The sequence below is a fragment of the Lampetra fluviatilis genome, chromosome 34, assembly GCF_964198595.1.
Source record: "Lampetra fluviatilis chromosome 34, kcLamFluv1.1, whole genome shotgun sequence".
Lineage (NCBI taxonomy): Eukaryota > Metazoa > Chordata > Hyperoartia > Petromyzontiformes > Petromyzontidae > Lampetra > Lampetra fluviatilis.
This window is the reverse complement of record NC_136308.1, coordinates 5,093,611-5,315,076: the sequence shown is the minus strand read 5'-3', so window position 1 is coordinate 5,315,076 and position 221,466 is coordinate 5,093,611. Positions and strand designations below refer to the sequence as shown.

Here is a 221,466-nt window from a genome sequence, read left to right as displayed (position 1 = left end):
TAACTATACCAACACTATGGCGCAAGGCAAACAAAATAATACATAGCTTTCCCACGGCAAACCCCAGAGTGACATACGAAGTCCTTGCCCTGTAATGTTCCAAGAGGGGTGTTTTGACCCCCCCCATCCCCTCGTGCCTCCAGGCTTGCTCTTGACTTGGCTGGAGTTGAACAGCATTTCTCTTATTTTACTGCCTTTGAAATGAAAGATTTATTACATTATTTAAATGTGGGGGTAGGGGCGGGGGAAACCCAGACTCCCAATGTAACTGGAGAAATCAATGAGTGAGACAGATCGACCTGTGGCTCTCGAGTACAATAAGCTAGTCTCTACCACTATATATCATCATCGCCGTCATCAGCCATGATCAATCCACTGCTGAATAAAGGCATCCCTAAGCCATCCCCATCTCTCACAGCCCCGCCATGCAATAATTATACTGGTCAACACACTTTTTCTGGCATAAGGTATTCCAACGGTTTTAAGGTCATTTGAGATATCAAATATTGCATTTTCAATAAAAACTGCAGAAGAAAAATATTAAATAAATGTGGATATCTACATAAAATTATATTATAAACACACTATCCTAAAATACAGCACCATGTTTTAACACTAAAGCAGTCACTGACTCGCAACAACTTGCAATCATAAGTGACAGAGTTAATTTTGGGTAAAATCAATGAAAATGGGGTATGCCGATAGCATAAATATGAGATGTGATAGAGCAAATCTGAGATCAGATTTGGAATCGGCACCCTCAAATTAGTCTAAAACAGCTGCAAAAGTCCAGGCCAGAAAAAAATGTTTTTATTGTTGACCAGTGATTTTTTTGTTGACCAGTGTTATCCGTCAAGCAGATGCACACGTGCAGATGTCACCGCTCCGTCTCCACGGCAGACGCACTGCTCGCGCACGGTCCCCACCCTTTGGTTATTCTTGAACACCAGCCATCGTCTCGATAAGAGACGCGTGCTGTCCTAGCCTACTGACTTTTGTAAACGTTTGTGAAACAGAAAAAGAAGATAGCTGGACATCTGTGGACATCGGATGTGTAGCTCATCGGATTTCCTCCACTACATTCTGATTAACGGTCAAAATGATGTTTTTAACCTTCTTGTGACAGCGATTTGGATGTATTACACGGAATATCAGGATTTATAAGGTCATACAGGGCACTTGTCTCTCGACAGATCACCATTAAATGGTTACAATCCTCCAGGAACTCACAATTTCAGCAAGGTTTGAGCCTGGTTATTACTTTGATAGGTTACCACGGGGGTCACAGCGTGTTGCAGGCGTGTGGCTAGCAGGTGGTCAGGAGACAGCAGCGTTGTGCTACCTCCTTAGATGCAAGGGTTGTCTCTGGGTTCTATGGTTTGCTCCCACATGCTACGCATGAATGAACTTGTCCAAACATGCCAATAGAGGACCATTCTTAAAAAGAGCCTTAAATCTCAGGCTATTCCTGGATAAACAATGGGGATTATTATTTTTTTTTATTGTGTTCGCATTTTGTGTGGGTTATCTCGATATCCTGGTTACGTTAAGAGAAAGGCAGACACTCATTAATGAAATTGGCTACACATCCCCATTGCAGAACTCGCCCGATAAAGTCTTGAGAATCAGCGAGGCTTTTTGGCATCATCTGTCAAGCGCTCCCATTTTTTTTTCCCTTGTTTATTCCATGGATGCAAAACACGGAACACGCGAGCGCGGCATCGTATAAATAACAATCGAAGTGAACGATTCTTGGAAGAACGACGTAAAAAAACAAACAAAAAAACCAAACCCGTCGCTTCGGCGGCTGACCGCGGGTGACGGCCGTGCGTTGCAGACGGAGTGCGGAAACTACGCGAAGGTTCTGCACCACTACAACCAGTCGCACCTGCTGGCGTGCGGCACGGGCGCGTTCCATCCCGTCTGCAACTACGTGGGAGTGGGCCGCAGGGCCCGGCCACAGGTATGTCTGTCCGCGGAGACGTCTTCAGCGATGATGCCCCCCCCACACCCTTCCCCCGCGCCTGCCTGTCACCTGATCGCCGACGTTGCTTTCCGCTGCGACACGGCGCGTCGATCCCGAAGCAGCGGACGTCTGCAGCTTGCGTGGTCGTTTTTATTTTTTTATTTTTGTTTTGTGGAGGTTGGGTGGTGGGGGTAGCGGGGGGAGTTCAGGTGTTGAGCCTGGGGCATGCGTGCTCGGTTAATTTTGGAAAGATGTGGCTGGGCTGTCATATGTGAGGCACATAAAAAACTGGGGACGTGTAACGGGAAGAAACGACAACCCCACGCTCTCACGAGAGAGGAGGACTCCATATAAATGCATCGAAGCGAGTAGCGTAGAAATATATTTTTTTGGCACGGGCTTTTTAATGTCCTGCGCATACATACGGATTCCCCAGGACAGCTGCCTCGCGTAGAGGACAATGCGAGAGAAAAACCAGGACAGGTGGCAACCGTAGTTGTAGCGGCGGCGGTGGTGAATGTCGTTTCCTGTGGTGGTGAATGAACCGAATGCAAAAGAGACGCCCTTCCCTGAGTCACAAGCTCCCTCCACCACCACCTCCACACCCCTCCCACCCAACGTCTTCCACTTGCAGCCTCATTCGGACTTCTCACAAATGTGTGTCATGCATTCCTTCCTTTTTCCTGCCCCTAACATGCCAGTATTAAATTTGGAAATGTATATTCACAAAGCGTTAAGGGTGATGTTAGTGGGGGGGGGGTGCAGTGGTTCGTGCTTTGTGCTATGAAATCCACGACCCGAGTTGGATCGCCGGTCACGGCTAACCCACTCGTGACCAAATGCCCTCTGAACCCTTTATGAATCCTCACACCCATTTACCATCCCGTACTGACTGGCATGACGAAGTATGATCAAACAACCACCATGGCAGCAAAGGCATGAGGAGGCCCTTCATCCAGCAGTAGATTGGCAAGGGCTGAAAAGTTAATTTTAGTATGCTAAGTTTAAATCTTATATTTCAAAAGCGTTTGAATTGACCGACCTTACAATATTTATTTCTTCTCATGTACAGCAAATGTTCGTCGAATAGAATATGTTCCTGGCCTTTAAATATCTTTGTGAGAATAATGAGTTTAATATCCAAATAATGAATGCATCTGTAATAGGTTTACCCGTTGTTCATTGATGTTTTTTGCTCATTACTAGCTCATATATCACTGTGTCCCATTCCACCTTGGCCCACATTACAACCCAGCACGGCAGATACACACACAGCTGCATCACTTCCCATTCGAGATAGGAGCCCTATCTCGCGAAACTTTGGAGAGCAATTCGTGTCCCGTGCTAATTGGTCTCTGGAGGAATGTGTTTGGGTCTCCACATCGCAATGCTGTTTCTCATCTCGTGCTGGGCTATTTGAAGAAGGCCCACACGGGCCACACCAAACGGGGGCCCAGCCAATGCGGTGGAGGAGCCCCTTTTACTTGTGCAGGCGGAAGGCCAGTTCACGGACACAATGAACAATATTGGTTTGAGCCCCAACTCATTCTTCCAAAGCAGAGTAAAATGCTTCTGGTACCAAGAAAGAGGGTGGCTGTCGTAACCACGAATAACAAACAGCTGTAGTTTTTCGGCAAAAGTTAAGTTTTTTTTTTTACGTGGCTGTCCTGTGCAATTTTTGAGAAGCCTTCTCCAACGTAGAAACAATTGAGTTGCCTTTTATTATTTACATTTTACTTGTTGTTAAATATGCAGTTATATATAGCATAGTGTCCCATTAATGAGGTGTCATTCTGTGATCGTACAAATGGTAAGGTAAGGTTCATTGTTAAGGTAGCCTCGTGGTTAGGTGGCTAATAAGTTGGCAAAGCAATGAGCCAGTGGAACTGTTAGATCCTAAATTGGAATCCAGAGTACCATCTGTGATTGAACAGAGTCATCAAGGGTAGCTGTAAGGACTAAGACAAATGTATGTGTGTATGTTGATCTTCTTTCGCAGCGTACTTAGCCAACCCTGCTAATCGGAGGTGTGGGCAAGGGGAAGGAAAACAAACTAAACACTAAAGGCAATTCTAACTAAATGAGTTTTCAATCTAAATTATTTTAAAGTGCATAGCTCCAGTGGCTTCCTAATATCGGAAGGAAGAGCGTTCCAGACGGTCGCAGAAGCGCTTCTGAAAGCGCGCGATGCGGTGACTGTGAGGATGACCGGAGTTCACAGAATCTGGTTTGATTGCTGTGCAGTGAATGGCCTCCATTGCAGGGCACGTCAGAAGGGGCACTACTCGGTGTGCATGAGGCAATTGAAGAGTGCTCGGTCTTCCAGTGGTCGTTCTCTAACTGCAGTGAGCAGCAATTATGAATGGAAACATGTCATTGGGAGAGATAGAAAGAAAGAAGAAATATAGACAAATAAAATAATTTTCTAAAAAACTTGATTCGGGAAGCCAGTTAAGTCTCAACAGTCACTTCGGACAAAATGCTAAAACGGTGTGTGTCCTAGACCAGTGTTTCTCAACACTAGCCCTCCCAACTCGCCACTATATCACTGTCTACGATTACCAACCTTAAGGTTGGTTGATTTGCATCAAAGGGTAAAGGTGCAGCCCTGCAATTACTTGGGCACACCACTTCTCGCCGAGGGGGCTCCTTTGTGAAACACTCTCAAGAGCCTCCCCGTCCACAGAGTATTTGGCCTACTCGTCCATGGTGACCAGACATATTGGTGGAGGTGGGAGTAGTCACACGTGACCCCCTCCCACACGTGGTGACCTGCCAAGAGTCTGTGGTGCACCAAGTTTCTCACTGCTGGGCAGACACTAAACTGGGGGATTTAAGACATTTTGCCCAATGTTTCAAAAATGCAAGGAAATTGAATATATAGAAACGGGCCTCTTGATCGCGAGCTCAGTTTGCTAACAATTGCACCACGGCAACTCTTCCGTATGGATTGGTAATAACAATAGAGGTGGGCACAGGTGGTTCAGGAGGAGTTGAGACACTGACATTTCGACCCAAGTTAACGTCGACCACAACAGCGGAGAATCCCACTGAGTATCAGAGGTCGCAAACGGGTTTTGATTCCTTTCCCGTACCCGTACCCGGCCGCACCAGGGTCGCAAATGGGTACCCGTACCCGGCCGGGTACGGGTTTACCGTTCCCTACCCGTACCCTACCCGAAATGAGTGACAAACGGTTACTCACCAGTGACTCACGGCCTACCCGTACCCGTATCCGGCCGCACCAGGGTCGCAAACGGGTAGCCGGGTATCGGGTAGGGTACGCGTATCGGGTACCCGGTTGCGACCTCTGCTGAGTATACACACTGGTCCACGTCTGCCACCTACTGGAATATTATACGCAGTATAACCAATGTGCATTTAACGCGAATATCTCTCGCCACGCATACATCCATTGCAGGCGGTGTGCAATACTACTACTAATAATACAAAAGTTAAAGTAATTAATCGTGGAGTGATTAATCGATTAAAATAACTTACTGGTAATGATACGTGCATAGATTCATGTATATACCAGTGCATTCACAATGTATACATTGTGTTATATATGTGTGAATGTATAAGTATGAAACAATAAATCACTCCAGCTATTTGATGGATTGTCACGATTCAGAGCTGTGATTCAATTATAATTTAAACTTTTATTGTTTAGTTTTTACCGTCTTGTTTATATTGTTTATCATTTTGGCTGTCTCCTTTGTGCAGTTTTGTTCATGCCTTGAGCCTAATTGTAACAACAGCATACACATTACAATTACACATATCGCAACAATTGGAATCAATTTATAATAATGGATCGATGCATCATAACAATGGATCGATGCACCCTTTCCTGCACCTCTGATCAGCACGGTTGGCTACGTAGTTCAGAATACTTAAATATGTACCTTTAGGTGAATAGAACAGAGCAAATAACATAACAGGACAGACAATACTACCGCAACAGTGGAGCCTTAACACTTGCACCTCTGGAAGAGAGAATTGATTATCGAACTTGAGACGTAATGCTGAATAGCTAGAGGCGTTAATCATTACACTTCAAGCTCAAGAACCTATGTTGCATCCCCTATTTCCCGGTCTGGTACAGCGGTAGAGGGCGCGGTTCACAATCAGGTTGGGAATTAAAAAAATCTCAGTCGGAGATTGACTCAGCCCTTCACCTCTGAGAATGTTTGGTGGAAGTCAGGAGCGGTTGTGCTATGGAAAGTTAGCAACGTGGAATTTCCACCGATGGTTCATGGCTGTAAGTAAGGAGATGAGCACCGCTCCCAATCTCAAACCTACTCGTGACGTTACCACGTGTGTTTTTTATTTCAATCCAGGACCGGGAGTTTCACATGGACATCAACCACGGGGAGGGAGGAAAGTGGAAAAGTCCATTTGACCCCACGATCCCCATCGCCTCCATCCTCGTGGGTGAGTCTCTGCCCTGCATCTCCTCTGTTGCCCCTATAGTCTGCAACTCATGTCTCCCAGCCATCTCCCTGCCAACTGTTCAAGTTCCATGCTCCAAGACCTTCCGGTTTTCCACTGCCTACAATGGTTTAGAGCAGCGGTCGGCAACCTGCATCTCTGGAGCCGCATGGGGCTCTTTAAGGAATTGCCACCTTCTCATATTCACATGTATTGCGGCTATTGAAATAGTGAGTATTTGGCTCCTATAAAATTTCACGTGACAAGCCACTTCGTTGAGCTATCTCTTGTGGCCAGATAGCTTCTAAAAAAAAAGCTACATAGCTCAATGGACCTTACCTGGTAAAATAAGAAATAAAAAGTTTAGTTGGTTTAGACTGCCTTTCTCTCCTTGTGTTTCACGCCACTGACGCCACTGACGTGCATGAGCGACTCCCTACGCCCAATTCGTGCGCGTTATACATCGGACAAATAATACAGAACGAACTTGAGATGCAGTTGCATTCAAATGATATAAAAACACAAGCTCGATTTATTGTATTTCAACCACAATTATTATATATAAAAAAAAACATTTTCCCAAGACGCAAGGCTGGCTATTGTTAAAGGCTGAATAAGATTGCACTGGGACTGAGGCACATATGCCGTGATGGTAATGCCTCACTGGTTCGCATTCATTCAACAAGGCGCGGTGTATGCAATGGAGTTTGGTAAATCCACCGCAGGTCATCTTTTCTATTATGCACAAGCGTGCAATGTTTATTTTGGTTATATTCGACAACAATAATGATTTGCATTTATATAGCGACGGAATGCCACGGGGCCTCAAGGCGCTTTACAAACATGCTCGTTAACTAGAAAAGGAACGGAAAGTGATGAAACTAAATAAGAATAAAGGAATTGTAGCATTGGGAAAACAGCAGGCGGTGGAAATTAACACTCAGTCACCACGTACACAACGACACAATATGTAGGGGAATAAGAGCCCATGACTATCAAAAAAAACTAAATATATTTTTAACACCATTGGAACCTCCTTTGCCAGTAGCAAAATATGATAATAGTTTTTTTACCCTTTTATCTGGCAACAAAACTGACGCCTTTTTTTACAAGGAGTCATGTTTGCATTGACCACAATACCTGCGGTCGGAATATTTTTTAAGGCAAATTAATCGGTCAGGAAAATGGGTACATAATGGCCAACTTTTAGCAATGTGATTTTATTATCCAAAGGATAATCACCGAGTCAAAAGGCTCATTCAGCAGGGACATAGATTAAGGTGCGTGGCCATTTATTCTCACCCCCGGGCATATCTTTCACGCGGGAAGGAATCCCGAGTTACGTGGAGACAACCCACAACCCCCATTCGACGATTTACACTCACGAGGTGAGCGACCGCACCACATTGATACTAACAAAGACGGGGGGCGGGTGGGGGGCGGGCGATCGTACCAAATGTAGAGGGAGAGCTGTTCAGCGGAATGGCGACCGACTTCATGAGCCGGGACTTCGCGATCATCCGGAGCCTGGGAAGCCGGCACTCGGTGCGCACCGAGCAGGACAACTCACGCTGGCTCAACGGCAAGTTCACAAGGGTCAACGCCCTGGTCATATGTTATAAGTTCACAGGGGTCACCGCCCTGGTCATATGTGATACCCGACACCCGTGTAATCTTTGCATTTGCTCATTTTTTTTTTCACCTTCTTCACATTTTTCCATTCTTGTTTTTGGTAAGCTTTGTGTTTTTTTTTTATATTCATATTTTGTGGGTCGTTCGGTAAAGTCACGTAGATAGAAATAAAAAATATCACGACGTTTCGATCGCAACGCAAGCGATCTACGTGACTTTACCGAAAGAACCAAGAATATGAATCACTGCAGTCACGAAAGCTTTAAATCAGGTGTTAAGGTGTTTAAACACCAAATAGATACCCTTTGCAAGGCATCAAGTCTGCATTAAGCACTTGTGCTTGTGGTGAACATGCAAACAAACATTCTCTGACAATACATGGCATTGTCTTTGAAACTGATTGGCCTTCACCAGAAACAGCCATCTTCATGGCCGAGTCTCACCATCAGTGTCAGAGCAGAGAACAACGCCAAAAGGCGAACAGCACAAAGACAATGCACGTATCGGAGCATCTATAGCTCGGGTTGAGCATCTACCGGCAAAAAAGGTCTCATTTTGTGGCCAAAAGTAAGTTGTCCTCCGTATATTTTTAAACAACGGGCGGCACGTGCATCGGCGGGTGGCCACCACCGAAACTGCTCGGCTCAACATCCGGGCGGGCGGTGGAACGTTGTCCGTCGCAGAGCCCAAGTTCGTGGCGGCGTTCTGGGTGCCCGAGAGCGACAACGCCGACGACGACAAGGTGTACTTCTTCCTGCGCGAGACGGCGCTGGAGGGCGAGTTCGCCGGCAAAGCCACGTACTCGCGCATCGCTCAGCTGTGCCGCGTGAGCTGCCCACCCAACCACCACCACCACCACCACAACAACAACCACTACGTGGTGGTGACATTACCACGGCGCTTCGCATAACCTGTCAGGCCACACGGTTTACTCCGTAATCTTGTACGGGGAAATTGAGTTTTCAGGGCCGTAAGGCGTACTGCCGTTTCAATACGGGCAAAAAAAATTGTCTATTTTGTGTTTCTACCTTGTGATGGGACTTTATAGGATGAACGTTGACATTTATAAGAGCACGTGGTGACCAACAAGGTCTGAATTGGTCTGTAACAAGGTAGGGCACTGATAAGGGGTTGACAGGTATGCGTGCGGTGCGAAACAAGTTCAACTTGCATCCGTGCCGTACACATGCCACACTCATTTAACGACTGAGCAGAGCTAGGGGACGCCCGGAGCCAGTTCAAATATTGTTGTACGCGAATGTAACTCGGGTCGCCGGGCTCGTAGCGGCAGCTGGGCTAACCACTGAGCGCGCCACGCTTGCTGAGCCCTCTCCACCCCGCAACGGGCAATGCATGAATGCCGACGCCGTTCCCCTGTGCCGCACGAGAGGGAGCTGTTGCGTGCGCGAGTGGGCTGCCAGCCGGCCGGCCGACCTTTTGACCCCGCCGTTCGCATTCCTCGCGGCCCCCGTTGCTTCTGCAGAACGACATGGGCGGCCAGCGGAGTCTCGTGAACAAGTGGACGACCTTCCTGAAGGCCCGGCTCATGTGCTCGGTGCCCGGCGGCGGCGAGGGGGTGGACACTCAATTCAACGAGCTGCGTGAGTGGTCGTGCAACTTCCACAGTCTAAACTAAAACGATATATATTGGTTTTTGTTTTTATTTTACCAGGTCAGGGCCCACTGAGCAATAGAGTTCTATTTGTTTTTGACGGCTCAACGAAGTGGCTTATCACGTGGGAATTTATAGTAGCGGTCAAATGCTCTAAAAAGGCACGTTGATTTTAAATGCGTGAGGTGAAAAACAGGAGCAGCCACGTAAAAATCCACAGGGCCACTGGGAGAGAGACAAGCAAACTCCAAATGTACATGCATTGATGAGCTGCGTGAGTAGCCGTGCAGCTGCTCCCCGGCAACTTCACAGTCTAAACTAAACTAAAATTATATTTTATTCTACCAGGTGAGGCCCACTGAGATATAGAGCTCTTTTTTATCCCCAGAAGCGACCTGCCCATCACGAATGGCGACTCAACGAAGTGGCTGATCGCGTGGGAATTTATAGGGTCAGCCAAATACTCTAAACCCGAATGTTGATGCTAAATTTGGAGGTGAAAAACTGCAGCAACCGGAGACAAATCCACACGACCACGGGGAGAGAGACATGCAAACTCCAAATACACTCCATTGGAACCTCATTTGCCAGTAAAAATATGATAATGGGTTTTTTACCCTTCTATCTTATTATGTGCACTGTCCTTGACAGTGCATACATTATCAGAGTTACGTTTTTTGTTTGCATTATGACTGCAGGTATTGTGGTCTATGCTAACATGACTCCTTGTAAAAAAAGGTGTCAGTTTTGTTGCCAGATAGAAGGGTAAAAAAACCAATTATCCAAATATACTGTACAGACATCAGGGTCAGGAGTCAACATCTCTCCACCGACATGAGCCAGTGATTGATGGCGTGCGCCTTCGTCAATTCCGTGTGCCTAGCATGGCGGTTGGCGTGAGCAAGTATATCCTTTGCCCAAGTAATTCATCCAAATGAAAGAGTTCTCCCCATGTCCCATATTGTCCTTCCCCGCAGCTCCCCGCACCTCTGATTTGCACGGTTGGCTACGTACGGTGCGAAAGACTTTCAACATATCCGGCAACAAAACTGACACCTTTTTTACAAGGAGTCATGTTTGCATTGACCACAATACCTGCGGACGGAATGCAAACAAAAAACACAACTCTGATAATGTATGCACTGTCCTTGAAGTTGATTGGTCCACACCCGAGACAGCTTTCCTTAGAGCCTAGTCTCACATGGGGTTGGACCAGATGACGCCAAAAGGCGCACTTTTTACTGGCAAATGAGGTTCCAATAACGTTCAACATACATGCACGAGATGCACTGCTTGGGTTGATGGTTTAACATTCGGTGTTTTTTTTCTTTCTGCGCAGAGGATATCTTCATGATGCCAACGCGAGATCCCAAAAACCCCATCTTCTACGGGGTCTTTACAACTTCGAGGTGAGCATCTTTTGCCGCCACTTACAAGATTCCCCGGCTTTACATAGATCCTTGTCCCAGCTCAAGCCAGCAGGCACAAAGTGCCTTGAACGAGCAGTTCTCCGTTCTTTGAATCTGTAGTGTCACATCACCTGGACAATATTTATTGCAGTCTTTTTGATACATTTTTTTTTAATATAAAATACATTTTACCCAGTCCAATTAAAATTAAAGGTTCTTATATTAAACTCGATTTATTAGAATTATTGACAAATGTACCCAAGCTTTCTTAAATGTGATACTTTGCATAATTGTCATTATGTTGTACATGCTTCTAACCCAGTTCTCCCTTGGAAAACAGATGTTTAGGCTCAGTGGGCTATTACCTGCTTATAAATAAAGTACTTAATACTCATGCCACTTCCTTCCAGCTGGCTCGGGAGGGGAAAGCTGAGACCCACCAATACACCCGAGTCGGTTAATAGGGATCAGCCCTTGGGCAATGGCAGAGCCGGGATTTTGAGGTAGGGGGGGCAACCCCTCCAGCAATGAAAAATGATAGAGTTGTTAGTAAGGACTTGTCCCTTGCTGTTTTTTCGACGCGTGTGCGGCAATGGCGCAGCCATCGATCGAGGGTCAAATTCCAACCGCGTTGTGTGATCGGCATCGCGCTCGCTGAAGATATGCCTTCAGGGAAGTCGTGTACTGTATACGCAACTGCGCACAATTCTGTGAGTCACTTATAACCGCTTTGCCGTTACTTATTGCCAATTATGGACTCAGACTATTGTCCTATCATCTCATAGAGTCCCTGGCACGTAATACTATGCTACACAGTGACAGTGGGGGTCGCAAAATGCCGATTTATTACTAATAAACCCCAATGATCCGATCGAAATTAGGGATTTCGATCGGATTATTGGGGGGGCACGTGCCACACCCCCCCCCCCCCCCCGGCCAGTTGGCCGCTCTCAAATTCCATGTGCCAGCTGTTGGCTTTGCTCGACTCGCGTCCCGGACATCATGAGTTGTGTTATTGAGACAATTATCCCTCCCTCATCAAGGGACCGTGCTATGTAATTATTTAGGTGAACATTTTTTCGCCCACGTTTGTGATTTACTGTGGCGAGGCGTTTGCACGGTGAGCAGCGGTAGAGAAAAGTGGGAAAGTATACGAATGTAACTGTTCGTTTACCCTCATGAAGACTCAAGCACAACCAAAATTATTGGTAATGTAAAGGCTAATTCGTCAGGAGGCTTGAGGCTTGGGTATGTATGTGCCCACAGGTTCGCTCTTAGAGAAACTATTATAAATAAATGCAGCAGGCACAACTAGAATCTGTGTCGATGTCAAACCCACGTGTGTGCTTCCCAGTCCCATTTTCCAGGGCTCGGCTATATGCCAGTACACCATGGCAGACATCAGGCGCTCTTTCCTGGGACCGTTTGCCCACAAGGAGGGTCCCAGCTACCAGTGGGTGCAGTATCAGGGCAAGGTGCCCTATCCCCGCCCCGGCACGGTGAGTCACCCCCATCCTACGCTCATCATCAGCAATAATTCATCTTTATACCGCACCTGCTATCGCGTTCACCGGCTGCTCGAGCAGCAATCTCCACATCAAGCCCACTGTGCTCACTAGGGGCAATGGGAGCTCGTTAAATGCATGTAAAGATTGGTCGACAAGAAGGGCAATGCAAAACAAACGGGACAAACTGGTATGAAAAAGGCAAAAATAGAGTAAAAATGTAAATGCTAATGCGCACGTTACACGCATTGTATCACCCGTATAAAACTCTGCTCTGTTAATATCACTCACAGGTTAATGGCATGCATAATGAAACCGTAAAGAATACAGAGTAATTCTATATATTCTACTTTTGTGGGCCTCCAACGTGGGATGACAATTCAGTATGAATATTTTCATCTCGCGTAATCAGTGCAATTGAAACAAAAATTCAGATACGAGTACAGCAAAAACTACACGTAATTACACACAGTATAAAAAAACATACATACCTAAAAAAAAATACTGGGAAGATGGAGATTGCAGACCGCGTGACCGTGGCCACAAACTCATTGGCACCCACTGCCATCCACCCCACGCCCACCGACCCCTCCGCCCCGAAACCGCCAGTGCCCGAGCAAGACGTTCGGCGGCTTCGCGTCGACGCACGAGTACCCCGACGAGGTGCTGAGCTTCGTGCGGAGCCACCCGCTCATGTTCTCGCCCGTGCACCCGTCGAGCGGGCAGCCCATCGTGGTGCGCACCAACGTGCCCTACCGCCTCACCCGCATCGCCGTCGACCACGTGGAGGCCGACGACGGCGCCTACGACGTCATGTTCATCGGCACCGGTATGACGCTCGCGCGCACGTTAGCCCGGCAGCGCCCGGCGGCGAACAGCGGCTTCAGGGTCATGCGGAGCCGGCGAGCCTCCTAACTTTGAGAAGGGACCTCCCAAAAAAAATATCTGACGCTTTTGTTGTAGCGGTAAATGCCCACTTTTGTAGGCCAGTGCTTTTGCTCACTTTGCGCCGCATGGGGGTACGCTGCAGATCGGGGGTCCCCTAGCCTAAGAGGACTGCCTTTAGAGGTGGTTTGTTACATTACGGGAACAACACAGGTGCAAATATTGGTATTGCCAACGTATTTTTAAATGAAATACTGTAGTCCTCTGATAATGTTTCATGCTAAATCCTCTGGGGCATTAGGTAATTAAAGCCCTCGCTATCATTGTCTTACTGCCAGTTGCGTGCCGCAATTAAAATAAAAGTTTGGTTAATTAAAAGTTTGATTTATCTTTACAATTCGCACGTCACGTTTAAAAACTAGAACTGAAAAAACCAAGGAAGAAAACAGCAATGGAGTGCTTGGCATTCGGCATGGGTGTTACTAATGTAGTGAAGGGGAAATATTGAATTGAGTATACACAGAGGGTCCCACCCTTCCCATCAAAGCGGTGGGACCTGGGTCTACGCAAGTTGTGCGCAGTTTGTCTCGACTTGCCGAGCGGAAACGAACATCCCCTCTCACTATGGGACCTTTATTGCCAGTAACAAAATACAAGAATATGTTTTACCCTTTCTGGCAATAAAACAAGGAATCCTGTCTGCATTAACCACATGTATCGATTTAAAGCTTTCGTGACTGCAGGGATTCATCTTCTTGGTTCTTTCGGTAAAGTCACGTAGAAGGGAAATAATATTTTATTATTCCCCTTCTACGTAGAAGGGAAATAATATTTAATCGTTTTTAATGGGAAAAGAACGGATAATACACTGTAACGTGATAATAAATGTATGTTAATAGCTTCAAAAAGTCAAAGAGTCTCCACTTGTTCACCATCATTGTCATTTTATTTCCCTTCTACGTAGAAGGGAAATAATATTGTATTATTTCCCTTCTACGTGACTTTACCAAAAGAACCAAGAAGATAACCAGATGTACTTGTGGTGAACATGCAATCGAAAACATGCTCTGGTAATATATGCATTGCCTTTGAAACTGATTGGTCCACACCAGAGCTGATTCCTTGAAAAAGAATTCTGTTTGGTGTTTTAACATCGTACGACACCTGTTTTATCGCTAGAAAGGGTAAAAAAAAAACTATTGTTACATCCCCTCTGACTCTACCCTCCCTACCACCCAGACGTAGGCACGGTCCTGAAGGTCGTGCTGGTGCCCAAGCAGACGTGGCAGGACCTGGAGGAGGTGACTCTGGAGGAAGTGCAGGTGTTTAAGGTACGGCGGCGTCCTCGTCCGCACCAGGTTCTCGGTGATTCATGGCAATTGGTGGTCAGCCACATACAGGGTGCTTCGAAATTTTGTTTTTTAACACTTCTGAGAATTTGCAACAATACCACAGGAAATGTGCCTCCAGGCTCTGGAGACCACCTGGTGAAGATTCCAGGCATGTGTTGACAATGATGGTGAACAAGTGGAGACTCTTTGACTTTTTGAAGCTATTAACATACATTTATTATCACGTTACAGTGGATTATCCGTTATTTTCCCATTAAAAACGATAGTCCCATTAAAGTGTTAACATTTTTTTAAGCACCCTCTATTTTGAAAAACAAATATAGTTGCTACCTTTTCCACGGAGCAAAACCCAGACATGTTTCTCACTCAGCCTTGGTCTACCAAAATTGTGCAGGATGCACTGTAAATCTGGACATTTGCACAACTGGGCTTATTAATGATTAATTCCTGCCATCTGAACACACGGTTTCCACCTGTCCATGGCAAACCCGAACAAGTGGCAACTTTACACATAAGAGTCTAGGACACCTTTTTCGACTCAAGCCTCGACTCCTTTGTCAGCCGGAAATGGCACTGATAGCGAGTGTTGATATATGTGGTCAACCTGCGATGTCCTAATTGTGACTGCGGTGAAGAACCGTCCATGACTGGCATCCCTGATCGCTGCGCCGCAGATATATTTTGCACGAACTACACGAGGCACAAATGGAATATATCCGGCAACCGCAGATGCCATCGAATGTCTTGCCAAACTCAACATACAGTTATAAACTCCGTCCGTTGCTTATCAAAGCCCGTATGAACAAAAGCTTTTACGTGATACGTAATCATTGTCGACATTGGTAATCAGTAGCGAACTGTATCGTGGCTTTTGCTGTGTCTGTGCAGTGTTAGATTTTTGTTCATCGCGTGTCATGGAAAGCGGACAATTTTATGATTGCGACCGTTATTTGTTTATCTAAGAAAGCCTTCACGACTGTCTTTTTTCAAGAGGGTCCTTCATTAAGATGGTTGGCCAATTCCTTCCTGTGTATTTTCTCCATGTGTGAGGAAACGGGAGTGACCGGAGAAATGCCACGCGCATGAGCGTATCACACTAAACATTCGTGCAAATAATAACCTTCATAATCACGTGCATTAAGTATGCAGGAAAGCCTCAACGAGTCTCAATAATTTTTTTTTCAGGAGGGTCAAGCAATTGAGATGTTTGGCCCATTGCAGTAACGAGTTCGTGGCAAGTGGGCAGGCACCCCGCACCTCCGATTATCACGGTTGGCTACGTACAGTGTGAAAGAAGTTCAACGTACATACAAACCGGAGCACACAGAGCCAACCGCACAGATGGATTCAATACACTTGCCGTGGTGTTATCTCCTGCCCACTTTGTCTCATGGATTTAGCTAACACTTGCAAAACGTACGTCTGCGGGGTATGATTATGTTGGCCCGATAACATAAACCCGATAGGTTGTGCGGCTGCCAACAGTGCTTAATTTGTTTGAGGACCGTGTAATGTAGATTTATATTAAAATGCTTTCGTTAACGAGCTCCAGTGTAATGTTTATTTTTGTCCCCCTTGTTTGCTTTAGGAGCCCATGCCGATTCTGTCAATGGCAATATCACCGAAGAGGGTAAGTGGGGAGATCGTGACCTCTGCTGAGACGGAGAAATAAACTGCGCTTATTAAACTTGAAATTACGGCTGATGCGGCTCTTTGTGAGAACGTTGGCCGCCTCGGGTTAAACGCGTGAGAAAAAAAGTCCTTCGTGAAATAACCGACACGCTTTCCTGTGGGTGCTGGAAGAAAAAAAAAAGATCTTACGATTGTTAATTTTAATTCCGCTTATTATAAGCGATTTATGGAAATGCCGAGATTGAGTTTTTAATTTACTGATGGCTTATCAAATCCACTTTTGGAACCATTCCTATGTCAGTATTAGGCATGGAACCAGTGATCCCTCCCCCAACATCAATTCAAAAGACATGTAACCAATCTGCCCCCGCAATTACATTCAAGAACTCTCAACGTTGCGGTGAATGTGCCACGTCTCAGTGGCTGCAGGGGTGAAAGTTCACCCATCACATAGGACATACGAACTGAACAAAAGTCAAATTCTCAAACGCACGATTCTACGCTTGTATCACGAGAGCTAAAATCTATTCTAGTCGATGGGGGTCAGTGCATTAATACGTGGAGAGAGCTGTCATAATTCAGAGTTTTCATTGCATTCAAGAATTAGCTGAATTATTTGTATGTCATGGAATCTCGTGGCTCATCTCAACGATGTGTTTCGATTCCCGGGAATCCAGTGGTGTAGCCGTCGAGTACATCGGTGGTGCAACTTCACCAGCACCAGGAGTGGTCCATGGGCCAGAGAGGCCCAGGTTCCAGGCAGCAAAGAAGGGCGAAATTTGGCAGGACATTTCATTCCTTGCATCAGGCCCCATCGTGAACCACTCTACTCTACTGGGTGGTTACACCCACCTATGTTTTCCCACCTGATTACAATTAGCATCACCCCCCCCCCCCCCCCTTATCTAACATCAGCCATTTGACCACTCTCGGATTCGCGCCATTGCCGGCGGCGATTCCACCCACGTGAGAAACGGGATCCTTCATCGCGGTGGCGTTGGTCCGCAAGCCAACCACCGCAGCGCGGTGCCGGGCATCGGCGCTTCGATCTCCTTCCCTGCCACCAGAACCGGCCCTAGACCTTTGGGGGCCCTAAGCAAAATTTGGTTGGAGGCCCCTTTGATGTATGATTTTTTTCACCCACTAGCTAGCAGTGACTCTAGGGGGCCCTCTGCTGGCCACGGGGCCCTTTGCAATTGCAAGGGTCGCTTAGTGGCTGGGCCGGCTCTGCCTGCCATGTGACGCTGTGCACGTTCTCTCCCCGCGAGCAGCAACAACTGTACGTGGGTTCGGAGACCGGCGTTACTCAACTCGCCTTGCAGCGCTGCGGCATCTACGGGAAGGCGTGCGCCGAGTGCTGCCTATCGCGGGACCCGTACTGCGCCTGGGATGGGAACTCGTGCTCACGATACTTCCCCTCCAACAAGAGGTGCGCCGGCCACGCCGTCTGGTTGGAGGGTTTTTAGGGCAAGGGCGGTGGTGGTAGGGGGGGCGTTCTCACTCGAGGGCCAAATCGGGACCTTCAGATACCTTTGGCAGGCCACACATTTAGTTCTTACCAAGCCTTCATTACGCTACGTATGTACGTTGAGCTTCTGTCGCGCCGCGAGGTAGCCAACCGCGCTTATCGGAAGTGCGGAGGGAGAACTACAAACTAAAGTGTAAAAAAAAGAGTTGTAAAGAAAATTGTCTTCCATCTAGATGTTAAAGTGTATAAGGCTCAATGACTGTGTAGGCTCAGAACTACAGTACTTTAAAGACAACTGGTGACTTGAGTGCACTAAAATTATAAAGTGTTGCCCGGTCAAAAATATTCCCCGCTAGTACCCAATAAGTGTAGCTCATATTCTTCGAGCGATGGATAAATATTGTGCGTGGGCTAATTCGAGCACACCCGTCTATGGGGTCATGGGCCAGATGAAATGAGGCTGCCATCTCACCCCCCTGCCCCACCCTGCATTATGGGTTGAATATCCTAGCTGAAAAGTATGAAAAGTGAAAAGAAGCCTTGGTGAAGCATCATGTGGGGTTAGGGTTCAGGTTAGAGTCATTCGAAAATCCAGTACGAGTTGTTGGTTGACTAGTTTGTTAGTTGTGGCGTGATGTTGACTCCCTCGCCCGGTATGCAGGAGGCCGTGGGTTCGATTCCGATCCTGACTCATGTATATTTGGAGTTTGCATGTTCTCCCCGTGGCTGTGTCGACTTTTCCCCGGGTCCTCCGGTTTTCCCCTCCACGTTTAGAAACATGCGTTTTAGAGTATTTGGCTGCTATGAATTTCTTCACAAGCCACTTCGTTGAACTATCATTGGTGGCCAGGTCGCTTCTGATGAAGAGCTATATAGCTCAGTGGGCCTTACCTGGTCAAATAAAAATAGCAAATCGTGTGGTCGTTAATTGTAGATCTTGCCCTTGGTTGGCTCGAGTGCTTCTGCCCGCCATGCAACTCACCCCTCCCTCCCACTGCGTTGTACTATCTTTAGAGTGTTTGGCCACTTTCTGACATTCACAGAGCACGTTCTTGCCACGATCACTCGGTGGGGCTTCTGTGTCTCATGGGCAGAGGCTGGTTCGGGGAAATGTTTGAATTCTATTCCAACAAATAATTATGTGGCAGACAGATGATGGGCCCTACCAAAACAGAGGGCAGTGTCATCATCATGACCTTGTTTATTGAGCTAACAGACATGATGTACGCGTCCCAGATAAGTTTATTTTCCTTCCTGGGTTGGTGTCAACAGTTTTCATCAATTCAAATGCATGCTTGTTAGTTAGAGGTATACAAATAAATCGCAGTATCAAAATGTGCATCCGTTGCTCTGATACCAGTCTTTCCCAGTGTAAATGTTTACAGGTGTTCTTGAAAAAAAATACAGTTGCTGTTTTAATTTAATACTGTCACCCTTCTTACCTGCCCACCATCCACCCACCTATCTCCCTACTTACCCATTCACCCACCCATTTACCCACCCACCCACCTACCCATTTACCTACCCACCCATCTAACTACCTACATGTGGAAGGCACTTGATAACTTTGGTTCGTTCTGCGGTTCCCACCTACAGGCGATCCAGACGTCAGGACATCAGGAACGGAGATCCCATGACCCAGTGCTCTGACCAGTTCCACAACTGTAAGCAAACGGTCCCACACACACACCCACCCACCCACGCATCCCACACACCCACGCATCCTACACACCCACCGCATCCCACACACCCACGCATCCCACACACCCACGCATCCCACACACCCACGCATCCCACACACCCATGCATCTCACACACCCACGCATCCCACACACCCATGCATCTCACACACCCACGCATCCCACACACCCACGCATCCCACACACCCACGCATCCCACACACCCACGCATCCCACACACCCACGCATCCCACACACCCATGCATCTCACACATCCACGCATCTCACACACCCACGCATCCCACACACCGCACGTATCTTCCACTGCCACACGTCCGCTGTTAAAGCGCGCTCCGCGTGCTTACACTTGGCCATAGGCGCTCTTGACTCTGGGTGGTTTCCCATGAACGTGATGTTCTGAGCATTTGTATCACTTGTCATGTTTTGCGTGCGTTCTGCTTAAGTTTTCATGGTGTCTGTGGGGGGGGGGAGGAGTGTTACCACTTACAATGAGAAAGCGCGATTCAACTTTTGATGAGTTTCATTGAGTGTGAATCAGCGCCAGTGTTTTGATTGTCTGCCACTGCGTGGTTACGTTTGCCGGTTTCTGCGGGCGCTCGGGAGGTTGCGAGTTAAAAAAAAAAATCTTAAAACATATTTGGATTTAGAAAGTGTCCACACGTCTCAAGATGCTGTGCGACAATGATTACGGGCAGGTGCAAATTAAAAAGGTAAATGATACGTGTAGCTTAATTACCCCGAAAGTCTCTTAATATCCCTTCTTCAGAAAGATTATGCATTGGGATGTTTGGCCAAATTCATTTTTGTATTTTTGCACGTGAGGGGAAGTTGTAGTGCCGAGAGAAAACCCGTGCACAGATGGGATCATAAACCACCTTGCAGCCCAGCGGGGTTTGGGAGTTTCCACAAATCTATGAGATCACCAACCCTAGACCCCAGCCAACACAACCACAGCAATCAAGTGACATTGAGAGTCAGTTCAAATATTCGTATTTAACATTTTTGCTCTATGTATTTTGTGCAATTCCACGATTGTTCCACCACTCGAGTGCTTGCGGCTTGCTGCAAGTGTTTAACACAATGCTGAGTCCCTTGCTATAGCTGATAACGACCAAATCACTTAACGACCGTCTTTTGGAACCAATAGCCTTCGTTAGAGGGGTTTTACTGTACTTGCTATAAGTTTTTTAGTACTTAATGCTGAATGTGTTCAACACTTTATAATTATATTTGACAGTTGATGACAGTGTTTAGTGCTTGTTGAGCATTTCAGCATGTTTAAGGTTTACTCTTGAATATTTAACACTGGATGTTGGTGTTTCGCACCTGCCATGTGTGAATGAATGTTTAGTTTCTAACACGTGTACTTTGTGCATAGGATTAATGATACGAGTGCATAGGCCCCCGCTATCAATGCTTTGCACTTTGATGTCAGCATTTAGTAATTTATACGTTTGATGCTCACAATGATCGTTCAGCACTTTTTGTGTTTCGCACTTGCTACGGGGTATCTGGTGTTTGCGATGAGAATTTTCTTCTGAGTGCTTGCCGAGCTCTGATGATGATGTAACATCACCATCATCATCAGAAACGTGTGGGAGACAAAGGCCCGCTGCGCAAGCCATTGTCCACTTGCCACCGCATTTCAGTCCTCCCGTATTGCGCACAGTCTGTTCTCCTATAACGCCGCTCGTTGAGATGTAACGCGACGAACGTATCGGGGAACACATCTTTTTTATAACGCGGACGCGAAATGGATATAACGCGATCAAGTGAACGAAACTACGTCGCGCGAGTAGGCGTGAGCGGTCCTAACGGCCGCCTCCGCGTAGCATCGCACGAGGCGGGATGCTGCTGGATGCTTCTTGATGCTTCCCACACGCCTCAGTCTTTGTTCAGCCTGCGTACGCATCTCACGTGTTATCGTGGATCGTGCTTTACTCTATATTATATATTTTTTAATATATATACTGTATATATAACGCGATTTTTCCATAACGCGGTACACTTCAGGAATGCAACTACCGCGGCACAGGAGAACAGACGTGTACTTATAAGCACTTATTAGTTGGCGCGTGCTCTTTGACCGCGAGCGTTCGCCGCCCGTTCCCCGCTGAGCGTCTGCCGTGTCACCGCGGTCATCGTTCACCGTTTGCAGACAACCCGGACGCGGCGGTGTCTGGCGAGAGGGCGGTGTACGGCGTGCAGAACAGCAGCATGCTGCTCGAGTGCGCCCCACGCTCCCGGCAGGCCCGCGTCTTCTGGCTCCTGCAGAAGGGACAGAACATCGAGGAGCGACAAGAGGTGGGCTGAACCTCTCACCGCACGCGCGTGCGCGTGCGTGCGTGTGTGTGTCTGTGCCAATGTCTGTCTTTCACACCGCTCTATTTATTTGTTCGTCCGTTCCTCGGGATGTGGATGTCGCTGGTGAACAAGCATTCGATGCCCTGTAGCCGATGTAGTGCGGGTCCTCCCACAATGCTGTTCGCTGGGGAGTTCGAGGGTTCTCTCCCAACGGCGGTGAAAGAGGGACAATGTGTCCCAAGTTAGGGGCGGTGCGTGACCCAGAGGGGAACTTCTTTCGCACCGTACGTAGCCAGCCATGCTAATTGGAGGTGTTGCCCTTCCCACGTGGCTTCTGCTGCTCAGTGATAGAGGTCTCATGTTTGGGAAGTGCTTATGAGTTGCTGCAGTGCATCCCTTAGGTTGTACGCACTGCAGCCACAGGACACTGGCACGTGGGAGGAGGTGGACCTTCACACTATTTGTGCTGTAGTCTCGGGACCAAAAGAACCCCACCCCCTGCGATTTCTGCTCAACCGATCGTGTTTATGCCCATCAGGGGGAATGAGAGGGCTTGTCACACTTGATAACGGAGTGAGAGAGGCTTCAACGCGGTGGTGCTTGTGATGTGGTTTCTGATCCCAGAGAGCCTTCATTATGCGATCTAGTGCCACTTAAGCAGTAGTGGGTGCACAAAACAAGCGACGGGTTGTTGACACGTGGACATTGCGAGCAGCACATGGGCAAGCTCCGTTTAACGCGCTTCGCCCATGTGTGACATTTGTATAAACCTTGCGAGTAGGCACTGAAGACGGCGATAGTCAATCAAAGGGACGTGAGTAATGGTCGATGGCAAGGAGGGCATAAGTAATTTTGTCTCACTTGCACTCCCTTTCCATGCTTTACCCCCTTGAGTTTCCCTGATGATTCACGCCCGTGGGTGCCTCGCCTGTGCGGTTCTGGGTGGAGTCGCTGTCGTTTGTAATCCCATTGTCGCTAGCGTGGTGTGGAAGTTGATTTTGGGCTTCCCCATGGTCGGCTCGGCCTTAACAGCACACCCGATGTGTGATGCCACAACGTCGTCGGTGGTGCTGGTCGCGACAGTTTGTGTGTCTCGTGCAGGGGTCTTCGTTTTTCGCGTGTGCCTGTGTGTGCCTGTGTGTGATGTGTGTGCATGTGTGTGCATGTGTGTGCCTGTGTGTGCCTGTGTGTGCCTGTGTGTGATGTGTGTGCATGTGTGTGCATGTGTGTGCATGTGTGTGCCTGTGTGTGCCTGTGTGTGCATGTGTGTGCATGTGTGTGCCTGTGTGTGCCTGTGTGTGCATGTGTGTGCCTATGTGTGCATGTGTGTGCCTGTGTGTGCCTGAGTGTGATGTGTGTGCATGTGTGTGCATGTGTGTGCATGTGTGTGATGTGTGTGCATGTGTGTGCCTGTGTGTGCCTGTGTGTGCATGTGTGTGATGTGTGTGCATGTGTGTGCATGTGTGTGCCTGTGTGTGCCTGTGTGTGCATGTGTGTGCCTGTGTGTGCATGTGTGTGCCTGTGTGTGATGTGTGTGATGTGTGTGCCTGTGTGTGCATGTGTGTGCCTGTGTGTGCATGTGTGTGCCTGTGTGTGCATGTGTGTGCATGTGTGTGCCTGTGTGTGATGTGTGTGCCTGTGTGTGCATGTGTGTGCATGTGTGTGCATGTGTGTGCCTGTGTGTGCATGTGTGTGCATGTGTGTGCATGTGTGTGCATGTGTGTGCATGTGTGTGCCTGTGTGTGCCTGTGTGTGCATGTGTGTGCCTGTGTGTGCATGTGTGTGCATGTGTGTGCCTGTGTGTGCATGTGTGTGCCTGTGTGTGCCTGTGTGTGCCTGTGTGTGCATGTGTGTGCATGTGTGTGATGTGTGTGCATGTGTGTGCCTGTGTGTGCCTGTGTGTGCATGTGTGTGATGTGTGTGCCTGTGTGTGCCTGTGTGTGCCTGTGTGTGCATGTGTGTGCCTGTGTGTGCATGTGTGTGCCTGTGTTTGCCTGTGTGTGCCTGTGTGTGCATGTGTGTGCCTGTGTGTGCATGTGTGTGCCTGTGTGTGATGTGTGTGCCTGTGTGTGATGTGTGTGATGTGTGTGATGTGTGTGCCTGTGTGTGCATGTGTGTGATGTGTGTGCATGTGTGTGCCTGTGTGTGCATGTGTGTGCCTGTGTGTGCATGTGTGTGCCTTTGTGTGCATGTGTGTGCCTGTGTGTGCATGTGTGTGCCTGTGTGTGCATGTGTGTGCATGTGTGTGCCTGTGTGTGCCTGTGTGTGCCTGTGTGTGCATGTGTGTGCCTGTGTGTGCATGTGTGTGATGTATGTGCCTGTGTGTGCATGTGTGTGCATGTGTGTGATGTGTGTGCATGTGTGTGCATGTGTGTGCATGTGTGTGCATGTGTGTGCCTGTGTGTGCCTGTGTGCGTGTTTGCGAATGTGTTTGGTGTGCTCACTTGCGTGCATACGTGTGTGTGTCTGTGTGTTGGTGCTCGCTAACAACACTTGCCCCAGCGGTCTGTTGAGGCTATATGGGGGATCTTTGTTTGTCCGTGTTTGGGGAGCGGTGGTGTAGAGGTTAGCGTGCCGCGCTACGAACCCGGCGACCCGAGTTCGATTCCCGCTCACGGCCAACACCGGTGTCGAAAATCTGAACCGGTCCTGGGCCTCCCCTAGGTCGACTCAGCCTCAAATGAGTACCCGGTGCGATGTGTAAACATCGCCACTGGGGAGACGAAGGCGGTCGGACGTAGTGCTGGCCACCCATCCACGTGTAAACCACTCGTTCCCCTCCACGCCGCGCCAGGTGATCCCAAGCGACCGGGCGAGCGTGACGGAGCAAGGCTTGCTCCTGCGCACCCTGCAGCCCGGCGACTCGGGCCTCTACCTGTGCAAGGCGGAGGAGCACGGCAGCTTCGTGCAGACGCTGGCGCGCTTCTCGCTCTACGTGCTCGATGCCTCGCAGCTCGAGGGCGTGCTGCTCCTACAGGACGTGAGCCGGGCCAAGGGCGGGCCGGGCGACGCGGCCGGTGGCCCCGGCCAGAGGTCCTGGTACCGCGACGTCATGCAGCTGCTGAACCACGCGGAGCTGCGGCCGGGTCTGCGCGAGCTGTGCGAGCGGTCGTGGTGGCGTCGGCAGCAGCAGCAGCACAGGCCACGGGTCGTCCTGTCGCCCGGCACGCCGCGGGCGCACCCGCAACCTCGCCACGTCAAGTCCAAGCAGCTGCGGGAGCTGCACAGGGCTCGCAACCGGCGCACGCAAGAGAACGACAGGAGCCCGCGTAGCGTTTGACGCGACGGCTTTTTTCCCTCGTCCCCCTGCGCCCCTTCTCTGCCGTTGGTCCCCGCCGAGGAGGGCTCGAGACGAGTGACTCTTTTCCGTTTTGTGTTCTCGGTATTTGTTTTGTGGAGCGCACCACCAACCGATAGGGACGGGCGAACACAGCAGGTTCATTGCCCCGAGCAGGTCGATGATTAAGGGTTCCCTCGAGCCAAATGGTTGCGTACTGTTTTCGTATTGCAGGTGCAGAAGAACCGCTTTCGACCAGTCCTCACATCCACCACCCCCCGCTCCACCGCCATATCACCCTGTACCAACCAAATTGAACGTGCCATTTTCCGTACGGCCGCTGGAGTGCCTGTGACCATGTAACACTGCTTTTATCTGGTTCATCAGAGCCACGCCGTGTGCACGCTGCGCTGGAAACAAAGCCACACACACGACGGCGCGTATGTTGATTGCGAAAGCTCAATTGTATTTGAGCGTGGGCTTCTTTGGTGGTACAGGTGATGATACGGCGTGTATCCATTCCGTGAGATTTGGTCAAACTCGACGATAATATTAAGGTGCTTTTATTTTTGCATTCGAGGGCCACAGCAGTTGAAAGGAAATTTGTTGCTGCACAAAAAGGGACACATTTGGAAAGTGAAATGCAAAATCATGTGCGGTGTTAAACGCAAGTAGGTCGTGCACCTGCATGGATTTCCACAATTTTAGTTGTCTTTTATTCCCAGTTTAATGACTCTAGATTATTTCAAACATACGTCGGAATCATACGTGTGTACGATGCCCTGAGTTCCATGTAGTAGAGTGTCAATTATTACTTTTCAAACCAGTTAAAATCAAATTATATTGAGAGGAATAATCCCTCATCAATGATTTAGTCGAGCTTTCGTGCGCACCTAAAGTAAAAACGTCTCATAAACCGCGATAGTTATCTTTTTCCCTAAATGAGTCATTGTAAGCAACTTGCACGTTGATAACTTGATAGCAAGTGGCGATAAATAAACATCTCAACATAGATTTATTTTATTTTTCTAAATGAATGTTCCATTTGCAAAGAAGATTATATACGTGACTACGATATTAACGGGTGACAAAAATGGACCCCCCCCCCCCCCCCTGAATTAAATAAGTTAACGACACAAGCTATGTGGTCAAAGGCACGAGAAGCATAACTTTGCCAAATATTCCTAGGACCAGCGAATTGACATGGGCCCTGAATCTGTGTGTACGTGCTATCATGCAGCGTTGGGCGCAACTGTGCGTTTTAAGGTATAAATGTTCACTCTTACAGTACTATAACCACGTGTCTCTTCTCTCATATTATCATATACAGGGCGTCCGTACGCTTGTGCAGTGACGATGGCAACGCGTAGGGCAGTATCAGCCACGTGCCACTAGTTCAGTGAATCGAAGTAATAATCATTTGTTTGGAAAATAGAGAGGTTTACCTGTTTTTAAAAGCTATAGCGTCGATGTCGTAATTTATTCAACTGTAAATATTTATACTCAAGTCTTGTCAGTGCCACACCAGTTCACATGCTCCCGTTCATTCTTGGTGATTTTCTTTTGTAGTTTGTTTTTGCTTTGTTCATCATACTTGTCACGTGAGGGATGCTGCCAGTGGTGTAAACGGTTCGCACACTGGATCAGCAATCCGGAGTACGCCGATTTCATTCTCCCGACACAGCAGTTGCAACAATAGGGGCGGGTTTCTTAAATCTGCAACCCCCATCCCCCCCCCCAACCCACCTGTGTCCCACCCAGCACGATCAATGGATGATACATCGTAGTTCTTGAACAGCAAGGTCACGTGATGTCGGGTAAAGTGTGGGTACTACAGAATCCTTCCAAGGTGGCTCGCCAGCATGGAAGCGTCGGCCAACATAACCCTCGAGAAGGACTCTATTAAGCGTTCCCCGTAGCGGTGGCCCTTGCCAGCAGTGGCATGAGCGAGCAATTGCAGGGCTGCACCTTTATCTTTTACGGGCATGTAGTTCCTTATCTAGACATGTGTACGACAAGTGGTAAGACGTTTATTAGGTTTATTTTTACACAAATTCTAAATCGGGTAAAGAACAACAACAACAACAAAACAACCCGCGCATTTTGTGAAATCAACCAAAGTGGAAACGTTTATCTTGCGATTACGGTCGCCGCTGCTGCCTGCCCTTGTGACTGGTGAGTGAGGTTGAATGAAATCTTCAAGGGTCATCGCTGGCATCAACCTTTACAACGCAATGTTTTTTTTTAGCACATTTGTTTTTAAAGTCGAACGTTCTCCCTTGCAGACGTGTAGCGTTTACTCACTAAGACTGAAGGTGCAGAAAGACCGCATTAATTCACTTTGACATTTTAAAAGCATGTGTGCACAGTCAAACCTATACACTCATAATGCACGCTTGCTCGTAATCTAAAACAGCATGATTTCAACCTGTCTAAACACGCATCGCCAATTTCTGTTTTTTTTTTAAGTTGAAACGAGTTGTTTCAAAAAAAAGTTTTAAAATTCACGTTCGAAACGTTAAACCTTAACATAATACTAATAAAATGATGTTAAGTTTGCCAGCAGGGATTTAACAACGTTTGATTCTAATTAAGCTTGTTTGTGTAAATATGATTTGTTGGAAACTGCCAGTGACACGCGCCTTTCTCAGAACCCAGGCTGAAGATTCGGTGCCATTCTGCCTCTACCAAGGAAGGGTACCAACTCTTAGAAGACGGGAGGAGAGTCTGTGTAGACTGCCTGCCATCCTTACATGTCCAAGGTGTTCAGACCAACTTCATCCTTAATGTCTGTGGTTGTTGTCAAAGCATTGTGCGGAATTAGTTGGACAGCAGAATTGCATTAATGCCGGCTCCGTTTTAATTTGGCATTTTTTTCTGACCCGCGTTGGGCCTAACCTTATGTTTGGTTTAGCGTATAACTGGGCTAGCCTGCTGTTACACAAGCGATAATTATTATCAGTTCGATTCTGTTCCCAGTGTTGCCGATAAACGTTAAGTGATGGGTGGGGCTTGGTGACATCATCGGCATCATAATCCGCATCTCACTGGGCGAGGCTTGTGGGAGGTTTCCCATCTTGCTGACTCTAGTTTAGTCGATCTTAACTGTGGGACGCTGGTTCTCATGCGCAGGCAAAAGAACAACGCAGATCGATTGATTGAGCCTGGAGTCACGGTGATGCATGAGCCACATTAATTGTAGCCGCAACCTCTGTGGGATGCCCTCGCTCGAACGTTGCCTTACACGTAAACTACAGACACGCGCTTTATGGAGTTTAATATCATTACCAAAATGTGTGTCTTTGCATCCACTGTTTCGGGTGATCCAATGCATAGATGCCGAAATGAAATAAACAGGGAGAAATTACAGAGACAACAATATTATAATTTCAAAGCCTCTGTATGTTTCGCCACCATCAATCTCAAGATGCACATTCAATCGCTGAGCACTCTGCTCCATTGCTACGTGGAGCCGTCGCTTTTGCAATGCTGCATTCAATCGCTTGTTGAGATGGAAGGAAGGTGGGCGTCTTTCGGGGTGAATGAATCACTGGGGTATCGATACATGGAATTGCCCTGTACATCACGTCGTTCGGAGACTCCAGGATGAAGGGGTAAACTGTGTTTGCCGGTTCCGCAAGGTTTGATTCATTAAACCACCAAGGCTGCTGTAACGATATTCCCATCGTTACATCAGATGATCCCGTTGTGAAGAGCCTTGATGTTGGAGCTGACCACGAGGGCAAAGCTATGTTGGTGTATGGTACGTGTCAGGTTTTGTACGGAGTGATGCATAACCTTTCCATTTACTTTGAGACGTGCTACAAACGTTCTGGGGGGTGGTTAGGGTTGTTTTGTACATGGAAAAGATAGAGCTTTTTAACAAAATAATTTTACACTTATTTCTGTCCCCCTAAATGTTTATTTAATTAGGCGTGCAACTGTTTTTCTTTTAAGGTGTTGGTATTTTTTGTTTGTGTATAGGTTTTGTTTTCAAGCGGTACTAGACAAATCGATTTTCTATTTATTGTAAATACTCTGTAGGACAGCATTGCTTTTGGACATACTCGGTTGAAAATATATTTCACGTCAAACAGAAACTGTTAAAACGAGGACAAAGTGGTGGTGCTCGATACATTTGGCCACAAGAATGGGGCACTGCTTCAAAAATAAAAAAATTAAACCCAAACAAATATTAAGAGGCCAAAAAACGTAACATTTGTTATGACACAACATCAGCTGCAAGTAGATTATGTCCGTGTCATGCAGAGTTAAATGGCTTCGGAAACGAATCCCATATCGTTAATGCTGTTGATGCCCTTTTCGCTTTCTTCGCTGCGCTTCAATCGGAATGAAGATCCAAGCCCACGTTTGTATTTGCAAACCCCTTGTTTAAGAGCGATACTCTCCTGACACTGCTGTTCATCCTCAGCGCACGGAGAGCTTGTGCAGGGAAGAGTCTGCAATAGCGGGAGAAGAGGTTGGTAGGGCACTTCGTTCGGGCTGGTGGGGGGGGGAACAAGATGAAAAAAACCTTTGCTGATAAAGGCGTCCACAGCCAATTCACAGAAATGCCACTGCGCTAGATTCTGAGACATTTTCAGCTGTGTATGTCTTAAGTAAAATTAGATGACACACATTTAAAATATATATCACAGTCATGAACTATAAACAAGTAACGTCCTAAACCGACTAACACGTGTTACAAATGTTCATTCATTGTCCGGCTCCTCATAACCACAATGAACTGAAGAACAAAAAACTCAATAAAGGCTTTTCGTTGTTACCATTCTGTGTGTTACGCGTGTGTCTATGAACAGCAGCACTGCAAATGTCCGAAGGGTCATCTTCCTCAATTGACGATGGGACTAAGGAGTCTGCATGATTGCCTTCCGTTTAAAATTTTATTTTAACAAAAACACCAATAATAATTGCAATTATCTACATAGGAAAGCCTAGGTAAGTACGGTAATGTTTGAGGAGGGAATTAGCATTGTGATTGTTTGAGCACCGGTACCTTTCAGAGGCGTTTGTGAGTGGGAATAAATTGAAGGGTCTGGAGAAAACCCATGCATGCAGTATCAGAATATTTATTAATACTGGAGGAATCCTATGAGCTATAAAGCTCTTTTTCACAGATGTCCAGTGGGGCCGGGTCATAACGTTCCACCAACAAACAGTACAAAAACACGATAGGAGTGCAAAGTATAGGAAAGGTAAGCAAATCGCTCAATAAAAAAATACAAATAAAACTAAACTATATTCTTGGTTCTTTCGGTAAAGTCACGTAGAAGGGAAATAATAAAAGAATAAAAATATAAAACAAACTATTTTTATTTTACCAGGTGAAGCCCACTGAGCCATTCGCTTTTTCAATTGCGACCTGGCCACAAATGTAAGCTCAACGTAGTTGCTTATCATGTGGAAATGTATAGCAGCCAAATAATCTAATCTAAATCGAAACACACGTCTCTAAATATGAAGGGAAAAACTCCACGCGACCATGGGGAGAGAGACACGCAAACTCCAAATTAACAGCAGGCGTCAGAGTCGGGATCGAACCCGTGACTTCCGGCATACCAGGCGAGAAAGATGACATCTCACTCAACACTGACATCTCCTGACCACAGCTCATACTCGTAGCCCTCACGCCTACAACACTGCCCACGTCTGGGTTTGCCACACAAAGACAAGGGGGCAAGGGCTGTAAGCCAAGACCTTTGAAGGCTAGAAGGGCATACAAGGGGGATGGTATGGCAAGCACTATGCTTGACCGCCTTTGTCTCACCAGTGCCCATGTTTACACACTGCACTACAAACACACACACATTGTGCGTTTGACCTGGTCACAGGAGTTCAACAACAACTGTTATGGTTCAGAGCATTGCACTTGAGGACACTCGCTTGTAATGTTTCGGAGCAATAAAATTGTTTGAAAGCCGCCTTATTTATGAGCCCTCGTGTGTGGCAGGAAAGCCCATCTGGCACGAATCGCGCAGAGGAGGAAACAGAAGATACCATCGTCTACACAACAACGCACATTTTAAAAACTGACAGCTTGGTCGCAATCCAATTTTTTTGTTGCCAAAATAAGGATCAGTTGAGTTGAACCCTGGGTCAAGTGAACATTTTTGCGAGTTTGATGACACAATTCTGGCTTTTGAAAAAATCTTTTGTGGGGGCCCATTGGACCAGCAGCTCCATTTTTAAGTTCTAACCGTCGAGTAAATGCTGGTTAAGGTATTTGACACTCGTGGTGAGGTGTTTTTCCTCTTTTTCTTCTTCAAAGTTCGCCCAATTTGGCCACAACCTCTTTATAGTGAGAGCAGAATTCATCGATGGACGACGAAGGTGGATTGCACCATTGCTCATTCTGTTCAGTGTTGAGCATTCGCCTAACGTTTCTTTAACGTGGGCTGCATCGTGCCCTCCTTTAGTTGTTGTACGATTGCCCCCCCCCTCCTTATACAAGGTCATGCTGCAAAGTTGATGCTCTGACGGGTTTCTTCATGGAAGTACATATGCCGATTTATTATTGCACACGGAGAATATAATTTTAATTTGTTTTAGCGCTTGTATGCACTTGCATTTAAAAGCGTTTAAGAAACTGCACGTAAATAGACTAAAAACTATAAAAAAAATTATTTTACCAGGTAAGGCTCACTGAGCTATGTAGCTCTTTTTTCAGAAGCGACCTGGCCACAAATGATGGCCCAACGAAGTGGCTTATCGCGTGGGAATTTATAGCAGCCAAATATTCTAAAACCACGTTTCTAAATGTAGAGGGAAAACCCGGAGGACCCGGAGAAAAATCAACGCGACCACGGAGAGAAAGAGAGACACGCAAACGCCAAATATGCAGCATCAGGCGTAAGGGTCGGGATCGAACCCCCGACCTCCTGCATACCAGGCGAGGTAGTTAACATCTCGCCACCGCGGCACAAAGGGGCATTGTTATAGATTACTGATACTGTAAATATATATTTGTATCTTGTCTACCATTAATCACGAAGGAAGCGCTATTTCTGATAACACCTGGTAAAGCGGCAATGTTTGTGTAGTAAGCACGCCCTGTTAATGAGAGGTAGAAAATCGAAAGAGGTTCAAGGATTTTTTATTTAAACAATTGCTGCAGTTTTCCCCAAGTCTAGGCCAATAGACCAATGGGAAGTAGATCAATACATATGTAGATACACTGAAATGAGGTTGCTTTATTTATGTTATTATCCAAAATGCCACTCAGTAGCGATTTTTTTTTACATATATTTTGGCTACTTATAACTAAGCAACCTCTTGATACACTACATGCATTTAAAACAAAACTGCTATTTTCTTTATTTATGTTATTATCCAAAATGCTCCTCAGTAGCGATTTTGTAAAATATATTATGGCTTTCCTCTTCTTGGTTCTTTCGCTAAAGTCACGTAGAATGGAAATAATAAAATAATAACAATAAAACATAATAAAATAATTCTCACGACGTTTCGGCCACAACGCAAGCAGCCGTCCTCAGGTGAAGAACAGGTCTGTCGAGAAGACAGAGTCTGAATGACACACTCCAGGCTTGGAGCGACTATTTAAGCTGGGATGGAGGGGGGAAGGGCGCCTTGACAAAATAATTTGCATATCAAGAGGAATTTAGCATATTTATATTATGGCTACTTAGAACTAAGCAGCCTCTTGATACACAACATGCATTTAAAAAAACTGGTATTTGCAGCCAAGCGGCAAGGGATTGTTACGATTGTGTGTGTATTAAACGGTGAACACGACAGAAGTTCAACGTCCATACAGCACGGAGACGGGAGCAAGCATTGCACAGACTCTCAGCATGTCACGTGTCTTAAGCTTCCACCGTCATCGTTAATATAAACACAAAGTAACACGAATAACAAACCTTTCAAAAGGATTTCTCTGCAGTTTAATTTTTGTTAAATAAATAAATGAATGGAAATGAAAAAAAACTATCTTTGTTAAATAACCGCTCAGTTTATTTACGTTGTACTTATTTTATTAACCAAGGCGATGTTATAGTGTATCCACTTCAAGAGGTTGTACAATGTCACTTGCAGAGAAAATCTCCAGGAGGTTTTTGCCTTTCAGATGTTGGGATGATTCACTTTTGGAAACGTCTAAAGTTTGCAGTACAGTACCCGAAAAAAATCCACGTGAACGAGTGGATTACATGCGAAGAAGTAAACATATCCATGAATAATTTTCTACTTCCCATTAATTAATTTCCACGACAGTGCCTAATCACCTCTCAGCCCAAAGCATTTGGGAATTTCATAAAACGATAAGATTTGCCAACCCTTTGTATTCAAAGCACTGCATTACAAGTGTGCCACCTCTCTGGTGATCTTTTTTCTATTTGACAATTTTCTGTATTTTCGTTTAAGTAAATTCGTATGTAAAATGGTATTTATATCAAAATTGTGTTTGGCTATGTAACGATATAGTTCGGCTCAGGGCTAAACATGGGCAAACGTTTGCGACCTTCTCGGGATACAGCAACATTAAAGAAAGTTGTATTGTATTGAACTTATTTCGCACCGTACGTATCCAACCATGCTACGTTCTGGCCTTTAGAGGCCCTAACTCAATGTAAGCCATTCTAATGACCACTGGAAAAGCAGTGCATTATGACTGCAGGTATTGTGGTCTATGCAAACATGACTCCTTGTAAAAAAGGTGTCAGTTTTGTTGCCAGATAAAAGGGTAAAAAAACAATTATCAATGATCAGACTGGTCCTGTTTATGAATTGGTTGAATGGGGCTTGGTCTGCATTACCTTGACAAGGCCTTACTGGGCGAAGCGAGCTCTAACGAGGCTACCACGGCCCAGTTCAAGGATAAGCGTCAGGGTGAATAACTCACTTTCCGAATAAAGCTATAAACGTTTAGCTTCGTCGCCCACGGCAACCGTCGTCATGTTACTATAGGGTCAAGCCTAAAGAGACGCGCAACCAATGGCAATCTCTCACAATAGGTGAACTTCAGCGCTGAGGTTTTTTTTGGTAAATAAAAATGTATTGAGCGAGCCACGAGGGGGAGGGGGGGTGTGGGAGGGGTGTGCAACTTCCTTGACAGGTTGAGAGTGGCTTAGGCGGCTCGGACAGACAGCCAACGTGGACGTGTAGGACCGGAGCGTTATGTGGTGCGTGGTGCGTCAGATCCCTTCTCTTCGGAGAAGGAAGGGGGGAAGAGGGGGCTGGGGAATAAGTGGCCGTCCATAAATGACGTCACGCAATTTTGGACGATTTTTGACCCCCCCCCCCCCTTCGTCACACGGCGTCACAAAAAGTCAGACCCCCCCCCCTCAAGTATGACGTCACAAAGCTCTGCCCCCCCCCCCCCAAACCATATTTCCATTTTGAAAATAAAACATGCTTTAAATCGCTTTAAACTATTGTCATTGTGGTGCGTATTTAATGTGGTGCTGCACTCTGATGTTGTAGGAGAATTTTTTTTTTTATAAAAAAAAGTCTATTTAATTAAGTTGTCTATATTTATTTAAAGTTGCGCATTTTGATGTGACGTCACATTTCTCAAACCGCCCCCCTCGCCACACATCGTCACAAATGTCTGACCCCCCCCAGGTGCGTGACGTCATTTATGGACCGCCCCTAAGTCTCAAGCTCAATCAAGTAAACTCAGGGACCCTGGAGTGGCATTCACGAGGGGGCCCCAGATCTGGGTGAACTCTCCTTCCCTATTCCTCAGTATCAGGTGTTCTAAAGATGCTCGGGCGAATGGGGATTTATGCCAGAGGGTGAATGAGAGGGGGGCCCGATGATTCTTCCAGGAGCTCAGGATGGTCTTTCTAACCGCAATGTTAAATGCTCGGAGAAGGGTGTATTGGTGCCTGGTGATACCTCGGGGTTTAAGGGCCAGGAGGGAGGATTCAATGGCAGGTGGTATCTCGGTGCCAGACATCACGTTGTACAGATCGGTTATTGTTTCATCTGATGGTGGGACAGTCTCAGAAGGCGTCAATGTACGTTTGTATGGTGCCCAGGGGGCACTTAGGGCAGTCTCGTTGATATGGTCTAGGACAGGGGTCGGCAACCAAAATAACAAGAAGAGCCATTTCTTTCCAATTCGGTACAAAATTCAGTATTTCAAGAGCCGCAATGCATCTGAGCACATACTGTACATACGTACATATCGTCAAGAAGCAGCCCGTAAAGAGCCGCATGCGGCTCCGGAGCCGTAGGTTGCCGACCCCTGGTCTAGGAGAATTAAGGCACTCCGTTGGTTAGTGAGATATGTGCCGTGAAGGAACTTAAATTGAATGGTCCTGAGAGGGAGGGAGCTTAGACCTTGCCGGGAGTTTAGTTTCCAAGACTCCGATGGGATCGGGTGGCCCAGCCCCCCCCCCCCCCCAGTGCCCTGGTCTTTGGTCTCACCTCGGTATGGCCCTGGAGTAGGAGTCGGAATGCCTCGGAGATTTTATAGTTGCGCACTCTCCTCCGTCAGCCCTACCCATGTCGGGTTGGGGGTCTTCCGGAGGTCCAGCGCCGAGTGTTTAACGAACAAAAAACACAGCTAACGAAATAAACAACGTGTATTGTTGCATCGAATAGCGTAGGTGAACCGAATTACACAAATTTAGTATCGCAGCCCGTGGTGGTGGGGAGGAGCAGGGGAAGCTACGGGTCCAAGCAGCACGTTGGCACGGAAATGAGTCGTGCCAGGCTGTTCCACAAAATCGCCGGGCACGGCTTAGGTCGGCATTTTCATGGCCGTGGAAGCACGGCACGAGAGACCACGTGTGAATGAACACCCAAGCTGCTCTTGCGCACGAGTGCAGTAGCAACAGATGCGCTTCCGCGGCCATCTGGAACGCTCTCCCCCCCTGACATTAGGAAGCCACTGGAGCTATGCACTTTGAAATAATCTAGAATGAAAACTCATTTCTTTAGAAATGGTTTTTGTGTTTAGTTCGTTGTTCTTCCCCCGCGCCTCCGATTTGCACGTTTGGCTACGTACGGTGCGAAAGAAGTTCAACATATATACATACATACATCACATACATGGCAAGGCCCTTCCACAAAATCACCCGGCACGGCTTAGCTCTGAATTTTCATGGCCGTGGAAACACGGCACGAGAGACCCATGTGTCTTTATGTCGTCCACGTACGAATGAATACCTAAGTTGCTCTTGCGCAAGAGAGCAGTAGCATCACGGTGCACAACCGCACTGCAAGCATAGCCCACGTGCATACATTTGAAAGTGACAAACTATACAGCGGTTAGTGTTGCTCGTGCCAAATGTAAATAAGAAACTGACGAGCGAGTATATATTTATTTATTTATTATATATATATATACATATTGTTATTCTGACCAACAACAAGGCAAGATAATTTGCCCCAGCTGTGGGAAATGTTTCTAAACAAAAGGCTGCCCGTGTAAACGCTGCGACGTCACGCGTAGTGTCCGCTGTATAAACAACGACCTGCCATGGATACGCGAGCCGCTAAGAACAATAGTAACAATTCTAGATTTGAAGCTTTCGTGACTGCAAGGAATCATATTCTTATGTTTTTTCGGTAAAGTCACGTAGGTAAAACATCAAAATTTATTTTCATTAATTCTGATGTTTTACCTACGTGACTTTACCGAAAAAACCTAAGAAAACAATAGTAACACTTTCTCAATCAACTGCTGGATGACAGCGGTACAGGGGGGTGAGTTGCCGAGTTTAGACCTATTAAAAAAGCATAAACTCCCTATGCCGATTAAAGCATTTGACTGAAAATTATGTTGGTTGAGTGAGAGTAGCGTTATCTCGAAACAAGGGTGGAGACTAATAGTAACAATTTTCAATTCTTTGTCAATCCTTTAGTAGATTAAGGCTGCCCCATGCTGTGCTGGTGATATTTGGTCTTACTTCACCACATCGGTCAGTGCTGGTTGGTGAAGGGGACCCAAGGTTTGATTCCGATATTCTCTCGCCACTGACGATAGCCTTGCTCGGGAATCGAACTCAGGTTGCCGAGTTCACACTGCAATTTGCAAACCATTGCACTGCACTGCGCCACCGCTTGTTTGATATTGGTGCGCCTTTTGGCCTCATCTGGTCCAACACCATGTGAGACTAGGCTCTAAAGAAAGCTGTCTCGGGTGTGGACCAATCAATTTCAAGGACAGTGCATACATTATCAGAGTTATGTTTTTTGTTTGCATTCCGACTGCAGGTATTGTGGTCAATGCAAACATAACTCCTTGTAAAAAAAAGTGTTAGTTTTGTTGCCAGATAAAAGGGTAAAAAACCAATTATCATATTTTGTTACTGGCAAATGAGGTTCCAATGGTTGTTTGATATTGTTTCGCCTTCCTCAATCTGACCTGGCATTGTTATTTTTCTCCCCAAGTAAGCATCATTCCGCTCATTTGGCATAATTTGCCAACAAATTAAATACGCGCAGTAACTCGGTCACAGCGTCGTCCGGCTCCAACGAGCAACTGGAGGTAATATCGGGGGGCATCCTCTTTGTTGGTGGTCCAGAGGTAGAGGTGGAAATTTCATCTGGTTGGGGACCAATCTGTCCGCAGAACAGGCTACCGCCGATGCATGCAATGCGTGCCACCTAACTCGTGCACGTGACCTGCGTGCGAACTGAGAAGGCAGTTGAAGAGGAGACGTGACAGGGGTGCATTCAACGTGTTCTTCTTCTCTCATTCTCCTGGGCAGGTGCTGACATTGACAAGGGCAGCGAGCAGCCCGGAATGAATTCACCGCATTCCCCACGAGGAGGCAAATTTTGCCATGTGCTGAACCCCTTGAGAGCGATGAAAGTGGCCAGAGTGTGCTCTGTCTTCAGTTACTTCAAAGCAACTCTTGGGGTTAAAGATAAAAAATAAGCTAATTGCTCGACGTTACACGGCCATTACCGGGTTTTGCCACGTGTGTATGTACAATAAACACGGTCATTAAGGGGAAAAAATACAGAGAACCGAAACGCGTGTAAAGAAGCGTGAAGAGATGACCGTTTGGAATTATAACGAAAGACAGAAAGATTAGAGAACATACGCAATTTCATCACATCGTCGTCCAACCTATTAAGAAAATTAAGTGGGCATGGCCAGGGCAATTCGCTAGAAATGGTGATTGATGGACGATGTTCAATAATAATAATGGAGTGGTAGCCAAGGAATGGAATGCGTCTGAGAGGATGCGTTGGGTTTTAAACTATGCTTACATACTTGTCCGCTTGTGTAACGTGAAAAATGTAATATGTAAGTGACAAAAAAAACAATCATTTAAAAACAGGCTAATGAGCCCCACGGTGTAGAATTGGGGATTCTAAATAGTGCGTCTCACAGTCTATAGACACGTGCACGCGCTGATGTTAAATGTTCACGTGAAAAGCCACTTCGTTGAGCTATCATTTGTGCTTCTGAAAAATAAGCTAATAGAACAGTGGGCTTTAGCTATTAAAATAGACGTAGATATATACACAGATTTAGTGATTTTTTACTTTTCTTATACTTTGCGCTCATTGTACTTTCGTATTGTTTGTTGTTATCATTTTCTGACATGCCCCTATTAGACATCTGCGAAAAAGAGCTTTATAGCTCATCGGATTCCTCCAGTATAAATACATGTTCTGATTCTGACATCTACGGTACCCCGTGCAGGCTTTGCAGCGGTGAGCACTGGTGACTGTACTGCATGAGTCCTAATGAGGACGAAACAGGTGTACAGTCGGTCACATCTTGCTTAAAGTGATGTTGATGGTGACCTAAGACAATAGGACCACGATGACGTTTTCCAGGAACTTCTGGTAGTTTCTGTATAACACAATGAAGCCGAACGCTTTTCTACACATTGCTGCGTTTTATTGAACTTCCGTCACGTGATGTAGCAATAACTTGGTTTTCTTTTTTTACACGTTTTATTCCTGTGTCACGCTTGACGAATCCAATTCCTTTAAAACAAAAACTTAAGCTTGGATTAAAAAAATAAATGCGCAGGGCTTTGTGCCATGGAGCAGTTTGAGTAAAGTCCAGGGTGGCAAGAAGGACCGTCCTGTGTGGGATGGATCTGTCAGCTGGTCTGGCGGCTGGTTTGTTGTCCTACACTGAGTTGGGGGCAGCGTGCGGGAAACACAAACACACACATCGTGAACCCGCCGGGTGCAACCTCAACCAAAATAAACCCCGGGTCCCGCGCCCATGTGGGGTGGGGGGGCCCACTCAATATTCAAACCCCCATCGCTCCGCTCACAAGACACCACGTTGCTTTACAATGATTTTTCTAAGCAGAAACAATCCGCGTTTTTGTTCTTTAATTGCAAAGTGATCGTTTAAATGGCCCCCTTTGAGGATATGTAAATACGGTACGTGTAAATAATTCATGTTTGCATTATCATATTTTTTTACTGGCAAATAAGATTCCAATGGTGTAAATGCTTACCCCGAGCTCTCATACTCTGATGGTGCATTGTCTTTGAGTTGTGCGCCTTTTGGCGTCATCTGGTCCAACACCATGTGAGACTAGGCTCTAAGAAAAGCTGTCTCGGGTGTGGACCAATTAACTTCAAGGACAGTGCACATTATCAGAGTTATGTTTTTTGTTTGCATTATGACTGCAGGTATTGTGGTCTATGTAAACATGACTCCTTGTAAAAAAGGTGTCAGTTTTGTTAGGAGGACGAATAGTTTAGAACAGATAATGGCCCACGGTGGAGACTAAGGACTAAGTTCAAGTTTCAAGTTTCATTTATTAGGTAGAGCCCTGTGAGCCATTCGGCTCTTGAATCGGGTGCAACCGCAACAAACAAAAAACAAAAACATGAACAAGAAAACATCTTAATGTGACTATGTGCAAACAGAAAATCCAAGAAAAGACAGCAAAATATTGCAGAAAAAGCACCGTACACCAACACTGTGTGCAAAAATCCCAGTGGGATGCAAGTCAAACAACAACAACAACCACAAGACAACTTAGATTAAGGCCATCAGAGTGAGGGCCAGAGGAGAGAACGTGACCAAGGGGATGTCCACCGTGGGGTTGGAGTATCGAGAGCAGCTCATGTGCAGGTGGTCATCTCTCGCTCTGCTCTTACATCCCAACGTTGTGAGAGATTTCGACGGCATGAAGAGACATTCGTCCAGCAGCGGGTTAATCATGGTTAATGATTACATATTAACAATACGACCCTTTGTTAGGGGTCGCTAAGGTGAAATATTTCCATGCAAAACGATTTGTCACTCCAAATCCACTTTCACTTTGGAATAGACCTACCTGAGCGTGACACACCTGGCCAGAGTTCGTGGCTTAATATTCGTTTTTTTCTTTCTTTTCATACCAGGGGAAATTTTCCTTCGCCATCAACACCATCCCTCGTGGAAGCTCCAATGCCAGGATGCTGCTTGTTGTCTTTTGTGTGTCACGTCGCGAGACAATGAATCGATTTGTATATCTCTCGCAAATTGCAAACCTTCGTATTGTAAAACAAATGGCTCGACAGAAGCGGATATCGCAAAACTACCTGTGAGAGCCCTTGAAGTGACCTCTGGACGACACAGCATAGGGCAGCACTCTGCCATCTGTGCTGCAATACAGCAGAGAGTATTCTTTGTCGCGTGGCAACCCAAACGGTACTTTGAATTCTGAGTTGGAATTTAAGAAAATGAATTGAGCAACCAGATTTGATGCGATATTTTTCGTCCAATGGTTGGTGAACAAGGCGAGACCATCAACTCACTCCAGGTAATAACCCGGTTTCATCACAGGCGGCTGCCTGAGTTGAACCGAACATTTCAGTGGTGTCCACTCAGCTCTCTGAGTCTTCTTCGAACGCTGGGGAGCCGAAAAAGCCCTCTGTACCAGCGTGGTCGGCACCCTCGTGTTCACCTTCTGAAGCGCTCACTCGTCACCGTGGCGTGCGCGATGATCACCACCACCACGTGACTTTTCTTTCGTGTTCTGCGCGGTGCTTTCAGCGTCACAGCGCGTGGATTTGTAGCGTTTATTTTCATTTGTTTGCTGGTGACTTTGTGTATTTCATATCGAAATCGCCTCCAGTGCTTTTGCTGCTGGCGGCAATAAAAGTTGTTTAAAAGTCAAAGTCTGACCCTTGAGTCACCAGCTAACCGGGATAATTAAACTGAAACAAAGTTCCGATACAAGCGACATCCTGTCCCATGCCCCACGCCCTGGAAATCCAGTCTCAAGTATACTCTGGCCCAGTGGCGGCTCCTGCAAAATCTCTCAGGGGGGGCAAATGTCTGGATGATTGATAAGGATAAGGTCCACCCATGCAATGGATAAATTAACAGCTTAAGCATATAAAGGCAACTTCACTTCATTAATATTAATGAAAAATAAAGTGACTCTTACAATACATCTTGTTTGTTTCTATACTCACTATTAAAACAAACCACTCAAGTTTATTTTATTAAAGATTCCACTAGGTGGCGACAAATTATATTGTTGGGTGAAACGTGCTTACGTATGATGACGTAAGCACGTTAGGGCGAGCCCTCCCGGAAGCCATAGAGAATGCATTGCAGCGCCCCCGTTCGAAAAAAATAATCTTTGAATGTAAGTCTATGGGACCACTCGGGGCGATTCTCAGCTGAAGGGAAATCGCCCAAAAAGAGGCGGTACTCCACAGAACGTAGCATGACGCTGATTGGACTATATCCAGAGGCACAGTGACGGCTAGCGTGACTCTGTGGTTGAATGACATTGGTGGTGCGTCGCCCAATCGCCCTAATGAAGAAACCGCCCCTGCTCTGGCCGTTGAGACGTCTTGGAGTCAACAACGTCAAGCTGGCTTCCTGCTCAACTGAGCGTGTGGTTGCGATCATCTCCCATTTATAGCCCCGAGGCAACGGTGGACATTCCAAATTTCTATGGTGATGGCGAGTCTTCCCATAGGACAGTGACTGTTCTCTTTCCCAAAAAGTCCAGTCATCCTCGCAGCGGCTTTTGGGTAGCCATCGAACAAATATGGTCACTCCATCGCACACTTTCAGATGTGCTTCTGCGGCCATCTGGAACGCTCTTCCTTCCGATATTAGGAAGCCACTGGAGCTATGCCCCTTTAAAATCTAGATCGAAAACTAATTTCGTTACAACTGCTGTTTGTGTTTAGTTTGTTGTCCTTCCCCCGGACCTCCGATTAGCACAGTTGGCTACGTACGGTGCGAAGGACGTTCAAAATACATCTATAGATAAAGTGGTATTAATGTTATTAACCCAGAGGGAGAAACGGCCGTGTTGTCCCCTGACAATAATTTGAACTCGTGACCTTCCGCACACCCTCCCGCTGTGCCACCTGGCCAGACTGGCGTGATTATCGGCCCTCCTAGGAGTGCTTGACGCTCTCTTTGTCCACTGGTTCAAATGAAAAGTATCAACAATTATTTGTTTATACAATTATTTGTTGATACTGCAGCGACAGTGGTGTACAAGGACAAATAACAAAGCACTCAACACATGATGCGGTGATGAATAACGGCCAAAAGGTCACGTGTTATATTTTTTTTCTTTCAAGGAATTGTTATTGACTAATACGTTGAGTTTTAAGTTATGTGCACAGTATAAGAAGCCGTGTGAGAACGTGAAATTGATAATGTGGTTTTAACCACGGATTGGATCTGATATATAAACAGCACGTTTGACAGGCACATTGGTCATGTGGTAGTGGAAGACGTACCTAGTGAAGTTAACTAAGGCTGTCCAGAATAAACTTCTGTTTTTAAAAACAAGATAGGGCACATTACCCTGCACCAATACATGACATATATATACAACCCTTTTCCGTTCCGAGACGTCTGCAAGTTGCAGGGTGGGTCCCGTCCACTGCGGAATTTTGGAACGTGCAAGCGGTTAGCATAAATTTTATTTAGAGAGGCGTAGCGCTGCTGTTTAAAAAAAATCCTGTAGTCACCGCAGAGAACTGTAGTGGCACAACCGCACTCTATCATAGCTGGCACCAAAAACTGTGCCACACGCCCTCCCGCATGGCCTTTTACTTCCTATTCTGAACGTACACATATGTCATCAGAACGGAATCGAAATAAAAACTTATGACGTACGTCATCGGAATTGGCTACTTATGATAGTTATTATTTTATACTGGTAGGAACCTCCTGGTTACACCACCCCTCAGGGGATTATTGTGTCCGTCGTGCAGGGAGGGGCTGGATGAAGAGGGAGGGACTGGGTGGGGAGGGTGGGGAGGGGAGGGGCTGGATGAAGAGGGAGGGGCTGGATGAGGAGGGAGGGACTGGGTGGGGAGGGGAGGGAGGGGAGGGGCTGGGTGGGGAGGGTGGGGCTGGGTGGGGAGGGGAGGGTGGGTGGGGAGGGGAGGGTGGGAAGGAGCTGGGTGGGGAGGGTGGGGAGGGGCTGGGTGAGAAGGATGGGAGGGGTGGGGCTGGGTGGGGAGGGGCTGGTCACCCCGTGGTGCCATTATAAAACTCAACATTTAACCTACTCACGCCGGAGTGTGCCCGCTGTTGACCCTGGCCATTGACCGAGCAACCCAACGTTCCTACCAGCTCCCTCCGCAGGAATGTGTTTTTAACTGTAACACGCGGTGCAGTATTCGCTCGCTCTCCAAGAGAGATAGAGAGAGATCGACTCTGAGGTGCGATGAACCACAGGCGAGCGGCAATGCAGTGACACGATGTGCCGGCACCAAATTCCCCCCCCCCTCCCCCCTCCCAAAAGATCTACGGTCCTCTATATATTGAAGTGTTATCAGCCGATTAATGAATAAGTGTTTACAGGTGGGAGGAAACTGGAGCGCCCAGAGAAAACCCTACAGATAGCATCGGTAGAGTCCACAATTTTTGCTGCACCACTTCCCCGCGGTGAGCTAGGGCATGGTGTCTCCTCGATAACCACGGGAAAGGAGTTTCACAACATTTGCGTGATCCACTGACTCTGAATTCCACAGTGCTGGATTACAGGACACGTGCTTAGCCATCACCCCCCAGTACCGCAATGTATTCATCTTCACGTATTCCTATGAGCCACATTTCTTCTCGGATAATATTCATGCAGCGAATTCATCCTAATATCCATTATCCGCTTTAATTCATAGATAAGGAGCTGAAGTGGTTTATTAAAGGTGTGAAATTGTTCATGCCATTCACATTGTTTTCGAGGATAAGCAATGATGGACAGTGAGTTCGTCATATTACGTGTGTTTACCCAGGGAATAACCTCGTATATGAGGCCTTAATTGAACAAATATGACTTAGGCTACATTAACACGCAGATAAGGGGAGTTTTGTGTTATCAAGATCGTATTAGAGTAATAAGCTGAAAATATCGCACAGCAGCATAATAATTAAAACCATTACATTAAAAGAAAGCATAAATTAATAAAATAAGTTTCTGATCTTTGACTGAAGGTAGTTAATGAGCCATGCTAGTCAAAATCTCTGTTAACAATTTGCGTGCCTTGATAATTGGCTGAATATATGTATAAACACCTAGGCTTTGCATAAAAAAAAAGAAATATGCAAAACAAATGTGGTGCGGCCTTGGGCCGCGAGTAAGCAGTGGGAAACACTGATAGTATTTGTTTTGTTTGTAGGGGTAGATTGTTGGTTGGGGGTTTTTCCCCCATTTTACTTATTAAAGTGTGGGAAAATATACCCCTTAATTTATACAAACTCTTCCAGATGGACATACTGCAGTTGCCACATCACACACAACAGACCCTCCTCACTTTGCTCCCAGCCATGCGTACAAATAAACGCCGTATATTTAATGTTGATCTAGCGTCGTAGGATAGCTCAGAGTTCGTTTCCTTTGCAACGCCGCTGCCTATGGAGCAGAGCGTCTGACTCCTTTTGAAACGGGCCCAACGGTAGTTTGTGAAGCGTTTAATCCCCCACATGTTTCGTGGGCAATTTCGATGTGTATCCACCGCTGGGGAAAACATTCGATGGGACACATTGAGTACCCCTCCCCCCCACTGCACAAGTTTCACGCGTGTGTGCCGACATTCAATGATGTTAGGGGCCGTCCATAAATGACGTCACGCAATTTTTGACGATTTTTGCCCCCCCCCCCCCTTCGTCACACGGCGTCACAAAAAGTCAGACCCCACCCTCAAATATGACGTCACAAAGCTTTGCCCCCCCCCCCCCAAAATAAAACATGCTTCAAATCGCTTTAAACTATTGACATTGTAGTGCGTAATTAATGTGGCGCTGCACTCTGATGGTGTAGGAGAAAACATTTATTAAAACGTCTATTTAGTTAAGTAGAACGTGTTGTCTATATTTATTTAAAGTTGCGCATTTTGATGTGACGTCACATTTCTCAAACCCCCCCCCCCCTCGTCACACATCGTCACAAATGTCTGACCCCCCCCCCCCCCAGGTGCGTGACGTCATTTATGGACGGCCCCTTAGACGTTTGTCTTGCTAACATTGTCGATTCTAAAAATTAATAAAACTCCATAATCCGGCCACGTGGTTCAGCAGTCGAGCGAACGGCTCGCAATCTGAAGGATTGCAAGTTGACACAATTCTAACCACGCCTTGTCCTACGAATAGACTTGCCCCTGCCATAGGAATATAGAATTTCCACCACGGCTTAGGGCAATAAACAAGAGTCGAGCACCACTTCAATGCTCATTTAAGAAAGAAATCAATTCTAATTTTGAAATATCTAAACGCATGACCACTGCGCTCCAGTGAAAGCATATAAAGGTTATATTAATGGATTTGTCATCTTATCTTAACGGAATGTAAGTATTTTTTGTTGTTGATGTCAACCTGTAACTTCCCACTGCAGGGCAAGGCCATTCTGTAGGTACATCAATCAACGGTTGTTTCTCATGCAGCTAGAATTTACGTCGGGTCTAAAAGCAACCGCATCTCGAGATGGAATGACATTGTTTTAGCAGAGAGGTCTTGAGGATGCACTAACATAATAACTCATCTTGAGTGTATTTACACTTGGTATGCGTACACTGTCAGTATGTGTAATGTACTATTTATGTATGTATACTATGTCCGCAGGCCAGTGGCAGTGCTAGCCCCATTGGGAGCCTTACACGACACTTATGTTTGAGCCTCCGTCCTTTGAATGTATAGGCTACTGGTGCGCTGACGAGTATGTAGGCAACACACAGAGATATATTCAGGTGCAACTTACAATTATTGTATGTTGAACTTCTTTCGCACCGTACGTAGCCAACCGTGCTTGCAGCTTTCGCGATATTTGCTCCGTAACCATGGCACTCTTTTCGGGGATGGGATATTGAAATATAGAAGCAGACAAGGGGAAGATAGATGTCGTGAGCTGAGGGTGACGTTGACAAGGTGGAGATGCAGTGAGATGAGAGGAGATAGGGTACGGCGAGAGAATGAGAAGCACAAAGTTGTAGAGATGAGAGAAGAGGATTGCAGACGTGACGGAGATGTGGGGGATGGGGCAGATTTTGACAAGATAGACGTAGCGAAATGAGAGCTGTTAATTTATATGTTGTGATATTAAACAGACACAGCACAGCGATGTAGCTTGTGAAGGCAAAGGAGAGAGAATCATTCAGACGAGGGAACATATATATTCAGAAGATAAATAATACGGCAAAGTATTAATCGGTGATAGAGGCTGATGTATAGTTAAGAGATCGACAGAAGATGCATTGAGATGAGCTATAACATCGCATTCTAGAGACTGATTTGGCACCTCCGATTATCACGGTTGGCTATGCACGGCGTGAAAGAAGTTCAACATACACATATACATCTGCATTTCAGAATCTTCATTCATACCGGAGGGACGCGATGAGCTATAAAGATTTTTTTCCAACAAATATGTCCAGAAGGGACGGGTCAGAAAGTTACAACAACAAACAATACAAAAAACACAATAGGGAGTGCAAAGTATAGAAAAGGTAAGCAAATCACTCAAAATAATAAACTACACATTTTTTTCATTTTATCAGCTAAAGCCCACTGAGCTACTGGCTTATTTTTCAGAAGCGACCTGGCCACATCTGATTGCACCTTCTGCCAAAACTCCACCCCTCGTCTCGATCTCTTCTGTCATCTCACAAGGAGTCTATACACGCAATTGAAAGGAGCGGAGGAGTGGGGTGGAGAAAATAATTGCTGCTTTTAGCCCCCTACACCCACCCCGCCGCTCAATGGGCCGGCACCACCACTGCTCCACCCCCCCCCCTTATCCCCTTTTACTCTCATCCCCTGTGCGGGCGTGGGAAGGGGAGAGTGATGGAGGGGGGTGGGGCGGGGGAAGGTTTCACAATCTTGGGCGAGTGGGCCAGGAAGGAGGCTGCTTTTGGATGAATCAGGCGCCGTAGCCTTCTGGAATGAGACGGGAGTGAGTGGAGCGAGCGAGCGAGTCAGTCGGAGTGAGAGAGTGCGCGTGCCTGTGTGAGAGCGTCATGGGGCGATGGCGTGGACTGTCAGGGCACGGCGCCCTGCTGATGATGAACCTGCTGCTGTGGTCACTCGTGATGAGTGAGACGAGCGGAGACAACCTGCGACTCCGCGTCTCCTACAAAGGTAGGCGCATGCGGCGGTGACAGCGAGCAAGAAGCGGCTGCCGATTCGTGCAAGAAATTGTCTCTTTTTACGATGCGTTTTCGGGTCGCACCACGTGTTGTCCGCCACAATGTCCAACGTTCCGGCTCCGCGTGCCGGGAGCTTCCTCGCAGCAACTGGAGCATAAACGTGGGGCGAAAACGTCGGACATCGTGCCGGACAACCCACGGGTGCAACCCGAAAACAGGAGAGCTGTAAAGCAAAACCGCGAAAACCTACAGAGTAAAACAAAATATTAGCATCATCATCATCGTCGTCGCCTGATAATTATCTCCCAGTTTCAAGGAGCAGCGAGTGGTGCGAAGTGGTCAGCGCACTGCGAAATCAACTCAGGGGCAGGGACTTGAGTTTGATTCCTAGCCCGTGGCTTACGTCAGTAGCTCGCGAGTCTGTGTATGGCATACGTACTGTAACGTCTAAATGTGACCGCATCTCAAAATGGATTTGCATTGTGTGAGCGGACAGGTCTTACACATGCACTGACATCACAGGGCACATTGAGTGCATAGTATTGACGCGTCTAGTAGGATGCATACATTGGCCGTTAGGCATGTGTAACAATGCGTTCGGCGTGCACGTGTAGTGTGCGTTCGGGGTGAAGGCGTGTCACAGGATTTAGCCCGCTGTGTATGAACCCGGTAACCTGAGTTCGATTTCTCGGCCATGGTTAACGTTCGTGGCAGGTGACAACCGGCCCCCCCCTTCCCCGATGTGCAATTGTTTGTATTGCGTATCGATGCAATAAGTGAAGGAGATATGCCAATGTCGATATTTGCGAGCTACAGCGAGAGCACTTCCGAAGACAGATTGTGCAGCTTTGCGATTCTTGCTTTGAAGAAGCATAGACTGTCGTGGTTTTACTATTTTGTTCATAGAGTCAAGCATGGTCCTACAAACCATCACGCGAACTCCGCTTGTCCTCGCAGTGGCTTTTGGCGAGCAATCAAATAAAGACGCCCCACTGAATCGCGCGCGTTCGCATTACGCGTCTGCGGCCGACTGGACCGCTGTTCATTCCGACATTAGGAAGCCACTGGATTGAAAACTAATTTATGTAGAACTGCGTTTTGTATTTAGTTTGTTGCCCCCCCCCCTCACCTCCAGCTAGCACGGTTGGCTACGTACGGTGTGAAAGAAGTACAACATGCATACACTACTTTACCGAAAGAACCAAAGAATATGAATCCCTGCAGTCACGAAATTTTAAAGTCAAAATGTATACACGAGTCCTATCCAGAAATCAATTGACAAAAGAGTTTTTAAAGAATCCACCTCTAACACCAACTTCTAGTGCTGCCTTATTTGTATTCTGGCTAGGTCTGCAACAGGGAGAAGCTTTTTTTTTACAAGCGCCCGTTTGCGACCAGTCCTCGGTTAACTGAAGTGTATCTGGATTTTTTTTCGTAATCAGTATTGAGACACATTTTGCTGTTGAGTTAGGATGTAACAGTGCAGTTGTGATTCATCTCATGCCTTTGTAAAGGGTGCTTCGTATGAGTAGAATCAGCGAGGAGCCCAAATTCATTGTCTCTTTAAATAAAATACAAGGGTGGCGTGGTGCTGCAGTGGTCAGCGCACTGCACTATGGACCCCGCCAACGTAAGTTCGATTCCCGGCCACGGCTGACTTCAATGGCGAGTAACATCTGCTCTATTCTTGGCAACCCCTCTTCACTAACTCGCATTGCACATAATAGTGATGAAACAAACCTCAGAGAGTATAAACAAAATAATCGTTATCATGAACAGTGTTCAAATTAAAAAAAGCGTCTAAAATGTAATACGCATAATCCACAGCCACTTGTCAATCCACTGCTGGATGAAGGCCTCCCCCATCCCGCAACGTTCGTGGGAGTTGTTCGACCATACTTCACCAATTCATTCTAGATTTGAAGCTTTCGTGAATGCAAGGATTCATTCTCTTTGGTTTTTTCGGTAAAGTCACGTAAGTAAAAAAATAAAATAAATGAAAACAACTAAATTAAATCACGACGTTTAGGGCGTAACACATACTTCACCACCCATTTGTTAGTGCGTGTTGGTGAAACATTTTCTGAAGGAAAAATACAGAATGATCTTTGTATAAGTACCCCACTGCTCTGTTATGGCCCCCTGAACTATCATCTCAACGGGTGATTGAACATTGCGGAAGCAACGCCTCTACATCTTACAGATGAGAGCGATAAAACATGGACTAATTGTATTGATGTAGGTGCAAGATGTGTAGAGCATTTAAATAAAAATGTTGCTTTCTCTATTAAAATGTTCACCGTCATTGTATCTATAAATGTGCGTTCACCACGAACACAAGATCCTTATCACACAACTGACGCTTTCACACGGGGATGGTCTTCATCAAGAATGACGAAGCAGGCGGTAGGACAAGCGGACTGCTCGCAGCCTAACAGTTCACGAGTTGGAATCTTGGTCTAGGGGTTGACTCAGAATCTGTGTTCCTCGTGGAGGAATCCGATGAGCTGTAAAGCTCTTTTTTCACACATGTCCATTAGGGGCGGATCAGCAAGTTACAACATCAAACGCCGATAGGAGTGCAAAGTAGAGAAAATGTAAGCAAGTCACGAAAAACATAGGCGGAGTTTGACTTCTATATTTGGGGGGGTGGGGGAGGGGTGTTCGCTTTGTCCCTCACATGAGGAATCGCGGGCGCATATAGGTAATTTATATTTTTTTCAACTTAATTGTAAACAACTGAAACAAAATTTCGATTTAAAGCTTTCGTGACTGCAGGGATTCATCTTCTTGGTTCTTTCGGTAAAGTCACGTAGAAGGGAAATAAAATAAATAAAATTAAACATAATAAAATATAGTATTTTATTATGTTTTATTTTCATTATTTCCCTTCTACGTGACTTTACCGAAAGAACCAAGAAGAACTGAAACTAAATTAATAAAGGTGCCCAGTTTGGTTGGGAGCCGCGTTGCCTCTCCGCCCATGGCAATAAATAAATAAATAAAGACTCCCCCAATCGTCCCTCCAGGGCCGATGAGGACGACTGGCATTTTGTGTGGTGAAGACAACAGCGGTGGTTGTCCTTCGAGTGGACTCGCCCCCAGGCATAGGAATGTCCACCACTGGCTCAGGACTATATGCAGGAGAGATGTGAGCACTGTCTCGTTGCTCATTCGAGCAGAAAATCGCTCTGACTTTTTGAATCGTGGACTTGAGCGTGGTGAGGTATTGTGTACTCTTAGTTCTTTCGGTACAGTCACGTAGGTAAAAAATGAAATTAAAATTAATAAAAATAAAACAATACAAATCACGACGTTTCGGAGGCAACAGAAGTCTCCGTCATCAGGTGGGACCATCACTTTATGCAGCAAATCTGGCTGTGACGGTCCCACCTGATGACGGAGAATTGTGTTGCCTCCGAAACGTCGTGATTTTTATTGTTTTATTTGTATTAATTTTAATTTCATTTTTTACCTACGTGACTTTACCGAAAGAACTAAGAGTATGAATCCTTGCAGTCACGAAAGCTTCAAATCTAGAGGTATTGTGTGTTTTTTCTCCTTCAAGAGCCCACGTCTCGGTTTGTTCTGTGCCAGACTGGACGAGTTCACACACACATCTATATAAACATCTCGACGCTGTCACGATGACTTCTTTTCTGTACGCGGCCAAGCATGCAACTCTGCGCTAAAGCGACTGGCTGCTCTTAGTGGAAGTGAACGCGTGTGCCAGTTGTTTTATCCTGGCAGGTATTTTCACAGGCCATCACAACCTTTGCTAGCGTGTCGTGGTGTTTCTAGACGAGAGATTTCTGCTTTTAGGAAAGGTCTGTTTTTTTCCGCTCGTTTAGAGTTTTTTTTATGAATTTCAAAACGGCAACGTTCACATATCAAGTACTGCCCTACAAGATGGAAATATATATGTATGTATGTAATAGGTGACACCCCAGGAAATGGCCTTTCTTCATAGCTATGAAAAAGAGAAAATAATATTTGTTCTATTACGGTAGTGTTATAGATGGATGTGTTGGCTTTTTTGCGTGCTTGCGCACAACGCGCTAAACGCAGTATTACAATTGCGTTTGTGTTAATTCTTCACAAAGGCTCGCAGTAATTTTACGGCTTCTTTTTGTACATTAAAATACGCGTGGCCACTGATTTTACTGACATAGTATGCATACAGTAGATTAGGATTACATACTTAAAATAAAAATAATACTTTCCTACTATTGGAAATATTATGGAGATTCCAGTATCAATTGTTTTCCCCACAGTGATATGTGAAGTGTGCTATTGGCAGTGTGGCGTAAGACGACATCTTAATTTGGAACTCTTGCAGCTAGCGGTGCACTACCATGCACCTTGTGTCAGAAAATGCCTCGGAAGACGACGTGAGAGAGACTACTTCATAAGTCACTTTGATGATACGTGGCTTTATCCACGCGACAGATGCCCTTAAATACGTGGCGACATTTAAAACACATTCCTGCGGAGGGAGCTGGTAGGAACATTGGGTTGCTCGGTCAATGGCCAGGGTCAACGGCGGCGTGGTGTATTCCGCAAATATGCCCGACTGTGAGGGCGGGCACAAGCCGGCGTGAGTAGGTTAAACGTTGAGTTTTATAAGGGCACCACAGGGTGACCAGCCCATCCCCACCCAGCCCCACCCTCCCCACCCAGCCCCTCCCCTCCCTCCCCACCCAGCCCCTCCCCACCCTCCCCTCCCCACCCAGCCCCTCCCTGCACGACGGACGGACGGACACAATAATCCCCTGTGGGGTGGTGTAACCAGGAGGTTCCTACTAGTAAAAATTTGTTCACATTTTACTCTGTGGCCAGGTGTCTCAGCGGTAGAGCGAGCCTGGTTGGGTGATGACTCAGACGACCAACCCTCTGTGGTCGATAAAACTAGTACCACTTTGTGTGAAGCTCAACAGTGGTTGTCCCACGGATGGACTCGCCCTCGACAACAAGACTGAGAAGTTTTCACCTCGAACTCCGCGCTGTGAACGGGAGATAACCAGTTTAACACGTAGTAGGCATTTGCGACCAATATTATCCAAAAGCGAGGGTTTTCTGGGTTAGATGGTGTCAATATAAACGAGTGGAACACTTTGCTGACGTGAGAAACCTTACTATTTAGCTGTGTCCGGCGGCGGTGGCGGGCTTAACGACACCTTTATATTTACGTGATCTAACCCAAAAAAAACCTCTATTACGGGGGAGATAATCAGCAATGTCTCATCGCCCGTCGAGCAGGAAATCACTTTAAAACATTTTTTATAGATTTATACACTTTATATTTTTGTATACATTACGTAACCAATTCCTCTTCAGTCGCCTCTTTTTGTCGTTGTTTCGCCACCGACCGGGGCACGTCTGTTGCCGTTCTCGCTGCACCACCTCGTCTGCTGCTCTCTGCCTCTTATCCCGTGATCTGTTTCCACTCCTGTGGGTCGTGCTTTGATGTCGCTCTGCCCAGCTGACGCGCATGTTGAGCCTTCTCCTAACCAGCCAGCCCCCACCCCCCTTCCCCAGCACCGTGCTCGGTAGCCTGTCGCCGCTTGTCCTTTATGGACACCCATAAAACACGCCAAACCCATTAACCTTCCTAAGCTTTCACTGGGGGCAAAGTGGCCATGTGTCTAACCAAGGCTTAGCTCCAGTGCTTCGTTTGAACCAAAATAGACCGCAACGCGATTCCGGGAATTATTTTGGCGCAAACGCATCAATCTCACCTCGTTTTGTTTATCCAATCATATATACAAACCTGTTTGTAGGAGTATAGGAATATGCATGGGACAATAATATCGGATGGTTATGTATATGCATCACTTGTAAGCTAGTGGCAGTGCCTCATGCTGACAATCCCTGCTCTAAGCCAGCCTTGTAGCGTTCCAAAAAATACGAGGTGAGAAATAATGCCCAGGTTAGCTCCAAGGCAAACCCGCCATGTGAGTGTCAATAATAATATTAATCATGAACAATGATTCGGTTTTTTTTCGAATTCAGCGCCCTTCATGCCGGGATATCTCGCGCCAAGCGACTCACATCGCATCTCTTCTCAAACATTCGAAGGGCAACCCCTCCCAGGAGCAGGTCATCTCCGTGCGGGCACAATGTGACTCATTGCACGGCCCACCAGAACGCACTCGCGTGGTGGATTGGGTGGGGTGGATGGGGGGGCGATGATTGCCGCGTGTCACCCCGATGGACGAGAACTCGACGTGGTCCTCACGCTGCGCTCGGGTGACAGAAGCGAGGCTGTCGGGCCGCGTGGCCTCGTTCCGGGGACACGGCGCCTCCGGCCTGGACCTGAGCACCGCGCTGCTGGACGAGTACCACGAGCGGCTGTTCGTCGGCGCGCGAGACCGCGTCTACTCGCTGGCGCTGGACGGCACGCACAGCGACTACCGAGAGGCACGTGCCCCGCAGCCACTCGCTACGCCTACCAACAATCTCCCCCCCCCCCCCCCCGTGGAGGGTTATCGCTGAGCAGGATTGGCGATAACGAATTTTTATTTTATTTTACCAGGTCAGGCCCACTGAGCTGTGTAGCTCGTTTTCTGAAGCGACCTGGCCACAAATGATCGCTCGACGAAGTGGCTCATCACGTGGTAATGTATAGCAGCCAAATACTCCAAACGCGTGTTTCTAAATGTGAAGGCCAAAAAAATCCACGCGACTACGGTGAGAAAATGCAAACTACAAATATTCAGGTGTCAGGGTCGGGATCGAACCCAGGGACCTCCTGCATACCAGGCGAGGTAGTTAACATCTCGCCACTGTGACACCCTGAGCAGGTTTGATCCTGGGTGGTAAACGCACAAGAGACGACCACCAGCACCGAGTTGCACCGATGGGGCCTGCGAGGTGGCCAGGGGATGACAGTTTCACTCCACTCGTATGTGTGTGGTTTCTCCGCTTTCCTTCCACGTTATTAATGGTAGTGGCCAAATGTCTCAATGTGACACCCTTGATTATTACTGTGGTGCAGCGGTGATTCGACACGGTGTCGGCATTGTTCTGTTCCCCTTACGTTGTCAACAACGTGTGATTTAATAATTGTGCATTACAAGTAACGTAATGCGATTTCATATAATTATAGTGTGTTCACATGTTAAGATGAACAACCTGATAGAAATCGTGCTGGCTCACACGTGAAAGATTCACACCATGAGAGCGTTTATTTTTAGCTGTTACTCCTTCAGAGGGTGAATGTGCATCTCCATCAGGATAAAACTACGTCACGGATTGCGTGACATTTCAAGAAATTTTCTTTTCATCAGTTGTCTGGAAGATAATCCACATGATACGATTAAGTTGTTTGATTATGTAAACTAAACGCAATCGTATGTAACCGTAATATTAACTTACCTAATATTAACAACTCAGTAACATGTTAAATTACTCAATTGGGTTTACACATAGCAATCATCGTCCCCCCCCCCCCCTGCTGGCTGACTAATGCCCACTTGCAGGCCAATTGCTGAGTCTCCTAGTGCCACACAGAGATAGCTGCCACTGGGGGTGCCCTTTGAAATGTTTGCAATGATAATGTGATGTGAGCCGCGTGTATAGCACTCTAAGGCACTCTGGAATAATAGGTGCTCTGTCAAAAATAAATTACGAGTATTAAGATAGGGACAACAGGACATTGCCAAAAGCTTGGAGGCCACAGTAGCCCAGAGAAAGTTAAAACCCAAAAGTCAGGGTGGCTTCCAGTTTCAACGCGTGAGGGCGTGGAACTCATCTCCTGCCTACAACCCTGATAAAATGGTGGAAACGCCACGTTCATATGGCAGGACCACGTCTTTCCACTCACGCACCTCAACAAATGGGAAGCAAAGCGACCTTGGAGGTCGGGTGTCGACTGTGCAACTCCTGTGGGATCCGGCAGAAGGAAGGAAGTGATTGCGAGGTGTGGTAGCATCAAGGGCAAATGACGTGTGCTAAATATCCAGGTTTTCCTGAGTACATCAATCACACTATAATTACCTGAATTTGAGTGCTTCCAAAGCCACTCAGAAAATCTGCCTCTGAAAGTGGCGGGGGCAGGTAGGGGTGACTGCTATTACAATCACCACGGCTGGGGCAACAACTTTAGGAATGCACATGTAAGGATTTCATTTCAGAAACAGATTTCGCCCTGACTCCTAATCTACAAAGACAATCGCCGGGTTTACAGGTAGTTTGAAATATTTATTTCCAGGAACACAAATCACATTCACTTCTGTTTATGTTGTTTTAAATGCATCATGAATGTATTTTGTAAAACGAACCAAAAATATTATAAAGGTGTAAATAATTATCATTGTCTAAGGTTTTCAAGGTGTATGCTTTTCTTACAGGCATGTAATTGATTTTATGGGAGAGTTTTTACTCAAATAAACCATACTTGTAAAAAGCTAACAAATATAATTGGAACCCAGTGATTGGCAGGTTTGGTTACAATGATGCAAGACTGTAAGCCAGCGATGGCGAGGTGGGATTAGTGGATCAGGTTAGAGATTAAGGCCTCACTTGAGAGACACCCACCTGCCTGGGCAATAATCTAAAACTGGCAAACTTCCCAAAGTAGAAACCTTTTTTCAAAAGATTTGGGACTCATTTAAAGCTTTTCATGATTAACAAATTATTATTGCTATTATTGGGAAGCGGTGGTGCAGTGGTTGAGTGTACTGTGCTATGATTTTGACAACCTGAGTTCAATTCCCAGCCACAGCAAACTTCATTGGCAAGTGGATATCTTGACCAGTCCAGGCCTCCGCTTTACGAGAATGGGAAAATGACCCCCCCTTACTGACAGAGTGCAGGAAAGACTCATTGATCCAACGGTGGGGGGTGTCAAAGGACCATACATTACTTTTATTTTGTTATCTATTATACAACGATTTGCAAAAAGCAACGCACAAATGTTATTGTTTGGCACTGCACATCCAATGAACACGTGGATGGAAACTGTGTTTGCGCAGTGTTAGATGCGTATAAACATCAGTGCAATTCTAAATCATTCTGAATGTTAACAAAAAAGCCAGACAATTTGGCAGCCTTGGACGTACGTTATAAATACCCCCAAACAGTTTATTTCTGGGCAGTATATTTAGGCTTGTGACCCGTTTCCCACATGAGGGCAGCTGTGGTCCTGTTGGTCTGTTCCTGGCCACCCGAAGGTGTCCCGTTCTGGACACTTCCTGTTTGACTTCGCTATTGTTCCTATGACTGTGGGAAGAGGCCGCCTTGCAAGTTTACCACCACAACATTTGCCATTGTTTTCTTTTTTTTTGTATAACAGAAGAAAATACACGAATAACAATAATTATAACGGAGTGGCAGCCAAAAAATGTAATGCGTCCGAGGGTACGTTCTGAGTCGATGGAGCAATGAAATTAGTTCGTGTGTAAGTGCTTGATAGATGAACTATTAACATTGCAGGATCATGAGGAATGGTGGCGGATTGGGGAGTTGTTCATCCAGCTGGGGGATTGATTGACCATGGCTAATGATGATAGAAAAAAAAACTCCTGAAAGAATGCATCGTTCTAACAAAGTTGACCAGAATTACAGAAGATGCATTGTTATTGTTTGCTAATTGTGTAATTCTGTTGTGGTGCACATTAGATGCGTTACATGTTACCACTAACAGTAACAGATTGAATGCATATACGTTCATGAAATGGTAACTGAATTTCCCAATACATTTTCAAAGGGGGAAAAAAAACATTCAAAGCCTTTATATGCCTCGATGCATATGGCACATTTGGGACACATGCGCTAACAAAATAAGTTAAAGCAAACATTAATGTGTGCCGCGTATAACTTTTAAATATAGCCACTGAAAGCTCGTTTAAACATCTGTTGAGAGCCGCATAATGCAATGCAGCTTTAAAGCAAAACAATCTTCAACTCCTCGTTTGTGTTTAAGTTGACGTCCTTGGAAAGTACAATAAATATATGTTGTTTGAGACCGTGTCTTGTTGTGTCGGCGCTCGTAAAACTGTTACAGATTTCATGGCCCTGCACTGGCGAGCAGAGAGAAGACTGCGAGCTGAAGGGGAAAGACGTGCACGTGAGTGGCCGGGAAAGGCAACTCGCACACGCGCGGTCGGCATTGCCAGTAGCTGGTTGTTATTAAAGGGGGCAGAGGGTAAATTGGGCAGGAAAACAAGAGAAATATCGCTTCCTCCAATTACTCCGTATGGGGTTACACATGTTCACGGTAAGTGTAGCAATTTGTGCGTAGGTTAAAGTGAAAGTGGCTGTCCGTTGTTCTAGTGGACATCGAAATGCAAATCCAGAGTGCTGTATAATAATAATGATGATGATGAAATTTAGATATGGGGTGGCTCAGTGGTTGTAACACTATGAACCCGCCAATATTGGCTGGGCTCCCTACCATAACCAAGATCAGTTGTAAGTGAAATCTGAAATGGTCCCGCACATCCTTCTAGCGTAACGAACCTACACTGACTAGCACAGTGACCTACGGTCAAACAAATCCATGACTAACATGGAATGGGGAGGCATTCATCCATCCGTGGAGTAACAAAGGGCTGAAAATAATATAAAAATGTATACATAGTAATAGTATGATCGTTATATGTTGTGAACTTGTCAATAAGAGGAAAGTAACAAGATGTTTATAGTGGCAGTTCATGGAATGTACCATTGATTCATCGATGTGCACGCCCATGCTGCGCAGTGATATGTGCATGGAATTTCGTGCGTAAGAATTTATGTTTTCCCATTGATACGCTTGATGTAATTGGTTAACATAACCCAGGCAGCCACTAAATATTCTCTCTTTCACGTTAATGTAGTTTTTTTATTGATATATACATCGGATCATGACCCTGGTCACAATAATTCATTAAATCACCAGGGGGATAGAGGGTGAACCATTCCACGGGTAGTGATTTGATTACCTAACGCTCATTAGATCTTGCACACAATAGGGCAACACACACACACACACGTGTTTTGTGGTTTCTAATGACCTGCTATGTGCTCATAAAATAGCCAGCTTCAGGTGTTGTCTCTTGGGGTCACTGTGAATTTGGGCCCAACAGAGATGACCATTCATTACCTGGCTTTAAAGCCTGGCTCTGGTGCTTTGGGCATTTGCAGATGGCTCTTCTGGGCCTCAAAAAGAGTCCAGGAATCGGCGCGGCCGGCAGCGTTGGAAACCATCAGTTCCAGTTGAAATGTGCGCGCAGAAAATCTGTGGAATTCACAACTGCTACTACCTTTCAGTGCCTTGCCAGTGCACAGGCGCACCAGTGGACATAACACAGCCCAAATGCAAGAAAATTGTCCATGGTGCTGGGTTAAATTTGGAAGTTATTTCGTTATTTATTGATTTTAAACTGTAAATGCCGCATTTTACACTTCGTATCGCCCGTTAGGAGGAAAACCCTTCCCTTGGTGTGTGGGAAAAACATATTTGTTGCACGCACGTGAGACGACCATTGTTGAAAAACTTACGAGGGATCTTTAACGTTCCCAAGGATTTCGATTTAAAGCTTTCGTAACTGCAGGGTAAAGTCACGTAGAAGAGAAATAATTAAATAATAATATTCTTCTTCTTGGTTCTTTCGGTAAAGTCACGTAGAAGGGAAATAATGAAATAATAAAATAAAACATCATAAAATAATTCTCACGACGTTTCGGCCACAACGCAAGCGGCGTTTGCGTTGTTGTCGAAACGTCGTGATAATTATTTTATTATGTTTTATTTTAATAAAAAATAAAACATATTAAAATATTTATTTTATTATGTTTTATTTTTTTTATTTTATTATTTCCCTTCTACGTGACTTTACCGAAAGAACCAAGAAGATTAATCCCTACAGTCACGAAAACTTTTAATCGAAAAATAATATTATTATTTCCCTTCTACGTGACTTTACCGAAAGAACCAAGAAGATGTTCCCAAAGATGTATTCGTCAAGGTCACCTTCGCTCTCGCAAGCAGCAGCAGCTTCAGACCACAGTCGTCGACGCTCCGTTGCAGTAAAATGTGGATGTAGAAAACATCAAAGTGAGGCGGCAAATCTAAACACCGTAGGGGGGGGAATTCCTGGCGAATTCGCTATCAACAGAAGGGGGCTTATGTTTAGGCAGAGGTTGGCTTTGTGTCGTCGCCCCCCCCCCCCCCCCCCTTAGCGGTGTACAACTTTGGTTGTTGAGAATGTGTGTTTGAAGACCTTTGCTAAGTCTGCTAAGCCCGTGAGCGTCCCGCCATATCAAACGGCGAATGCGTGTGCCACGGTGTTTTTTCTTCTTCTGAGTATAATCGCACGGGCTGGTTTACATTTCTGCCTCTCGTATTTGGGACAAAATATCAACCATTTCGCGCAACCTGCCCGCGCGAGTGGGGTTTGCGCACGCCACGCACACCGCACCGCGAGAAGGGGGTGGTCCTTTTCCCAAAGTCTATCTTTGAGCGTGTTTTCTTTGGCTTTTCAGAGAAGATACATACCGAAAGTTCATATTGGCCGGACTGGGTGGTCTAAAGGCCTCGTGTAATTTGCCTCAAAACCCAAGTTTAACAAGTTCAAGCCTCAAAAATCTTAGCCCCCCCCCGATGATACATTACCAGAACTGGATTTTAAAAAAATCTCACTGAACGCTTGGTTACAGCTTGCAGGTTTAGTTGGGGAATCGCTTTTCTCCGAGGCTGAAGTTCTACAGTTCAGGTCCTCATGAGGCTACTAATAATATGCTGCGTTTAAGCGTGCTGTTCCCGCAAAGGATGTTAACGCAGCTGTTCAACCACAGCTGTAAAAGGCCCCATGACGGTCTTCATAAGATCCGCGCATCTTTGCCGATGGCCACCTGCAAAGATTTGTTCCAGAATGATTTTGTCTTCTGTGTTAAAATGTTTCCTAAAGCAGAGTAGTGGAATGGCTCTGATTAGTCATATTCAGACCATATGAAGTCAACTTTGATTCTGGCTCAGCAGTTTGATTAAGTAAAAATAAAAATACATTTTCTTGACAAATTTACATTGAGTCACAGAGATGGAAGAAATTAGATTGTTTTCACTGGCTGACTTTTATTCTGGAAACATTTTCTTCCCCTATTTTCCTATTTGACTAACTATTTTTTTTACTTAATGTAAAATATGAAGGCTGATGGTTTGGTTTCTTCTGGATTATCAAATTTTTAAAATGTATAAATATTTATTGGTGTAAACTCTCCAGCTCCCTTAAGTAATGTAGTAAGCACTCTTGATATACATATATGTATATATATACTCTATATGCATCTGGGGGTGATCGTCTAGTTTCTCGTGTTCAAATCCTGGCCATGGCTAATATTTGTGATTATCTGAACTGGTTTTGGTCCTCCCCTAGGTCAACTCAGCCTTAAACGAGAACTCGGTCCAGTATATAAGCATCACAACTGGGGAGACAAAGGCTGGCCATGCCACTCCCTCGTGTGCCGTGCTGCCCTTCATAGGCGCTCGCTTCGAACACTCGCCCCCAAAATCCTTTTCAGACTATACGGGGTGCTTTGTCTGTGTTGTGTCGATGCACGTGTGCATCCGTGTTCACATTATTAATTTGTGCTCACAAAGAGCACTTACCCTTACGGACTGACGTTGCTTGCAGTGCCGGATTATCCTCGTAGCACAAGTAGCTACTACACGTGTAGTAGCTACACGTGTAGTAGCTACACGTGTAGTAGCTACACGTGTAGTAGCTACACGTGTAGTAGCTACACGTGTAGTAGCTACACGTGTAGTAGCTACACGTGTAGTAGCTACACGTGTAGTAGCTACACGTGTAGTAGCTACACGTGTAGTAGCTACACGTGTTGCTACGGGCCCCGCACTTTCAAGGGCCCCTTGTAAAATGCTTTCGAGCTATCAATTCCGGTTCAGTGATTCTGCACTTGCTCTATTACTATAGTACTATACCACCTTCAACTTTTATGAACGACTGGGTGTTTCAGGTTAGCGATTTGTCATATTATGTATAGCAAATGAAAAAATACAATTACTTTACCATGCAAGTAAACTAATTGTGTTTAAATATTTTTGTGTTTATTTATTTATTTAGGGCCCCTTAATAGCATATGCTACAGGCCCCGCGCCAGCTTCATCCGTCACTGCGTGCGTGTCTTTTTTGTGGGGGTGCCTCGAATAGGCGCTACGCCGTCAGGACTTGCTCGGACCGTCGGTATTTACGGCTGCATGGGGGACGGGGCGGGTTATGCGGTGACCCCCCCCCCACCCTTTTGTCTCTTTCAGGAGGAGTGCTCGAACTTTGTGCGAGTGTTGCAGCCCTTCAACCAGACGCACCTGCTGGCTTGCGGCACGGGGGCCTTCCACCCGTTGTGCGCACTCGTCAACGTAGGCCGCAAGGCCGAGGCAAGTGCTCCCTCCCTCCATCCCTCCCCTCCGGTGCCGGATGAAGCTCGTTGCAGGGCCTGTAGCATATGTTATAGAGGGGCCCTAAATAAAAAAAAAAAACGAAAATCTAAAAAAGTTTTTAAAATGCGTAGTAAAGTAATTGTATTTTTTCATTTGCTATACAGTCGGATAATACGGCAAATCGCCAATCTTAAACACCCAGTCGTTCATAAAAAATTGAAGGCAGTATAGTACTATAGTAATAGAGCAAGTGCAGAATCACTGAACCGGAATTGATAGCTTGAAAGCATTTAGCGCGAGGCCCTTGAAAGTGCGATGCCCATAGCATGTGCAGCTACTTTGCTACGAGGATAATCCAGCACTGGTCCCCTTCACAACACGACTCCACAGAGCCTGGATCGCCGCGACACGGGGTCCATGCTTCGATGTCGTCGTACGATACGAGATCGTCGTACGATACGAGATCCGTCAGCAGCAGCAGCTGAGCAGAGAAGGAGGAAGACCTCACGGAGAATGGCTCGGCGATGACGTAAAGAGATCGGTGCCAGAAATATGTCGCACGAGGCAGAGAGAAGTGGAAACAATCTTGATTTGAAACTTTCGTGACTGCAGGAATCCATACTTTTTGGTTCTTTCGGTAAAGTCACGTAGGTAGAAAAAATAATAGATCACGACGTTTCGATCGCCACACAAGCAATCATCTTCAGGTGACGATTGCTTGTGTGGCGATCGAAACGTCGTGATCTATTATTTTTTCTACCTACGTGACTTTACCGAAAGAACAAAGTAGAAACAAGTGACGAAATGTGCAGTGGACACCTATGGGCTATCCGCCCATGGATCGTGATGACGATGATGATAAGATCCATTGTATTGTCTGCTTGGCAACATGTACGGACGTAGGTATGTTGAACTTCGTTCGCGTTGTACGTAGCCAACCGTGCTAATCGGAGGTGCGGGAAAATATTGTCATATCGTGATTATCGTTAGCTCATTAAATGCTCCTGAAATATTGTGCTTTCTGAAAACATGTATACGACATCACAAATAAAAAAAAATACAGTTTTCAAATAAATCGACAGCTACTGTCCAATAGATTAATGCTCTAGATTAACCTTATGCATAGCAGTCAATGTGCAGCGGGTTAATTTAAATTGCGCTGCAATTTCAACACCTGGCAGATATTTGGACACAAAAATAGTCAACATTGCCAACATGAAGCAAAACACGACAGTGAGGGTCATGTTATCGACCCTATCATTCGCTGCTCCTCTCACTGGCGGCCCCGAATCAATCTGAGAATCTTCCTTCTATGCACGTGAAGAGTGTAACCTTCTAACTGCACTTATCCCCAGACGAGAGGAGTAACTCAGAAGTGGTGGAAGAATACGCCCATTGTTATCCTTATGAGAGCAGTAAACTGTGTGAATATAATAGGATTCGCCAATAATGTCTCAATATCAGCTCACACGCAATAAGTTACGTCGAATAAATTGCTCGTCATCGGTTCTGTGGTGAGCTGTGATTAAGGGCTGCCAAAAAGTGTGGGGGTGGGGGGGGGAAACCCACAATTCTGCAAATTGAAAGTCTTGATAATTATCGATCCTCACCTTACGCAGAACATCTCCCCGTGCCTTGCGGCATCATCGAACGGATTTTAAATCGTGCGCGGGTCGTTCCCAACCTCCGTTCGACGTACGGAGCCTGCACGAGCAGGACTCCCCAGTCGACGAGTCGGCGTGGGTCACCGTGGAAAAACAAAGGCGGTAGCAGGTCCCGCTTATCGGTTTGTTTTAATTGCGTGGGGTCAGAGCGCATTGACCCCGAGGGAGGCGGGGCGAACCCCAGGGTGGGCGAGAGAGTTGTCCCCCGGTCGTTTGGGGTCGAATGCAACGCCTGCGATCGACAGATAAAATCAAAGAGCGGCAGTCTGGCTGCCGCCAACGTCGTCAGCCCCGCGGCCGCCGCTGCGTCGAGCGACTCTGTGTGCCTCCTGGTTGTTTGGACGTTGTGACGTGGCCCATTGGTTGGCAACCACGGTGCCACAGAACCAGAGGTCGCAAACGGGTTTTGATTCCTTACCCGTACCCGTACCCGGCCGCACCAGGGTCGCAAATGGGTACCCGTACCTGGCCGGGTACGGGTAGCAAGGGTATCGGGTAGGGTACGGGTATCGGGTACCCGGTTGCGACCTCTGCACAGAATTGACAGCGAGGGGTCATTTTGTATGTACGCATGGAGGTGTGGATGTGAGTGTGTGTGGGGAGCGGTCGTGTAGCAGCGGTCGGCGCGCTGCGCTACAAAGCCGGGGAGCCGAGTTCGATTCCCGCTCATGGCACAACGCCGGCGACGACTGTCTGAGTCGGTCCTGGGCCTCTTTCTAGGTTGACTCAGCCTCAAATGAGTACCTGGTGTGGTCAGTAAACATCGCCACTGGAGAGACAAAGGTGGCCGGGTGTGGTGCTGGCCACCCCAACCCCTCGTGTGCCGTGTCGGCCTTCATAGGTGATCATTAACAGCACTTGCCCCAACAGTCTGTTCAGGCTATAAAGAAATACCGTGTAAGAATAAACATAAGCAGGCAGCTTCTGCTGCTGCTGCAGGACAGTGCACACGATGAGTTACTTGGTAATCAGCGTCACCCGCTTTATTTTGGCTTTGGGGGTCACACTTCTAAAAAAAGTATTCGCAGAATGTAGCTTTAAAAAAAAAGTGTAATTTGGGTTTAACATCGTTTTCAACATCCAGGACCGATTCAGATATTTGTTACTGGTAGGAACCTCCTAGTTATACTGGTAGGAACCTCCTGGTTACACCAGCCCACAGGAGATTATTGTGTCCGTCCGTCGTGCATCCAAAAATGAGAGGGGTGGGGCTGGGTGGAGAGGGGAGGGTGGGGAGGGGCTGGGTGGGGATTGTGGGGAGGGGCTGGGTGGGGAGGGGAGGGTGGGGAGTGTGGGGCTGGGTGGGGGGTGGGAGGGGTGGGGCTGGGTAGGGAGGGGCTGGTCACCCCGTGGTGCCCTTATAAAACTCAACGTTTAACCTACTCACGCCGGCTTGTGCCCGCCCTCACAGTCAGTCATATTTGCGGAATACACCACGCCGCCGTTGACCCTGGCCATTAATTCTAGATTTGAAGCTTTCGTGACTGCAAGGATTCATATTCTTAGGTTTTTTCGGTAAAGTCACGTAGGTAAAACATCAAAATTAATCAAAAATAAACTCAACGTTTAACCCTACTCACGCCGGCTTGTGCCCGCCTACGTGACTTTACCGAAAAAACCTAAGAACCTGGCCATTAACCGAGCAACCCAACGTTCCTACCAGCTCCCTCCGCAGGAATGTGTTTTATGTCGTCCTTCCCCCCTGATTAGCACGGTTGGCTTCGTATGGTGCAACATAAGTTTGACATACGTACAAAAGTTTTGTACGGGCCCAGTGTACAAAAATTAAATGTTATTGTTCAGGCCCCCAATTTTGCTGTTGTTTAAAAATCGAAGATTAAGATTTTATCATTTAAAATTTAAATGTTGACGTCATTTCGATGTACTATTGTGTTTTGCCAGTGTTCCACAGTCCTAGATACAAACCTTAACCAGTATAAGCTAAAAAAACAAACACGTTATAACTGTTCACCCACAGTAGTTGGTGTGCAGAACAATCTCTATATATTATTTCTTTAAAAAAGCTCGTGTCGTAATTGAATTCCATGAATCTCAAAATACAAAATCTTATACAACTAGGTTTACAACACATATCTACTGTACTTATAAGCATATATTTGTGCCAAATTCCAGCCCTTCTGAAACAAAAAAATGCATATCATTCACTCACTCACACATGACTAGCTATGTATATATATTAGATAAGATCGTAAAACTGCAGTATTTTGCCATGATATGGTGATAATACTCGTTGCACTGTTATATTCCATATCACCCATTTAATTATTTTTAGAAAGGCTAAAAGCCTTTCTGAAAATAATGACACACACATGCGAGTGCGGAGCGGTTTGCGCGCTGCGCTACGAACCCGGCGACCCGAGTTTGATTTCCACTCACGGCCAACACCCAGTGACAATTATCTGCACCGATCCTGGGCCTCCCCTAGGTCGACTCAGTCTCAAAATGATTACCTAGAGTAAACTTCGCCACGAGGGAGACAAAGGCGGTCTGGCGTGGTGCTGGCCACCCACTCTTTTCCGTGCGCTGTGCCGGCCTTCATAGGTGTTTGCTAACAGCGCTTTATTATCTGTTGGGGTATTGGATTAGACACTCTTCCCGTGATCCTTGCTACCCGAGGGTTATTTTGCTGGTTGTGATGTCCACCACCAGTGGCAATGGGTACGTGGGTCTGACCTTGGCCTCCCCTCGGTCAACTCAACCTAAAATGAGTACCTCCTACAATATATCTAAGCGTCTCTGTACTGGTGGGTGGGCACTGGGTGGTGTGCGTTCCTTACATTTGTGCTCTTATCACCACGTTTGCCTGAAAGTCTGTATGCCTAAGTGGATACAATTTTCTCACTCTTTTTTTTATTTAACATGTTGGACTGGAATGTGAAATCCAAGTTAAGAATGTGTGATGACTCAGACGGCAGGCAAAACACACACTTCGTGTCTTGATGCTCTTTAGGGTTGTGGTTCCGAGAAAAAGAGGAGATCGTAAACGTACAAGCAAAAAATCTTGCAGCGCCTAACGCGTCTAGATGTGACCGACGCGGCGACGAACGTTTTCTTTTCAGAGCTGTCGCAGTGGCTCAGTGCATATTGACATGAGTCTGCAAGGCGCCAACGCAGTGGAAAGACAAACGCAAACACTAGCGGTGAATGAATGCGGTCGTGTGCTCTTGTTATGTCTCCCACCTTTAGGACCACACATTCAAGCTGGAGCCACAGAGCGTTGAGAATGGACAAGGAAGGTGCCCCTTTGGCCCCAAGGAGCCATTTGCGTCCACAGTAGTTGGTAAAGTGAATTCCGGCAGAGCGTTTACAAATCACGCGATCTGCTGTGCAATCCGCCTGTTGGTTCCCTTTGCAAGTTGTTGCAACAACAACATGATTTAGTTAATAGGCCAGACAACCAGTGTAATATCACCCCTGGTGAGCATTATTTACAAACACTGCAATGTATGTACCATAATAGAGTTTTTTGGATGAGATCGCTTAAATATATAAATGTGTTGTTAAACCCGCCACCACCCGACACAGCCAACTAGTGAGGGTTGTCACGTAAACAGAACGTGCCAATTCGTTACTAGTACAGCACACCGATGTGTTGGAGAGCCAAGCCACAACATTTACATTTCGAGTACGACGTTTCGCCAGTAATTACAATCAGCTTCATCAGGCGACAGCCAGATTTGTGGAGAAGTGCACCTGTTTCGTTCCTCATATAGAGGCGCAGACGTGGTGACCACGCTTCTCCACTCTTCTTGCACAAAGTGGGGGGGGGGATTAATGAGTCAACGTACATTATGCATGCGCATTATGCGAGCCCATTGATCTTGTCCTTCCTGTCAATTGTGTGTACTAAAATAGCCGTACCAACGGTAAACCCTATTGATGTATGGTGGCCTGTATAGGCATGCATTTAAACAATGTCTTATTTTATTATGTATGCGCGTTGAATTTCTTTCGCGCCGTACATAGCCATGTAGGGGGGAACTGTAGCATCGGTTCGTGCACCATGCCGTTGAACCCGTTGACCTGAGTTTGATCCCTGGCCGCGGCTAACGGATGTGAATTCTAATAGGGTTCAGTCAGGGCTACACAACGGAAGTCTAGAACAATTGCAGTCAAGTCAATGCTGCTTATAACAACAGCAACAAAATTCATGACATTGTTCAGAATTTGGTGTCCCAACAAATTGTAGCCCATACGTTGATTGCTTCACTCATGGGGGAGGCTCAGCCTGAGTTCCAAATTACTTTGTCTCATGCTAAATGGTTAAACATATTTAATTCTAAATTAATTAGTGAACCATCGACCATTAACCAAGTAATTTGCCTCCCATGGAATGTGATACCAAAGTTAAAAGTAAGCAGGCTAAACCTGCGACCGGCTACTAATATTTCTACATGTATGTACAGAACGACGTGGAAATGTGGTCTCTACTTACATGTAAAAAACATACATTTACATGACAAATGTGTACAATCGCATTGCCTGCCATGCGAACAACAATTGTCCAAGGAAGTGATGTCCATGTGTGTCTCGAGCGAGCGTGCGCGTCGCCGTGTAATCGTCGCGTCGTGTGATGCACCGGTCGCAATTATCTCTGTGTTTGTGGAATTTAAATTAAGGTTGAAACACAAATAACGGGGAATTCGCCCCGGGGCCGCGCACATTCTCCTTCAGAAGCCATTTCCCTTCACAAACAACGGCTTCCATGAAAGAGCTGTCCACATTTGAAGCCGCATTTGTCATAATCTTTTTTCACGTGCGCCCCGACGTGAATTTTAGCAGCCACGTTTCCCCAATTCATCTCAGAACCCTCCCCCCGGGTCATGAATATATCAGCGCTCCTTCCCTCCGTCCGCCGCACACATTCGCTCTGTGCCGCCGTTCGTCGAATTGGGCACGCGAGTCACTGGATGAAATGCGGCCGTGAACATCGTCGCCAAAGAATACCGTAGAAGGGCAAGGTGTTTGGCTTTGGGCCTGAGCGAGAATACGTCATCGCGGTGTTAGCGTGCGCTGTTAAACATCGGCAAGGGGTGGCGCAGATATAGAGCGTGCAGGCGGTGCAACTGCACCGGAGTCCATGAGTCCGAAAAATGTAGGCTACATTTTTGGCAACGGCCCATTTTTTGCATAGAGAGAGGGCAGAGAGATTGGCTGACAGATTTGGAATTCATACTTTACGGTGTGGTGCTTTCAAAATGTGAACGAACTGTTTTCATGAGCTGATATTGAGTTGCAAACCAGCCCATAACCAGTAAAGAGTTAAATACACACATTAATTTGAGACTGCCAAGTTGCAGCATGGGAACTGGACTGATTACATCCATTGGGAATAGCAAGGGAAAAAATCATTGTTATGTTTAGTCCATTGTTATGATTGTTTGGTCACTTTTTTATGTCCCCTTACAATTACCATTTATAGTGTATAATTATATGATGACTAAATACAACTGCATGCCAAAATGCTGTACAAAACAGTTGAACATTTGTCACAGGCAACAAGGAGGCAAATATAAGGTGGAAGTTACAGGTGCAGTCCTGCTCACTCCACTCATGGCTGAAGGGCTTCGAAATAAATGGGGCTCTAGAGAGCACCTCTAGACGGCAATTGGCCTACTCCTCTGTACGAAATAATGTACTCTTATTTTTAGAGAGAACAGACAGCCAAAGGGAGAGTAGCAGATGGAAGCCTTGAGCCTGCGCTTAAATGGGGGCAGATAATCAGTGGCACAGATGATTGGTGGGAAGGAGTTCCTGACAGCGTCGGCAGCAGAGGAGAAGAAGTGACCATCAACTCAAGAATTTGATTTTAAAAAATTCTACTTTTGTCGCTGCAACCAATTAATAGTCGTTAATCACCGAGCTGACCATTAATACTGGTCAACACGCTTTTTCTGGCATAAGGTATTATAACTGTGTTAAGGTAATTTTGGGGTGCTGATTCCAAATCTGGCAATAGTTTTTGTCTATCACATCAGGTTTTTGAGATATCAAATATTGCATTTTCAATAAAAACTGCAGATGAAAAATATTAAATAAATGTGGATATCTACATAAAATTATATTATAAACACACTATCCTAAAAATACAGCACCATATTTTAACACTAAAGCAGTCACTGACTCGCAACAACTTGCAATCATAAGTGACAGAGTTAATTTTGGGTAAAATCAATGAAAATGGGGTATGCCGATAGCATAAAATGAGATGTGATAGAGCAAATCTGAGATCAGATTGGGAATCAGCACCCTGAAATTAATCTAAAACAGCTGCAAAAGTACAGGCCAGAATTTTTTTTTATATTTTTTGTTGACCAGTGTAATCATCAGCAATTTGTTTGGATTAATTTATAGTTTTGAAATACCTGCACCTCAAAGCAATTATTGTTTGAAGATTTTTGCTTGAAATTATGCCCACACACACAATGCTGGGGGAGCAACAATTGCACCCTACTCTTTAAATAATTCGACAATCCCGCTGCGTGGAGTGTCGCACACATCACCGAAACGACCCAAGCATAGCCACATTCGAATCTCGAAATGTAACCTGGCGCTTTTGCCATCATCGTGATTGTGTTACTAACCCTTTGTCCCCCCTGTGCTATGAACCCATCAATGGCCAGACGGACAGCTGTACACGGGATTACTGGCCGACTTCTTTGAGGAAGACGCCGCGATCTTTCGCACGGGCACCCCTCAGCATCGAGCAATCAGGACGGAGCACTCCAACCCGCAAGTTCTCAATGGTGATGCATGACGCAAGGGGGCACAGCGGTGGACATGGGAGCTCCTCTGACGATTATAAACCGGAACCAAACCATGCTGGGACACTCATGGAATTATCCCGCACCTCTGATTCCCTTAACCCGGCACCTACGATTAGCACGGTTGGCTATGTAGGGTGCGAAAGAAGTTCAACATTATCCAGCATGGGTTATTTCTTGTCCCAGGCCTTCACAAGCCGTGTGGATTCGTAGACTTGGGCCTTCCTTTCCCCCCCCCCTCCCCACAATCCCCCCTTCTTGCAGTTTGATGATTGATTGCCACAAGTTGATTGTGGCAATTCAGGGTCATGGTTTGATTTATGAATATGTAATACATTTCTAAGTTGTGGTGAATATAGGAACCGTTGATTTGACTTAACAACAAGTTGTTATTTTTTAAATTAACACAATGGTGCATTTATAACAATGGTGTATTTATCAGCCACTAGTGACTACAGGGGGTCACGTCAACGAATTCCGAAAAACATGTGCAAATTGCAAAATATATTCTCGGACATGCAATTTGATGTTTGTCTTCTGAATCTGAGAACCGATAATGGAGATCGCATCGTTTCTCATGTTCAGAAGAAAGAACCTTTCACTTGACTTGAAATCCTGAAATTAAATTTAAATCACAGGGCAGTCTTCCTCAGTTCCTCTACCAGTGAGTAGAGAAAGGCTTTTGGTGTCACCTTATATTTGTAATGAAAGTGAGACCCAAATCAAAGTACAAATAACCCTTCTCTTGCAGATGCCTACATAGGCTGTGTGTTGTGATCTGTGTGGCATGTGTTTGAGTCTTTGTTACCGCATTAATATCTTATTCCCATAAAATATTAATACACCAGTCACTCTTGCCATTATGGGGCACCTAACCCATACATTTTTACATAGCTGTATTTTTCCACATTCGGGAAAACAACCATACCAATCTGCGTTTATCGCTTGTCGGTTTGGTAGATTTCGTCTCCCTTTCAGATGGTTGCTATTGGCATCTTTAAAGCATTAGCTGCCACCTTCAACTGCACACAGTGTTACAACAAATCTTAAGAAAGACAAGAACATCACGTATTTTCCTCCATTGCCAAAAACGGTGTTTTTTTACTTTTTCGCCAGTCCAAATAACTGCACCACAAGCGCCACGTAGGTTTAACTAAACATACCCGTACTCGCAAGGAGACTCCTGTTTTTTTGACCTTTGACTTGGGACACCCACACTGGAACTCCAACCTCTCATGTTTCACATTTCCACCAACCTTGCCATTGCCCCCCCCCCCACCAGCTTTCCGCGTAACCGTACGTGGCAACCGTGCTTTCAAAGCCGTTGTTCTCATTAACGAATCTTCAAACTGAACCAGGCAGCGCGGGACGCACGGCATATTTGCGTAAGTCTTTAACGAGAAGATGAAAGCCATTCATTTTCCGAGTGGCATTACGTGCCGTTATTCTCATTAACGAACCTTCAAACTTGTGCCAGGCAGCCCGGGGAGCACGGCGCATTTGCGTACGTCTTTAACGAGAATATGAAAGCCATTGCTTTCTCGAGCGGTATTATTCGTTGAGCGGCAAAAAAAAAAACCATCACGCGTGATTTTTTTGTTTTGTTTGCCAGAGCCTCGCTTTGTGGCGGCGCACCTCATCCCAGACACGGACGACCCGCTCGACAACAAGGTCTACTTCTTCTTCTCGGAACGGGCGACCGAGGCCGATGGAAGGAGCCGGGCGAGGTTTTCGCGCATCGGCCGCGTCTGCGTGGTACCGATCGCACTCGCATTGCTCCTCCGAGCCAGATCACATGTCCCTATTGACTCTCGCACTGGGTGGGGTGGTAGGGGGGGCAAATGTCTAATGGCCCAGGCAAGCTCTCTCCACCCTAGCGTTATTTCGCTGTTACGGTGGCACACACAACGGCACTACTGGGTGCCCCATCCGAGAGGAGCTAGGAGGCCGGCCTGACTCTCACCTTGTTATTAAACTGATCCGGCTATGCCTGATAGGGGGTGTAGCTATACAATTGAATAAATGTTCGAAATTCAGGGTAATGATTTGAGAAAATGTTTTTTACATTGTGGTTATTATGTAGCGGCTTCTGATGGCTGGAAGGGCTTACGGGAATGAATTACAAATGAAAAGCATTGATCCTTACACACATAATTAAACGTAAATATTGTAATCCTAGTCGATGTTAATTCACTCATTTAACATTACACGCGTACTTTAAGTGTAATCCCCTCATACGTGTGAGGTTTCTCCAGGGACTCCACTTTCATTCCACACGCATGAAGACACTTTAAAAGGGATTTTGACAAACATCCCAATGCAGGACTCTCCTGCAAAACGTCCTGGATCTGGAACTCACGATTGTTTTCGTGGATGTCGGCTTCACGGTTGTGTTCATCAACCTCAGAGTCGGCGTTTTATTTTTGCTGTTCCGTTTGTGCAGAACGATGAGGGTGGGCAGAGAGTGCTGGTCAACAAGTGGAGCACCTTCACGAAGGCCCGGCTCCTGTGTTCCATCCCAGGCTCCGACGGCATCGACACGCACTTCGATCAGCTGGGCAAGTCTCTCTCCAAATTCAATCACAGCTCAAAAAAAAAACAGTCACCGCCACGCTCGCGATTCGCGCGCTTGGCTACATACAGCAGCGGAAAAATATTGACGTACCGTACTGTACCTACATTAACACTGCCCTTTCACGGATCAAACTATGTCAGGCTGACCGTTTCCGAAACGGGAGGATTTCTCCACAACTCTGGCTGTCGCCTGATGATGCCGGTTGTAATTACTGGTGAAACGTCGTACTCAAATTGTAAATGTTGTGAATTTACTCTCCCAACACACCAGTGTGCTGTACTCATAACGAATTGGCATGTTTCGTTTACGTGACAAACCTTACTAAGTTGCTGTGTCGGCTGGTGGTAGGTTTAATGACGCATTTATATTTACGCGATCTAATCCAAAAACCCTCCAAAAACCCTCCATTATGACCATTTGCAGTACTTCTTTAGAGCAACGGGGTGAGAGAGGAGAGAGAGAGAGAAGGGGGGCAAAAGTTTTGACTGACTCATCGTTGGAGGTCACAGTTTACACAGTGGGGGGTGGGCCTGAGAAAAATGTTTTCAGAAGGCAGGTGTGTCATCCTTACGTGTAATCTCATAGTCTGTGTTTGATTTGTTTATTTTCCAGAGGATGTATTCTTACTTCAAACCAGTGATGAAAAAAATCCCGAAGTTTATGCCATTTTTAGCACGGTCAGGTACTGTGCTTCGTTCCCTTTGCATGCTCGTGATGTTTGTTTTAAATGACACATTCGATTATAATAAGAGCCGTGATTTTTTTGTTTTTACACAATAAGGAACACTTGCTTCCTAATCTTCCGATGTAGAATTCTTAAAACATTTGTAATGTATACACACGTATACATTACAAATATTACACTATATCGCGTTAATATTTGAATAACTTGTCAGAATACTTGTCAATTTTATAAATCTCTTTTACGGCCTCCTTTGACAAATAAACTTCTCAATAGGCAGTCACCTATTGTAACAAAGTCGATGTACAGTACGTTAATCTGTACATCAGGATATTTAGCGTCGCACGCTACGAATTTCTCAAGTGACAATATTTTAAAGCGAAACTCCGCCAACAGAAAATTCACTCGCGTTGTTCCCCGTGGTGTCCACACGCACGCGCACAGTGACATCTTCAAGGGCTTCGCTGTGTGCGCTTTCTCCATGGCCACGATCCGAGACGTCTTCAAGGGGGCCTTTGCTCACCGAGAGGAACCCAGGCACCACTGGGCGACGTTTCAGGGCAGGGTGCCTTACCCGCGGCCTGGCACGGTGAGTCGTTCGTTACCGGCAATCGTCCTCTCCTGTACGCGCCTCGTGGATAATGAATCTTACTCAGCTCTGTCGCGGCAACAGGTACATCTAGCAGGCTGTCAAACTTGCTTGTGCTCTGCCATTTAACCCATTTAACAGTCCCTGTTCTGATGACGTACGTGTCATCGGAAGTAAAAGGCTATGCAGGATGGCGAGTAGCAGTTTGGCGCCAGCTATCATAGAGTGCGGTCGTGTTGCTACAGTTCTCTGCGGTGAGTGCAATGTCTAAAAACATATGGGCACTCTGCCTCTCTCAATAAAATTAACGCTAACCGCTTGCAAGTTCTGAGATTCAACTTGCAGACGTCTCAGAATGGGTAAGGGTTAAATGAACATTGCTTCCCCAGAATATAAATTTTAAAAACCCGCGGGAGCAAATATTCATTCCCACTGGTGAATGTTTTTACTGGTAGAAACCTCTGGTTACACCAGCCCACAGGGGATTATTGTGTCCGTCCGTCGTGCAGGGAGGGGCTGGGTGGGGAAGGAGGGGCTGGGTTGGGAGGGTGGGGAGGGGCTGGGTAGGGAGGGTGGGGCTGGATGGGGAGGGGAGGGTGGGGAGGGGCTGGGTGGGGAGGGTGGGGAGGGGCTGGGTGGGGAGGGTGGGGCTGGGTGGGGGGTGGGAGGGGTGGGGCTGGGTGGGGAGGGGCTGGTCACCCCGTGGTGCCCTTATAAAACTCAACGTTTAACCTACTCACGCCGGCTTGTGCCCGCCCTCACAGTCGGGCATATTTGCGGAATACACCACGCCGCCGTTGACCCTGGCCATTGACCGAGCAACCCAACGTTCCTACCAGCTCCCTCCGCAGGAATGTGTTGTTACCTGCACCTGTATGTTGGCAGAGGCGTCACTAGGGGGGTGCGGTGGGTGGGGACCGCACCGGGTGACACCAAAATGACTGTCTATACAATTTTTGTGCAGTGTTTCAGCATATATGTATTATTTTTTTAATGAAAAAAATTACTCCGGTAGTTAGTTATAACAACGAAAATGTGTTTATGTTGTTATAACTAAGCCCAGCTTACATGTACTGTGTCAATATACACACAAGGCTAAAACTCTGTGCTAATTTACTTTTTTAATCTTCTAATGCGCTCCGGTCGGAGCTGTCATTGTTACCCAACTGCAGTGACGCTTCAAGTCACGTGGTCTCGTCTGCACGCGCTACAAGCACGCGCTGTTGTGTTTGTCGCTGCTCGTGTTTTGATAGTTGCTGATTTTGTCAAATTTTTTGGTGTTTTAGCTACAATATTGTGGCATCTGTGAACCTATATGAATAACTTTTTTGAGAATGAAGTAGTATTTAAACTAAATTCTGATATTTAAAGGTGGAATTTTAATTTTGCTAGTTGTTTACGTCACTACTATTGCCATTACATTCAGTGATATACAGGAATTACGATTTGCGAGTAACATTAGTGCAAAAAACATTACTAAGGATTCTGTATGGTCTGGTACGGGCGGAAGTCCATGAGGGGTGACACCATGAGTTACCGCACTGGTGACACCAACCCTAGTAACACCACTGCATGTTGGCTATTTATCCCTTCTTTTAACGTTAAGTATACGCGTACGGTACTGGACAATGGGTTAGCGATTTGTGTGGATCCCTCTTCACGGTCCTCTTCCTCCACTCAATCCTGATACGTGTGACAGTAATCTCCACGTACATTCCACGGGACGTTTGGCCACTCTAAGGGTCCGTTTTTTGCCGTTCTCCTCCGCCCCCCCCCCCTACGCGCAGTGCCTCAGCGACCTGACGGCCCCGCCGGGCTCGGCCTACCACAGCACGCGAGGCCTGCCCGACGAGGTCCTGCACTTTGCGCGCTCGCACCCCCTCATGGACCAGCCCGTGCGGCCTCGCCACGGCCGCCCCGTGTTCGTGAGCACGCAGCCCGGGCGCCGGCTCACCCGCATCGCCGTCGATCGCGTCCAGGCGCAGGACGCCGCCTACGACGCCATCTTCCTCGGCACAGGTGACCCCGCGTGGCTGGGGTCACTCACCGCTGCTGGTGGTGGTGGTTGTGGGGAGCGGTAGTGGATCGGGTTGGCGCTGCGCCACGCTTCGAAACCGGCGACCCGAGTTAGATTCCCGCTCACGGCCACCACGATTATCTGTGCTGGTCCTGTGCATCCTCTAGGTCGACTTAGCCTAAAAATAAATGCCTGGTACGGTTGTGTAAACATCGCCACTTGCCCCAACAGTCTGTTAAAGGCTATACGGGGGATTTTTCTCTTTGCCTATGCTGCGGCCACTCATGGCTGTGTTAACCGTTGTTGTTTATAAACTGTTTATAATCTCTGGAGAAGTTTTATGGTCAATAAACTTTATTTAAAGCCAACACATGGGAGGTCAGAGCGCTGAGCTAGAAGCGCTGAGATCCTACGTTCGAATACAGCCAGCCGCCTGTGATAAAAACCAGGGTTCTCAAGTGTATTGAATTGATTGTCTCAGCCTAGTTTACCAATGGCTACATTGGGGCACATTCCAGCAAAGGTGGCCCATGAGCGCTGTCGACATGGCACAGATTGCTACAGTCATAACTTTGATTTGCCTTTGTTATGCGTTCAACTCAACCGCGTCTCAAAACCCGGTGGGCTTTGTTCATCGTGGCCTTCTTCCCTTGCCCAAATGGGGTGCAACTGCCTCTTTGCTTTGCTCCAACGCAAGTCACATTCTGCAATATTTTGCTGTCTTTTCTTGTATTTTCTGTTTGCACTCAGTCACATATTCACTTTAAGATGTTTTTTTGTTCATTTTTTGTTTGTTGCGGTTGCACCCGATTCAAGAGCCGAATGGCTCACAGGGCTATACCTAAATAAATGAACTTGAACTTGTAACCTACAGAGGTAGATTATGTTCTCTCTTAGTTAGCCACTCACCTTTAGTTGTCGAATGCCCTTCTAGATTTCACAAGCAATTCTTTCTTTGACTCGCTGCACTAGGATAGCAGCCAGCTCAGAGAAGCTGGCTCAATGCCCTGACATAGGCAATACCCTGAAAACTTAACCTTCCAGCCTGATAAAGTGCCCCCCGTTTTTTATGTTTCCTGCAGACACAGGGCAAGTGCTTAAAGTCATATCGATATCCACAAGCCAGGATTTTCCACCGGAAGAAATCATTTTGGAGGAAATTCAAGTATTTGAGGTAAAGAGTAATGGTAGTAATCACTGATCTGTGTACTCCATGGCATGCAGTCATGTGCATGGTATTTAAAGAGGACTCTGAACATTTATGATTAGATTTGTTCTGAAACAGCATTGATGTATTGTTTTGTTTTCACAGAAACCTTCGCCAATTCTTACCATGGACCTCTCTGTTAAAAGGGTAAGCCCAGGAGGACTTCACATTGGCTCTTTGAGCTTTCGGTATTTGTGGCAAGACCGAATACAGAGACAAACTCACTGCAGCTGTGCTTTAACCCACTTAAATCTAAATGTACCATAACATGCAGTGCTTGCGTTTCTTATATGCTCTGTAGGTATGGAGCTCAAACTTTAGGCAATAAAAATATTGCTCTTGGAACTCCTTGACGTAAAATAGTTGTGCCCAAGTGCAAATATAATGCCTTCCATGATTCAATGAACAGTCACCGCTTGGGGCAACAAAGTATATTTGGCATAAACATATAATAAATCATATCACGTTATCATCATCATCATCCTCTGCAGCAGCAACAGCCATTGGCTATCGACTGTTGGATGAATGCTTCCCCCCATCGTCGCCATCCTTCACAGTCCTGGGGTGCCACGCCACAATCCATCTGGCTCCCGCACGTGATTTCATTGCTCCATCTCCACTGTGGTCGTGCTCTCAGGAACGTTCTCGCCTTTAGCTGCCTTTCTGCCACCTGTCCTGCTCAGCAGGCAACATTTTGTCCTGGAAATGTGCCTTGCCCAAGCACATGGTAGCTTTTTATCAACGGTCATTACGATATATTTCATTGATCCACGCATTCCTCTTTCTGGCTCTGCGTGTAATTCCAAGCTTGCTTTTATCCACGTTTCTTTGATGGACTGTTGCATCGTGGATGGACCATGGCTGATGACAACGAATTAATGCACTGGAAAGCCTTTAACAGCTGTTCGTTTATAGTTTAACAAGTAGGCTTTCGCGACTAAATATCAACTGTTAGATGGAGACTTATCTATGCAGTATCGGTCAAAGAGGTTGTTGAGTGGAGGTTTTGGAGGGAGGGGTTGGGGGGAGCGTGGCAAGATCAGTTCATATATCTTCAAATATCTTAACCACAGATGGCAGCTGTGGCCAGGAATCAAACTCGGGCATCTTGGTTTGAGAGTGCATTGCGCTAACCACTATGCCACTGCTCGACTCCCTGCTATTATGGATTTCAAATTTTCCTTCCCCAAGCCGGGCGCTGTTAGCTATACACGCCTGTAATACAGCACTTTGGAGGCGTGGGTTGGAAGTTTGTGAAACTGATTTGAAAAGTGTATGGCAGTACGGCTAGTGGATGAAAATCCACCTGAACAAGCATTGAATGCTACGCCTCTCTCACACACACACGTGGGTTTCGTCCGGGTACTCCCCGTTTCCTCGCACATGTATAAACACTCAATATCCCAATATAGGGCCATAGAGCATTGGCGATTGCGAGCGCAGCTTCTGTCTGCCTTCTCACTTGTCCGTGGTATCCCACGCATCCTAGTCAACCCCTCTCTCTCTGTCTGAGAGTGAAACGAAAACCGCGCACGTTACAAATAAAAAATTCATTTAACAAAAAATTACGAAAATTATAATTACTCTTTGGTTCTTTCGGTAAAGTCACGCAGTTAGAAATAAAATAACGTGACTTTACCGAAAGAACCTAAGAGTATGGATTCCTGCAGTCACGAATGCTTCAAATCAAGATTGATTATTATAATTATCAATAATCTGGCAAGCCATCGGACAAAGATGGTGACCGCATCGCGCGCTTTCAGATGCGGCCGTCTGGAACGCTCTCCCTTCTGATATCAGGAAGCTACTGAGCTGTGCACTTTTAATCTAGATTGAAAACTAATTTCTTTAGAACACCTTTTCTGTTTAGTTTGCTGTCCTTCCCCCGCACCTCCAATTAGCACGGTTGGCTCCGTAGAGGCGTGAAAGAGGTTCAACACACACACACACACATATGTACGATGTCAAATTGGTTGCTGGCGGATTTCAGGGCAAGCTGTACGTGGGCACGCGGGAGGCGGCGGCGCAGGTGTCCCTGCAGCAGTGCGAGCTGTACGGCGCTACGTGCGCCGAGTGCTGCCTGGCACGAGACCCCTACTGCGCGTGGGACGGACATTCCTGCACCAAGTACCGGCACCCGGGCAAACGGTAAGCCCGGGGTTCCACTCACGGGGTCCGCTCTGCGGGTCCGCGGGTTAATCGCCGCCCTCGTTCTCACAGAGCCGCCGACGATAAAGGTGGAGTGAAACAGGAGGTGTTAAGATGTTCGACTACAGAATGGGTACCTCTTGCAAGGCAGCAAGTCTGCATTAACCACACGTACTTGTGGTGAACATGCAAACAAACATGCTCTGATAATAGATGGCATTGTCTTTGAAACTGATTGGCCTTCACCAGAAACAGCCTTCTTCATGGCCGAGTCTCACCACCAGTGGCAGAGCAGAGAACAACTCCAAAAGGCGAACAGCACAAAGACAATGCACGCATCAGAACACTTATAGCTCGGGTCGAGCAGTTAAAAGGTAAAACCTATTCTTACTTTTCATAATTTTTTGTTTGATACTGGGAAAAAGGGTCCCGTAGAGATAACGATGGAGGATTGTCAAGAGATAGGGGAGGAAGCAGTGAGCCCAATCTTCTCCCCTTCTCAGAACCCCCGGAGCACTGAGTTTGGGCTTCGGTATCCACCCGTCCCCTTCCTTTATTACGGTTCGTACCTTTTACCAGGCTCTTGTCCAAAATACACTTATAATCTGTTTTAAATACGTGATGAAGTTAGGGTACAAAATACAGGTTTTTAGGGTTAGATTGCGTAAATATATAATGTGTCGTTAAACCCGCCACCACCCGACACAGCCAACTAGTAAGTGTTGTCACGGAAATATAACGTGCCAATTCGTCAATTGTACAGCACACCAGTGTGTTGGAGAGCCAAGCCACAATATTTATAATTCGAGTATGACGTTTCGCCAGTAATTACAAATTGCTTCATCAGGCGACGGCCAGATTTGTGGAGTTATGGTAGCTTACAGCGAGTTATAGGTAGGTTCCTAATTAGCTGGGGGTTCTTCAGCTATATTTTCCCACGGGACGCGGAATAAAATTAACCTGCACCGGCGGGAGACGCGGTATCATGTGTCGCGCGTACAGACGTACGGCCTCTTTGTCACAATCCATTACTCAGCGAGGGCCTCGCCACGCCGTGCGGGTTGCGGGAGCTCTATGACCGTGCCTCACCATGCTGGTCAGTGCGGGTAGGTGAAGGCCGGAAACATTTGTGTGCGCTGGCCTCTGCTGCCCATGGCATTGCCCCTCCACGTATAACAGCATGCCGAGCATAGCGGTCATCCACCCATGCGCTGGCCAACTGAGATCAGTTGCACTCGGTATAATTTGGTCAGTTGGCGCTCGCTTGTTTATAAATGAAGGAGCTCTCTGTGTGACACTATGCTCTGAAACCTGCCCTGTGTAGGGGCGTCGACAATTGGGTGCAGCCAGGCCGGAAATCGAGGGGCGTTCCTACGGCAGGACAGAACTCACCAGAGTCCAGGTGCTTGCCTAACACAACCTTGAAATCCCCACAACTGCCGAGGTCATCATCATCACCACCGCTGTTGCTTTGTGGACCGATGTGCATCATGATCCGGAGCCCAGCCACACGCGGTTACCTTTTATCACGCACACATTTGGTGTGTCCGTGTCGAATGATCTGCCCCTCACTTGTGATTCAATGAATTGCCGTGATTCTGGAACATAATTCGTTGTGTGTTCTTATTGTGGTGAGTGGTAGCGCCTGTGGTGGCTGCAAGGTGACACGCAGGCCATTTACTTTCTCCAAGTGCGAATAAAATAAACGTTTAAAGTATTCTCTCACACACGATTTAAAGCGTGTATCCCGAGCTTTAGAATCGATGTTAATCGACGAATCAACGCATTATTCCATCCTGAGTACGCACGTAGTCATACACACACTCGACCCTACATTTTCTCTGTAGAAAATAGAGATGTGGTTTGTAGAAACAAAATTTAACACATGATCAAAGGCAAACTTCTTCCCGTATAACCTACATCGCCACTAGGGAGACAAAGGCGGCCGGGCGTGGTGTTATCCACCCACCTCCTTCGTGTGACGTGCCGGCCTTCGTAGGCGCTGCTCGCAATCAGAACTTGCCACAAAAGTCGACATTATTATTGACCCTATTAAAACTCACAATCACAACCATCTTTTCACATCTTTGTTAATGACAATGATAGAGAGAGAAAAAAAGAACCCAGTGCATTGGGAGCAGTGCCGAATTATCCTAGTAGCAAAAGTAGCTACACATGTAGCTACGGGCCCCGCACTTTCAAGGGCCCCACGCTAAATGCTTTCAAGCTATCAATTCCGGTTCAGTGATTCTGCACTTGCTCTATTACTATAGTAATATTCTGCCTTCAACTTTTATGAACGAGTGGGTGTCTAAGGTTAGCGATTTGGCGTATTATCTGGCTGTATAGCAAAAAAAAGCAATAACTTTACTATGCAAGTTAAAATGTATGTTTTTAATAGTTAGGGCCACTTTATAACATATGCTACAGTCCCTGCACTAGCTTAATCCGGCACTGATTTGGGAGCATGAATTCACGAAGTTCACGTGCACCGGGGTCCAGGTTTTGGGAACAGAAATGCACGGCATGTACACGCTCGCACCACTAGGGGTCACTAGAAGAACCGCAATCGATAAATATCGCCGCAGGGAGCTGGGTGAGTAAACACTGGGAAGCAATTGCGCGGTGAACCGCGTCTTCGCGTTTCGATTGCGTTCGCTTGGGAGCAGAGGTCGCAAATGGGTTTTGATTCCTTACCCGTACCCGGCTGCACCAGGGTCGCAAACGGGTACCCGTACCCTACCCGATACCCGGCTACCCATACCCGGCCGGGTATCGGGTAGGGTACGGGTATCGGGTACCCGATTGCGACCACTGGGATGAAGCCATGTTGCAGGCGCGGGTGGGTTGATTCTAGGAACTTGAATTGTGAGAAGAGACAAGACGTTGGGAAATGAGTGACACACAGTTACTCACCAGTGACTCACGGTCTACCCGTACCCGGCCGCACCAGGGTCGCAAACGGCTACTCGTACCCGGAGGCGCCCCGTACGTCTGTCGGTTGTGGGATTGGGATAGAGCTTGAGTGAGAACGTCGAATACACAGTGGAGGGGGGGTGGGGTCTGTGAGAAACGGATGGCGCTGTGGTATATTACGCGTGACGGGGCGCCCAGGTGTACATTGGTGCCCCGATGGACTCGGTCGTGTTGCCTTCAGGGCCAACCGGAGGATGAGGCGGCAGGATATCAGGAAAGGAGACGCTGCCCATCAGTGCTGGGATCAGCAATCTCGAGGTGCGATGCATCAACACGCCGTCTTAGCACGGGGGAAGTCACGTGTATGTTCGTGCGTCCTGTGTTTGTGCACACATTTGTTGTGTTCATGGAGTGGAGAGCAATCACTGGGTTCCAAAACGAAAGCAACTTGACTACAGTATCCTGGCCATGGATAAAGTCAGTGGTGATATTGAAACTGGTCTTGGGCCTGCCTAGGTCGACTCAGCCTTAAATGAGGACCTGACGAGGTGTGTGACCATCACGCACTTGATGGTGCTGGCCGCTCATTTGTTTTGCCAGCCTTAGTTGGGGCTCACGGAGCTTTGCCCAGCCGTCTGTATGGCTATGCCAGGGATCTGTGCTGGCACAGTGGTCAATATACCGACTTTAAACGCCTTTATCCAGTTAAATAAAATAAAAAAAATTCCCATTAGTTTAGGTTGCAAACAAATGAAAAATATATATATATATTGTACGCAACCGACCGCTATTATATTGATTTGAAGCTTTCATGACTGCAGGAATCCATACTCTTTGTTTCTTTCGGTAAAGTCACGTAGATATAAATAAAATAAAACAAATCATTGTTGCTGCATTGGCACTCGTGCACCGCCCATGCTCCTGGTGCTGTGATACACTTGGGCTAAGCCCATCCCCAAACCTTTATAAACAGTTTGCCTTTAGAAGCTGATTCCTTTGCCTGATGACGACCGCTTGTGTTGCTATCGAAACGTCGTGATGTTCTATTTTATTTCTAACAACGTGACTTTACCGAAAGAACCAAAGAGTACGCTATTATATATTTTTAAAATTCATTTACATTACGACGACCCGGAAGGGTGCATAGATCGGCCGCGTACGGGCAACTGGCGAGCCAGGGACCATGACCCCCTTGCTGGCCCCTGCCGCCACCCCGCACCTCCTCGCGCGCGTACAGCGGAGCTGTCCGAGGCCGTGGAGGAGACGGTGGTGTACGGCGTGGAGAGGAACGCCTCGCTGCTCGAGTGCCGCCCCCCGTCCCTGCGCGCATCCATCACGTGGCTGGTGCAGCACGCCGCCAGCGAGCAGCGCGAGCAGGTGCCCCACGTTGCCCCCACGATGCCCCCCGCCACGCGCGCCCTTCTTCACACCTCCCCACTACTACCCCACCCAGTGCCCCACGTGCCACCCCCCCCCACCCGTGCCCCCCACCCCGCGTGGACTCCTCCAGACCCCGCCCCACCACCACCCCATGCCCCCCTGCCCCACGTGCCCTCCACCCCCTCCCTCACTACCACCCCCGTGCCCCCCTGCCCCACGTGCCCTCCTCCACCCCCCCACTACCACCCCGTGTCCCCCTGCCCCACGTGCCACCCCCCCCCACCCGTGCCCCCCGCCCCACGTAGACTCCTCCAAACCCCCCCCCCCCCACCACCACCCCGTGCCCCCCTGCCCCACGTGCCCTCCTCCACCCCCCCACTACCACTCCGTGCCCCCCTGCCCCACGTGCCACCCCCCCCCACCCGTGCCCCCCGCCCCACGTAGACTCCTCCAAACCCCCCCCCCACCACCACCCCGTGCCCCCCTGCCCCACGTGCCCTCCTCCACCCCCCCACTACCACCCCGTGCCCCCCTGCCCCACGTGCCACCCCCCCCACCCGTGCCCCCCGCCCCACGTAGACTCCTCCAAACCCCCCCCCACCACCACCCCGTGCCCCCCTGCCCCACGTGCCCTCCTCCACCCCCCCACTACCACCCCGTGCCCCCCTGCCCCACGTGCCCTCCACCCCCTCCCTCACTACCACCCCGTGCCCCCCTGCCCCACGTGCCCTCCTCCACCCCCCCACTACCACCCCGTGTCCCCCTGCCCCACGTGCCACTCCCCCCCACCCGTGCCCCCCGCCCCACGTAGACTCCTCCAAACCCCCCCCCCCACCACCACCCCGTGCCCCCCTGCCCCACGTGCCCTCCTCCACCCCCCCACTACCACCCCGTGTCCACCTGCCCCACGTGCCCTCCTCCACACACCCACTACCCCACCCCGGGCCACCCACCCTCCCTGCCACTGCGCACTCCTCCACACCCCCCTGTGCTCATAACCATCACGTGAACTCCGGTCATCCTCGCAGCGGGGGGGTTTGGCTGGCCATCGAACAAAGGCGGTCACCGCATGTGCTCCGGCCGCCGTCTGGAACGTTTTTCCTTCCGATATAAGGAAGCCACTGGAGCTCTGTACTTTTAAATCATCTAGATTGTAAGTTTAGAACTGCTTTTTTTATTTAGTTTGTTGTCCTTCTCCTGCACCTCCGATTAGCACGGTTTGATATGTACGGTGCGAAAGAAGTTCAACATACCTAATTACATATTTGATTATATGTGAGTATTATAATTCCACCCCCAGTTTCAGACAGAGCCAGTGGTGGACCTAAGGAACAGTGTGGGGCAATGGGGGCATTCCCTGCCCTTCGTGCCCTTAAGACCTAAACAGAAAAAAAAATCGGTATTTTTATTCTACTTATCGGAGAAAATAGATTTAATGTATTTTTTATTATTAATGTGGGGCCCTTGTTAAAACGCTTTAGATTCCGGGACATCCCCCCCCCTTCTCCCTCACCCCTTGAGAAGTTTATATATCCATCTCTGGACAGATGCTTTCGGCCTTACTTAAAGAGGCGTTGCAGATAATGTCCCTCCTGCGCCGCCACCGCCGGCCGCACAGGTGAAGACGGACGAGCGGGTCCTGAAGCTGGAGCAAGGCCTCCTGTTCCGCACGCTGCACGCGCTGGACAGCGGCTCGTACACCTGCCGCACGGACGAGCTCGGCTACCAGAGGGCCCTGCTGCGCGTGGAGCTTCGCGTGCTCACCGCCGAGCGGGTGGGGCGAGCTCTCCTCGCCGGCGGCAGGCTCTCCGCCGCGGCGACGGCCGGGTCCGCCGAGGAGCGATCCCCGGGCAGGGCGGGCGCGGCCACTGGCGAGGGCCACGACGCGACCGACGACCGGCAGCGCCGCTGGGATCCGTGCGACGAGATGGACACCGGGGGCAGCCGCGACGTGCCCAAGCTTTGGTACGCCGACGGCGACTTCGGTTCGGTGCAAACTTGCCGGTTGGCAGGGCCTTTCTCCAGGCTTCAGTAGGGTTGGCACCTCTCCCCAGTTTTCCGAGGGCGTTGAGGGTAGCTGACCTGGGAGCTCTGCAAGTCTTCCCGGGACGTCAAAATATATTTGTATTTCACATTTGCGTATTAATGCGACACACCAAGACAATGCATTATATGTAGTTCTCCCTTCATCTGGTATCGTGAGATATTCTTTCCAGGGTATGGTGTTATTTTTTGTACCTCGAGATGGCAAGCCTAAACGTCTGCCATCTACATCTGTGTCCAGTCGGATTGGGGCCTGGTGTGAAGGAATTAAATGGGGCATCCCCCTTGTTTTATCTGCGTCCCCTCTCATCCCGTGTCTTCGCGTCAATCAGGGTTTTGTAATATCAATACCACTTTGGTGGAGCTAGTGTTTTTTCTTTGTATAGGTTTGCCCTCACCATAGAAATGTGGAATCTTGACCACTGGCTCATAGCTGTAAACTTGAAGTGAGCACCACTTCAGTCTCATTCAAGTGGGAATCTACTTTGACCTTTTAGTTTTTTTCATTTATGGGGCTTCATTACTGTGAAGTGCACTTCTAGTACAGACATCAACCACAACCGCCATTCTTCACTAAGGCATGGGACAAACCCAAGTGCCATGGGTTCATTGACTGAGCTGACTAGCAGATGCACCAACTGCACTCCCCACTATGCCTGTTTGCTGCGTTTTAGCTGCCCGGCAGTCCACACATTTTTAAGCATCCTCCACCCTCTATTATTGGAGGGTGACTGCCTCCAACTGCCCACTACTGAACGCCCTTACTGACAGGAGACACACCCAGCCGGGCGGGTAACAAATATGAAACAAGACTCTTTAGTTTCTCATCCGATAAATAATCTCCCTTGCCTTTTCTGTGTGGACTGCTGTAAGCGGCACTGTAGTCATATTTCTCAACGCACCAGGAACGTCGACTGGAGAAAGGTGATTGCCATCTTTTCGTGAAAATCAACACGGTGAGAAATGAAATGGACATCAAAGTCAAGAGGTCGGTTCCACCACTATACCTCTCCACGGATCATCCCCTCACCGCCGCTTTGCGCTGTGCTGTCACCCCCGCGCCTGCAGGTACGGCGACCTGCAGGCCATGTTTGGCCGCGGTGGACCGTCGCGCCAGGCCGAGGAATTCTGCCAGAGGCTGTGGTGCCAGCGGTGGGGCCACGCGAAGCACAAGACCCACGTGGGCAAGTGGCGGCCTCTTCAGGACAGTGTGCACAGCAAGAGCAACAGAATCCCGCGCAGCGTCTGAGCAGGCGCCGGCTGCGAGCAGCCACAGGGCCCCGGTGGCAGAGGCGTAGCTAGGGGGGGGCAGGGGGGCACATGTGTCCCCGGGCGCCAAGGTAAAGGGGCGCCAAAATGAGGCTTACAACTTCTTGTTTCTTTCGGTAAAGTCACGTAGAAGGGAAGTAATAAAATAATAGTAAAATAATAATAAATAATAATAATAAAATAATAATAAAAATAACACATAATAAAATAATTATTATGTTTTATTTTTATTATTGTATTACTTCCCTTCTAGGTGACTTTACCGAAAGAAACAAGAAGATAAATCCCTGCAGTCACGAAAGCTTTAAATCGAAATTTAGGCTTACAACGTTACATTATAACTTTTTGCGGCGGGCGCGGCAGCCTGAAACTACCGCACAAATCTACACCTCAACCTAAAAGTTTATATATCCCGCCACACACAGCCTACATGTCATGTAATTACATTTTGGTATGTGATTAAACGGGGGGGTGGGGGGGGGCGCCAATTTTATACTTTGTCCCCGGGCGCAAAATATCCTAGCTACGCCACTGCCCGGCGGGGTATTGGAGTGGAGCCGTCGGTGCTCCCCCCGTCTTGCATGAAACAAACGGATTCCAATTTTTAGTATTAATATACTTCACAGTGGAACTCTTTTTCGACAGTGATGTGTTTTGGGGATGCTTTCGACAGGTCTAAACCGTCTTCGACTACCCAGGAAGGTAAACGCTCCTGAAGATGCGGAAATTAATAATTGTGGCAGCGGCAAAGAATCAATGATCATCTTTAACATCGTATTTATACTTTGTCGTCATCAATAATCCATTATCATAAATATGGTGAAGTTAGTGGCCGCATGAATGGCTGCCACTGTTTGACTAGTTTTGTGAACATACACTTCCTGGTAACTCCTCTAACCTGCGGATACACGATAACACAAACACTCGAGCTGTGGATAATACGAATCTCTGCGGATAAGATCCGTTAGGAAGAGTGGATAAGAGTGGTGAATGAGAGGTGTTTTACTGTCTATGCGTTGGAGTTGAATTCAGTAAAGATGTACATCTGACGTAACAGCATTTTTGATAGCTTGACCGAGTGTGTTTAGATGTGTGAATTTTATTTTGTTCTCTTTGGAAAACTATACTTTCTTCCTGTCATCTCAACTGCTTCTGAAATGCTGTCATTATTGCAAAACGTTGATGCTATTGCACGAGCAGTCCTCGTAACCGTGGCGTTGCTCATCTTCGGCATCTACCGTCTCAGTGGCGATGGTGGCACACGGCTGTAAGAGAGCACTGCGGTAGCCAAGGTTGGTGGATCACACGAACGTCGTGAAAGTCCCGTCCCGTGGGAGTCGAGGTTGCCATACCCTGACTTGCTTAGAGAATACCGCACAGCAAGGGGACGAATCTCCATCTGTTCCATCTGTTCCACCTGTATGGGATCGAACGTTGCCTCCCTCATACACGTGGGAGGTTTTGTTTGCCGGGTGCTCCGGTTTCCTCGCATGCGTTGACTGATAACACCTTAATATGCAGAGGACCACAGAGCTTGGGGGAGAATTTTGCACCGGCTCACCTCCTGGCTGCCTTTCCCACTTGTAAGTGGTTATTCACGCCTCTGAGTCTTTCTGTCTATGCGTGTTACAAGTTGAAATTATTGTTATAGCTTACCTCACTACAATGCCAAATTAATATTTCTTTTACCTACATTACGCGTGCAATGATGAGTAAGTTATGTCAAGGCTGATTTATGTCTACAACATGTAATTCTAGAGGTGAGTCATAAATAGAACGAGCTTGTCCATACAAAGAACAATGTTTAAGCCATTTTATGTACATATTATATTTTTTAAGTCGATTTTCACATTGTGGTTTAGGATTGCAGTATACATTTACACTTTACGTGTTTGAAGATGTTTTTGCTCATAAGATAAAGAAATAATGTTCACAACTGCATCGTGGTAGTAATGATTTTAACGATTTTAAGCTCTTTATCAACCTACGCTGATCAGCGTGAAGTATGCATTTTGAACTTCTTTCGCGCCGTACGTAACCAAGCGTGCCAATCGGACGTGCGTCTAAGGACCAAAAACTTAACACAAACAGCAGTTGTAAAGAAAGGAGTTTTCAATCGAGTATGTATGTTGAAGTATGGTCCAACAACCCCCATAAGGCCTTCATCCAGCATTAAATTGGCATGGTTAAACTACCATGGGTGCTGCATAATGCACGGGCATATTATGACTTTGAAACCCCCGCCCACCTCCTACGCATTTCACAAGTAGTGACTAATCCCATATCTGCATTTCCCATAAATATGCTAAATTCCTCTTGATATGCACATTCTTTTGTCAAGGCGCTCTTCCCCCTCCAACCCAGCTTAAATATACGGTCCAAGCCTGGGGTGTTTCATTCAGACGCTGTCTTTCCGACAGACCTGTTCTTCACCTGAGGACGGCTGCTTGCGTTGTGGCCGAAACGTCGTGAGAATGATTTACTGTTTATTTTTATTATTTTATTATTTCCCTTCTACGTGACTTTACCGAAAGAACCAAGAAGATACCGTGGGTGCATTATTACTCTTAGCCCAGTGTATATCAGCCCTTTTGCAATTCTGCATTGGCGGCAATCATGGCTTGTTGGCTCGTCAAGACCGGTCCTGGTTCCTGAGGCCATCACAAGGACATCTTGTCTCAGTTCCCATCATCTTGGCATTAGCGGCGTGACCTCAGGCCGAGGACTTTACATCGAGGCAGCCGCCTTGACAGTTGCCTCGGTCAAGAGGATCCCGCCTTGACCGGCCCTAACAGCGGCCTTTGACCTAGAAGGCTTTCCGGCCTAGGTGTCAGCTTTGGTCCTGCGGCTGCCAGCCTCGAACCTCAGGCTTGTGGCCCTCGATCTTGGGCCTCGTAGGGTCTCAAAAGCCTTGAATCCTGGACTGGAGGCGAGTGGCTGCAGTAGAGGATAAGCGCGTCGAGAGATGTTGTGCTTTTCGTTAGAAAGTATTTATTGTCAAAAAAACTGGGTCATTGAAGGACGCTTAAAAAAAAAAACTGACATCGGTAACAAACAGTTCCCGGGTCGGACATTCTGAAGAAATATTACAATGCCATTAAAAAAGGGTTTCTTTGCTTTAAAACACACTCCCAACAATTACTGTCATATATTGCTACTTCGTTTGTGTATATATTAAGTATTATCAATATATAATTCTATGATTTGCCTACCATTACACTGCATTCAAATAAAAAGTACAAAATCAGTTGCTGTATTAAAAAAAGGTAACGATCACAGGAGAAAGATATATGCTGCACGCTGCAACTAAGACACGCACACATTCACTTTGAAGGAAATATTTCGAAGGCACTCGATGCTATTTATTACAATATGAGATTGCCGCAGGCTTAATATACGAGAACGAACCCTTTTATGCTCTTATAAACCAATCGCTTTCCATCGAAAACAATAAACGCTCTTCTTCAGTTCACCCCTATGGCGTGTGCTGCTTGAGACTACGAACGCACGCTCAGGTAAAGGCAGTGGCTCAAGAAAATATTTTTTAAAAGGGGCCCTGGGTCTGGTTTTTACACAGGGAAGTACACGGGCGACGCAAGAGGCTTAAGTATGTACCTATGTTGAAACTTCTTTTGCACCGTACGTAGCCACCCGTGTTAATCGAAGGTGCGGGGCGAAGCACAAACTAAACACGACAAAAAAAAGTGGGAAGGTGGTTGTGGAGGGCAGGGGACATGAGGTGGGGACGGGTTGAGGCGCCATGCAACACCACACATGTCACGCCGTAATAAAGCAAAATCATCTATCGCTAAAGGGACAGGAGGTGGCTGAGATCCACAAGCAAATAATACGTGTTTGGATTCCTGCTTCAGGTCACAGGATTTTTATTTTACCCAACCCCTCAGCTACAGTGTCTACTGAGCAAGGTTATTTTTTACATAATCCGGAGTGCCGTTGCAATTGCATTGCTAATGCAATACACACACGGATTCATCTTGTGCTGTTCGAGCAGCGGATAGCGCACTGTGCTATGAACCTGGCAACCCGAGTTAAATTCCCGTCAAAGGCTGACATCACTCTTCTTGGTTCTTTCGGTAAAGTCACGTAGAAGGGAAGTAATAAAATAATAGAAATAAAACATAATAAAATAATTCTCACGACGTTTCGGCCACAACGCAAGCAGCCGTCCTCAGGTGAAGAACAGGTCTGTCGGAAAGTCCTCAGGTGAAGAACATGTCTGTCTTTCCGACAGACCTGTTCTTCACCTGAGGACGGCTGCTTGCGTTGTGGCCGAAACGTCGCGAGAATTATTTTATTATGTTTTATTTCTATTATTTTATTACTTCCCTTCTACGTGACTTTACCGAAAGCACCAAGAAGATGAATCCCTGCAGTCACGAAAGCTTTAAATCGAAAAAGCTGACATCACTGGCCAGTGATATCTGACAAGGTCCTGGCACCCCCTTAAACCACCAGCGCTGACCACCGCAACGACAGTTGATAGAACAACCGCCGACAAGCGGTAGGGAGGCCCTCACCCAGCGGTGGGTTGTTGACAAAAGGACAGTCAAGTTTTTGAAGACGGAGAATAAAAGGATTCCTCCACAATTCTGGCTGTCGCCTGATGAGGCTGGTTGTTGTAATTACCGGAGAAATGTCACAGTACTCCAATTGTAAATGTTGTAGTGAGGCTTACTCTTCAACACACCGGTGTGCTGAACTAGTAATGAATTGGCCACGTTTCGTTTACGTAACAAACCTTACTAATTGGCTGTGTCGGGTGGTGGCGGGTTTTATGACACATTTATATTTGCCCAATCTAACCCAAAAAACGTCTATTATGGGCAGTTTAATTATTTAAATGATCGATTAGTGTGTATTATTGATAATACATTTTACTGTCAAAATTAGGTTAATTGGATTCTACCCCTCCTGTATTCTATATCCCACAGAGATTCTGTTAGATTTTTTCCCCAACATCTTTATTCTGCACGTGCCAGGAAACCAGAGTGCGCAAAGAAAATCCACGACGAGAGGGGGGGATGACACTAAAACGCCAGTGATCATCCAGCGACTATGTTTATGTACCTGGCACTACTACCAACCAACAATATATTGTACACCGATTCTAGGCCGTATCAACGCACGGCTGAGGGCTCAATGCTGACGAGGGCTATCTTAATTCCAGAGCTTAGTAGGCTAACTTGAAACATAAGGAATTTGTAAATGCACATTTACCCCTAAAGATTGCACTGGGAAAATGAGGCTCATGCCAAATTGAATTTGCACTTTGCATTGCCGTTAAGGATTTGGGAACTCGTGTTTCACAGTGCTTACAATAATGGCACATTTTTCATTTTAATATAAAATGGCAGCAAGTCGCAGCTTAACTTTCACAACCTTTGCATTTGTTTTGTTTAACAAAACCATTCGAAGACTATGATAGTTTGCATAATATGTAAGTCGAAATTACATTTTAGCTCGCAGGGCTGTCAAGTCTCGATGGGCCTAACACTAAACCCCTTCCCCCAGAACTTTCACATCCTAAAACACACAATGCACACATACTTTCCAAATTCACCAAAAACTCAAAATAAATATCATCATACTCTTCGGTTTTTTCGGTAAAGTCACGTAGGTAAAATAATAAAAAATAATAATAAATTAAATAATACTAAATGAAAAATAACTAAATTAAATCACGACGTTTCGGAGGCAACACAAGTCTCCGTCTTCAGGTGGGACCGTCACAGCTAAATTTACTGTATCAGTATTATTTTTTTACCTACGTGACTTTACCGAAAAAACCTAAGAGTATGAATCCTTGCAGTCACGAAAGCTTCAAATCTAGAAATATCATCATTATCATATAACCCTCATTGCACTCATTTATAGTGTGTAATTTTTCTTATTTTTTCCTCCAATTTATCCTGACTGCTTCGTGTGTCACGTTATGAGATGAAGAAGACATTGGGGTCTCTCGTAAGTGAACGAAGGGCCCACTGAAGCAGGAACCACAGAAGTACTTTTGAGATCCTTTGAGTTACTTCCGGTTGACAGGTTAGATTGACAAAAAATGGTGTTACCCTCACTTGACAGCCCTGTGACTTTGGATGTACAGTATCAATCGCAAGATTAAACCTCTAAAAACATGCTCAGATGTACAAGTTATTGAAAAAGTATATATGTATATAAAAAAAGACTAAGCAGTCATTTAAAATCTTAAAAATATATATATATACTGTATGTACATATCCGTTTAATAAAACAATTTCCTTTTATTTAGTGTTAAAGGTACAATAAGTCACGCAGGCTAAACACTGCACATTGTGCGCCGCTGAACACCCACGCACTCAAAACCGACCCCCGTCAAGATTTAACGTCACACGACGACTCGGGGCTCACGTGGTTCGTGACGGGTTCCGTGGATTTGCTCGATATAGAAGCAGGGCTTTGTGCGTCGGTGTCAAGGCCCTCTTTTTCGCGCAAACGACTTCACGCACTTGCACACAGACCCGTCAAAAAACTCTCCCCCGGGGGCGGGGGGCGGGGTGCGATGTCTGCGATGCACCACTCGGAGACAACACGTTGGCACGTGCGGATGAGGCTGACCAAGGTTCCAGCGATGCCACGTGCATTGGAAATTTATAGAGGGGGCGAACGTAATGTGCCATTCGTGGATGTTGCCACTTTTCCGTCCTATCTTTTTTTGCGGGCGTCAGCAGGCGAATATCTCCGCTAAAACAAAAGGAGGGTGGAGGGGGCAAGTCAGCCGTTTCGTCAAAGCGGGGAAAATTTGGTATTGGCCCAGAGTGGATTTAATGCACCCGTTTAACCATCGTCAACGCGACTCGCTTCACATTGTGTTGATCTCCTGTTTGGCGTGCGTGTCTTTGTTGCGACACATTGGGTATGGGCCGGCAGTGGCATTCGTTTGGCAAGCCTCACACAGTGCTGCCCGCCGCGTGGTTTTCTCAGCGACTCCGCCTTCATTGAAATGCAAGCGTTGTAAACATGGGTCCTCTCGTTTGGCAGAACTTGGTAGATCGACAGAAGAAAAATCACGCGCCGGACTGCACCGAGCACCCGATATGAGTGTGCCACGCATCGTGGAAACGGTTAAGCATCACGTATTGCACCTTTAAACTGAAGAATAACTTGAGCTACTTTGCTTTTTTTTTATTCCGTATAAAACTTCCCAAAAAAAGATACAAATCTTCGGACATTTTGCCCGCGGAGGCGACGGATCACATTTCCTCCCCGTCGTCGTCGTCATCGTCACTGAAGCTGCTGCACTTGGAGGCGGATGGGGAGATGGAGGACAGTAAGGGGTCCGACTCGCCGATCGGAGACATACCATCGTCCAGCAGAAAGTCCCTCAGCCTCAAGCCGTTGCCAAACGGGCCGCTGCCATAGTCCAAAAAGTTAGCCGCCGGGTCCCCGTGACCGGACAGGTGATCGGAGTGGTGGTGACCCAACACGTCCTGGTGATCCGGTTCCAGGGGATTGGAGTAGCCGAGGGTGCCGTCGTTGAGGTCGAGGATGGTGACGTGGCTGGAGTTGGCGGGGATGGGGGCGGTGGGCAGCAGCGAGTATTCGAGGCCGTGGGACGGGATGCCCGGCTCCTGCTTAATGGACGAGCTGCTGAGATCACCGGTGGCCTGCGAGGGTGTGGGCAGGCCGTGCGCCCTCGCCTGCATCTCCAGCTCCTGGTCGGGAGAAGAGCCACACGGAGAGGAGGGCGGCAGTGAAGCCATTCACTGTCACATTCACTTTCGGCACGATGGGGCCGTTTCAAGATTTCAGTGATGTACGTGATAATATGAACCGCACGGGCCTGAACCCTAATGCAGAGTTAATGCTACACTAAATCGAAAAGGTATTCGAAGCTTACCTGAATTGGTGCAGGGGATTGTGTGTTTTTATGGGGGGTGGAGTGGTCAGTGGTCAATTAACCTGCTAACCTCAGTTCGAATCCTGGCCAAGGCTAACATCAGCGGCATGATAGGAAAGTTGAAATTGCATGGCCCTGGCGTTCCAGCGTCACCTTCTGCCGACCGTTTTAGACTTCACCCCCTACCTAACGCCTTACCAATTGGTCCTAGCGACCCCTGGTGGTGACAAGTGGCAAATCTCACGCACTGCCCGTTACCCAACGCCAGATGCCAAAAAATGTTTATAAGTTCCCCAGCAGGCGCGGTTTGTCCACTAGGGGCGTTGGGGCGCCGCCCCACCAAGCAGCTGGAGAAGAGAAATTATTTCTCTAATAAAAAAAGTACTTTCCTATTAAAAAAATATCGTGTAAAAAAACAGTAAATGTAACGATTATTTCAACGTGAATTGCCTAATGAATATTTTAAGTTTTTCATATTCGAAACCACTGCACCACCACAGTCTGACTTGTGCCTCGGGGAGGTCTCGGGGCGGCTGTGAAGGCGTCCGAGTGAGAGATTTTCCCTTCGTTCATTGCGATTCGCAGCTTCGCATTTTCGCCACGTCGTTTGAGACCCATTCAGGACGATGAGAGAGGCACCCGTGGCTGTAATCACGACGATGTCACGACGCGAGGTGGCACTGGGGAAATGTAGCAGGTCACGGCTTTTGGCAGTGTCAAAGTGGTTGTGTCGTGTAGACTTGAGGATCATGGGAACAGCATTAAAGTGCTTTGTTGTTTTGTTTCGTATTGTTTATAAAGTCCTACCGTTGTTAGATAAGACAGTTGTATCACTTTCACGGGAAGGACAATGACGTGACGAGGTTTTTCTTATGTAGAACACCATATATTCAAAGGTAAATCACAACAGCCCCACCTAGTGGACATGTCACGAGCCGCCACTGCTTCCCAGGTGAGGTCAAACACCCTCTTGTCCAGGGGTCAGCAACCTGCGGCTGCAGAGCCGCATGCGGGCTCTTTAAAGACTGCTTCGTGACGTTGCGTATTCACCACTTGCACTGCGGCTCTTTAAAAATTGCGTTTTTTACCAAATTGGAAAAAAAAATTAGCTGACCCCTGCTCTTATCAAAACGACCTACGTAGAGGGGGTGTTTTTGTTTAGATCGTTGCCACATTTACTCACCTTTGTACTATGCCTCGAATTATAAGTGAAATGACAAACGTAACTGGGAAGAAAAAATAATCTAAAGTGTACACGTGGTCATGTAGTAGCCATTTTGTCAATCCACCACTGAATGAGAGCCTCCCCCAATTGCCATGAGGGTAGTGAGGGTCATGTGACTATACTTCACTGCGCTGTTCACTGCGGGTTGGTGAAGCGAGGAGGGCCCAGGACCGTGTAACGGGTCCGGTTCAGATATCACTCGCTCACTAACTAACGTCAGCCACGGGAGCGAGCCGAACTCATCTCGCGGGGCGGATAGCTCCGGTCATCGCGCTCACCACCAGCGCAACAGCTTCACCCCGACCACGTGACACACACGTTTGAACTTCTTTCGAAACCGCGCGTAACCAACCGTGCTAATCGGAAGTGCGGTGGCGGAGAGCGTGGACGAACAGAGACTCACGCCGACCGCCGGCCTCACCTGGACCCGCATGACGAGGCTGCGGTTGGCGTGCTCGAGCCTGCGCTGGCGAGCCTCCATGTCGCGTGAGCGCTGCTGCTCCTTCTGCAGTCGCCGGATGTAGTCGACCGACGCCTTCAGGATGGTTCCCTTGTTCCAGCGCATGTCCCTGCGTTCGCACAGGTCACTTCTCTTGTTTTATTTGCTTTGTTTTTACAGGTTTGTTTTCTGCGCTGCGTAGGCGGGCCTTTGTTATTTTTCTCGCTGAATATGTGTCCACGTTGCCAGCCAGCCAGCTGGAGTGGACATGTGATGAGTAGCCGCAGCGATTTCTCGAAGGGATATCGGAAGTGGCGTGCCGGGTCTGGAGTCTTGTTGGGGTTGCCGACCCGGATACACCCGGCTGGAACGAATCCCTGTGCATAGGTTGTCACGGTTGCGCTGCATAGCACTTTGATGTGTCTTCGGGTTCCCGAGGTAGCTCCCAGTACGTGCAGCGAAACGTCGGACATCGTGCCAAACAAAACGCGGGACAACCCGAAAATGCATCTGAGAGCATTCTTCTGTAATTGTATGTTTATTCTGATTGTGCTATTGGCATTATGGTCATGGGACGATTATATCCATTTGGAACTCTCGCAGAGTAACGCAACATCCCGTATGTTAGAGAATGGGCCGTGGAAGGAGACATCACAGAACTGGTACTGAGATCCCTTAAAGAGAGCCTTTCTTCTCTGCACACTAACAAATGTGCTTCCCGCACACGCTGATAGAAAAATATGTTAATCGGATGTCAGCCAAACCAACAGTTTTATAACTCTCACAGCTGGAACTTATCAAAGTTACGTGCAGAATAAAATTTCTGGTGATTGGATTTTTTTTTGGTGCAGTTATTATTAACTGGACTGACACCATGAGCTTGTTAAACTTAAGAATCTGGTTGAATCGCGAGCGGCTTTCCATATTAAAACCCAGGATCTCAGCGGTGCCAGCTCCCTCTGTACAATACTACACTTTAACGACCGTGTGCATTCATGAGCATGAGCAAGCTGTTTGTGTGGGAGCGTGCGTGAAGGCTAATGAGACATTTAATACAAGTTAATACCACAAGGGGATGAATGAGAAAGTAATTACGTGAGCTCACAACAGCCCCAGCAATACGTGCAGAATTGCATACTTCGCAGAGGGCTGTCCAATTCTCTAATGCAATTTGATTGGTATAATACAGCAAAAATATTCACATATATAGAGGCACTGCGCGGGAAGAGTAGCGGTTTGCATAATAATTACTTTTTTCCAAACAAACGGAGGTACACGGAAAGTGCATTTAAAGCCAATGCCACTGCGGTGTTTTCATTAAGAGCGAACGCGTGGGTCAACCGAGTCTGTATGACGATGATGCAGGCAACAATGACTTGCTTTTACTTTAACATAGAGGTCTTTGAAAGAAAATTTATATTGTGAAGTCATTCTGAGTTACGGCGCTTGTTTTCCAAGGGTAACCCAGGTTTTCCAAGTGTTGCAATTACGGATTATAAGATAGCGATAACACTACTCGCCTCTGTTTAACCAGGGCAGGACTCATCTAGTCCTAAGACAATTTTTCCTTTGCGGAAAAGGCCCCACAATCGAACATTTGGCCGATTTCCCTTGGCGACTGTCGAGTGTTTGGCTCGTGGATCCAAAACAGCAGTGGCTGGAGAAAACCCACCACACGCTCGTGCCGGAATATCTATTTAAAAAAAACTCCGCACAATTGGCATCAATCAACTTGCTCTGTTGCCACATGGGCCACCTTGCAGCTCGTGGAGGGGGTTTGGAAGTTCCACAAATTTGTTTGGACCCACAAACTCCCGCACCCAAAATGTTGGGCTCACGGTTGTGTGCCAGCCACCATGCCTGGCTTCTTATGTGCCAACTTTATATGTGTGCCTACTTTGTATGTGTCTACTTTGTATGTGCCTACTTTGTATGTGTCTACTTTATATGTACCTACTTTGAAACATGATCACACCTCAAAGATGAATGTGTTGCAATACGGACATATAAAACATTTTCATTATTATTCTCATTATCCTTATTATTATGAAACGCAACCTCTGTGGCGGAAGAAAAAAAACGAGTGCTGTGCGGAAACAGAATCAAGAATAAATGCTTACGGGTCGTTGGACTTGGGGATTAACGTTCCAAGCTCCTTAATGCGATCATTGATGTTGAACCGTCTTCTGCGCTCAACTGTTCGTGAAAGAGAAACATCGCCAAGGTGAGCGTGACTACGAAAGGTAAAACGCGCACGGCATGACATTGCGGGAGTGGCATAGCTAGCGAGTGTGCAGGGCGGTGCGACGGCCCGCCAGGGCCCAAGGGGCTAGAGAGGCCCAGGCATCACAGGATCGAGACGTGGGAGGAAATTGGACAGACCCCCCTTCCACCTCCCCCCAATTGAATTCCTTGCACCAGAGCCGATGCCAACCATGCGATGCCACTGTTACGGAACACCCTATTTGCACATTCATAACTTGTGACAAGAAATTATTTAGGAGCCCATAATAATAATGATCATAAAAAATTTGCAGTCATAGTCAATTCACTAGTGTATAATAATAATTTAAATCTTTAATGCGCCACGTAGAATTAGCTGACTTTTGAAAAGAGAGAACAACTCAGAGGCATGAGGAACCACAAAGCGGAAAAGGCAGCCACGTGGTGAGCCGATTTCAAATTACTCCCATGCTCTGCGGTCCTCTATGTATAAAGGTGTTTTCGGACAATTAATGAGTGTTTTACATGTGGGAGAAAACTGGAGCACCCAGACAGAACCCACATGCGTGATGGGGCAACACTATTCCACAAAGACGGAATAGGTGAAGCCCACATTTTTGCTGTTCTGCCTTCTCCTGTCGTGCCAGCGTATGGCACCCACTGGACGCCCACAGGAAGAGAGTTTAACAACAATTGTACAGTGTACCATCAACTCTCGCCAAACCAAGTGATGGATTGCAGGCGTTTGCCTCCACGACCTCCACGTGCCGCCACCATCCCTAGCAGTCATGCGGTTTTTACAATTCACGTGACCTTTAGTTGCCAGTTCTGTCACCAGTCTCACATTGGCCATCATCCCTTGCGGTAGACATCATCCTATGCTGGGAACAAAAGCAAATCAGAAGCGTTTGTTCCCTGGTCAATCTGTTCCTCTTTTTTGTCTCTGAAGTAAAATTCTCAGCATGCAACTCTCGAACTTTCTTTCCACACTTCTCAGCTTTTCTCACGTTTTCTTTGTGAGCTTTGGAAATAACAGTAAATTATTACCACGGTAAACACAAAGGTGCTTGCCGTGGTAATAATTGTTGATCATATTCACTCCACTGGTCAATGCTTGCTGACTAAGAGGGTGCCCAAGACTGGTTCAGATATCGTTCACCACTGGATGGGAGTCAAACGCAAGTCACCGAGTTCACAGCACAGAGCACTAACAACTTGCGCCACTGCTCCACCCCCTTGTCTGATAAATTACACTTTTTGTTTTACAATTTTTATTTTACCAGCTAAGGCCCACTGAGATCTACAGCTCTTTATCAGAAGCGACCTGGCCGCAAGTGATAGTTCAATGAAGTGGCTCATCATTTGGTCAACGCATTTTTTTATGAGGATGAGTTGAAATGGGTGAACTGAAGTTTGGTCATCTACAGAATTACGTGATTTCATTGTGCGCAATTCTGTCCACTGTATTTTGTTTGTCAATGAAACTCACTTAAGTTGTGGTTATCCTTCTTCTGACGTTCTTTAGCAAGGGCCCGGACATCAGGATCTGTAACACACCACCACGACAAAGTTAAACACGCCGCGTGGCGCAAATAATACTCGCCAGGGTTTCAGAAACGTATTTATTCATTGTTTGTTCATATGTGACGCTTTAATTTCAAAAGTGACCGTTAAGCATAGTAAGTGGATCTGTGCTGGACGTGTCGCTAGAAGGGATGACGCAGCGGCTTTTCGCGAGCCATGGAACATAAGACGGTCACCGCATCGCGCGCTTTCAAACGCGCTTCTGCGGCCGTCTGGAACGCTCTTCCTTCCGATATTAGGAAGCCACTGGAGTTACGCACTTTTAAATCATTTAGATTGAAAACTCATATCTTGAGAACTGCTTGTTGCGTTTAAGTTTGTTGTTCTTCCCTCCGATCAACATGAATTGGTACATACCGCGCGGATGAAGTTCAACATAGATACGTTGAGGCTTAGAGAGTGGAGTGGCAGTCAACAGAGAGGCTACCACACATATTGGATAAATGCTGAATTGAACGTCAGTTCACTTGTTAATATACTCTACACTCACAGGGTATAGTCGTATTACACTAATTTTTTATAGATACATGCCCAAGAGGGTATCCACAGAGGAGATGGATCAGTTCCTATGTGGATTGATCATGGCTGATGAAGACGATTATGTACAGCGTAGTGAAATAACGTTTACAGCAAGTGCAAGCCAAACTTCACATACACACGTATCCCTCGTGTTCAAAAGCATCACACCGAAATTCGTAAACAACACTGCTGTGCAAACGATGGGTACTTCAAATGCGAATAGCCTCAGCGCTTGTTCACTAACAATTTGCATTTCCACATTCAAAGTACACAGGCTGGAGGCTGTAACGGGGGTCCAATGCATGCAAACAGTGCTTCTTAGCACTTGTTATCACATACCACCCCACAGGCCACACTGAGCGATCTTTGTTTGCGAAAGCTCTGCCCCCAGCCACGCTAATGCACGTCACATGCTTGGCTATCTGCCCTAAAAAAAAAAACTCGCTACTTACACCATCCAGACCCCTTCTCTGGGGTTCGCGTGTCCCAGCCTCAGCTCGGACGACGGACAGTGATTTTCCTTACGAGGAGGACTGAACTTTCTCACCATTAACATCCACCGGAGAAACAAACCCCCCCCTGTATATCTCTGTCTCGAGTTTCAGTCACCTCTGCCAATTCCTAGGCCCGGGCACCCCGTACGATTCATCTTCTACAAGCGTGCGGTGGGTGAAGAGTGAAAGGGAACGTCACAATATTGGCGGTGAGGATTAATGGTGCAGGGGCCAACGTTCGTCGACGTTACGCTTGTATTAATATTTAAACAAGAGGTGGTGGAAGGGTGGCACACTAGTTGGAGCAACTGCGGTCTTCAGCTGAAGCCGGCAAAACCCGAGTTTGAGTCCCAGCCGTGGCCGACGTCACCGGCGAGGGATGTGCGGAAAAAAAAGAGTCCTGGCACCCCTTCTCCCACTCGGATCGAGCACTGTGGTTCAAGTTCCTTGGTTTTTTCGGTAAAGTCATGTAGGTAAAAAATTAAAATTAATAAAAGTAAAATAAAAATAAAAAATCACGACGTTTCGGAGGCAACACAAGCTTCCGTCTTCAGGTGGAACCGTCACAGCACGATTGCTGTTTCAAGTAAGGTTCAAGTAGGGCCCAGAAACTCCCACCACCAACACGGAGTGGGGTGGCCTTCACCCAGCAGAAGATTGACACGAGGACTGTAAATTAATATTATGGTATATATCGTTTTGTTATTAGGGACAATGTCCGTGTCTTTCGGCTGCCTTTAAATTGCAACAGAATGCGTCAACTGCTTTGAGAGATGGACAGATGAGACTCTAATCATCCCTACGCCTTACTGAACCATATATGCAGGTGCAGGGTTATCCCGGCGACAGGATGCTTCACCCGTGCCTTCCACAGGCTCCACCGTGAAAGGAACAGTCGCGATAAGTCAAATGGTGTACAGGAGTTTGTAGGTTCAATCCTGACCCTGACTCTTGTATATTTGGAGTTTACATGTTCTCCCCATGGTCGCGTAAAATTTTCTCAGGGTCCTCTGGTTTTTCCCTCCACGTTTAGAAACACGCGTTTAGAATATTTGGCGGCTATAAGATTTCCACGTCATAAGCCACTTCGTTCAGCTATCATTTGCGACCAGGTCGCTTCTGGAAAAGAGCTCTATATGGCTCAGTGGGCCTGACCTAGAAAGAAAATTGTCCTCACTTACCATCGAAGAGGTACGCGGCGAAATGAACACCGAGAGAACGACACACACCCCCCCTCCCCGTACACGTGGAGACACTCACCCCTCCCCGCGTGCTCCCTCTTCATGGCGGGCAAGCCCCCGTGGCACGAGCCATTGGCCATGTTCACGCCCGGCACCACCATGCCCGGCCCCGCGTACCCCTCCAGCAGTCCGCCGGACAAGCCCACCTGCACGCCGCACACGCCACAGCGGAGCTTTGCTGGCGCTCGTGATCAACACGCAGGGACGAGCAGCTGGTGGTGCCCATGCCAGAGAAGGCGCAGCAAACGCGGTGGCGAGATGTTAACTACCTCGCCTGGTATACAGGAGGTCGTGAGTTCGATCCCGACCCTTGACGCCTGCTGCTGTATATTTCTAATTTGCGTGTTCTCTCTTTCTCTCTCCCCGTGGTCGTGTGGAATTTTCTCCTTGTCCTCCGGTTTTTCCCTCCATATTTAGAATGAACGCGCGTTTAGAGTATTTGGCTGCAATACATTTGAACGTGAAAAGCCACTTATTTGAGCTAACATTTGTGGCCAGGTCGCTTCTGAAAAAGAGCTATATAGCTCAGTGGGCCTTGCCTGATAAAAAAATTAAAATAAATAGTAAAGTTTAGTTTTAAAACAAACGTGGTCGGGATACCACATGGGCTTCAGAGCACGGATCAGATTTTCGATCTGCAGAGCTACGAAAGCAGCTAGCATGTGGCAGTACGGCAAGTCGCTTGGAGAGATTATTGAATGTTATACCGTCCCCTCATATCGGTGGGTTTCCTTCAACCGCTCTGATTGCAAAACGATCATTCGGGAATTTGCCAAACGTCGCGATACAGGACCCTCCTGGAAAAAAAGGCTTGAGACTCTTTTGGAAAATATAGATATGTAATTTTTTAGTAATATACTCTTATAAGCTGAGCGTGTTATTCAGAAAACAATTAATTATGTGTTCATTGTACTCACAATCATTATTGAGCAGCGTAAACCTTACAGCATCAACTATGGGTCGTACCACTTCTTATTTGGTGTTCATCTTCTCTGTGCCCGTGTGTTCTTTCAGGGCAATTGAACTTATTTCGCACACATGGGTAAGAAGAGCTCAGTTTAGAGAGTGCATTGAGCTCTTCCAGCATTTCATCTTGTGGCGACCTTAATTATCGGAAAAGTGCCACTTATAAAGCTTACTTGTGACATGATGCCAGCTATTCTGGGACGCAGCCTGTGTTGACCGAGCAGACATTTTTTTTTAAATACACGCTTATAGAACTTACATGGTCATCGTTTTGAGCAATTGAATAACACTCCAGTGGATTTTTAAAACCGACTTTGAAGGTTCATCATTTCACAGCAATACTTAAAAAATACTACTTTAAAAAAATCTGCTCAACTAACATTTGGGCAGTGTTATTCTCATGTTCACAGCTATGAGCCATTTGTGAAATCCATATTCCGATGGTGAATGGGGAGTTTATCCATAGGAATCCACTGTCGACTTCATGAAAACACCGCACGTTTGTACTGGTAGGAACCTCCTGGTTACACCAGCTCACAAGGGATTATTGTGTCCGTCCGTCCGTCGTGCAGGGAGGGGCTGGGTGGGGAGGGGAGGGTAGGGAGGGGCTGGGTGGGGAGGGTGGGGCTGGGTGGGGAGGGGAGGGGGGAGGGTGGGGAGGGGCTGGGTGAGGAGGGTGGGGAGGGGCTGGGTGGGGAGGGTGGGGAGGGGCTGGGTGGGGAGGGTGGTGCTGTGTGGGGGCTGGGAGGGGTGGGGCTGGGTGGGGAGGGGCTGGTCACCCCATGGTGCCCTTATAAAACTCAACGTTTAACCTACTCACGCCGGCTTGTGCCCGCCCTCACAGTCGGGAATATTTGCGGAATACACCACGCCGCCGTTGACCCTGGCCATTGACCGAGCAACCCAACGTTACTACCAGCTCCCTCCGCAGGAATGTGTTTTATTGAAATCAGATGGATAACGAGCTAATCCCTGATCTTACAACATTCTGATTGTGAATCGCACTCTATCCACTGCACTACTCATCCAACTGTTCTACGCATTATGTTGTTTCACATAGACAAACATTTAAATTTTACAAGAGATGCAGTGATCTTTAAAAAAAGTAAACTTTTGGGCAAGTTGTGCCACTTATAACGCAAGCGATAAGCCATCATATTCATATTGCGAGTTAATCTGAAGTCACAACAAATCTGTCACAAGGTGGTAACTGGCATATGGCAGATGTCGATGATTATTGCAATTTTAATTTTTCTTGATATGGTCAGGACACATCCCTTGAGCTTTTGGATCTCATTTTCAAGGGAGTGCTGGCAAAATAGCAGCAATAAATTGGTTGCACGGAGGATTTGCAAACTTGTTCGTGGTAAATGTGGCTGCAGTACTTTGCATTTACGGCTCTTTTGACAATCCTCTACTGGGTCACGGGGTTTATTTTTTTTACAAGTGTCAGTAGCAGCTGGAACAGTGAAATATGAACAAGAGCGCTATGTTGGTGAACATAATGCAATCTCACCATACGTAGGTACAAATACATAGATATAACGTGCTCATTAAAACAACGCATCAATGAAACAATTGTATGGAAGTGAGACGCAGTACATTGAAATCGTGTCCAGGCCCCACACAAGAGAGTGTGATTGTTAAGGGGTGTCACGTACACAAAGGATTAGTAATAAAATGTTAATGCTAATTAACTTTGCAACAAACCCAGGCTCTCTTCGTGTACGGAACATGATTATGTACACTTGCACGACCTTTAATGTTTACCTTCGACACAGAACCAGTGATCTGTCCATGGTATAATGGTTTGGCAGACTGGACTTGCATGACAGAGATGGCTAGTTCAATCTCCTACTCTGGACATTAACGAGATGGACAATTATCTTAAATTCCACCCCCACCACTTCAGAATCAAAATATTTACTTAGATGGGTAATAATAAAATAATAAAGATAAAACATAATAAAATACAATTCTCACAACGTTTCGGCCACAACGCAAGCAGCCGCCCTCAGGTGAAGAACAGGTCTGTCGGAAAGACAGCGTCTGACAGACCTGTTCTTTACCTGAGGACGGCTGCTTGTGTTGTGGCCGAAACGTCGTGAGAATTGTATTTTATTATGTTTTATTTTTATTATTGTATTATTTCCCTTCTACGTGACTTTACCGAAAGAACCAAGAAGATGAATCCCTGCAGTCACGAAAGCTTTAAATCGAAATTTAAATCTATTTAATTTATTTAAACTAAAATAAATTAATTTATGAATAAATTTATTTTAATTAAAATAAATCAAATCTAAAATAAATAAATTTATTTTAATTAAAATAAATTCAATCAATTTAATTTATTAAATTTTTTTACCCTCATCTCTCTGCCGTAGGGCTTAGTATAATCACAGAAATAAAAGCTTTTAAATATCAGAGAGCGTTAACTTTCGATGGGATCAACCGGAGAGATGTTCTGAACTTAGACTGGAGGAATCCGATGACCTAAGAAGCACTTTTTCACAGATGTCCAGTAGGACTTCAGTCTGCCCAGCAGTATAAATGGGTCCAACCACATTTTAAAGTAGAAAAAACAAAACACGTGTAAATAAACATGTTGAACTTATTTCGCACCATACGTAGCCACACGTGCTCATTGTAGGTGTAATGTAATCCATCGGCAGGCCAGGCAGGATAGCGTGCAAGAGTAGGCACAACATATACCGTCGTTTTAGAGAGGCTCTCCAGAGCTTCCCTCTAGCGGAGGCCATCCCGCCAGCAGTTGCACGAGCGAGCGATGGCAGGGCTGCTGCCCTTCATGAGCACAACAACGACGACGATGACGGCAAACAAAAAACCGCCCTCGCGGTGGCCAAGTCGAAGCGACGGTGGCGCGTCCTACCCACCGGGTGGGAGAGAGTCGTCGGGTCCAGGAAGCCGTTGATCATGTCGTCCTTCATGCTGCTCTCCAGGCTTATGATGTCGTCGATGACATCGTCCATCTGCCAGACAATCATCGAGAGAACCATGGTCGCCGGTTAATCCCCACGACGCGCGCGTCTTTCGCGCGGCGCGGCGATGCCAGTTCCATGCGCACCCCACCCCTCCCTGGGCCGCTTGGTCGTGTAGGAGGCCGGGTTTGCGAGACGGGGCTTCAACGCGCGGGAATTCAATTTAAGGGCTCTTGCGAAGAGGCCCGCTGCACCAGGGTGTTAGGGGAAGGCTGCCACCCTGATCTTGGCAGACTTGATGGTAAAAAAAAGGGTTAACGGCAGTGTGCGACAAAGCACAGGTAATGCTCGCACACCTTGAAAAAAGTGGCAACGTCAACATCGTAGTTTAATTACAATACCGTATTCTCCAATTTACACAAATCTGGTCTTAGACACACGCAACCACACACCAGATTATAAGATGTACCCCGACCATTGCTTAAACATATATGGGGGGAAATATGCGTATTATAATCCACAGGGTATAATAACAATTGATCACTTTTTAAATAATTTGTCAATAAACTGCTGTGTTAGTCGTGGGAGTTGTTTGACCATACTTCACCACGCTGGTCAGTTTAGGTTGGTATAGGGGGGTGGATCCAGAAATGGGGTTCAGAAACCACTCACCACTGATGTCAGGTCAGGCCTGGAATCGACCACAGGTCATTGTGTTCATAGCACAGTGTGCTAACCACTGCGCCACCGCTCCACACCCAATGCCATGTTATACTGGTCTATATTTTGCGAATATCCACAATATAGTGATTAATTACAATATTAATACGATAAATTGTGCAACCTATCGAAAGAAAATGAAAACTAAACTAAACATTTTTTTTTTCATCTGACCGGGTAAGGCCCACTGAGCTATAAAGCCCTTTTTCAGAAGCAACCTGGCAACTCAGCGGCCTTAGTTGGTAAAAAAAACAGTTTAGCTTCATAGCAGCCAAATACTCTAAACGCATGTTTCCAAATGCGGAGGGAAAAACCGGAAGCAGAATCCACGCGACCACAGGGAGAGAGACACGCAAACTCCAAATATACAGGTGTCAGGGTCGGGATCAAACCCACGACCTCCTGCACACCAGGTGCGGGAGTTAACATCTAATAACAGGAACTAAATAATGAATTGTGTGTAACATGTGGCTACAATACTGCCGCTAAAACTAGTTTTAGGTGAAAAAACAAATGGGGTCGCTCAGTCATGTGCGCATCGGTTCATCCTGCTGGGCACAAACACGCAAACATTCATTCCGTTTTAAATCCAGGAAAGCGCGATTAAGTCTCAATACTCTTTCAAAAGCGTCATTTTAGTTGAAACAGTGGGCAACTTTATCAAATGCCCCCCTTCCCCACCACCCCCTGTCCACTAAACTGTAAAAATTGGTACACCACAGTTAGTTGATTCACAGATCAAGTGCCGCGGGGTAAAATGTGAGTCCTCTCCAGATGACTGTCAAGTGTGGAAGAATAGGCTATCGAGCTACCTCAAGTGGAGGCCCTTCTCCCAGGAGTGGAGTGAGAAGGCAATTGTCCAGTCCTGCGCTAGTGAAGTGAGAGGAAGCCCACAAGCGCAAGGGGATAACACTCAAAATCTCCACCCAGATATGTTCAAGAATCAATTGCTATATGCCCATCTGCTGACCAACTTCTATTTCTGCTCAGTCTCTCATCCGTTTTGTTTCTATATTCCTCTATTCGAGGGTTTACAGTGAGATGGACTATCCTACGCCGAAGGGCTCTGCCTTTGGCAGTTCTTGCGAGTAGTTGTGCTACACTGAAACCTGTCCAAGCAACTGCATCATCAATCTAAATTCGTCTGGATTGGCCTTGGTCTCATTCTCCTGGAGCCAAGCCTGCACGGACTATACAAACTCAACGACCCTGCTTTGTTTCTGACTTTTGACAAGATCAGGGGATATTATGATGATCTGTTCGTAGGCGTTCGGGTGAGTAAAGAAAGGTGATTTGTCATCTGTATGGAAACATGAGGTTGCACTAAAGACCCTGAACTTATCACTGTCACATGATAGCAATACAAGTATGCCCCGTGATATAAAAAAAATAATAACAGGAAACAAAATGCAGAATTCTGTGGCCAAATTTTTTTTTTCTGCTCACAGTTCTTTAGTCACATGCCATCAACAGGAAGACTTTGAGTAGCAAAACTGTCATAGAGAAACACGCATGACTTTAACGCAAAGACAACGACACATATAAATACAAACAAAAAAACGTTGGAAGAAGGCCCTTTGCAGTAACAACAGAGCAAATTGTTGCCAAAAAACGAATTCAACATGAACAAAAGAAAAGCCACAGCGATTCTGAATTCAATTTTACCAAGACGCAATTGGTCCTGCAAGCACCCGTCACCAATCTGCATTTACCACAATGGTGATCGACAGTCAAACAACCCCCATGGCCTACACAGCATAGGAAGGCAGTGATCCAGCAGTGGAATGACAAAGGACTGTAATGTAATCAACTTTTATTATTTTATTGTACATCACTCTATTGCTTCCCTCTTCGCAACCCACGCTGACCACTGTGGTAACGTATAGTCAAATAACTTCGATGATCCGTACGGCATATGGAGGCCCTCAACCGGCACTGGATTGACTTTCGGTGCCGTACAAGTACACGCACTGTGTGTTGCTGTTTTTTTACTTTTTCTATTTGTAGTAATACGTGGAGTTTATATATCACCAGATTATTATTCGAAGCATAATATAAAATGCACCTTCTGCAAAGTTAAATCACCAACCCACAAAAACGGAGTTAAATTGTGACGGACACGGTGGTTTTGCAATTCCATTGCCCAGTGGGGACTGCCCATCCCTGGACCGTATTTATAAACCTTGGTCATGGAGGGCATCACATGATAGAATGTCAATAGGACGACCAAAGCATTGTTTCAAGAAAGTGCCCTTTCTTAACTCCAGATTCTTTTTCCACATCCACAGAAACTGGCATGTTAATGGCTACGTGACTTGGTGACCTAAAACTTTCTCACATGACAGTGTGCTTATTTATATATTTTGTGCAAAGAATGCACTTTTTGCTGAATGAGTCTTTTTTTCCCACCTCAATTTCGGGATAATTTTTTTTGACAATTTTTTTTACAATAAAAAAGAGATAAATGCTAGTGTGCATTTTTAAAAGTATCCAGGAGTTTGGATGCAATTACATCAATCCGTGTGCAGGCGCTGTGTCGATTGTTACATCGCAAGATCATGAGAGGGGCTGGTAGGTCGGAGATGCCTTCATCCAGCAGTGGATTAACCACGGCTGATGGTGACAATTGTGAATATCCAGTGACACTGGATGGCATTGCGTGATATTTCAGACAGATTACTGGAAATATTTGTCAAATCCACTGCTGGTCGAAGTCCTCTCCATGCCGTGTCAGCCACGGGAATTGTTTCACCATACCTCACCACACTGGCCAGGGTAGGTTGGTGGTAGAGGCAGTTCAGATACCATTTGTCACTGATGTTGGCTGTGGCTGGAAATCCAACTGAGGTGCCCAGGTTAGTAGTGACGTACGTGAAACTACTGCACCACTCCTCCCCCTAGGTGGATTCTTGTTCCACTAAATTTGATAATCAACGTGCTTGATGAAGAACGTTTTCAATCAGTGCATATTACGTGACACACGGATCAGAAACGTGGGCGCCAAAACAAATATGAGCAGTACACGAAAGAAACGCGGAGAGATGCATGCCTGGACTTGCACAGAAAGAGAAAGAGGAACACGTGGGATGGGAAAAACAATAACAAGTTCGAGGCATTACCATGCAGTAATTCAGCGCGGGTGGTTTGCATCACGAGAATGGATCATGGTTCATGGATGAGACTGACAACAGGATGTCAGCCAAAGCAAAGAAGGACAACTACCACAGCCATGGACGAATAAGATCAGCTCAAGTGCAGTCATTGATGGCGATGATGATGCAAACGATGATGATAACTGGAAAAATGACCACATTTGCAGTTGGCCGCTTATTTATTCGTAATTGTTCGGTCGTATTTTTGGGTTTCAAAGTGCAGTGTGGCAAAACGGGTTGTTTGCCACCGACGTCAGAGGGCTGAGCCTTGCAACTCTGTAATGCTGGGCCCGTGGCTCACCGGATAACACGCGGGGTGAAAGAGCTCTCACGCCTGAGAGAGCACGGCAGGTTGGGGATGACTTCCACCAGCAGTGGATTGACCATGGCTGATGGTGACAATGTGTGATGGTCCCAGCCTCGTCAATAGCAAACACGCGTGATATAGAATAACCCTCTGTGAAGAGAAATTAGCATTTCCCACTCCCGCCAATTCCTGTTCACAAATAGCCAAGCAACAAATCAATGCATTGGACTGCTAAATAATGCCATCATCAGAAGAACTACAAAGTCACCATTTAAATAAGTAATATATTCATCCTTCATTGGCAGAACTCTCACATACGATTGGTATAATTGTTGCTTTATGTCAAGTCGTGTTAACGTGTCGATTCTCGTTGAAATTGGGACAGAAGGGAGTTATGAACGAGACCTGAATGAGATCAGTAACCTCTCATTTTGTGACTGTTCGGCTGTTCCAGGTTAGTCACCCTGCTGCTTGCGAGGGCATTTTGAATCAGCATCTCCAAAAATGTTGCCAGACCAGCCTAAAAAAGTCCATGAATATCCACGACTAACAAGCATAATCTCAGAATCGAAGTTGCACGAATAATTTTTTTATGGTATAAAAAAACCTGCCACTTTAAAAACTGAGTTTTCAAGGTGGCGATGAGAGGCAATGCAATATTCAAGACCTGTTTTGTATGGGATACCTGCTGGCAACTGTTACACCGTACATGGGACGTTATTTTATACATCTCAAACACACAATATGTTTAAGAGAAATTTAACATTCAAGATACATACGAATTTCAGTGCAACAATGATCTTCCTACCAAAATAAATGTAAACTTTTCAGTTGAATGGTATGTTTATTAAAAGAACAGCATTAAACAACAGCATTAATGCTATAATTTGCGGCTGGAGGTTTTTACCTTGTCGATCTAAACTTGACGTTGGTCCTTTATAAGAGTGCAGTGTATCAGAGGAGACGTTAATGAGGCATTCCCAGCCATTTGGAGATATAAAGAACAATGCGATGTGGCAGCTTTGACAGAATAATGACATCGGTATGCCTGTGATCCCCCCCCCTCCCTACAGCCCTAACAGACTGTTGGGGCAAATTATGTTCGCGAGCACCTATTAAGGCCAAGACGGTGTGCGAATCGGTGGGTGGTCAGCACCACGTTCGGCCGCCTTTGTCTCCCCAGTGCTAATGTTTACACATCACACTAGGCATTCATTTTGAGGCTGAGTCGACCTAGGGTAGGCGCAGGACACTGCCCCTGGTCCATTCTCCCAGCCCCTCTGCAGACCGCCCCTGTGTGAAATGTCCACACTGGCGAGGAAAAATACAGATTTGCCCTGTGTGTATTTCTGACAATAAAATGACCTTTGAAACAACATCGCAGCTGGTGAGAGCTCAAATAATACCCGCCATGTTGTTTCCATGGGTGTAAGTAACTTTCAAGCGAACTCCAACGCAAGTCAACATCACGTGGGAAGCGATCTCAACAAGGGATGGCCTTATGCTTCGTCGAGGAAGCAGCCGCTTCGAGCAAGTGGTGGGCAAAGCCCCAGCGCCAGTTGTGTTGTCACAGTCTGAACATCGTATCAGATGCCTCGCCACGCAAAGAACAATCTTACGTTGCTCATCGACATCATTCTAACAAAGGATTTGTATCTGCTCAAGGTGCAGCCCTGAAATGACTTGCTCATGCCACTGCTGGTCGGGAAGGGGCTCTGCTAGATTTATATTTTGTCCGCGTGGCACCAAATCTATGGAACGCATTGCCACTTGAAATCAGGCAATGGGAGTCGGTAGATACATTCGAGTCTGCTTTGAAAACCCCATCTCTTTAAAGTGGCCTTCCCTCTTTAGTACGGTCGGTTGTCCTGGGTCTGTTTTTGTTTCCTACTTTTCATGCATTGCACATTGGGATCCTAGGATGGAATGCAGATTATAAATTATAATTATTAGTACTTTTCCAAAGCTGCAAACATGAAATTGTTCATCTGAGCGAGCTCTAGAGAGCCCCCTCCAGAGGGCCCTTGGCCTACTCTTCCACACTGGCCGGACATGTTTGGGATATGGGGGGAGTACCAACATTTTACCCCACCGCACGTGGCCTCTAAATGGACTAACTGTGGCGTACGCATGTACACTACTCGATGGTGGGGGGGGGGGGACTTGCATCAATGTCTCCACTGTCGTGTTGGGTGATTGAACCGACGACCTCTGGCTCACAAGTCTAGCGTGCTGCTCACCTGTACACCGAGGCACTAACCCCAAAAGGGTTCAACCAACCCTTTAAAAAAACAGGATTGTATATGGTATTTGCAGTCCACAACCGAGCAAGGCACAACCTTGATGAGTAGTGGAAGGCCACAGTGTAGACCAGTGTGATTGGCTGTTCTTGGGAAAAGGGGTTATATTGAGCGAATATTCAAATTGCATAGCCCTTGTAAGGAAAGGTTGGAGAATTACGATCATGCTTTCTCACCTGATGACGGACGCTTGTGTTGCGCCCGAAACGTCGTGATTTATTTTATACCTACGTGACTTTATCGAAAGAACCAAAGAGTATGGATTCCTGCAGCCACGAAAGCTTCAAATCAAGATTAATTACAACCAATTGCATAATATTTTCTCATGCTGCCCGTTGCATACGTAATGCATGCTATCTTGTTTAATCATAACCTGTGAACTTTTTATTTTGTTATAATTTAGTTTAAACTTCTGTAGGCCATTCTCAATCATTCATTCGTCTGCAACGAAGTGTCACGATGCACGTATCACACCCAACAAAAGTAACAAAGTGAAAGCTTTGCAAAGAACGGGCGGGTTGGTGGTCGTTACATTGTTACGGTGGTCAGGGTGCATTAAAGTGAACGGGAAAAAGTATCTGAGCACACTGTCACTCTATCATGCCAAACGACAGGGGTCGTGGGTCAACGCCCCTGAGCACAGCGATCACATGCGGCCTGCACGCCTCTACGCCCCACGCGGCCGCTGCAATGAGCTGTGACGAAAGAAGAGCACTGATTTAAGAAGTTAACAAACGTGTCTCACAAATATAATTAAAAAAGAACAATGAAAAAAAATGTTTTACTTACGCACTCCACTTATGGATGAGGTGCATGGAATCCATTCAACTGCCATTTCACTCGCTAAAAGCGACTACACATTTTTTGTTAAAACACTTCTCACTTGTATTTAAATGTAGTTCTGCTATAGGTGTTACACTGTCATGTCATGATACAAAGTACGAATTGGGAACTCTCACAGATCAGTGCATTAATCCGTGCAAGAGAATAGCCCACTGAAGTTGATATTACAGAACAACTTGTGAGATTACTTTCAGCGACCTCCAAATCAATGCGCTTTCAACATACCATGATTGCATAGAGATGCACTAATGTTATGGCATTCAAACCACTGTAGTTTTTTAAATCTCAGAGCTGGAGATGAACCAACATAAGTGAAAACCCACATTTTATAATGCGTTTTTGTGTGCAGTCATCGGTGACGGGGCTGAGACCCTTAACTCAGATTCGAGCCCACGATTTTACTAGTGCCAGTTCAGTGATCTGGATCTTGACTCCTGAACCACATGGTCACCGTACTAAAAGCAAAATTAATAGGCAGTAAGATTATCATCCCATTCTGTAACTTTGTTGAACTCTTCCTGTCATTCATTTATGAATCATATAGCAAGCACAAGTTCAACTTAAAAAAGGGACATTCTTATATTCCTAACTGCAGATTAATTTTAGTTCCTATCCATTACACAGTTATGAGCTGTGCAACTGGTTAAATTATGCTTTTCATAAAAGAGGATTATAAGTATTAAAACATTCTAAAATTGTGTACACTTGCACCACATTTTCCGATTGTGTTTCTCCCAAGTCCCGTCGCAGGGAAGACTTGACTCCTCAAAGGGCTCTCACAGGATTAAATAACGTTTGCACGCACGTGCAAAACATCAACAGACAAAAGTGTATCCCATCACGTAAAATGAAACTACATTTGAGTGCATTTGTTTATGGGGCCCACCTGATAAATATTTAACAGCAGTGTTTGTTTTAAACACACACACACACTGCAGTGGTTTCGACCTCCTGGGTCTTCCTAGCAGAGCCAGCCCTATAAAACAAATGCTATTTTATTGAGAGACATTAATGGCAAGCGCCGTCCACTAAGCTTCGAGGCCAATTTCAACACAAAGCAGCAAAACGGTCAGAATTTACGATGTGCTGGTTTAAAAAATGAATGATAATGTGCAAATGAGCAAACACGCAAAAGTCTGTCTGCACATATAAATAAATAAACATGCTTCCATTGTGGCACTCAGGTCCGAACCAGTCCAGAGGTTGCTGAAACAAAGTTCTCTTAAAAGGCGTTCTTAGCCATAACATCAGGTAACCCGTGGTATTTTATAACTGGGCCACACCTTGCTGATGTGACTGTGAGAGCTGAAACCAGTCCAGCGTCTCCCTGCTTAAATAAATGCCGCTGGAAAACATTTCTCCAGGAGTCAAACTGACAGATGCACTAAACTTGTTGCGTTTACATGGTCAGACGGATCCTCGTCTATTGCATTATTTACTTGTATCTTCACAATCACAATGAGAATCAGAATCTTTACTTAGACCGGAGGAATCCGATGAGCTATGAAGCTCTTTTTCACAGATGTGTGGCAGCCTTATGAATACACACAAGAGTTGTGTAATGTAAGCTGTCAAAAGTAAACAAAAGTGGCTTAGTGCTGAAACAAGGAGATGGCAGGAATCATGTTCTGTATACAGCCCTGAGCCAGTTGTGAAATATCCACATTCCAATATCAGGGTCAGTCTATCCTTCGGACAACCACAATTGACTTCCTCACAAAGCAGTCCTCATTTTGATTAACAACGGAAAGGATGAGTGGCCAAGTCGACAATCGGCCATGGATTGAACGAAAAACCTTCCAACTGCCAACCACACGATCTAACTGTGCGCCACCAGACGTCCACACTGGTTCTCCAAATATGTAGCGGAGCATTCCGCGGTGGAAATTGGTCAAAATAAGAAAAACAGTGGGCAAATCAAACCAGACAAGGGGAGTTGGCCGGTCGCGCTCCGGAACAACCTGTGCACCAGCGCTGTTCGCCCGGGCTAGCCCGAGCGGTCAGATCACAAAGTCATTTGAGTCCTACAGCAATCGAGTGTGCAGGCTGTGCAACTGTACAGGGGGTAAAATTGGCCACAAGCACACAGGAGCCGGGCTACCAAATCATTGCGAGCACCAGGGCCAGTGCCAACCACGCCGTGCCACCGAGTCATTTGGTGGGCAGCGACCACCGCTTTACAGATGTCCCATGTGCAATCGGGTTGTGCCACGTGTCGTTCGACGTGATTTCTCCTCCACGGGGTTGAAAGCGTCTTTCAAGAACTTCAGGAAGCGACGAAGCTCCCGGCACGTGGACCGAGAAATGTTAGGATGGCCCATGCCAAACGGCACGACGTCGAAAACACAAGCGGCAGGGCCCCCAAATGGCGCGACTGCGAACACCGCACGCGTGCGGCAGGGGCTTGTCGCTGCCCAGCGCGCAACTCGGTAGCATAGCATGGAATGGCACAGGCCCGGGGCGCGAAAGGAGAGAAGTTTAATGGGGTGTCGAGAGAGCGACCGCAATCCCCCCCTGCCCGCCGCAGAGCGTCTGCCGGCGCCCGATACCTCTCGCTCGGGGTTGAGCTGCAGGTTGAGCATGGCCACGGGGTGCGCTGCACCGTGGGTAGGGGGGGGGTCCCCGGGCAGCGCGTGCCCCAGCTCCCCGCTAGGCAACCCCGAGGCCCCGTTGCCCGGGGGCCTGTGGCCGCCCCCAGGGCCCACCGAGAGGAACCTCTTGACCGACGGCCTCTGCCCCGGAGGCATGTGGTACTTGGCCGAGGCGTCCATGTGCGACGGTGCCTGGTATATGAACACACCGGTGGGGGGGTGGGGGGGGGGAGCGAAGGTCGGGGTTCAGTGCGGTGAACGAGGGGGAGCGCAATTTGACGTACGAGGCGGGTGAAGACCAAGCGAACGTCAGATTGCCGTCGAAGTCGGGGGTTGGTGGGGGCGAACCCGCGACGAGTGAAGTGGTTCTATTCGATCGCATCGCAAAATGCACCGAGGGCCTGTTGGTTGCGGGGGGGGGGGGAGAAATCCCACCTCATTGGAACCTGCCTCATTAGTTTCCAGAACGTGCCTAGATGCCGCGCATTTATTTCAAATGTGTTCTGGTGCGACGCACGCGGAACCCCGTTCAATTTAACTTTCAGGTTTCCCGCCCACGCTGCACGTGGCCTGCACGCTGCGTTGCGTCACTGTTGTGGGTGCCCGCCTCCTGTTGCCAGCTAGCGGCAGCGGCTGAACACTGCAGTTGACGTCGTTATCAGCGGTTATGAACGACGAGCCAACGTAAATTAATCGTGCACGAATTCGTCTTTCAAAGAGTCTAAAAGGAGAGGAGGAGGAGGGGGGGTCTTATTACACTGGTCAACACACTTTTTCTGGCATAAGGTATTCCAACGGTTTTAAGGTAATTTTGGGGTGCTGATTCCAAATCTGGCATCAGTTTTTGTCTATCACATCCGCTTTTTGAGATATCAAATATTGCATTTTCAATAAAAACTGCAGAAGAAAAATATTAAATAAATGTGGATATCTACATAAAATGATATTATAAACATACCACCCTAAAAATACAGCACCATATTTTAACACTAAAGCAGTCACTGGCTCGCAACAACTTGCAATCATAAGTGACAGAGTTAATTTCGGGTAAAATCAATGAAAATGGGGTATGCCGGTAGCATAAAAATGAAATGTGATCGAGCAAATCTGAGATCAGATTTGGAATCAGCACCCTGAAATAAGTCTAAAACAGCTGCAAAAGTCCAGGCCAGAAAAAAATGTTTTTTTTTTGTTGACCAGTGTTATTAGTCTCGTTCAACACACACTGCGTCACGTGAGCGTTAACGCCCTTTGCCACGCTTTATTTGTAGTCCTGCCAAAGCCGATTTAACGTACAGTACGTTCAACTCAACAGAGCCACCAGAGTTGTACGAGCTGCCAAATAGTTTGTGTCGTAGGTAATGCGAAGTCGATGCAACTACTACCGCTGACCGAGTGCCTACTGTGTGCTCAAAGTTCCCAATCGTCGAGAAAAATCACCGTTTGTGCCACCTTGGTGAATGGATACAAACAGGCAGCACGGTTCGGTTAACATCTTCCAAGTCCCGCCGAAAAACGTTTCTCTTTCAGAGGGAACTTTCGATTTTAGCTTATCCACTTCTTAGCCAAACACTGCCCCCCCCCCCCCCCATTGTCATCGTATGCACAGTATGTATGTTGAACTTTTTTCGCACCGTACGTAGCCAAGCGTGCCAATCTGAGATGCAAATCGCATTGAGATTTGACCAAAGGTGCTCTATAAGCTGCAATTCAATTTTCGATTTAAAGCTTTCGTGACTGCAGGGATTCATCTTTTTGGTTCTTTCGGTAAAGTCACGTAGAAGGGAAATAATAAAATAATAAAAATAAAACATTAAATTATACAAATAAAACATAATAAAATAATTCTCACGACGTTTCAACACACACTGCGTCACGCGGACGGCTGCTTGCGTTGTGGCCGAAACGTCGTGAGAATTCATCTTCTTGGTTCTTTCGGTAAAGTCACGTGACTTTACCGAAAGAACCAAGAAGATGAATCCCTGCAGTCACGAAAGCTTTAAGTCGTGAGAATTATTTTATTATGTTTTATTTTTATTATTTTATTATTTCCCTTCTACGTGACTTTACCGAAAGAACCAAGAAGCTGTAATTCATGTTATTTTTTTTTATAATAATTAATCCCGTGATTTTTATTTTATTCAAATGTTGCCGATATCCAGACACCTAGGGGACCCCCACAGTGGCTGCACTCCTTGTGTGCAATGAAAGCGATTTGCAGGGCGTACGACAGGGTAGCCAAGAAGTTTGCTCAAGTGGTGACGATGCCACGAGATGTGATGCAACAATGCGATGTTCTGGGGCAGTTCTGCGACGCGAGGTAGTATGCAATGTTCGCTGCGAAAGTACTTGGTATAATGCCAACAGAACAATTGGAAATGTTACCAAATGAATGGCAACATATGAAGGATTTTATTAATTTGACAGTACAGATGTTGATCACGTGTTGTTTTTTCGTTTTTTTCTAATTCACGTAAAATAACACTGAAAAAAATAACACGTAAATGTTTTTGTATTTGGAGATCTATGTATGTTTAACTTATTTTGTATCGGACGTCGGCAACCATGCTCATCGGAGGTGCGGATATGTGAAGGGGACTTATTGTCTCCTTGTTTGTTTTATTTATTTTCTCCACAACGACGCTAATCATTATTTTGAGTTAGGGGCCGTCCATAAATGACGTCACGCGATTTTTGACGATTTTTGACCCCCCCCCTCGTCACACGGCGTCACAAAAAGTCAGACCCCCCCCCCCCTCAAATATGACGTCACAAAGCTCTGCCCCCCCCCCCCAAAACCATATTTCCATTTTGAAAATAAAACATGCTTCAAATCGCTTTAAACTATTGTTATTGTAGTACGTATTTAATGTGGCGCTGCACTCTGATGTTGTAGGAGAAAACATGTATTAAAAAGTCTATTTAATTAAGTAGAACGTGTTATCTATATTTATTTAAAGTTGCGAATTTTGATGTGACGTCACATTTCTTAACCCCCCCCCCCTCGTCAAACATCGTCACAAATGTCTGACCACCCCCCCCCCCCCTAGGTGCGTGACGCCATTTATGGACGGGCCCTTACGTATCATAAAATTTTCCGTCAAAACCAGGACCAATATTTTAAACAGAGGGTCCTTGCCTACAACAACTGACAGTTCAGCAGCACTGATTCAAGAAAGCCTGACTCTGCTGATGAGACACTGTATGTTGAAAGCGGTCGAGACGATGCTCGTCTTGAATCAATGCTGCTAAAATGACGCACTCCCAGAATTATGTTCGGCTGATGGATTAGGCAATACATACTTTTTTTATTTTCACGTGGAGAAATAGATACGTTAGGAATACGTAATAGAGTTTTTTTTGGGTGACATCGCGTAAATATATACATGTCGTTAAAACCCGCCACCATCCGACACAGCCAACTAGTAAGGGTTGTCACGTAAACAGAACGTTGCCAATTCGTTACGAGTACAGCACACCGGTGTGTTGGAGAGCCAAGCCACAACATTTACAATCTGAGTACGACGTTTCGCCAGTAATTACCTGTTCACCTGTTTCGTTCCTTATATAGTCCACCTGTTTCGTTCCTTATATAGAGGCGTAGATGTGGTGGCCACGCTTTTGACGACACATTTATATATTACAGGGAGGAACAATGTTCCACACTGCCCACCAGGGGTTATTTAGCTGTCTGTCTGTCTGTCGTACATAATATATAATACACACAGCTCTTTGATTGGTGGAGACCTTACAAACAGCTCTTTGATTGGTGGAGACCTACTGCCGGGTACGGAGAGGGGAGGTGCCTAAGGTAGAAGGGTCAGGGGAGTGGCCTAAGGAAGGGGGGAGTCAGGTAAACAGCTCTTTGATTGGTGGAGACCTACTGCCGGGTACGGAGAGGGGAGCTGCCTAAGGGAGGAGGGTCAGGGGAGGGGCCTAAGGAAGGGGGGAGTCAGGAGAGGGGCCTGAGGGGGGGGTCAGGGGAGGGGCCTGAGGGGCGGGGTCAGCGGAGGGGCCTGAGGGAGGGGGGGTCAGGGGAGGGGCTTAAGGATATGGGGGGGGGGGGGTGCTCAGGGGAGGGGCCTAACAGAAGGGGGGTTAGGGGAGGGGCCTAAGGGAAGGGGGGTCAGGGGAGGGGCCTGAGGATATGGTTCCACACTGCCCACCAGGGATTATTTGTCTGTCTGTCGTGCACGAATGCGCTGTCCAACCAAGTTCCTACCTGCCCACTCCGAAGGAACGTGTTTACGCGATCTAACCCATGATATTGGTCGCGAAAGCCTACGTGTTAAACTAGGAATACGTAGTTTGCTTTTTGTGTGTAAAATAAATTATACTAACAAAACATGGGTCCATACGAGACTGTCCCAGAACCCTTGATGAAATGTGAAATAAAACTACGCAGGCATTTAATTTATGCAGTTCGTAAGATTTTGTTTTTGTTAAACAAGACTATGGGAAGTTACTTTCACTGAAAAAAAATCGCATTGACGCGACCAATAACATAGGGGAAGCTTTAGAACAGCTGTGGAAGTTGCGTTTACATCTCGGTTGCCTTTAGATGGCTAAACAAATATTGATTTTGAACGCTGAAGCGAAATCCGAAGTTTTTTTTTGTAAAAAAAATTGCCGCAAGCTCTCAGTGCAGCGATTCTACAAAAAACACTTCAGAGATACGCTCTGCCACCTTTTCCATTATTGTACCAACTGCTATACTGTTACTTAAAGCAATCAATTTTAACACAAGTAGTAGTTTTATTTTTGAAAAAAGTTGGTGTGTGCTTATCATGAACAATCAAGTAATTTGTAAAGAACTCATGAACGCGGTCCAAGTATAAGGATCGTTTTTCAGCTAAGAATAAGCGTCATTATGCACGTGGAAATCAAGACTCATTTCTGATTTTAAAAATTAAGAACGATTCCTTTGCATGTAACGCAAGCATTTCGGGCTTACACGGCCCGAAATTAATAATGAACGAGTTTGTAAAAAGAATGCTAACACAAAAATAACGAAAATGCATTAAACATATATTAAACATTATTATACCTAATTATCTACGAATACACGAGTTACACATGTACGTAATACGGTATATATTATAATCGAATTGTATAGAGATCGTAGTACAGTCGAATATATGACAAAAAGTTTTGCTGGCTGGCGCGCGGATGGAGATTCGTGCGATGGTGACGTCACCGCGCACATGTGCGTGGTGACGTGACGCGCGCATCTACGTAATGACGTCACCGCGCACAGCTTCGTGCTGACGCCACGTCTGCCCCCCCCACCAACCCTCCACCCACTCAGAATCAGAATATTTATTTATTAATGCTGGAGGAATCCGATGATCTATAAAGCTCTTTTTATGTCCAGTAGGGGCGGGTCAGAACGTCAGAACAATAAACAATGAAACATGCGATAGGAGTGCACAGTATGGGAAAGATATTTGCGCGGGTAGTGCTGCTAGTTGATATAAAAATCACAGTGCTGTTTAACATATAACATTTTAAAAGGAATTCGTTTTTATGTCGTCATAATGTTTCCAAGTTTCGTTGTTTTTTATTCTGTTAGGTCATGAACACGGAGTTGATGGAATACATTTACACAATTGATTTGTTTTTCTTGCACAATAACTATGGGGTAAAATTATTAAATCTCAACTATATTAAAATAAAAAAAATACATATTTAAAATATGTTAAAAAATATACCCACATTAAAATATATAATCGGTGATGTTCGGGCAATGGTCTTTTTATAGTATGTAAATAATTGATAAACACTTGATTTATCCCAGAATTGAGGCTTTCGTGACTGCAAGGATTCATACTCTTTGGCTGTAACAGTTCCACCTGAAGACGGAAGCTTGTGTTGCCTCCGAAACGTCGTGATTTAATTTAGTTGTTTTATTTTATTTTTTACCTGCGTGACTTTACCTAAAAAAACAAAGAGTACTTGATTTATCTGCAATTATTATATATTTTTCACTTTAAGGCTTCAGTGTTATTGACAAAAGTGTGAATTTTTTTTATATGTTTTGTAGGTTATACGTTTTATATGTTTTTATATGTTATACGTTTTAGATGTTTTATATTATTTTTTATATGTGTATTGTTTTATGTTGTGCTTCTGTACCATTACCAATGTAATATCAACAAACAACTAGCTTAACTTACATGTATCGTAGATGTATTTTGTTAAAACATTGTCGCTTTTCACGAGATAGCGATTGTAAGTAAATATAAATATACAAAACATTCAAAACATACTTTTACAATACTTTCTGTTCAAATTAAATTAAACATTACGTACAAAGTAAAAATGACAATTACTGTATCAATATTACAAATGTACATTTTCTTACTCGTATAACATTTTTAAGTAAACATATCTACACAACGTGAATATTTAAATTCAGGAACGCACTTTAAATACAACGCATAGGTTTCCCGGCGCTTTGTGCTGTAGATGCTTTCCAGAAAGAGGGCGCACAAATCGAAACCGCACGAGGCAGCTGCCTGCCGCTTTGCCGCCTATGAGTGGGTTCAAACGACACACGTGGCGGACTTTGGCGTGCACGCGAAATCGCACAAACCGAACCCGCACAAAGCAAGGGAAACCTGCATTGAAATGGTGTGAGGTCGAATGTGTTTAGTTTACCAGTACATTAATATAGCCTCCGATATGTGAGATCTCCAAAATACAACGTGAAGCTATGAAAACCTGCATGTCATTCCCTAAACAATAATTTATTGATAAGCTCCAGGCTTTCGTGACCGAACGTTGATAAAGACTTGCAGGCACTTGATTTCAGAAATACAATCACGAGAATTGCTCAATCTCAAATGAACCTGTGGCTCAGGCATAGCTCGTCGAATATAAATAGAAAGTATGACAAACTAAGCGTTTTATGTCCGTGAAAGCATCACCGAACAAACACACGAGGGCATGACATTTCGATAAAAATTCAGAATTATTTGTAACGTATGCACGTTAAAGGTTCAAACGCGAGGCTGAAGGGCCCACGTTGAAGTCGTACTCACGTGGTAAGAGGTGTACTCCATTAATTCGGGCATTCTGTTCCACATCCCTGTAAATTAAGAGGACCCGTAAAATGTCGAGCGCAAATGGGCCACGGGAATATTGGCAAATGCGCGTGCTGTTTCACGCAACACGAGGGGACAATGCCAGGGTGTCCGCGTGGTTATAAGCGCGCAAAAAAGCGGAGGCGATTGGTGCATATGGCGCGCCAGTCAATGCTTGCCTCTTGGACACGCATGACGATGAATTAACGGCTGATGATGTCCAGTGCAAAAGGAAGTTTTATGAAAGATTGCCATCCATGGAAACATTTGTTTAAAATTGAAAGTTAAATAAGTACGTACATTTCACGATTGGAATCGTTGAGATTGACAAGAATGGTTTTCTTTTCATTCCATGTTTTTTGTTACATTGTAACAAAGCTTAGTTTTTTAAGTATAACGAATTCACTCACGTAACATATTGATAACCCTTTAATGGAATAAACCAAATTTGTGGGCAAAAATACTTTATATTAACGTGGCGTGGACTCATTTAAAAAAATTACACAGAAATCCATTCTCACTCCATCCGCCACACCATATAATCACACTACAAATATATAATTTTGCTATGTTCGGTATATTGGAAACAAGTATAAATACATTTATAATGTAAAAATACAAGTATATATAATACAGAAATATATATAATACACATATATTCAAGTATTGTAAAAAATATTGTACAAGTGATTGAGCTACAGATGTGTGCTAAATAAATATGATTTAGATTAAATGACCACCTATATACATGATCCATCCCCATAGCATTTATATATATAAAAAAAATCGTTAATATTTGTACGCATTAATGACGAACAACAAGAAAATGGTATTCGATTCAGTTAATAACTGATCCAATCTTCCAAGCTCTCACACACAAAGGGTGTAATGGAAATATATTGAGAGAGAAAATACATAAGCCATTTACAAAGAGGGTGCAAAATGCATTGAGTTTGCATGAAGCGAGCAGAGAACACAATTGAGAAGAGGAATCGGACAGAGACGAAATTCTCACCAAGGTTATTTACAGTGACATAACACATTTTTTTGTCAGAAACGCAGAATGGAAACTTGAAGGCATGAACATTAAATGGAAAAAAAGTGTCAACCATCTCAATTGTACTCACAATGTAGTTATTTAACAACGCCACAAAAAAAGGCAAAAAGGCTGAACTCCATGTAAACTGGAGCAAAAATGAAATTGACGTTTAACCAACAAATGAAAGTATTAATTGGAGAGTCACAATATTTAAAAAAAAAACTACGTTATGAAGAAAATTCACGAAGATGTATCTGAAGCACGGAGTATATTCCGGAATGCTGAACTTGATAATGAGAAGCAGCACACAGACGAGCCCTGAACAAGAACGTTGTCAATTAGCGCATCCTACCAGCTGCCATGTGTGAATCGAGAATATGGACACCAACCTAAAAAAATGGAAGAATCATGTGTGTGCAGAGGCATGTAGAGATACATGTATGGGATTCAATCTTAATTTGGAGCTTTCGTGACTGCAGGAATTACTCTTTGGTTCTTTCGGTAAAGTCACGTATAAAGATAAAATAATAAATTAAATAATAGCATACGACGTTTCGATTGCAACACAAGCAATGATGATGATTGCTTGTGTTGCAATCGAAACGTCGCATGCTATTATTTAATTTATTATTTTATCTTTATACGTGACTTTACCGAAAGAACCAAAGAGTATGTATGGGATTACTCTGAGACACGGAAAAAAAAACAAGCATCGTGGAATAAACAAATTATTACTACTATAATGAGCCAAGAATATCTGTTTGTGTGTAACGCGCGTGACGTCACTCCACATGCCGCACCCCCAGTCATTAATATTCATGAGCGGGTGGATTTTTACACTCACGCAGAAAAAGGTCTAAGTTTGACGTTTCTTTATTGAAATGGAAAATAATAAATAATTATACGCAGCAACAAAGTGGATTTGGTGTCTTTATTTATTTCTTCAGCACTTGAGACAAAAGGTATGTCAAATTTATGCTTCCACATTATGGTAAAATAGACATTTCTCGATGATTTTCCAGATATTGTATCGATTTCCAATTTATTTCAACCCCAGCGACCGAAAGCGGAAGAGAATAACGTATAAAAGCAGTGAATTTAAACAAATTGAAGGTCAGTTATATACAGTGCTACAGTGACATGAAGTGAAGTGTTTCATGATGTAGTTTTGTACAAGAATCACTGCCATTAATACAGTGCTACAGTTAAATGCAGTGAAGTGTTTGATGACATACTTTTGTGCAAGATTCACTGCCCTTACGTTTATACAAGATACAATTATACTATGCTTTATTTTTTCGTAAATATTACAGCTTCCGTCCTAGGATGGGCAAAGAAGCTAGTTAAATAATATATTGACTATAGAGTGGGCTTGAGTAGCACATAGCACAAGAAACTCAACTATTTTTAATTCACCAGCTAAGGCCCACTGAGCTATGTAGCTGTTTTTCAGAAGCGACCTGGTCACAAATGATAGCTCAATGAAGTGGCTTATCATGTATGTGGACATTTAAAGCAGCCAAATACTCTAAACGCATGTTGATTCTAAACGTGGAAGGGAAACGCCGCAAAATCCGGACAAAAATCCACGCGAGCACGGGGAGAACATGCAAACTGCAAATATCCAGGCGTCAGGGTTGGGATCGAATGCACGACCTCTTGTATAAAGGGGCAAGGTAGTTAACATCTCGCCACCAGAAGGGATGAAGACCAGTCGACGAAAATGGTGACAAACATATAGAGGCAAAGCTCCCAAGAAAATGACTGCCATGGTGATGGAGTGTTGAGTTCAAGGGCGGCAGCGAGAAATGGATCAAGGCATTTGCGAGAACGTGACGGATTGCGACGATGCGTGGAGGTCTCCATTCAGCAGCTGATAGATCACGGCTGTTGATGATGATGATCAGCAATTTAAAATGACGTGAATGATGAACCAACGTGGTGCTTAGTAAAAAGAAAATATCAGAGACAGCTTCAAATAATGAACGTCACGATAATTTACGTATTAATATTATTACACCTGTTTATCCAGGAAAGCCTCACTGAGTCTCACATGTCTTTTTTCAGAAGGGCCCTGCCAAATGTTTGCAGTTAGAGGCGATCGTATGTATCCCAATTGATGAATTTGCAGATCATTTTTCCACATTTGGCAAATCTGGAGCAATGGCGCCAGCGCATAATGGGCTGCTCTTGCAGGTGACGTCACATGACCTCTCACGTGCCCTGTGAAGCAGACGGCTACGTTTGATACACACCGAGGTAATAACCGGGGCGGCCGCTGGATTCGAACCGCGAACTACTCTGCGACGAGCGGCGAACGCGCGCTATCGCTTGGGGCACGCCACTGCCCCAAATGCAGTCGAACAACAGCCCGCTTGTGTTAGGTTGTATCTCTTCCAGAGCATTCCTCCAATGACGCAGATGTATTGAAGCATGAATGCTTCGATGTGCCCGTTGCGCATCTCTCATATGACGCAGGCGAGCGACCAACGGCACCCTGGCAATGTTGGGAAAGCTATCACACGTGAGAAATTCATTTCCCCCGTAAGAATGTCGACGGGGGGGGGGGGTCACATTCACAATTACGGCCTTGTTTGGCGATCGCTCGCTACGTTCACGCCCGTAACGAAGGGGCAAAACGGGAACACTTTGAGGATACGAAGGAACAATAATGTGAATGAGTTCGACGCACTACAACTGGATATTCAAAGCATCGTCCGTGATATTCGTCGCATTTTTGAAGGGCATTTAATTAAACAGGGCACATCCTCGTGACCCAAAGTGACCATCTTGAATGCGCCACATCGTCAGTCGTGATGTATCCACTGCTGGTTGAGGACAACTGCAAAACCATCACCATCTCTCACAGTGTTAGACGCTATCCATTTATCCAAAATAGAGGGTTTTTTGGGTTGTATTGCGTAAATATAAATGCGTCGTTAAATCCGCCACCACCTGGCACAGACAATTAGTAAGGTTTGTCACGTAAACAAAAAGTGCCAATTAGTTACTTGTCCAACACACCGGTGTGTTGGGGAGTAAACCTACAAAATTTACAATTCGAGTACGACGTTTCGCTGGTAATTACAACCAGCATCATCAGGAAACAGCCAGAATTGTGGAGAAATCCTCCTGTTTCGGTCTTAAATAGAGGGATAAATCCATCTAGCTACTGCACATGAGCGGACTTCATAGCTCCACCTCTGCAGTGGACATCTTCGCTCAGCGTATTTTCCCACCTTTGGCTGCCAGTCACTTGTTAGTCTCGGCGACCAGCTATAATCCCTCGTAGCCACATATCCTGCCCTAAGCCCACTGAACTTTCTTTGGGAGTCACTGCGATGTCTCAAACTAACATAGCTTCTCTGATCAATGTGCTCCTCTTATTGTCTATCGGTGTAATTCCAAGAATGTTCCTCTTCACGCTTCTTTGAGCTCTTCTCAGATGTTTGTTCTGTTTTCTTTGCCCCTTGTCCGCGTGTCAGATATTAATGGTATTCCGATCTTGTGCCGCGCAAATACAATTTGTGATATATAAATCGCCTTTAAATAACCAAGTGCGTCACTGCGAGCTGGAATGTGTGTAAACCACGTGGGGGCTCTTTGTCCGTCGTGGAGCCACGATTGTGCTCCGGCAGACGCATCGAAGAGCACTTGCAATCTCAAACTCTGCGTGCGTGTGTGTCTGTGTGTGTGTCTCTGTGTGTGTGTGTGCGGGGAGCGCTAGTGTCGCAGTTAGCGAGCTGCCGCTATAAAACCCCACGACCCGAGTTCGATTCCCGCTCACGGCCAACACCAGTGATGATTATCTGAACCGGGCGTGGGCCTCGCCTAGGTCGACTCAGCCTCAAATGAGTACCTGGTGCGTTGTGTAAACATCGCCACTGGGGAGACAAAGCCGGCCGGGCGTGGTGCTGGCCACCCAGCCCCTCGTGTGCAGTGCCGGCCTTCATCGGTGCTCGCTAACAGCACTTGCACCAACAGCCTGTTAAGGCTACACGGGGGATCTTTGTCTTTATGGGCGCGTGAGGAGCGGCGGCTCAAACGGTTCGTGCGCTGTGCTACGAACCCGGTGATCCGAGTTTAATTCCTGCTCATGGCCAACACCAGTGACGATTATCTGAAATGGTCGTGGGCTTTCCCTAGGTCGACTCAGCCTCAAATTCAGTGGTGTTTAAAAAACGACCACTGGTAAGACAAAGGCGGTCGGCCGTGGTGCTGACCACCAATCCCCCTCGTGTACCGTGCCGGCCTTCATGAGCGCTTGCAAAAAGCACTTGCCCCCAAAAGTCTGTTAAGACTCTAACGGGGATCTTTATCTTTGGTTCTTTCGGTTAAGTCACGTAACTATGTTTTATTTTCTACCTACGTGACTTTACCGAAAGAACCAAAGAGTATGGATCCCTGCAGTCACGAAAACTTCAAATCAAGATTCTAACGGGGATCTTCATCTTCGTGTGTGAGGACAGGAGGCATTCTGGCAAACTGTTATCAAACAATGTACTTGCACGGGTCTTTGTAAATCGACTTCTGGACGAGGAGGGAAGAGTCGAGGGCCCCTGTAGGAGATGTCTTGGCCCACACCTCCAACACCGGCCAAACATTTCTTGAGATGCTCGAGCATCCGAACTTTTACAGCACAACACGCTCCACCCCCACCTGCCGATCGACTAATGGTGGTGGATACTCTTTGATTATTTTTTCGGTAAAGTCACGTAGGTAAAAAAAAGAAAACAACTAAATTAAATCACCGACGTTTCGGGCGCAACGCAAGCGTCCTTTTTCAGGTGGGGACAACGTAGCGAAAGCACAAACGCTTAAGTGTGTCTAAGAGATGGCTGTGACGAGGAATTATATGGTCACGGGGGACACACTTAAGCGGCTGTGCTTTCGCTACGTTATCACCACCTGAAGAAGGACGCTTGTGTTGTGCCCGAAACGTCGTGATTTAATTGTGTTGTTTTCATTTATTTTATTTTTTTACCTACGTGACTTTACCGAAAAAACCTAAGAGTATGAATCCTTGCAGTCACGAAAGCTTCAAATCTAGAATTCATTGTGGTGGACCCATTTCCTCCACTGGGTGGACAGACGCGGCGGTGGCGGCGGCGGTGGTGGTGGTGGTGGAGAGAATTTAAGAAACACTGCTGGCGGATGGACCTCCGCTCGAGCGAACTCCAAGAGGGTACTCGGTGTGAGCTCCCACGCTTCGCACCACCACACGCGACCCGCTAGCCGACTAACTGTCTCAACGTGATCACCGACACGCCGCTAAAATAAATCCGTATTGCGTTGATGGTGGCTCACCAGTGGCTCCGAGGCAATGGACCACAATGGGCATCGATTGCTCGGATTCGCTGGCTGCACGCAGCATGACACTACCCTGCTCGGAGGTCATTTGGCTCAAGCCCAAGTGACTTGGTGCTTGCAGAACTTAAATAAGACGTAGCTGCACACCGGTACCCAAACAACAACAAAAAACCCTTATCTCTTTCTAGATTTGAAGTTTTCGTGACTGCAAGGATTCATAGTCTTTGTTTTTTCCGGTAAAGTCACGTAGGTAAAAAATGTAAATAAATTAAATCTATTTACATCTAGTGAGAATTGTATTTGATTATGTTTTATTTTTATTATTGTATTATTTCCCTTCTACGTGACTTTACCGAAAGAACCAAGAAAATGAATCCCTGCAGTCACGAAAGCTTTAAATCGAAATTTAAATCTATTTAGTTTATTTAAACTAAAATAAATAAATTTATAAATAAATTTATTTTAATTAAAATAAATCAAATCTAAAATAAATTAATTTATTTTAATTAAAATAAATTCAATCAATTTAATTTATTTTATTTTTTTACCCTCATCTCTCCGCCGTAGGGCTTAGTATGATCACAGAAATAAAAGCTTTTAAATATCAGAGAGCGTTTACTTTCGATGGGATCACCCGGAGAGATGTTCTCAACTCCGTGCCCCTTCGCATCACTTCTCTGAGAACGTAAGCGACAGTTTCCTCGCCCGCGTCGTGTCCCACGGATCACGCTGCATCGTCGTTTGTCTTCAAAGTGTCACGTTCCCACGCTTTGTTGCTCGTCCAAGCGCTGGTGGTTTTTGGTGTTGTTGTTGTTGTTACGAAAAATAATGCATCAACAGAAATGTCCACTTCAGCGACGGATATTTCAAAAGTCCGTCACGGATGAACAGAAAACTGCAAAGTTTAACAATCAAATATTGAGGCGTCTTTCGTACGTAGCTTTCGCGACAAATATTATTATTGCTCATAATTAGTTTCCTTGAGGGTAAGATCATCGTGTGGGTATAACGTCATGGTTTTATTTTATCTACAACGTTCCCTCGTTATTCGCGAGGGATACGTGCCGGAGACGCTACAGAAAAGCAAATTTCGCGGATAATGATATTGGACTACGAAAACTTCTCTTTTGAGTGAATTACCTTGAATAAATATATAATAATCTCATCACTTTATCTTAGCATTGTATCTAATCACTTTCTCGCATCACTTTATGTCATCACTTTCTTTCTGTCTCTCTTTCGATGAAGTCATGTAGAGTTGCAGATGCGATAGCCAAAATCGCGAATGGCAAGTTCGTGAATAACGATGGTATACTGTATGACTCTCCACTACCCGAAAGAGACAATCGAAATTAAGTTATCACGTGGGCAAACATGTCAACCGATTTGATTCATCAGCAAAACCGGTGGAACGTTGAAGAGAAATCGGCAAATTTGTCCACAAAGCAACTTGATTTGATTGACTGTTGGGTGGTAAAGGGTTAAAGTTTGGAGAGAAAAAAATTAACACCAAAGCTACACGATCTAACCCAAAACAGACGAATTATGAACCATTGACAGTTCCTGTCCATGGTTGAATCTTGAGATGTTCAAAATTAGTTTTAGGTTCTATATATTTGTGAACATAGTGGCCAAAAAATACTTTACATTCACATAATTGTTTTACTTTCATTAACAATTGAAACGTTAACATATTATTCACTTGCAATTGGAAACGTCCGTAGATTGTCATTGTAAATGCGAATTAAAGCATTCATGTCGTGACGTGATACAACAGAATAACATCTACTAGAATGACACATTAATTGATAATAATCACCGATATGAAGTACTGTGATACAATATCATTCACTCAAATAAACAAAAACCTAGATAAATTAGTTACACAACGGGACCTTTTTTGCCAGGATAAGAATTTTGGAAAAAATAAGAATAGTTTTGACCCTTTTGGCAAATTACCTGGCGTTAAGAGGTTCAAACACCAAATAGAAACCTTTTGCAAAGAATCAAGTTCGCATTAACCACACGTCCTTGTGGTGAACATGCAAACATGCTCTGATAATTATATATGCATTGTATGTGAAACTGATTGGGCTACATCAGAGACAGCCTTCTTCTTTTTAATACCAGAACTCAGTTATATCACGAAACTATGAAAATAACTGCATATTTGTTTTCAGGTTACACTTTGAAAAAAAATGCACAGCAGCATTTTAAAATTACAAACTGCTGCAAAGCGCATACATCATGTAGACCCATTGCATAAAACATTGTAAGTTAAATTAATCACACTTCATAAGTATTGATTTCAATTACAAACTGAGGAAAACAATTACACAACGAGGTACATTTTCTGTGACCTGTCAATGGCTCCTAGGCGAAATTTTGACATCGTTGAAATGACAGTAATTTTGAAAAACAAAGCACTTTTCGAAAGTTATCGAAAACAATGACGATCGCTATTGCTCGCCAAGCACGTCATTCATACTGGTAACGCGTTCACAATATTTAGAAACAAACAAAAAAGAAGCAAAATAACTCACTTGGGGTAGCCAGCTGTAACCCAGCATGACCGAATCGGCCGTGTCACGACTGCCCAAGACCGTCTCCACCCTCCACACAACAATCGGACACTCTCCTTGACACGCAGGAGCGCGTTTGCATAACCGAGAGTGCATCCACAGACCCACACTTTGTCCGCACATTCTCTGCCGCCCATGCCAAGCGAGCGGATAATGAACTTGGAGGCTTTATCTGAAGTCAACGAATTGTAAGAAAAGGCGGCTAAAACAACGAAAGCTACAGGGCTAATTACCGACATTCTTGGTCGCATTACGAGAGTAGCGCTGGGCAGAGAGCCACCCCGCTCTGCTCTGATCCCCTCTGCTATTCTGTAATTCTTTTAGTGAGGTCAAGGGACCAGCTGGATAATTACATCGACGACCGGGGATGCGGTGCCGGACTACCACCACCACCGTGTGCGCACACCCAGCGAACGAATTCCACAAACGGCGGGCACCTTGTGGCTAAACATGCGCCCCTGGGTTTCTGACCTTTCAACTCGCGTGCGTGCTTCGCTGCTTATGCGTCGAGACATTTGTGAATTCACAACGCAAGCTCTTTAGAAGCGTTTCACTGCGTCACGGTGGCGAGATGTTAACTACCTCGCCTAGTACACAGGATTTCCTGGGTTCGATCTCGACCCTGACCCTGCTGTATATTTGGATTTTGCCGTTTCTCTCCGTGGTCACGTGCAATTTTCTCCGGGGATTCCAGTTTTCCCCTCCACATTTAGAATCAACGTGCGTTTAGAGTATTTGGCTGCTGTACATCCCCACGTGATGATAAGGAACTTTGCTGAGCTATCATGTGTGGCCAGGTCGCTTCTGAAAAAAATAGATATAGCTCAGTGGTCATTACCTAATAGAATACAAAATTGTATAAATATTATAGTTTATAGTACTCTACCTAATACCTCTTTTCCACTGTACAACCAAGTCGCGCTGGGGCCTTGAAAAGACAGGGCTCAGTCGGCGCCTGGTTGTTTTTCCACTGCAGAAGCTGAGCCGCGCCACTGACACACGCAATGACTCAACCGGTGACGTTTGGTTTGAGCTGTTGCGCAATCTCACGTCACGCGCATCATTAGTCACGCCCCTAGCCCTGCTTGGCCAAGAGCCAAATTCAGATGTCTTGTGAGGACAGTGAATCACAGAGTTTGTTTCCAGCTCGATATGGATAATGTCGAGTAGAAAAAAAAACATGTACGTGAGGGCCGCCACACTACCCGTATAGGGTCGCCCACACAAATCGGATGCTCGGTGAGAGGTGAGACAAACAGTGTCCTCCTTGAAGCCTTCATTCAGCGGTGGATATCTAATGGCTGACGATGACGACGTGAGAAGGAATGGCTGGTGAAAACCCTCTGGACTAAACCTGCCAGGCAGCGCTTGCCCATATTCGCGGCAATGTTTTATTTTTTTGACGGGCCTCTAGGAATGCCCCGCTGAATGAGATGCCTCGTTTCTCCCAGGCAAAATTCTCATGCCCTTAGGACGAGGCGTTTCTGCTGCACGATCGCCGTTAACTTGAGCCTGGCTCCTCTGACCGTGCGTCTCTCATGCCCACGTTGGCGTGGCAAATTTGTTTCTGCCCCCCAACCTCCCCCCCCCCAAGTGCGCCATGGCTTCATATCAATCGAGGCAGGCAGAGTGAGCTTCAAACGTTTTTCTGTGTGTGGTGGTATGCACAGCCCAGCTTTGTCAATTCACTGCTGTATGAGAGCCTTGTGGGGCTGCGAGGAATTTTTGTTCATACTTCAGCACGCTGGCCGGTATGGGTTTTGCGAAGGGGAGTGCAGAAAAAAAACTACGGATTCTGCTGCACTGCCCTCTACTGCCCACGACTCTGACTGCACCTCTCTTTTCTGCGTGGTGGTTACCCATCCAAGCACTATGCAAGCCCAAGGCAGCTTAGCTGATATCGGGCGTATGAAATCCATAGCTAGCGGACCATTTCAGGAGTTGCGAGGATGATGATGATGTGATACCACCAAATCTGCTGGGCTGCAAGGTGTCCAGGAGATGGCAGCACAGCAAGCAGGTTCCTGAATGTTTCGTTGTGTTGATATGAAGTGTCATGCTGTTGTATTTTGTGGGTTTGATGCAGACACTTCAGTTTCCTCTCACGTGTACAACACTGAAAATTATATTGTGAATACATCCTTATGCCGGACTCTGTAGAAAGGGTCTTGAAACGAAGGGAGGCCTTCATGGATAATTTACAGCCATTTTGTTCATCCCCTGAAAGCCTCCCCCACAACCATCTCGGTCACGTGGGTCATGTGACCATACTTTACCACGCTGCTCAGTGCGGGTTGTTAAGAGGTGCTCAGGACCAGTTTAGATATCACTCGCCACTGATGTTTAGCCACGGTCAGGAATTAATTGTGCTGCAGTATTTTTTTCCTAGTGCTTTGTATTGCTATACGGTGACCACGTAGAAATGAAAACGATGGCAATTTACCACTCGTAGTCCACGCTTGTCAATCGTGACCGTACAGGTGTTTTGAAATCGCTCGTGCAAATTGCTTCCATTGAGCCAACCTCACGATCAGCAGCCTTCATTTCAACAGACGACGACGCCTCTCTCTATGACAGCGTTCTTCTTCATTGCAAGGCCCGCGGACCACTGGCGGCCCCTGGTGGCCTTTAGTGCGGCCCCTGACGTGTGGCCCCCGACAAAACACAACACGTGACAAACACCACCCCTTGTAGGCGGGAGTGGCGGCCCTCACAGTGACGGCGAAAGTGGCCCCCCTCTCTGAAAATTAGTGAAGAACAACGGCTCTATTAGAAGCAAGAATAAATGTTTCAGGGAGAGCGCGAGGCTCAGCACTCCGACTGTGCGAATGCGGCGACGAGACAGGCTTTTATTATAGCACCGAACAGTCTTCTTTCTTCGACCGCGCTCGCCAGCTTGTTTGAACTCTGAAAGAGATCTTCATTTTCTTCAAGTAGAGTAAACACAACCCAGAGTCGCGGACGCACAGCGCAGAGTTGAGGAAACACAACGCATGGTAGAAGGAACTCAACGGAGAGTGTGCTACCGATCGTTAACAGTGAATTCAATGGTAACAGCTCCTGTGGCCTCAGCAAGATCGTGGCCAGAAGGGCGAGACACAGTGAGACCAATGCAGTTGGAGGGTGACTGCCTCCAACGGCCCAATAGCATCCTTGACAAGGATTCTGGATTCTCCACAGAGGCTGCTCTAAACACTGCTGGTGCCAGTCATTGACAAGTCCAATAAGCTCCACATCCTTTTGTACTGCATCAGTCCATCTAATCTCTAGTTCATGCTGCTCCCATTTAGCCCCGTCTATCCAGCCAAACAGAAACTCCTTGGGCATGCGGTGGCTGGCCATGCGGACAACATAACCCGGCCAACACAACCCCGCCTGCCAGAGGAGCTGACTGATGGCACTGTGTCAGGACCTGCCAAGGATCTGTAAGCTCCTCACACAATTCAGCCCGGTTAACCTAGGGTGGATCGTGGGCAGGCCAACTTTATGTTTCAAGCCATTGTTTATGACGCTCATGGTCTTCTCCCATGCATTGAGAAGATAGGTTAAGAGGACCCGGAACTTTGTGTGGTGCAAAAAGGCCAGGCAACTTCCACGCAGCACTACGCAGCCGATGGAAAGAAAATGCTGCTCGACAGATTCAACATGAGATCTCCACTGCCAAAGCGGAGCTGGTCATGAGCACACTGCCCAGGTATGGGAACTCCTCCACTCTCTCCACAACTGCTCAATTGTCACACACTCGCTGTCTGTGCCGGTTGCTGTCCGCTTAACATTTTGAGCCTTTGGGCCTGTGCTCAGCAACTGTGTGTACAAAACAACAACACCAACAACCGCCATTCGCCTCCAAGTGGCGGTGACATCACAACGGCGCTTGTGCCAGGCCATGTCCACTTTAAGGCCACGTGAAGTGTCGAACGCCCGCTGGCAGGAGGTCACGGGACACACCCAGGTGCAATGGGTCGACTGACTCAGATGACTGGCCGATGCACCACCTGTGCCCTCTACTATGTCAGCAACAACAACACACACACAAACACAATCCAATGCGTTGGCAGCATCATCCCCCGCACGTACGGCCAGCAAAGCGGCCCTCTGTGCTCGTGAGCCTGCACGCCACGTGGGGTGGGGGTGCCTTGCCTTTTTCCCTTGCGCGTGGCACAGCGGAGAGGAGGAGGCGGAGGAGGGCATGGTGGCGGCGGACAGCTGAAGGCTGAACTCGAGGCGAGGCGAGGCGCGGGCGGGCTGCCCCGGCGATGCGAGCGGCGGCCTCCGTTCTCGCGAGCGGCACAGCAGCACCTCCCTGGGCGCATGCAGGAGCACCCGGGGCGCTGCCATTGCCGCCGGGGTCACCCCGACGTCGGGTTCCCTCGCTCGCGGCTTCAGCTCCGAGTCGACGCCGACGCCACCGACGCCGTTGCTGTCGTTGACATTCGTGCGCGTCGCAAGAAGACAAAAGAGAAAGATTTCCACCGTGTAGCATTTAACAGGCTGTTGGGGCAAGTGCTGTTGGCGGGTAGCACCTGTGAAGGTCGGCACGGCACACGAGGGGGTGGGGTGGTCAACACCACGCCCGGGCCACCTTTGTCTCCCAAGTGGCGATGTTTACACACAGCACTAGGTACTCATTTTGTGGCTGAGTTAACCTAAGGGGCGCCCAGGACCGGTTCACATATTCGCCACTGTTAATGGTCGTGAGCAGGAATCGAACTCGGGTCGCTGGTTTCGTAGTGGAGTGCCCTAATCATTGCGTTACCGCTCTGCACAGAACCCACACACACATACATGCACACACACGCGCCAACAGATGGACACACGGGGAGACGCACATTATACGATGCTATTGTCCACGATTGCAATCCTGTGAGCTTTGCCAAACTGCGAGTGCGTTGTTTCGCGTGCCGGGTTTGTCAATCCATCGCTGGTACGAGGGGCACCTTTGCACGTGCGTGCTGGTGAAGTGGTGAGTGGGCAGAATCGATTCAGAATATCGTTTGCCACTGTTGTTAGCGTTGTCCGGGATTCAAACTCAGGTAACTGGGCTCGTTATACTCTATATTACAACCGCCACTCTATCCCGAAGTTGTTATAATTCTAACAATATAAAAAAAAAAATTGTCAAAGTCTCACAACACTGTGCCAGTCTGCACTAAATTCCACAAAATCATGGTACTCACAGCTAGAATCCTTTCAAAAATGTGCCATTTATTTACCCAGGAATTCTCATTGGGTTTCCCTACTCTTTTTCGTGAGCATTCTGCTTTAGAAGGGTTACCAAATTCCGTGTTGGCATGTGTTATTAAATTGCTATTCATGCAGCACTAAATCTTTGCTACAGTAGCTCATTTAATATCACACATTTTAACAAGTAGGTCAGGTGAATATAAAACACGATTTGGTTTGGCACTGAGAGTGTAAGGAGATGGACATTTCTGTATAATTGCCTTCTACAGGTAAAGGTCCCGGTCTACTCAAAATTTAGAATCTCCTATAGAGCAAAACGATCACGGCTGTGATCAGATTAAAAAGTGATCCCACGACTATACGGCTAAAACAACACAATAATAGACCACAGTGTCCGAACATCACGGCCAAACTAAAACCATCTTCCCACACAATGGCCTCCCTTCAGAGCCTCGGCAATGTCATGGAGTTGGTCAGCACATTCCCAAAGCGCGCCTCCTATCTTATAATTCCCCACCCACAGCTGATTACGACTGTATTGCTACTGTGGGCTATGCAATGCCATAATCCTCTATGCACACTGCTCCAACCTAACCCAGAGTTGATAATTGTTTCTTTACCCTTTAATCTGGCAACAAAACTGTCATGTTTGCATAGACAACAATACCTGCAGTCATAATGCAAACAAAAAACATAACTCTGATAATGTATGCACTGTCTTTGAAGTTGATTGGTCCACACCCGAGACAGCTTTCCTTAGAGCCTAGTCTCACATGAGTTGGACCAGATGACGCCAATGAATGGTGAAACACATGTACATGGATTTTATGGAAATGCACGAAACGCTAATGCGAAGTAGCCTCGTTCCAATAGTCAACACGTGTCACTTCAACAACCAGAATGAACGAGGAATTGAATTAATGAATGTTTAGCACGCTCAAACAACGCACGTCATAATCCATCACAACTTAACAGAAACGTTCATAAAATCCCACACAATGACTTACATCCACCACGAATAAACACTGTAGATGTGCAATACAAAATACCGTAACCACTAAATTAATGACAAAGCTGTAATATAAAATGAAAAAATAACAAAGGAGTTCATCAACAGAATATTCTCCATAAAGACGTGACAGAATTAAGACATTATCCTGCTTCTGCAGTTTCCCTGCTGTGATTGTCTCGCCTGATGACGGTCGCTTGTGTTGAGATCGAAACGTCGTGATCTATTATTTTCTACCTACGTGACTTTACCAAAATAACCAAAGAGTAAGAATGAAGGCAGTTTAACTGTGAAAGTCCACAGATATTTTCTTAACACCGACTGGCAGTTACCGAAAAAAGCTCACATCCGAGCTTGTAGCAGATGAATTAATGCTCAGCTGCTGAAGGAAACACGAGATGAACAAGCAACCGGTCTAAGATAGCAGGAGCGCGATGTGTATCCAAACGAAACAAACGCTTCGGGCACGAGGCAGCTCAAGGGGCTCAGCCTAAATTCATTTAAACAAATTAGGAGATTAAGCAGCTCATAAAAGTGAATGAATCTCTCTCATATCAATCTCGTCTGGTTCTCTCTTCTCTCATCTCAATACATCTTTGCTCCTGGTCTACATCCATCATCTCTCTCATATCACTACATCCATGGCTCGTCGGGAAATGTCACCGCATCTTCATCTCTTGTCTACAGCTCTTCTGTCATCTCACTCGGAGTTGATGAATCTACAGGGGGGAGGCTCTAAAAATAAAATTGGCTCCTCAAGGGCCAGGAATTGGCCAGCACCACAGCCGGCCCGAGTTACTCCCCCATGCAATTCAAACAACCACGGTCAAATATGAATTCACCCATCGTCTTACAATTCACACGAGTGCGATGCACGCGTCAGCAAAAAAAACATAAACATGCACTTACAGCCAGAAACAATCCCAGGCATCGTGCTCGAACCCCCGCCAGTGCAGCATTGGCACGGACAAGAATCAGCCACGACGGCCTCCCCGGCACCATGGAGTCCAACTCAGAACCCCAGTGCCCCCCCCGCCCCCCATCGTTATAAGCCGCCAAGCTACAGCGGGGTGTCGACTCATTTCGCCTGCTCAAGGGAAGACGCACGCTTGGGTGCTGATGTGCGGGGAAGGGCTGGCCACGGGGGGGGAGGGGGGCGGGGATAACGACCGTGTGCAGGAAGCTGAAATCTCGACTCGGAGAAAAGTGGAAGGCATCGCAGACAACATCTGCTGGGTCGTTACAAAACACGCGTCGCGGATTGTACCCATCAGCAGATTTGCGGTGCGTCGTGCAGCGTTGAACACGATGCGCTGAGCCCGTTCCCGGGTCTGTGTCGTAGAGGAGTGCACCATTACGTCTTGGGTAATACCGGCACTCGTCAACAAAACTTGGCACATACCCTTTAGGGTTGTCTATTGTAATACTAACTTTGACGTATGTACAATCCAAAGCCTGTGACCAAACATATTCACATATTCACTTTAAGATGTTTTCTTGTTCATGTTTTTGTTTGTTTGTTTGTTGCGGTTGCACCCGATTCAAGAGCTGAATGGCTCACAGGGCTATACCTAATACATGAACTTGAACTTGAAACCGCCAGGACATGTGCCCGATTTTGTCAGATTTCGGAAGCTAAGCCGGACGAAGCCTGGATAGAACTTGGATGGGCAAACACCCTGCACAACAGGTGTGAAAGACTGCCCAGGCTATTCTGGGGGCATCAAACGGCAGCGGCAGTGCACCAAAATCCATTGTAGCAGTGTGCAGTACTTCTACGCTACCAAGTCTACGCTCCGCCTACAGCAGCCCGCGCGGACCAGCGTGGTGACTGGTGAAGTATAGTCAGATAACCCCCATAACCCCCACTGCATAAGAGGTCATCAGCAGAGAGTCAAAGGAGTTAAAGGGTCAGCGGGTGATGGAAACCCGATTGGGAGAAGAGTCAAACCCTGGGCGTGCAGGCAAGAGAGCAGATAAGTGGTGTCAAGTGATGTCAACAGGTGAGGGTTGTGAAGCCGGGGGGGAGCGGTGAGGGTTGTGAAGCCGGGGGGGAGCGATGGTGTAGTGGTTAGCACGCTGCGCTATGAACCTGATGACCCGGGTTCGATTCCCGCTCACGGCCAACACCAGTGACGATTATCTGAACCGGTCCTGGGCCTCCCCTAGGTCGACTCAGCCTGAAATGAGTACCTGGTGCGGTGTGTAAACATCGCCACTGGGGAGACAAAGGCGGTCGGGCGTGGTGCTGGCCACCCACCCCCTCGTGTACCGTTCTGGCCTTCATAGGTGCTCGCTAACAGCACTTGCCCCTACAGTCTGTTAAGGCTATATGGGGGATCTTTGTTGTGCAGCCTCTGTTCATATTGTATGTACAATGTACATACAATATAAATCCTACTGTACAAGCATCTCAGGATGCTTAACAGGGCAAGCATATGAACATAAACACACATTGGAAAGCAGGGTGGCGTAGTGGTAACACTTGCCCCTTACAGCAAGAAGGGCCTGGGTTTGATTCCCGACTTGTGTGGAGTTTGCGTGGGTTATCCGTGGGTTATCCGTGGGTTATCCGTGGGTTATCCGTGGGTTATCCGTGGGTTATCCGTGGGTTATCCGTGGGTTATCCGTGGGTTATCCGTGGGTTATCCGTGGGTTATCCTCTAGGTTTTCCGGTTTCCTCCCAAAGTCAAAACCCACATTGCGATGTTTGGCCAATACCCAAAATTTATCGAGCAAATCGCTCAATGGGGATAACACGGAGATGGACATCACCCCCTGCAGCGGCAACAACTCAGGACCCTCCCGAAAAAATTAAATAAACAAAAATCTTAAATCCCAATAAGAAAAAACACAACGCACAAACACGGGCTGTGAAAAGGCATCAGTGGCCCCACACAGCGAGACCAAACGGTCTCAGGCAGCGTAACAAAAATAACGGATAGTAGAGGTGGGGGGGTTTGGGTTAGATCGTGGAAATATATAAATGTGTCGTTAAAACCCGCCACCACACATATATTTACACGATCTAACCCCCACCAAAAAAACCCTCTATTATGTATGATATTGGTCGCGAAAGCCTACGTGTTAAACTGACAACGGATTTTACCGAGTTGTGGCAAAGGGCATGTGTTATTCATGGAACCAGGGGTAGAACGAGGCTGGATATTGTTACCAATACAGAACTGTGAAAAGTGAAGTGTGTAACACACGCACATATAATGGCGCATCCATTCTAGTTTGCCGTGTCAGCGTTTCACAGCGGTTCACCGAAATGCTTAAGTGTGATGTATGAATGTTCAACTTCCTTCGCACCGTACATAGCCAGATGCGCGTTAGGTGAAATGTTTAAGAGGTACACATACAAAGATCCCACCCACAGTGTAGCCTTACTAAACTGTTGGGGCAAGTGCTGTTTGTGAGCACCTATTAAGGCCGGCATGGCGCAACGAGGGGGGGGGGTGGCTGGCACCACGTCCCAGCCGTCTTTGTCTCCCCTATCAAGTCAAGCTTATTTATAATTATTATAAGCTATTATTTAACCAGGTGGGAACTCAATCGGCACCAGGATGAGTCTCATTTGCAAGAAGTGCCTGGGTTGTAACAGCAGCAACAACACAGGTCGAGGAGCAGCCTCTCGTCACCGCCTGCTCGCACCGCTTGCTGGCGGAGGTCGTTCTGCCGCTCGTAGAATCAGAATCAGAAAGGGGTTTTATTCGCCATGAAAGTTTGTACAGACAAGGAATTTACTATGTAGGAATCTTAAAAACTTAAATAAGTGGTATACAGTCTAACTATACTAAAATTGCAAATTCTAACTAATTCTAAGGGGCTAAAGTATGTAAAATTTTGAATAAGTATACAATATAAAATGTAAACTAGCTGTAAGTATGGCAAGGTGTAATTTTGTAGATAAAATGTTAAAGTAAGTGTAAAAGTCATTTTAAGCCCTCGAGCGAACTCTGGAGAGCACCGGGTCAACGCTCGCTCGTTGAACCTGCTTTCGCGCCGTACGCAGCCACCCGTGCTAGTCGGAGGTGCGAACGCTTCCACGTTGACCGGACGTGTTGGAAGGGGTGGGCCGTACCCACACTTTACCCCACCACGTGCCACCCTGCCAATCGCCTACTGTCGGAAAACCCATTCGCGCCGCTTTTGAGAAACTTGCCCCATTGTTTCAATTGGCGCGCCGGGAGGTGGAATCGAACCGGCGACCTCTGGATCACAAGTCCAGGGTGCTAACCATTGCCTGCCAGCAGCTCCAACGATAACAATTACGAATCGTCGGCATTTCAGCACGCTTATTTACGGGTAACACAATACAAATATGGAGTGGAGTGGTGGCACAGTGGTTAGCGCACACCGTTACCAACTAGGCGACCTGAGCTCAATTCCTGGCCACGCTTAACATCAGCAACGGCTGCGATGCCAGAACCGGTCCTGGGCACCATCTTCACCAACCCACACTGATCAGCATGTTGAAGCGTGGTCGAACAACCACAATGATCGACGCAACGTCGAAAGCCATTCATCCTCCAGTGGATTGACAAAGGGCATGTCAATTATTCGTACACTTACAAATGTGACGGTGATGTGCAATACACTCAATAATTAATGCAAAAAATTATCCGGGATATTATCTCACAGTAGAACAATGCAAATCCAACACAAATCCTGCACGTGACGAGAGCAGCATTTAGAACCAGCGGAAGGTGACACAATCAGACACTTGCGAGCGATGGGCTGTGCAACGTTTCTGTATATTCGTGAGGAAGTTTACTGGTTAAAGGAACTTGACAGTTTTCAGAGTTAGTGATGCTAACCGAGCGCCCGCAAGACACTCACGCACAACCGGCACGAGCTTGCCGAGATGCAAATTTACATAATGGGGTGACGTTTCGGGCAAAGGTCCTTCTTGATAGCACGTAAACATCGCAGGAAGAGACACTGGCGGGCAAAAAGAGACGTGGATGCTGAACGCAGCTCATCTTCGAGAGAGGCGGGTTCTCGGCGGAGGGAAGGGAGTCAGCAAAAATAACACGAGGAGATCCACATTTTTTGTTAATTTTTCAAGAGCCGCCAATGTGTGTGAATAAATACACAGATAAAGGCAGAGATTCCCCCGTGTAGCCTTAACAGACTGCTGGGGCAAGTGCTGTTAGCGAGCACCGATGAAGGCTGGAACGGTACACGAGGGGGTGGGTTGCCAGCACCACGCCCGAGTGGCAATGTTTACACACCACACTAGGCTACTCATTTGAGGCTCAGTCGACCTAGGGGAGGCCAAGGACCGGTTCAAGTAATCGTCACCGGTGTTTGCCATGAGCGGGAATCGAACTCGGGTGGCCGGGTTCGTAGCGCAGTCCGCTAACCACTACACTACCGCACCCCCCATCGCCTGGCCTATTAGATGTTTTTTTGTATTTTAAGGCAGTGTGTTGTCATACCTGTCAACCCATACAGTTTACCCCGTATTCTTGTGCGGGGAAATTGAGTTTTCAGGTCCATACGGCGCACAGCCGTTTCGATACGGGCAACAACAAAAGTGTCTATTTGTTTGTGTTTCTCCCTTGTGATGGGACTTTGTAGGATGAACGCTGAGATTTATAAGGGCACCACGTGGTGACCAGTAAGGTCTGAATTGGTCTGTAATAAGACAGGGCACTGATAAGGGGTTGCCAGGTATGGTTTGTTCACATACGTGTTGAGTGAAGTCGGTTCATTTTAAATTTCAGACAAACGCCGCCGGAAGTGCTTTCGGCGTTGAAAACTGTGCACTAAAAGTGCAGATTTCGTATATTCCAATGGAACTCCCTTTGTGTGTTGTTCACCCTTTGTTGGTGTTGTTGTTGCAAGCGGCAGAAATTTTCCGTTGAAAAAAGAGAATGTACGGCAAGCGCGGAGTAAAGAGACAGTGGAGGAACTGCCCGTCATTATCCTGCTGCAACAGAAGAACAAATGGGAGCGATATTTTCCGAGGAATGTGTGAAGTGGTATTTGTCATGAGCATACGCGTCAACCCATATTCACTGCCTACCTCATTACAGACCAATTCAGACCTTATTGGTCACCCCGTGCCCCTTTTAAATGTCAACGTTCATCCTATAAGGGGCCGTCCATAAATGACGTCACGCACCTGGGGGGGGGGGGTCAGACATTTGTGACGATGTGTGACGATGGGGGGGTTTGAGAAATGTGACGTCACATCAATATGAGAAACTTTAAATAAATATAGACAACACGTTCTATTTAATTAAATAGACTTTTTAATAAATGTTTTCTCCTACAACACCAGAGTTCAGCGCCACATTAAATACGCACTACAATGACAATAGTTTAAAGCGATTTTGCAGATTTTGATGTGACGTCACATTTCTCAACCCCCCCCCCCCCCCCCATCGTCACACATCGTCAAAAATCTCTGACCCCCCCCCCCCTAGGTGCGTGACGTCATTTATGGACGGCCCCTAATTATTGTCCTTTAAGCACTCTTCTCTTTTGCCCGCACCTCTGACGTGTAACGTGTTCCGTTTTTTCCCCCTCTCACGCTCCTCCGTATGACTCGCGTTGTTGTTATTCTTTGTTCTGTGCTCACGATGCACCGCAGATCCCACTTGCAAACCAGCTGGGTGACTGTTGCGAGATGGGACTTTCCACGTAACAAAAAAATATAGATTTATTTATTTATTTGTAAGCAGTTTTGACTCTTTTCATACGTACATTCGAGGCCCTGGTTTAAGAAAGTCTCGAAGACGGCATCCATTTAAACTGAATCGAACGCCTGTTCACAGTCTACCAAAGCCAGCAATTACCGTACTATAGCTATCATTAATTTGGTCTCGTTTCTAGTCTAATTCATAGTACTATGTGGTAAACGATTGAAGAACTCAACAACAGAAGGCTGCAACGTGGGCTGAAGCTAAATATGAGCGAAACAAAAAGACATTGTACGCTTTCAGTGAACAATAAAATATATATATACATTCTGGAGGGGCACAATTAGAATAAACATGACAGATTATGTATACCTAAGCCACTTGCTAAAGGAAGACTGGCACTGTACGCGATATAGAGCGACCATCACCCTATACCAGGGGTCGGCAACCAAAATAACAAGAAGAGCCATTTCTTTCCAATTCGGTACAAAATTCAGTATTTCAAGAGCCGCAATGCATCTGAGTACATACTGTACATACGTACATATCGTCAAGAAGCAGCCCGTAAAGAGCCGCATGCGGCTCCGGAGCCGTAGGTTGCCGACCCCTGCCCTATACCGTCAGACCGTATAGGGTGACGGTCAATGTGACCACACGCTTTCAGATGCGCTTCTACGGCCGTCTGGAACGTTCTTCCTTCTGATATTAGGACGCCACTGGAGCTATTAACTTTTTAATCTCGATTGAAAACTCATTTGTTTAGAACTGATTGTTTTGTGTTTGAGTTGGTTGTCCTTCCCCCCGCACCTCCGATTATTATCACGGTTGGCTACGTGCGGTGCGAAAGAAGATCAACATACATAGATAGAGTGCTCACAAAAGCCAGTGGGCTAGGAGTGCAGGACACGTCAATGACAGTGATAATGGTCAACGCATTCCAGAGGGCGACCACCGCAGAGATGGAGCGATGAGTTGAGCTCCCGTGCAGCGGCGAGCTGGATCTAAACTAAACTATGTTTTATTTCACCAGGTAAGGCCCACTGAGCTATGTAGCTCTTTTTCAGAAACGACCTGGCCACAAATTATCGCCCGACGAAGTGGCTCATCACGTGGACATTTATAGCAGCCATCGTGGCATAACGGGACCACGAGGGAGGGCTATGATGTTGGGAGGCCCTCATCCAGCAGTGGATAAATCGTGGGTGCTGAATATTATTACGACAGCAAAATTACTACGGATAAACACAAATGATGCAACAGTATGCATCAAATTCCCCGAGTAAAGGGATGCGATATTTTACAAGTGACACAGACACTCCAAAGAGGCATCTATGATTTCCACGAAACCAGCTACAATGCTCTTTGGTTTTTAAGGTAAGGTCACGTAGGTTAAAGGAGAAAACAAATACATTAAAGCACGACGTTTCGAAGGCAACACAAGCCACCATCACAGCAAAAATCACTGCACGGTGCCACCTGAAGACGGAGGCTTGTATTGCCTTCGAAACGTGGTGATTTAATTTATTTGTTTTCTCTTTTAACCTACGTGACTTTACCGAAAAAAACAAAGAGTATGGATCCTTGCAATCACGAAAGCTTCAAATCTAGAATCAGCTACAATGCGTTTAGAATATATAACGAGACCAAGTCATATACACGTGAGGTTTTAATACTTAAATAATAAAATGTCGTGTAAGACGTTGGTAAAGGATGGTACATCTCTCTTTTTTTTAAACAAGTGCCGATAATCCTAGACTCTCGATCAAAGGCAGGAATGCAAGCCTCTAATGCTGTCCACTCACGTGCCCACCACCGAACTAATGAAGTGAAACGTCAAAGGGACCACCAGCATTGATGCGCCGTTCTATTCGTGCGCGTGGAAGCATGTTTCAGGAGCTAACTGCCAACGTTCATTTAGTTTTGCCATTTCGCCTCCATTGATGCAGCGCAGACTGCAGCGGTCTACAATGCAGTCTGTAGTTTGGGTTGCCTGGCCACAATCGTAGCACCTGTGGCTCGCCTCTAATGTTACACCCACGAAGGGAGATGTGCGCATTGCCGCGTTGATGTTCTGACGCGGTCGATGGTTAAACGGTGCCTTTGAGGAGGAATGCCAAAGCCAGGAGGTGCGGCGATGGCTGGGGTCTGGAATGAGCAGGTGGTTTATTCTGGACGTTTGCATCGTCCCACTCTGTTCGCCCGCCAGCGTCCTTCCAGATCTGGGTGAGATTCTAGGACGGTGACAGCGCGATCGCAGACGGGGAAACGGGACTTGCGTTGGCATCGATGGGCTATGCACACACACGGCAGTTAACCAAATCATCGTTTTGTATTTAGAAAATTCGCTTACCAAAAACGAGTGAATGACAATTCAGCTCTGAGTATTGAGTTGACACGTGATAGACTTAGAAAACATCAACATGGTATTTTTCAAATATATCATTAGGAAGTCCACGTTTCTTCGGAGTAGAGTCTCAAACCTGCCACAGCATTTTACAGATCAGTAGCAAATTTAATAACTACACAGGGCGATCCATGTACAGACACCCTACTGATTTCTAATGGCCCTATTACTTTCTTCTCAACCCGTGCATATTGCAAATAGCTATGCTGGACAAAGTCTGTCAGGAGTGTTGTTAAAAGATGCAACGCTTGCACTGAGATTAGTGGAAGACGCTTAGCGACTTTGATAGCAATGTTATATTGTCCTCCCTATAATATATCCATATTATTTGATTGGAGAATCTGTAAATGGATCACCATACAAACGAGGTACAACGAATGTATTTAATTAATCCTAAGCAGTAGCAGCACATTGAAACCTGTTCAGCATTAATGGTCACCCCACCATGTATACATGCCCACAATATGCTTTCAAACACGGTCTCCTCTGTGGTTCATTACACACGCACAATGCCACAATTCACTGATTAGAATCAACTGCTAAGACCAATGCACACACGTCAAATCATCGCATGAGGAAATCGATTACCGAATATTAAAAAAATATTACATTCGTGCACAGCCCTTTATCATTTCACTAAGGTATGAAATCCTCTCCCTGCCGTGTTAGTGGGGGCTGTTTGACCATATTTCACCACACTGCCCAGCATGTGTTGATGGGTGGGCCCCAAGACCAGCTCACTTATCGCTCGTCACTGACATTAGGCGTTGAATGGAATTGAAATGGGGTTACTGGGTTCAGAGCACCATGCGCTAACGACTGTACCACGGCTCAGTCCAAACGCTAATATTCGTGCAAATGAAAGTACATGCCAATGATACGTTGTTTCTATCTAGACTAACGGAGTGAACACATCTGTACCAAACGAGGCAGAAAAAGTGACGAACAATATGACCGAGTCAGTAAAGTTAGGTTAAGGAATAAATTGATTCCTCAGGCATCTCACAGTCCCAAATCATGACGAGACTGTGGATTCACCAATGTGACTGAAACATGTCACGGTAGTCTTCTTGGTTCTTTCGGTAAAGTCACGACAGACCTGGTTTTCACCTGAGGACGGCTGCTTGCGTTGTGGCCGAAACGTCGTGAGAATTGTTTTATTATGTTTTATTTTTATTATTTTATTACTTCCCTTCTACGTGACTTTACCGAAAGAACCAAGAAGATGAATCCCTGCAGTCACGAAAGCTTAAAATAATAAAAATAAAACATAATAAAATATTATGTTTTATTTGTATTACTTTATTACTTCCCTTCTACGTGACTCTACCGAAAGAACCAAGAAGATGAATCCCTGCAGTCACGAAAGCTTAAAATAATAAAAATAAAACAATAAAATATTATGTTTTATTTTTATTACTTTATTACTTCCCTTCTACGTGACTCTACCGAAAGAACCAAGAAGATGAATCCCTGCAGTCACGAAAGCTTTAAATCGAAACATGTCACGCTAGTGTTCAGCAGAGGGCGATATACATTTACAAGTGGACTACCCTGCCGTAAAGGGCCCATCAAACCGCGTCCTGTGTTGATGGACATCTCAGCCCCTGCCACGAAACTCGCATTGCTCAACATGACACTACATCCGCACGTCGAAAGTACTGCACGTGTGGGCACTTTCGCAAATCAATCAACCCCACAGTCAAAACGTTGAAGTCATCCTCGTAAAAATAGACGGGATATCATTTTGAATGTGAGTCGCGTACAGTTTTTAAAAAATCCGGCTGATTTATGTAAGGAGCCGTCCATCGTCCATAAATGACGTCACGCGATTTTGGACGATTTTGCCCCCTCCCCCTTCGTCACACGGCGTCACAAAAAGTCAGACACCCCCCTCAAATATGACGTCACAAAGCTCTGCCCCCCCCCCCAAAAAAACCATAAAACATGCTTTAAATCGCTTTAAACTATTGTCATTGTAGTGCGTATTTAATATGGCGCTGCACTCTGATGTTGTAGGAGAAAACATTTATTAAAAAGCATATTTAATTAAGTAGAACGTGTTGTTTATATTTATTTAAAGTTGCGCATTTTGATGTGACGTCACATTTCTCAAACCCTCTCCCCTCCTCGTCACACATCGTCACAAATGTCTGACCCCCCCCCCCCCAGGTGCGTGACGTCATTTATGGACGGCCCTTAACGAGACAATAGGTTTGAAGCAACCTGACTGCACAATCAGCACCATCTCAGTGTGGATGAATAGTCAGTTTGTCTATGTAAGTCTGACACCTCGGTATTCTACAAAATTTCTCCCATTAACAAAAAAAGGTGGACAAATCATTTTCGCTTAAATACGGATGACAGTCCTAAATGGTTGGAGACACTATGTCCAAGAAAAACAACGGCAAATTCACGCAACGATTACCCAAAGCTACGAAGTGTGATTTATGCATCAGAAATTGTGGAACTGCCCATATCGTTCTCATGGGACTTTATCAAATATACTAACAAAGGACATGCACTTTTAACTGTGAATTCGTCATACATAATTGACAATAGGATACTATATAACACGGCAGGGCTTTTCGGCAATCAAGGATGGCCCAGATAGCATGGGATTCGTCTTGACTTAAGGCACCACGGAGAGCCACTGGTGGATTTCAAGGGATTTAAATGTGGCCCACAGGATTAACCCCCTCAATGCCATCATTCCAGACACACAATTATTTGCAAGGCCAACAGATTGATAGCACGTGGCTTATTTGTGCGGTGTAAAAATAAAACCTTCCCACATACACATTAAGTGGAGGTACAGGTAAGGAGGCTTTTGTTGAAACAAAGCCAAAGATCCCCCGTGTAGCCTTAACAGGCTGTTGGGGCAAGGGCTGTTAGCGATACGTCCGACCGCCTTTTTCCTCCTAGTGGCCATGCTTACAACTTTGCACCGGGTAGTCATTTTAGGCTGAGTCGACCTAGGGGAGACCCAGGACCGGTTCAAATAATCGTCACTGGTGTTGGCCACGAGTGAGAATCGAACTCGGTCGCCCAGGTTCGTAGCGTGGGGCGCTAACCGCAACACATTTTTGTGAAAATACATTTGAACACATACAGATGTGCACACGCCAAGCAAAAAAAAAACTTTCTATAGTTTCTGGGGGTGGAACCACGAATTGACTTGCTGACCAAAACCAATTCTCTCCTCTCGCAATACACAATATTGATCGCATGTGTGAGAACGGCATCGTCGTCCGTCAATTCGTACAAGTTGCACGTTAAAGTTCCTCTTAATTCCAGCAGCCAACAGAGGCGGCTCCGTGAAAGGGTTTATCGCCTCCTCACGCGACGTCGCCAATCGCACAATTGCAACAAAAGACAACGGGAAGATCTCGACACGATATATATTTTAAACATCTCTTGCAGCTGTCGCTCGGGCAGGCGAAGTGGAGCTGCAGCGATGGGGACGCATTTTTGTTGAGCTGTGTGTTTTTCTCTCATGTTTTTTGTTCAAGGAAGAAAAACTCTCCGCTCGCCGAGTTCGTCTGTAGCGTATGATTTTGCTGGAACGGTCACACCTGATGACGGATGCTTGTGTTGCTTCCAAAACGTCGTGATTTAATTTAGTTGTTTTCTTATTTTTATTTTATTTTGTTTTTACCTACGTGACTTGACCGAAAAAAACAAATAGTATGAATCATTGCAGTCACGAAAACTTCAAATCTACAGCGGAGACACTTTGACCCTTTGGTGATTGCCTCTGTGGTTCATGTAATGGGCAATTGCACGTAAATGTTTTGTTTGCTAAAGTAATCTGATGGAAGTGAACGCTCGTGAAGGTGACAGTTGGGCAAAACATGTTATTGGACAAACATATTTTTCGGCATTGGCCATTATTCACAACTTAAAAGTTTATGAAGGAAGTGATTAGTTTAGATTGTTTTGGTTTGTGCAGAATCACCATCGCAGTCCTTCACAGAGTCAAAACATCACACCTCCCTTGCTTTGACATTCCTCGAAGACACCGCTGGAACCATCAGTGGCATCAGAACATCAACAGGCCAACACGCACGTCTCCTTCATAAGAAGGAAAGTTAAAGACACAATCCACAGTGCAATTGTGGCCATGAAACCCAAACAGAACATACAGTAAACCACTGCCGTCTGCCATCCTTCAACACAGGAGTAGCAAAACCACACGAACTCTCTCCTGAGGCCCTCTCATCGTGGCTAGCAAATGTCGACATTGACATTTAGCTCTTGAGCACGCAGCCATATGCGAGAATAGAATGGTCCTCTAACTTTCTGTTTTTATTTCAGTGGGGCATGCCATCGAGGGACATTCATATCGTACGAGAGCGCTCGCCTAAAACCACCCCCCCCCAATATGTTGGCTTCGACAATCCCACATATATAAAAAAAAAAGCAATTTCTGCATTTCTCATTAGCACAGTCTCATAACATATGTAATGCACTCACATTCCGGCAAATTCTCTTCTTCAAAGCGGAGAGAGAGAGCGGAAGCACAGGTTAACGATTGCTCTTCCATTGCATTGCCCTAAACATTTAACCAAAGTTTTCGAAAAGAGAGGTTTGCACGATTGAAACGTGTTCATCTCAAATTAACAAAATACAAAGACTCAGGCCACCACTGTGAAGAAGGGCCATAGCCCAAAACTTCACACAAATATGTTGAGGTTTCTTTTTTACTCTGAATAATGCCAATTGCCCAACGTAATAATCCATTACGTGCTTTTCTGCTATTGCCCATCACGAGACATTGTCTACCCATTGGTAAGGGGAGGGTTTCCCATTTCATTGCAAACCTTCACTGTCCTGAGATCTCACAATCCTACTCATTCATGCACTTTACTATTTAACTATTTTTATTTTACCGTTAAGGCCCACTGAGCTATGTAGCTCTTTTTCAGAATCCACCTGGCCACAAATGATAGCTCAACGAAGTGGATTATCGTGTGGCAATTTACATTAGCCAAATACTCTAAATGCATGTTTCTAAATGTAGAGGGAAAATCCGTAGGACCCAGAGAAAAATTCACGCGACCACATGGAGCAAACTCCAAATATACAGGTGTCAGGGTCTGGATCGAACCCACGACCTCCTGCATACCAGGTGAGGTAGTGAACATCTCCCCACCGTGGAACATAAAGCTGATACTCTAGGTTTCTTCGGTAAAGTCATGTAGGTAAAAAATAAAAATGAAATTAATAAAAGTAATAATGGAAATGATTTATTATTTTATTTCTATTATTACTTTTATTAATTTTAATTTTATTTTTTACCTATGTGACTTTACCGAAGAAACCTAAGAGTATGAATCCTTACAGTCATGAAAGCTTCAAATCCATAAAGCTGATGTTCATTGCTCCATCTCTCTGGTGGCTGTCCTCTCAGGCGTGTTCTATCCTTCGGCTCCTGCTCTGTCACCAGTGTTGTCAATCGTCGCTCGTTCCTTCCAGTGTCCTGCCCAGGCCTACTCACTATGCTTAATCGTCAACATGAGATCGCTAGCCTGCGAATGTTCCCTGATCCAAGCCGTCATCTTTCTGCCTCTTGTGGTAATTGCGAGCATGCATGCACTCACGCTTCCTGACACACTTTGCAGATTTTGTTCCATTTGCTTGGCCAGTCCTACTGGGTAGGTTTTTAGGTGACCATGATGAACGGCTCTTAGACGTTGTCTTAGGGCTGTACTGCACCGTGTACCGGGGAGCCCGAAGCGCTACGAGCTCGAAGACCCGAGTTCGATTCCCGCTCACGGCCTACAAAAGTGACGATTGATTGAGCCGTTCCTGGGCTTCCCCCAGGTCGACTCAGCCTCAAATGAGTACCTAGTGAGGTGTTTAAAGATCACCGCTAGGCAGATAAAGGCGACCGGCAATGGCGCTGGCCACCCACCCTGTCGTGTGCCGGCCGTCATAGGTGCTCGCTCACAGCACTGGCTCCTACGGTCTATGAAGGCTATACAGGGGATCTTTGTCTTTGTAGCGTGTACTGTTTGGCACAATGTCCGACGTTTTGCTCAACGTGGGGCGGGGGGACTTCTTCAGGAACTGAAATTAGCATCTCGTTTGCTCCCTCGTGTGTACTGCATTCTTAACAACAACAACACAACTCCCAGCACATTAATGAATAACAATACCCTAAGAGAGATGATGTTATAGAGACGACATTGGCGACAATGGCCCTTCTCCATAGCACAACCTTACCCATATATCATGGGTGGAGTTTGGGGGCGGGGGGGCACGGGAGGGGGGGGGCAACGCCCTACAAACCTGGACACTTTTATTAATTTATTTTCAGTAGATTACAATTAAGATAATAAACAAATTATATGCACCCGCGATTCCTCGGGACGAAGCAACCCTCTGCAACTGCCCCCTCCCAAATATAGAAGTCAAACTCTGCCTACGCTAAAAAGTTACCTTTTGTATTTGTTTTTCTTTAAAGATCACAGTGTTTTTAACGAATGTGTCGAGTTTTTTTCCTTAATTTTGCACCACTGCAAGTACAGCAGCACGATCACAACATAATGTGTCACTTACCGCACGGGGCTGTCTGCTGCTGCAGCTGCATCTGTTGGTGTTGCCGGTTCCTGATGCCGAGTGGCTCAGCGACAACACAAACAGTGCCCGTGTCTCTGATTTCATAGGTCACAGCTGGAAATGTCCAGTGATTAAAAACTTTGTTTACCTTTCCGGCACATTCCCAAACTGCTGTTTTACAAGGCAGCGTTCACGGTAAACATGGTGAGTCTTTTTATTATTATTATTTGCGCATCTGCATGGCTACAACACAATCCCTAACATTTCACTAGACGCCTAACATTCCCGGCTTTATCAGCTCACGCTAATATTTACCAAACAGTTTGGCTTCAGACAGAACACACTGAAAATGCAAGATACTGCAGACAAGTGACGAAAAAATGTCAAAAGGTGGTAAACAGACAACAGGGAACTTGTTTTACAATGACCTTGAAAGTCATTCGATTGCAAAGATTTGAGCGCAAAGTACAAAAGAACAAAACAAGGTTGTTATTTAACGCTTGAGGGACATCCTACAATTTTCATTAAACATAGCATTAGAAAATAACGTAAACAAATTCATCTTCACATTGACGGAGTGGTGGTGCATTTGTTAACACACCGTGATAGGACCTGAGTTCCATTCCTACCCACGGCTAACACCAGTGTCGAGTGAGATCAGTGGCCCACTTCACCAGCCAGCACTGCCCAGCATGGTGAAATATGGTCAAACAAACCCCATGACTGACAAGGCACGGAGTGACCTTCATCCGTGGATTGTTACAAAGGGCTGAAATTGTATTATTGATGGCCGGATGAGACAGTGCAGATGCCACGTGGATTGAAGCGTCGCAAGACCATGAGAGATGGGCAATGGTTTGAAAAGGCCTTCGTCCAATTGTTCCCAGATCATGGCTGATGATGATGGGGGTGGCACAGCGCTCAGGGCACTTGACTCAAAAGTGGAAGGATGTGAGTTCAAATCCCATTCAGGGGCTGACTCAGCCATTGTTGCCTTCCAGGATAGATAAAGTAAGTACCACATTAGGGGAAGTTCGGAGTGGTCGTCTTGTGTAGTGACTCCCACCCACCATGGGAATGTGGAATTTACACAACTGGATCAGGTTTGAAACAGGAATGATTCCCACACTCATTTGAGGGGAACCTTTTTCACTGTTTGCGTTAACTTGATGCATAATAAGGTATGAAAAATCATTCATGAAATTATTTAAAAATAAATTTCAGTATTTCTAACGACATTTCGCATATTCTTCTTAGAATTATAAAACAATGGATATGGAATTTCAAATGTTTATAAAATCTCACAAAATAATTTCATACACCCCTAGTATTAAATTTTATATTCCGAGTATTTTCATATGATACTCATAAAACTTATATTTGGAACTGTTCTTTATCAACTGACAAACTTCCAGCCAACTTCTGAATCTTGGGAAATTTACATTCTTGCGTTGTCATAAAAAAAAACTATTTAAAGCCCAAATATAAATAAGCGATACTGTGAAAACGCAGGGCTAGGTCAGCAAGACCTAATCACTTCTTTCTAACTCGAGGAATATAAGCTGCTGCACGCTGCGTATCAAAGTTCAACGCATTCCCCACTCATTCATCTTAAACGGAGACAACCGGCTTACCTGTAGCCAATTAATCCGCGTGGTAGAAGTTCTGGACCGTGTCATACAAACCGCTTTAAGTGCTAGTTATATATAAAAACACACAGGGTGGTTTCCATTCACAGACGCGTGCGAGGGAGCGGTCGAGGTGCCGGGCACTAGCGGCACGTGGACGCTCGCGCTCGCTGTCCTCCCCGTGCAAACCCCGCGGTGTTATCGCCAAGCCCCATTGGCACGCGAGCGAATGGGGCATCCGCCTCTGCCCGGCGGAGGCTTAGTAAACATGGTGTTGATATCAACGTTTTGATGAAATTACAAAAACAATGCCGTAGGCAAATAGCCGTTCCATCCTTAGGGAGGGGGTGGGGGGGGGACCCTGGCTGCTTGCCATTGTCACAAGCAGGGTTTACATTCTGGGCCGAGCTCCAGAATTACTATATGTTAAGCAGTGGGTTCACAATACAGGGCAGTAACCACTCATGCTTGGTGCAGCAACCCACAATGCCCAGCGCGGGGAAGTATGGCGTTCTTCACAAACTCCAATGTCATCCCAGATGTAAAATACCCACGACAATGAAACTGGCCAAACTTTCCGACGTAGGTCCCTCGAGACTCAGCGAGACTCTCCTGACGAAGTCGATCACGTTACGAGAAGGGGTGGAGCGGTGGCGAAGTGGCTGCGAAGCTGGTGACCTGAGTTCGATTTACGGCAACGGTTGCCATTGGCGAGTGAAAGCCGGGCCAGTCCTAGCTCCCACTTCACCAACCGACCTACACGCCGAAATACGGTCAAGCAAACACCCACGACCGACACAACATCGGGAAGACTTCATCCAGCATTTAAATTGACAAAGGGCTGTCATTTTTTTTGTTAAGTGCACAGATGTCGAGAGTGAGGCCAAGAGGCGTTCAAGAATACCATCATCGATGTTTCCTGGAAAATGTATCTGCTGCTGGCAGGCACCGTAACCCACTGGCCTGAGCCCAATTCAACACTCGTCCTTGGCCAGGTCGACTCAACCTGAGATGCATTCCCCGGCACGACACGCGCTGCTAGAGAAGGAGGGAGGGGTGGTACACGGAGACGAGGCAGAGGCACTGCCCGGTAATTATTTCCCTGCGCGTACCCTGGACATGATGAAAGCGAACCGTGAGTTGGGCAGCACGGGACACTGAGGCCCTTCTGTGTGTCGTGGACAGAGTTGCCACCCTTTTCCACAGACGATAATCGCCCGGGCATATCTGGCAAGTCGACCTGGGCCTATCCAAACTGTGCAGGCATACTGTACAGAAAGTTGGACAACAATAACGGTAGCAGATCTCTGGAACTAGTCAATTCCTGCCACCCATGACACAAATGTCGATTGTCAGACTGTCCGCGTCACACCGGGAGAGGTAGCAAGCCTACTCCTGGCCCCCCTTTTTCACCTGGCCCACACTTTTCAGCATGGTGAAGTATGCTCAAACAACCCCCGTGACTGATGTGTCATGAGGAGACCCCCATTCGGCATTGGATCGACAATAGACTGGCGATTTTTTTTTCATTACCATCGACTGAATATAACGTACTCCCAGAGTAATACGTAGAAATAATACAAACATCCTTCAGGAAAAGCCCATCCCTCAGATAGCTTTTGCTTCAAAACCATGCACTCGCGATGCGTATTTGAAACATCGGTTTAATCGCGGGTGGGTGAACTCGGAAAGGAATCCAGAATCAAGGCCGTTGTGGCCTTAGAGCTCGAATTCATACACCCAGAATCAGAATCTTCATCTATTTCAAAGTCGAAGTGTCAGCGGTTTCCTGCCCCCATTGAACAAAGAGGCGGTGCCCATCTCCCGTTTAGGAGTACTGAGCCAGTGGTGGGAATTCCACCTTCCTATGGCAGGAGTGAGTCTACACACAAAGGGGATTGACAGAGGGCTGTCCTATCCATAGGCTGCCACATGGATAGGAGAGCCTATGGTGGAGAAGTCAACAGTGGGGAGGTGAACAATCCCTTCCCAGAGGGATGATGATGGTGGGCTGAGTCAACCCCAAACCAAGATTTGATTGCAAGATGCTCACTCTGGTGCTGAGCCATTAGGCTGCATTACAATTCAAACATTAAAAGCACACATAATCCATCCAGCCACCTCAGCATGCTTGAATAAGCATAAAAGGTGCCTTCCAGAAATTTGCTTTCTTAGTTAATATATTGCATTGAGCCAATGTTGGGTTAATGTTGTCCAAAACTAGCCAAATACTGGCCAGCATTCTGCCAGCGAGTGTGCTTGTTATCAGGGTTCAACAGATGGCTGATCAGAAACATTGTTTGGCATTCTTGACTATTGTTGCAGAATACTTCAGTTGTACAAGATGGTACAGCACTGATGACAACGATAAACGTACTATCAAAGCCTCTGTCCGCATATCTCACTTCTCTACTGTGTAGATATTGGGCAGCGGCAGCATAGCGGTTCACACGCTGAGCTATGGACCCCATGACCTGGGTTGATTCCTGGCCTTGGCGAGTGATAAGTGAATTGGTCCTGTACCCAGAAACTCCATCCACCCACGCTGACCAGCATAGTGAAGCGTAATCAAATCTTCCCATGTATCTGGATGAGTGCAAGTATGTCGCTTGTAATTGTAAGGTTGTGAGGTTCAAAATCCAGGTTGGAAGTCAACTCAGCCCCCCATTCCCTCCAGGGTTTTCACAGTTAGTCTTTCAACCTTTCCGTTTGGCTGAAAAACCAAATCAATCAACATATTTGGCCACGTGAGAGCTTCATTTGATTGGCTCTGTCGGGTGCTGGAGGGTTATAGTCACAACTGAGTAACGTCATACCTAGACGGTCTAACCGAAAATAAATAAACTAACGACATAAAATATGTTGACACCCCTGTATTTAAAATCTACTTGTACGCTTTCGATTGATGCTGTGATGCATCAGCAGTAATGCCCTGAGCATCAGATGTTGTTTGTCCGACGTAGTCATTTGCTTTGCTAAATTTGCACCTCTGATATTCACATCGTGCCAGACGAGCACTCAGAGCCAAGCTAAAAATGGACTGGGAGGTTAAAAAAGTTTTTACTCTCGGTCAACCGTGGAGTTCTCAGACCCAGATAAGCAATCACCATTTGACAGTGGCAACCAGCGGGGGCTTTGACTGCGTTGGCAGATCTTGTGTGAAGCACCGAGGGATCCGCTGAAACTTCCTTGTTCCAAGACAAGCGCAGACAACATTACATATTTTACAGTGTGGAGGTTTACTGAGTTAACTTAAGACCCATGGTTATTCTCACGGTACCATTATTCTGACTTCCTGCATTTAGAGCTGACTTTCTGGACCGTGTCCTGAAGAGGCTTGACGCAGTTTTAAGCGGCATGTATCTAATCGCGAAATATGTTTGGATAATTGTATTTAGGGGCCGTCCATAAATGACATCACGCGATTTTGGACGGTTTTTGACCCCCCCCCTCGTCACACGGCGTCATAAAAAGTCAGACCCCCCCCTTCAAATATGACGTCACAAAGCTCTGCCCCCCCCCCCCCTAAAATAAAACATGCTTCAAATCTCTTTAAACTATTGTCATTGTAGTGCGTATTTAATGTGGCGCTGCACTCTTTTGTTGTAGGAAAAAAAAAACATTTATTAAAAAGTCTATTTAATTAAGTAGAACGTGCTGTCTATATTTATTAAAATTTGCGCTTTTGATGTGACGCCACATTTCTCAAACACCCCCCCCCTCGTCACACATCGTCACAAATTACTGACCCCCCTCCCCTAGGTGCGTGACGTCATTTATGGACGGCCCCTTAAGCTTACCGGAGAGTGCACTGATATAATACCTGGCCTGTTAAATGCTTTGTACACGTGAGCATTTAATTTGTTTGTCTATGTCGGGCACTCAAGGATGAAGGCCTCCCGAAGTTTGTTGTCCTTCCCTGCACCTCGAAATAGCACGGTTGCCTACGTACGGTGCGAAAGAAGTTCAACATACACACTGATTTGAGTGACAGGCTTGCGTGTGGTGGGGTGAAGCGTGGGTGCTCTCACCTCGTCTGGCCATCGTGGAAAAGCGGGCAAAATACCCCCCAAGATGGGTTTTTCTTGAGCCCCCCCCCCCTCTAGTGGAGGCCCTTCCGCCAGCAGTGCCGTGAGCAAGCAATTGCAGGGCTGCTTCTTGACCTTTCTTAATTCTTATTCTTGGTTCTTTCGGTAAAGTCACGTAGAAGGGAAATAATAAAATAAAATAAATTCAACAGAATAAAATACAATTCTCACGACGTTTCGGCCACAACGCAAGCAGCCGTCCTCGGAAAGACAGTGTCCTAATGAACACTGCTAAGCTTGGCAGCGTATTTTAAGCTGGGTGGGAGGAGGAAAGCGCCTTGACAAAAAATGTTTATGTTATTATTTCCCTTCTACGTGACTTTACCAAAAGAACCAAGAATATGAATACCAGCAGTCACGAAAGCTTGAAATCGAAACTTGCTTAATTCTCTTCAGTAATTCCACGGTACATCGCATAGGACATCGCAGGGATTCATTCGATGGGAGTCTTAATTGTAACCACGGTCGTGGCACCTTCCCGTAGCTGTCACGGTTGACAAAGCGAACAATGCGTTGGCAACTGCAGCCCAACGTCCAAAGTGAGGGCTCAGCTGGCGCCAACAGCGCATAGCCCTGTGGCAGCAAAAAACTGTCTTTCAAGCTGAATGGGCACTCTGGACTAATTGTCTGCCGTGGCTGCAGGATGTGGCTGTTGGTAAACAGCCTGCGACGGTGAAAAAATAAGGAAAATGCCAACGCGCGTTGTCCGGCTAAACAACAACGGAGAAGAGGTACCTCTGGTTTTGGTGGCCGTGTGTGCCGCTGCTTTTGGGTAATTCAATGACCAAATATGCAAGTCACACTTGGGTTCCTTTAATTCACCAAACACATTTATATCTACGCTTTGTGCAGCCGTGCAGTGGCAATGGAAACGTCACGTGTGTTAAAATAAAGTCCCGGTCTCAAAAAGGGTGGTCACAGATCGTGGCACCGAAGCAGTCACACACACAGTGCCACCTCTTTTTGTAATCTGCTGCACTGCAAGTGTTGCACAGTTGATAATGGACTGTCAAGATCAGCTCTGAAGAGTGCCGTGGCTTTGTTGTAATCGTCTTCCTATTGGCTTTCACATCCTGTGATTCCTGCCAAGAAACTCAGGGTTTCGTGGTTGCCCTGGTGTCCTTTCTGGTTGCATCGCGTGCCGTTCGACATGATGTCCGACATTTCGCCCCACGCACTGGGAGCTTCTTCAGCTTTTCAGTTCTGCGTCGGAGATTTTAGATTCAACCGATTTGGATTTCAGGTGCTCTTCACGTCCTCAAGAAGCTCCCAGCACACGTGGAGTGAAGCTTCAGACATCGTTTCGGACAATAACAAGGGCACAACCCTGGAAAACTCATCACAGAAATCCAGAGGGAAAAGTGTTTGAAAAAATACCACCACGGTTACCGAGTCATAAAAACTTATCTGCATCAAGGGGTTTTAAGATGAGCCATGTACAACACTATCATGTTGTACGACTTCAATTTCATATACATATAAATACAATACTACAGTAAAAATTTAATAAGTAAACGGGAACATACCCACTCCCACAAAGATAAAGATCCCCGTATAGCCTTAACAGGCTGTTGAGGCAAGTGCTGTTAGCGAGCACCGATTATGGCCGGCATAGCACATGAGGGGATGGGTGACCAGCACCACCTTTGTCTCCCCAGTGCTGATGCTTAAACACCGTACCAGGTACTCTTTTAAGGCTGACTCAACCTAGGGGAGCCCTATGTATGGTTCCGATATTCGTCACCGGTGTTGGCCATAAGCAGAAATCGAACACGAATCGCCAGGTTCGTAGCGCAGCGCGCTAACCACTACACCACCGCTCCGCACTACACACAAGACAAAGATCCCCCGTATAGCCTTAACAGACTGCAGGGGCAAGTGCTGTTAGCGAGCACCTATGAAGGCCGTAACGATACACGAGCGGGTGGGTGGCCAGCACCACGCCTTTGTCTCCCCAGTGACGATGTTGAGGCTGAGTGGACCTAGGGGAAGCCCAGTACCGGTCCAGATAATCGTCACTGGTGTTGGCCGTGAGCGGGAATCGAACCCGGGTCGCCGGGTTCATAGCACAGCGTGCTGACCGCTCCCCACTACACACACGCGCACATGTACACAATCAGTTATAGTGATTCTAGATTTGAAGCTTTCGTGACTGCAAGGATTCATATTCTTAGTTCTTTCGGTAAAGTCACGTAGGTAAAAAATGAAATTAATTTTAATTAAATTTTTTACCTACGTGACATTACCGAAAGAACTAAGAATATAGTTATAGTGATACTCGTGTGTCATCTTCGCAACACACCTTTACACACAAATACATGGAGAGCACACACAGGGCCCCATTAGAGTGTTTTCCAATGAGTCCTCTCATGGGATGTTTTTAAATCCACGGTGCGTCTCTGCAATTGCTGACACTAGGCTGCAATTTGTCTGGAGCCCTTCAGCCTCCTGGCTCGCATTTTGACTTCACCAACTTCTAAGAACGGGAAGAGAGTGGCAGAAGGAAGGGGTGCGTCTGTCAGTAGTCATTATGAAACCGACTTTCCTTCTGATCGGAGATAATGCTGCTGTGGGAGGCCGGTTTGATGCAAAGCAGCTTCTCTCTGTCGAGCTCAATTTTTTGACCTCGGGGGGCAGGGGGGGGTTGGGGGGGAAATCTGCACGAGCTCAAAGCTGCTTGCTCGATATGAGCAAACATCTCCCCTGTGTTTCGATTTAAAGCTTTCGTGACTGCAGGGATTCATCTTCTTGGTTCTTTCGGTAAAGTCGCGTAGAATGGAAATAATAAAATAATAAAAATAAAACATAATAAAATAATTCTCACGACGCAAGTAGCCGTCCTCAGGTGGAGTCATTCAGACTCTGTCTCCTCGACAGACCTCTTCTCCACCTGAGGACGGCTACTTGCGTTGTGGCCGAAACGTCGTGAGAATTATTTTATTATGTTTTATTTTTATTATTTTATTATTTCAATCCTACGTGACTTTACCGAAAGAACCAAGAAGATCTCCAGATCTCCTTTGTGTTCACACCACCCGCCTGGCGCGGAGGCATCACGTTGGGTGACCCCTTTTTTGGACCCTGGGGCACGACCATAAATCGACCGGCAGTGACCACTCCAGCCTCAAACACGGCTTGACCACATTATATACCACGCAGAGTGGACGGGCCAGTCCCGAAACTCAAGATGTTAAATACGGCCTTACACAGACACTTAAAAAAAAACATACATTTAATCTATTTTTTTTGGTCAATAAATATACATTTTATGGGTCTCAGGGTGGGGAGGAGGGGGTTGCCCCCCACCATCACCCCTGTTGCATCTACCATTAGTGTCACGCGCCACTGCGTTGTGGTAATATTTGGGCACTGTTGATGTATGGCTCACCCAAGGGCCTATGCGGTGGCCAGCATAGGGCAGTGGCGAAACATCTATTGTTGTACCATACTCCTACATTCATGCCCTCTGGCATTGTCAACCTTCACTGATTAGCATGGAGAAGTATGGCCACATAACCATTGAAACCTGCACAGAGTGGGGAGGTCCTCATCGTGAAGTGGAATGACCAAGGTCTGTGCATGTGCATTCTCCAATGTTGCAGCTATTAAAATTTGTATACAATCCATAATGTAATTAGATATTCGTACAGGTTTTGGGCCAACAGCATTGAACAGCGGCTAGAGGAAGACTGACCGTCACATATAAGTCCCGTCTAAAAGCTGCAATTTGAATTGGAACTCCTAACACTGCGTGTATTGGAATAACCTCCGTCCAACAACCACCACCATGTAACCTTCATATCGGCAGACCTGACACTACCGGGACATGCCGTCCCCATTACAGCACCCAGCATTTCCAGCCAACTTGGCCGTACACAACAGCTGTCTCAGCCAGCACACAGCAGAGCGTCTGCTAAACGGATCGTTGTGATGAGTCCTGCCAAACACTTTGACACCCAATTCCCCCCCCTGCTGCTGCCCCCTCTTCACGACGGCTTCCAGCTCGTGGGCAGCTCACTCGAGCCACCGAATGTGGTGCTGAATTCATCACACGAACTCCGGTCATCCTTGCAGCAGCAGCGGCTTTCGGCTCGCAATCGAACGATGACGGTCACCCCATCGAGCGCTTTCTTCGGCCGTCTGGAACGCTCTTCCTTCCGATATTAAGAAGCCACCGGCGCTATTCGATTTTGCATCTAGATTGAAAGCTAATTTCTTTAGAACTTTTTTGTGTGTTTCGTTTATCCTTCCCCCACACCACGGTTGCATATTTACGGCGCGAAAGAAGTTCAATGTGCATACATTCAAGTGACCGTCAGCTGGCACTTAATCGTTCACACAAAACTTACTGGTCAGCCAAATGCCGAGCCGCCTAGAGAGCCATTTCTTAGCAGCACATTTCTAGAGATGGCTCATATTAGATAACAGCCCATGGAACAGATACCGCAAAACTACTTCTGAGATTCCTTCAAGTTGACACTTGTCCACACATCAGGGGGCTACACTTTCCCAACCACCCCGCCTCGCGTGACGGCCATGCAGATATTTCATATTCTCAGCACTGGAATTTAACCAGATTAAATGCAGACCCAAATTTAAGGTTTATTTTGTGTAGTCACACGTGACTAGGCTGACCATTGAAAAAGAAGATCCCTCTTGTGTCACTGGACACTGACGAACTTATGAAGGATAAAAATAAACGAATTCACCGTACACTCCCTGCCTGCCCATCTCTATTTCTTATCCACAAGTTTGTGGATAATTATTAAAGCTCATCTTGTTGTTATCATGTTGTTACTTTACTCTCTGACCACTTTATAAGCATAACTACCAAATACGGTAGAGTAAGCGGTATCTTGGAAACCCATAAAACTTATACAGGCTACGTATCCATCATCATCATGATCATCATCATCAGCCATGATCAATCCACTGCTGGATAAAAGCTTCTCCAAGCATTTGCCATATCCCATGATCCTGTGATGTAAAATCCACCTCGCACTTGTGCACGAGCTGATTTAAAGAACTATAATCATATGTTGCAACACGTAGGAAGGAGGTGCATGCGGCGTTTGTATTCTGATATTAAAATCCCCACGTGGTGGTGTATGAACTGTGCAGAATTTGCTTGCATGACACAAACCCCGTGTTTACGATGCACTCAGCACCACACAATGGGAAGCCAACCGCGTCCATACAATTGTGTGAGTGCTTTAGCAAGCTAGGAAAAATCGTTCCTAGATTGAAAGTAGATTGTAGTGACTGCAATATTAAATGTGGTGTACTTATGTGACACAATACAGCAGTTTGAGATGCGGTTTGCATATGGATACTATGTACAGGCTAGTGGTTTTGTGCCGTGTATATGCCCATTGTGTGGTGATAGTGCTGCATTGGCGGTGGTGCACCACCACAATGAACAAACCCCAACACATGCGTCGATAACTCTGCCTTGCAACGAAAAATAAACCACAACGCTCGCTCTTCATCGCACATGAAGAAGGGCCATTGTCTAAAACGTCGCCTATAATACACTTATACAGGTAGGAACAACAAGTTCCACACTGCCCACCAGGGATTATTTGTCTGTCGTGCATAGCCCCTCCCACACATGTAGCAGGCTCCCGGATTGGTTGAAGTGCGTCACGTGACCGCGAACTTTCTGTCGTGCACGAATGCGCTGTCCAACCAAGTGCTTTACCTGCCCACTCCGAAGGAACGTGTTTTGATTTTAATGCCACAATGTTATCGTTGAATGTTGAGGGTTTGTTGTTGTTGTTAATATATGCCGACGAGTTAATCATTCGGAATGTTCCCAATCTCATCAGATCTCAAAAAACGAGCACGCAGAGCACTCGGATGGAGGACCGCCATAGATGAATCAGGTGCTATAGGCTGCCGCGGTGCTAACATTGTGAGCGGAGTGCAAAAAAATCAATTGTTGTACTCGACCGAGCTCCAATGTCTATGCTCTTGGCCTTCACCAACACACACTGACCAGCGTGGTGAAGTATGATAATAAAAACATATATATAAATATAATGACCCACATGCGTTGTGGGGAGGCCCTCATCCAGCAGTGGATTGGCAAAGGGCTGTACGGGCAGATACAGACCTTGACTCTTTTGAGAGAGAAAAAAATCAAGTGGCACGGTGATACTGCCTGAACTCACAATGGCATTGAATTGCGTTACAATTACATCGGTAAAGATGATCAAATGCTGACGTCTTTAACAGAGGAACGCAAAGCACGGCAGTGGACGACATTTATGTGTCAGTAAAATTGAACCCACGATTTACCAGAGAAAAACATTCGCACGCTAATTTGTGCCCTGCAGCTTGTCGTTTTGTCATGTCATCTCATAATAATAGACGAAACCACTGTAATTTGAAGATGCATTGTGTGTATAGTACACAATTTCCGTTGTCATCATCCCAGCACCGAAAGAACCAAAGAGTATGGATTCCTGCAGTCACGAAAGCTTCAAATCAAGATTCAAATCAAGATTACAGTATCAAGAAGCGATTCCAAACCACAATTGTGTAAGCTTCGGTGTCGCCTACGTCCTCGCGATCCTGGGGGAAAACACCGATGTTGAGCAGTAACCCGGGTAAACTTTCTAATATTGGACCACAGCGCCGTTCGAAAGATCAAACTCAGCTGATTGCGCGCCTTTGCGAGAAGCACAATCAAAGGCACGGGGCTTTCATTCGCTGCACGTCCGTTGTCGAGTGCTTTGTCATCGGCGGTGCCACTCACTCAACATTCACCAAACGTCTTAGCGAAGCCCCCCGTTCATGTTCTTGGGTTCTTTCGGTAAAGTCACGTAGAAGGGAAATAATAAAATAATAAAAATATTAAACAAAAATAATAAAATTAAAGCCCCCGTTGTTGATGCAGCCAAACTTAAAGAGACAAACGACCGGACAATTATCGAATAAAATATAAAAACCCACAGCATGTCAAAGGCGTTTCGTTGGACTCACCTTTTCAGCGTCAAAGCGATATCCTTCATGCCCACGGCAGCAGGGGCAGTGCCGGCAGTAGTGGCTGGGTTCGAGCCCGGGGGCGAAGTGAATTGTCACTCGGAGAACACGGGCAGAGTACAGCTGCCCTCCGAGAGCCCTCTCCGCTGACACGTTTGGCAGGCGTGCTTGCGGAAATGCACCCCTTCTGGCGTAATCATGAGCTGGCTGGATCGCTGGTCACCCCACCCCTCCTCCTCCTCCTCGATGCGTACGAGGTGCGTGCGTGTTAACACGGCGCTGCTGCTGCTGCCTCCCTATTCTCTCACAGGGAGGAGGATGTTGCCGTGGCTTCGTGCTTTGCAAGATACGTGTTTTGTGTTGTGGGTTCCTTTTTCCTGTTCTCGCTCCTTTATTTCTGAGCGGGTTTTTTTTTCTTCTTCTGAATACTTTGACCACTTCCGCAAAAACGTTCCCTTGCACCAGAAAATGAAGAGTGATTTATTAGGTTGACTTTTTATTTCTTAAATTTGCAAATGGCTATACATTCTAAACTTTAGATACTCAAATTCAGACACTCGTTTGATCGATATTAATAAAGTGCGTTGCTTGACATTTTTTTTTCTTTTAATAAGAGTTGCACTTTCAAAGGCGCATTATATTTTTCATTAATTATATCAAACGTATACGCCAAATCAGCACCATACATCCATGAATGTTGGGATTGTTTTTCTAAGAATGTTTTATTCCAGCATAATCTGAATGAGGCGCAATAGTGCTGCATTGATTAGCGCACTGGTACAAGTTGGTCCAGATGTATTGTGACCCCCATTAATTGACCCCTGACCTTTTTTTTCCCCTTTGCTTATTAATTTCTGTTTTCACACCCATTGGTAAACAACATTAAATCTTAGAGAATTGAACGGGGGTCACAAGACATCGCGACCACCCTTTACTATGAAGTTCCCGGCCACCATCAGTGGCATCTGAACTGGTTCCCGGACACACCTCATCCCACACTGACCAGCATGTCTAACAAAGGTCAAACAAACTCCCCATGATCGACAATGTGCGGTGGAGGCCTTCAAGCAGCAATTGATTAACAGAGGGTTGTGAATTATTCATACAGTAGGCTAAACACTTGGGGCAATTGCAAACTGCCAGTGTTAGTATTATTGTTCCTGAAAATCAGGATAGAACAGTGATTTCATAATTAGATTTTTTTTATTTTGCATCATAGTTGCTAAATCATTTCATGCGCAGTAGTCTATGTCTAAAAATGTATCTCCCAAAGGAATGTATGTATGTTGAACTTCTTTCGCACTGTATGCAGCCAACAGAGATAATCGGAGGAGCGGGAGAAGATTAACAAACTAAACACAAAAAGCAGTTCTAAAGAAATGAGTTGTCAATCTAGATGAAGATTTAAAAGCGCCCAGCTCCATTGGCTTCCTAATATCGGAAGGAAGAGCGTTCCAGACGCCGCAGAAGACCAAGATGTTCATTGTACCCCAATAAAAAACATGTTCAAGTCTCGCACGAGCAGTGGAAACTGAGTGAATCATCATGCTGTGTCGCGGTTCAGCCAAACGAGAACAACAACAAATGACTTGCTTCCCTGTCCAAACTGTAAAGTTGAACATTTATTTTAGCTCCAAAGGCGAGTTAATCACATTCCAAAACACTCTCATAAATCTATACATATAAGGCGTTCGTAAGCGTGGTGTAATGGTTAGCACACTTTACTTGTAGTCCAGCAGCCATCGGGTTCAAACTCCGGGCACGGAAGTTGAAATAGTGAACACATCCTAAATCCCTCCCAGCCGCTGTTCATCCAGCAGTGTAAATGGGTCCCCCACATTTGGTCAATCAGCTGGTTACATGTGGTGAGGTAAAGTGTGGGCACTCCCGCCTCCTCCAAGATGTATTTGGCCAGCGAAAATGGGAAGGCCATAGAAAATCATACTGCCAGCAGTATGTATGTATGTATGTTGAACTTCTTTCACACCGTACGTAGACAAATGTGCTAATCGGATATCCAATTAGCAGTGACATGAGCAAGTTAACTGCAGAACTGCTCCTTTATCTATGCACACGAGGCTTGTACATAGTAAGGCTGAGGACGATTCGATGCTTAAATACTCAAGGTAGTGAGTAAGCACTTCACTAGACGGTTGTGGGTTGGCAGGACAGACTACGCGACACGGTTTGGTTTAATCGTGGAGAAACACTCAAGTGGTAATTCACGATCATGCATTGGCAATAATGATGCCACAAATTCACAACTTCTGTACATGATACCCCATTGTCATTTTGATACAGAAAAATATATATTCATATTTACAACCATAGACTAAGAACACACTGGACCTGACCTGCCACTTCAGTCGGGTTTTTTTTTATTCGATCACAAAAACCACAACCTGGGTTATTCCTCACCCATCTTGTGGTTAAAAAAAACGTGCCCCAAGCCTTGAATCTCGCTCAATATGCAGAGGTTTTGCATCGAATCATAAACATTCATATTGCAGCATCTCCATATGCATAGGATATTTACGAACACTAAGGTAAAGTGTTTAAAGTTCAGCCTGCCATTTGTGCTTCTCTCCACACTTGGTGGAAGGGCCTTCCCACAGAGGGTATTTGGTCTACTCTTCAACGAGTAAGCCACATTTAGAACCATGCGTTTAGAGTATTTGTCCGCTATACATTGTGTCAACATGATAAAGCCATCTTCTTGGTTCTTTCGGTAAAATCACGTAGAATGGAAATAATAAAATAATAAAAATAAAACATTATAAAAAAATTCTCACGACGTTTCGGCCACGACGCAAGCAGCCGTCGTGAGAATTATTTTATTAAGTTTCATTTTTATTATTTTATTATTTCCATTCTACGTGACTTTACCGAAAGAACCAAGAAGATTAATCCCTGCAGTCACGAAAGCTTTAAATCGAATGATAAAGCCACTTCGCTGAGCTACCACTTGTGATAGCCAGGTCGCTTCTGAAAAAGAGACACATAGAAGCTCAGTGGGCCTGACCTGGTAAAAAAACAATCCCATTGTTTAGTTTAGTTCAGTGTCCACACATTACCAGACCGCGTTGGCACTGCCCATCGACTAATTGTGGTGAACCCATTTACACGTCGTGGTGGACAGAGGCGGAGGCATTGAAGAAGCGTGTTCATTTTTTTTCAACTGCCACAACAGGAGATCCCTCCAAACACGAGAACTGCATTAAAATGCAACTGCAACATCTCAGAAAAAAAGTCCTTTTGCAAATACAGTACCCCAGTCCCGTACGCGTATTGCACAGCAGCTCCGCACAAAAAAAGGGAAGTATGCATGACACAGCAGGTTACGGCTCGATTAATTATGTAATTTCTCGGCTCTGCAGTGACCTGACAAGTACCAGCATGTGGCAGGTTTAAAAAAATAAAGAATGGGGCACCAACTCGGCCATGTGTTGGATAGAAAGAACCTGTTTGATGAGTCTGGGAACTTCCCTATTCAGATTGCCATCTCACAAGCAGTGAAAATGGAAAGTTACCGTGCTTATCTTGGGATACAAGTGTAATGGTTAGCACACCGGACTTGCAATCCAGACGTTTCCAGTTTGATCTCCCGGTGTGGCTGTATGAATGGGTACATCGCAAATTAGTCGATTTAGAGATCGCGTGTGGTGGGGTAAAGTGTGAGTAGTCCCGCGTGTCCTTAGATTGCGTGGCCGGCATAGAAGAGGAGGCCAATGGCCCACGGACTTGGCTCCCTGGAGTGGCAGCCGCGGTGTGAGCAAGCGGTTGCAAAGATGTATCCTTATCGTTGCGTCGTGCTGATTGAACTCGCCACCCAGTAGAGATTAACGCCCCATGCCTCTAAGGCCGCAGTGGTAGGGTGAGCGTCTCACGCAGGCCTTTGAACATCACGCCGCACGACAGTTTTGTTGCCTTCCTCACGTCGCACTGCTTCGTGCGTCGACTTTTAAATATGTTGGGGGGAAAGGATCATGAGATGGATCTGATGACTGTACCACTGGAAAGATGGACTGTACATAAGTTAAGAGCTCTAGTTGCCTAACTTCTTTTCTAGACATATACATGGTGGTCCGGATGTCTTGTGACCTCAATTTAATGCTCTAAAATAAAATAAATACAAATTGTATACCAATTGGTGTGAAAACAGGAATTAATAAATAAAAAATTATGTTAGGGGTCAATTCATAGGCGGCCACAAGACATCTGGACCACCCTGTACATAGCTGATTTGGGGAGGTCATTTACTTTGGTTCTTTCGGTAAAGTCACATAGATAGAAAAAATATATAATAAAAACAGTCACGAAAGCTTTAAGTCGAGATTTGGGGAGGCCTTTGTTAAAGTGGATAGATCGTGGCTGATGATGATGATGGGCTAACCAGTCGTCAGTGTTTTCAGCAGTCGCGTGAATAGGACATCAAAGTCCCCAATTACAACTGTAACAATCACCCACGCTGCATATTCGCCCTTTGAAAGAAGGCCATTTCTGAAAAAACGACTTTACTATATATCCGTCGAGTGCTTGATTTATCAATAAAGGCTAAGCCGGCTTGGAGAAGAGATGATCAGCGTAAGGCAGGACCATCACCATAGTACAAGTACTGCCTTTCCACGAAATTGCAATTCTCTATTATTGTTCTACAATGAAGGCAAAACAATGCGAGATGGATGTGTCATACCAAAGTGCGAATTCCCGAAACAGCTTTCTGGACGGACTATTCTGCCGGAAATTAAGCGCCGTGTCTGTTGGAAGGATGCGCAATTACTGATGATGAAGAAATATGTTCAGCCTGGACGCTTCCACACCATCTACTACGAATGAAGGTTATCATGACATAGCAAAAGCCGGTTGGTGCACCAGCAGCAGGAGCATGACCAGTCTAATGGAAAGCAACAAGGAGACATGCAAGAAGTATACAGTGCGAGAGAAACACTGCAGGGGGATGGGGGGAAGTGATGCCTTGGCAAATATTGGCGAGTTATTTAAAGTGGAGAGGGGAGAAGACATGAGCCACAAAGGGCGCTTTTTAACGCCACCGCCTGAAATACACCCCAGGTTCACACGCACTCGGCACAATAAGACGACACAGAGACTGGGGCGCGCACAAGGTCAGACTTTTAGTGCCATGAGAACGCCGGTGGGTTTTTATGATTTGAAGCCAGCCGAGAAGGGATGTGCCGTTCCTCTACGATTTATGTCAGATGTAAAGGCTTGATCTTGTAAAGAACCACGTGTTGGCTCACCGTCGCATCCATCCACCCCATAGTTTTAATGAGATTTTTGAAAAAAAACAATGTGGTGGTGCAATGCCCAAAATGTTATCTTTTCTAATAAGGACTTAATAATCAGGTTTCTATAGCTGTAAAACATTGTGTACTCCAGTCAATAACCCACGCAATGGGTGGTAATACAAGCTTAGTAAAACAATATAACGCTCAAAGCTAATGTAAAACGTTGAGATCTAATCTTTACATACCAATCAGGCACTTTAGCCCACATAGCAACAATGTATCCTTGGCATATTTCCAATACATTCATTAAAATCTACTTTTACTAAACCTTTGTTCCAATTCATGGGAATCCACTAAATTAATTATACATTTGTAATAATAACATAAACAATATTGAGCCCTTTTATCAAATCCCCTGCTGGACGAAGGCCTCCCCAATCCATGGTGGTTTTGGGGGTTTGTTTGACCATACTTCACCTTGCTGGTCAGTACGAGTTGGTGAAGCGTGGGTGGGTGGGGAGGGAACGAGGACAGGTTCAGATACCCTTCACTCACTGATGTCCGTTCGCCTTGGGGAGGAGGATTCGAACTCAGGGGGCGAGATACAAGGCACAGTCCAGACCACGCCTGTGGCCTTAGTCCCACACCCTTCGTGCAGTTAAAACCGGTCTGGAATTTGCCTATTTAAACAAATTCTGCTGACAAAACACTGATCCAGAAGTCTTAGAGGCTTGCTCGCAATATGTATATAGTTATACTGGTAGGAACCTCCTGGTTACACCAGCCCACAGGGGATTATTGTGTCCGTCCGTCCGTCGTGCATCCAAAAATGGGAGGGGTGGGGCTGGGTGGAGAAGGGAGGGTGGGGAGGGGCTGGGTGGGAGGGAGGGGCTGGGTGGGGAGGGTGGGGAGGGGCTGGGTGGAGAGGGTGGGGTTGGGTGGGGGGTGGGAGGGGTGGGGCTGGGTGGGGAAGGGCTGGTCACCCCGTGGTGCCCTTATAAAACTCAACGTTTAACCTACTCACGCCGGCTTGTGCCCGCTCTCACAGTCGGGCATTTTTGCGGAATACACCACGCCGCCGTTGACCCTGGCCATTGACCGAGCAACCCAACGTTACTAACAGCTCCCTCCACAGGAATGTGTTATCTACGTGGCTACACGGAATACGTATGTACGCCTTTTGGCGTCCTCTGGTCTAACACCGTTTGAGACGAGGCTCAAAAGAAAGCTGTCTCTGGTGTCGACCACTTAGTTTCAAAGACAATGCATATATTATCAGAGTATTTTTTGTTTGCGTTCTGACCACAAATATTGTGGTTAATGCAAACATGACTCGTTGTAAAAGGTTTATTCGTTGCCAGAAAAAAGTGGGGAAAAAACCTATTCTCGGTATACGTATGGTTAGTTTTTAATGTACTTTCTGCCAGGGATTAATTTCTCACTCGATATTTTCCAGAACGTGTAGTTTGACTGGATTTTTTGAGTCTGGACTATCGGCATGAGGCACTAAATCTACCACTAGAGTAGAGAGAGAGAGAAAAAAAACCTCGGATATCTATAATACTATATTATTATTCCCAATATTACTATAATCGTAAGAACAGATTTTGTAAAAATTAGGGGAAAGATGGCAAAACAATTCTCGGAACAGCGCTACGGACTCTCCCGGATGAGATTAAACCCTGCTGACTGCTGCTGCTGTTGTTGTTGTTACTGCCTTCTTGAAAGCATTGTGTCGTTCAGGGTTCGGCAAAGCTGTGTCTTCGGAACTGCATGGAGGTGGCTTTTGACTTCTCCCCCACGCCCCTGGCGCCCCCTTGCGGACAGCGCGTTTTTAAACAAATAAAAATTAAAAACATAAATCTCAAACAATCTCACGAAACGATATTTTTGTTAAATATGTCAGGGGGATGGGTCACTGTGGAATGTCTTGGTGGCAACAAAATGTACAACTAAGGGGAGGGGATTTAAATAAATGCAATTCAATCACCTACTTTGTTTATTAAGTCAGAATTTGTAGTTTGCTGTATACCTGCTGTGTTTGTGTACAAGGAGCTCTGTGTGTGATGCGGCGTGTGTGTGTGTAATGTGTGTGTGTGATAGGTGTGTGTGTGATGCGGTGTGTGTGTGTGTGTGATGCGGCGTGTGTGTGATGCGGCGTGTGTGTGTGATGCGGCGTGTGTGTGTGATGCGGCGTGTGTGTGTGATGCGGCGTGTGTGTGTGATGCGGCGTGTGTGTGTGATGCGGCGTGTGTGTGTGATGCGGCGTGTGTGTGTGATGCGGCGTGTGTGTGTGATGCGGCGTGTGTGTGTGATGCGGCGTGTGTGTGTGATGCGGCGTGTGTGTGTGTGTGATGCGGCGTGTGTGTGTGTGTGATGCGGCGTGTGTGTGTGTGTGATGCGGCGTGTGTGTGTGTGTGATGCGGCGTGTGTGTGTGTGTGATGCGGCGTGTGTGTGTGATGCGGCGTGTGTGTGTGATGCGGCGTGTGTGTGTGATGCGGTGTGTGTGTGTGATGCGGTGTGTGTGTGTGATGCGGTGTGTGTGTGTGATGCGGTGTGTGTGTGTGATGCGGTGTGTGTGTGTGATGCGGTGTGTGTGTGTGTGTGATGCGGTGTGTGTGTGTGTGTGTGATGCGGTGTGTGTGTGTGTGTGATGCGGTGTGTGTGTGTGTGTGATGCGGTGTGTGTGTGTGATGCGGTGTGTGTGTGTGTGTGTGATGCGGTGTGTGTGTGTGTGTGATGCGGTGTGTGTGTGTGTGTGATGCGGTGTGTGTGTGTGTGTGATGCGGTGTGTGTGTGTGTGTGATGCGGTGTGTGTGTGTGTGTGATGCGGTGTGTGTGTGTGTGTGATGCGGTGTGTGTGTGTGTGTGTGATGCGGTGTGTGTGTGTGTGTGTGATGCGGTGTGTGTGTGTGTGTGTGATGCGGTGTGTGTGTGTGTGTGATGCGGTGTGTGTGTGTGTGTGATGCGGTGTGTGTGTGTGTGTGATGCGGTGTGTGTGTGTGTGTGATGCGGTGTGTGTGTGTGTGTGATGCGGTGTGTGTGTGTGTGTGATGCGGTGTGTGTGTGTGTGTGATGCGGTGTGTGTGTGTGTGTGATGCGGTGTGTGTGTGTGTGTGATGCGGTGTGTGTGTGTGATGCGGTGTGTGTGTGTGTGATGCGGTGTGTGTGTGTGTGTGATGCGGTGTGTGTGTGTGTGTGATGCGGTGTGTGTGTGTGTGTGATGCGGTGTGTGTGTGTGTGTGATGCGGTGTGTGTGTGTGTGTGATGCGGTGTGTGTGTGTGTGTGATGCGGTGTGTGTGTGTGTGTGATGCGGTGTGTGTGTGTGTGTGATGCGGTGTGTGTGTGTGTGTGATGCGGTGTGTGTGTGATGCGGTGTGTGTGTGTGTGATGCGGTGTGTGTGTGTGTGAGATGCGGTGTGTGTGTGTGTGTGATGCGGTGCGTGTGTGTGTGATGCGGTGCGTGTGTGTGTGATGCGTGTGTGTGTGTAATTCGGCGTGTGTGTGTGTGATTCGGCGTGTGTGTGTGTGTGATGCCGCTCTCGAACTATTTTGGTCAAAGACAAAAAACTAAATAATGGCTCTTCTTCATTGAAATGTTTCCGACCCCTGGTCTCGTCGATCATCTATCGAGTATTCTACATCATTGTCCTACTCTGCGGCGTGCTTAAGTTCAGTGCTTGTCAGTACCTCTCATCAACACCAGGGGGCAGTGGTGAACCTCCTACACAGCCAGCAGACAATTCAAAGTACAGCAAGACATCTTCTTGATTATTTCGGTAAAGTCACGTAGAAGGGAAGTAATAAAATAATAAAAATAAAACATAATAAAATAATTCTCACGACGTTTCGGCTACAACGTAAGCAGCCGTCTTCAGGTGAATAATGAGACACTGCCAAGCTTGGATTATTAAATTACTTCCCTTCTACGTGACTTTACCGAAAGAACCAAGAAGATGAATCCCTGCAGTCACGAAAGCTTTAAATCGAAATTTACAGCAAGACATTATTTAAGTCTTTCGGTAAAGTCACAAGATAGGTTCAAAGATATAAAAAATAAAGTAATCAGGATGACGATCGTTTGTGCTGTGATGACGATCGCTTGTGTTGTGATCTTAACGTCGTAGTTGTTGTTTATTTTATTTTTAATATATTTGAACCTATCTACGTGACTTTACCGAAAGACCCAAAGAATATGAATTCCTGCAGTCACGAAAGCTTTGAGTACACTCAGAACATGTCGTGAGGCGGATTGACCAACTTGCAAACCGCACCTCCCATTCGCACGGTCGGCTACGTACGGTGGGATAGAAGTTAAACTTACAAGCAAGGCGACGTATTTGTAAAATATTGCACCTAATAGAGCAGGAATACATAGCAGCATTGAGAATGCAGCAATGGCTCCTATTAAAGCTTTGTTTCATTTGAAGACAACAAAGTTCCTTTTGTAGGACAACTGAAAAATTATCGAGGCACCTGCGGCAGGCAATCAACTCAATCAGCCTAAATGTGTCCCGGTGTAACAAGTAAGAATACGCGCCTGGCTATTATATGCGTTTTTCGTTTTCTTTCATTTATTTTGGTTTCATAATTGTACCACAAATTTTCTTTCTCAGTTCAATTGGGCAGTTCAATTCCTCCAGTTTAACACGTTGTCGGCTTCCGTAGCCAATATCATCCATAATATGTTGTTTTGGGTTAGATCGCGTAAGTGTATAAATGTGTCGTTAAAACCGCCACCACCCGACCCAGCCAACTAGTAAGGGTTGTCACGTAAACAGAACGTGGCCAATTTGTCACTAGTACAGCACCCCGGTGTGTTGGAGAGCCAAGCCACAACATTTACAATCTGAGTACGACGTTTCACCAGTAATTACAACTAGCTTCATCAGGCGACAGCGAGATTTGTGGAGAAGTCCACCTGTTTCGTTCCTTATAAGGACACATTTATGTAAATTATTTCACTTGAAATGGTAACCGGGCCCTGTAATGCTTTTCCAGGTGGAACAAACCTTCCCACAATGCAATATGACGTGACACCAATATTCTATGATTTTACTATTAATACAAATGCGTTTATTTAGTTGTAATACTGTTCGATTGTTAAGGGGTTTGTTTTTTAATAGCTATCAGATCATTATTTACAGGCATATAGTATGTAAAAACAACTGTTTTTTTCGGAAAAAAAGTTGCTTTCATTCTCATCAGACCCCATGGTGTTAAGGACAGGCCCCATTTCTATAGCCTATTAATGAGCCATTGTCTGTAACGGCACCAATTTTAGTTTTTTTTAAGGCAGTGCCATTGAAGACTGTTGAACTTTTTTCTCGTTATTACTTTAACGGCTGGCGACCGAGGATTGTCAGGTATTAGTAGGGGCGGGGTGGATGGGTGGCCATGTGATGTTGTAGTACAAGAGTCACTCGTATGGGGTTTCTCTGTTTTCTAATGTGTTTTCTAATTGCATCCGACACATCAATCACTAAAAACGGAATTGGACAACATTCCTTATGTAAAACTGTCCTAAAAGAGTCTTGAGACTCAGCGATGCTTTCCTAAATATTGGCATTTAAATATTCTACACAGCTGATTTGCCATCACTAACTCGCCGATCTATTATTCCTTGTGAGTTGTAGTATGTTAACGTTGTTTTCATCCAATTTATCAATCTTGTCAGATCTCGCAAGCTAAGGAGGTTCGAGCCTGGACCGCTCTCGGTTGGCGGGCTACGTTGTGTGCAGTAGAGGGCAGCGTGGAAACATCCATTGTCCTGCGCAGTTCTTTTATGGTCCTACTGTTATGCTCCTCACTTGCATTAAGCTGCACTGGCCAACGTGGTGAAGTATGGTGGGGGAAAAAACTCTCCCAAACGACCCCGCATGACTTGGAGAGCCCTTTATCCGACAATGGATTCACTCGGGGCTGCACGTGTATTGTTTGAAACATATCCACAATTCAGCTATGGGCCACAGCTAAGACAAAGAAAAATTTCCCCGTATAGCCTTAACAGACTGTTGGGACAAGTGCTTGTTAGCGAGCTCCTATGAAGGCCAACACAGCACACGAGGGGGTGGGCGATGTTTACTACACACAGCACCAGGTATTCATTTGAGGTTGAGTCAACCTCGGGGAGGCCCAGGACCGGTTCAGATCATCGTCACTGGTGTTGGCGGTGAGCGTGAATCGAACTCAGTTCGCCGGGTTCGTAGCGCAGCGCGTTAATCGCTCCAATAGCGCTCCATCCACAGCAGACGCACTTGCACACACAGATTACATGCCCAATAACGTACGTGTAGCTATGAGTTATCACCATTGCCTGGTACGGAGGAGGGCATGAGTTCGATCTCGACCCTGACGACGCCTGTTGTATATTTAGAGTTCGCGTGATCTCTCTCTCTCTTTCTCCGTGGTGGTTGTATGAATTTCTCTCCAGGTTCCTCCCGTTTTGCTCTGCATATTTAGAAACATGCGCCTAGATTATTCAGCTACTTAAAATTCTTACATGTGATCATATAAGCCACTTAGATGAGCTATATTGTGTTGCCGGGTCGTCCCTGAAACAGTAAACATTTTTTAAACGTTGCTTGCTAAGCCGTATAATTAAATATGATCCAGGAGATAATGTTACGGCTAATATAGATATCAATAATTTTCCATCACAATGGGCAATTGAAGCAAGCCTCACTCAGAGGTGTCTTTGGTTAAACTCAGTTTGAAGGACTAAATGATATTGTATCTTGATGTGCAGAAACAAACTGGGGACTGTCCACCTGAGTTTGATTCCCTGCCACGGCTAACATCAGGGGTGAAGTATGGCACGTGAAGAAAAAACCCCATTGACGACATGGCATGGATTGGCCTTCATTCATTGGTGGATTGAGAATGAGTGGAATGCTTCATTATAAATGAATCATTTAAGGGCTACATAACATTGTAAAAAAATACACACACACAGAAAACGTAATACCCACATTCCCAATAATTTAAGCACTTGGATTCCAACTCCCAACACGAACCGAGTGAAATATTTCATGACTCACATCAGTGCCGGATTAAGCTAGTGCGGGGCCTGTAGCATATGTTGTTATAAAGGGGCCATAAATAAATAAATAAAACACGTAAATATTCAAACACATTTTTTTACTTGCATAGTAAAGTAATTGTATTTTTTAAAATTTGATATACAGCCAGATAATACGACAAATCGCTATCCTTAAACACCCAGTCGTTCATAAAAGTTGAAGGCAGTATTGTACTATAGTAATAGAGCAAGTGCAGAATCGCTGAACCGGAATTGATAGCTTGAAAGCATTTAGCGCGGGGCCCTTGAAAGTGCGGGGCCCGTAGCTACATATGTAGTAGCTACTTTTGCTACAAAGGATCATCCGGCACTGACTCACATCCATTCGTTCGCTCGTTGTTGAACCTGGCCCAAATCTCGCAATGGGCTGCCCCTCTAGCAAACGGGAAACCACTCCCACAGTTAGCGCTGGGCAGCCCATTCGCTCTGAGAACAGAGGCAGCACAAGGGGGTGAGGAGTGGGGGACCCGAACTGACATCTCATTCCTGCAGCAACCTCGCAAGCAGCGGCAGCAGCAGCAGCAGTGTGGCTCAGTCTATACTCGCCTAACAAGAGTTCCAACAACCCTTCTCGGCTCTGTGCCTCTGTCCCTTGTGTCAAGTAGTGTGACCTGCCAGTGAAGAGACTCTGATTTTTCACGAGCTGTGCCACAACTTCTGTTGAATTCATTCATCAGCTACCGTTTGTATTCACGTTCCAATGGAGTTAGAGTCTCAAATGCACAAGGTATGAGTGCTAACGACATCTATGTATTAAGAAGGAACAAGATCAGTGTTGTTTTAACGAGTGATGATGCTAAGTGAGACTATGTTAATGCTGTTGTAAGTTACCATGTGTTTGTAATGCCTTACATCACGGTTGGTTTTTAATTTACATTTCATACGATGTGTGTTCACCAAAGTTTTGACTCTCATTTACAGCAGTACGTGTTTTGAAGCAGATTACTTGCATTGTACACACATTATGTGCTGTGTTGCCTTGCTGTAGTTTGGTCCGAGTCATCTTTAACAGCACTGCCGACCGAGATCGTAAAGCGTAGTAGTTACACTATGTAACACGATTTTTGTACATGGGTAGTAAGTGTTATTTTTTTTATTGATTATGCCTAAAAAGTATAGAAAATGACTATTATTCCCCACAAACTTTGCTTTTGTGACCAGGACTTTACGTGAAGGAATGACACAAATGCACACCACGTTTTCTCATTGAAGATAGGTACATTTATAAATACCACTGTCCTGGTCACAAAAGCAAAGTTTGTGGTGAGTAATAGCCATTTTCTGTGCTGTTGAGGCATAAGCAATTAGGAAATAACACTTACTACCCAGGGACAAATTTGTTTTTGTTACACAGTGTAATACTGCTTCCTGTAACGCACAGTAGTAATACTTTGTTATATATTTGCATTCATAACAGCATAAATGCCATGCTATGCTCACTGGTTTACATGCATGTGATGGTCAAATGACAGCACGTGTTATATTTCAACAGTACAAACCCCCTATAATTGTAATGATGATGCTGATGATGGTGATCATGTTAACAGCGATGTTGACTCTATGTTGGCAGTGCTAATGGCGTTCGTCGTTTTGGAGATAGTTAAATTGGCTTTGGGGTGTAACAATAAAAATAAGAAAGTAACGGAAACAGGTCCCTGCGGGGTGGGCTGGTAGGAACGAATAACCAAAGAATATATAATGTATTATTACACTTGTTTAGCCAGGAAAGCCTGACTGAGTGTAAAGGTTTTTGTAGGGTCCTGCCAAGTGTTTGCAGTAGGGGGCGATGTTGCTACACCTAATCGGACATCGGACGGACGGACGATATAATCTATTGTAGACTGGTTCCCTTCGTTCCTACCAGTATAATGAACTATGTTATCTCTCCGTTGAGTCCAAGCATCTCACGTGTTGTTACCACTCGACTTGGATAGTGACAGTTATTTATTTATCTAGATGTTTATTGTAAGGTCTATGGCCCATGATGACATGTTGATGGGTTGACCATTACATACTGGCCTTTTGCCTGTCCAAGGACGGGCGTATTGTAGTAAATCTGAAACGTGCAAACGAAAAGCAGGCCGCGACGTGATATCCATTGCATCCACTCGTGTGCGATTTGTTAGGGCGCGGTGACACAGACCTATTTCATTTTAAGGTTATAATCCCTGTTCATCATGACGTCCTTTTTACTTTGATGTCTCAACAGCGTGACGGAGATCACGTGACGTGAGGGTTCTGCCTTTGTAGTGAGGGTTGTGAGTTGACGCCGAGTAGGGGGGAGGGGGCACCTCGCCCCCCCATGTGGAGTGACGTCACCCGCTCATCATTATTAATGAAGGGGGGGAGAGTACTCCATATTGAGTGACGTCACCCGCTCATGATGATGAATGAGGAGTGGGGGGGGGTGTTCATTTGGAGGACGTCACCTGCTCATGAATATTAATGACGGGGGATGGTCGGCGTGGAGTGACGTCACGAGCGTTAAGGACATTCCTGAGCGATTATAGTAGCTATCATATTGCTGGACAGTATTTTACTTTTGATGGCCACAGAAAACGACATTGGGGGTGGAGTGGTGGTGCAGCCGTTAGCGCATTTTGCTTTGACACCTGAGTTTGTTTCCCCAACTACGGCTAACATCAATCAGGCACGGGGGATTGCTTAAATCGGTTCTGGGCATCTCCTTTTACCCGACCTTCGCTGACCAGTCGAAGAGCCACCACGACACATGGAGCTTTTAATCCAGCAGTAGGTTGACAAAGGGCTGCAAAATGTTGAATGGATTTTGTTTGACAAATTTTAGCTTCAAAAGCTCTACTACATTTCGATTTAAAGCTTTCGTGACTGCAGGGATTCATCTTCTTGGTTCTTTCGGTAAAAGTCACGTAGAATGGAAATAATAAAATAGTACAAATAAAACACAATAAAATAATTCTCACGACGTTTCGGCCACAACGCAAGCAGCCGTCCTCAGGTGGAGAGCAGGTCTGTCTACTCGACAGACCTGTCTACTCGACAGACCTATTTTATTATTTCCATTCTACGTGACTTTAAGTGGTACCAATGTCTCGTCTTGCTTATCGACTAATTGTCGTTAATGAACCAATGAAGGTGAGGCCATTAACCAAGACCAGATATTCCACTTATTGGTATCGCCTGAGGTGGCGTAACTTTAGTGGCTCTAATTTGGGGCCGTCCATAAATGACGTCACGCACCTATGGGGGGGAGGGGAGGGTCAGACATTTGTGACGATGTGCGATGAGGGGGGGGGGGGTGAGAAATGTGACGTCACATCAAATTGCGAAACTTTAAATAAATATAGACAACACGTTCTACTTAATTAAATAGACTTTTTAATAAATGTTTTCTCCTACAACATCAGAGTGCAGCGCCACATTAAATACGCACTACAATGACAATAGTTTAAAGCGATTTGAAGCATGTTTTATTTTTGTGGGTGGGGGGGCAGAGCTTTGTGACGTCATATTTGAGAGGTGGTCTGACTTTTTGTGACGCCGTGTGACGAAGGGGGGGGGGTCAAAAGTCGTCCAAAATCGCGTGACGTCATTTATGGACGGCCCCTTTCTTTATCTGGCCCATAACAGTGAATTGTGTGATAGCCATTTTAAATGAGTTGGGTTAGCCATATAAATGCTCCCTTAGGTGGCACCAATATCTGGTCTGGCAACATAGACTCCGTCCTTTGATTGAACCATTTGAATATACCAGCGGTGGTAACGGTTGTACGATCATTAGTGCCATGTGCTCTGAACTCAGCCACCCGAGTTCGATCCCCAGCCATTGCTAACATTAGTGGCAAAATCTGAACCAGCCCTGACAACCCCCCCCCCCCCCACTGCCTTCACCCATTCACCAACTGGCACTGAGCAGCGTGGTGAAGTATGGTGAAGTAACCCCACGTGACCTGCACGGCCTGGGGAGGTCCTAATCCAGCGGTGGTTTGATACAGGGTTGATCGTTGTCGTCATTATTGGAGGCGGTGATGGTGATGATGGTGACGATGGTGATGATGGTGACGATGGTGATGATGGTGATGATGTTGAAACTCTGTTGTTACAGATGACCCTGTCTGGAGGGCCTGCTCATCAGCCGTGCATGAAGTGTCAGGAGAACTGTTCGGGCTTCGAGCTCCACGCTTGGAGGTGATTGCAGCTCAATAGGCAATATACTCTTTGGGTTTTTCGGTGAAGTCAGGTGGGGACAAGGACGCTCGTGTTGCGCCCGAAACGTCGTGATTTTATTTATTTATTTTAAAAATTACCTACGTGACTTTACCGAAAAAACCAAAGAGTATGAATCTTTGCAGTCACGAAAACTTCAAATCTAGAATCAATTGGCAATATCAGCTCAATAGGCAATAGAAGCTGAATGGTAAAGCAGAGCTAAATGAAACAGCTCAACAGGTAAACACAACTCAGTAGGCAATAGCAGCTCAGTAAGTGATAGCTCAATAGAGCGACTCAGTCGGTAATATCCCATCAGGGAATCGCATATGAAATGACGTGCGGTTTCGCCTGCATATTTTCCACTTTGCACAGAGGCTAAACACAATTGTATACAAGGAGCGCACAAAACGCATTGCATCTGCAATCATTTGCGGTTTGTAAAATTAAATGTCAAATTTTTTTGTAACAAAAATCGCATTATGGCAATGCGATTTGAATTCAGTTCTACGTGATGGGAAATGCAGTAGGTGCCCATGGTTACATTTCCTCATTGTTCAACCCGTTTCTACAAACGAAAGCGATAGCACACGTTGACAATCATATTCACCGCACCGATGTGTGATTGTGCCTACGAATAGTGGACTTTATACGTAGATTTCCAGCCTGTGCTTATTTAAAGGGCCATAGCATTGTGTCAACAAACATCTGTGGATGTTTCTAAAGCTTTTCTGCTGAAAACACATTTCTCTTTATTTCCAATTTGAAGTTGGACGAGTGCCAGGTGGTCTTATTTTACTTAATCCAGGAAGGATGTTAAATAATTAGATTTTTATCAAAGCGGGGGTAAGGATTGTATAAATACAAAAGCACTGTACGGTTTCCTCTTCAGGAAGATAATAAGGCCAGATGTTACGTCTGCATTAAAATCGAGTCCCTTTTGAAAATATATTGGGATGATGTGTTTGGCACGACGGCTTTGCGACCTCCACTAAAGAGAAGATCGAATTATTTGGAGAATGTTTTTTGGTAGCAATGCAATAATAAGTAATATTAAAAAAAAATTAAACACGCTTTAATGAAATGTACCCTAGTCGTAATGGCAGAACTCCACGACTCCAGGAAGTGGCCGCAAAGCTTGCCATAGCATAAGGGGCCGTGGTGATTTTGAGTTTGGACAATTAGACCAAAAATTAATGTTTAAAAATAATGTTTTTATTTTTTATGATAGAATATAGTATTGTCATCAGTATGACATAGCTATACCAAGTTTGCAGTCGATACCACATTGGGAAGTGGGTTAAAATTGAGTTACAAGATTTGAGGATACGATAACGACAACAACGACAATGTGAGTTAAATGAAAGCGTGCAATAATAATAACAAAAAAATGGCCAAAGTAATTTTTATTCAACTGCAGCGCATGAATTGTACTTTCCACTCTGGGACTCTGAGAGGACGTCTCGCCGGTGTTGTGTCATTGCCGGCGTTGTGTCATTGCCGGCGTTGTGGCATTGCCGCATGGTGAGTGAAGGCGACGTCTTGGAGAGGCTTTCACCCAGTAGTGGATTGATCCATGGCTGAATGGTATTTTAGACTACGACATTAAATGTAAAAATTCATTTGGTGTTCTGTGTTAGTATTTGAGAGCTATAAATATAATGCTACAATAACAATTTCCAAACTTAGAAAGTGGAATTGCTTGTTTATTCCATCTAAAACTATGTTGTGAATGTAGCTGCATGACGCATTACCATTTTTTTTTTGTGCGGTCCAACGCGCAGACAACTTACGTCAGCAGGCAAACTTATTCCACAAGTGAATCGTGAGGTTAGTCACGTCGTCCGCACAACGCCCGTGTTGTTGGACAGTTATCAAAAAACTATGACAACCTTCCGGTGACGCTGGGAAATTTTAAATAGACTCTTAAGTCCAGCGCTTCATTTCAACTAAAACAGCCTGGGATTTTGTGCCGGAAATTAATTTCACACGGCATATGATTGTCCTTATTCCAGTAAGACCTCTTCCATACCAGCCTAGCAAAGCGTGCAGTACAATCTCGGTTGGTCCACGTCTTGGCTACCAAAGGAAGGCAGCTTTCAAGATGACACAACTATTCAGCACCGCCATTCACGCCACTGCCTAATTATAAACCAGACATGTAACGAATGAGCCTCCCCTGATGACAAAGTCATCCTCAACCCAATGCTGGCACCACCAACCATCACTGTCCCTGTCATGTACTGCACATGGACAGCCATTTTTTTATAAATCCACTGCTGGATGAGGGCCTCCCCACGCCTTGTCGATCGTGGGGGTTATTTCACCATACTTCACCCGGTTGGTCAGTGAACAGTGAACTGCGCCGTGAGCCCAGCAGACGCGAGTTTGATTCCCACGGCAAATCCACGGCTTACATCAGAAGCGATGATCTGACACCGGTGCTGGGTCTCACCCAAGTTAACTCAGCCATAAATGGGTACCTAGATGGAGCATGCAAATATCGACACCAGGAAGACAAATGCGGCTGGGCGCGGTTGCTGGCAACACGGTCCCCCCTTGTGTACCGTGATGGCCGTCACAGCTGGTCGCCCAACAAGCTTTCGCTATCAATATTATCCATAATAATAGTTTTTTTTTGGGGTTGGATCGCTTCAATATAAATGTGTCGTTAAACCCGCCACCACCCGACGCAGCCAACGAGTAAAGGTTCGTCACGTCAACCAAAACGTGCCGATTCGTTCCTAGCAAACAGCACACCGGCGCGTCGGAGGGCAAACCCTCGATCTCGCGATTTAACCCCCCCAAAAAAAAAACCTCTATTAGGGTAAAAAAAAAACTCTATTAGGATTAAAAAAAACTCTATAGGCTTAATAAAAAAAAACTCTATTAGGGTAAAAAAAAAACTCTATTAGGGTAAAAAAAAAACTCTATTAGGGTTAAAAAACAAACTCTATTAGGGTAAAAAAAAAACTATTAGGATAAAAAAAAACTCTATAGGGTTAAAAAAAACTCTATTAGGGTAAAAAAAAACCTCTATTAGGATTAAAAAAAACTCTGTTGGAGAGTCAAACCCGAATGGGCTCACACGGCGGCATCATTGTCTTTGCCCGCGTGCGTGTGCGCGCGGTACAGAAAGGCGTGCGCCCGCTGTTGGTGCGGCCCCGAGGAGCACGGAGTGGACAGCGACGTCGCTGAGGACCAGCGGCTCGGCTGGCTGCTCGCCGGCTCGCGTCACGCGCACATGGCGGCCAGGAGGAAGGCGGACGCCGTGGGGGGCGCCGAGGGGGCCCTGCGCTACGTCTACAAGCGCCACCGCATGATCATCACGCGGCCGCTCACCTCGCGCAAGGACCCCACCTTCGAGAGCCTGGCGTACGAGTGGGTGCCACCCGGAGTGAGCCAGGCGCTGGTCAGTGATCGTCCGGCGGGTGGGGGGTGGTGGTGGCCGTGCTGTGGTCTCGGTCCGGCTTGTTGGGATGGGCTGACCGTGGTGGACGCAAAATGACGTCTGTGCATGACGCCTTTTGGCGTCATCTGGTCCAACACCATGTGAGACTAGGTTCTAAGAAAAGCTGTCTCGGGTGTGGATCAATCAATTTCAAGGACAGTGCATACATTATCAGAGTTGTGTTTTTTGTTTGCATTCCGACCGCAGGTATTGTAGTCAATGCAAACATGACTCCTTGTAAAAAAAAGGTGTCAGTTTTGTTGCCTGATAAAAGGGTTAAAAACCAATCATCAGAGCTTTACAGCTCGACGGATTTCCTCGAGTGTAAATAAATATTCTAGACGTTTAAGGCTGCCACCCCTTTTTGTTGTATGTTATTATTATCAGGGCGTACGATGAGTTGGAGCTCTCCATGGCTGAAGTCCAAATGAATATTTATGGGGTAATGGAATTGATGGGATGAGGAGGTGGTTGGGGGCAGTTTGAGGGACTCGTAAAACATTCAAATGAAAGAATTAAGGCTGGCTATTATATAGTTCTCGGTACACCCTGCTCTTGCATTTTCCAGCTGATACCATGGCCGGTGGAGCCAGAGCTGCTGGATAATGGAGACTAGTTTATGTGTGGCAGTCATGGAAGTTCCTTGACTATAATTCACCACACTAGGCAATTTACATTGGTGAAGGGAACACATTTTTTTTAGGTTTTTTCGGTAAAGTCACGTAGGTAAAAAATTTAAATTAATAAAAGTAAAATAAAAATGAAATAAAAATCACGACGTTTCGGAGGCAACACAAGCTTCCGTCTTCAGGTGGAACCGTCACAGCACGATTGCCGAAAAAAACTAAGAATATGAATCGTTGCAGTCACGAAAGCTTCAAATCTAGAAGGCATACATTTTGTCTCATCTCTCAACAGGTATCTGACTGCGTTAGGTGCCACTATTCAGGTGTAATTACTCAAGTATTCAAGGCTCTCCATGTGTTGTTTCACCACATCAAGGCAGTGAGTGCCCCATTGAAGAAGTGTATTTTCATCACCATCATCATCAGCCAAGATTAATCCACAGCTGGATGAATGGCTCCCCAAGCTGTTGCAATTTTTTGCGGTTTCTGCGATATAACAATCCTTGTGCCAAAAGGCAACTCGAATGGCATTTATTTTTATTTTTAGAAGCGTGTTTTTTGACATTTTTTTCCACCGGTTATGTTTTCAATAGTATTTAGGCATCCTTCCACGACAGTCGACCTCCCTCTGCATGTGTGCATGTTTACGTGTTTTGTGCACGAGCACGTTGGGGAGTGGAGGCGCAGTGGTTAGCAAACTGAACTATGGACCCAGCGATTCCGAGTTCAATCTCCAGCCACAGCTAACATTAGTGGCAAGTTGATATCTGAACCGGTCCTGGGCCTCTCCTAGGTCAACTCCACCTTAATGAATTGCCTGGTGCAGGATGTAAACATCAGCGCTGGGGATGCAGAGGCAGCTGGGTGTGATACTGACCACACCAATCCCAGGTGCGCTTATTCTGGTCTTTAGAAGACATTGGCCCAAATCCTTCATGTTGTCTATTTAGTTCACCTTTGAAATTCTACATCATGGGAAGAATAAGAACGCGTCACAATACGGGAAGAGGGTAGAACCACACGTACATGTTGAGCAGTGTATTATTGTTATTATGCAACTGATAAAAACCGGGAATTTAAATGCCCCGGGACAGCTACCTCAAAAAGATGATCATGGGGTGGGGGGGGGGGGCTACGTAAGGGACTGCATGGAATAAAGTTGAAATTGAATCGAGTCGGTGCTCACGATCAGCGCTTATCCCAACCAGGGCCGGATTAATCCAGAGGCCTCTCATTTTGTAGGCCTCCTTACCATGTTGAAGTAATACCTTAGTGATGACGGTAGCGCGCCCATCAGAATGAATTACGACGACGTCATTCGTGACTTTGCCACGGCTTGAAGCTCGGAAGGAAAAAAACGTGTTGAAAGAAATTCGTGCAGCAAGTGATTTATGTTTGATGAATTGACCTTGAGTCGACTACATTTGTAAATGTTACATAGGTAAATCATACCTGTCAACACCTTATCGGTGCCTACCTTATTACAGACCAATTCAGACCTTATTGGTCACCCCGTGCCCTTATAAATATCAGCGTTCATCCTACAAAGTCCCATCACAAGGGAGAAACACAAACAAATAGACAAAAATGTTTTTTGCCCGTATCGAAACGGCTGTACGCCGTGTGGACCTGAAAACTAAATTTCCCTGTACAAGAATAAGAGTAAACCGCATGGGTTGACAGGTATGGTAAATACATACATTTGATTATTTAGTATTCTTTTTACGGTATGTAATACTAACTTAGGTTAACGCTTTAGTGGGGTGGGGTTGGGAATCCTCCACCTCTGTGCAGGCGGTGGGCTTCATGAGTGCATTGCCGGACGACAAGCAGCCGGTGGCGGGCACCGAGGGAGAGCGCTACCGCCAGAGGCAGCTGTGCCGCCAGCTGCCTCCCCACGACCGCGACCCGTCGCTCTGCCACGACCTATCGCCCGCCGAGGTCCGCGCCGCGGCCGAGTTCGCTCGGCGGTGTGCGGCCGAGACGCTGGCGGTCGGCACCGTGTGCCGGCCCAAGGACTTCATCGCACAACTGCAGCAGGTGGGGTATGGGTAACGCACTTTGTGTGAAGTTTGTGTTGTCTTTCACCCCCGCCGCCGCCCATGCACCTCCGACTTGCACGGTTGGCTACGTATGCTGCGAAAGACGTTCAATGCACGTACGTGCATTAAACGCGCGTACGTGCATTAAGCGTACATACATTCAACGTACATGCATTCAACGTATGTACATTTAACGTAGGTACGTACGTACATGCAACGCGGGAAGGACTGTTTGCCGAGCGACCCGGTACCCCCTGCACCAGCTTCCCCTAGGATAGCGCGTATGGTCAGTAGAGGTGTGTGTGTGTGGGAGGAGCGGTAGTGTAGCGGTTAGCGCGCTGTGCTACGAATCTGGCGAACTGAGCTCGATTCCAGCTCACAGCCAACACCGGTGACGATTATCTGAACTGGTCATGGGCCTCCTCCCCTAGGTCGACTCAGCCTCAAATGAGTACCCGGTGTGGTAACATTACCACTGGGAAGACAAAAAGGGCCCGACGTGGTATTGGCCACCCACCCCCTTTTGTGCCGTGCCAGCCCTTATTGGTGCTCGCTTACAGCACTTTCCCCAACAGTCTGTTCCGGCGATATGGGGGATCTTTGTCTCTGTTTTTTGTGTGGGAGGCCACGATGACAGTGATATTCACCGCTTAGGAGAGTGAACTTGTGTGGTCCCAGACCTGGTCCTGCTTGGGACCGTCTTCTCTTGCAGGGGATAGAAAGCTGTATTTAACAACGGCGACAATTTCAATTTGTACAGCATCTAAATGCAATTGGCGAATGTTGCCTGTGTTGTAATGGTTAGCACACTGGACTTGCAATTTAGAGGTGAAGTTAAATAAATAAATACAATTTATTTTTATTTGACAAAGTTAGGCCCACTGAGTTATGTAGCTCTTTTCAGAAGCGACCTGGCCACAAATGATAGCTCAACGAAGTGGATTATCGCGTGCAACTTCGTAGCGGCCAAATACTCAAAACGCATGTTTCTAAACGTGGAGTGAATAACCGAAGGACCCGGAAAAAAATCGATGCAACCACGGTGAGGACATGCACACTCCAAATATACAGCAGTAGGCATCAGGGTCAGGATCAAACCCACAACTGCCTGCATACCAGGCGAGGGAGTTAACATCTCACCGCCAGGTTGCCGGCTCGACCTATCAGAATGGCAGTTGAAACAATGGGGCAGGTTTTTTGACTCTATCTACCTAGCAGTATAAATCCTACACCACAGACCTTTGGCCAGTAGGACAAAACACCTCCTTGGGGTCCCTCTAGTGGAGGCCCTTCTACCAGCAGTGGCATGAACACGTAATTGCAGGGCTGCACCTTTAACTACCGAAACACAATCCCATTTCAAGATGCTTTACAAGAGGAGCGGGAGGGGGGGGTGTTGGAGCGTGGGGCTCAACACCAATGATGATAATGGGCCCCAGAGAGAGCCGGGGGCAGCCAGGGGCAGCCAGGGGCAGCCAGGGCAGCATCAACGCGTCCCAGGGCATCCACATCAGGGCGTGGGACCCTTAACGTACAAAGTCTCAGATTTGACGGTTGAGCGTGCTGCGCATGTGTGCGTCCTCGCTTCATTCTGTCCAAGGATGCAACCTTTCCATGTGCGTCTGTCTGTCCATGTGTCTCCGTGACACACTGAACTCTTTCCTGTGCGTTTTATAGTATGAAAACACGGGCTACAATTAAGCCTTTGACGTAATGTGTGCTTCCCACAGAAATGCTTTACTTGTATGACCAGATGTTCGTCTCTGCACGAACAAACAGCCCTTTCTAAACTGCAGCATCAGCATGAACGTCATTATGGAAGAAGAAAAAAACTCGGCGGCCTTAGGTCCCCTATGTGCATTTGTGTGAAATGTACTTTTATTACAATTTGTGCCGATGTGTATATCAATTAATTGCTGGATGAGGGCCACACCACAGTCCCGGTGATTGTTTTTGTTGCCATACTTCACCACACTGGTCACGTGGGTTGGCGAAGGTGGGAGCATACAAGTACAGTGCAACAATGGATTTCGCTGCACTGCCCTGCAAGAGACCGACAGCAGCCTATTTTATGCGTGGTAGGAACCCATCCAAGCACTATCCAGGGTCAACTTCGGCTTAGCTTCCAAGATGTTACGAAATCGGTGCATTCAGAGTGATTTGTTTGTACCCACACAATACATGAGCTAAACTCAAATTTATAAATTTATAGTCTTAGGGTTCAGATTAAGCAGCTTAAAAACATCAGAGCTTAACAGCAATCCGATTAATACTAGCCCATCCCATTTGTCTATTTAACTGTTTGAGTTATTGGTAACATGCATATATAGTGTTCATAAATCTGTTTACAGTATGACACAATACAGGTTATCCATTCAGATATCATTCATTTTTAAAGAATTTAAATTAGGCATTAAAAGAGTCTTGAGACTTAGTGAGGCTCTTTACTGGGAAAACATTTGTAATAATGATGGCTTCGTAATAATATGAAACTATGAAAACATTTGTATTTTACCAGGTAAGGCCCACTGAGCTATGTAGCTCTTTTTCAGAAGCGACCTGTCCACAGATAATAGCTCAACGAAGTGGCTTATCACGTGGAAATGTACAGCAGCCAAATCCTCTAAACGCACGTTGATTCTAAATATGGAGGGAAAAACCGGACGACCCGGAGAAAATAGGCAACAAAATGACCTGCGTACTTGATATATGGGCAACACAATTATTGTGTTTTTTTCCTGAATAGTCTTGAGCGATCTTCACCAGGTGAACACCTAAGACTCGAATCTCAAAAAGGTGGCACGTCATCAACACCTTGGTGGACACATGCAGGCGTAGAGGGACGAGTCGCGTACAATAGCATCCGTTTCCTACCTAGCACGTGTGTGTAGCGGTAGTGTAGCGGGTAGCGCGCTGCGCTACGAACCCAGCGACCCGGGTTCGATTCCTGCTCACAGCAAACACCGGTGATGATTATCTAACCCGATCCTGGGCCTCCCTTAGGTTGACTCAGCCTCAAAGGAGCAACTGGTGTGGTGGTGTGTAAGCATGGCCACTGGGGAGACAAAGGCGGCCGGGCATGGTGCTAGCCACCTACCCCCGTGTGTGCCGTACCGGCCTTTATAGGTGCCAGTGAACAGCACTTGCCCCAACAGTCTGTTATCGCTACACGGGGGATCTTTGTCTTTGGTTGGATCGAGCCAGCTGAAACTGCTGTGCAATTATAATTCTTTAACACTGGATGATGATGATGGTGATACATTTATGAACACCACGAAGTATGGCAAAACCGCTGCTACACGTTGACACTGAATGGAACTTCTGTGTGGGGTCTTCCCGCTTGTGCTGCGGTGTAGCTGCCCTCCGTTGCGTGTTCGGGTAGCACCATGCGTCGTCCGGCGGCACGACTTCTGACGTTTCCCTCCGCATGCTGTGTGTGACCTTCTTGGGAAAGCGAATTGAGTTGCAGAAGAATCCCCCGGCGCGTGGAGCGAAAATCCAACAACAACAACAATCTAAGAATCCTCAGCAGGGAACTGAACAGAACTTGCTCGATATTCTTCCCGTGGGAGTGCCTACTTTTCTTGGGTCGTACTGCGCCTTCCACAAGCCAAGGCTTCCGGCCGTGTCGCTTCCCCCCCCGTGAGAATTTAATAAAGAGGATCAGCCTATATATGGTCCAAATGATACAGACAACTTCAATGATTCAGAAGCCGTGCTTGTTTTGGCCAATGCGTTGCTCAGAGAGAAAGGGAAACTGAACCGGGGAAAATTGAGGCATGCGGCAGAGGTCGCAAACGGGTTTTGATTCCTTACCCGTACCCGGCCGCACCAGGGTCGCAAACGGGTACCCGTACCCTACCCGATACCCGGCTACCCGGGTATCGGGTAGGGTACGGGTACGGGTACCCGATTGCGACCTCTGGGATGAAGCCATGTTGCAGGCGCGGGTGGGTTGATTCTAGGAACTTGAATTGTGAGAAGAGACAAGACGTTGGGAAATGAGTGACAAACGGTTACTCACCAGTGACTCACCGCCTACCCGTACCCATACCCGGCCGCACCAGGGTCGCAAACGGGTACCCATACCCGTACCCGGTCGGGTACGGGTATCGGGTAGGGTACGGGTATCGGGTACCCGGTTGCGACCTCTGGCATGCGGTCTACACAAACAACCCCCTCATTATCAACATCATCAGCACTCATTCTTTATCTACTGCTGAATGGAAGTAGGCCTCTGCACGTTGATGCCATCCCTCACTGTCCTCCAGACGTCACAATAATTCGGTCCTGCGTACGATGAATAAATCTCGTCACTCCATCTCCACACTGGTCATCCCCTTTGGACATGTTTCTCTCCTTTGACTGCCATCTTTTGCACAAGCCTCATCCAATAACCCATCGTTCCTTCTCGCGATGCAACTCGCCGCCCACTTGCGTTCCTCACTTCTTGATAGCTGCTTTTTGTGTTTAGTTTGATCTCCCCCCCCCCCGCCCCCCGCTGGCACCTCCAATTACCACGTTTGGCTACGTCCGTACGGTGTGAAATAGGTTCAACATACGTACATTAACAAGGGATTAGAGTGTCTCTGCTTTGTTTCCAGTGGGTGTAATCATCACGCACCTAACATGTGCGTGTGCACAACTTCTTTGTACCCTAAAATCCCCCGGCAACACACGGAGGCTCTAAGTCTTGACTGGCTTGTCCACTTGTTATATCTGGCTTTGTTCCCCTACGTGCAAGACTCGTATTATTATTAATATGCCCTTAGCTTGTGGGAGATCAGCCCTGAATATGGCAATGCACGTTCATACGCCGCGTGATTTATTTGGCACTATTCATCACCTTGCAGGCACAAGACAAGGACGCGACCAGAGACGAGGGGAAACAAGGCGATAAGAACAGCACTGACCAAGAGGAATCATCTCCCAAAGAATTTGTGAGTCCATAAGAAGAGGTTGTGCTTTGATCGCTGTTGCTGTTGTTCTCGTCATAGCCCCCACAGTTTATGCCGTAAATCCAGCCGTCGTTTCAAGAGGGATGAACCTTTTCAGTAGAATCCATCCAGGATTAATTAAAAGGGATTTGCCGACAATGGGAATATCGGCAGGCTGAACAAAAATTAACTGGGCTATGGAAGCTACAAATAGTTTGCTTTTAAAACACACTAGTTTTGCCAAATCATTGTATATTGATAGGTAAGGGAATCAATGAGCATTGTCAATATTAATCATGAGCGTGCACACCCCACGATTAGTAGAATAGGCAAAGCAAATTGTATTCGCCATCTAAAGTGCTTAAAACAGTTCGTAGGCACTCAATCTCCGAGAGTCAACGACTGCACGGACATTTTAAGCGAGTCGGAACAGAATGGAAGGAAGAGTGCCTTGTATAGGTTTTTAAAAAAATATGTTGATCACATTCCACAATCCGTAAGAGACGAGTGGCAGCACTGAGTCATGTGTTTAGCAGTCCCTGTTGAATTGGTGATGACGGAAGATTCAAATTGCTCTGGACACAATTGTGGTTTGATATCAAATGTGATTTGATAGAAGTCTTAACTCACTTATGGACTGATGCAAGTGATGCAGTGGTTTGTGCACTGCTCTATGAAGCCAAGCAAACTCAGTCTGAGTCCAAGCCATGGTTGACACTAGTGGTGAGTGATATCTCCATCAGTCCGACTCGCCTTCCGTCGTAAGCCTTCATGAACCCACAGCAACCAGCATAGTGAAGTATGGTCAAACAACTCACGTGACCAAAACAGCATTGGAAGGCCTTAATCCAGTAGTGGATGAAAAAAATAGCTGTACACCATTATTATAAATATATTTGTATTATATATTTATTAACCCATCGGGTGATATATTTACGTACCCATATCACTCAAATGAGACCATATTCGCAGATTAAATCAGTTTTGTTAAACATACTTTCCAAAACTTTTTCACTCATGAAAACATATTTTCGAATAGTTTGTATGTATTTTAAGCATTAAACACATTATGTTTGTTCTGAAAATGTTTAAGAGACACATTTTCTGAAGAAAGAACACATAAATCACTACCAAAGTTTCCAATACTTTTATCTATGTAGCATTTAACAAGACAAAGATTCCCCGTATAGCCTTATGCTGTTAGCGATTACCTATGAAGGCCGGTACGGCACACGAGGGGTGGGTGGCCAACACCACGCCCGGCCGCCTTTGTCTCCCCAGGCACTCAGTTGAGGCTGAGTCGACCTAGGGGAGGCCCAGGACCGGTTCAGATAATCGTCGCTTGTATCGACCGTGAGCGGGAATCGAACTCGGGCCGCTGGATTAGTAGCACAGCACACTAACCGCTGCACCACCGCTCCCCCCAAATCCAACACTCACACAAATAAACACACTCACGGTCGCTCAGGAACAGTCGCGCGTTCATCCACGCAACTCAAGTGCGTTCACGCAGGCACCGCCGCCGACACCCATTTAAACAAAAACAGGAAAAGTCACAGACGAAAGTAGCAGACTCGAAGAATGTGCAAGGAAAACACAATGTGACTCGCTCACAAAAGTGAGGCCCGCTCACTCCACACAGTGGAGAAGGCCCCGGGGGTGGTGGACGCGGCAGACAGGGAGGTGGTTGGAGTGTCCACGGGAAAAGTGAGACCCGCTGACTAAAGTGCCAGACGACGCTGGAGAGTTTGGAAAAAATTTTAGAAGCATACATCGAGATTATTTTGATTACTTCGGTGCTATAAATGTCCAAATGATGGGGCCACTTTGTTGAGCTATCATTTGTGGCCAGGTCGCTTCTGAAAAACAATTTAATACCTCAGTGGGCTTTGCCTAGTTAGGATGTGGATTGTTTAGTTTTATTTGTTTATGTTTCGGGTGATTTTTTTACCCTTCTTGTACTTTGCACCACTATCATGTTTTTGTTTTGTTTCTTGTTGTCACGTTCTTACCATGTGCCCCTACTGGACATCTGTGAAAAAAAGAGCTTTATCGCTCATCGGATTCCTCCAGTATACATAAATATTCTGATATACTGATTAATTTAATGTCTGTTCAGGCCCCGTGGTGTTTATAGTGCAGTCCCCAACTCATATCCACACGATCTCTCTTTGCCTCTAATTATGCGGCATGAAGAAGGGCCATTGCCAGAAACGTCACCTACGATGTGGTTTTATTCTTCCTTTTAAGGCCACATAGTGCTATTGATAAATGTGACGAGTTTGCGCTTGTTGTTTGTGCTTGTGCGCACCACCAAATATTTGTGTTCACTCTCACAAAGTTAAAGATTTTTTGCGGATGATATCAAGCGTCTGGGGGACACTCTCAAACGAGGCCGCTCTTGAAGGTGCAGCTAGCTGGAACTGTGGAATGGGCACAAAGACTTGGTGTTCTGCCAGATCGCACTGATTGGAGATCTATGGATGGATAGGGAGGGGGTGAGGTCTCTAGTGCTACCAACAACAGGGCTCTGTGGTTTGACCTGCCACCTCCTAAAGGAGCTCTCCCGGACACCGCCCTGTCGACAAACACGCACACGACAGACATTCCTTTCCCCCCGTACATATTTACTTCAATTCGTTTCCAAGGGGTGCATATTTCACGCAATGATAAAAAATAAAACCCAGTCTTTTGAAATATTTTACCCTCGCGGCTTAGAGGGGGTGGAGTGGGGGAGGGCGTCATTGCGTCACCCGTTACGTTATATTTAGAAACGGGCCGAAGGTATTTTCTGGGTTTTTTATAAGGAATGGGAGAAAAGCTAAAAAAAGACTTAGCACACATTCCTGGAATTAATCATCCTCTGATTATGCCCCGAGCCCCGTGGAGGGTTTCCGTGTCTGCTCAGCGAAGAGGTCAAATTCCACAACAATCCGGAGAGAGCGTTCTCGCACGTCTGGCTACACGCCCGTGTGAAGTTCCGCAGGTGCGTTTGATGTCGCCAGTTCGCGTTCAAAGAAGAACACGACTTTATGCGGCGTACAGACATTACATCTCCATGAAGGTCACCTCTCTGTAGTCCGCCGCTCTATTATTGTTCGACCGTGTTATATTGGTAGGAACCTCCTGGTTACACCAGCCCACAGGGGATTATTGTGTCCGTCCGTCCGTCGTGCAGGGAGGGGCTGGGTTGGGGAGGGGCTGGGTGGGGAGGGTGGGGCTGGGTGGAGGGGCTGGTCACCCCGTGGTGCCCTTATAAAACTCAACGTTTAACCTACTCACGCCGGCTTGTGCCCGCCCTCACAGTCGGGCATATTTGCGGAACACACCACGCCGCCGTTGACCCTGGCCATTGACCGAGCAACCCAACGTTCCTAGCAGCTCCCTCCGCAGGAATGTGTTTAATGTTTTTCTTCTTCATCAACTGAGCTCACAGGGAGGTTTCTGAGCGTGTGGGTATAGAAGTCCCGGACTTTAGGGTAATTTTAATTACAACTTTTCCACACATTCGATTAGGACGGTTTGCTACGTACGGCGTGAAAGAAGTTCAACAATCATACATATAAGGTTGGGGGGGAGGGGTGTGCTCATCTCTTATTTACCGTCCTATACCGGTGATGGGAATTCCACATTTCTATGACGGGAGCAAGGATTGTTGCGTTAAGAGGACAATGCCTGTTGAATTCCTCACAAAGCGGTGTTCATTTTATTGATGACCTAGGGATAATGGGCTCAATGAATACTCGACTCACAACCTTCTTGTTTACAAACCACGTGTCACACTGCTGCACTGTCCAGCTGTTTGCAGTGACATACGAGAGCAGCCGCGTATCCGCATGGGCAGTGATGCCCGGTAGGGAAAGTACAGTGAGTGTAGGGCATCATAATCAACAAAACCGAGCGTGCCAATGTGGCCCCATACTTGACGATGCATTCCTCAAACTTATGAGCATTACCATGAGAATTACACTTTTTTAATTATTTACTAGCTTTACTACCCGGCTTCGCCAGGGACTTGGATTCACGACGCCCGGCCGCCTTTGTCTCCCCAGTGGCGATGTTCACACACCACATGAGTTACTCGTTTGAGGCTGAGTCGACCTAGGGGAGGCCCAGGAGCGGTTCAAATAATTGTCCCCGGTGGTGGCCATGAGCGGGAATCGAACTCGGGTCGCCGGGTTCGTAGCGCGGCGCGCTAACCATGACACTACAATGCGTTACGCTTCCACATGGCACATGCGCGGGTCATGTGACAGATTTGACGTCACAGCTCACTTGCCATGCAAAAAATATATGGATTATTGAGCCCCCCCCCCCAAAAAAAAAACTAAAGTGTATTTTTATAATGTTTGCATGGTGTACAGTCTGGAAAGTACCCACATAGCAAATTTGCAGTTTTTTGCATGTCGGGAAGTACGCTAAACATTTTGAACAGACACACATATTCACAACTTTGCCTTTTATATATGTATGGAGATTGGCAAAAGTTTGAGCAACGATAAATCATCACATCCATTACCCAATATGAAATTTACTTTTCACATTTTCACTGAGCACCCCCCCCCCCTATCAACATTCCAAGCTTCAAGCTGAAAAGGCAGTTTCCTATCCTGCTGGACAATAGAAGCCATATCAGCGATTGTCATCACCAGCAGTGGTCACCCATTGTCTCGCGACAAAACCGTGTTCCTGACACTGGACGATTGTGCGTTGGTCCCTCCACCCTTGTGAGTCGTTAGGCTGAAGTACCAAATTTAACTTTTAGCCTGAAAATTATCCACCACTGTCCTTGGTGGATGGTTTTGTGGGTCGGTGGATCACCGCACGAGCGTTGTGAAACTCCCTTCCTGTGGCCGTCGAGGTGCCACGTGCACGTTGGTTCGCCGAGAGAAGGCAGCACGGCCAGTGGACTAGTGGCCACTGTTCCCATCTCTACGGAGATACAGCGTTGCTCCCTCACGTGCGCGTGTTCTCTCCGGTTTACACCAACTTATATAAGCACGCGCCATGAATTGGCTGCAAACATCTTAAAATTAAAACCCAATCCGAGACTCTCCTTAAAATGAGTCATGTGACTTTAGCGTAGCTTTTCTGGAAAAATAAGTTAATTATTATTATTTGACCCTGATGGAACGTGCCATGCTCCCTAGACTTTTACTCCCCATGATCGACCTCCAACATGCCGGATTTTAAACTGGCCGTAGCTGCTGCGAACAGATCATTGCCTTCACCTCCCTCACAGAAGCTGGTTTCCAATGTCAACAGAAATCCGGCACAGCAACGAATGACTTCTCTGCTGCCTATGACACCGTTTGGCATCGTGGCCTGTTGCCGCTGGCAGCCAAAGTCTTCCGATGTCGTTTTACTGTAAACCTAATCAACGCAATGCTCAGCAACCGTGCTTTCAGGGCATACCCCACTGATAAACACAGCCGCTCAAGAATTATGAACAATGGTCTCTCTCAAGGCTCGGTACTAGCACCGTCACTATTTAACATTTGTGTGAGTGACCTGCCATGCACATCACCTGGCAAGTTCATATATGGAGATGACATAGCCCTTTCTGCACACGGCACAAACCTCGCGTACATTGCCAATAGTCTAACAGCTGATCTCACGTTATTGGAAGTGGATTACCGTTGCCGCAGACTCCTGACCAAATCCTTCCAAAATCACCACAAGCCTGCTGTGATAGCCCAGTGCGCTATGACTCAAATCTAAGATATCTAGGGGTTCATCGCGGACAGAAGGCTGACCTTCACACCCCACATAAAACAGATCTGTAAAAAGACAAAATCAAGAATCGCTCTTGCTACAGAAACATGCAGGAACGACTTGGGGGCGCCTTAGCAGATGCGCTGCCAACTGCCACCTTCTCACTGAGTAAATGGCGCTCCAGCCTGGTCCGGGAGATTATGAAACAAAACTGCTCGATGCACGATTAAATAATGCGATGCACATCGTAACAAGAAACATTGAAACCGACACCGATCCCCTAGCTGCTTGTTCTGACGCACATTCTGCCACCAAATATCCACGCAGAGACATGCAAACTGTAAGTGATTTTAGGCGTTTTATCACCTTCCTAGAATCTCACCTAGATCTGGAAGAACGCTTGTGGACAGAGTGGAACAACGCAGACATCCAGAACAAACACCTGCTCATTCCAGACCAAAACTTCGCACCTCCTGGCTTGACATTCCTCCTTGAAGACACTAGCGGTGTAATAATAAAATAATAATCAATGAAAATAACTAAATTAAATCACGACGTTTCGGAGACAACACAAGTCTCCGTCTTCAGGTGGGACCGTCACAGCTAAATTTAGCCTCCGAAACGCCGTGATTTAATTGAGTTATTTTCATTTATTATTATTTTATTTAGTTTTTATTATTTTTTACCTACGTGACTTTACCGAAAAAACCTAAGAGTATGAATCCTTGCAGTCACGAAAGCTTCAAATCTAGAACTGGCGGTGTAACCATCAACCGCATCAGAACATCAACAGGCCGATGCGCACATCTCCTTCATGAATGGCATATTAGAGACAAGTCACAGCGTGAATGTGGCCATGTAATCCGCACTTTAGGCCATATCGTGAATCACTGCAGTCTGCGCTAATCAAATTGGAGGAGCGGCAAAACTACACCAACTCCCTCCTGAAGCCCTCTCGTGGCGAGCAGACCTCAACATTGGCATTTCGCTTCTGAACATATTCCTGCTATACGCAAGAATAGAATAGAATTGTACCTTCTTTGTGTAAACACAGAATGAGCGGGTGATAATAATGTCTAAGTGATTGGCAGTCGTTCAAGTGCATCAATACGTATGGAAGAAAATTGTGGGAATTAGCTTATCAAAATGCACGTCTTTTCAAGTGATATGTTCATGGCGGTTTAAATAAAAATGTACGCAGGCTGCAAACACATTCCAGCGGGACTGACGTTTAGAAAAATCTAGCGTGTTTGTTTGGTTGACCTTATGGGCTCCTTGATGAACCCACTCTCCCCCCACACCCAAAATGAAACTGCACATTTTCCAATTAAGGCCACTTACGTGAAATTACAATAGTAAATGGTTTCTTTCAGCCCAACTTAATGCAAGGCTGCTGCATAAATCAGAGGTGGAATGCACGTAATTAGAGCTGTCCTCAACAGGGCAGCAGTGTTGCCTTGGCGGACGGCAAATTCTGCGCATGACAACTCTGATTTATTCGGGGTGCCGCGGTGGCGAGATGTTAACTCCCTCGCCTGATATACAAGAGGTCGTGGGTTCGATCCCGACTCTTGCGTGTTCTCCCTGTGGTCCGGGTGAATTTTTTTCCGGGTCCTCCGGTTTTTCCCTCCATATTTATAAACATGCGTTTAGAGTCCTTGGCTGCATGACATTTCCACGTGATGTGCCACTTAGTTGAGCTATCATTTGCGGGCAGCTATATAGCTCAATGGGCCTTACCTGGTAAAATAGTTTCAAACAGTCTTCTTGGTGTTTTCGGTAAAGTCACGTAGAAGGGAAATAATAAAACATAATAAAATTGTTATTTATTATGTTTTATTTTTATTAAAATTATAAAAAGAAAGCATAATAAAATATTTATTTTTTATAAAAATAATAAAAATAAAACATAATAAAATAATTATTTCCCTTCTACGTTACTTTACCTAAAGAACCAAGAAGATGAATCCCTGCGGTCACGAAAGCTTTAAATCGAAATTTAAGTTTTAAACAGCCTCACATTAAGTTCACTATTTTTAATTTCAAGGAGCCTTAACGGTCACCTATGTTAAACTGTGAGTCGTCAATAAATACTGAGGTGGTGGGGCGGGGGGGGGGGGAATATCACGGAGGGCATCGTCAGCTCTCTGTCGTTCTTTGGTTCTTTCGGTAAAGTCACGTATAAAGATAAAATAATAAATTAAATAATAGCATACGACGTTTCGATTGCAACACAAGCAATCATCATCAGGTATAATGAAATAGCGACACAAAATCTAACCAGAAAACCACAGACAGACATATAAGCAGACAGATATCACCAAGATACATAGAGAGAGCAACACAGGTACAGAGAGGGGTGATCGTCTCTTTGGGGTTAGAGACAAAATGTACATGTCAATGAGTACGAAGAGACGCGTAGTAAAGTACGCAGGCTTAGAGGGAGAAAGAACACACTAAATTAAACTAAATAAAATTATTTAATTTATTATTTTATCTTTATACGTGACTTTACCAAAAGAACCAAAGAATAATTCCTGCAGTCACGAAAGCTCCAAAATTAAGATTGGCCCTCTGTCGTGTTGTTGTAGTGGCAACTGCAGGTGCACAGAGCTGTGGCGAGGAATGCTGAGTGTGAGTTCAACGCTCCCTTCTCGCTCGAGATTTTGCGCAGAGGAAGCAGTTGCCCACACAGGTGCTTGCGAGACTCTGTCGGATTAATTCGAGGTGGCGTGCTAACGGTAACACGAGCTGTGAGCTGTTTTTTTTTATAATTAGTATCGTTGTTATATATTTGTTTCAACGTAATTTCTAACTCTAGATTTGAAGCTTTCGTGACGGCAAGGATTCATATTCTTGGGGTTTTTCGGTAAAGACACGTAGGTAAAAAATTAAGATTAATGAAAGTAAAATAAAATTTAAAATCACGACGTTTCGGAGGCAACACAAGCTTCCGTCTTCAGGTGGAACCGTCACAGCACGCTTGCTGTATCAAGTAAATTAATTTTAATTTTAATTTTTTTTACCTACGTGACTCTACCGAAAAACCCCAAGAGTAATTTCTAACGCTTAAAAAAATCTGCTGTTTCAGTTTCCGCATTACTTCAATATAACCTCATTTATATTCATAGAGCGCCTTGACTCAAGGCGCTTGATGATGTGGCTTGCAAAACGATGGCAGCATGGAATGATGCAGTTGACAGGGGTCGTACAGTGATTGAGGTATGAGTGACAGCGATAGAGGAGTGCTTAAGGGTCACGGAAGGATAGGGGAGGGACGGGAAGGAGTGGATGGGGCGAGAGGAGGCAAGGGAATGGGCAATAGAGATGATTTTGTAGAGCCCTATGTCGATCTACTGCTGGATAAAGGTGTCTCCAAGGCGTGTCGGTTTCGGGAGTTTGTTTTGATGACGACTTTGTTCGACGACCGATAGTTCACCGCAGCTCTGCGACGTCTCGCTTGGTTGTCGTGATACTTGCTGCCCAATATCTCTTAGAAGCGAGACGTTAGATATTGGAGAGCTGTACTCAACTATTTTTTATTTTACCAGGCGAGCTATGTAGCTATTTTTTAGAAGCGACCTGGTCACAAATGATAGCTCAAAGAAGCGGCTTATCGTGTGGAAATGTATAGCAGCCAAATTCTCTAAACGCGTGTTTTTAAATGTGGAGGGAAAACCCGGAGGACCTGTAGAAAAATCCACACAACCACGGGGAGAACATTCAAACTCCAAATATACAGGCGTCAGGGTTAGAATAGAACCCACGACCTTCTGTATACCAGGCAAGGTAGTTAACATCTCATAGCACAAACACAAAAGCCTGTGCAGTCGTAATACCTCACTATGGAGGTCATTGCAGATTGGTGGATTTGAGGGCCCACAACGGGTTCAGATATTACTCACAATTAGTGCTGGTCTTGGTCATGAAGCAAATGCAGGCCGCCGGGTTCATATTGCAGTGTGCTAACCACAGCACCACCACTCCAAACATGACCCTTCCCCCACAAAATGAAACCCATAGCATAAATTAAAAACATATACCGTCTCATCAAATTCATATTTGCAGAGGACTTCTTGAACACACATTGCTCGCATTGGAGATGTTCAACAAGACACTTAATCAAATGCCATTTACAAACCCATAGTTGATGAGCATGTGCTTTGTCCTTAAATTGTTATTGCACTTTTTGTTATTTTACATCAACCAAAACATGTGTCCTAAAATCATCTGCCAGATAGCTCTTGGGAGTTGCGGTGTTGCCTCAGTCTGCTGGGAACTTGTCCAGAATACCCTGAGTTTCTTGACTCCACGCTGCGTGCTCTGTAAACACGTTGAGCAACACGAGGGTGATTGGGGGGGGTGGAAATTCAGCACTGGATCACCAAGTGCCAGGTCACTGAGATGGATCTGAGCCTCTGTCAACACTCTGTGGCTCTGAGACGCTGGCCATGAGACCCAGGTTCAAATAACAGGAGTTTACGCAATGCTGTGAAACCTACCTCGGTGTCACTTTCATTTACATCACACTCTGCAATACGTCTCGTGTTTAAAAATATCTATTTAGAAAGGTTGTGAAACTCCAAAGAAATTGGAACTGTGTGTTCGTGGTTCAGCCTCTCGCACTGGATGCGTGCTCTCATCGCTGAAGATGATCTCGGAAAAAGAACGACGAAGTTGAATGTCGATGTGTCAGCATCAGGGCCGCTGCTGTGGTGTAACGGTCAGCGCACTGGACTTGCAATCCAAGGGTCATTCGATCTCGTGGCGCGGCAGTTCGAAACAATCGACGAATTTCTTTATTACCCTCGCCTGTCCGTCCAGGAGTGCGAATGGACACGCCGCAGTTTGTTGATTGGCAGGTCACGTGGGGTAGGTCAGAGCACGGGTGTTCCCAGACCTTCCAAGCTGACTGGCGAGCGTTGAAGAGTAGGCCAAATACCCTGTAGCTGAGGGGTCTTCTATAGAGTTTCCTATAATAATGCTTTCATTGTATATAGCGTCATTCATGACAACGGCATCCCACAACGCTCTACGTTAATTATTTACAAGGACCAACTCCCATGTATGCAGTTGGCTATGTACGGCGCAAAAGAACTCCAAACACACACACCAAGCAAATGAAAATCCTACTACTATTACAACCAATAAAAATAAAATAAAAATTCAAGAAACGTCACCAAAATAAAATCACATCCACAAGCAGAGAGGAGAGTAAGAACATTTGCAGGGGGCCGCACCGTTACCTTTCACCGCGACCGAATACACCAGCGATCTTTCTTCACTCCGCACCTCCAATGAGCACGGTCACCTACCTACCGTGGCGAAATAATTGTGAAGAATCAAGATAGGTTTTCGATTTAAAGCTTTCGTGACTGCAGGGATTCATCTTCATGGTTCTTTTGGTAAAGTCACGTAGAAGGGAAATAATAAAATAATAAAAATAAAACATGATAAAATACAAGATGCATTTTTATTAGTATTTATTTTTATTATTTAATTCTTTCCCTCATACGTGACTTTACCGAAAGAACCAAGAAGATGAATAAGAATAGATTTTGGAGTGTTCACATGTTTGCTTGTCCGCCACGAGTACGTGTGGTTAATGCAGCCTTGGTCCCTTGCAAAAAGGTTTCTATTTGGTGTTTGAACACCTTAACGCCTGTTTCATTTCGAGAAAGGGTAAAACCTATTCTTATTTTTCATTCTTTGAATGGCGGCGCAAAATAAGTTACACACGTACTTTCATTCACACGTACACACACGCACGCACGTGAAAAGGCAATCCATTTTGGTTTTACGTTGTGCCGGGAGATGCCTGCCTGCATGTATGTGTCGCGACATTCCACGAGACGACGAGAGGAGAAAACCCAAACGGACGCGTGAGAGGGGGGGGCGGCGTGGGGTGGGGGGGATTGTTTGGCAATTGGGTATTGCTCCCTTGTGAGCATGAGAGCACGTGCCAAGCGCTCTTTAAAACCAGAGACGAAAAAGCACTTTGTCAGAGAAGAAGCCACACTCCGTTAGCCGCTCGAATGTAATGTGCGGCCGTCAGATGAAATGGGAACTACCGCTGTTTTATTGGATGTAAGAGAAGCCGTTTTTCTTTTTTGCGGCTGACCATTTCATGTCTCCTTACCCAGAGAACTCCACAAGATGTTCCATGCCAAAGCAGATATTTTTATTGAGCATAAGGTAGAATACTCTTTAAAAAAAATGACTATCTTCACGTGTAAGACAACACGTATAAACCCTGGCTCGTTAGTAGAAAGAGGTACAGAACAAAATGTGGACTTCATCTGTTTTGTCTGTATGGGATCGAGTGTTTCGCCCTCGCACGTGTGGGTTTTCTCTGGGTGCGGCATTTCTCTCCCACATGTAAACATGAATTGGCCGATGACACCTTAATATATAGAGGATCGCAGAGCTTGGCCAATTGTTGGTCGCGTCTGCTCGCCACACGGTTTCCTTCCTGAATATCTGCGGTTCCTCTTTTCGAGAGCGAGTAAGCTGCAGTTATTATTATAAAGCCATGTCCATATACTTGTATGAGAATATTATTTTCGAATGCCCAGTGCAGCCTGTTAATATTGGTTCACATGATTAAGTACCAAATGTTGAGTATAAAGAAACCAGTTTATACATTATATAATTTGTGAGTGGGCGAGACCCCTTGTCTGTGTTGGAACAGGTGCATACACAGTGAATGTAACATACATTTACAGACACTACCGAATACATCAGTTACATATACACTTGTACGTGTTTATTGCACTTTGTACGATGAAAATGCCACAGTTGGATATAATTTAGTCAACAAAAATGTTTTTTTCCCACTTAAACATGCACTTAACTGCAATTTACAGTCCTAAGCCAGTGGTGGACATTCCACATTCCTATGACAGATATTTTAATCGAACAAGTATTTATTCCCTCCCGACAATTCAATTAATCGTCATGATTCGGGAGTCGCGATTCAACTCAAGATTAGATTTTTTTTACATTACGGTGATTGTAACGGCCACTAGTGGCTGCAGGGATTACGTGAGACCATTATACGTACAACATACATACAAATTGAACATCTTTAATTCTTACACAAGCCCTTCTGTGCCTGTATCGTGAACTTATCAATCAGTTTTAATCAATTCATGAACGCCATGGAGGAGATGAAGCCCTTGCATCCAGTGAAGTGCTGCACATCTTATCCATCCCAGAAGGACAACAGCGGGCTGAGTCAACCCCCCAAACTCCCCGTGCCACTGTGCCACACACAGCCAACGTTCGTGTTATCGCGCACCGAATGCATTCATTCCACGATTAGTGGGGGGTTGGCTCGTCGCGTTTCGACACGTGCGCATCGGAGCAAATACTTCTGGGACTGCGGGTTCCAATCGGCTCGAGGTCAGCAGAGGAGCAAGTGGAACTCCTTCCATTCCGATTATTACGGCCAAACGGTCCCGCGTTGCGCGCGGGCGAAATGTCCCGAGCCCAGTCGTTCGTGGACATTTGGTGCGCGGCATAGAGCCGTCAAGCGAAGGCGGCGTGTGTGAAATCAAGCGGAGGGAGTCTGAGGTCCGACTCCCTGTGCGAGTTTCATTGGTTGGTGGTGGTGATGGTGAGGGTTTTTTTCTCAAACCCATTCCACTGACCACCTCCTGGAAACATTAAACCAGTGTCAGTTCTAATCTACCATTTCCCCCTAAACGAAGTGTTCTCTGTATTTATCTGATGCTTCTTAAAGACATCCTCCTCCCTTGTTAAACGAGAAAACAAAGACATGATGAATCATCCGTTATATAGATAAGATGTGAGATTTACTGGAGTGAACATTTATAAACGGCTGCAGTGAGTCTCTGCTCTTTAATATCAACCAGCTGCAAAACTGCGCGATTTACTCTCGTATGGGGCACACGTGCAAGGGTGTGCGTTCGTTCATTAAAGTTCTCGACGTGCGTGTATGCTCAAACCACCTACGCATTTATCAGAAAAGACCCAGAGAAGCTGCGAGCTCCAATCAGCCACCATGGCATACATCTTTAACAGTTTACGTTTATTGGGCTAACCGGAAAACCCACACGGATCCAGGAGTTGAATGTGGGAGGACAGCGAAACCATGGTCTTTTTTTCCAAGAGTTGCATTTTTATGAGCAGCAGAATAAAAACGCACGATCCCGCCATTACTGCGGTTGTTTATGAGTTTAAGAAGACACGGTCTGGATGGAGATCGCGTCTTTTTGCCCCCAGCTCATTACATCCACAATTGCCTTTGCCAAAATTGATTCCCGGCCACTGCTTGTACGGATTATTTTAAGCCTTATTTTTCATACGCCTGCGACGATCTCACAACTATGGGCCGCAAAGGCCAAAAAGGCCAGATTATCTTGTGTAAACAGTCGCCCCTGTCATAGTAATGTGGAATTTCCATAACTGACGCAAATTGGCATGTACCTCTCCAGCAAAGCATTTGGTTGATGCTGCCTTGGCAGTTATGCACAATTAACAAACAAGTCAACACACTCGTCAATATTGAAGGTCCATTGCCTGAAACGTCACATATAAAACAAAACAAAAACTGTTATTAGTTTACCAGGTAAGGCCCACTATTTTTGGTGGTGGTGGTGTTGTTGACGAGTGTGTTGAGTTGTTTTTTTTCAGCATATCCCCAATTTTGCTCTACGTACTCAGGAGCTTCTTACCGGCCAAGTCTTCACTTCGTGAATAAGATCCCAGCACAATGGGCGCAACGTGTTGCACATCGTGCCGAAAACACGCTGCGCAAGCCGTTAGCACAACGGAGAGCTGTCCAGCGCGAACTTGAACACTCAACGGAGACAGGGTTTCGTCATAGTCGTGGGTTTTGGTGGTCGAAATTTGCCGGTGTTAGACGGTATGTCACGGAACACTAAGCATGGACAGGATGGTCCAGCTGTCTTGTGACCACCATTTAATTCTCTAAAACTTAATATATATTTTTTAAATAAGGTTTATTTAAAACAGAAATTAATACGCAAAGGAAAACAAATGTCAGGGGTCAATTCATTGGGGGTCACACGACGTCTGGGACCACCCTGTACACTGGTACTTTTCAGAACGGTTACTATTCCTGGGATATTTTTCCACACAGGAGAAACGACAGTGAACATTGCCTTCTCGGACGAATAGGTTCCATAGCGGCACTTGGAACTCATGCGTTTCGCGAACTCATAATAAAGGTTTTATGGGTTAGATCGCGTAAATATAAATGTGTCGGTACTTCAGCACACCGGTACGTTGGACAGTAAAGCCACATTTACAATTTGATTCTGACGTTTCGCTAGTGGTATTAATCATAATGAAAACCTCTCTGTGCCTGTGTGTGCCCCAGTAGCTCTGGGGAGCGGTAGCGTAGTTGTTAGCGCGCTGCGCTACGAACCCGGCGACCCGAGTTCGATTCCCGCTCACGGCCACCAACACCAGTGACGATTATCTGAACCGGTCCTGGGCCTCCTCTAGGTCGACTCAGCCTCGAACGATTACCCGGTGCGGCGTGTTAAAAGTATCGCCACTGGCGATATACAAAGGCGCTCGGGGGTGGTGTTTTTCACCCTCTCCCTCGTGTGCCGTGCCGGCCTTCATAGGTGCCGCTGGCTAACAGCACTTGCCCCGACAGTCTGCAAAGGCCACATGGGGAATCTTTGTTTTTTTGTCGTAGCTGTGTCCCACGTGTGGCTTGAGCGTGGGCGTGGAGGACCCGGCGGTGCTGGCTCGGCTCGGGGCCGACCCCCTGGCCTGGCACCCCGCCTGCTTCTCCTGCAGCGAGTGCTCCGAGCTGCTCGTCGACCTGATCTACTTCCCGCACGGGGACCGCCCGCTCTGTGGCCGCCACTACGGGGAGGCGCTCTTCCCACGGTGCCCGGCGTGCGACGAGGTAGGGGTGCGGGGGGGGATGGTCCACTCCTGCTCCCCTCCCTGCCCCCCCCTACCCACCTCCCACCCCCCCTACCCACCTCCCATCCCCCCAACCCACCTCCCACTCCCCCCCTACCCACCTCCCACTCCCCCCCTACCCACCTCCCCTAACAGCCTCCCACCCCCCCTACCCCCCCCTACCCACCTTCCTACCCACCTCCCTACCCACCTCCCACCCCCCCCTACCCACCTCCCCCCCCCCCACCAGCCTCCTACCCCCCCTACCCACCTCCCACCCCCCCTACCCAACTCCCACCCCCCCTACCCACCTCCCACCCTCCCTCTAACAGCCTCCCACTCCCCCCCTTCCAGCCTCCAAACTGAAGCTCCAAGATTCGTAGTGTAGTGCGCCACCCATCCACCCGCATTGCTCAGAGGTGCATTGTGCTTTGAGGGACGAGATGGTTTAGTTGTACAAGCAAACTGCACTCACCAAATGTGGAAAATGTCAGACATTATTACTGCTCAGTGTATTCAATATCATGTGCCCAGATGTGGGAATTTTGTGAAAGGTGCAGCTGTACTTGTAGCTATGTGGTTGTAGTGCGGCTGCGAGGAGACACATGAGACTACTCGAATGTCAATAAACCTCGATCCCTAGAGATACCTCCACGATTGATAACAGCCTAAATTTCACTTATTAAGAGGACTCCCCGAATAACCTTCACACTCCTGATATTCAATACTCTCTCAATGCACTTAAACATGTTGAATTAGGTTGTTCATGAAACTGTAATATAGCGTTTCAACTTCATGCACATTAAAATATAGTGCGATCTTATTTACGGTGTATGTAAGGCACGTCACATTAGGATTAGGAAATGTGTAAAGTAACTTGATGTACATCCCATACACCATAAATCACACCAGGCATCATTATTTTAAAAGCAAAATTACAGTGGACAATTGCCTTGGTGATTTCATCAAAGAGTGTAAACCATCACGCACACTCTGGTCATCCTCGCGGGAGCTTTTAGCTAACCATCAAACTAAGTCAGTCACTGCATCGCGGACTTTCTGATGCGTTTCTGTCATTGGAACGATATTAGGAGCTATGCGCTTTTAAATCTGTATTGAAAACGAATTCCTTCAGAACTGCTTTTTGTGTTTAGTTTATTGTCCTGTGTCCTTCCCCCTGCAACTCCGATTAGCACTGTTGGCTATGTACGGTGCAAAAGACGTTCAGCATACATTATTTATGAAGAGTTGAAGCGTCACCAATTGCTCTCAAGAACAAGTAGCGGCACAGCAGCTTCTTCCTTGGCAAAAGTCCCGCGGAGAATTGGGTCCAAGTTTTTTTTTGTGCGTGTGTGAGTCCGGCCGCCCAGGCCGCCCACGCCGCTCGCGTTCAACTCCGCCGTTGCCCCCCCCCCCGCCCCCCGCCCCCCCCCCGCTTGATCCTCCTCCTTGCCCGCAGCTCATCTTCTCCCAGGACTGCGTGCGCCTCGGCGGGAGAGCCTGGCACAGGAAGCACTTCAGCTGCGCCGCTTGCGACGCCACGCTGCCCGAGGAGCCGTGCAGCGTTGACGACGGCGGGGGGCGGCTCCTGTGCCGCCAGTGCAAGGGCAGCGCCGCTACCGGGCCCCGGCTCGGCGTCTGAGTCCACGCGGCGGCGTCCGGAACGTACGCGCGTAACTAACGTACGTTAGCATACGTTAGTACGTACGCGCGTAACTAACGTACGTTAGCATACGTTAGTACGTACGCGCGTAACTAACGTACGTTAGCATACGTTAGTACGTACGCGCGTAACTAACATACGTTAACATACGTTAGTACGTACGCGCGTAACTAACATACGTTAGCATACGTTAGTACGTACGCGCGTAACTAACATACGTTAACATACGTTAGTACGTACGCGCGTAACTAACATATGTTAACATACGTTAGTACGTACGCGCGTAACTAACATACGTTAGCATACGTTAGTACGTACGCGCGTAACTAACATACGTTAACATACGTTAGTACGTACGCGCGTAACTAACATACGTTAACATACGTTAGTACGTACGTGCGTAACTAACATACGTTAACATACGTTAGTACGTACGCGCGTAACTAACATATGTTAACATACGTTAGTACGTACGCGCGTAACTAACATACGTTAACATACGTTAGTACGTACGTGCGCAACTAACATACGTTAACATACGTTAGTACGTACGCGCGTAACTAACATATGTTAACATACGTTAGTACGTACGCGCATAACTAACATACGTTAACATACGTTAGTTCGTACGCGCGTAACTAACATACGTTAACATACGTTAGTACGTACGCGCGTAACTAACATACGTTAACATACGTTAGTACGTACGCGCGTAACTAACATACGTTAACATACGTTAGTTCGTACGCGCGTAACTAACATACGTTAACATACGTTAGTACGCACGCGCGTAACTAACATACGTTAACATACGTTAGTACGTACGCGCGTAACTAACATACGTTAACATACGTTAGTACGCACGCGCGTAACTAACATACGTTAACATACGTTAGTACATACATACGTGCGCGCGCGACCGTCGTTGTGAGCCGGCGGCTGACACCAGCTTATGACACCAGCGGTGAAACCCAGCCGACAAAGAGCAGTGTTAAAGACCAGAATATGACAAGCGTCATATTGTAATCTATCGTCCCTGTGCAGCGTATAGGACCAACATATGATACCAGCTTATCATCTACTGTCTCAGATCCAAGTATATGATGAGTGTCATATGCTCGAAATGCAAGAACAGCGTGCATGGCCAGTGATATATGACCGGCATTGAACCCTAACACCCGAGTTGAGATTATGATACCGGCATGACGGATGAGCAGTGAAACGCAGCCTACGAGTGCAGTGTACGAGACCAAGATAGAAAGACAAGAACGGTGTGCACGATCGCCATTCATGCCGAGCGTATGAGGCCAGCGTACGAGAGCAGCATTGGAATCTCTTGCTCGAGATTAAGAGATGTCAGGATAAGAGATAATAGTTTAATCCAAGCCGATGAGATCGCCTTACTTGATCAGCATATGGGACTGGCGGTTATAATCTAGTCCCAGACGAGCGTATAGGACCACAATTAGAGAGCAGCTTTCAAGTCGAACATTCAATTCTACTGTCTGAGACTGGAGTACAACACCTACCTACATATGAGACCAACTTACTGCAGGAATTTATATTCTTTGGGTCTTTCGGCAAAGTCACGTAGATAGGTAGTTATTTTCTTTGAACCTATCTACGTGACTTTACCGAAAGACCCAAAGAATAGTGTACATATTATTGGTTCTTTCGGTAAAGTCACGTAGAAGGGAAATAATAAAATAATAATAAAACATAATAAAATACAATTATCACGACGTTTCGGCCACAACACAAGCAGCCATCCTCAGATGAAGCTTAGCAGTGTTAATTAGGACGCTGTCTTTCCGACAGCCCTGTTCTTCACCTGAGGACGGCTGCTTGCATTGTGGCCGAAACGTCGTGAGAATTTTATCTTATTATGTTTTATTCTTATTATTTTATTATTTCCCTTCTTCGTGACTTTACCTAAAGAACCAAGAATATGAATCCATGCAGTCACGAAAGCTTTAAATTGAAATAGTGTACCTGATCTACACATAGGATTAGTATATGAGAACAACACGCTTATGTACCGTCTGAATGCAGTATGCAAGACCAACATTATAATCTACTCTCTCAAACCACTGTGCAAGACTTGCATGTGTCACCAGCATGAGAGAGAGAGCATTATAATCTATTGTCTTGAACTAGAGCGTCAGAGACCAGCTACAGAAACCAAGCTGCTGGTTTCACTTCAAGCCACAGCCGCTGAAATAAAGCAACAGCAAAGAAAAAAAATCTCTACAACACAACTAATCAATCTGTGCCGTGGCTGGGGGCTATTTTGGTAACATCTGAAAAGCAGTATTTATCATGCAGCGCGGTTCGTTTCTACGTTGCGTGCCTTCATGTTGCGTGTGCAGTGCGTGTAGGGAGATGAAATCAGGCGCACGTGGGAGTGAGATGGATCGCAGCTGCACTGGATGGGGATTGATGGTGTACCGATGTAAAACGGCTTCTCCCCTCCCAACAGGGATCACCATTGGCCCGCGTTCATGAGATGCGTAGTTTGTGAAGCGCTTACCTGACGACAACATCTCCCGTTCACAATAGATTCCACTTTAGCCTGAACGTGATCACCGTTGCAATAACGATACACCTTTCACCGCGCCGGTCGGCGAGGGTTGGTAAAACGTGCCGATGTGCGTGCGTGCGTGTGTGTGTGTTCCCAAACTTGTGGCAAATCAACGAAGCCATGGGTTTGAGTTGTTCGCTCAGGATGTGAATCTGGCCTTTTGACTCAATCTAAAAAAAAACTACGGCAAACCATTTGAATCCGCCCTTGTGAAATGTGGCGAACTTGCATTCGGATCGTCGGCGTGTGCGGGTAGCAGCGATTGGTCCTCGAGGGTTAACATTTATCGGGGCTCATCTTTGTTCCAGGGCTACGTGAATGCCCTGGGAAAAGTGTGAGTTTCCCCAACGGCGACCGTGGCAGGGGTTTAATGTCCGGGTCAGATCACCGTAGCAGGGAGTGTCTCGATCACAGCCACCGCCGAGACGTTTCTCGCCTTCTCTCATTCCGTTATCACTGCTGCCGATTCATTCATCTCGTGTCCGTTCTGCCGTACCAACTTCGATCAATCAAATAATTCGTGGGCGCAAAGGCGCCGGTGCTTATATCGCCAGACGCGACGCGGCTCCTCCGGCAGGCGACAGCGGGAGCAGGCGAGGCGTTCTGATCCGAATGTTGCTTCTTAGGGGCCATCCATTTAGTAGGTACGCAAAAATCTGTCAAAACTTGACCCCTCCCCTCCTCCCTGTACGCATGCGGACTTTTTACAACCCCCCCCCCACCTGCGTACGTTCGCTTGACGCACCCCCCCCCCCCCGAATCCTATAGAACGGCCGATATTTAATCCACGCAGAAACGATCAAGGATGAATAATATTAACGCGTTTAAGCAAACAGATAGTCCACCGCCGGCTGCATTGAAGAATTAAGTTGCGTACCTTTAAAAAGGACACCTTCTCCCGCTAGTACTTGTTGTCTGACAGCTGAAGAAACTGAACTGTGGCTCATTTGAAGGCCAATGTAGACAAATTATTATCGAAGCTTCCACCCCACCCCCGTTTCCGACGCGAACGTACATTGTCAGTAGACCCCCCATACGCACGCGTACGCATTTGGGTTAACCCCCCTCCCCCCTCCATGCGTACGTACTCAATTGATGGCCCCTTAATGTCTTAGAGTCCTCAGAGGAAACCCCCTACGCTTATGATGCCACCCCGCACGGCGTTGGCTACATCCCCTTCTTTAGAAAATTCCCTCCCAGTTAGCCTCAACAAAGTGTTTCGTGCTTCAAACGTAAGTGGGCTCAGGCAATGATGTAACTGGGGCAAATGGCCAGATTGTGCCCAGTGTGACAGCAAGGAGTTAGAGTATTTCGATTTAAAGCTTTCGTGACTGCAGGGATTCATCTTCTTGGTTCTTTCGGTAAAGTCACGTAGAATGGAAATAATAAAATAATAAAAATATAACATGATAAAATAATATAATATTATATTTTATTATGTTTTATTTTTATATTACTTTATTATTTCCATTCTACGTGACTTTACCGAAAGAACCAAGAAGATGAGTTAGAGTATGTTTAGGAAACTGGCAGGAAAGTGGGAGGTAACAAGATGAAAAAAAACGCCTTCACGATGTCAAAAGCCAGCAATTACCGAGTGAGTGAACACAATCGCACGTATGTTCGGTGACATATGTTACGTAACATGGGTTGTCAAGGGGTCACGTAACGTAAAGTGTAATGGGCACCGGTGCTGTAGTGTGCATGCCAAGATAGACAATGAATGAGTGAGTATTGTATGTTAATCACTGCCAGGGCTTAAGTAACAAAAATGCAAGTTTGGCTTTTTGGCCAAAAACCATATATTTGCTTTCTTTGGTATAATTAATGTCATTTTAACGTTGCTTATGCCTTCAAAATTAATTGCTGTAGGATAATCTGTGTTAATACTGACTAGTGAGTACTCTGAGGCACCTATGGATGCCGTGGAATTCCAAAAGGAATGAGTCATCAAATTATTTCTGAGTTCTCCAGTTTTTAAATGAAATGTAAAAAAAATGTAAGGTATTTGGAAAACTATTAAACTGTTTAGTTTAAAAAAGTCCATATGCAGTTATACACTCGTAGTAATATTTATGAATGTGAGCTGAATGTGTTTTTATACATTCATAAAGCTAAGTACAGTATTAGTGAGATGATTGATAAATTCGAATTTGCATTAATGTCGCATATCAGAGACAATGAAATATCCACACGGTGAAAAACTCAACATCTTCTCATAAACATTCATTTCCACAGCCTTAGCTGCCGACTTCCTTCCACAACAAGTCGTTGCATACGACACGTGGCTTCTAGCGTGCAGCTTTTCCTATTATGCTCATCTAACATAAACAAAGGGTGCAAAGAAAACTTTGGCTTCCTGAATATATAACAGTCGTAATTTAGCACGAGGTTTATATTTCCCCGATTTTTAGACGGGGGGTAGAGGGGGTGGGGGGAGCTAGTTTTCATTTTTCGTCTGTATTTAGAATTATTTTACTCGTTGAATTTCTAAAGCATCTTTTTTAAGATACGTGTCAGAAATCTGGATACGTCCTCAAATGCATTTGATCTTCCGGCTCTTTGCTCCGTTGGCTCCTGGAGGATCCATGCACCCTGGAGGACTTCACCAGGGCTACAGACGGGGCCACATCATAACCATCATCACGCGCGCAATAGTGGATAAACTTACGCCTGCGGTGGCAGCGCACGAAATTAACTAGACGCATAATAAAAAGCATGACCTGCCATTATTTGTAACCGCATACCGTGTACGGATTTTCATTCGGCGTCAACACGACGTGCCGTTGTACAACGTCGTTGTAAAGGTGACGTTCATCGGCCAACATCATCAAACACGATGAATCCACCGCTGGATGGAAGATCGCAATGCGAGAACTATTCCTGAAGAGAGTCCCGGTGATCGTTGCACTCCTGCCAGCGACACGCTGCGCACCTCCTGTCGTATCTTCGCAACTGCTTTTTTTGTGTTTCGTTTTGTTGTCCTTCCCTACGTACGCCGCGAAAGCGGTTCAGCCGACGTCGCACGCGTACCCGTCGAAGCTCATCGCGATCGCTTTGCTTGCTTTACTCGCTGCAGTTACCGATTGCAATTCAATAAAGGGCTCGTGATTTACACACGATTGAGTCCGACCCGTCTGTGCGCGGCGCGCTGTGCCCTCGGCAGCAACTGAAAGGGGCGATGCATTCCCTTCACTCTGCCGCCAGCCAGCAAGGGGCCAGTCTTGATTTGAAGCTTTCGTGACTGCAGGAATCCATTCTCTTTGGTTCTTTCGGTAAATACTCTTTGTTTTTTTTCGGTAAAGCCACGTAGGTTAAAAAAGAAAACACATAAATTAAATCACAACGTTTCGGAGGCAACACAAGCTCCCGTCTTCAGGTGAAACCGTCACAGCAAAATTGCTGTATCAAGTGAAGAGAAGTCCCAAGAGGCACGACCTCATATACTGGTTAAGGGGGGAGGTGCCAGGATGGGCGCGGGAGAGGAGGAGTTGTGAGATGGTCAATACTGCTGCTGAAGCTGAGCCTTTGTAATGTAGATGGCAGAAGTAGATAAGCAAGCTAGGATTGAGCCGTCTTTTGTTATGCTGCTGGGTGGGTAAAATTCAAAGCAGCGTGTGAAAAAAGAAGCTAAACATGATAACCAACGTGTGGTGATGTTGATGGTGGAGCGTGGAGCTGGGGGTAACAGACTGGTAATATGGATATGTTTAAGAAGATAAATCTAAACTGGCTGTCGATCAGCAAACTGCACTGAAGAGTATGAATCCTTGTAGTGACGGAGGAGAGCATATTTATGGCAATAAAAATTTCCACAAATATGCTAAATTCCTCTGTTAATATGTAAACTCCTTTGTCAAGGCGCTCTCCTCCTCTAACCCAGCTTAAATATATTTTATTATGTTTTATTCGTATTATTTCCCTTCTACGTGACTTTACCGAAAGAACCAAGAAGATCAATTTCAAGCTCGAAACCATAATATGTATTGTTTTAAAGTAAGGTATATTTAACACAGAAATGAATATGCAAAGAAAAAAATGTAGGGGTCAATTCATTGGTTGTCGCAAGACACCTGGACCAGCCTGTACATTGCAGCATGCACGATTTTGCATTGGGAATTCCGACAGTCAGCAGTTCCGCGACCATCCTGTCCCTCGGCTTTCAATGGACCTTTGACTCGTCATCTCGGCAGTATGAACGCAAGCGGTGACTGGATCCAGGAATGTGTTCATCGTTTTAGCACCGTGGCATGTGGAGTTGTCGGAAGAGCTTCGAGAATCTGCGGGACACCAACTCAACACGGACACCGTGAAACCGCTGTCACATCGACACCGTTTGTCTTGGGTTTTAAGCAGCCACGCAAAAGGCTGCTGTTGTTGTTTCTTATCAGGCCTTCTTGAACGCCTGCCTCACCCCAGCTCACCCTACCCACCATCCGCTTAACCCCGCGACTCTGCTGCAAACACCCCCCCACGCCACCCAGCAATGCGTCTTTCCACGCGTGAAATCTCGTGGAAGGTTGCGTTCCCTCATTCGGGAGAGGGCTGGTGCGATTCCAAAGGCAAGGCAGGGGCAAAGGGGGCACAACGGGGGGGGGGGCTCACCTCGTGTCAAGGGGATAAACACTCCGGCACTGTTTGCTATTGGCGTAGTCGCGAGGCTGTGTATGGGGGATACCGAGAGAGAATACAAGGGGTTCATGTATTCGCCATTCAAACCGCCCGGTCTCTTGGCGATCAGCCAATCGACTCAAAAGTGCACACAACTTCGGTTTTGTAAAGGTGAGTATTGTTTATAGGCTCCAAAAGACCAATGGGGCATTTGCTGCCAGCGAGAAATTTTTTTTTCTCAATTTGTGTGTGTGGATTGAGCGTGTCACAGTCGATGCCACACACCTATGGTAGCATTCTGCGGTGTATTTTTATGGGATGGGTTTGTTTCTGGAAGTAAGTGGTGGGGACACGAAGAACGGTTATGTGTGCTCAACGAAGGCAGCGTTAAGCGCTGCTCTTTGCCTCTTCAAGCAATTATTCGATGTTTGACTCTGTGAAATTGCAGTTGAACTGCTGTGGGGCAAAGCTTTTGATAAACGGAGTGTACATAAAGCTATAAACTATGAGAAAGAGTATGAGAAAAGTGCCGTATTTAGACGTTTGAGTTCGGGTGGTAAAGCTATAAACAAGACAAATATCCCCCGTGTAGCCTTAACAAACTGTTGGGGCAAGTGCTGTTTGCGAGCACCTATGGAGGCCGACACGGCACGCGAGGGGGTGGGTGCCCAGCACCACGCCCGACCGCCTTTGTCTCTCTCGTGGCAATGTTTACACACCGCACCAGGTACTAATTTGAGGCTGAGTCGACCTAGGGGAGGCCCAGGACCGGTTCAGATCGCCGGGTTCATAGCGCAGCGCGCTAACCGCTGCCCCACCGCTCCCCACCACCCTCCACCTGTGTGCCGTGACGCTCATCGCAGCGAGGTGCCAGAGAGTCTCGGGAGTTTGTCAACGTCTCGGCTGCGATTCTTTACAACGCTTCAATTAAGTTCTGTAGAAGATCACTCGAGGTTTTCAGTAAAAAAAAATCGACTTCATAAGTACGTGAGCAATTTGTTATGATACTTAATTTGGAGCTTTCGTGACTGCAGGAATTACTCTTTGGTTCTTTCGGTAAAGTGACGTATAAAGAGAAAATAATAAATTAAATACTAGCATACGACGTTTCGATTGCAACACAAGCAATCATCATCAAGTATAAATGAAATAGAAACACAATTCTAGTATACTTAGAAATGTAATGTAGTACAACAGAGAGTCGGATGATTGCTTGTGTTGCAATTGAAACGTCGTATGCTAGTATTTAATTTATTATTTTCTCTTTATACGTGACTTTACCGAAAGAACCAAAGAGCAATTTGTTGTGAGTCTACCACACAGTTTCACCTGCTGTCGACTTTTTATTATTTTGTGATGGATTACACTTTTATGGTCAGCGAGTATTTTAATTCGCTTGTCATGTGGTGTCCTGCTATATGGTGGTGGTGGTAAAGATTACCGATTTCTTTTGGCAAACAGTTTTATTTTTAACTTTCACATAACCACAACATTCAAGCCTACAGTTAAATTTGGTGTCAAATGAAAAGGACAATGCTTTAACAACGGACAATACATATATAGACATCGTATATATGTAAATAATATACGCTCCGTTTAACAGAAAGGAGTTTTTTTTTATCCACATTTTGGAGTTTCCAAAGAGTTCAGCTCCTGGAGAAGCTCCCAGCAGGTGGAGAAAAACGTCGAATATCGTGCCGAACAGCACCTAGTCCGACCTGCAAACGCATCGGCGACCGCAAGTGTGAAACACACACACCGATACTCTTTGCACGTGATATCCAACAAAGCACAAAGGGCCCTTCCAGAATGTTATATTTGCCTGCGTGGGATTAGGGCCTTCTTCTTTTGCACGGGTTAATAGCAGATTAAAGATGTAATGTTAGATTTGTTATCCGCTCAATTGTCTGGTTCAGAAGCAGAGTAGGTCTCTTTTCGATTTAAAGCTTTCGTGACTGCAGGGATTCATCTTCTTGGTACTTTCGGTAAAGTCACGTAGAAGGGAAGTAATAAAATAATAAAAAAAAACATAATAAAATAATTCTCACGACGTTTCGGCCACAACGCAAGCAGCCGTCCTCAA

At 46.2% G+C, this 221,466-nt stretch overlaps 4 protein-coding genes across 6 annotated transcripts; 3 read left to right on the top strand and 1 right to left on the bottom strand.

Moving 5' to 3' along the window:
- Positions 1-1,818: 1,818 nt before the first annotated feature.
- Positions 1,819-29,965, top strand: LOC144944313 (semaphorin-3A-like). The gene is made up of 14 exons (XM_078872377.1): positions 1,819-1,963; positions 6,310-6,403; positions 7,863-7,982; positions 8,716-8,858; positions 9,516-9,633; positions 10,984-11,053; positions 12,408-12,552; positions 13,168-13,387; positions 14,683-14,774; positions 16,384-16,425; positions 17,699-17,856; positions 19,492-19,559; positions 21,754-21,899; positions 24,694-29,965. Exons 2-14 carry the CDS (start codon positions 6,325-6,327, stop codon positions 25,177-25,179), a joined length of 1,887 nt encoding a protein of 628 aa, XP_078728503.1. The 5' UTR covers positions 1,819-1,963; positions 6,310-6,324; the 3' UTR covers positions 25,180-29,965.
- A 17,484-nt stretch (positions 29,966-47,449) lies between these two features.
- LOC144944312 (semaphorin-3G-like) lies at positions 47,450-87,520 on the top strand. Its single transcript, XM_078872376.1, has 19 exons — positions 47,450-47,695; positions 53,960-54,123; positions 57,710-57,772; positions 61,961-62,080; positions 66,955-67,048; positions 70,392-70,514; positions 72,145-72,287; positions 72,976-73,090; positions 73,720-73,789; positions 74,234-74,378; positions 76,166-76,397; positions 77,478-77,569; positions 77,708-77,749; positions 79,593-79,750; positions 81,075-81,152; positions 82,908-82,984; positions 83,904-84,043; positions 85,665-86,011; positions 87,158-87,520. Exons 1-19 carry the CDS (start codon positions 47,575-47,577, stop codon positions 87,336-87,338), a joined length of 2,505 nt encoding a protein of 834 aa, XP_078728502.1. The 5' UTR covers positions 47,450-47,574; the 3' UTR covers positions 87,339-87,520.
- A 4,134-nt stretch (positions 87,521-91,654) lies between these two features.
- LOC144944310 (transcription factor EC-like) lies at positions 91,655-167,507 on the bottom strand. Of its 3 annotated transcripts, none has more exons than XM_078872371.1 (8): positions 167,332-167,507; positions 136,952-137,231; positions 106,838-106,933; positions 102,997-103,123; positions 100,629-100,685; positions 99,037-99,112; positions 96,899-97,064; positions 91,655-95,067 (listed from the first exon to the last, which is right to left on the bottom strand). In XM_078872371.1, exons 1-8 carry the CDS (start codon positions 167,358-167,360, stop codon positions 94,606-94,608), a joined length of 1,293 nt encoding a protein of 430 aa, XP_078728497.1. In that variant the 5' UTR covers positions 167,361-167,507; the 3' UTR covers positions 91,655-94,605. The 3 variants fall into 3 exon arrangements, with proteins under 3 accessions (XP_078728497.1, XP_078728495.1, XP_078728496.1); XM_078872369.1 differs by lacking the exon at positions 167,332-167,507 and adding an exon at positions 139,914-139,970; XM_078872370.1 differs by lacking the exon at positions 167,332-167,507 and adding an exon at positions 139,914-139,970 and having other exon boundaries at positions 96,899-97,046.
- Positions 167,508-180,134: 12,627 nt separating this feature from the next.
- On the top strand, positions 180,135-212,215 carry LMCD1 (LIM and cysteine rich domains 1). The gene is made up of 7 exons (XM_078872577.1): positions 180,135-180,387; positions 183,745-183,827; positions 186,984-187,260; positions 189,720-189,965; positions 194,821-194,907; positions 210,314-210,529; positions 211,988-212,215. The coding sequence occupies exons 1-7, from the start codon at positions 180,361-180,363 to the stop codon at positions 212,168-212,170; spliced, it is 1,119 nt and encodes a 372-aa protein (XP_078728703.1). The 5' UTR covers positions 180,135-180,360; the 3' UTR covers positions 212,171-212,215.
- Positions 212,216-221,466: the final 9,251 nt, after the last annotated feature.

What these genes read in the sequence shown, in the direction of transcription:
- LMCD1 (XM_078872577.1), top strand. Translation starts at nt 180,361, where the DNA reads ATGGAGTTAGAGTCTCAAATGCACAAG. An exon ending in TTCGAGCTCCACGCTTGGAG is followed by an intron (nt 183,828 to 186,983) that starts GTGATTGCAGCT and finishes CGCGCGGTACAG; the next exon opens with AAAGGCGTGCGCCCGCTGTT. An exon ending in AATCATCTCCCAAAGAATTT is followed by an intron (nt 194,908 to 210,313) that starts GTGAGTCCATAA and finishes TTTTTGTCGTAG; the next exon opens with CTGTGTCCCACGTGTGGCTT.
- LOC144944310 (XM_078872369.1), bottom strand. Translation starts at nt 139,963, where the DNA reads ATGCTGCACTGGCGGGGGTTCGAGCACGATGCCTGGGATTGTTTCTGG. An exon ending in GCCACGCGCAAGGGAAAAAG is followed by an intron (nt 106,934 to 136,951) that starts GCAAGGCACCCC and finishes ATTGTCTGGCAG; the next exon opens with ATGGACGATGTCATCGACGA. An exon ending in CGACGACTCTCTCCCACCCG is followed by an intron (nt 103,124 to 106,837) that starts GTGGGTAGGACG and finishes TGCGGCGTGCAG; the next exon opens with GTGGGCTTGTCCGGCGGACT.
- LOC144944312 (XM_078872376.1), top strand. Translation starts at nt 47,575, where the DNA reads ATGGGGCGATGGCGTGGACTGTCAGGGCACGGCGCCCTGCTGATGATG. An exon ending in CACGCACTTCGATCAGCTGG is followed by an intron (nt 73,091 to 73,719) that starts GCAAGTCTCTCT and finishes TTTATTTTCCAG; the next exon opens with AGGATGTATTCTTACTTCAA. An exon ending in TACCGGCACCCGGGCAAACG is followed by an intron (nt 79,751 to 81,074) that starts GTAAGCCCGGGG and finishes TGCCCTGTGTAG; the next exon opens with GGGCGTCGACAATTGGGTGC.
- LOC144944313 (XM_078872377.1), top strand. Translation starts at nt 6,325, where the DNA reads ATGGACATCAACCACGGGGAGGGAGGAAAGTGGAAAAGTCCATTTGAC. An exon ending in GGGGTCTTTACAACTTCGAG is followed by an intron (nt 11,054 to 12,407) that starts GTGAGCATCTTT and finishes TGTGCTTCCCAG; the next exon opens with TCCCATTTTCCAGGGCTCGG. An exon ending in CTCTGACCAGTTCCACAACT is followed by an intron (nt 19,560 to 21,753) that starts GTAAGCAAACGG and finishes CACCGTTTGCAG; the next exon opens with ACAACCCGGACGCGGCGGTG.